General features: G+C 39.1%; 3 long non-coding RNA genes and 1 pseudogene across 4 annotated transcripts; 2 read left to right on the forward strand and 2 right to left on the reverse strand.

Moving 5' to 3' along the window:
* Window positions 1-22,553: 22,553 nt before the first annotated feature.
* Window positions 22,554-115,655, reverse strand: LOC111095266. Of its 2 annotated transcripts, XR_005357225.1 has the most exons (4): window positions 115,373-115,655; window positions 104,795-104,862; window positions 76,097-76,179; window positions 22,554-23,406 (listed from the first exon to the last, which is right to left on the reverse strand). It is a non-coding gene; the product is annotated as an uncharacterized LOC111095266 (long non-coding RNA). The 2 variants fall into 2 exon arrangements; XR_005357226.1 differs by lacking the exon at window positions 76,097-76,179.
* A 2,544-nt stretch (window positions 115,656-118,199) lies between these two features.
* On the forward strand, window positions 118,200-118,807 carry LOC100683310 (annotated as a pseudogene).
* A 6,963-nt stretch (window positions 118,808-125,770) lies between these two features.
* On the reverse strand, window positions 125,771-155,049 carry LOC119871242. Its single transcript, XR_005357227.1, has 3 exons — window positions 154,890-155,049; window positions 139,336-139,441; window positions 125,771-128,275 (listed from the first exon to the last, which is right to left on the reverse strand). It is a non-coding gene; the product is annotated as an uncharacterized LOC119871242 (long non-coding RNA).
* Window positions 155,050-158,742: 3,693 nt separating this feature from the next.
* Window positions 158,743-169,884, forward strand: LOC111095267. The gene is made up of 3 exons (XR_005356397.1): window positions 158,743-159,312; window positions 167,357-167,467; window positions 169,323-169,884. It is a non-coding gene; the product is annotated as an uncharacterized LOC111095267 (long non-coding RNA).
* The last annotated feature ends 101,003 nt before the right edge of the window (window positions 169,885-270,887 follow it).

The raw sequence follows: 270,887 nt of genomic DNA on the forward strand, positions 1-270,887 counted from the left end.
AATTTTTAAATTTTAATTCCAATATATTTAAAATACAGTATTATATTAGTTTCAGGTGTACAAGAGTAATTCAACAATTTTATACATCACTGAGTGCTCATCATGATAAATGTATTCTTAATCCCCTTCATCTATTTCCTCCGTCCCCGTACCCACTCCCTTCTGGTAACCATCAGTTTGTTCTCTATAGCTAAGTACCTGTTTTATGGGTTGTCTCCTTTTTTCTTTGTTTTGCTTCTTAAATTCCACAATGTGAGTGAAATGGCATGGTATTGTCTTTCTCTGACTGATTTATTTCACTTAGCATTATACTCTATAGAACCATCTATGTTGTTACAAAAGGAAATATTTTACTATTTCTTACAGCTGAATATTCCATTGTATATATATAAACCACATCTTTTTTATCCATTCATCTGTCAGTTGATACTTGGGCAGATTCCACAGTTTGGATGTTGTAAATAACGCTGCAACCAACATAGGGGTGCATATATCTTTTTGAAACAGTGTTTTTGTATTCTTTGGGTAAATACCCAGTAGGGCAATTACTGAATAACAAGGTAATTCTATTTTTGATTTTTTGGAAAATCTCCATACTGTTTTCCACAGTGGCTGCACCAGTTTGCATTCCCATTAATAGTGAATGAAGGTTCCTTTTCCTCCACATCCTTGCCATCACTTGTTGTTTCTTGTATTTTTATTTTAGCCATTCTGACAGCTCTAAGATGATATCTCATTGTGGTTTTGATTTGAATTTCCCTGATGATAAGTGATGTTGAGCATCTTTCTTTTTCTTCCCATTTTTGTAAGGTTTGTTATTCCAATTATCATACAGTGTAATCATAGTTTCAATTGTGCAATATAGTTATTCAACACTTGCATACAGCACAAGTTTCTCATTGTATAAATGCACTTTAAAAATCCCTTAACTCATTTCACACCCTCCCAACCTCTTTCCATGTGTCTATTAGCCATCCGTGTGTCTTTTTTGGAGAAATGCCTGTTTGTGTGATCTGACCATTTTTTAGTTGTATTTATTTTTGGGGTGTTGAGTTGTGTAACTACTTTATATATTTTGGATACTAATCCTTTATTAGGTATGTCATTTGCAAATATCTCCACTCATTAAGTAGGTCATCCTTTAGTTTTGCTGATTATTTCTTGTGCTGTGTAGAAGCTTTTTATTTTGATGTAGTCCCAGTAGTTTATTTTTGCTTTTGTTTCCCTTGCATGAGGAGACACATTTAGAAAAAAGTCACTAAGGCCAATGTCAAACAAATTACTATCTCTCTTCTAGGGTTTTTATGGTTTCAGGTCTCACATTTAAGTCCTTAATCCATTTTTTATTTATTTTTGCATATGATGTAAGAAAAGTTTCATTCTTTTGCATTTAGCTATCTAGTTTTCCCAGCACATTTGTTAAAAAGATTGACTTTTTCCTATTGCATATTCTTGCCTCCTATGTCTAATATTAATGATCATATAATTGTGAGTTTATTTCTGGACTCTGTTTTACTGATCTATGTGTCTATTTTTGTGGCAATAGTGTTTTGATTACTACAGCTTTGTAGTATATCTTCAAATCTGGGATTGTAATACCTCTGGTTTTGTTTTTCTTTTTCAAGATTGCTTTGGCTATCCATGGTCTTTTGTGGTTCTATACAAATATTAGGATCATGTGTTCTAGTTCTGTGAAAAATGCTGTTGGTATTTTTATAAGGATTTTATTAAATCTGTACATTGCTTTGGGTAGTATGAACATTTTAGCAATATTTTTCCCCCAATCCATGAGCATGGGACATCTTTCTACCTGTTTGTGTATTCTTTTTGTGAATCTTCTTATCTGCTTACAAGTAGTACTAATAGCTGCTTCCTTTGTACTTCTCCATATTCAGTGGACTTCCCCATTACTGCATTTATAGGATTCTGCATGCTTACACCCATCTATCCCCTTCTGACCCTGCATACACTTTCATGCAGTGCTGTCATTGGGGTCAAGGTGTGTCTTATTGGTCAATGTCACTCCATTGCATACTACATTATCTGAAACAGACTAGCTTCCAATAAATAACTGAATTTCTGAAGTTTCCCCTCTGTAACTTGAGGGTGAACATAAAATATATATGAACTATCCTAATTTCATATTAGAAATTTGTAAAAAGTTAAAACTAAACAGTATTAAAAGAGAATGACTCTGGGTATTAGGATGGAAGAGATTGTAGGGGCAGAATTATAACATTGTAGAGAGGCAACAGGGCTATTTATAGGGAAAAATAGAGAAAAGGAAAGATGATCAAAAGATAGATGATACAATGAGGAGGCTGAGCCCAGCTCCTCAAATGATGTGGATCACATGAGATAACAGAGGTGGTGCCAGGGAGACAGTAATGACCTGGAGAAAATGGCGGCTGCCAAGTTTCCAGTAGGTGCATGCTTACAGGGCAAGTATTCTGAGAAGCAGCAAGAGTTCCGAAAAAACAACTTAAAGGGCACTTGGATGGCTCAGTTGGTTAAGCATCTGACTCTTGGTTTTGGCTCAGGTCAGGATCTCAGGGTTGTAAGAGCAAGCCCTGCTATGGTTCCCTGGTAAGTAAGGAGTCTGCTTGAGATTCTTTGCTCCCCCCTTGTCTCTCTCCCTCCCTCCCTCTCTGCTCCTCTCCCAGCTCCCATGATCTCTGTCTTTAAAATAAATAAATAAAATCTATTTTATAAAAAAGAAAAAAACACCCTACAATCAGGGCAGATGAGCTGCTGCTCAAGTCCCTGATAATGCCTCATAACCCTCCAGCTACAAAGGTGGAAAGAAACAGAGAGAAAAGGAGGAAGAAAGGGTGTGTGAAAAAGGGAAATAGGACAAAAGAAAGCAGAGGAAAGAAGAAAAAGAAAGAACAAGCCAAAAGAGAGAAAGGAAATGAAGAAATAAAAGAAGAGATGGAGAGGAAAAAACCTCCTCAGCACATAAAGATGACTGTGATAGTCATTTTTATTGCCTGAACAGATTTTATTGCTTGTCCAGTTGATCATCTCCACATATTGTGATGTTCAAAAGAGATGGCCTTGTGTAGACAATCAATGAAGACAAATTTCTTAGGTATCTATGTTGTTTCTGAGATATTTTATAAATATACAAACATGTCTATATTTCCTTTCTCCACCATTTTATATAAATGGTAGTATGTTATACACACATACTATGGATACCCTTCTGCACTGCACTCTTTTCACTTAAAATATATCTTCAAAATCATGAATACTCCATAAACAGCCTCCTTAATTTTGATGTCTACCTTGAATTCCACTGAATGCTTTTATACTAATTTATTTAACTAGTATCTCCCCGATGGATTCTTAGGTGGTTTCAATTTGTTGAAATCTAATAGTGAATTTTTGTGTTTGGATAGTCTCACGCACATTTGTGTGTTTGGATAGTCTCCACATCTCAACTAGAACTTAAGCCCTGCCCAGAAATACCTTGATATGCATTTCTAGTTTTCTTGTTCTTCCAATATATGCCAAGTAGACTCCTCTTTCTCATCTCACACACACGCAAACACAAAATTTCAAACATTTTGTGAAATATTTGCTGGATAAGGGAATTCCTGCCTCAAAATGCATAGCCTTTCTGATTATGGTGAAAACCATAGCCATATATGAGGTACCATTTTACATTTCTTTTTTTAAGATTTTATTTATTTATTTGAGAGAGAGAGAGAAGAGAGCACGTGAGTAGGTGAAGGGCAGGTGGAGAGGGAGAGAAAGAACTCAAGCAGACTCCACACTGAGTGTGAAGTCCAACGCAGGTTTCAGTCTCAGGACCCTGAAAACAATACCTGAGCTGAAACCAAGAGTTAGTCACTTAACTGAGCAATCCAGGCACCCCTCATGTTACATTTCCATGATTGTGTGATACATGTGCCTCCTTCCCTATAGTGACATCAACAGTATATTACCAAACTTTTGGCCCTTTGCCAATCTTGCAGGTGATAAACAGCATCTCTGTTCAGTTTTTTATATTTTTAGACATCAGGTTCACATAACTGAGTTATCATAATTTTTGGTTCATAATGCACTATTATCATAAGACCTTATATAGCTCTCTTTGATTATATTTTATTTGGTTAACTAACTAATTTATTTATTACTCTAATGACACCTATGATCCTCTACACAATCCCAAAACTACAACATTAGCTGGATACACATATAAGTAAACAGATCAACTTGGAGTTCACTAGGTTTCCTTTGTAATGTTTTCGGGAATTAGCATGCTCTACCCTAAATAAGAATCCAAGGTAAATCTGCTTGGATTTACAGCTGCATCACATCTGTACTCTGCAGAACTACGTGACAGAATATTTCTGCCTTGCCTCTTGTTTCATTCACTGTCCCCACCCCACCCCATATCTGTTGCCATATTCACCCTCTTGATAACATCCCTAGAAGTTTCCACTGATAAGGTAAGAGAGACTGGAATCGAACAATGGGGCATATTGGATCTGTCTGCTGCCATGATGAGGAAAAGTTACCACCATCCTAATGACAATGACCAAAGCTATTTCCCCCTTTCTGACATTTGTCTGGTAAGGTAGGGGCTCCTTTGCACTCACTCAGTGATGTCCCTGTGGAAAGAGACAAAGGATTTGTTAACACATGATGGAGAGAGAGAGAACCAAGGAAAAGTTAATAATTCCCTATTAATTGGAGAATTTGGCAGATGGTCTGCAATACTTTACTTGAATTCATACTTAACATCTGTCAAAGGACATAGAAAAATATCTATATGAACATACATTTCTGTCTCCTTCCTATCCCACCTCAGATATCATCTCCCAGGACCATTTGGTAGCATGTTATACTTAGAAACTACTTTGCCTCTGAACTTGCTAACACATTTTCTATTTATAATCTACTAACTTTACAGTATACTGCTAATCTGCATTTAATTTTTTACCTTGTGAGAATATCTAATACCTTAAAAATCCACAGGAAACTACTAAATCTACTATGCTTTCCCTCCAGATTATATTTTAAAACCCTTCTCTTTATACCTGTGTTCATGCTAAACTTTACAGGTAGGTTTTTTGCCATTTGCTTCATTCATTATGTACAATTTTTTAAATCCTAAAGATAGATGACTTCTAATACTTCACCTTCATCTAATCTATGAAGGCTCCAACCATATGAGTTTTGCCACTGTACATTCAATGAGCCACATCTCAACTAGAACTTAAGCCCTGCCCAGAAATACCTTGATATGCATTTCTAGTTTTCTTGTTCTTCCAATATTTGCCAAGTAGACTCCTCTTTCTCATCTCGCTCTTATTATATATCACTTTCTCCTATTTTACAAAAAAAATAGAAATTATCAAATTTAAAATATTTGAAATTTCCATCATTCATTCACAAACTTACCTTAATCAATGTCGCTGGTACAATTTCAGTAGAGCAGTGGACCTGAGAGAGCCAAAGTTTAACCAGGTGTAAGAATGCTTATGGAACAAGATTTTCACCAAAAATAGTTTAGGATGAGTAATAAATAGAATGTAGAAAATAAGAAGGAAACTCTCTCTCTTTCCTGTTATGAGCAAAAAGAAAAATAGGTGAAATTAAGGTAAGGGTATATACTTTTTTTTTTTTTTTTAAGGGTATATACTTTTTTCAGACCTCATTGTCTTTGACATTTTGGCAGCATTTAGACTGTGTGATCTCTCCCATCTCCAAACCCTCTGATCCCTGGGTCTTGATTTGGTCCTAGCCACCTACTTTCCTCTACCCTGCCATCAGATGTTGGAGATTCTCAGGGATTCTCATAGACTTCCCTTCTGGTCTCACAATCCTTCCTTGGTAGGCAATTATATTTATTTCTTAAGATTTGGTAATAACATATTTGCCAATGATTTTCAAATTTACACACCTTATACAATCTTTTCTTTATACGACCAGACCCAATTGTCAACCAAGCATCTTGATTTGTGTGTCTTACGGGATGCTTAAAATTGCTCAGAGCTTTCCTCTTGTAGTTGAGACATAGTCTAAGTTCTAACTTGGATATTCTGGGCTCTGTCCTACCCTTCCTCCTCACCTAGTGCCGTCATCCAGACCCTAGCCATATCTCAGCTCTCCAAATGAGCTACAAGCTTTTCCAGTTTCCTCCAACACTCTTCATCTCACTAGCTAGCTCCTCGTCTTGTTCTTTTTCATCTTCAGGCCTCTGGTCATGCATTCCCTCTTAGAAAAAGATTTTTTTTACTTACTAGGGAAGTAAGCTTCCTTACCATATGCTCCTATAGCATTCCCTATTTCTACATTACACTGCTACCCCATTTCAAGCACTCTTTTCTTCATCAAACTGCAATGCCACAGGAGTGATGGTCAGAGCTATCTTATTCATTGCCATGTCTCCAGTCTACTGTGGTCCTGTCCTAGTCCATTGTGGTAATGGATGATAGAACTTGCGCGCACACACTACTTATGTTGCTCTGGGGCAGGACCTGCATCAGTAACACCCTGACCTCTCTGTTACCACCCCTTCCATGCCACTTCCACACTTCCTCTTTCCCAGGGGCAGAAAAGAAACTCAGCTGATTGAAGAATTTGGGATAATGATTTGGGGAAATGCCATTCTCTCCTTTTGGGCACTTGATTAACGGACTAAAAACAGGATCTTCCAACAGTTTGATGAAGATATTTTGACCTTTACTTCTGAGTTTCTCTCATCTATCTCTCAACTGGTTTCAACCTTAGGCAGAAAATAGGAATTTTATTTTGAAGTCTGAAGTCACACAATAACCTAATGCCTGGCTCATTGTAGCTATATATTTATTAAACCAATTTATGAGAGAATTTACCTGTTAATTAAACTTGAGGTTGTAAAATAATGGAAAATCAAAGGGGGCTTTGGAATAGAAAGAAGAATAGAAATAAGGATGTATTAGAGGAAACGGGGAGGGCAGAATAAAGAGAAGATTTAAAAAGAAGGGAGATTATGTGAGATATTTAATGCAGGTTATTTCATTAATCTTCAAAACAATCCTAGGTAACGAAAGCATAGAGGAGAAGGGGACGTACTTCAAATACTGGTTAAAATGGGGAAAAATAGATGGAGAAAATATTCATTTTTCAGAATAGAATATCAAGGGAACAAAGCTCTAGATAAACATCAGGAAACATGGAGAGCTAGGGTTGCAAGAAATTTAGACCATGTGAACATTTTGCTTATTGAAAAGAGAGAAAACAGGTTTTGAAAGTCACAAAGCAAGTTAAAAGAAAATCTGAGACCAAGGCCAGGTTTTGTGGCTCTTAGCTCAAAGCCATTTCAGTTCCCCAGGCCGCCTCCTTTAAAATGTAAGGAATCTAAAGAAAGGTCAAAAAGAAGGATGTGCTGGGAGATTAGGAAAACCAGATGAAAGATGAAAAATGTAGCGTGGGATGAGAAAAGTGAATAAAAAAAATGAAAGGACTCATTTCTAATTTATACATGTTTTACTTTATTCAACATTTAGTATCTGTGATTTAGTGGTGGTTTGGCACATAGAACAGGAGAGCAAAAAATAATGAAAATATGATGCTGGCAATATCATCCATCAATCGGAAGTACAGAGTCCTGGCAGGTCTACATTCAGGATCAAAAGTCTTTGTTTGGAACAGCCCAGTATACCCAACCAAATACCAATATTTCATAGTTCTTTCATCTAAATTAGAAAAAGAAATGTCATCTGTCTATAACATACACCCTATTGTGGCCTGCCCTCCAAAGAAAAATAAGGCAGCCAAAAGTTAAAGGGACCAGCATGTTATTTGAAGGGAGGGTTGTTGTTCTTTTCCCATTTTCCAAAAGATGTAGTAGTGGGAAGTAAGTGATAGTGATTTTCATCAAACTTGTTTTGGCATTCACATTCTTTACTGGCTTTATTTGTTGAAGCTTTGAGATAATAGCAAAGGTGGAACTATTAAAAATAGGGCAGACCCTTTACTTTTTTCCAGGCTTAATTTGATTGTATTGCACATATAGTGTATTAAAAGCTTATAATGTACCATGTGTGGCCTTTGGCCTTGTAGGAATCTGGTCCTTTCTATCCTGTTGCATTTAATGTATAAGGAAGATGAAAAACCTGTCCAGGTGCATGCTTCTCTATTCAAATAAGCATGGAACAAGGAAGAGAACATTTGTTAATAAGAATAATTAGGGTTTTTTTTTTTCTAAGCTGTTATTTGACAGATACTGTTCTTAGATTTTTACATAGATTTCCTTACTCAATCTTCATCATAATTTTTTCAGGATTGCTTTATGACTAAACCTGTGGCCCAGGTGAGAATTCTGGGGCAGAGAGAGGGTAAGTAACTTTTCCTCATTTCCAGGGCTATAAAGACACTGATTATATCCCAAAAACTTCATGCACATGACTTTGTTTACACAGAGTCATGCAAATAAATCATAAGCTTTCTCTTATGAAAATAAGAAAATAGAGCTATAGTACATGTGCCTTAGTTATTTGGCTTCTGAAGACTGATATAAAATAGCAAATCAAGCATTTCCAGGGCTAAGTTTTGCATTTTCCTTACAGGGAGCAACACAGGCAACCAAGAGAAGATTTGTGATAGAGTCGATATTGAATTTAACCCTTGAATTTTGAAAAAGTAGCTGATAGAGAGTGGAGGGAGGATGTTCCAGGCCAGGCGAAAGTGACCAAATTAATGGAAATGTGGGGGCACTGAGCATGGAGAGGGCAGGCTAGTGTGGCTCCCTCAGGGTGAAAGATGAGCTCCACAGAGTAGGCAGGGACCCATCAGCAAAGGCCTTGAATGTGAGGCTGAGGAGCTGGGGAACCATTGCATATTTTTGAAGATTCCTATTTGTCCTAGATTGTTGACCAGGTAGTTGTAAATTGAATCCAGGCTTCACATTGTTCAGAAGAGACTCACTGTTAGCAAATCTTCAGTCTAAGAACCTTTTAGAAGTTCATTAAAAATCTCAAAAGCTTTTTCAAATACCACAAGTCCCCAGCACTTCATTTAAATGTAAATATACTTGAGAGTTTAAATTCTAAGATTTAAAAATGAATGGGAGTAAGTGCTTGGAAATAAATGTGTTTTTTTTTTTGTTTTTTTGTTTTTTGTTTTTTTCCGGAAAAAGAAATGGAAAGTGATGAACAGGGAGGACTAGGGAAAGACAAGAATGTATCCAATGCCGTGGGCGGGTTTTGGAAATGATTTGAGCCATCACTGCAGTTCTCTGGTGCGGATCATAAGTCAGGGAACTCAGAAGTGACATCAGAGAAAAGAGCTGATGAACATCAAAATACAAGACAATAAAACCACAGAAAGAAAGCTCAGCTGGGTTTGGGCAGAGTTTTGTTTCCAGGTGGCTGTTTGTATTAGAAATCTGTCAGGTCTGGATACATGACGAAGGGGGTTTGAGCTGAAAGATCTGCAGAGAAGCCCTGGTCCCATCCAGATGGTTCTCATGCTTACATGGTGATGATCACCATCTTTCTTCCCCTTCCCAGTACCTCCCTGTCAATGCACCCTTCTAAAACTCAGCAGAAAATCAGTGTTATACAATATTGTCTCGAAGAAAAAGGAAGTACTGGATGCATAGCTTCTTAATATTGCCATTTTGAAAAAAATGCAAGAAACTATAAAAGCAAGGTTAAAGTGTAAACTTAACCATTGCTTGTAAGAAAGAAATAGATACAGTAGATATTTCTAAATTTTACCCCTTCCTCAATCTCCAAGTCAACTTATGAGGCATTTATTTTTTATTTTACTAAATTCTATATTGCTTATAGGATATATATAAGAAATATAGCCTTTTGCTTTTTATAAAAATCATGTTAAACACCTATATTATTTGTTTCTATAAAAAATCATTTTTATAATAAAACAAAATTATTTAATAATTTTAGAAAAGACAAAATGAGCAATAAAAATGTATCCATAAACTCATCACAAAGAAATAACTGTTAATATGTTGGTTCAGATTTCTTCAGTTTTATACCATTATATATAAAAAATTCATACACACAAAAGTCTTGATAAAACTGGAAACATATTACATATAAATTACATTTAAAGATCTATATTGTGTAAATGTTTCTATAAAATAATAAAAGGTTTTTTACAATATATATTTATATTTTAAAAATTTATATTTTAAAAATATTTTTAAAATAAAAAATATTTTAAAAATTTTAAAAATTAAACTCTCTTTAAATTAAATTTAAAATTTTAAAATTTTAAAAATTAAACGCTGGAAGAAAATTTAAGTTATTCACCTTGTTCCCCAAAATTGCTGTCATAAGGGCTTTTAGATTATTAAATATGATGTTTGGATGTTTCTGAGAGTCTTGAAATGATCCTGAGTATTTTTGAAAATTACCTGCATAGTATGGAACTAAATTAAAGGGTCATATTTTTGTTTTTGTTTTTACCTCATATGCCCATTTGAGTTTGGCTAGACTAGTAAGACAGTTTATAAAAAGCAGAGATGCCATTTTGTGGATTTTTAAATATAAAACAGAAGTTTTTCTTTACTAAGCAGCCAAATCTATGTATTAATTAAATATAAGTAAGTATCATGTTGTGACTTTAAATTATAATCTCCAGTCAATGTGATATAGTCCATAGGCATTAAAATAAATCCATAGAGAATGATTTACCATTTACTTGAGAAATTCACAATCCTGACTTGATAGGGATGAACCCTGGTGGTCAGGGAGCTGTTCCCCAGATGATGCTTAACCTGACTCCAGCTGTGTTATTTCCCACAACCCTTTAACTATCCTTAATGTTCAAACAACACCCCTCATCCCCAGGCATTCTCCCTGTTGGGTGCTAGACATAAGTGACACTCAGGAATTGCGTAAGGCCAGGGAGAGTTGGAAAACACCTGCCATCTTTATAAAAACTGAATGTTTAATTGCTAGGAGTTTTGTATGGAGTCAAAATGTCCCTGCAAATCACATGACTTTGTGTAGGCAACACATCCAGCCTTGGGACACAGCATCATATAGTGGGTACAGTATGATGTGGAAGAAAATCTGAGCTCTACAGAAAGGAGTCCCAGGGTCTCTGGGCAGACCATGTAACATCCTTGATCTCAGTTCCACAACCCTATTTTCCAAGTTTCAGAAATCCAAAAACAAACAAAAAACATAGTAAAAAAGTAGTAATTCCAATAATTCCATAATGCAGAGATAACCCCTTTTAGGATATTAACACATTTCTGTCCAACTAAATATATATAACTAGAATAACATGAATGCTATCTTATTTTTTAAAGTCATGTGATCTTTATTCTATTTTGAAAAATATGCATAGCATTTGTAATATCTGTACACTATAATTTGTTGAATTATTCCCCAAATGTGGGATGTGTGAATTGTTTGTTGTTATTCATTATTATAATAAAATATTCTAGAAAACATAATATCCTTGTCTAAATTCCAAATTAATCCTCAGGATGGAATTCAAGAAAAGTCTTTACAGACAAAAAAAAAAAGCCACAATATAAGACATTGACATATACTGCCAAATTCTTAAAAAATATTATATAATTTTACATCCTTACCAGTCATGAATGAGGCCTGTGTCAATACATATCTTCAGTGTGACTATTAATTTTCTTCAAACTGCCACTTTTACAGAAAATATGCCATTTTATGGTTATTTAATTCCTATTTATTTGTTTGCTAGTCATAAGTCTATGGATAATTTGTATCTTTTCTGCTGCAAAATTTTTGTCCATGTACTTTGTCCATTTATCAACCTGGGTGCTAGAATCTTAAATAACATCTTACAGTGTATGATTATAAAGCTACTGTGAATAATGTGTTCAATCATAATTAAATAATTAATTTGGTAATTTTAGAACATATAAAAATAAATCAGCCTCAAAAATCTTTTTTTTTTAATTTTTTATTTATTTACGATAGTCACACAGAGAAAGAGAGAGAGAGAGAGGCAGAGACACAGGCAGAGGGAGGAGCAGGCTCCATGCACCGGGAGCCCGACGTGGGATTCGATCCTGGGTCTCCAGGATCGCGCCCTGGGCCAAAGACAGGCGCTAAACCGCTGCGCCACCCAGGGATCCCCAGCCCCAAAAATCTTATCTATAAACTTACTTCATGAAGATGACAACTGTCATATGCCAGTTCCTATTTTTCCAGTCTTATGCCATAAACAATGCTCAAACACACACATTCATGCACACATGCAATTCTTGACAAAGCTGTAATCGTACAGTATGTAAAAGTTTATTTCCATCCACTTACTTTTAATCTGTATGTGTCGGTATATTAATGATGGGTTTCTTATAGAAAACATGTTTAGGTTGTATTGGACCCATTCTGACACTCTCTGCCTTTTAAATGGTGCATCTGAGCTGTTGATTTTCAAGGTGATTTTGAGGTACTTGGATTCATACCAACTACACGTTATTGTTTTCTATTTACTGTCCTTATTCCTGGTTCTTGTTGTGGTTCATTCTTTTTCTACTTTTGTGATTTTGACTGAGCATTTTATATGAATCTATTTTCTCTCTTTTCTTTTACTATGAGTTATAGTTCCTTTAATACTTTTTTAAGTGGTTGACCTAAGAGTTTGCAATATACATTTACAACTGATCCAAGGCCACTTTCAAATAACACTATGCTACTGTATGTGTAGTGTGAGTATCATGTAATAAAACAATTCTAACCCTTCCTCCTTCCTGTCCCTGTATCATTGCTGTCATTCATTTCATACACATATACATATATATATACATATAACATATAAACATATATATGTTCAGATATATATGATACCTGCATAAGCATATAATGAAATACATTGTTGCCATTATTATTTTGAACAAACCATTACCTGTTAGATCAAGTGCGAATGAGAAAAATAAAAGTTTTGATATTACCTTCACCTATTTCCTTCTTTGATGTTCTTTTTCTTTATATGGGTCCATGTTTCTGACATATCATTTTCCTTCTCTCTAAAGAACTCCTTTTAATATTTCTTGCAAGGCAGGTCAACTGGCAACAAATTCCTTCATTTTTTGTTTGCCTAAGAATGTCTTGATTTCTTTTTCATTTTTGAGGATAATTTTACAGAGTACAGAATTATACATAGGCTGCTTTTAAAGGTTTCTTTTTCTCTCAACAATTTAAATATTTCACTCCAATCTTTTCTTGCTTGAATAGTTTCTGAGAAGTCAGATGTAATTCTTATCTTTATTCCTCTGACTTTTTGGGGGGAATTTTTTTCTTTATCATTAGTTTTCTGTCATTTGAAGATGATCTGTCTAGGTGCAATTTCTTATAGCATTTATCCTGCCTAGTGTTCTCTGAGCTTCCTGGATCTGTGGTTTGGTGTCTGGCATTAATTTAGGAGAAAGTTTCAGTTATTATTATTATTTCAAATATTTCTTCTGTTTTTTTTTCTCTCTTTCTTCGTGTGATATTTACATTAAATGTATGTTATACCTCTTGTGGTTGTCCTACAGTTCTCAGATATTCTGTTCCATCTTTCTTCAGTCTTTGTTTTATTTCCTTTTCAGGTTTGAAGGTTTTAAATCCTCAAACTCAGAGATTCTTTCTTTAGGCATGTCCATTCTACTCATAATTCACCAAAGCCTTGTTTATTTCTGTTACAGTGTTTAGATCTGTAGCATTTCTGTTTGGTTCTTTCTTAGGATTTCCATCTCTGATTATATTGCTCATCTACTTTTGCATATTGTCTCCTTTATCCATTAGAGCCCTTAGCATATTAATCATAGTTGTTTTAGATTCCTGATTTGATAGTTCCAACATCCTTACCATGTCTGATTCTGATGCTTGCTCTGTCTCTTCAAATTATGGTTTTGCTTTTTAGTATGCCTTTTAATTTTTTCTTGATAACTGGACATAAAAATAAAGAGAATTACTGTAAATAGGCCTTTACTGATGTGATGATGCAGTGTGGGGGTAGAAGTATTCTATAACCTATGATTAAATCTCAGTCTTAATGAGCCTATGCCTTTAGTCTATGAGCCCCACAACTGTTTCCCAGGGCCCAGGGTTTTTTTCTCCCCACAGAGGTGGTATAGGATGGCTAGTATGGACTGGAATTGGTACTTCCCTTCTCCCAAATGGAAGGCTAGAGCTGACTGGAGATGGGGATTTCCCTTCCTCCAGGTCAGTTAAGCTCTGATAATAGCCCAGCAGGTTAGGCTCTCATTAACTAATTCCTCCTGAAGGCATTCCTGTTAAGAAAAACAGAGCACTTAGGTATATTTCAAAATGGTTCCTTTTCCATATCCCCTGCCATAAGCATGAGAGGATTTTTCTCTGATATTAACTAGAAGAAACTGGTTGGGCTATTGAGTACTTGTTAAGATGCGGAGGCAAAGTCCAAGTTCCTTATATGTAAGGAACCAGAAACAAAAGTTCATAAAAATCTATTTTTTTTTACTTAGCATTAATTTTTGAGCATTTCTTCTATGATTAAATACCTTGTTAAAGCACACTATCAGTTTATCAATAATGTTACTTTTTATGGGAGTGTCATTACATATCCAATCAAATTATCTTGTATATTCATATTTTCTGTCCTTTCTCTGTGATGAAAATTCTTGCACATAGATGTTTAACTGCAAAGCAGTGTAAACACATTGTTCCTCCTCTCCAAAAGTCAACAAGATAATTTAATAGCATTCAAAGATTTGAATAATCTTTAGAGACAATAATGGAAGAAGTGTTACAAAGCAGTGTTTCAAGTAGACTGTGTTTGGAGAATTTGAAGGACAGAAGAAGACTTGTTGATTCTGCGTGTGGTCTCTATGGGATTGTACCAGAAGCATTCCACTTGAGAACATTTCCCTCACTTCATACTCACTGTTCTCTCTGCCTCAGGATTCTCTCCACTACAAAATATCCTCTTCATCATGAGAGATCTGACCTTAAAAACATTCTACTTTTATCAAGGTATGTTTGTATAATATTCATTTAATCTTAGACAGTATCCATTTATAAAATACTCCTACATCTCATCACGCCTCATTCCTTGATTATGCTTTCTTCTTTTTCACAGAATTCATCATACCTGACATTATGTCATGTTTATTTGTTTACAATTATGTATTATGTTTATTTCCTACTAGAATACTACCTCTCAGAGGGCAGAGATGACTAATTTGTTTTAGTCATCATTGAATCCCCCAAACCTAGAACTGTTCCTAACACAGAAAATGTAGTCAAAAATATCTTAAAATATCCAAATGTTCCCAATTGCATGCACTGTCTGCTACACATTCAGCCTCTGGTAGAAGCATCTTTGATGGGTCTGGCACACCCTCTAATGTGTCAGCACCATGAGAGGTACTGAAACCCCACTGATAGCATCAGTGCTTATCTTCATCATTCTCACCAATACCCCTCCTACTTGTTACTTTAGACCCTCAACCCCCAGTCCTTTGACTTCTCAGTTTCCTTACCTTTGACTACAATCATCACAGTTTCTCATACCCACAGATATCCTATGGGCATCCTCCTCCTTGGAATCTCTTAAGTATGTTTCATGTTGTCCTCATAGGCCACAGTCAGCCATAGTTTTTGCCGTGCCTTTCTTGCTTTCTCAGATATGGTATTTAGGACATCAGCCCTCTCTTTCTAACCATGTCACCCATTTTGGTTTGCATGCTTCATTATGTTTTCCATCAACTTCAGATGGCCAACATCATCAGAATTCCCCATTAAAACCAAAGTAGGGGAGGCGCTTGAGTGACTCAGTCAGTTGAGTGTCCAAATCTTGATTTTTGGCTCAGATTATGATCTCAGGGTCATGGGATTGAGCCCCACATTGAGCTCCACACTCAGCAGAGAGTCTGCTTGAGGATTGATTCTCTCCCTCTCCCCCTCGCCTCTCCCCCCACTTGCATGTGCTCTCTCTCTCTCTCTAAAATAAATAGTAAACCTTTAAAAAGAAAAGTAGGAATAACCTATCATAACATACATTTTTAAATTTTGAACCATAAACAATAGGTGAATGAATAAACAAGTAAATGTATTTTCACATAAGATAAATCCTTTGACTAAAAGAATTCATTACTTTTATCAATTTTGGTTGAATTTCAAGAACTGAAGATATGAGGAGGTGACTTTTGATAATGTGAAATCATTATTTATTTTATATTTTTATCTGCATTTTCATTAAGAACACTATGCTGAAAGGAGACTTTGTACATTTTATAACTATTTTTTCTGGTTCTAGATTAAATTTTCAAAACTTTTTTCTAAAGATCTTAGTAAAGCATACAGATCTTTCTGTCTTTAGATTCCTGTTTGTTGGTAAAGAGGCAAAAGCTGTAGTATTTTTTACATTGATTTTGTCAAATTATCATTGGATTTAGACATTGTAAAGCAGAAGTAAGAGTTAGAGATAGTTTCTGATCATTTAGGTAGAGACTCAGGATATTTCTGAATATACTTTGAAATAATAGGACAGCCTATAAAATGAATGTTGGGTACAAGTAAAAAAAATGAGTGGCTCATTCTAAAAGCAGCATGTTGAGTTTCACCATATTCTAGCTTGTTCAAAGATCTTGATAATATAATTGGTTAATTTCATCTTTTAAATATCTATCAAATTGCAAGTGTTTTCTTTTTTTATTCAGTGATTACACTTCTGGAATTTATGTAATTTCTGTACTAACACACTTTTAAGATGATAATATAATGTAATTTTTGTATTTTGGTTTAAAGCAAAACAGTAGAAATAATTTGAATGTCTACCAATATGGTGCTGGTTATGCTGCACCTATAAAACAGAAGAGAAAGACAATTTTATTTAATAGTGTTTTGGTTAATAATTAGTAGATCCTGCTCTACCACTTCCTAAAATGGTGGAAAGGCTAGCATCTTCTACGCCATCAAAAAATATATATTGATAAAACTTGAATCAAATTTAAAGTCTACCAATGAGGCATATGGTGTGAAAATGTAGAATATATTAAATTTAATGTTTCAGAGAAATATCCGCATAGAAATGCCTTAGGTTTTTTTTTTTTTTTTTTTTTTTTTTTTTTATTCATAGAGATGGGGGGAGAGGGAGTGGATGGGGAGCAGAGACATAGGCAGAGAGAGAAGCAGGAGTCATACAGAGAGCCTGAAGTGGGACTCCATCCAGGGTCTCCAGGATCACGCCCTGGGCTGCAGGCGGCGCTAAACCGCTGCGCCACAGGGGCTGCCCTGCCTTAGGTTTTTTGAGCTTGTTGTCACTCTACCAGGAATTCTCTGACCCTCAGGTCTTTAAGTGGCTAACTATGCCCATTTAAGTTTCAACTTACATATCATCCTCAATGTAGAGCTACTTTACATTGCTGGTAGAGATACAAAAGGGTACACATTTGGTAAAAACTTTTTGGAAATTTCTAGGAGAGTTCTTACACAAGCATTATGACTCAGCAATTTTACTCTTCAGTGTCATGTTATTTCCTTCTTTTATCACAAAATGAGGATTTTTTTCCTTCTATTTACTTAAAAATTTTCCCTCCATTTTTGGCTTTCAAAAGTTTGGCCATAATGTACCCAAGACTCATTTTCTATATCTTGTTTGGGGTTTGCTGAACTACTGGAATCTATGGGATGATATATTAATAAGTTTTTATAAACTCCAGCCATTATGTTTTTTAAATACTGGTTCTGACCCATTTTCTCCTCTCCATCTAGGTCTCTCTTCGCACACGTGTAAAATATTTTGGCTGTGTCCCATGTGTCTCTTGCTCTTTGTTTTGTTTTTCCATTGTTTTTTCATTGTGCTTTAGTTTTGGTACATTCTCTATTAATTTATTTTAGAGGTTATCAATTCTGATTTTTTTCAGTGTCCTGCCAGCTGCTAAATCATCAAATGAGTTATTAATGCTAGGTTTATATACATTTTCTTGGTTCTAGGGTATCCATTTGAGTTTTATAGAGATTTATTCACCTATTGAAAATCATTGTTTTTTTTAATCAAATTTATCTACCTTTGCCTCTGTTTTCTTTAACATAATGATTCTAGCTTTAAATGTTTTTTTTTTCTAGTTGATTGCTAGTATTTTTTAAATTAAGACTTTATTTTTTTTTTAAGATTTTATTTATTTATTCATGAGAGACACACACACAGAGAGAGGCAGAAACACAGGGAGAGGGAGAAGCAGGCTCCATGCAGGGAGCCCGATGTGGGACTCGATCCTGGGTCTCCAGGATCAGGCCCTGGGCTGAAGGCAGTGCTAAACTGCTGAGCCACTGGGGCTGCCCAATTAAGACTTTATTTTTAAATCAGTTTTAGATTCCCAGCAAAATTGAACAGAAAGTAGACAGATATCCCACTCACATGCCCCTGCATCCACACGTTCATAGCCACCCCCATCATCAATACCCCTCACCAGAATGGTACATTTGTTATAATTGATGAACTTATACTGACACATCATCATCACCCAAAGTCTATAATTTAAATTATAGTTCACTCTTGGTGGTATACATTCTATGAGTTTGGACAAATGTATAACAATATCTACATACACACAATGATATGTATCTATCATACATTTCAATATGTATGAAAATACAGAATAGTTTCACTGTCCTAAAAACCATCCCTCTCTCTTACTCTCAAAACCTGGCAAACTCTGATCTTTTTCCACCTCCATAGTTTTGCCTTTTTAGATGTCATACAGTTAGAATCATACAGTATGTGGCCTTCTCAGATTGACTTCTTTTACTTAGTAATGTGCAATTAATATCACTCCATGTCTTCTCATGACTTGATAGCTCATTTCTTTTTAGCACTGAATAATATTCCATTGTCTGAGTATACCATATTATTGACCCACTCACCCAATGAAGAACATCTTGGTAGCTTTCAAGTTTTGGAAATTATGAGTAAAACTGCTATAAACACATCTGTGCATATTTTTGTAAGGACACAAGTTTTCATCTCCTTTGGGTAAATACCAAGGAGCATGATTACTGGATCTTATAGAGATCTCAGTTTGGTAAGAAGCTACCAGTATCTCCTAAAGTTGAAATATCATTTTACTTTCACATCAGCAATATATAACGGTCCCTATTGCTCCACATACTCACCAGCATTTGGTGCTGTCAGTGTTCTGTATTTTAGCCATTCTACTAGGTGTGTAGTGGTATCTCATTGTTTTAATTTGCAGTTCCCTTTGACATAATAAATCTTTTCATATGCTCAATCGCCCTCTGTATATTTTCTTTCATGAAATATCTGTTAAGGCCTTTCTTTATTTTAATTTTTTAATCAAGTTGTTTATTTTCTTATTGTTGAGTTTTAAACATTCTTTGTATATTTTGGATAACAGCCCTTTATCCAAAAAGTCCAGATGTGCCTTTTGCATATATTTTTTTCCCAGCCTGTAGCTTGTCTTCTCATTCTCTTGACATTGTCTGTCACAAAGCAGAAGTTTAAATTTTTTTATTATTATTTAAATTCAATTAGCCAACATATAGTACTTCATTAGTTTCAGATGTAGTGTACAATAATTTATCAGTTGTGTATAACACCCAGTGCTCATCATATCATGTGCCCTCCTTAAAATCCATTACCCAGTTACCCCATCTTCCCATGCACCTCCCCTCCAACAATAAAGTTTTACATTTTAACAAAATCCAGTTTATCAATTATTTCTTTCATGGATCATATTTTTCGGTGTTTTTTTTTTTTTTTGAAAGAGATTTTTTGGTGTTGTATCTAAAATGTTATTGTCCTACCGAAGGTATGTAAGTTTTTTCTATATTATCTTCCAGAGGGATTTAGAGTTTGCATTTTACATTTATATCAGTGATCCATTTTTAGTTGATTTTTGTGAAACATGTATGGTGTGGGTCTATATTTTGTTTTTCATGTGGATAGCAAGTTGTTTCAGTATCTTTGGTGAAAAGATTATCTTTGCTATATTGTATTGCCATTGGTATTTCCTCAAAGATGAGTTGACTATATTTATGTTGATCTATTTCTGGGTACTCTATTCTGTTCCATGGATTTATTTGTTTATCTTTGGCAATACTATACTGTCTTGATTACCAAAGCTTTAATTCTTAAGTTGGGTAATGTCAATCCTCCAACTTTGTTCTCTATCTTCAATATTGTGTTGACTATTCTAGGCTTTTTGCCTCTCTATAGAAACTGTAGAATCAATTTGTAAATGTTCATAAAATAACTTATTGGCTTTTTGACTGGGATTACATTGAATCTATATATCAGGTTGGGAAGAACAGAATATTTGACAATATTGAGTCTTCTCATCCATGAACATAGACAACCTTTTCATATATTTAGCTCTTACTTCATTTTGTTCATCAGTTTTGTAGTTTTCCTCATATAAATCCTGTGCACATTTTGTTAGATTCATATCTAAATATTTTAGTTTTAGGGGTGCTAGTGTAAATGGTATTGTATTTTTAGTTTCAAATTCCACTTGTTAATTGTTGGTGTATAGAAAAGCAATTGACTTTTTAAAATATCAACTTTGTATCCTGCAACCTGACTATATAATCATTTATTAGTTCCAGGAGGATTTTTTTGTGTTGATTCTTTTGAGTTTTCTAAATAGAAAATAATGTTATCTGTGAACAAAGAGAATTTCATTTCTCCCTTCCAAATCTGTATACTTTTTATTCCTCATTCTTATCTTATTGCATTAACTAGTACTTTCAGCACCATGTTGAAATGGAGTTGTGAGAGGGACTATCTTGCCTTGTTCCTGATCATGGTGGAAAACCCTAGTTATTTAAAATTTTTTTACATACTAACTCTGCTATTTGGATTTATATATAGATCTGTTTCTAATATACCTATTTATGACTTCATTATCATTCACATATTGATTATATATTTGTGTATCTAATCATTTTTTTAAATTTTACTATCTGTTAGACCTAAGATATTAGGTATTATAAATGCTCATGATGGTACATTCCATTAGAGAGGGATTCTCCTTGCCTTCTATTAGGCAGAAGGAGTGGGGACTTATGACCTCAATCTAAAGAGCAGCTGATTATAATTATGACTAGGTTGCCTTCTATGTAAGATTCAGTCTACCTCAAGTTGATCTCCGTATCTCAGATATGGCCTTTCTAGGATATTGGTAGAGCCCAGAAGGCTTCTCTCCATCTCTGAAAGAAACTGGGAGAAAGTTTTGCTCTTCAGATTTTTTAGCTTCTTGCTTCACATAGTTTCACAAACAAAAAGTGTAAGGAGGAAAACAGCTATGTGCTTATGGCAGGAATACTCCCTCTATCAGGACTTTGTGTCCTTTGTTCCATGAGACTCCAAAGGATTTGATTCTGTCTTTTGGAAGCTTTGGGCTCAGCTTCCCATGATTCCCAAGAATGGAACAAGTACTCCAGGAGAATCATTGCTATGAATTTGGGCTTCTTCTGGTTTCCAATCAGTTACACAAACACTGAGCAATTGCCAAATATTCCACAGATTCCTCTTTCCTTCAACAGAGACAACTTTTAGATTTCATTTTATTTTGTGGAGTGTCTTTATAAACACTATTTTCAGGCTGCACTCAGAATTAGTTCATGACCCAGGGAAGAAAGTAACCATAAATCATCAGCTTACTTATACAGTGCTCTTTATTATATGAAATTTTATTCTATTCAAACTTTATTGCTTCAACAACTCTCCACTGTCTTCAAAACATGAATTTTGAAATTTACTTCTTTTCCAAATTTGTGAACTGGAAGCATTGACATATCATGAACTATTTTATCCTCTCTAAGAGCACAAGTCTGAGACATTATTGTGGTTCAACAGATTGCTAAGAAAATTCAAATTTTTCATAATTTGTTACATTGGCAAAGCTGTGAAGAAAGATATGTTAACATATTGCTGGTACAAGGTGCATGAAGGTTCATTTTTCTGTAGCTGTCATATCATACATGTTTCTTTCTTTGATTCATAAATTATATTTCTAGGAACTTATACCAGCAAAATGACATATTATAAAAGTATTTGTTGCAACATCATATGTAATAACAAAAGATTAGAATGAATCCAAATGTCCATCAATAGGATTATAGTCTTAAATGAAATATTAAACTAATTCAAAATATTATGGACTTTTTTTTGCCAAATGACATGGAAATTTAGCTAAGATATTTGCTAAGTGGAAAGACCAATGTGCAGATAGAAGTGTAAAGATGTTAATGTTAGTAAAAAATGGGAATTCTAGAAAACACATATTTGTATTTAATCTTATAACAAATAGCTGGAGATACATAAAAGACTAATGATCTTGAACATTGGTTGAACCATGAAAGTATAGAAACTGAGTGGATGGAATGTGGAATGTAGGAAGAAAACTTTTCAGTATATACTTCTATAGGTGTATATATACTACATGAATGGGTTACACATTCACATAGTGTATGCATAAATACAAATATACATCTAAAATGTATATTTTACATATAAAAAGTAATTAAATAGTATACAAAATATACATCTAAAAAGTAATGAAATATACATATAAAAAGCAATTAAATGGTAAAATTCATAGCCCTTTTAAGACAAAGAGTCAGTAACATCACAAATCATATTCAAAAAGAATAAGTTTATCATGACTCCAAAATCATACAGTATATTTTACCTAAAGCTGACCAAAATCTGGGGAAAACACAGAATGGGCTATGAGCCAAAGAACTGAAGGTTGAAACACACAGATGATTGCTGGCTTCTCTCAGATACATCAGCGATCTTAACTTCTAAAACTACTTAGATAATCGCAACCACACTCATTAAAGGAAGGGGAAAATCTTTTCTTACCCCAGGAAATAAACCTTTAATAACCCAAGTCTCAGCGAATCTCACCCACAAAATCAAATTGTATTGGTAAGTGTAAGCAAAATGTCCTAGAAGACAAAAACATTTCAGGATAAAATAGATATTATTCTTTATCAAATTAACAGAGAAGAGTAGCTATAAACTTAATGCAAGCTCTAGGCATTAGACCAGCTTAGAGAGGTAAAAGAAAAGATTATATGTTCCGGGAGTTTGTATCTTAGAAGCTAAACTTGCAAAACCAGTCTCTAGTCTGATATTTCTCAGAGGAAAAGTAAGATGAGTGTCTTTGTCATTGTTCAATGAAGAGCTTGCAACTATTCATTCTTAATATTTGACAGCATCTCAGAATTCAATTACATGTCCTCTGGAGTCACACCATCTTCCATGTATTCTATTTTAGTGGACAGAGAACTGGTTTTAAAGTTAGGGAGGCATAGATTCCAATTTCAACAATATCATTAGCTGACCTTGGGGCAATCCATTTCTTCTCTGCATGCATTCATTTCTTCTTCTGAAGAATACGGTTTTGGATCTAGATAATCTCTATAATACTTTTGGGCTTCACATATGATGATTCTATATATTGAAAGAAATAAATGTCCTTTAGAGTGAGACATTCAAGTGACTCCGTTCTTTATATTGAACTGCACAAAGCAAGTCACATAGATTATCTGGTTTACGTTCTCAGAAGCAAGCTAGATTAGAAGTCTAGCTAAATCCTTTCCCTTTGGGACTAAACATGCAAAGTTTAAACATCTACATTGCCACTATATTGCCTTGTCTCCATTAAAAATATTTTCAAACATGAAACGTTATTGTTATCTTCATTTGTTTTATGTGTCTCCCTCACTATCTGAGCTTTCATTATCTAAATATTTGTTGTAACAATTAGCAAAAACCCTTTATCAAGAAACTCAACATCCAAGTTGAAAACCCGCTCTAACAAATTTGCCATATATACACACATTTATGTTGTTTGCAAGTCTAGTCTAGAGGAAGCAGAGTATGCTGAAGCTTTATCTCAGCTATTTTTTCCCATGGGACCATAACAAGAGTTCATATTGCTTAAATGTGTCATACTTTAATAATATCTTTCTCACATTACGAAGTGGAATGTTTTAAATATAGTGCAAAAATCAATGAATAAAATAAGAAAAATGAATAGGTAATTACCTAATTAATCAGAGAGACTAGCAAGCCTATGCATTAGAGAAAATTTGGAAGAGTAAAGTGAATTGAGGGAGGAGAAAACCATCACTATCTTTTGAACATATTTCAGTGAAGCCACCAGTCTATTCTACCAATGTGACTATTGTAATCAATGTCACCAATGACTCCACACTGCCAAAAACAAACAGTTGATTTTCAACTACTAATTTATGCAACTTTTCACCAGGATTAGACACAGTTATGTGTACAAATATACTCTCTTCACTTTCAACATAGCATGTTCCCAACTTTCCAATGTCTGAATGCTGAGAGATTCAGATGTTCACTTCTGAAACTTATCTTTTCTCTCTCTACGTTTGCTCCCAAGGTAAACTCATCCAATTTAAATACTACTCATAAACCGATCAAGTCATATTTTGGTTTCATATCCCTGTTGTGCTTCATTGGAACTCTCTGAATCTTGTATTCCTACCTTCTCTCTAGATTACAAAAAACACTGATTTGTAGCATTAAATGAATGGTGCAAAAATACCCAAAGCATGGCCAGTTTTCCAGATACCATTGTGATTAGCTCTTTTGAACCAGAAGTATTTGTTTCCACACATCACTGGATATCTCTAACTGTATACTTGAAATCTTTCCTTCGATGTTAAGTAGTCTTCTCAAACATATGACCAAAACATAATTTTTAAGTTCTTCCTTGCCAAACCTAATCCTCCACAAATGTCAGATGACACCATCATTTACTCAATTTATCATCCAAGATTTCTTGGGAAAAAGTTTAAGACTTTCCCTGTTAACTTTTAGTTTAAAAGGTTCTAAAAGGAGTTTCCCAAACCACTAAAAACTTGGAGGTAAAATTATTCTAGGACATTGGAGACTGGTACAGTTTTATCTCCTGAATAAGGATCTAAACTTGTAGACTCAGAACATGGTTTTAGATGGATGAGGAAAGCTCAACTTTAGAGAACATCTCTTAAAAAGAAGCGCATAAAATGTTACCTGAAGTATTTTTATAATCACAATGTAAAGTCATATACAAAAAGGACAATAATGTGATAAGAATTGAACTTTAACATACATGTTTTTAATATCCAAGCTAGTAAGAGAGTGACACAGCTTTGGTACCCTCTATAGGGACTCTGGGAACCATGGAAATTCATGTGAATTAGTGCTACATCTGTTCCTGCCCTGTGTGGCCACATCATTGCTGATAGGATCTTATATTTTGGGCTAACTAGAGTGGACATTTGATCTAATCACGAATCAGGGTATTTGCACGTGTTTATATGAGCATGTACTTTCTTCATGCCAATTCATAACTCACCAGAAAACCTGCCCTACATATATTTGCAGGATCAAAAACCAGAAAGAGGTCTGGATTCTCCATCTTTATAACAAAAAATTTTAACATATAGAGAACTAGACAGGATAATGGACAATGTACCCAATATGGAGATTTAATATTTGATAACAAGTTTGAGATGTTAATTTTGTATCCTTTTATTAATGTGATTATGCATGGTTTAGTGTTCCTACCAGAATCCATTTCTTTCCTTCTTTTTACATATAACCATTACTGTGAAGATAGTATGTATTCCTAGGAAGAAGACTTATTCTATGAATGCCAGTAGTCATGTACAAGGTATGCAGGGCTTGGTGCTACTAAATTCTGATGGAAATATGTGTCCCTGTGCAGCTCTGATCCTGTAGCAGTAATATTGTATCATTCTTATTGCCAGCAATATCTCCAGCCTGGTTCCAGAGAGAATTCCTAAGAATAACCTAGCTAGACTGCCAGAAATGTTCTCCTTTCTTTGGGAGGAGCTGCTTAGGAAATCAAATGCCTGTTCTCCTTTCTCTCATCTCATTTGCATTTTCAAAGAAATGAAAACCATTCTAGAGTACACTTTCAAACTAGTTTTAAAGGTCCAGTGTTCTGAGTTTCTCTCCTGCTCCAAAATTCTCTCACATAATTGTGGCTATATTTCAAAATAACTTTATTCTGGGATGCCTGGGTGGCTCAATGGTTGAGCATGTCTGCTTTTGGCTCAGGGAATGATCCTGGAGTTCTGGGATTGAGTCCTGCATCCGGCTCCCTGCATGGAGCTTGCTTCTCCCTCTGCCTATGTCTCTGCCTCTCTCTTTCTGTGTCTCTCATGAATAAATAAATAAAAATATTTTTTAAAATAACTTTATTCTAAGTACAGAGTGTCCAGTTTGTTTATGGTTCAGATTCCCCCAGCCCCAAAGTAGTCTCAGATATCTCACTAGTACCCTTACATGGAACAGATAAGAAAAATATTAACTACATGAACAGACATGCAAAAAATACATACAATTTTAAATAAATACATAACATGCCATATATTCATGACATATTGTGTATATTTACTTTAAATGCACATATATATTTAAAAGCACATAATTTGTTTGTTGTACACCTATAAAACTTGGGTCCTATAACATCTTTGTTCTGTCATTTGAAGCTTGCATAGTAAGTTCTCTGTTTCAGGTGTATGTATACATTGTATTATTGTTTAAAATATGGCTTCCTTAGGAGTGAGAACTGTATCAACTTAATTTATGATTTCTGCCCTCTGCTTTGTCTTGATTCTTGGAATACAGTAAGTACACAAAATTTATGGAATTATAAATTTGTAACCTAGAAAGCAAGGTGAGCAATGGAAATATAGAAATAATAGATGGCAAAACAAAAATAGACCCTCAGAAATCAGAATATTTTTATTCTACCTCGGGGATGAGTTGAAGCATGTTGGGAACCAAGGGTTGGGATTAGGAGACTGGCTAGCCATCCTATGGGCAAGGGAATAAAACTGGATAGATTGAATAGAGAACAAAACAGTCAAATTTTAGGGTGAAAATTAAGTCAAATGTGAATGGCCGGCAGTTTCAGTTCATAAAAATAGCTAGAATGGACATCTTTCCCACTCTTTTAATAAGAAAATTGCTAACCAAACAAGTTTTTACAAAATTTATCAGAGAACTGAGATCACAAGGACAAATAACCTAAAACATGGAGAGAGACGGACATCAGTAATGAAATGTAAGACTTAAGCTCTTACTTACCTGGGACATTGATACTGAATGCCATACAAGCTAATAAGAAGGACAAACCAGAAAATTATAATGAATTGCTCACAGCTAAGAATAGATTAGTGAAAGACTATGAAATTGCTTTGGGCCACGGAGAGAGGAATATTCATATACTCCAGGATTTTCCATCAAGTACTCATAAGGAAGATGTGGGAAAATCCCAAGAAAATTTTCACAATGAGGAGAGAGGAATGAGTTACTGCTAAAGCTTTGCCTGGTTGCCAACCCACTATCTCCCCTGTGAAACAAAACACTTGACTTGCATATGGAAAAGTAACCAAATTTTAACTACAGCTCGTAGTTAAGAACAGAAAACCAAACCCCATGCCTGATAAATGAGGAAGAATAAATGCAAAACCCAGTATGGCATCTGGAGGAAGGCAAGGACACATAAAAAGCCCATACCCTCAGGACGCCTGGGTGGCTCACTGATTGAGCATCAGCCTTCGGTTCAGGGTGTGATCCTGGTCCAGGATCGAGTCCCACATCAGGCTCCCTGCAAGGAGCCCGCTTCTCCCTCTGTCTGTCTCTCTTCCTCTCTCTCTGTGTTTCTCATAAACAAATAAATAAATAAATAAATAAATAAATAAATCAAATATTTAAAAAGAATAAACATTTTTTTTTTTAAAGTCCATACCCTCAAGGCTCAGGTTCACAGTGCCTAAGACTAAGTTTTAATTAGAACACCAGAGAATGCCCCCAGGACTCCCTCCCACATGCTAACAAACATTGAGTGAAAATAACATTGGGATGAAGCAAAGAGAGTACAAAAGAATTTTCTCTGGAGAGCAAAGTAAATGGAAAATCCAGGGTCATGGGGTAGACCCAAAACCAAGTTGAGAAAAACTTTAAACCCAGTCCAATTCCTAAGTATATTAGCACAAATCACCACATCAAAAGACTGCAAGAAGAAAAGGCATGATTATCTCCAAGTATAAAAATTATTAATACTAGTACCCACCGTTCTATACAATATTCCAGGCTTTTAACAACAATAACAACAACAATAGAAACCAAATAAAACAATCAAACAATCAAAAACTCAACAACAACAAAATCTATGAAGCATACATAGAAGCTGAATAAACACAGTCTGAAGGGACAAAGCAAGCATCAGGATAAGACTCACACATATTCACAGATGTTGATATTATCAGAGAGGAGATTTAAAATAATTATTAATAGTGTGTCAAAGCCCCTATTAGAAAAAAATAGAGGGCAAAATACAAGATCAAATAAGTAGTGTCATGACAGATAGAAGCCATAAGAAAAAAAATAATAAATTGTTAAACTAAACATAAAAACAGAAATCACAGTAACAGATATGGAGAATGCTTCCAATGAGCTTACCAGTAAACTCCACAGACAGTAAAGAACCAGTCAGGTTAAAATAAATTAATAGAAATCACTCAAGTTAAAATATAAAGAGGGAAAAGAAAGAGTGAAAACAAAGCAAAACAAAACAGAGCAGAACATTAAGGAGATGAGGGACAACATAAAATGGTATTTGGTTTTGGAATGATGAAGGAAAAGGAGAATAAATATTTGAAGAAATAATAATTCAGAATTTTCCAAAATTAGTAGCAGACACCAAACCACAAATCCAAGGTCAGAGAACATAAAGCAGAATCAGTAGCAATAAAACTACACTTGGTTTCTATTGTTTTTGCTGAAATTCAAGGACAAAGAAAAACCTTGAAGGCAGTTAAAACAAAAAAAATTACTGAAAGAAAAACATTTGTTAAGAGTTACAACAGACTTCTCATTAGAAATCAATGTAAGAAGGAAGGCAATGGAATGACACGTTTAAAATAATAAGAGAAAAAAAAATGTTATCCCTGAATTCTATATTCAGTGGAAATATCTTTGAAAGAATTTTTAAAAATTCAAGTATCTTTGAAAAAATTAACTTCTGAATTCAATTTCAACATGTAAAGAACTTTGAAAATTGTCACTTCTATCTTTAGAAGAAAAACCTGAACAAACGGAATATCAATGACTATTTGTGAATCCATCATTAACAGAGGTCACACTATTACCGCTAAAATTTAGAGAGACAGACAAATTTGGAGACTCACAGCTGAGACTTCCTTGTCTGAAGCAGAAGCCACTATGAAATGGAGCTATAAACTGGTAAAGAAACTTAAATAATGATTTTGATTAATTTCTAGAGCTAAGTGTGGATTAATATGAGAAAGAAACTCTTGAGAATTAGACTCCTTCTAACTCTTAGAATTAGAGGGAAACCCACAATCCTGAGTTCTCCCTCCAAGGAGATCAACAAGTTCTAACAGTGAGGATCTGAGAAAGATCCTCCTGTGGCTTTGTCAGAAGGAAGGGAAACTATTACACTTTCCACATAGTATTCTCCTTAACAAAGACCCATTCTCCAAGGACAAAGACTGCCTTGTAATATTTATTAATATCCGATAGTCCTCAGAGCACATTTTGGGAAAGCCTTGATAGAAGTGTTGTATATAATTCATCTGGCACAGAGAAGGTATTCAGTCCTGGTAGCTATTATTGCGATTATTGGCATGATATCTCTTCTTCTCAACTCCCTGGTTAATAAACTTTGAACCATAGGTATAGTCCCCCCCAGCTGCATAATTTAAAATATATGCTTTAGGCAAAAGCACACCTCAAACATTCTTCCAAGAAGAGCTACTGAGGTAAGCACTATGATATCAGGAGTTCTGGGATCAATTGTGTTCGCTGAAAAATACTTTTCCCACTTGTTTGTAAGTGCCAAATTCAAATAAAAACATCTTTAAGAGGAAAAAAATCAGCAAGCTTACTGATTTATTTCTTTTCTTAACAATTCAGTTTTATAGGAGGAAAGGGGCTGAAAATGGCTTCCAGGTGCACAGAAGGTGGCATGAGAGTAGTAGGAAGCATGAGACGTGAAGGCTGAATCTTCTAATGTGTTCTCTCAATTTCCCAATTTTCTGTAGGCTCAAATGTTTCTGCTGTGACTTGTTTAAAACTATTGACCATGTTGGTGTGTGTGTGTGTGTGTGTGTGTGTGTGTCTGTCTGTCTGTTTATGTGTGTTTAAGATTTATTTATTTTAGAGAGAGAGAGAGAGAGAGAGGGAGCTGAAGTGAGAGGCAGAGGGAGAGAGAAACTCAAGCAGACTCCACACTGAGCATGGTGCCACACTCAAGCCTTGATCCCATGACTTTGAGATCATGACCTGAGCTGAAACCCAGAGATGGTTGCTTGACCAACTGTGCCACCAAACTCCCTATTGATCATTTTTGAACAGAGCAATAACTCAGCTCCTCAGGACCTCCAGGAACAATCTCTGAAGAAATTTTTCTTTTGAATAGTAGTGAGTTTATTTATCAAGAATCCACACTCCCTGAGTCAAAAGAATAAGACGTAGGATTGGCAGGGGATCTTGATATATCCTTCTTTTCTTTCCAGATCACTTGGGGTGGGGGGCACATTTATTTGCCTTTTTGATAACAAAGTGTGTTTTGAAAAATAGGAACATGGCATGAATTAGGCCCTTGTCAATTCGCATAAAAACTCTAAAATGCCAACATCACCTCCCAGTGCTTTAAGTGTTCATTTTATTCTCCATGGCAATCTCTTACATTAAAAAAAAAAAAAAAAAACAGTCCTGTGAGTCACTCATGTTTATTTATATTCCATGGAGAGCTGGGGGATAAACAGTAAATTAAAAGCTGAGTTTGCACAGAAAGGATTTGGGAGAGGGGAGAAAAGCTTTCCACGAGCACTACCACAGTTGTGTTTAGTGGTTCTCCATAAGACATGTGGTACAGTGTCCTTGTTTGACTTCTTTATAATTACCTAAAGTACCATTCATCAATTCCCTAATCTCAGTCATTTCTACCTGTGCTTCATAGCCACAGCCATGAATTTTCTCAGGAAGTCGCCACAGATTTTTTCAATCTATGATAGTGATTTCCTTCCTGATATAACCTAAAGTAAGAAAGGGGCTCCTGACAGAGCACTCTCACTCCACTCTGTCCAGTGGCCCAAGATTTGATCTTACTGAATGCTCAGTCATTGGACCTCAGTAGCACTCATTGGTACCTGGCATGCATGAATGACACAACTAGTTAGTGGTCTGCATGTCTGTAGCTCTAGCCTCCTAAGCAGTGCAAGAGAGAAATCTGCATAGAGGAACCACCATTCTTAGGCCCAGTTGCAACTTGCTGATTTGTCCTCATTCTCTCCCACGTTTATTACAATTTTGCCTTCAACCATTCATATTCTTTCACAGGCATCAACTCATTGAAGCTTGTTTTGTGAGGCAGTCGCTCTTCATTGTCACCGTTGCCTTGGTGAAGCATGCTCTCCTGGACAATAGTGTAGCCAACTCTTTCAAAAATGTATGAATCCCACCCCAAATTCCTCTCATGAGAATAAGTTTTTTCAAGCTACTTCTATTGTTTCTATTAAAACCAAGTTAAAATAAATAAATAAATTAATAAAACCAAGTTAATTTAAAGCTTTACATTGAATGATTAATGGAAAGTCACTAAAAACATATCAGATTAAATTGTGGCAAGGCTATCATAAAAAAGTAGAAAATAAATAGTACTAATTTAAAAGAGTCTGAACTCAGATTACCACACATCTTGCCCTCTGAGAGCTCCTTCATTGAGAACATATACTTTGTTCTTTGTTTCTGTGATAAATCATAATTCCATTACAGGCAGTGAATGGGGGGGGAATCCATTGAACTGCAGAAAGAGTGTCTAGAAGACCCACAGTGAGTCTGGCACCTATACCTCAACCTGGGCCCAGATGCCCAGAGCAAATCCTCGTCCATCATCCAGGGCCAGTGAAGCTTGAAAGTGAGAGCCCAACCCACAGACACCATCTGGGGAAGTAGAAAGAGTCTGGGAAGCGAGAGTCAGAAAAATTGGCTTTGAGGCTTGGCTGTGACTCTTTCCAACAGAAATTTTCTAGGCGAGTCACAAAATTGCTCTAAGTCTAAATTTCTTTCACCTATAAATTAAAATGGGAATAACATAACAATTCCACTTTGTCTGCCTTGGAAGTTTTTTGTGAATATAGGAAACAGAGACCTTCCCCTCATATCTTCTAGAGAGAAGCTCTGCTCTTCTCCCCATGCTTTTATCTCTCTACACTCTTCCATTAAAAGCTTCTTAAAAGTGATATAAAGGCACTAATCTGTCAATGTGGGACATTTACTGAATTATGTTTTACTAGTGGGACTTACATATCAATATCTGCATGTTGTCTTCGTCCTTGCTGGTAGTAAATTGACCTAGAATTTTCCTCTTCATAAAGGCAGATCTCTGTTGCCTCATTTGGGACCTTCGTAATTCTATATACTAAGGATTAGGTATAAGGGAATAGAGTCCAGCTCCAAACTACATTCTACATTCCTTATATGGAGCCTTGAATCATGAAACAAAAGTCCAACTATCAATACCATGCACTTTGTGTATCATCTGATTATTTAGTTTCTATTACAACTTTGGTCAAAAACCTAAAGCATAGTAGGAGTTAAATGACCAGAAAACAAAAAGCCGCTCCAAACCCCTAACAGGGCAGATCAGAAAATATATGTCTCAAGAAATAATTTATTCAGGTCAAACAGAAAAACAAGATACAAATGATAAATATAATCATTTCAATGTCATGAATTGTTGCAAAAGTGAAAGGAGGAGACATCAATTTCTAATAGAAATACAGAACTGAGATCTTGATCTTGTTTATTTAACCCCTGCAAGAGTTTTATCTACCAACCAGTGCCTCTGACTTTCACCAAGGAGACAGCATGGCTTGGATAACCCCTGCACTTTTTATTGAGCAAATATGAGGTGTTTTGTTGTTGTTGTTCCAGCAAGAGATCTCAGACAATACAATTATCTTATGCCTCAGTTTCCCTACCTATGAAAATGGACTTCATTGGAGCAGTGCTTCCCTTCAGCAAAAAGTTTGGTGGAACAAATGAAATAATAGCTGGGAAAATTTTCTGTAAAGTACAAAGCAAATATATATATATATATATATATATATATATATATATATACACATATATATATATACACACACATGTAATTATAGTTTTTGAGACAGAATATGTGTCCCTCTTCCTTTCTTTAGGCATGCTTTTTGAACACTTAACATACCTAAGCATATTGTAAGCTTTTGTAGCATGTATTCTTTCATTGAAATCTCACACAAATATATGCTTTTATTTGAGTAGCTCAGTGGTTGAGCATCTACCTTCAGCTCAGGGCATGATCCCAAGGATCAAGTCCCACATGGGGCTCCCTTCAGGGAGCCTGCTTCTCCCTCTGCCTATGTTTCTGCCTCTCTCTCTCTCTGTGTCTCTCATGAATAAATAAATAAAATATTTTTAAAAAAGAAATCTCACACCAACTCTTTTGAGATAGAAATTATTGCCATCTCTTTATAAATAAGCAAAATAAGGCTGGGGGAGTGGGTGTTCTTCACTGCGCATGAGGCCAGATGTGGCCATTTCTTGGAGATTCTGACTGAGTTGCAGTGAATAAAGTTATCTCTAAACCTCCTACCACCCATTTTAACCATATCACCTTGAGTGACATATGGTGAAGCTAGATGTAGATGAAGAGAGAGAAATCGAAAAGAAGTTTACAGTTCTATTATATTCATCATGCCTTGGAGGGAACACAGCACAGAGTGAAGGACCACATGGGGAGGCACCAGGGCTATTCACAAGGCGGAGAGAACTGTGAGTAAGCTCTTGTTCTGTGGCTCCTGCAGGAAGGAACAGGCAAGGCAAGCTGGCTTAGCAGTGGCTAAGGTAAATAATGTAAATAATTTCAGCGACTCTGGGGCCTAAGGGCTGCCGTTGGTTGTCTGGTAAATGGCCCTAGGGCAATTAAGGTAGATATATCATGGCCTAACAAAGGAAGAGGATGGGGTTCTGAACTGGATATTCAATGGAAACAATTGATCAGCTTCCAGTTAGGACCTCCAAACTGGGTCAAGATAACACACACACACACACACACACACACACACACTATATCACTCCATCTAATATTTGGAAGATACATTTGACAATTTGTTTTATTTTTTTCTTTTTTGAAAGAAAATTGAGAAGATAGCTTATAGGGTGGCAACACAAAAAGGAGGTAAGAGATTTGGTCTAGGGTCAAATCTCAGCCATCCTGCTTACCAGCAGAATAAACTTGGACAATATACTTAAACTTTTTATGTCCCCGTTTCCATATATATAATAATAGAACTCATTTGGATGTGCCTTATAGTGAGTTTTCTATATATATATTAGTTTACTAAAATTCAGCATCTAGATTAATTTGCACAGAGCAGCATTTAGTCCTTCACAATAATTTGTGAGATTTTGCTACCCTATCCTTCTCAAGTGAGAGCATTTAAATAAATTATAACTGCTTATTATAGACTCTAAAATCAAGTTTATTAGAATGACATGGAAATAAAATTTATAACATTTAAAAATCTTGGAATCTCTTAAAATAATAATAGCAATAAAAGATTCCTGTGGAACTAATGAGTGTCTTACCATATCCATCTTAATGATAGAATCACTGAAAATCAGTGAAGATGTATCATATAGCCAAGATAATGTATTTTATTCACTCATTGTCTCATTACTAATCCAGAAATAAATGCAGATTAAAAATGTTAGACTAGAATGGAACCCTGGAATTCATCTGGTTTAGCACCATCATTTTAAAAATGGACTCCTGTGGTTGGAGAGGATCCCTATCTGTAGTATCCTTGAAGAAACTTGTCCTCAAGATCTCAAGCAGAGCAGACTCAAGTTCATTTTCCTTAGATGGACTTTTAGATTTTCCAGAAGGCTAAGACTTCTATTTAGAAAAGTCAGAAATAGCCCCATTAAAGCAGAAGCCTTTGACTTCTACTTCACTGCACACATAGTTCTCCATTTTACTTGTGTTCTTCCTCATTATAGAGACCTGGAAAAGGTACTGGATGAGGGTCATGGAAACTTTATAGACTTGCAGAAATCACTCTTTGCTCAGATCCTCATTATTAAAATGAGCTCTATAATGATACCCACCTCCCAAGAATGTTGTTGAACATCAACTCACATGGCCAACATGGTGACTAGCACATATACGTTCTTTGGTCTTGATTTTCACTTAATGTTCAATGTAGTTTCTCTTATCTCATTATATTAATCTTTCATAATTCTTAACTTCTCTTAAGCACAATAATCCCTTTTGAGGTCTTGACGGATATTTCTATTATTGTTCCAAAGTCCTTCACTTATTCCTCAGAATGAATGAAGTTATTAAGTAGGGAAGCATCTTCTATTTAACATCCATCTAAAATGTACAGAGAGACTGTCTACTGTGTTTTGTGTCTCATGGGACGTTCTCTTAGATCTCTTTCCCCAATCATTTGTCACTTTATGTTTTTGTGTTGTCACTTATTAATATCCAAGTGCTTTATGCTAATCATTTTGGTGGGGAAAACAGAAGTTTCAGAGAGAGAGAGAAATGCTGTGTGTCTCTGAAAGCATATTTGAGGACAAAGTACTTTGAATGACAGGAATGATGATACCATTCTTTCTTGTTGAACTCCTAGGATTGGGGTAGGTAAACCCACCACTTGCCCCAAGCCAAGCTGTGGGGAGATCAATGTTTACACTGTGTGCAAGCACATATGAAATAAACGACGTGGGAAGAAGGTTCACCATCTATTTTAAAATGCTACCTTCTATTTTAGACTGAACATGTACAATTTCTGTTTAGCAATTTCAGCTAATTGTTGGATTAACATTTTTGGGAACAGATTGCAAACTTCAAAATGGAAAAGATCATTTTAGGGAGGGAAGCTAGGCAGCTGTCAGGGAGTCGGAATTAACATACATTTGCATAACAGATGTACAGTAAGGTGTCTATGACAGACAATCACTGAATATTAATGCTATAGACCACGACATCATTTGCGTAAATGCTGTCTGCTGGGTATTGAGGTTGGTGTGCTCTTTGCAGAAGACAAAGGGCCAGAGATTGGAACAGATGCACCAGATACGCCGATGCATCTTAATTTATGACATCCTCATGAAAGACCTTGTGGTGTGATTTCAGATTTTATTACAAATAATTTGGAGATAAAGGAACTAAGTAATTATCTTTTCCCCTACAGTTAGTCTCTCTCAAAGGAAGAGGGTTCATTTGTGGACTGCCATTGTGATGCTCTCAGGAGAGTGGCATTCTTTTTATGAAGTGGGGGTGGGGTGAAAAAGAAAAAGAAAGCATTCCTTAAAGTCAACGTTGTGCATTGAATAGATTTGGCTATTAGCATGTTGTCGGACACCTGTCACAGAGCAACTCACCCCCCCACACACACTTGAATGAAGCAGCAGGTGATTCTATGACAGGTTTCAAATGGTATTTTTTAAAAAGTGAATTAGCATTGAAGTATAAAACCCATTTTGTTAAGTCAATGTTCTGAACATATGTTGAGCTTGTACTATATGCAAGGCACCAGGTTTCCTTTCTTTGGTATCTTAATCAATTCCTTGCTTTCTTCTGGCCAGTCTCTACTGGACACCCTCCTCAGTAATTACACTCCACAGAATTGCTTGCCTTGTTGACCTCCCAGTGCACAACCAGTTCTTGATTGGCTAATTAAAAATGTCATGCATTTGATCAATATATATTTTAGCACATCAGATGTGACAAGCCTTGTATTAGGTGCTCAGTATGCAAAGGCACAGCTTCTGTCCTAAAGATTCACTGTCTAGTAGGGATGACAGTCAACAAATGTTTATTGAGCAGTTATTGTGCATTAGCCATTGTCAAGGTGCTAGAGATGCAGCAATAAATAAACCTGATGATCACTACTCTCAAGACACTTTCTGATGACAGAAAGACAATAAATTGTAACCAAATAAATAAGATGGTATTAGGTACAGGTAAAATAAGGTAGTGTGAGAGAGAGCAGTAGAGAGTGCCTGGGAGTGACTGGGTGTGGGGCCTGTCTGCTTTATTTTAAACTGCAAAAGACCTCTCTATAAAAGTTAACAATTGACCTGATATCTGCATGGTGAGAAGGAGGCAACCATATGGAGCATCTGGAGAAATGCCATTTTAGTAGAAGAAATAGCAAATGCAATGTTCCTGAGACGGAGCTCATAAACATGCAAATAACTTGTTCACAAGGAGCTAACTTCCAAGTATTACATAGTTTGTACATGTAATGGATGGGGACAAGGGAGACAGTTCCTGATCCAACTGCATTGGAGTGAAGGTCAAAGGAGTTGGCAGAAATAATTTGTTTCTGTTGAGTCTCTCCTATATTGAAATCTAAAGCTTGGAAAGACACTAAGTCTTCCTGTAGTGAGTCTCTCCTGTATTGAAATCTAAAGCTTGGGAAGACACAAAGGACTCTCAAAAGAAAGCCTAGCATATGCAAAGACCTTCAAAAGAGATGCACAAGAGCAAGGCAGTTCCCCAGAATTGCATTGTGGATACATGTGGCTAATTCATAAACTGTTTGGGGGAAGTGTCACAATATAAAGCTGAAAAGGTAGGGTTGGGGCTACATTGAGAGGAATTTGTTAAGTTATGGAGGTTTTGAGGCAGGGAATAAGCAGACATCTAATTCAGAAATCTCATCTGGAAACACTGCATAATCTGGTAGAGTGGGCATTGCAACATGCTAAATTATGTACCACTTGTTTTCTGGCCCTTGTTTTTGAAACCTCTCACGTATGGGGATAAACGGAGTCACTTTAATAACAATTCAAATTCCTTTGATTCTAGTCATCGTGGCTTACTCAGGATTGATAATGACCCCCAAATCCACCAGGAAATCAAGAGAGAATGCTCATATGAATCTGCATCCTTCTCCTCTTCCCCTTTCCTAGTGTTATCTGCCCACAAATAGTTCAGAATGCTCATCCCTGCCAATGTGGACAGGTCTCTCTGAGAGAACATCAATGTCTACCTTCAGGGAGTAGCTTCTCGTGGTATTTCTGATGATGTCACCCAGTGATAGAAGAATTCAGCTATGTCCCCAGAAGTAGGTGTTGAAAATCTTCCACCCACACAATGTCACACTTTAGTATTAAAGGAGTCACCACCGCCCCTCTGCCTCTTAGAGATTCTCTTGGGAATCACATCTTTGGTTTGTGCTTAAAGCTTCTCTCCCCATAACCCCTAATACTAATGGCTAATGTGCCTTATGTGCATACTCTGTTGTAAGCTCTGTGCTACATTCTAAACATGGAAGGCTTTGTTTCAATCTTACAATGCACTTATGATATGTTTTCTCCTTCTAATGGACAAGGAATAAAACTCAGAAGGTACAAACCATTTGCCCCAGAATTTGCAACCAGAAAATTACTAGGTGCCAAATTTGATACACAGGCAGTCTGACTGCAAAGCCTGTATTTATAACCACTGTACTATATACTGCCTTTCCAGAGATCTCAGGGAGGTGTTCATGGGGTTGGCATAAGGCAAAGACACCTACCATGCTTGTCATTCTCGCTCTGTCTTCAGGTGACTGTTCAAGGCCCTTCCTACAAATACAGATAGCTCCTACAAGTCCATCTCCTGATTACTATGACAAGCTCAAACATTCTTAAGTCATAGTTTATCTAGTTTCTTTTTTTTTTAATTTTTTTTCAATTTTTATTTATTTATGATAGTCACAGAGAGAGAGAGAGAGACAGAGACACAGGCCGAGGGAGAAGCAGGCTCCATGCACCGGGAGCCCGATGTGGGATTCGATCCCGGGTCTCCAGGATCGCGCCCTGGGCCAAAGGCAGGCGCCAAACCGCTGCGCCACCCAGGGATCCCAGTTTATCTAGTTTCAAGAGAAGATTCTCTTACATGCCATTCTTCAGTTATATCCTGCTTGTTAGCTATGTCTTTTTTTATCATTTTATTATTTTTTAAATTAAAATTTTATTTGTTTTGGTTTTGTTTTTATTGAAGTTCAATTTACCAACATATAACACCCAGTGCTCATCCCATCAAGTGCCCTCCTTAGTGTCCATCACCCAGTTACCCCAACTCCCAGCCCACCTTCCCTTCCACAACCCTTTGTTCATTTCCCAGAGTTAGGAGTCTCTCATGGTTTGTCTCCATCTCTAATTTTTCCCCACTCAGTTCCCCTCCTTTCTCTTATAATCCCTTTCACTATTTCATATATTTCCTGTATGAGTGAAACCATATGATGATTGTTCTTCTCCGATTGACTTACTTCACTCAGCATAATACCCTCCAGTTCCAACCGTGTCAAAGCAAATGGTGGGTATTCGTCTTTCTGATGGCTGAGTAATATTACATTGTATATATATATATATATATATATATATATATATATATATATATATATATATCTTCTTTATCCATTCATCTGTTGAAGGACATCATGGCTCCTTCCATAGTTTGCCTATTGTGGACATTGCTGCTATAAACACTGGGGTGCCGTGATGTCTGTTTAAAGTGGTTGCAGACTTCCAGAAGGCACAGATTACAGAATAAAAGAAACTTGTTTTTTATAATGCTAGTCCATCTAAACTGGTTTAAATTTATTGTACCTAATCTGTTTTTTTAGCTCTTTTGGTGGCATTTCTCTGCCAAGATCAATAATAGGATATACTTACAGTGGACAGAAAAAACTTGTTAAGACCCTTACCTGATGGAGAACAATACGGTGTAGTAAAAAACTTTGAATTCTGATATATGTTTTCACTGCCTTGATTATCATGGAGATGATTCAAGAGATAAGAGAATAGTTTAGCTGGGAGATAAGAGTCAAGGACACATTTGTCTACTAGTCTCTTCTCTCCTTTAGCTATCTATAGTTCCTCTTTTCTATACCAACCAATATTACCAATGCTAATATCAGTAGCCAAAGCCAGATTTTTATCTTCTACCTGAAACCCAGCCAGTTACTAGCATCATTACTTTTTCTTTTCTAGCTACCATTTGAAGGTTCCATGTTTAATTTAATTTGTCCAGTAAGTAAGTGGTCAGGTGCCATTTTGAGTGATAACTTTCAAACTTATCTCTGAGAAACTGAGTACTGCCTGGGTCAAGGATATCTCTATGTCTCCTCACAGCCAGAGCACCAGACTCTGGGTCCTTTTTGTGTTTGATTTCAGAAAAGGAGTACCTGATCTCATCAACCATGCATCATGGAATAAAGGAAGATAGACAAATTGGTAGGCTTCCTCCAGAATTAGGAGCCTAGCATTATTGAGTTTTGTGATATTCCTGCTGAAACAAGTATTAAGAGTGGTCTTCTTTTAGAAGTGAATGGGACTTAGGAAATTAGAGTCAACCTGTGATAGAGAAAATCAAATATCTGTGGGTGTCTAGAATTGGAGTACACATAGGAGAAAAGAGACAAAGCTGTCATGAAAGAGAGAAGATAGATTTCAGGGTGCAATTTTAGACTGGTCAACAATAGGGCAATAGGAAGTTGTTTTAGTATTTTATGGAAAGAATGACATGTTCAATTTTGCTTTAAAGAATCATTCTAAAAACAATGTGGAGAACATATTGGAGGAGAAAAAAATAAAGTTGATAGATGGCTGCAATAGTCCAGATGAAGAATGATGATGGTAATCTAGACTAAGGTGGAAATTCAGAATGGAGAGGAGATTTATGAAATTTGGATTTGAATGTAGATATAGGAAAGAAAGTAAAGGTCAGAATCTTTCCCAAATTTCAAGCTTGGGAAACTAGATGGAAAGTGAGATTGTTTTCTGATAGCGCAAAAGATAATGAGTTTTCTTTTAGACACTTGAACTTTTGAAGAGATGTCTACTAATAATTTGATTTATGGACATAGAACTCAGCAAGGGTTGGATTGGATGTAGATAGGTAAAATATGTTGACCTAGAATGCATGGGAGAGTAAATTGAAGCCTTAAGAATAGGATATATAGGGGTGCCTGGGTGGCTCAGTCAGTTAAGCATCTGATTCTTGAGTTTAGCCCAGGTCTTGATCTCAGGATCATGAGTTCAAGTCCCACATTGGGACTGACCTCATAGCATCACCTATGGTTATGGTCTCAGGGAAGGGAAGCTGCTCAAAATAAATGCACAAAGGGAATTGAGGTATTCATAAATGTTCTCAGAAACAATAAGGTGAAGAGACAAAAGCATAGACAAGGAATGGGTAGACTTCTATCCTCGCTCATTTATTTGCTAGCTGAATAACTCTAAACAACTTACCTCACATTTCTGACACCATTTTCTATTTTGTAAAAGGAAGAGGACATCTGTTTTGATCATCACTCTGAGGCTGTGTTGGCCAATATAGTTGTCACTAACCATGTATAGTTATTGATATGTAAGTAATTTGAAGTTAAATAACATTAAAAATCACTTCCTCAGTTGTCTAGCCACATTTGAAGCACTTGGTAGCCACATGCACATTCTGGTGCCTCTCCTATTGAGCCACATGGGTGTAGAATACTTCCATCATCACAAAAAATTCCTTTTGACAGCACTCTTTAAAGGATTACAGACAATCTCTAAGAACAGATCCAAAAAAATCTTCATCATCTATTATTAGGCACTCAGATGTAACAACTAACTTTTTCGTAATTATAAGTAATCTTTAAGACTAAAATCCGTACAAAATGTGTTACAAATTTCATTTAATATAACTTTTACTTCCACTGGGGATGGGAATGAGAATATTCATTCTATAGATGAGGAAATGAGACTTAAAAAGGTTAAATCATTTTCCAAGATTACAAAGATTATAAAGCTATTACGTTTGGGAATGTCTTCAAAATCACGGGGGAAAAATTTCAGAAAAGGGTTTCAAATACTCATTTGCTTGGCCACTAACCTACATGTTATACACCTATCAGCATGCTTTTATCTGCACTGAGAAGGGTGGAAAGCCCCAGCTGTGGTGGAAGGGAGGATAAACAATCTCGAGAATTTCATACAGGAAAGAAAAGAACAGTAGGGAAAGCCCTTGTGTATAAAGAAAACAAGGACAAAAAGTAGATAGCCTCGAAGTCCTATGACCTTGGACTCTCAGATTCTGAAAGACCTCATATTACATATTCTATCCCATTGGACACAATCAAGAATTATAGTTATTTATTTCAAGAAAAAACTATTTTCTTTTATTGTCTTTGCCAATCAATACCTGCCTCTTTGAGGAGACCTATGTTCTGATGAACATGTAGAGAGGAACAATTTGCTCTTGAAAATAAAGAAATAGGTTGGGAAATGGGTCTAAATAGTGGAGTATAGAATCTTAACAGTTTTTGTCTTTGCCCAAATCCTACACATCACACCTTTATCCATTGTTTTCTAAAAGAAATATCAAGACATTGTAAGTAGTAAGCACAATAGCGTCTTGTTAAATACTTTCCTGATTAAAAACAACTACAATATGGACACCTGAGTGGCTCAGTCAATTAAATGTCTGACTCTTGGTTTCAGCTCAGGTCATGATCTCAGGGTCTTGAGATGTACCACCCTGCTACCTTCTGCACTAGGCTCTATGCTAAGCAGAGTCTCCTTCCTCTTTCCCTCTGCTCCTCCCCCTGTTCACACTCTCTCTCTCTCAAATAAATAAATCTTTGAAAATAATAGAATTGATAACTATAAAGCAAATAATAATAATCATACTAAAAATAATAATGATTGGATGAATATATTATGAGTAAATTAATACAACATCTTAACAGTGGTTATATTAGGATAGGCTAGATTATGTGACAATAACAATACACCAATAAATCTCAGTGATTTAAGCCAAAAAGAAGTTTCCCACATGATAGTGCAACTGAATAAGTGTAGCTCTTCCTGGAGGCTGCCTTTCCTGATGGTTGATTCAGGAACCCAACATCTGGAACTTGTGTTCTTCAAGGGCTAGAGAGTCATGTAGCATAATTCCCAAGGCTGGAAGCAATTTACATTACTTCTGTCCACTTTCTATTTTCCAGAATTCAGTCACATGGTCCACAACTCAACTATAAGAGATACTGGCATATGTTGCCTTGTTATGAACCCAAGTGTAATGAACACATGACCTTGTCTATGAATCAGAGGTTGCCAACTAAGTTCAGCCTCCATGCATCAGCAAGCTATCTGCTTCTTTTAAAAAACTAACAGCCTCTTTGCTTTTAAATACTCATTTTTCTTTTTTTTCCAAAGCTCTGTTTCTACTTAAATGCAACCTGCCCCACCCTCATCAGATAGACTTGATTCCTACTTCAGCCCCACCAGACAAATTTTACATTCTCCTTTTCAGCTTGTCTTTCTCCTTTCAGAGGGGCAGCTGTCCTCTTAAACAAAGCTGAATCCTCTAAAGAAAGCACGGAGCTCCTTTGCTTCTTCCAGACTTTGATCTGTTAATTATTGCCTCTGTTTCCTATGTCTTTACTCCTGTGTATTTTTGTTTCTTTAGTCTATAAACTCGCTGAGATCTTTTTCATCCTAAACCCTTCCTTGACAATCAGGTTGTACCACACCTATAGTACAGTCAAGTCTCTACATCTATCCTTCATTACAATCTTAGAAGAAGAATACATACTCACTTCAAATCTGTTTCTAAATATTTATCTTCATAATGCTTAACAACATTTAATGATATATTGTTGTGTGGGACTATTGTCTATATCCTGCACTCAACTTCAAGCTCTACAAGGACATGACTATATATTTCTATTCACCCTGATTCTCACTACTAATCCTAGAGCCTGCTACATGGTACCTGCTTCAGACATATTTGGTGGTTCAAAAAAAAATGAATAAATATTTGTTTATTTAGTCTACTGTAATTGATGCAGACTAAAAGGATCAATTACATTATCGCTATTAAATGTAACAGATACCACATCCTCTTTATTCACTCATCTATCAACAGACATCTGGGCTTTTTCCATATTTTGGCTATTGTGGACATTGTTGCTATAACCATCGGGGTGCAGGTACCCCTTAAGATCACTGATTATATCCTTCGGGTAAATACCTAGTAGTACAATTTTTGGGTCAAAGGGTAACTCTGTGTTTAATGTTTTAAGGAAGCTCCATACAATTTTCCAGAAGATTTGGTATATACATATACAATGGAATATTACTCAGCCACCAAAAAAAGAAGTCTTATTATTTGCAATGATGTGGATGAAACTAGAGGGTAATATGCTAAGCAAAATAAGTCTTTCAGAGAAAGACAATAATCATTATGATTTTACTCATATGTCAAATTTAAGAAACAACACAGAGGATCATAGGGGAGGGAAAAAAATAAGACAAAATCAGAGAGGGAGACAAACCATAAGAGATTCTCTTAATCATAGTAAACAAACTGAGGATTGGTAGGAGAGGTGGGTTGGGAGGATAGGGTAACTGAGTGATGGGCAGTAGGAAGGGCACTTGATGTAATGAGTGCTGGGTGTTATATGTAATCACTAAACTCTACCTCTGAAACTAAAAGAAAAGTAATAAACAAACAAACAAATAAATAAATGTATATATTATACATTATATTATATATATGGATATATTATATGTATATAAAATATATATATATATATATAATGGATACATTTCTGCCTTTACTTTCATGGATTATTCTACTGCATTTCATATCATTGGATGACCTATGTTCTTTAGATAATCTAATCCCATGATGTCCTTGACCCATCAAACTCTTGGTGGTTTTCATACTTCTATGATAGGTCTCTTCCAGTTTACTGAATTGTCTCCTTCATCTTGCACTTTGCACCCCTCAAGTGGAGGTGCTCCCTGAAGTTTTATCCTTAGGATGCTGATCCCCTCAGTATTCATATTTCTAAAAGGATGACTTATCCACTTCAGAGATTTCTACTGCCACCTGTCTGCTGGTGTCTTACAAAACATATAGTAGTCCTAGACTTCTTCCTTGAGTGACAAAATTTGGGGCAAATTTAGGGCCATTGTCCATACAGTGATCAAATTAAAAACCAAGGAGCTTTATCTCTTTCCCTTTATCACTCTCTATTCCATAAACCACTAAATAAGTCCTACCCTTATACTTCCAAATATTTCTTGTATCCTTCCTCTCTTATCCACTCTTACTAGTTTTCTTACTCATTTCTCCACCCTGGATTATGAAAATCTATCAATCTTTTGCCAGCTAAATCCACTCCCACAGTGCTGCCAAACTGACTTTTTCAGAAGAAACCATCTGGCCATTTCATACTTCCATTTAAACTCCTTCAAAGACTCCCCATTGTATACAAGGCAAGATCACAACACTATAAGATGTCATGGATTTTCCAAAATTTGACTCCTTCCTCTCTGTGTCTCTAATTTCTCTTCCTTTCTTTCTTTCTTTCTTTCTTTCTTTCTTTCTTTCTTTCTTTCTTTCTTTCTTTCTTTTTCTTCTTCTTTCTTTCTTTCTTTCTTTCTTTCTTTCTTTCTTTCTTTCTTTCTTTCTTCTTTCTTTCTTTCTTTTTTTTCTTTTATTGGAGTTCAATTTGCCAACATATAACATATCACCCAGTGCTTGTGTCTCTGATTTCATGATTAGCAATGTTGTTGCTCTGCATACACCCTATTCTTTCTTGCATTGGTACTTTACTGAAGGAAAGTTAAGCAAAACCTAGATAACCTCTTCTCATCTTTGTAATCCTCTGTCAGGCCTCACCTCCTCCAGAAAGTCCCTATATCTCTGTTCAGTCTGAGTTGAATCTGGGCATCAGTCCCCTGTCCACATGTAGTGCTCTATGGATATTTGTGACTTGGAGTGATATAAAACTAAATCCCTTGGCAAAACATGTTGGACATGTCATATGAGTGGGAAGTAACATTTTGTGATGTTAAGTGACTGAAATTCAGGGCCTAATTGTCACCCCAACGTAACCTAGGTAATTCTGAATAAACTGTGGTTAGCATCTTTCAAATGAAGAATGAGGCATGAAAAAGTTAAGTCCCTACTCTGCTAATAGAGACAAAGCACAGATCTGCCATCATCTCCAGGCCTAACATTCACTGGAGCTATTTTACTAGGAAATGTTCAAAGGGAGCCAATTTGACTCTAGAAGGAAATGAAGAAAATTATGGAAAACTGCTTTCTCTAAGTACAGCAAACATTTGTAGAATAAATGAGTTTGCAGTTTATAATCTATTTTCCACTCTAGCAAAGCCAGTGCTATTCCATCTGAGCTGAGAAACTACTGGAGCTTGAATTATCCATGAAGGCGCTGCCTATTTGTCATGCAGCCTGGCCCACTGAGGGCGAGTTTACACATTGAAATGCAATGAGGTCAAATTGGAGATCCAGCAAACATTGCCACACTTTGGCAGCTGGAACATCATGTGCCAGTCCAAGTTCAGGAGCCATCTCAATATCCCTTGGGGGATAGCATCAAGGAAATGGGCCTTGCAGGGCTCATCCAGGGCTTACTGAATATTCACAGAACCACTGTACCCACTCTCTTACCATGTCTGCCCAGACACAGCCAAGGGAAAGAAAGGCAGGGACAGTGAAGCTACGTTTGTGGAATGTTATTTTCAGATGAAAAGACTACCTAGTGCCTCTTGGAAAGGGATAAATATACCATATCACATCAAATGTTTAGTCCTTCAACACATGAGAAGAATCTACCACTGGCTCCATTCCACTGTGAACATTTTTGATCATTGCCATATTTTATCTCCTGATTAGTGCATATGACTTGCTTTGGGGCTTTCTGGAATCTAAGCCCCTTTCTTATGCTCAGTGAGTTTCCCACCATATGGTCTTGTTGAAAAGCAGAACCTGCCTCCCACCTTAGAAGTCAAAAGACCAGGGATGCCTGGGTGGTTCAGTGGTTGAGTGTCTGCCTTTGGACCAGGTCATGATCCTGGGATCCAGGATCTAATCCCACATTGGGCTCCTTGCAGAAAGCCTGCTTCTCCCTCTGCCTATGTCTCTGCCTCTCTCTATCTCATGAATAAATAAATAAATAAAATCTTAAAAAAAAAAAAAAGTCAAAAGGCCAGATCACACTTTTCTAGCTTCTCTTATGTCTCAGGACTTGGCACATGTCTCAAATAAGCAAATGTATAGGACACTAATTCTGAACTGGGAAAAAGGAATATAAAGAAGCAGGACCCTCAGCTATTGCATTCTGGGGACAATGATGGTAGAAATTTCTGTATGCAAGGATAGCAGTACCCAAGATGACCACAGGAGGGACTAAACAGGGATGTCCAGCATTTCTGGACAATAGCAGCAGTGTAGGGTCAAATTCATGGTGAGCATGCATTTGGCTGGGTTCTGGTGGCCTAGCCTTCCTTGTTCTGGGCCACCTTCTGCCCCTAGTTCTCCAGCCAGAACTGGCTATTCCATAGTATCCTAACAGCCTATTAATAAAGTTCTATTCTTACATCAGTCAAAAAACATTTCTGCTATTGTTATTACAATTCTTTTCTGATAAACTCTCTCATGTGCATAGCAAGATAAGGGACATTCCTAAAACAATCATTATAAATATTGTTTTCAGTGGAATCTATTCATAAAATAGGCAAAGAGAAATGGCCTCAGCATCAATGTAATTTATAGTGTGCTTGGTTCAATTTGTCATCTTAGATCAGTGATTCTCAATCCGGGGCCATTGTGTCCTCCAGGAGCCATCCAAGTAAGTTTGCTATTGTCATCTAATGAGTAGAAGTGAGAAACGTTGCTAAATATCCTACAATGCACAGGACAGCCTCAATGACAATGAATTATCTGGCCCAAAATGCCAAAAATGTGAAGGTTCAAGAACCCTGTCTTAGATTATTTGAGTTTCAATGGGCCTTAGGCCAACTAATTCTGTGGAAGAGGCAGCTCTGTTTTCTGGGACTGTGAACTCCAGAAGGCGCTTCTCTGTCCTCTTGTTAGGATTCTCAGCCTGTTGCTTTTTTTCCTGCTTTCTTTGTACTTTGTGATATGCTTTATTGTATTGTTTTGATGTATCCAGAGAATTAATTGCTTTAACATTCAGAATGTTTTATTCTCACTGTGGTAGCATAAATGGAAGCTTCTGTAACCTCATCAGTAACTCTTTTGGGGTATCCTTGAAATATTAAAGTTCGATCCTCAAAACCAAAAACCTCTTAGAGCTTATTTTAAAGTTCATAAGGAGATGCCTCAACTATTTTTCATGTTTTATAGACTTTCATGTTGTTGTTGTTGAGAGAGAGAGAATGAGAGAGATAGAGAAAGAGATAGCATATGCTCAAGTGGGCGTGGAGGGCAGAGGGAGAAGGAGAGAGAGAGAATTTTAAAGCTACCCCCATGCCCAGTGCAGAGCCTGGCACAGGGCTCAATCCCATGACCCTGAGATGATGGCCTGAGCTGAAACCAAGAATCCAATGAGCCATCCAAGCACCCTAAGAATTTCACATTTAAGTCTTTCTCCATCCAACAATTACTGCCAGTTCCATACCAGGAACCCTGCTGGGAATAAGCCTCCAAAACAAAGACACAAAAACACCCCAAAATTCCTGGTGCTAGCTTTCAAGAATGTTTATACAAATGGGGAAGATAGACAACAAATAAGTAAATTGATAGATATAAACTATTAGAAAGATAATAACAGAGGAAAAGCTGGGTTAAGCATTAGAAATTATCAAGGGAAAATCACCTTGGAGAATATGATCATAGAGACTTCTCTGAGGAAGTGGAATTGTTTTAATTCAATTTTATTTATTTTTAATTCAAACATAATTAACATATAGTGTTATATTAGCTTCAGGTATAACGTAGAATGATTTAGCAATTCTAGGCATTTCTCTTTTTTTAATTTATTTATTCATTAGAAGCACAGAGAGAGAGAGAGAGAGAGGCAGAGACACAGGCAGAGAGAGAAGCAGGCTCCATGCAGAGAGCCGGACGCGGGACTCTATCCCGGGTCTCCAGGATCATGCCCTGGGTCAAAGGCAGGTGCTAAACCACAAAGCCACCCAGGGATCCCCAATTCTAGGCATTTCTCAGTGCTCATCACAAGTACACTCCTTAATCCCCATCACCTATTTAACCCATCCCCCCAACCACTTCCCCTCTGGCAACCACCAGTCTGTTCTCTGTATTTAAGAGTCTGTTTTGGGAAGCACCTGGGTGGCTCAGTCGGTTCAGCATCTGCCTTAGGCTCAGGTCATGATCTCAGGGTCCTAGGATTGAGCCCTGGATCCCTCTCTCCATTCAGCAGGGAGTCTGGTTCTCCCTCTTTCTTTCCCTTTCCCTCCCTCTGTGCTCTCTCTCCCTCTCTCACTCTTTCTCAAAAAAATAAATAAACTATCTTTTTTTAAAGAGTCTTTTTGTTTGTCTCTCTGTTTTCTTTGTTCATTTGTTTAGTTTCTCAAATTCCATATATGAGTGAAATCATAAGGTATTTGTCTTTCTCTGATTGATTTATTTCACTTAGCGTTATGCTCTCTATATCCATCTGTGTTGTCACAAATGTTAAGATTTCATTCTTTTTTATGGCTGAGTAATATTTCATTGTGTATGTATCACATCTTTTTTCCATTCATTTATCATTGGATACTTGGAATATTTCCATAATTTGTAAATAATTCTGCAATAAACCTTAGGGGTGCATATATATTTTTGAATTACTGTTTTTGTATTCTTTGGGTAAACACCCAGTAGTGGAATTGCTAGATCATATGGTAGTCCTATTTTTAATTTTTTGAAGAACCTCCATACTGTTTTCTACAGTGGCTGCAGTAGGTTGTATTCCCACTAACAATGAACAAGAGTTCCTCTTTCTCCACATTGAGGAGGTAGCATTTAAACCAAAGTTGGAGGAAGAGCATATTAAACAGAGAAAACAATGTGAAGGAAGTCTTGTGATGGGAAAGGACTTGATGATTAAGGAGTTTAAAGGAAGCCAGTGTGATTATGGGGCCATGGGTGAGGGAGAATAGCAGGAGGTAAGGTGGGAGGTACAGAAAGAGACCTATTGGATCTGCCCCAGTCTATTGATGGTGATGCTCCAGATTGGGACCTCAGGCACTCACCTGGGCCCATATTCCTCATAGCCAAGCCCCACAGACATATCCCGCCCCAGGGCCAAAATTGTGGCAGGACCAGCCCTAGTGGTTTTTGTTATGCCTGCAGACCACACTTCAGTAAAGACCCTCAGGACACTTTGAGGAACAAGACCTGTTATTCCCAGGTCCCGGAGGGCATGTAGCAAGGTCATGGGTGGAGAAAGAACTTATATCTAAGGCCCTGCTTTGATTTGTGTCTGAGGGTGGGGTTTCTAGGGTTTTGTGGGCTCACTTTTTATTGGCAAATTTAAAGCATAGAGCAGGAATTAGGGTGTGGGAAGGGAGAAATGGGATCACTCAAGGGGTCAGTTATCTAGGCCACACAGAGCCTTCTGAAAGGGGACCTTCATGGTGGAGGCTGCCTGGCTTCTTATCTGGTTGCTTTGTGAGTGGCTGTGTCATATTTCTGGCAATATGTTTATTCAGGATGGATGTCTTGAAATGGATATACCGGCAATCAAAAGTTTATGTCAGGGCAGCCCGGGTGGCTCAGGGGTTTAACGCCGCCATCAGCTCGGGGCCTGATCCTAGAGACCGGGGATCGAGTCCCATGTCGGGCTTCCCGCATGAAGCCTGCTTCTCCCTCTGCCTCTCTCTCTCTCTCTCTCTCTATCACTCACTCTGTATCTATCATGAATAAATAAATAAAATCTTAAAAATAAAAATACAAAAGCTTATGTCAGACACTGACACTACAATCAGAAAGCTTGTCAGAAGCTTGGACTACAAGGTCCATCCTGTGGACTTCTTTAAATTGAGAGGAAGAGGTGGCAAATCTGCAAAAGGATTCTTCTGTTTACATATGCTAAGGATTCTTGGACTATCAGAATATGGAATTGCTTTGCACTTGCCCAGAATAATTTTTAAAAAAGGAAGAAGAAGGAAAAAAATACATTTAATAATATGTGTTATTTCACTATGATCAGAAGCCCAAATTGAGTTTTATTTATGCCTGATTAATAAAAAAAATATATCAACTAATTGTGTGTTAGTCAGTATCCTTTACTTGATAAACAAAAATCTTGAAAAGCACATGATCTGATCTGTGAGTGAAAAGTTCAAAATCTTCCAATCAAGTCCAGTTATTTCATTTGATGTAAGATGAAACAGAGACACACAGAGCAAATATGACTCGTCCAAGGTCACACAATTAAGAGAACCAAGTTGAAGATCTAGTTGTCTGCACACCTACCCTGACACTCTTTCTACCAAACCATCTTGCCTAGACAAAATGTGATTGGAGGAGTCTCTGTAGAGGTTAAACTAACTACCAGAGAGAATCTGGTTTCCTTCCTTTAATGAAAAATCTCTCTTGAATTCTGAACTCACTCGAATGTATGACATTTTCCCCATTGCCCAGATAGATAGAAATTTACTTCAAAAATTACCCTTTTCTTGTGCCTCATGAATAATCATTGCCATCAGATTAGAGGCCAGATTAACATTTTCTATATACTTGATCCAAATGACTGCCTGGAGGTTTTTGGGTAAATGAACTGTGCAGTAGGTAATCATTAATTTCCATTCTATCACCCATGCATGGAAGACTATGCCAGTGTTCAAACTGCTTTTCCTTTAGCTGACAAATAAATTGTTCCCACCTTGATGCCTCTGAACTGCATTTATAATGGCTTTAATTAATATCATGTATTTTTCTATACTTTATGAGTCCAAGATAAATAAAAGTCCCAGGGAGATCAATATGGGCAGGGAGTATCAGTGGGAGACATCTAAATACCTGGGTTCTACTGGTGACAAGCAGGCTGTTGGAAGGCATCTCCTATGCTGCTTTGGGTGAATTCTGGAAAAAGACTGTTTGCCTAGTGTTGGAGAGAATGGCTTCTGATTGATCTGAGATTAAATCCTAATATTTCTGGTTACTACTCACAAGACTGTAAAACATTTCTTAAATGCTCTAAATTTCCATTTCCTCGTTCATAATGGAAAGATGATAATACTCATAGCTAGCATTTATTAAGACTGTACTATTATGCCCCTGACACTTCTCTGTGCAGTTAATAAGAATCAATACAAGGTGTGTATTAACATCTTGATTATAAAGGTGAAGAAAAATAAAATCCTTGAATAACCTGCCCAGGATCTTACAATTGGAAAATAACAAAGCAATAATATTCTGCAGCTTTGTTCTTTTACCTGTATAAATCCTATAAAGTTGCAGTCTAGCTGATGTTTGTTTGTTTGTTTGTTTTTTCTGAAAAACGAGTAAGCCCTGGATTCCAGGGAGATAAAAATGGCAAGGCTGTTCCATGACCTCGCTGGGCAGGCAGCTTCTGTTTCATTCATCACTCCAATGTATTTTCATGAGAATCATGCTGCCTCATGAGGAAAGTTCTGTGTTAATTTAGTTTTTAAATTATTGGAGATTAACTGAGCTTCATATACATTTGCCCAGGAATAGTATGCTCTCCAAAACTTTGAGTAGGCCCTGAGTTCTGCACCCCTGCTTTGGGTTATGAGACAGCAGGCCCAGAACCTTTCTCACACAGTAATATAGCTGCTGCCTCCACTGAACCAGTTCTGCCCTCCTCCTATTATGCTTTTGTGAGCAGTGCTCTTGTAGTACTGAGCACAATGCTGTCTATTGTGAGTATGTGTTCTAAAAAATAAAGACCATGTGATCTGTGAGTATATAGGTTTTAGCATATAGCCTTATTGCATTCATTGCATTCTGTTGGCACAATAGCAAAGCCAAATCAGCATAAGGAAGATAGAAGCATCCTCCAAATAAGCAAGAGAGGACAGGGAAGGTTCAGAATGTTCTGTCCTAGCCACTGAAGGTATGAAAGATAAAGAATCCTATAAAGCAGCATAAAATAGCTCATTGGCATGACGGGAATAATAAGTGGCCAGATCAGAGGCCTATTGTCTTTCATCCAGGTCTGGGATATCAATGGCCCCATAGGCAAAACCAAGGCTAGCCAACAGGACTCCTGAGAGTTACTACTCATCATTTATTTACTTATGCTTTCTAAATTTATTCCTGAGTTTGAAACTTCAGAAGTGTTTTTATAGTTAAAAGGAAATAGAAATAAGATTTATACCAGTTCCTCAACTTTTGGTACTGTGTTCTTAGTTCCATATTAAGTCCCAATCCCCATTTTATGGCTTTTGTCTCTTCTTTCTTACACTTTGTATACTTTATATGTCCTGATCTTCTTTTTCTGAGTGTGAATAAGCATCTTTGAGATTTAATCTTACCAACTTGGCATCTCTACTTGAATGTTGCTGTCTGCTCACCCATAACTAAATTCATCAATCTCCACGCCAAGACTCCTCCTTCTGGGTTTCTTATCACAGATAATATGTTTGCCGCATTTTTCAATTACTAAAGACTGAAACTAGGCATTGTCCATACTTCCTTCTTTGCTCCCTTCCCCTCACATCCAATTATCAAGCCATGTTGAAACTATCTTTCAACCAAGTCTGAAGTCCACCTGCTTCTCTCCTTGTTGCCACCACCATTTTTTCCCATCCCCCCACCAGCCTCCTCTCTGGTAACCGTCAGTTTGTTCTCTATAGTTAAGAGTCTGTTTCTTGATTTGTCTCTCTCTTTCTTTTCCCTTTGCTCATTTTTTTTGGTTTCTTAAATTCCATATATGAATGAAATCATATGGTATTTGTCTTTCTCTGACCAACTTATTTCTTTAGCATGATACTTTCTAGCTCCATCCACATCATTTCAAATGTACTGCCCCCATTTTGGCACAGGTTGCATTACCTCTCACCTACAGCAACCCCTAATTGGCTTTCGTGTCTTCTTTCTCCCATTCAACCTTTCTCTACCCTGTAGCCAGGGTGTCATTTTTGAAGTCTGTGATCATGTGTGCTCCTGAGTAAGGCCATCCAGGGGTTTCTAATTGCTCTTAGATCCAGTTGAAACAGCTTATATAGAGTTCTAAACTGTGTGTGTGATCTGGGCACTGCTTGTTTCTCCAGCCTTAGTTTTTCCCTCCCCCCAACACCCACCCCTCTTACTGTCTCCCCTTCACACAGACTCAGAAGCATAACAGGATTTTATATTCAGTAAGAGAGAATCTATAAAAACATGCAAAATTTGATTACTTTATTTGTTTCAATATATTAAAAGTAACTACTCTTGAAGGATGTGTTCATTCCTGCTCCCCTCCTGAATATACCGCCACACACAGATCATTCTTTCTCCTTAAACATGACTCCTTCAGCCACTACACACATATCAATCCTTCCTTCCCTGTCAGTTCTGTGACTTGTAAGTCATAGAAATCCATCTCAAAGCATAATAAAAGTAATAGCATCATATTAAAGTTACTGCCTACTCCTTATTTCAAGGAGTGGCCTGACACCCATCCCTCTACCACAGTGGTGGATTCATAGAGCTAGATTTCCTATGTTGGATGCCCCTCATCTGTTCTGGACCACAGTAAGTTGTCCAAGGTGGACATCTAACCCAATGAACCAAGAACTCTCTCTTTACTAAGAAACTGGAATTAGAACCAAAACGTCTTTACATTTGGCTGGGCCCACACATAAAATCTCTGGTGTGGTAAGATGGCTACATCTTCTATCATATCTACCAGGAGAAGAGAAAGACAATCTAGAGAAATAGAAAACATAAGGAATTAGACACACTGATAAAACAAACAAATAACAATAGTGACGAGAAACAGAAAGGATTCTCATATCGTTCTAGTACCTTCCCCATCTTTCCTGATAGCTCGAAGCATTTTTGCACTTGTGTTCCATTAGATATCCATATGCCTCCTTCATTTTTGTCCGCTTAGGTTTACTCAGTATCATTTTTATTACATTATAGTAAGAGTGCATAATAAAGTATTTTTTGCTTTCTATGTAACAAGTAATATGAATACATATTACATTTCCACATATATAATATATGCATGAATATATATGTGTGTGTATATGCATATATGAATGTGTGTATGTACACACACACATACACACAGTCTCATGTAAGTACCACCATAACTCAGAGGTGTTTGTGTTTTGATTTCCATTTTAAAGATGAGAAATATGAGATTTATAGAAGTGATGTAACACATCCAAGATCTCACAGATAAAAAGGAGGGAACCAAGTATGAAATTGAAGTATTTTTGATTCTCACAAGCATATTTTTTCCTATTTTACTATGTTTCCCACCCTCCTTCATTTGGATCCCAATATCAGTCAACTGTTCATTCATTCATGAAACACATATTTGTTTTCTTCTACATGGCAGATGCTAGGCAGATCATTTTCTCTTCATTTTTGTGATAATTTGATGATACTGTTGGAAGACAGTTCTCCATATCTCATGTTTCTGCATGTCTTGTGTCAGCCATTATTCTAGGTTAGCTTTTCAAGGGTGTCTGTTGTAACAAACATTCTTGGAAGATAGACATACTGTCTCTTTCCAGAGCAGAGGGAAGATGTGTTTTTTGGCCAGGGTGATAAGGACAATTTTTCCCTCTGGGGTGAATGTTGAGTACGTTTGTTAGCAATTCCTTTTAAAAGATTGAGGTTTTCTAAGTTTGGAGTCCCTCAGACATGTTGCAGACTCATTGAATATGTAGTATCTATCTGGGTTGCTCCACATCATCCCATGGGACTTGGGGATAATGTGAACATGAAGCTCATGTTGCCTCCTATTCCATGAGCAATGAAATCCATTACTTTCTGACCAAGGAGTATCATATCTCCCACCAGCATCTATGTATAATAAATTTACTTGTTAGTTTGCAAATTTAAAAAGCTTAGATCCTTCACATTTGACAACTATAACTGATAAAATAGTTATGGGAAGATAGATATGGAGAATACAACTTGACATACTGATGTTTATGCAGACTTATAAGTTATAGAGTCAATATTTGAACCAAGATCTATCTGACTTCCAGACCACCAAAGAAGGCATAAAGGCATTAAAGGAGAGGAATAGGATTAATAAAAGACAGCCAGCCTCAACTGGTCTGCTGTATGCTACCATCTAATAGGTGTGTGATAAGAACTTTTGGAATGATTAGTGTTGTAAAATGTATCAGAGACTGGCACAGGGACTGGTGAGTAGTGAGTAGAGAAGACAAATGGTCTTAGAGGTTAAGAGACTTTGGAATCAAACAGCCTTAGGTTCAAATCTGACACTCTGCGTGACACAGAACAATTTATTTAACCTTTTGGAGCAGTAATTTCTTTATCTCTAAGGCAAGAATAATAGATTCTATCTCACAAGAGTGTCATAGCATTAAACAAGGTGATGTATAGAGCATTTAGCATGAGGCTGCACACAAAGAAAGTAGTCATTAAATGATAGCTCTTATGTTACTAATAAGCCCTCAATAAAGTTTGCATGAGTGATTGATCAATGTCTCTGTGTCAATTTTCCTGCATTTTAACTATCAGATCATTTACTACTAGTATTGCCCTCATAGTTAGCAACATAATCAGGTTTACGAATTCAGATCATTACCTGCACCTCTGCAGCTTTAAGAGCTAAAGGGGACCCCGCTTTTAAGTGTGGTGGGTACTAATAGTTCCTTCCTTGTAACAAAAATATCTTCAGGCTGCAATTTTGAGATAGCATTAAGGCTGAGCACTCACTTTGTACATTGCCACAATGGTATGAGAAATTACAAGGCTGGGGTTTTCCTGGTTATCCATTTGTCTCTTTCCCATCTTGCAAGTGGAACTAGTACTGCTGTTGCCAAGCAACAGTGCAGAGGTGGGAGTGATGGTGCATGTGTAATGTGGCACTCTGGGAGTGAGGGGCTTAGTTCTAGAGCTGATCCAAGGGCACTGAAAAGGAACACTGAAGAGTGTACTTTTTCTCGACAGCTGGACAGTCATGTTATTAATGCAAATCCTCCAATAATTAAAAGAGCTGCTTTCACTGAGCAATCCCATCACCAGTATTCTGTGAACTGTGGAAAATCCCAAGAACCACAGGGCATACTAGCTCTTGAGAGTCGCCATTTGCCATCCCAGTATCTTGGCCAAAGACACTGAGTAAATCAGAACTCAAACCCGACTCTAAAGAGGAGTTGGAAATCTTGCTCCCAAACATGCATCCATTCTATGGAGTTAGTTGGAAAATGGTTCTTTCACTGAAGTAATAAAGAAAAGATGTCAAGAAAGGGGATGGGGGGGTACAAGGTGAGAATGAGGAACACACAGTTTGGTAACTGGCAATCGTCTGTTTTAAGTCATAAAAGAGGGGGAGAAAAGGTTGAGAATGTCTCTTTTACATTAGTAGATGAGGCTTCCCTCATTAATTGTACTCAGGTATTACTAATATGGGATAATTGCATTCAAGCCTACACAGTGTGCTAGGCAGCATTATAAAGCAGTGAAGCACAGACTCATGAACCAGGCTGACTTGGTTTGGATCCCAGCTCTCCCACTTATTGATGGAGTGATTTTGGAAGATCACTTCACCTCTCTGTGTCTCACTTTTTTGTACATATAAAATGTGAATAATTATAGTACCTATCTCTTAGGACTCTTGTAAAGATTAAATGAGTTAATACATATAAACAATTTAAACTGAAGTGAGTATATTAAGTAAATGCTAGCCATTATTAATGCAATAGCACAAATTTTATTAAGTAACCTTATCTTATTCCTCTTTTTATTTTTATTGTCCAAAAACTATCTCCAGCCTTTAGATGGTACTTGACAAATCTTTGTCAAATAAGCTCTAAAAATTAAATTACCTCACTTTAGTTCAATAAATTTTTAAAACTGACTAATGAAAATATAATTCCAAGGAATAACATCAGGAATTTACAGAGTAGGTTCACATGTCTTTTTACTTGCCTAATCCCTCAAAATATAGTTTTAAGAATGTTAAACTCAAAATTAGGAGCTAATGTTGGCTTCTATGCTACATTTTCTTCTTCATAGATGGATATCTCTACCTCCTAGAGGCAGCAATAGTGTCCTGGAGTTCAATTTGGATTTTTAAAATATTGTGCCCTTGTCTTGTATTGAGCTTTAATAGAAAAATGATCTAATCACAATGGGAAGTAAGAAAAAAAGCTTTGATAAACTATGGCAACCCTATGCCCTAGAAAAAGCCCAGAGCCCCAAATGAGTTTTACCCTGGTGTCTCACTTGGACAAATAGTTTTAATTCTTGGTGCATTGGTTTCTTCATCTTTAAAATGTAAGTCATGGAATCTTGTCTCACATTTAGATCTTTCATCCATTTTGAGTTTATCTTTGTGTATGGTGAAAGGGAGTGGTCTAGTTTCATTCTTCTGCATGTGGATGTCCAATTTTCCCAGCACCATTTATTGAAGAGACTGTCTTTCTTCCAATGGATAGTCTTTCCTCCTTTATCGAATATTAGTTGCCCATAAAGTTCAGGGTCCACTTCTGGATTCTCTATTCTGTTCCACTGATCTATGTGTCTGTTTTTGTGCCAGTACCACACTGTCTTGATGACCACAGCTTTGTAGTACAACCTGAAATCTGGCATTGTGATGCCCCCAGATATGGTTTTCTTTTTTAAAATTCCCCTGGCTATTCGGGGTCTTTTCTGATTCCACACAAATCTTAAAATAATTTGTTCTAACTCTCTGAAGAAACACAGGCAACACCCTTTTTGAACTCGGCCATAGTAACTTCTTGCAAGATACATCCACAAAGGCAAAAGAAACAAAAGCAAAAATGAACTATTGGGACTTCATCAAGATAAGAAGCTTTTGCACAGCAAAGGATACAGTCAACAAAACTCAAAGACAACCTACAGAATGGGAGAAGATATTTGCAAATGACATATCAGATAAAGGGCTAGTTTCCAAGATCTATAAAGAACTTATTAAACTCAACACCAAAGAAACAAACAATCCAATCATGAAATGGGCAAAAGACATGAACAGAAATCTCACAGAGGAAGACATAGACATGGCCAACATGCATATGAGAAAATGCTCTGCATCACTTGCCATCAGGGAAATACAAATCAAAACTACAATGAGATACCACCTCACACCAGTGAGAATGGGGAAAATTAACAAGGCAGGAAACAACAAATGTTGGAGAGGATGCGGAGAAAAGGGAACCCTCCTACACTGTTGGTGGGAATGTGAACTGGTGCAGCCACTCTGGAAAACTGTGTGGAGGTTCCTCAAACAGTTAAAAATATACCTGCCCTACGACCCAGCAATTGCACTGTTGGGGATTTACCCCAAAGATACAAATGCAATGAAACGCCGGGACACCTGCACCCCGATGTTTATAGCAGCAATGGCCACGATAGCCAAACTGTGGAAGGAGCCTCGGTGTCCAACGAAAGATGAATGGATAAAGAAGATGTGGTTTATGTATACAATGGAATATTACTCAGCTATTAGAAATGACAAATACCCACCATTTGCTTCAACGTGGATGGAACTGGAGGGTATTATGCTGAGTGAAGTAAGTCAGTCGGAGAAGGACAAACATTATATGTTCTCATTCATTTGGGGAATATAAATAATAGTGAAAGGGAAAACAAGGGAAGGGAGAAGAAATGTGTGGGAAATATCAGAAAGGGAGACAGAACGTAAAGACTGCTAACTCTGGGAAACGAACTAGGGGTGGTAGAAGGGGAGGAGGGCGGGGGGTGGGAGTGAATGGGTGACGGGCACTGGGTGTTATTCTGTATGTTAGTAAATTGAACACCAATAAAAAAATAAATAAATAAAAAAAAAAATAAATAAAAAATAAAATGTAAGTCATAATCTGATCTCTTCATATTTATCAAATGAGACCATTTACCTCAATGTAATATAATGTGAGAGCTTCTTGAGAAAATTTTAGTCCTAGAAAATGTCTCATTTTGAAATACACCTTTTATTTATTTCAGAGTTTTATATATCCAATTAAAAGGAGTAGGTAATAGAACCACACTTCCAGTTTAAAATGGAAGTGATTAATGGAACCTTCCTTTCCCCAGGTTTCACCTGCTTCCAGGTTCAAAAGGGTGTTGAAATAACAAATGGAATCTATCCAAGGATTAATATGACCGGAGCCCAGCCTTTCCAACTTTCTGTTCCATTTACACAGACCCCAAAAGTCTCACATCTTCCCCTGAAGGAAGCCCCTTTCAGGCTCCCTCTTACCTTGCACCAACACCTGCCCCCATCACTACTGATTCTTCTGTGGTGGGGTCCCTAGTCATTGTGTTAATATTTTTTTCCTTCAGTTGTCTAATATTACTCTAGAACAACAACAACAACAACAATAAAAGGCACACATGGTTAATGCCAGCATATGATCATAGTTTGAAAATGTGTCTGATGGTGCAAAACATTGTCAGGCAAAAATCAAATAAGTAAAACAAATAAGCAGAAAATCCCACAAGAGGCTTGTCTTAACTCCTAAGACTAACTCTGTCCCTCTGGTATGCCATTTATCTTGAAAATAGCTTTGAGGTCTGAAACTGTTAGAAGACTTGATCTTATCTTTCTCTATTTCTTTCTCCTATTTTTTTTTTCATTTTCCATCATCATGCCACTTAAGAACTTAAGAGGAATGGTGAAAAGACAAGAAGCAGTGATTTATAGGATATAATTTTTTTCCTCAGTGCAAGCACCAGAATGTTGAAAAATAAGATGCTCACTAATGAACTGGATGAAATTGATATTCTTAAATCAACTATTGAACCAAGAATTTAATCTAGTTCTTTTGACCACCTTAACCCAGAGATGCAAGAATGCACCACTTTATAGCTGAAAGCAGATGGCATGTGTGTTTTGATGGAGCTGGATGGAAATCTTGGCCACAATTCTACCTGCGGGTATTAAACTGGGTAAATTAGTTCAGCTCCCTGGTTTCAGTTTCCTCATCTCTAAATCAAGAATAATAGCACTTATTTCAGAAGGACTTGTGAGGCTTAAATATATATAGAGATTTTGGAATAGCTGTGTCTTTCCACTATAAAGTTGGGATCACATAAGCTTTAGAGATAAGGCACAGGTATGTTAGTTTAAAGGTTCCCTTGAACTTCACAAAACATGGAACTGTTGTGGAAAACTGCGTTTGGTTCTCCCCCAGATCCTCTGAGATACCATGTGAAATACATCTCAGAAGTATTTCACCAGAAGGTTGAAAAGCTAGAACTTTTATCCATTGGTTTCCATCCCCCCATTAGTTGACAGTTGCTTCCTGGAACAGTCGTGGGGCTGTGCACTTCCAGGTTGTGCCCTCTTGTTCACAGAAGAACACCATTATCAGGAAAAGAGGGAAAAAATGGGCACTTGGGGTGCTTGCTGACAGTATGCTGAAAATTTTTTTTAATCGAATTATAATTAACATACAATGTTCTGTTAGTTTCCCTTGTACAACGTAGTGATTCAACAATTCTATGCATTACTCATTGATCACTATAATGAGTATAGTCACCATCTGTCACCATACATCAGTATAACAATATCATTAACTGTATTCCCTGTGCTGTACTCTTTTGTTCATTGTTCTGTCCTTACTGCCTAGAATATTATCTGGAATTTAGTAGGTGTTTAATTAATATCTATTGAGTTAAGTTAATCATGTTTAGTTAAATATAGAGTTGGGATTTCTCCCCAGGTTTTCTGATTTCCAACCTAGCATAGTACCATCTTGCCAATATAGTAAATGCTATTGATAGTCTGCCCCACATACCCTTATCTCACTGAATTTACACATCAAAACAGTTGATAAATAAAAGACAATAGAGTCTTCAGTGACAGAGAGCTAGGGTTAAGGTTAGGGTTAGGGTTAGAGTTAGACAGAAAGGGATAAGAGTAAAGACTGCCCCTAAATATACTTAACATCTATGCTTTAGCCAGAACACTGAAAAAGTCCACCAGCATCTGATGGTACTCAGCAAACTAAGGATAGACCATGCCAAATACCAGAGGCCTCCCTACTACTGACATAGAACCAGTTACTTGCACAACCCCAAGTCCTACCTTATACATTCCACCTGCTTCAAATCTGAAGGAAGAAGAGAACTGTAAGAACAAGACTATCAATCTTACCCTTTGTCTAGCCCTTAAATCCATAATCTAACAAGCCCTGATGGAGAAAAAAGCTTTAAATTAGACATGACAATAAGAGTTTTGTTGGATTGGGCTGAATTTTAATAACATTACTGAAAAATTGCCATAAAATTATATAAAATACCAAACTGACCTCAAGATATATAAAGAAGAATTTAGTATAGCACAGTGAAATCAATGGCTAGAAATATATAATGCCATTTCATGTTTACATATAACTTTTGTGGACTGACTTGTGTCCCTCTAAAATTAGTAGGTTGAAGCCTGACCTACAATGTAGATTTGGAAATGGGGCCTTTGGAAGACAATCAGATTTAGATGAGGTTATGAAAGCAGGGTCTTCATGAAGGTGTCAGTGCTCTCGTAAGAAGAGACCTGAGAGAGCCTGTTCTCTTTTGCTTGGTCTCTCCTTGCTATGTGAGGACCCAGATAGAAGGTGGTTATCTCCAAGCCAAGAAGAGAGCTCTCACAGCAATCAGCCATGCTGACACTTTGATCTTGAACATCTAGTCTCCAGAAGTGAGAGAAAACAAAGATATGTTGTTTAAGTCACCCAGTCTGTGGTATTTTGTAATGATGACCCAAGCTAAGACAGTATCAAAGTGTAAACCTCAATAAACCCCTTACACTCTCAGCAAGAATTCCAAGTAGTAATTTCAAGCTCCAGTAATAGTTCTAACACTAGCACCTTCTTCTAACATACCTCTTTGCTTCTCAAAAGTAGTCTTTAAATACCATCTTTCCACTAAATTAAATCCTAACTCTTCCTTTCTGGTATTTCCCAATATGACCCCAAGTCACCCTTTCAGCTTTATTCATATTCTCCTCTGTGCATGCTCCAAGCTCCACTTGCCCCTTTCCAACCTGTGCTTCCCAATCCCCATGTGTATTACTTTGTTGAGCTGACATTAAAAACTAACATAAACTGGATGGTCAAAATAACAGAAATGTATTATCTCAGTTTTGGAGGCTAGAAGTCCATAGTCAAGGTGTCAGCAAGATAGATTCCTTCTGATGGATGTGAGGGAGCCATCTGTCACAGGTCTCTCTATATGGACTGCAGATGGCCAACTTCTCACATCATCTTCCCTCTATGTCTCTGTGTATGCAAATTTCACCTTTTTATAAGGTCAGCAGTCATGTTGGATTAGGGCCCATACCAATGACGTCATTTTTAATCAATTATGATTAAAAAGTCTGAAAAGACACTATCTCCACATAAGGTCACATTCTAAGGTAAATGGGTAAGACTTCAACATATGTATTTGTGGAGGTAGAGGGGGACACAGTTTAAGCCTAAACACTATTTTTACTTACTCCTCACTGTTCCCCAAACTCCTTTTCTCTATTTTCCTTTCATGACTTTGAAATCATATCATTCGTTCAATGCAACCTTCTACATACAATCTGTTTTCTCCTGATCTCCCCTGCCTCCCAACTACATATACTCTCTCCCTTCATATCCATTATACTTAGCTTTTATTTTTCTCATGACATTTACCTCCTACTTCACATCACATACAATGTGTACTTTTTTTCCTTCCTTTAATAGACAGTGGAGAACCTAATGGACGGTCTAACTCTGACCTGATGCAGTACCAAATGCAGGTCTTAATATCTGGGAATTGATAGGAGAGTATTTGTGTATGTGGCTATTCATTTGATCAAACAATTGGAGCAAACAGTCTAAACTGCTATGGTTGTAACTCATTTCTATATGAATCTTTAGTACTGGGCACAATGCCTGGCACAGAAGCATGACTTATTAAAGTGAATGATTTTTCTAGAATAGTATATGTCATGGAGATGGGAGGGAAGCAGCTAATGGAAAAGGTCAACAAAGCTAAATGCTTGTTGCATAAGGCCTGCCAGCAAATCATTGTCATGTCTCTCTGGACTATAGATGTGGACTGTCAGTCTTGGATGAAATGAGCTCTTTTCAGAAAAAGCATCCACAGGGATCTCTTTGACTGACAGAACGTCACAGGAAGTGAGGACTATACCTCTGTGCTGGTTCTTTTAAGTTTCACGTTGGCCCATATAGAGTGAAAGAATAAAATGACCAGGAAAAAATGATTTCATAGCAGGATATCTTGACCTGTCTATAAGAAGGCCATTGGGAATAATGGCATCAATGAAGAGAATGATGAAGAGAAATAAAGTCCATTAACTGTAGTGGTTCTGGAAAGTCATAGGGAAGACAAAATTCCTGTTTGCTGGGCCTAGTGTATATCTTTGTATATGCATACCACTTTGCATTCCCTTTGTGGTTTCAGATGGAGCTGCAGTGGTTAGGTAGTGGTGGAAGCTGAGATGCAGAGGGGCTGAGCAGGGTGGTAATATAGGTTTTATAATTTTTTTTTTAGATGTAATAGGCCAGCAGACTGGGAGATAGTTGCCAGTGAATAAAGCTATTATACTGACAGATCCCAAGAGGAGAGGGCATGACACGCCATGGGCTGGGGGTACCTGAGGAAACACTGATTTCAGTTGGGAGGCAGCAGAGAGGGAGAAACCATAGCAAGAGCCTCTATTGTGGTTTCTGTGGGAAGGAACAGGCAAGGCAAGTGCAACAGGTTTAGGATTGGCCAGTTTGAATAATATCAGTGGGCTCTGGGACATAGGTGCTGTCGTCCCTGGTTGTCTGGTATCTGGCCCTGGGGTGACTTGACACGTTATAGAGAGACTCCAATAAAGGAGGTGGCTGGGGTGTAGACTAGATTCATTGGCTTGCATTTTTAAAGTGTGCTCAGTGGGTGAACATTTGCTTTCCCTAGGAATAGGCTAGCCCAGGGAACACGGTCCTTCCAGGGTCAGCATGGCCTCAGAAGTCAAAGCCTCAGAATACAGAAAATAAAATAAATGGTTCATATAAACTGTCAGGTGCTGAGCCACCTCCACCCTTTCAAACACAACATCTAAAATATGAATTCCATCGACCTGCAGTGTTTCCCTTAATTCCCAAAACCGACCTTTCTCAACAGGTCTTCATTTTCCTATCTGGTAAATGAGAAATTGCAAGGCTTACAAAGCTTTTTCCAAGTTCACACACTCAAAATGCTAGACAAAGTCCTTCATTTCAAGAGTAAAGATAATTTTGTTTTCCATCTTACATTATTATGGTCACTCTGCTTGCTGAGTTCTGAGGGGCTTTTAATATCAAGCCTGTGTGAACACATGTGTAACAAAGTCTTGGGAACCATGACTTGGCCAACAATTAATGGCTATCTTAAGATCTCTATGCCACTAGGACAGAGGCTTCTGGAGCCTGAGTCAGTAGATTTAAATTTGTTTGTTTGTTTGTTTGTTTTTAATTCCAGCCTCAAAGACTTTAAGTAGGTACTTTGTAATGATCCTGGGCATAATTGATACTCCTTCTTTCCCACCAGCATTTGGCCACCGAAAGCTATTACGTTCAAACACCAGCAGCTTCCATGTTTCACTAACCTTTGGTTTTACTTCCATCATTAGTAATTACAAGGGCGAGTTCCAGCAATCTTGCAGATGAGGTTGGCTTTCTCTCCACCCTCACCTCTTACAAGGATCAAATATTGACAAGGTGAAGCAAGGGAAACACTTGAAGGTCTCTGAATGGCCCTGGATAATCCATAATGGAGTTACACAGATCTGAGTGTATACATTTTCTATTTATCCACCGTTTCCATAGTGGACACAGAGACTTTCAAGCAAACTGTAAGAAATTTTAGGATGAATTTCTGTGCTTAGTAGCCCAAGCCATTATCTTTCTAAAAGGTTTGTTTAGCATTACTATTTGTAAAATCCAAAAGGTGTCACAGATACAGAAAGGAGAGGAGGCAAGGTAGGATTACGAATGAAAGGACTTTCAGGTGCCTCCAGGTAGAACACTTTACACTGTTATGAAATTTTTATTTCTTTAAGGGAAGACCACCACATCTCAATTTTGTGCAAGTGTTATACAGCCACAGGACACTCAGTTTAAAGAGACATCAAAGGCTGGGAGACTGTAGATAATATTAGTAACTAGTGAAGACTTTAGGATCAGAGTTCTAGGCTCTAGTCCAAACTCTTGTTACACTTTTTAGCCATGTGACCTCAGGCAAGTTTTATTAGTGAGGCTCAGTTGACTCAGGTGTCAAATGGGAATCATACTTTCCCATGGCTAATTTGAGAATTAAATGAATGAATGTATGTAAGGAGCTTCGTTCACTGCCTTGGATAAATTAAGCACTCAATAAAATTTTAGCTGTTGATGTATATAGAGCTTTCTATTGGGGACCAATAAGAATGATTTTTGTTTCTTCATTTTGTATGCATTGTTTTGTTTTTAGAGTCTCAATGCTCTTCGGGATTATCATAAAAGAATCTTCTTTGGTTCAACTCCATCATGCTACACAAATGTAAACTAGGATGCATGATGCAAAGTCCCTTTAGGTACCATTGAGAACCTATAGCTAAAACAAAGATGCAAATGTTGGTTTGGTAGAGACTAACTTTTTGACACAGCATTAAGTCTAAAAGTTGATCAATCCTTAAGCTAATACTTTAGAGCAGAAAAGTACAGATACTTAAAAGGAACAAAACTCTGAATGGTGTCATAGTCACCTACTGCACACTTTACTTGGAGAAATGTTCTCTATTAAGTAAGATGATATTATGATTTGAACATGTCTTTGCAGTATGTGGGATATGTATGATAACAACACTATATTTGCCATTTTTAGAGAAAAATGTTTCATTCATTCACACTGTAGCTCTGCAGAGTTGTGGCTAAAACAACTCTGTGATGTTTGCAAGGTGAAGGATTCCTTTACTGGCTCTGTAATTGGCAAGACACTGAGGAGAAATACCTTATGGTTGTTCAGTGAAGCTCTTCCATACTAGTGCTTTGGAAATTTCAAACTATGCAAAGTTTTCCTTCAGGCCAACACTCACATTGGTCTCTTTCTATATTTTCTAGTCAAACTATATAATAAGTAAAACTACAGTTTTTCTACAGCCTAAGGATGCGCTTAATGGTGTTGCATAGGAAGGACAATGAAACCCATGTTTCAGTGTGGACTCCAACAAAGATCTTACGCTTTCTCAAAATAGACTTAAAACTTCCAAAGCTAGAGCATTGAACAAACAAGGGAAACACTATTTTCAGAAGAGTAAATAAAATAAGAGCCACATGTTTACTGGGGACAATTGGGAGAGGAGTGGTTGGAAGAAATGTTTCAATAGTAGAACAACTGGAGTATTGTGTACAGAAATTGTAAGAATTAAGTGTCATAATACAAGAAATTCACAGATCAAAGTTGAAACTTTCCCCCTTCTCTCAAGAAAAGAACATGAATCACAAAGAAAAAATCTTGATAAAAGGTTTTTTAGCAGTTTCTAATAAAAGAACTAGACATGTATATTGGTTAATACATATAATTATATATCGATTACATATTGGTTATTAACTAATCACGTAGGAAAATTTGTAACATTTTCATTCCAAAGTACATATGTTTTCAACAAAAGCCTTCATACTGGGTCTTCATAAGTCCCAAGGTAAAGAGCTCAGGATTTCATTATCATCAATCATGTAAAGTGAGTAACTCTCTGAGTTAATCTTTAATATTCAATCCTGAATGAATAAAGGCATATAAATAGCCCATCCAGTCACAGTTTATTTTTAAAGGTTTTACTTCTGCTAAATACTATTCCAATGAATAGGAACCCAGGAATAGTTGTTGACATAAACAGCACCAAGAATATATTTTTGCTTATATGTAAATTCTAATCTAAGTCTGGATGGAGGAACATCTTGATCAATCACTTGTGGTTAAGCAGGGCTGAGACTAAATGATAGCAATGAACTCACACCGAGCAAGAAGAGACCTGTCACGACATTGGCCAATCTATTTCAACAGTGGTCTTCAGTTAACTTTATGCATCTCTCTTACCTTTGGCAAGACCATTTGTAGGACTGGGGTGAGTTTCAAGGGAGATAGCTGAAATAAGGCTCTTATTCAAAATGGTCTTAAATCAATGTCAAATGGGAATCATACTTGATGAGCCCATGACCAGAAATTATGCTACCTGTTAACCTCTGATGCAAATCAGAAAGTTGTAGGGAGATACCTAAAGAAAGGTAAACAGAATTGAGGTAGGGAGATGTAATGGGTAGCATATTTGGAAGAAATAGCAGGTAATGAGAAGCAGAAATGGAGGAACTAAATTATATGTATATTAGACTATTAGAATCTCCCTTATACTCTGCATAATGATATCTAGTTCTCTGTGGCACCTTTTGTATGGATGCTGGAATTATTTCATGCTTTTCTTAATTGTTTGTGCAGCCCTAGCAAAACAAACAAACAAAATAGGAACCATCATAATTTTTGGTCCTGCCTGTGTGGACTCACATCGTTTGTCCCTGCCAAAATCCCCAATCTCACCTCCTACTGTTACTATCCAGACACGCCCACTCTTGTCACAGAATATACACAGTATTCCAACTTGTTCCTGTCCCTATTCATCATTCATGTTTTAGCTCATTTCTCCACTGAGTCTCCTCTGAAGCACTGAACTACAATGCCTTCACCTTCATAGGTATTAGGCAGGCTTTAATCAGAAGTGAACCAAATACATATGGTATATATACACACACATGCACACATACATGCATATATGCATATACATACATGTTGGTGCTTTACATGTCATAAATATGTATGCATTCATACACACATATGGAGGTACATATACACACACACAGGGAGGTTTACACAATTGTAGGGCAAGCTAAGGAAGCCTGGGAAGGCAGTGAAGAAGGGAAGATTCACGAGGAAGGGAAAGCAATCGCAGTCCCACAGAATGCTTGGAGTACTTGGTTATTAGGAATGCCCAGTCTTGGGATCCCTGGGTGGCTCAGCAGCTAGCGCCTGCCTTTGGCCCAGGGTGCGATCCTGGAGACCCAGATGGAGTCCCACGTTGGGCTCCCTGCATGGAGCCTGCTTCTCCATCCTCCTGTGTCTCTGCCTCTCTCTCTTTCTCTATGTCTATCATGAATAAATAAATAAATAAATAAATAAATAAATAAATACCCATACCCATGGATAAAGGAATGTGTACACACATACACAATGGAATATTACTCAACCATAACAAAGAATGAATGAAAGCTTGCCAAAAAAAAAAAAAAACAAAAAAAACAAAAACAAAAACAAAAAAGCAAACAAACAAACAAAAAATAAAACAAAAAAAAGAAAGCTTGCCATTTGCTACAACATGGATGGAGCTAGAGAGTATCATGCTAAGTGAAATAAGTCAGAGAAAGACAAATACCATATGATTTCACTCATCTGGGGAATATAAGAAACAAAACAAATGATCATGGGGTAAAAAAGAGGGAAACAAACCAAGAAACAGACTCTTAACTCTAGATAATGAACTGATTGTTACCAGAGGTGAGAGAAGTTGGGGGTATGGATTGAAATAGGGGATGGGGATTAAGGAGGGCATTTGATGTGATGAGCACGAGGTGTCATGTGTCTGTGTTGATCACTAAATTGTACAGCTGAAATTTATATTATACCGTATGTTAACTAACTGGAATTTAAATACAAACTTAAAAAATAATGTTCAATCTTTTTTTCAAGGTCTTCCACCTGACTAAGTCACATTCATCTAGTAAAATCTTTCTTTTGATTATCTAAAAAATTTAACTAATTTAGAACTTTGTATCTCATTGATAAAACCTCTTCACAGAAACATTAAAACTAGTGTTTGATTAACTGAGAAAAGGCATGATGCATGCTTATTTCCCACTCCCTAATTCTCCTGAGATAATATTCCTTGGAGTCAAACCTAACTGGAAACAGCAGAAGGAGAATTCTGGGGAAGGTGGTACAGTCCAACAAAGCTGATGAGTCAGAAAGCCGTATCATAGCTCTCAGTACTTTCCTTTCACTGCACTTAATCCAGAATCAAATTCCATTTGTACCAGCCTTCCCGGGGAAACTCTGTGTTCTCTGAAGGCAAGAACCATATCCGTGTCCTGTATCATAATATCCCTAACTACCACCACAGTGCCTGCACAGAACATCAGTCAACAAATATCTGAGGAATGAATGAATGAACAATTGAATGAATTAATACATGTCATTATATGAGTGTAGCCAGCAACCATTTTGTCAAGCCAACACAAACCTAACTACCACCACAGGGGCCTTGGAGGTCATCCACATGAGAGAAATAATCTCCTATGTAATAAGTGGATACATAAATATAAAGCTACATCCATTTTAGTTCATTTCTTTTTCATCTGGTCTCCCATACCAGCAAGGTTCTTTGCAGTGTGCAAACCACAAGATTTTTAGAAGCAAAAATGGTTTTAAGAGCTTTAATTCATTTGACCAATATTTACAGGGCATCCAGTTCACTCCAGAACTGTGTTAGGGACTTGAGAAACAAAGATGACATAAGACAGGAGCCCTACCCTTAGGTTGCTCACAGCATGGTCAAGAACAGTAAGCAGGTCAGAATGTATATTATAGGGCTACAGGAACATGCTGGATGTCTATTCAGGGCACAGCAGAGGGGAGATAGAGTTATGATTTTTTTCTGCTGAGGAGTCCGAGAACATGGCACGGAAGTGACATCTCAAAAGCTACTTCACACTAATTTGATGGACAAGGGTGGCAAAGGTGCTGCAGTAGAGAGAATAGTACATTAAGATATTTGGGGAGGGCAGGGATTTCATTGTGTCTACAGAGTGTGTATGAGCAGATGAGTCAGGGCTGGTTAAACTAGAGGCAAAGTCAAGTCAGAGAAGCTTCTAATGAGCCCTCCCATATAATGATGGGCAGAAGAATCTCTGATCCTAACTGTCCTTTTATTATGCACACCTACAGCACTCCCAATCTTTCGTGGAACCTCCTTTGACTGCAGGCTAGGTCTTCATTTTTTTCCCAACAAATCACCCAAAGATGTCATGCTCAACCTTCCTCCTAATCCCAGGGACCCACAAGTCACTATTCACATGCTGCAGGAGCAGAACCCTGAGTACACAGGGCAGGGTCAGGAGGATGTGATTAATTTTTATTAAATAAGTAAGTACCGAATCTATGAATAAATATTATCAACTATGCTTTGAAGTGATCAAAGTAGCTCTTGTTGCTAAAATGTCTCCTGCCATCCTAAACAAACACCTTAGCTAATCCAAGTGTTTTCAACATCAATTTTAACATTATGGATCAAGTTATTCTTTGTTGTGAAGGCTGCCTTGAATATTATTATAGGATGTTTATCAGTATTTCTGGCTTCCACTCACTAGGTCACTAGTACTCCACTCCCAGAATTATGAAAACCAAAAATGTCTCCTGGCATTGCTAAATATTTCCTCTGGAGAAAAATTATCCATGGTGGAAAACCACTAACCTAATTCCATATTTTGGCTAGTGTATTTTATATATACCATTGGTCTCTTCTTACCAGTGTGATAGTTTTTATAGAGCTTCTAATATTTTTCCATAGTCATAGATGATATTAATTAAATCCTTTTTTATAGGCACACTATGAAGGCTTTTCTGCTATGAGCACCATTTCACAGAGAAGAAATGTAAGTTCATGGAAGCTAAAGCTTTTCCCACAGAGTGGGTCTAGAATTTGAATCCAAGCCACCTGACTCCAAAGTCAGTCCCTAAGTCACTCTGAAACATTATCTCACAGGCAAGAAAAAGCCTAGCCTCCTAGAAGATAGTTGTGTAAGGACTCCAGGGAATAGCAGACATATCAGCCAGCATAGTAAACTTGCTAAAACTCGGTCTTTCCAACTCACTTTCCCAAACAGAATCCCTAAGATATTCAATGATTTGCCCACTTGAATATCAAGTGTGGAGATAAAAGGAGTAGAGATCAACTCAAGGATTCATATAATGAAATGGCTACTTTGATAGCTAATCCAAAGCCAGGCTATGCTGTGTCCATTGTTTCTGGAGGGTTCTGCATGTGCATCATCATAACACATCATACATTATATCACCAATGTATCCTGCCTTAAATGCCTATTCTATTAGACTGGGGGTATCTTCAGAGCAAAAATAGTTTCACTCAACTCTTTTGCAAAGAGCATTTTTCCATTCACATATTAAGAACTTAATCCAAGATGACTGATTGGAAAAATGGTTGGATGGACGGATGGATGGATGGATGGATGGACAGATGTCAGACGGATGGACTAATGAATCTTAGATATCGAGAAAATTGTAAACATGCAGGTTGGGAGTTATAAGTGACTTCTAGCAGCCCAGGTACAAATGAAAGCCTGTCAAGTTAACCACTTACAGAAAGTGTTTTCTGTTATCCAGACAGGAAGCCGCTGGGAGCAAAGTACATAGATTTAATGCAGCAAATAAAGTAAGAAAAAATTGGCCCTGAATCAATAAAAATTGTCTGTCCTCTCTTTTCAGTTTTATAATCCAGGCCGTGGCTGACCCAAACCACCCTACTCAATTCCACCCCCATTTAGGACTATTACCTGCCTTGTTAAATATTCAGGGGCACTGCCCCTCCGGAAAGGGTGCAAGCACTTTAGCACCACTAATCGATCCACAGCGCCTCTGTGCAAGCAGCCTGTTAAAGGAGATTACAAAACACAGCTCCGGGTTTGACAAGTTTCCCAGACTTGGGGTTTGGCAGCTGGAGACAATCAGGCAGGCTTCTCTGTCCCCACCACCCACAGCTCTGGACACAGAGAATTGCTTCTCTATTCCCAGGATGAATTACTGACTTGGAAGATTTCCCAATGCAACCTTGTTTTCACAACTTCTATTTTTGTCTCCGAAGATGATCTTTAGAATCTTCTTTTGTCAGACATTCTGGGGCCCAGAGGTACACTCAGACTCGATGAAGCAGCTAAAGCTCAAAGAGGGGAAATGACTTGCCCAAGATCCCTAGGGGAGGTAGCTGGGGCGCTAAGATTAGCTTGGGAAATGTTGATGGACTGAATGCACTGGTTGGACTAAGATAATAATGGGTTGGAACCCCATGAACCCAGAGGAAGCTCTCTAGAGACACTGAACAAGTAGACTGGAGCCAGGTTGGGGAATCTTTTCATTGACCATGGTAGCTATTCAGGGTGATTGAAATTATATTCAGTCATTGATTCATGCACCTACTAAATATTACTATATGCTTTCAGTGACCTAAGAATTGAGCAAGTTTCTGGTGATAAAGGATGGAGCAGTCAGACAAGAAGACAGCAAATAGGCTAGCAGAAAATCTAGATAATGGAATATAGTATTATACAGTCAGTAGATCATTTATAATGATGTTATATGTGATATTATATGATATATATTGTTTTAGTTTGCTCGGCTTGCCACAACAAAATACCATATACTGGGTGGCTTAAGCAGCAGAAATTTATTTTATCATGGTTCTGGAAACTAAAAGTCTGAGATTAGGATGTCAGTGTGGTCGAGTTCTAGTGAGAACCCTCTTCCTGGCTTGCAGGCAGCTACCTTTTCACTGTGTCCTCAACAGTAGAGAGATCTCTGTCATTTCTTCTTATAAGGCCACTATCAGTTTTCCCCATCATGGGGAAACCACTTCATGACCTTATCTCCCAAAGGCTACACCTCCAAGTACTATCACACTAGAGGGAAGGGCTTCAACATATGAAGGGGAGCATAAGTCAGTCCATACCTATGACCAACTATGATATACGGTATGGAATGATATGACATAAAAATACAGGCTAAGAACTGAAAAAGGAAGGAAAGGGCAGGAGAAAGCTTCTTGCAGGTAGTAACATCTAAAGCCAAGTGTGTTGTCAAGTTTAAAGGGAAAACACAGAACCAGAGACCATAGATTGGGGCAAAAGGCCCTGGGTCAATAAGGGAGTAGTTTAGTGGGCAAGGAGAAAGGCAGGAAAGTCCAGCTGCTGAGCTCAGGCAATGGAGGCAGATAGACTTCAGGCACCTACAGGACCATGGATACATCATTCAAACCTTCTAAGTCTTGATTTCCACAATTATAAACTATGGAGAACAAAAGCAGCTAACTTGGCAGGTAGTTGTGCAGATTGTCATGAGGTAATCCTCCAAAAGAGCTTAGCCTGAGGCTGGCATATTGTGTTTAATAAACGGGAATTATGATTATTGAAGAATTGATAATACTCCACCAGCACAGCCTGTTGGCTCTGCCTTCAGGAGGCATCTTGCCTCCAAACACCTGACAATCTCCAACAATTTGTGTGGCCTGGGTGGACTGTTTAAAACTCTCTATGCCTCAGTTTTTTCATCTGTAAAATGGATACGTTATTAATGTCTACCTCTCAGAGCTGTTGGAAGTACTTACAAATTAACATACACGTAAAGGGCTTTAAAAGATGCCGAGGCTTCAGCCCGTGGTGAGTGCTAAGTAAGTGGTCCTTACTGTTTTCATCTTTTGTTTGGAATGCTGGGGTAGCAGGCTCTTCTTTGTTTTCTCTACTCCTACCCCTTTTCCTTGCATCTCTCCACAGAGTAGCCAGAGTAAGGCATTCAAAAAATAAATTATGTCAGCCTCCGATGTATTACCATCTCACTCCACAAAAGCAAAGGTTTCACATTGGCCTGGATCCCCTTATCACTCAGACCTTACTTCCCACTGCCCTGCTCATTCACACTGCCTCTGCCTCCCCAGTCTGACATGCTGTTCCTCTGACGTAGCATGTCGGTGTGTTTTTACTTTCTGTTCTCTCTGCCCGAATGTTCTTTCCCAGGTATGTTTAAGAACTGCCCATTCAACTCCATGCAGGACCCTGTTTAAATATCTCGTTAGCCTGAAGACCTCTCCTGCACAATTCACCCAAGGAGCCAAGGACGCCCAGCACATTCTACCACCCTGACCCTTCTTGATTTTCCTTCTTATCTGACATATTATAAATTTATACTGGTGATTGCTTATTGCCAGTTGTCACAACAGAATGGCAGCTCCATGAAGGCAGGGATCTGGCTTGTTCACTGGCAGCAATTAATGCACTAGATACATGGAAGGTGCTTAGTAAATATTTTTCAGTGATAAATGAGTAAAATGGTTATGGCCAGGTGTCCTCTCTGATTGAACACTGACCATCCGTCCAGGATAGGGGTGGCCCCTCTGGCTGCGAGGCACCTGGACTGCCGTCCTAAATGAAAGACTCAGGAGCCTTGAGTCCCCGATTTCCAGTCTAGTGTCTTTTCCAGGAACAGCCTGGAAAATCTGCCTGAATAGTTCTCAGTGGCAGAAGGCAAGCAATCTTCATTATTTAGCAATTCTAAGCATTACCTTAATGACCTGGTAAATCATCCTGAAAATCTGAAGGTCTCTAAAATATGGTGATTCTGAGAAACGGCTGACTCAGGCAGTCTCCACAGGGAAGTTGTTAGTGATCAGTTTGGATGGGCTTTTTGCAGGTACTTTTATGTTCTACTTAGGTGAGGTGCAAAGGAATGAAGTATAGTTCTCCCACCTTTTATTTTTTCCTTTTTTCTTTCTTTCATTCTTTCTCCTGCCTTCTATGTAGTAGAGTACAATCTGTTCAGTCAAGACAATGCTGTAAATCCTGCTGTGTGTGTGTGTGTGTGTGTGTGTGTGTGTGTGTGTGTGTAGCTTCTGTGGCATTATTTTAACCAGAAATCTCAGTTAAGTGGGGTCAGAAAGCTATTTTGATATTCATATCCAATATCACTGGAGCCATTTCTCAAAACAAGTTGGCTTCCTACAGTTTTTCTTCCTTCCTTCCTTCCTTCCTTCCTTCCTTCCTTCCTTCCTTCCTTCCTTCCTTAAAGATGAAATTGAAGATGAACACTTACTTCATAGTAAGTGTGGCCACCATCCAACCTGACTCTATATGGTACCACCCTTAGGTCTAAGCAACAAGGCCTCCATCCTGAGCCCCAGGCTTTAGAGGGATCTTCTATTACAAATACAATAGGAAATGCATTTATTGAATAATACACTATCACCTTTGCTTTTGGCATCCATTTGTCAGCTCTGGTGCAGCATGATCCCTATACCTGAATCTCCACTTCTCTGAGTGCTCCAGCCCCTGGAAAAAAATAAATCCTTTATCCCAGGTGCTCAAAACAAAAGATAAAATGCATTCAAATACCATTAAGGTTTACAAGTGGCCTGATGCCAACGTCAGAGATAGAGAGGTTGTTGGATTTGAGCAGCAGGAACAACTCAGGTGACAGAGCAGACAAATTAATAATTTGTGAAATCTTTCCATGCAAATAGTACAAATGCAATAGGCTTGTGCATGGTAAAATAGTGTAAGGCATCCATTTTCTTACTTTGAGTTCATATTACATCTCATAATTTCAAAGATAGATTTGAGCTATCTCATGAGAGGTATTAACATCAGTTCCCCAGGACAGTTAAGGAACATTTTCCTATTTTGAATAATTCATATTGCTCTGGGAGTTTCATATGTTAGTATCATGGGCATAATGGACATGCAGCATGATGCAGATTCTTTACATGGGTAACTAGATGGACATTGCATACTAGAATCATAAATTGTATTACTGCTAAAAAATGAGTAAGATTTAATTAAATTTGCAAACAATCAAATAAAATATTTCAGCTTTATTTAAATAATTTAAATGCATTTTTTGATATTTTGACATTAATATAATTTGAATTTTTAACTTTTAACTTATTTTGCATATTTTACAAGAAAACTGAAAAATAAAAATAATTTTCATCTTTTGATTTTTTACATTTATGTTAATTTACATTTTTGATGAACCTTTATTAAAATTGTGTTGGTTTCAAATCCAATTATATTTTACTTTCCAACCCTTTAAATCATTTAGAATGAGTACAAATTGGGAAGGCAATAGAATCCAAAAAGATGAAAATTTACCTCAGAGAAGAAAAGGAAAAAAAAATTTCAAAAAAGGGGTTTGCTTTGAACTAGAAAAAATAAAAGTGAATGCATTTCATGTAATAGGAATCACATGGAATTAGTGACTATTACATTACAAATTCTTGATGTAAAGATTTAATTATTAATCAAAACAATGAAAAATGAGCAAGGAAATTACTGTTATCAAATCTACAATCTGAACAAGTCAGATGAAATCAATGCAATGTTGTGATCTTTACTAAATTAAGACGTAATTACTGAACAAAAAGAGAAGATGTGGGCCTCCATTTTGCCATTGCTCTGGATCAAATTTCCCCAAAACTCACTGCAGGAGATGATGCTACAGCCTCAGCTCACCTACCTTCCTATCCCTAAATACAAATCCATCAAAACTTTTATTTATCATTATAGGGGAAGGGCACATTGTTAGCATGACAAATATGGGGGGAGACACAGATGTTTAGGCCAAGTGCCAGCTTTTGATGGTAAATTTCTACACCAAGAGAGAAAATAGAACTCACTCTGAGCCTCTTCCCTTCTATTTTACTCATTTATTTTTAAGTTACACATGTGGTGAGCGATGTTATATACAAGGCCTTTGCCAAGTGCTTTTTATGCTCTATTTTATTTTATGTTAGAACAAGATTCTGGAAGAGTTAATGTTACTTTCTTCATTCACAGATGAGGAAGAAGGGAAGTCTGTGCCAGACCCAAGGTGATCCATAAAGCCAGGGTCATGCTGAATGAGCCAAGGTAGTCTCACAAATAATCTATGCTATCTCCCCTGAAACTAATCTACTTTTAGGATGAGGGTGGAGGATTGTGTACATCCTCTATCCCTTTTGGATTACTTTTTTTGCAAAAGGCCACGTTAACTTCTCCCCAAAGATCTTTAACTGTAAAAAACAAAATCAGTGTCTATTCTTCTCCCATTGTATGTGAATAACTTGAAGTGTGGGCTATATCTTATTCATCTTTTTATTCCCTGTGTCTACAACAGGACTTACATGCTTTAATCTTCTAGTAAATGAATGAATGAAGACAGTGCAATGAGTGACCCTTATCTCAAGTGAATAGTTTTATTTAAATATCTTCAGAGCATAATATGTCTGCTTGGGAGACTCACAATCTCCCTCTCACTGTGTTCCTGCCATCTCACAGGTAGAGGCATGAGTCCTCTTGCAGTTATCAAGTAGAAACATCCTGCTTTCTTTCTGCCTTTCACTTTGTCTTCCCTATCAGATGAGGAATGACTTGTCTTACAGCCAAGATTGGGATGGAAGAGCAAGAATACCCAGTGAACCCCCTTCTAGACTCTCTTTTTGCCTAGTGTGCCCACAGTATAGAGGCCTTCTTTTCTCCACCCCTCCATCCATATGAGAAACACACTTTAATAAGGGACCAAGGATGCCATCTCAAGAAAAATCAGGAGGCTCACTTCTGTGCCCACTTTCAGCTTCTTTAAGGCATGGAGATGACTTCCATGCAGCACACTGGACAGACATCTGGTCTACAAATCCACTCTTCCCACAAGTGGACCCCACCTCTAAGATTTAGGAGAAAGGTGCCCAAAGTCAGAATTGGGCAGCAGGTTCAAGTCTCATTCTCCAGTCCATATCAACCAATATTAAAGCTGATATTCTCACCCTTATTTAACTCTTACATGTGTGTCTGAATTGAATCTGAAATTCCAAGAGGAGAGGTATTGAGCAAAATCACTATCTTTAGAACTTTCTTCTAGGCAGAAATGATAAATTTGGGAAAAGTCTTACACTTTTAGCTATAAAAACTGAATGCAGTAGGGAGCACCTGGGTGGCTCAATGGTTGAGCCTCTGCCTTTGGTTCAGGTGGTAACCCCAGGGTCCTGGGATCAAGTCCCACCTCAGGGTCCCCACAGGGAGCCTGCTTCTCCCTCTGCCTATGTCTCTCCTCTCTCTGTGTATCTTTCATGTATAAATAAATAAAATCTTTAAAAAAAAGTGCAGTAGATGCCCATTCTTACTTACCGAGCCCACTTTTCAGAAGCCCCTCCTTTATTCCTATAATAAGGTGCCTCCCACTCCCATGAGAACTCTAGAGAATACTCACTATGGTGAGTGTCACACCGTGAATGTTACTTGTTTTTGTAGGCTTCACAAACCTCATGCTCAAAACTCCTCAGAAGTAAGGAAATGAAGAGCCTGATTACCTTACTCTTCACTTTATTCCCTGTAGTGAGCTCAATGCCCAGCAGTTAGAGAGCACTTAAAAAATAAATATAAATAAATATTAATAAGTGAGGAAATTACAAGTTAATTTAATATGTAACTCTGATGCCCTGGAACTTGAACTATCTTGTTAATGTTTAGAAAAATTATTTCAAAACACTTCAAGAATTTAATCTGACATTTTAAAATGTCGCTGTATCGCACAAGCTGGTGAGAGGCTAGGGGCCAGACAGGGAAGTGGCTCAGACTCGGGAGTGTGAGGGCTCAGATGCTCATGCCAGCTCTGCCTCCAGCTTGCAGTGTGAACTCAAAAATGCAAACTCTATAAGTGGCATTTTGCATTTTAATGGCATTCTTTGATTTTCATAAAATTATATGATGCTTGATTAGAGAGAAAAAGCACAGGGAACATAGTTTGCCTTTCATTCTATCTAGTAAAGAGTCTGAAACTTGAAGAGATGAGCTCTACTTTTCTACCACACAGCAACAGAACCAGACTCAGAAAATGGCAGTGTTTGCCTACCAGGTCTGCATGTCTCCTGTGTGTGTGTGTGTTTTTTCTAAGAAATAATCCTGTTTCTTATTAAATATGGATATGCCAGGAGTCAGTAGGCATTGAGGATTAAATTAGACTCTGGAAGTCTACTCTCTAGTGGAGAAAGGAGATTAATCAATCGAAGATTATAGATAAAATTGAAAACTATCATGGTATGGTATGCTCAGAACCCAGGATTAGGAGGCCATGCACAGAAGAATCTTCTAAATTCACCCAGGGAGGAAGGATGCTAAGTTATTCATTCTAGGGTGATTCATGACCTGCAGTTCTATATTTGAGTCAGGATGCTACATGAGTATGGAGGCACAAGAGAGCACTTAGGAGGGGTCATTACAGAGAAATGGGAAATCATGTGGAAAGAAACCCTTCACCTTATTTCCCTCCTTGCTTTCTACTGTCTACTTCTAGTTCCTCCACATGCACATTTACCTGTAGCCCTAGCCTACACACCTGTTGATCCTCCACTAAAAAAAAAAAAAAAAAAAATGTTCCTACCTCCTCTCACATGATGGATTCCTTATTCTTCACACTTGACCTTAAATGTAATTTCCACAGGAAGCTTGCTCTGTCTGCCCCGCTTCTAAAGTAGCACCCCTTTTATTTCTCTCATATGACAATACGTTTTTAGCCATGTACTAAACATGCTTTTTAATGTTAGTTTCAACATAGGTTATTTTTAATACCCATATCCATCATTGGACTGTGAGATCCTGAGAGTTAGGATCATGTCTGTTTTGTTCTCTACTGTACATGCTGTACTTTACACAGTATTTGGTTGACATTTACTGAATGCCTACTGTTCAGTTGACATTTACTAAATGTCTACCACGTGCTGGACAATGTTCTAAGGATTTTACAAATTGTTATCTCAATTATTTCTCTTAGCTTCATGAGGAGATAGATACTAAGGTAACCCTCATTTTATAGATAAGGACATTAAAGCATAGAGATGATAAGTAACTAGCTCAAGTTTGAGAGTGGTAGTAGCAGAACTGGAATTAAATCAGGTGGTCTAACTGGAGAGTCAGTGCTCTTGGCTTAGATGCCAATCTACTTCTCATGACTAAGTGAGTGAAGCAATGAATAAATAAATTATAAACAGCAAACTGTGTTCAAGAAGCTGCAGGAGTATAGTATGACTGAAATATAGGGTTAGTGATAGGGCAGGACGTATATGATGGGGCCAGGGATTAGAGGCAGTGAGATTCAAAGCATAGAGGGCCTAGGGTATTAAGATATGAGATTCCTCCCTTTGATGGCAGATGCACTGAAGAATCTGCAGCAAGATTTCACATTTAAGAGAGATCACTGGCTTTTCTTTTAAAATGATAACCCAGGGGCAGCCTAGATGGCTCTGCAGTTTACTGCCGCCACCTTCAGCCCAGGGCCTGATCCTGGGGACCTGGGATGGAGTCCCATGTCAGGCTCCTTACATGGAGCCTGCTTCTCCCTCTGCCTGTGTCTCTGCCTCTTTCTCTCTGCCTCTCATGAATAAATAAATAAAATCTTTACAAAAAATTAAAATAAAATAAAATGACAACCCAACCTCAGAACTGAATCATGAATGCTAACTTCAACCCCTACATTATACCTCCATCTCATTCCCTCGTACGATCTGCTTTCTTCAAGCTGAACCTGTCAGACTGGCCATATCAGCTGACTGTCTACCTGTTTGAGAACAGCTTTCCCACCTGAAGATGTTTCTCCATACTTCTTTGGCTCTTTGGTTTACAACTAATTGAGTGGCACAATGCAGTTAAACCCCCTCCAGAGCTCAAGGGCCCAAGTCCTCCTGAAACATCTTCAGTTCTTGGTATTATCTGCAATGTAATGGGCATGGCACTTACTTAGTACACTGTGAAGGTAGAATGGTAAGTTGATTCTTAGATAACAGTATATGTGTTGTTAAGGCGGGAGAAGGGTCAGGAATGAAGAGACTAGTACTAGCTGTGAGGCTACTACAGTAGTCTAAGTTGAGTTTAAAATGCTCTTTACTCTATTGGAGCTTCTGGAACAAGAAAGGAAAAAAGTTGCCAGGTCAGAGACAATAGAACTTAGGGAATAATTAAAGAAAGACAGTGCAAAACATCAGAGGCCTTTAAAGTTTTGAGTCTGAGAATCTGAAAAAAAAAAAAAAAAAAGAAAAGAAATAGAAAATGAAAGGGAATAGAAAGGCTGATAAGATTCCTTTGGATATGTTGAGTTGGAGGCACTGAATGGGCACCCAGGTGTATATGCCCAGCTGGAAACCAGCAGAGAAGCCTATGGACTGGGAAAGAGCATGGGAATGAAAGACACAGCTGTGAGGACCACTCTTGTTGATGTGGTCATTGAAAATACAGCTTGAGGGTGTGTATAAACAGGAAAAACCCAAGGACCAGTGCCATAAAATAGCCACCACTAGGTGAAGTACTTCATTTCATATTAAGGGCACAGAGCTTGGAGCTACAGAGATAAACCATGGCTAGGTTTGAATCGTGCCTGCAACACTTTTTGGCTATGTGAGTTGGGCAAGTTTCTTTATTTCTCAAAGCTCAGATTTCCTTTTAGTAAAATCAGGATAACAAGCTCCATCTCCTGGGGTCATTGTGAAAAATCACTGAACAAACATGCGAAGGACCCAACATAATGGACAGCCCATTGTGGATCCCAGAAAACACCAGTACCCTTGCCCCATCTAAGACCCTATTATTGGTGCTTGAAAACCATTGCTCTTGCCTGATGCAGGTATTCCCTCTTATAATCCTTACTACAACAGTATATAGAGGATTTGTGTGCCTCCATCATTTGTTTAAGAAATTTAGGTTCACAGGTAAGTAACTTGTCTAAACTTGAAGAAGCTAAGAACAAACCACCTCCAAATTCACCCTCTTGACACAATAAAATTTTATTTCTCACTCAAGTTACAGAGCCACCATTGGTTGGGTAGTACTTCTAAGTAACTGTTTTCCAGGGAAAGACTCAGGGATCCAGGCTCCTCCCAGCATGTGACAGTCCCATCTTTAACACTTGTCCTGTAAGGTCATTCATGTAGAAGGAAGAGAGTAAAGAGGATCATCAAGCCAGGAATTGATAGCTAGGAGTGAAAGGAGCCCACACACATAATCTATTGGCAGAACCTAGTTATATGTCTATCCCTAAGTCAGTTTCAGTGAAAGCTTGGAAATGTAGTCGCCTTGCCTAGGAAGAGAAATGAGCAAGACTGCCCTGTCTCATAAGTAGTGAAGGTGGATGTGAAAGAAGTCCTAAATATGGAGACAGGAGGAAAAAGACAGACAGTAAAGGGGAAATTTGACAAATGAAAAAAGACCTAGCATAGTTTTCATGTTCTGAAAGCCAAGGGGAGAGAGAGTCTCTTCATTTATTAAATCCCTACTATGTGCCAGGCACTGTGCTAGTTCAGTGCAAACTCACAAAGATGCAGTATCTGGATGAGGATATGGAAGGGTCTACCAGGCTTAGCAATAGTATTGATAAGGGATTTGTTTCAGGAGACCTGGGTAAGGAGCAGGGAAGAAAGAGACAGGTTTTGTTGCTGTTGTTAAGTTTTATCATTGCCAGAGACATGTTGCATAGTCCTCCTGAGAGTATTGTTGGAAACTCGCTTTCTCTTTGAGAAAGAACTCTGTGAGACCCTGAAGACTTCTCACAGAATAGCAATTATTTACCCCCAGGGTAAGAAGACATGACATAACTAAAAAAAGGCTATGGGGTGGGAGGAGCAAAGAAATTATGAAATTCATACTTTATCTCTTTAAACATTTATGTTTCTTCTCCCATTTGGTGACTCACTTTTAAAGAAAAAGAACAAACAACAACAACAACAAAAAAAAAAAGGAGACAAAACAAAACAAAAAAATCAAGAAACAAAGCATAAGCCTGGGAGCTCGGGCTGGTCCAATCTGAAATTACTTTGATACGGAAGAACTGAGAGAAGTAAGGTAGCCATCAGATCTTGCCAGAGCCTCAAAGACCCTCCCCTGTTCCACATAGGACTTCAGGATCTCTAAAATAAACAACAGCAGGAAATCCCTCAGTCTCCTGGATTTCTTTTCCTTTTTTTTTTTTTTTAAGATTTTATTTATTTATTCATGAGAGACACAGAGAGACAAGAGAGAGGCAGAGACACAAGCAGAGGGAGAAGCAGGCTCCATGCAGGGAGCCTGACTTGGGACTTGATCCGGGGTCTCCAGGATCAGGCCCTGGGCTGAAGGCAGCGCTAAACCGCTGAGCCACTAGGGCTGTCCCAGTCTCCTGGATTTCTCAGGATGTTTTCCATTGGTAAATTTCAAACTCTCACCCTCTGGTAGCATGCCAAGTTTCTACCCGGTTGCCTTTTAACCTCTACTCTCCCTTTTAGATTCATGTGAGTTAATAATTCCTTCAGATTGTTTACCTGACTTCTGACTCAGCATGCCTTGAGGTCATCACCCCTCAAAACCCCTCCACAGCCTACTGCACATTGATATACTACCCCACACAAAACCTGGAGTCTGAGATACTTTATTCCATGTGTAACCCAGTACCCTTCCCCTAATCCACCTCATGCGGTGGAGGAAGTTCAGGCACATGTGGCCCAAGAGAGACTGCAAGGGAATCTTCTGTGCAAGTAATAGCATCATGTTTGCAATGCAGGAGGCCACAGTGGGTGATGGGTAATCCCAGACTCCTGTTCCAGCTCAGGGGAGAAAAGTCTTGAGGCAAAAGCACCATCGGAAAAAAATAGAATCACCTCTGACATAAGTCTGAAATCTAGAGAACAAACTGACAAATAAATAAAACTGAGACAAACAAACAAAAATAGTGGCAAACATCTGAATAGCAACATAGGAAGAGGAAATCTTAACAGCTGAAAGAATGAGGAAGGGAAGTTCTGCTGTCTTCATGCAGGAAATAGAGCCTATGGAAGATCTTTACTGAAGGAAAAAGCACTAAACATACATTGTGATTACAGCAATAACTCAGTAAAGAGAGAGATGCTAAAGATGCCACAGAGGGTGGATGAGGGGTGGTCAGGAACAAAGGCCCAAATCTGCCAACTGGATCATCAGACAATTTCTTCCAGGTGGAACAATTGTCAGGAAGTGAGAGGAGTGGCCGCATAGACAGTAACCACAAAGGCCAGAAGACAATGAACATACAGAATCTTCACTACCACTCTGGTAAAATGGAAGAGCCATTGGATTCAGAATCAGCAGATCTGATTCAGCCCCAGTGGATCCAGGAATTTTGACAATTTTCTGTGTTCCTCTATCTTCTTTTGTAAGATGAGGGAATTGGAAGGAAGAATTCTATAGTTCATCATTAGGGGCCAATATGCACAGCCCTTTCCCTCTTTGAATGTTCCCATAGGATGCAATTCTCCTATGAAAGCTCACATCTAAAAAAAAAAAAAAAAGAAAGAAAGAAAGCTCACATCTAGAAACAACTGATTTTTGATAATCAAGGAGACACCAAATACAACATATGCATTTTAATCCAAATGGCATGCCTAATCCAGAACCATCCCATCAGGAATGCCATTCATCCACTTAGGTTGAATCAAAGAAATTCTAGATCCCCAAATCATTTTGTCTCTTAAAGAAACAAATCTGTTTTTGTTTATTCCATTGTAGTGATTATTTTCATACTAATTTTTAAAATTCCATCACAGTGTTCTATAAAAACTCATCTTGGTGCTCAAGGGACTTAGTGAAGTTGGCATTTTATTCTGTTGGTTGTTGAAAGTGAAGTCTGTTGACTGGGAAAATGTTGACTTCTGTTGCTCTGAGTAAAGATGTGTGTATCTATGTGTGTGTGCTCCCAGTTTGGTAGGTAATAAAAAGATTAAATCTGAAAATGGCTCCATTCTACAAGATATGGCATTTCACATCTAGTTGTATTTTACAACATTTTCAGGTAGAATTTGATTACTGTGAACAATTGACTATTGATTCATGATTCTCAGAACTCAGCAGGGTATGGGGAGAAGACTCAGCCAATTGCAAATACTTGGAAAGTGTTCTCAAGCAGCATGGCTTATAATCAAAAGTACTGAGAATTTAAGCAAAATCTTAAAAATCCTGCCCTACCTCCTATTAATGAAATATTTTGCTTCTCTAGGTTGAGCTTCCCTGGATCAAGTATAACTCACTCCTACATTAAATGGTACAACCATGTAAAATCTGTTCAGTGTGACCCCAACATATTCAATAATAAAGTATAAGATGTGTGTGTATATATATATACATTATCTTACATTTGAATTAAAGACACTTGAAAGCAACCTTAGCCTTTTCTACCCTTATCAGTTCTGATGGTCATCAAAAATTAATATGTTAGGAAAATATAGATGAAGCACAGGAGATATATTGAAGTCTGATAGACCTGAGTTCAAATTCTAAATCAAGAAGACTTGGGACTAAGTTTCACAGGAAAAAAAAAAAAAAAAAGACATAGCAATCCTCAATGTATTAAAAAAAGAAGAAGACTTATAAAAGTCTCTTAACCAGCATGAATGTCATAAATAAAGTAAGGATAACCTTACAGGTTTATTATGAGGCTTAAATGAAATTACATATGTGAACACACAAAAATCATTTTTGATCATTTACTATGTTTTGGCTTAATGTGAGCATTACCAAGTACATGAGTATTCACTTATATAATCCTTATAATAGCTTTATGAGTTTGGGATGTGTGAGTGGCTTTGTCAGTTAAGTGTCTGACTCTTGGTTTTGACTCAGGTCATGACCTCAGGGTCATGAGATTGAGCCCTGTGTCAGGCTTCATGCTCAATGGGGAGTCTGCTTGAGATGCTCTCTCTCTTCCATTCCCTCTGGCCTTCCACAGTGCTCTATCACTCCCTCTAAAATAAATCAATCAATCATTTAAAAAAATAACCCTATGAGTTAGATACTATCATCATTCCCTTTGATAATAGGCAACCACTATCTATAAAATAACTGAATACAAGAAAGTTTAGAAAATTTACCAGAATAAATAGTAATTCTAAGCTTTGATTATGCCAGAGCCTATATCCAAAAATAGCACATAACGTACTGACATTTTATTACAATCCTATGAAATTGATCCCAGAATATATTTATGATTTAAAGACTTCACTGATTCCTGTGCTATATTAGGTGAGTGTCCTTTCTATTTACTCCAATTATATTTAAACTTTACTTGGCTATTTTCAATGATATAACTAATTTATGATAACCCAAAATGGAAAACCAAACTGGAACCTTAACAAACTTACACCTCAGTGCAAGTTTCTCCCATCAGCTCAGATCTCTACTTCCACTAACAAAGTATAAATATCAATAGGAATCTTGTATTTATAATTCTCATGCTCTCCTTTTTATAGAGAGCACCATCTATTCATATTCCTAAATGTTATAAGCAAAACACACACATGCACACTTAAAAGAATCAAGTAGTGAGTAATTTTTGAAAGTTACTTTTATTCTTTAGCATTATGGCACTAAAGATCCATCCAACTTTGTAGCATTGACCCTGGATAATATTACTGTGTGACTATTCCACAGATTATTCATCTACTCCCGTGATGACAGACTTAAGGCTGTTTCCAGGCTTTCATTATAACATTCATCATAGTATTCATTATAACACTGCTATAAACATTTTCATAGATGTCTTCTGCTATGCATGAGTAAGACTTTTGTTTTCAGTATTATCACAGGAATGGGTTTTCTGGGTCAAAAGGTTTAAAAACTTTAGGAAATAATATCAAGTCATTTTCCAAAGTGATTTTACCATCTTATGTACTCACTAAAAATGTATAAGGCTCTCCAATGCTTTGTATTGTGATTTTATTTTAATTTTTCTAATCCAATAGGTGTAAAATGATGTGCCGTTGTAATACTGATTTCTTAACTAGGGTGTCCATCTCCCTTCTGTTTTTCATATATTTACTGAATATGTGTTTCCTCATTTATGAAATACATCTTTATGCCTTTTGCATATTATTTCTGTGGATTTTTAGCATTCTTATTGTATAATCTTGATACATATTCTTTGTTATAGTTAGAAATATTTCTATCTTGGGATACTTGGGTGACTCAGTAGTTGAGTGTATGCCTTTGGCTCAGGGTGTGATTCTGGGGTACTCGAATCGAGTCCCGCATCAGGCTCCCTGCATGGAGCCTACTTCTCCCTCTGCTTGTGTCTCTGTCTCTCTCTCTGAGTCTCTCAATAATAAATAAATAAAATATTTTAAAAATATATGTCTATCTTCTCTCAGTGCATAACTGGGATTTTCACATTCTTCCAGGAGTCTTTTGATAAAAACTTCAATTTTCTTACTTTTAATAACATTCAACTCACTGTGTGGTTTGCCTGCTCCTGATTGGACCCAAATGGACACATACACACGTAAATGCCAAGAAAGACTCAATACCATGAATAATTACATAAAATCCAAATTGATTCATACATACAAAGAATTCCAATAAGAAAATTGCAATAGGAAGAGAGGACTGGAAGAAGAGATATAATATCCATACTGTAAAGTTCCAGTTAAGAAAGTGTTTATGGATTCTTGTTTCACATTTAGATCTTTCATCCATTTTGAGTTTATCTTTGTGTATGGTGTAAGAGAATGGTCTAGTTTCATTCTTCTGCATGTGGCTGTCAATTTTCCCAGCTCCATTTATTGAAGAAACTGTCCTTTTTCCAGTAGATAGTCTTTCCTGCTTTGTCGAATATTTGTTGACCATAGAGTTGAGGGTCCACTTCTGGATTCTCTATTCTGTTTCATTGATCTATGTGTCTGTTTTTGTGCCAGTACCACACTGTCTTGATGACCACAGATTTGTGGTACAACCTAAAATCTGGCATTGTGATGCCCCCAGCTCTGGTTTTCTTTTTCAATATTTCCCTGGCTATTCGGGGTCTTTTCTGATTCCACACAAATATTAAGATTATTTGTTCCAACTCTGTGAGAAAGTCCATGGTATTTTGATAGGAATTACACTGAATGTGTAAATTGCCCTGGGTAGCATTGACATTTTCACAATATTAATTCTTCAAATCCATGAACATGGAATATTTTTCCATCTCTGTGTCTTCCTCAATTTCTTTCAGAAGTGTTCTGTAGTTTTTAGGTCCTTTACCTCTTCGGTTAGGTTTATTCCTAGGTATTTTATGCTTTTGGGTGCAATTGTAAATGAGTTGACTCCTTAATTTCTCTTTCTTCAGTCTCATTGTTAGTGTATAAAAATGCCACTGATTTCTGAGCACTGATATTGTGTCCTGCCACACTGCCAAATTGCTGTATGAGTTCTAGCAACTTTGGGGTGGAGTCTTTTGGGTTTTCTACGTACAGTATCATGTCATCTGCAAAGAGGGAGAGTTTGACTTCTTCTTTGACAATTTGAATGTCTTTTATTTCTTTTTGTTGCCTGATTACTGAGGCTAGGACTTCTAGTACTATGTTGAATAGCAGGGGTGAGAGTGACATCCTTGTTGTGTTCCTGATCTTAGGGGAAAGGCTCCTAGTGTTTCCCCATTGAGAATGATATTCACCGTGGGCTTTTCATACATAGCTTTTAAGATGCTGAGGAATGTTCCCTCTATCCCTACACTCTGAAGAGTTTTGATCAGGAATGGATGCTGTATTTTGTCAAATGCTTTCTCTGAATCTATTGAGAGGATCATATGGTTCTTGTTCTTTTCTCTTGCTGATATGATCTATCACATTGATTGTTTTACGAGTGTTGAACCAGCCTTGCATCCCGGGGATAAATCCCATTTGGTCATGTGCAGAACAATGAAATTAGACCATTTTCTTACACCATACACAAAGATAAACTCAAAATAGATGAAAGATCTAAATGTGAGACAAGAATCCATCCAAATCCTACAAGAGAACACAGGCAACACCCTTTTTGAACTTTGCCACAGCAACTTCTTGCAAGATACCTCTATGAAGATAAGGGAAATAAAAGCAAAAATGAATTATTGGGAATTAATCAAGATAAAAAGCTTCTGTACAGCAAAAGAAACAGTCAATAAAACTAAGACAATGTACAGAATGAGAGAAAATATTTGCAAATGACATATCAGATAAAGGGCTAGTATCCAAGATCTATAAGGAACTTATTAAACTCAACACCCAAGAAGCAAACAATCCAATCATGAAATGAACAAAAGACATGAACAGAAATTTCACCAAAGAAGACATAGACATGGCCAACAAGCACATGAGAAAATGCTCTGCATCACTTGCCATCAGGGAAATACAAATCAAAACCACAATGAGATACAACCTCACACTAGTGAGAATGGTGAAAATTAACAAAATAGGAAACAAGAAATGTTGGAGAGGATAGGGAGAAAGGGGAACCCTCTTGCACTTTTGGTGGGAATGTGAACTGGTACAGCTACTCTGGAAAACAGTGTGGAGGTTCCTCAAAGAGTTAAAAATAGAAATACCCTACGACCCATCAATTGCACTGCTAGGGATTTACCCCAAAGATACAGATGCAGTGAATCTCTGGGACACCTGCACCCCAATGTTTAGCTGCAATGTCCACAATAGCCAAAATGTGGAAGGAGCTGAGATGTCCTTTGACAGATAAATGGATAAAGAAGATGTGGTCTATATATACAATGGAATATTACTCAGCCATTAGAAATGACGAATACCCACCATCTGCTTTCAACGTCGATAGAACCGAAGGGTATTATGCTGAGTGAAGTAAGTCAATCAGAGAAGGACAAACATTATATGGTCTCATTCATTTGGGGAATATAAAAAATAGTGAAAGAGATTATAAGGGAGAGGAGAGAAATTGAGTGGGAAATATCAGAGAAACACATGAGAGACTCCTAACTCTGGGAAACAAACAAGGGGTAGTGGAAGGGGAGGTGGGCGGGGGGATGGGGTGACTGGGTGTTATACTATACGTTGGCAAATCAAACTCCAATAAAAAGAGAGAGAGAGAGAGAGAGAGAGAGTGTTTAGTACTGAGAAAGGTAAAGGATAGAAATTTGACCAATGAAATAGGCTAGGGGTCCAGAAACAAATCTTTATTTATACATGGAAACTTAGTATGTGATAGGCTTAATATGCCACATTAGTGATGAAAAAGAGGACTCTTCACTACTTGAAGTTGGAAAAGAAAGCACACTCACTTTATTTTATTTTTTTTTAATTTTTATTTATTCATGATAGGCACACAGTGAGAGAGAGAGAGGCAGAGACACAGGCAGAGGGAGAAGCAGGCTCCATGCACCGGGAGCCCGACGTGGGATTCGATCCGGGATCTCCAGGATCCCGCCCTGGGCCAAAGACAGGCGCCAAACCGCTGCGCCACCCAGGGATCCCGAAAGCACACTCACTTTAAAAAAAGCCCTGACTTACACCATGTGATAAAATCTCATTTATTCATGCACATATACTTGCCTAGAATTCCTTGCTTACAGTCTTCCATTCTCCTATCCAGTCTCCTATATCACTAGTCATATGTCAATATTAGGAGTCAAAAAAGATATATACCACAATAATAATAACCCTCATTTTATGGGACAGAGAACCAATATGAAGAGTGTTGGCTGTTAAATGTACTGTCATTACTTACACATTTTGAAACCAGAAATATAACTGCAGCTAGGTCTGCAGATTCATTAGACCCAAAAAGAAATGGCCTTGGGCCAAACTCCATTTTTGCTCTGCCTCTACTGGCTCCCAATCTAATCAGAGGACCATGAGGACACTTTCACACTGATATTATACAAACTTTTGTATCCAGTAGTCTTAAAACTCTGAATATTTTTAGTAAAATTTTCCTCTAAGCTAACAGGGCTTTTGTGGGGTGCCTGGATGGCTCAGTCAGTTAAGCATCAGATTCTCAATTTCAATTCAGGTCATGATCTCAGTGTCTTGAGAGCAAGCCTGTGTGAGTCTCCCCACTCAGCGGGAAGTTGGCTTGAGATGCTGTCTCTCCCTCTCCCTCTGTCCCTACTCTCACTTGTGCTCTGTCTCTAAAATAAATCTTTAAAAAGGCTTTTGTAAAATTATGAGATAAATATTTACTTTATAATTGTGATGGCATTACAGGGTCTTTTCTTAAGGGGTTCTGACTCTGCTTTCTATCAGTTGACTTGGGGTCTATGAGTCAACTTCAATCTGGAAACTGGATGAGAAACTATAATTTTTCATTGCCTTAATTGATGTTAGCCTTTGTCACTCTCTATTAACTTCCACTGGTTAAAGTTACATTCACAGAGTTTGAATTGGTCTGCACTTCCAGGGTGGGCATTGACTCATCCCTCACATCTCAACAGGAACAGGGAAACCTCAGAGGTGAAAAGTCTACAGTGCTAGCACAAGGTGTTATGCTTGCAGATTATACCTATATAATTATTTACCATAGGGTCTGGAGTAAACCTAGGGTTCTGGAAATAGGTGTGAACAAGAGACTATAAGAAGCATCATAAGAAGCAAATAATACAAGTGGCTATTAAGCCAATGATGAATGGAAATTCTCTTCATTGGCAAAATTATGAGCAACACATCTGGTTTTTTCCCCTCTTTTTCCATTAAGAAAGATGATGTGATGAGTCTACACACCCTTATGGTAGTGGCCAATTTGTTGGCTTGCTACTTTTAGGTAATGTAAAAGACCAAAACTGCAAGATTAGTGACAAGAAGGTCTGGGAAAGAAGTGTATGCATAGATTTTTTGGATTGGATATATATATATATATATATATATATAACACATATTCTGTACTACATAAGGGCCCACAGGAGGTCATCCACTGTGGAAAGGTTCTTAGTAAGATAAGATCATTTATACTGTGGATGTCAGCCCCTTTCCCAAGAAATACTGATGCTTTTTCTGTGGCTCATTATACAGTGTTGGCAGGAAGAAGCCCAAGCATGAGCACAAAGACATAAATTAAGCCCCACCAAAACTGATCCAGGTACTGAAACGACTGAATGTCTATCTTGACATCAGGGGATGCCAATATTAAGCCCAAATATAACACCATTTCCTGCGATAACTAGTGGCCAATGCCTAGTGAATTACATTGGAACCCCTCCATCATGAGGCAGTAGTAATTTTTATTCTTGAGAATAGATATTTTAGAATATTATTCTGGATAAGGATGACTGCCTCCCATGCTTTGTCAGCACAACCACATGTGGACTTACAGAATGCCATAATCATCACTTCAGTGTCCAAAACAGCATCTTATCTAACTAAGAAACTATACGGCAAATTAAATAAAGCAAAACTTTTGCATATGCAATTTGTTTGTCTTATCATGTAATCCTTCATCCATAGACATGTAGTCCAATAGAATTGTAGAACTCACACACAGCTTCCTTCCCTAAAAGCAGGGCAACCATTTAAAGCTTACTTATAGTATTAGCTAGAAGAAGCCATCCTCAAGTATTAATGTTGTCCTACATAAAGTGATACATGATCTAAACCAATAACCATCCCAGTTTGAGGTGTCATTTTCCCCCAAAGCCAGAATAGACAGGTCTGGGAACAAAGAAGTGAAAGTCAGAGAGACCAATCTCACTTCACTGTATATCTCATAACCCCTTTAGAGAATTTTTGAATTCCAATTATTGTATTTCTTAAGAAAATAATGTTTCCCTAACAGAGAATAGCAACATTTTTATTAACTTAGAAGACAAGAAAATACCCTGATCATTTGGCTACTGAACTGAACGACAGAGAGGGTGATTATCACAAGGAACTTGATTTCATTCACTAGGAAGAAATTAAGTTGCTTCTACCCAATGGAGAAAAGGAAGAATCTGAATGGCAACCAAGGAAGTCACTAGGGTAACTTTAGTGCTCTCGTGAAAATAGTCCTGGTCAATGGAAAACTATGACAATCCAATGAAGATAGAATATTTGGGAATAAATATTTAGGTCACCCTAAGAGAAGGGATTGGCAGAAAATAGAGGGACCATGGACTGTGGTCTTATAAGGAAGTTGTTAATATAATAAATTGTGCATAACTTACTATATTATTTCTTCTATCCCACCTGTTATGACACCTTTAAAAAAAAACTATTGCTGATGATTGATATACATTTCTATTCCAGGAAGTATAACAAAATAAGGATCTCTGCCATCAGAGCTAGCATAAGGCTGAGACAAGGGAGTATCCTAAGATACAAAATCAAGAAGTTACTTACTCTCAAGGTTGTACATGTACAGGGTACCATTTGTATTTAATTATACTAACAGCTGTGTCTTCCAGATATATGCCCTGTGGTTCTATAATAGATTGATAATATTCCTTGTCTCCTCATATTTATCTAAGCTCTTAAAGATCAGGAGCTCTATCTTGTTCACACTATATTATGGGAGCTTAGCACAGTGCCTAGCACATTGTAGATGCTAATTAAAAGTTTGTTTAATGAAAGCATGTGGTCTCACAAGGTAAGTTTTGTTTCATTTTTATTTTTGTGTTTTTACACAGATTTTATTACACAAATATTCACAAACCAAGGCCAAGAGATTCTTCTATTCTTGGCAGGGAATGGGGGACATTGTTGATGATAAGCTAATAAGCAAAACATTTCAAGCTAAAAAGAGGACAAAATATCACAGAAGGACAATATAAAAAAAGAAAGCATAGAGTGAGAAATATTGATGGTGAGATTTAGATTGCAGAACCAAATTTCCTATTTACTGGCTCTGAGAATGGAGACAGGTTATTTGATCTCACAGAGTGTCAATGTCTGTTATTTGCAAAATAGGGTATGATATCTAAGATATAGACCTTACAGAGCCATAATAAAGATTTAAAATTAAATTTTAAGACTAGATGAAAATAATTTGTTTTAACATGATATATAATTGTAAAGGATTCATACTTAGCAATTTCACTTTTTCTAACTAATCTAAATGAGTTTTTTTTCTAGCACTAATCACAGATTATCCAGTATGATAGATAATTTTACACATGCCAATCTTATCTTAATAATAAGGTTTCCTGCTGTCATTGGAGATTGAATCTTATTTCTCTTTTCTCTCTCCCTCTCTGTCCCTCTAATTAGTTTCCCCCTCCCTGTTCCATGTTTGTCTCCTTCCTTCCTTCCTTCCATCTTTCCTTCCTTCCTTCCTTCCTTCCTTCCTTCCTTCCTTCCTTCCTTCCTTCCTTCCTTCCTTCCTTCTTTCCTTTCTTTCCTTCCCTCCTGCCCTCCCTTCTCCCTTTTCTATTTCCCCTTATTTCTTCTTTATTTTCTCCTTCTTCTCCTCCTACTCTTCTTGCTTCTTCTTCTGCTTCATCTGCTTCTCCTTGTTTCTCTTCTCTCCCCTCCCACTCTCTTTCCCCTCACTCCCCTTGGTATCTTTCCTTAGAATTTACTATAAGTTAAGGAGTCAATAATGTCTATTGAATTAAATGATATTTCTCATCACCCACGAATTTAGTGTTTTCCTGCCAAGATTTGTACTTTTTTTTATTTAACAAGTTATGATCCAGTAAACTTTTTAACATTATAAAACATAAGTAAAACCAAACGTATGCAATTAAGCTGATAAGACATGGCATTAAACTATATTTTTTGTGGTTTCAATGGGTTAGCTCGAGGGAGTACACACTTAGAATTCGTGTGAGAGGAGAAATAATATCGAGCAAAGCAAAGAAGAAAGAGATATGTGAGGTGAATTTGTCCAACTAAATATTAAGGCAGTGATGTGGGTTGTGGTGCTGTCCATGGTGCTGGCCATGTATCCAATTTGGAGGGGAAAAAGTAACTCCTGTCCAGTTTCTGCCAATATTCCCTAGCCAGGTAGAAAAGAAAACATAAATGGGAAGAGAGTGGAATTAACCATAGAGAAAATGGGTCGGGGTTGTCAGTTATGCAAGATATTGATCCCCTAGTTTATAAATTAGGGAAAGTTAAAGAAATAAAAAGAAAGATTATCATTTAAGGAAATCCAAAATTATTGAGAAAGGAACTACAAAGTACAATATTGGAATGTGAAAACAATTATACAATAAGAAAAATGTGAACCAAGGAAGTAACATCTGTGCTTGTGTTAACATAAACCAACTTACATGGATACCAAGACAGAAGTTACATCATCAATGCTAATAGTTTTTTTTCGTTTTTTATTTTCTATCTTGATTTTTTAAGTTACATTTTTTACATTATTGCAGATCGAATTAAAGCATGATTTATATTTTATGATATTTGTCACTGATTTTGCATTAGTTTGATGGTTTAGTCATATTCTTGATTTCTATAATTCTTTATAAATCTGTAGTTTATTTATATTTGGATGGGGGTATATTAGAGACCCTGGATTTTCTTCCTCTAATTCATGCCTGATGCTTTGTGGGAGTTGTTACTAATAGTCCCTTCTCCTCATGTGTTTCCAGCATCTATTAGTATCAGCCCTCAGCAAAAAAGTTAAAAGTCATCCTCAACTTCTCTCACTGTTGAATTTGTTTCTTGCAACCATTTCAGATACATATAACTACCTCTCCTATTTGATATTAGCTACATTCTTTATAATTAAAAGAATGTCCGACTTAGTTTGGCATATAGCTATATTTCACTTTTATAATTCACTGCTCTGATCAAATGACTTTAGTCTACTTAATGTTCCCAAAAAAATGCTATATCTTTCATACCTCCAGGTCTTTGCTGATGCTATGTTCATCATCTCCTTCTACCTGGTTTCCTCCAAACAAAACTCTGTTCCTTCTCCAAGACCCAGTCAAAACATCATCTCAAAATGTAGCAATCAAAAGCACTCTCTCTTTGATAATTTCAGTACATTGTGATAGTTTTTGGATAGTCTGGAGAACTGTAGTATGTATTGTGGACTGTTGTACACCAGGAGAAAGTATGGACCACAGAATTAAAAGATTTTAGTTTCAAGTCAATATTCATTTCTTCAGCAAATACTTAGTGAAGTCCTATTAGGTCTAGGCACTTTCCTAAGCATCGGAACAATGGAAAGAATAGAAAGCCTTGGCTTACACAGAACCAAATCTCTAGTTAGAGGTGGTAGACAATAATGAGATTGATGAAAAAAATACATTTAACATTTTCAGATAGAGATAACCGAGAATTATAGCCAAGAGAAGGGTAATTAGGGAGGGCTTCTTTGAGAAGAATCTCTCTCTCTCTCTCTCTCTCTCTCTCTCTCTCTCTCTTTCTCACTACCTCCTTTTCTCCATCTCTTTGGGAATCTGAATATTATGAAGGAGCCAATGATGCAAAGATTACAGATGATGATGAGAAAGACAAGAGAAGGAAGATAGCAATTATGATAACCAGCGTTGAGTGAACCCTTATGTCGTCTAGCCACTTATTTAAAATAATATGATTCTAAGAACTGAGTACAAGTATTATCTCCTTTGCAAATGAGACAGAAAATAGGTTTACAAATATTGAAAATTCAACATCAGTTAAAAAGCACAATAAGGCTGTTTAAAAAGCTATTTGGTCTCAGGATGCCCATAGGGCCAGAAAATAAGTTAACACTCTCATTGTCCTCTGTTTCTCATTTATAACCAAGACATTTCTAAACAATCATTGACAGGTGATCTTAGTGGAAAGGGTAAAATAAAGGGAAATAAATACAAAGATATCAATAAGCATTCAAAGTATAATAAATGTAAATTATTTAAGAATAGATATACATGTACTTATCCTCTTAAGTGTGCCTATGTTCACTTTACATGCAAAAAGGGTTTAAGTTCATTACAAAAAAAAAAGAATTAAATAGGAAAGCAAAAATAATTTAAGAAAAGGTCATACTGATGAAGTTTTTAATAATGATCCAATAAAGCAAGACATTTAAGTAATAAATAGAAATTTAAAATGAGATATAATGCATAGCAAAATAAAAAGGCATATCAAGAAGGATTAGAGTGTGTGTGTGTGTGTGTGTGTGTGTGTGTGTGAACTGCTATCTTTCATGTGGTTGTGCATTGTAAGGAATTATCTGTCTGAAATTAACTGCAAATAAATCGTGCTGAACATACAACCTTAGCAGAGATTTTTTTAAAGTTTTATTGTTCTAGATCTAAGGAAATTTATTTTCAATCCTAAAGTTTACCAAGGTTTCTTTTAAAGAATTGCTTCTCCTGTGAGTCATTAACCTAGGATTCCATTTCTCAGAAGGGGTCTCATTGCAGTATTTCAATCCCTAGTGGCTATTATTTTTGTTTGTTAACAGTTAAGTGGTTGATGCACAGATATATATTTTTGAGATGTTCTTGCATAGTCTTAGAAGTTGTTGAAAGTGTGGTTGTTTTCCCTCTGTCTCTGAGATTTGTGTGAAAAGAGTACAGTGTTATCTTTTCCATCTGTTGTTTTTTTTTTAATTGAACTGCTTAGAAATTTTGTTTGTTTTTGTAACTTTTCTTCTCAATTTTGAACTATTGGTTTAAAGTCATGTAAAACCACCATTTTGTGGTCTACTTTCATATCAAAATATGGATATAAGTACAGTGCATCATGCTTTATTATGCTTCCCAGAATGGAAAAATCTAGAGTAAATTAAATCACTTAACAATATTTGAAAGTCAGATTTCTGTAGTAATTTCACTGACTGATGTGGTTTTTGGTCCATGTGATTCTATCAGAGTTAAAAATATTAATTTGATCATGTGTTAAGTGATACCTTTGACTAGCATGCTTTCCACATATAGTAGGAATGTGGATTTTATTCCCAGTTTATTCCTCCAGAAACCAAAATTAAATATTCACAAATAATATTTTCAGATTTATTACTCTATTTCTGACTCTAATATGTCAGATAGATATAGAGATGATTTAAGGATAAAGAAAGAGGAGATACTCTTTAGCTACAAGGATTGATATTTTTAAGTTTGAGAAGCCCTCAAAATGACACACAGGATGATACTAAAGAGGATTGTAGGAAAGAATACCAACATTTATACTGTGTGTCCCATAACTTTGCCTAGATAAGCCAGGCTAGACTGGGATATGTTGCAAGAACAAATGACCCCCACATCTCAATCTTTAAAATACCAACATGTGTTTCTTACACTAAATACACTGCAGATCCACAGGGGTGGGTGGGGAATGTGAGTAGAGTCTTTTCTCATGGAAATTACTCAAAATTCTGAGCCAATAAGTAGCCACAAACATTGCCGGTATTAGTTCACAAACTGAGTAGAAAGAAAGAACTGGAGGGCCTTGCACTAATAACTGGATGATTGTCCCTCATCGCCTCTGCTCGTGATCCATTGGCCAAAGATATTTATTAGGTCCCACCTAACTTCAAAGGCATCAGAAGTTCTATTCTTTCATGTACTCAAAAAGAAGAGAGCCAAAAATATCCAGAAAATAGAACTAGACCCTACCACAGCTTCTATGCTTTGCTTTTGTGATCACTCCATTTTTACCTATAAATAAAACTTTACTTTGATTTGTATTAAAGCTTTTGTGTGGCAAGCACTGATTCCCCAAATGAAAGGAAGTGGTTTTTCTTTGTTAACATTTATATTTAGCAATGAAATATAAGACATCTCTGCTAGCACACTTGTCTTTATTTTCTATTCTATCCAGAGTCTGATCCAATTATCAATGATATTAGCAGAACCAAAAAGAAAAGGACCAAAGCTTTTGTAATACTATAAAGCTAATCCCTTGATCTTCATTGCTGCCTGCCATCAATCTGCACAATAACATACATTTAGGAAGAAAAGAGGAATTTAGTCTTTGTCCTAAGAGCTGAAACTGCAATATTCCCTGATTCCCAGGACTAACCTCCTCTTCCACTGTATGCCCTTCTCCATGGCTGGCTGTGTCGAGTGGTGGAGTGGGGGTGGCAAGGGTCTGAATTTCATTCCTAACTGTATCACTTACTAGCTATGAAATCTTGAACAAAATGGTTTATTTCTCCATGCCTCTCTTTCTCTCTGCAAAGTCAGAACAAACAAAATGTCCATTGTATAAGAGACCTGCAATGAAAATTTTATATTGTGTATTTTATTTTTTACCTTCATCTCTTCCTTCCTTCCTTAACCTGCCTACAACTATCATAGCACTTCAGCGATACTTTTTCATTGTATTTTTTACTTTATGATAGTAATTTGTGGGTATGTTCACATGAGATTACAGTGGACCAGAAGTGAGGTCTGCTACTTACGATAGTATATGGGAATCCTGTATTAGATACTGTACCAAATGGAACTCCACTTTCCAAATGAGGAAACTGAGAAAATCCAAAGTAAGCAGATAACACTTGTTCTTGTCTACCTTACAAGGTAATTGGAATGATGAAATTTGATAATATAAGCCATATTTTGGGGCCATATTTTTTGCTATATTTTTGGCCATAGCACTTGTACATCATAAAGTTCTATCTCCTTCCACATTATAAAGTGCTTTTAGGCAGGATCTGTATCTATTTTATCTTTTCCTTCACAGTGGGAAGTTTAATGTCTGACAATGATAGGAGCTCAAGGGATGGTTGTTAACACCTAAACTCTAAGAGCCCCCTCCCACACTTAAGAAGACCCATGAGGGCAGCCCCGGTAGTGCAGCGGTTTAGTGCCGCCTGCAGCCCAGGGTTTGATCCTGGGGACCCTGAATGGAGTCCCACATCAGGCTCCCTGCATGGAGCTTGCTTCTCCCTCTGCCTGTGCCTCTGCCTCTCTCTCTCTCTCTGTGTCTCTATGAATAAATAAATAAAATCATTAAAAAAAAAAGAAGACCTATGAGGTGAAGATACATATAACAATGTTTTAATTATCTCCACACTGATAAGGATTATAGTGAGCCAATGTGACTAGAGGAAATAGAAATCTGTAGTCACCTACCCACTTGTAAAATTTTAGCTCTGCCATAAAATCCAAATGTCCTTGAGTAACTTGATCTATTTTTAAGTTTAGAAGAGTAAATACAAGCATGAGTATAAAATTCTTTGCATATCCCTTTGCACATAGTAGGACATAAGTAGTAATAGAATTCATCCTTTATGCCATTATTTCAAAATTGCTTAATATTGTGAAAATGACTAACATAAGTCATTCATAAATGATGATATAGCCACAATTATATAATTATTAGAATTAGTGATTATATCCTGTCTTCCTGACCCACAATATATATATTCTTGTGTTTGTTATGTAAGTATTGATAGTTTTTGTATATTTAGCTCAGACAGTTGAGGAGAAAGATTTATATGATTGTCATACCTGAAATATATTCATAGAGATTAAGGAAAGTAGTTATAGAGCCACTTGACTTCCACAAGCCAAGGAATCCTCAGACAGAAAAGCAAAAAAGCCTCACTTTGAGGGTATCCACTTAGTAGAGCAATGACCTGTGGAAATCCATTCTAGAGAGAGTAGTCTGTATTATTTCAGCTCTGTCTAAAAAATCTGTATCACCTACATCCATCGTTGAGTTTTTCCCACTTTAGTGTGTCCTCTCCATTCTCAAAGAGAGACAGTATCTACACAGGGTGGGAGAGAAGTGCTAAAGTATTTTGGGTCGTGCTCCTCTCTGGAAGCAGGCATTGCCCTGAAATCCTCTATCCAAAATCCAAATCACACTTTTTCTAAACAAAACTATTTATTTCCAGTTAGCTCTACTTCGTTGTTGATTTTGTTGGCTGACAATAGAAAGCATTAAGCATTGAGATATGAGGACACAAGCAATAGGTCAGAACTGATGAATGGGTGACTTTGCCATGCCTTCAGTGTGGGGACTAGAGCACCCAATGCAAGTTTCCCTGGACAATCTGCATGACAATTGTTTGAGAAATAGTGCTCCAGGCAGAGCTGTGGACTATAAACTGTAGGCTTAGTCCTCTTCTACTTATTAACTAGACTTCAATTTCACCATCTTTAAGGTGGGCCTAATAATAGCACTTTTCTTATAATTTTATTATGGTAATTAAGAAAAAGAATTTGGGATCCCTGGGTGGCAGCGGTTGAGCTCCTGCCTTTGGCCCAGGGTGAGATCCTGGAATCCCAGGATCTAGTCCCACATTGGGCTTCCTGCATGGAGCCTGCTTCTCCCTCTGCCTGTCTGCCTCTCTCTCTCTCTCCCTCTCTGTGTCTCTCATGAATAAATAAATAAAATCTTAAAAAAAAAAAAAAGAAAAGAAAAAAGAATTCTGGCAAAGTTACTTGAACTCATGACTATACATAGTCAGTTTTCAAGAAATACAAATTATTATTATCATGCCATGCTTCAAGGACTGTGCCAGCAGGCAATCTCCCCCATGAGCTCCCTAAAAAAAATTGCTTCCACTGCAAAAGGCACCTGTTCAAACTCACATCACCCTCCTGGGACTGTCTGTACTCACTACTGCTCAATGTGAGGGTATGAACTGGACTTGGATTTGAACCTCTCACTTATCAACTTGGGACAACTTTGAAGGGTTATCCCAACCTCAGAAGGTTGGCTAAGTTTTCTGAGGAGACTGTGTCCCTAAGTATCTTCTCCCTCTGCCAAATCCTGCATGCTTCCTGTCCTTGCCATGGTTGTGGACCCTAAGATAAAGTCTTCTACATACTAATCTCCATCTCAGTATGCTTCTCAGGGTATCCAGTCTAGGGCATCATTATATTGCTAAGGTTTCCATCACTTTTAAATCGGCCACCAGCAGAAACCAGATTCAGAAAATATAAGCCTTATCCAGAACCTATGGAAGAAACCATTTTCTCTCAAGTTCTGTCTTCTGGCTGTTTTCCCCTATCTTTGGACCTTGTCCACTCCCTTCCCTCCTGTCTCCTATCCACACTTCTACTCTATCTAGTGCAGCATTTAGACATGATTCTAAACCAAAGATGTTGAAGTTAACTCAGTTTTTCCTGTTCTTGTTCCCACAGTTATATGGTTTCTATGAGAATTATAGAAAAAGAATGTTCATTAATGAAATAGCTGAGTATCCAGTGAGTCACTGCTCACTCACGTCTCCTTCTAACACTAGCATCCATCTTGATCTATTGTATTTGGTGTCTTGTTGGTTAGACTTTCAGGAATTTCCAGATGCTATAAATGCATTCATTGCTTTGATATTGTATCTCCCAACTTGAAAAATACAATGCAAAGTAATTGTGCGGGAGCTGCAAAATTTGCAAACTGTTTCATTAAGTTAGTGAAAGTGATAACAATGAACTACATATTCTCTTGTAAAACCACACATGCAAGACAGCAGCAATTAAATCGGTTAACAAAGAAAAGACAAACTTAAAAGACACCCTCATAGTATTTCAAGAGAGAATAACTTGATTATCAAAAGATCCAGAAGAACACCTGGAACAATGAACAAAATATTAAATATTTTTAATAACAGTATTCTTTAAGGAAGGATATGAAAGACAATTGGAAGGTGAAGGATATATTATCCTAATACTATATGCTCTTAATAAAAATCATGCATCCACCTTCAAAACAATGAAATCCACTTGACCTATTTTTTTGTTGTTGTTCATCCTAAGAATTATGTCATAATTTTATTTGTGGCTAATATTTTTAAATAGATGATAAAATGAACTTATTTTCATGATTGCTATTTCATTTATCATACATTACCCTAGTCAAAATTGCTTTTAATATTTTCTTCAAAATATGTGTCCCATTTTTGTGAATTCACTTTAAGTGGCCTTACCTCAGTATGAAATTATCCTGAGCTAATGAGGCCTTCCTCTCCTGCTGCTAGGGCGTGACCTCTGACATCCCCGGCATGTCTATTCCTACTGCATCTCTGGGCCTGACATTACATCAATTATCGCCTCCTCACACCTTTCCATGCAGGCACACAGCATCCCAGTAACCCCGGACTTTGACTATCGATGTTCCTCTCAGCATCTGAAACTAGGCACCGGGATCTAGATATCCTCTTTTTTAAAATAAACAAAGGATATCATAATGTTCATAAATATGAATAAGAAATAATCGTAGAAGCATAGCAGTGAAATATACATGTACAGATACATGTATGCACCTACACCTGCATCTGTATGTACACACATATATGTATATACATAAAAAAAGAAAAATCATTGCTATTCTTAACCATTTAAAAATTTGTTATAGAGATGCATTCATATGGGTATGTGAAAATGTTATGGATTATGAATTTAATGAATATAATCAAAGTGGTTTTACTTCCCCCAAATCCTGGGCTTTACATAACAAGACTAAATGAGTATAGTAACTATGGGAATGTGGGAGTTACCAGAGTTGGCTAAAAAAAATATACTGCCAGCAAGATCTTGCTTGCATGACAAACAACCAGAACATCCATCAAATTAAAATCATGTTTGAAGCGAAATCCTATTTGCATGACAAACAGCAGAGCATCAGTCAGAACAAACACTAATGTTTGAGACTTGGTACAAATTCTGCAGGAAGAAAAAGCAGCAAAGGGATTCCGGTGCTGAATTAGGGAGGAAAAGTAGAAGCCAGAGGTGCAGGACTTTTGCATAGAATGTGCCCTGACTACAAGTTTCAGCAAAAAAGCATCCAAAAGAGGCTTTGTTTCTTTTTGTATTATTATTGTTGTAAAGTAAGAACAAAGTCCAAACAAAAAGAAAGAGAGAAGGGAAGGAGAGGGGGTGAGAGGAGGAGAGAAAATGAGAGATGAAAGGTGGGAGAGGAGGGAGGGAGAGAGAGAGAGAGAGAGAGAGAGAGAGAAGTGTTCTTTTTTCCATGGAAAGAGAATGCAGGCATGGGGTCTGAAGGGAGATAATCATGCAGCCCAGCAGCCAGCAGCTAAAGGGTTTGGCAGGCTGCAGGAGCAGGTGTGCTTGGCTGTAAAACAAGCATTGCCTGCCAGGCCCTGGCATCATCCCAGACTCATGTATACCACACAGGCATATGGGGCTGGTGATAAATAGCAACAGGACAGGAGATGCAAGGCTAGGATCGGGGCGGTAGGCAGAACCCAGCCGTCTCACACATCCTCAGGCTCTCTCAGACCCTCTCTTCTGGGTACATTCCATCCACACGTTGGCCCAATTTTAGGGAGTGTGTCTGCTGTCCCTGTGAGAATGCAAGGTCTGCATTCAGGCAGAAGAGGCCTTGTTATTTACCAGTTCTACAGCATTGGTTGTACTGAGTCTCAGGATTCTCATCTTACAGTGAAGCCCAGGACAGATTTCTGAAAAGAAAAGAGAAAGAAAAGAACATGCGTGAGCATGCTAGGCACACCGCATGCGCCTCACTTCAATCATTGTCGGGCCACCTTCCTCTCTCAGTCTAGGTAGAGTCATAACTGCCAAAGTGAGGTCCTCATCGCATGTTGTGACAAAGACCCCGGATCTGCATTTCCTTTTTCTTTCACTATGCAGTCTTGTTTACTATTGAAAGCACCAAGTGAAGAGTTCTACAGGACAGGCCCAGAACCCAGAGCCAGGAGATCTGGAAATTACCCTGTCTCCTGTCCTGGGTTCTCACATAACCTTGGAGAAATGCCATTTCTCTACTTCAGCATCCCGAACTGTGTTGTCAGGGTTCTCCAGAGAAATAGAACCAGTGTTATTACATATTGTATAATTATAATATGTAATAGAACTATATTATATGTTACATAGCTACAGTTGACCTTTGAACAGCATGGGTTTGAACCACGCAGGTCCATTTGTATGTGGATTTTTTTATTTTGTTTTGATAAATACAGTACTCTGCAATTCATGTATTTTCTTTCCTATGATTTTCATAAAACATTTTCTTTTCTCTAGTTCATTTTGAGAACATTGTACATAATACATATAACATACAAAATATTTCTTTATGGCTTCTGTTATCAATAGGGCTTCTGGTCAGCAGCTTCCCAATAGTAGTTAAGTTTTTCAGGAGCCAAATTTATATAACTATAGAAATACAATGATTAATTTATATTGATATATGATTAGTGACTAATGTACAATTTGATTAATGATTCATATACAATTATATTCCATAATTATTATAAAATAGATACCATATAAGTATTATAATATAAATTATATGTAATTTATTTATATAATTGCATTATATATTATATATCAGTATATACTATATCATTATATATTTGCTGTGTAATGTATTTATATGTAATTATGACAATATATATGTAGTATTTTGTGTTATATATAGATATATTATAAGGAATGGGTTCATGCAAATATGGTGGCTGAGAATTCCCAAGATCTGGAGTCAGGAAGCTAGAGACTAAAGGCTTATGAGAGCCAGAGTTCCAGTTCCAGTCTGAGAACCAGGAGAGCCAATAGTGTAAGTTCCAATCCAAAGGTACAGGATCGAGATCTAAGAATGGATATTCAGTTCAAGTACAAAAAGCAGGAAAAAACTGATGTTCCAGCTCAAAGGAGTCGAGTGGAAGGAGTTACCTCTAACTCTCAGGAGTCAGTCTTTTCCTTCTATTTAGGCCTTCAACTGATTAGCTGTGGCTAATTATATTGGAGAAGCACAATTTGCTTCACTTACTGATTCAGTAAGTTAATTCAGATATTAATTTCATCCAAAAACACCTTCATAGTCATACTCAGAATGATCTTTGATCACATGTCTGGGCAGGATGTGGCCACATCAAGCTGACACACAGTATCAAACATCACATCACCCATATTGTATGGAAAGAAAGGAGGAGGAGGAGAAGGAGGAGGAGGGTGAATAGAGCCCAGAAACATGGGATTGAATACTCAAGAAATCAACTGACACTTAGCATCCTCCAGGAAACAAGGTGAAGCATCTAGATTCAATGGAATATTTAGGAGACACATAGGAAGATGATACCTTATCATACCATGAAAAATACTGGACATTGGTTTTCTAAAGTGAATGAAATCCTTAATGACACATAGAAATAGCATTATACTACTTAAATGTGTTTCTACCATGAGCCAGGCATCTTACACGATTGTCTTATTTTCTCCCCACATCAACCCTCAGAGTTGAGCTTCATTAAATTCATATTAGATAAGGGGCAGCGGCTCAGAGGGTTTAAGTAACATGCCCAGCTTAGCTAATCAGTGACAGTGCTGGGATTTGCTGCATGCACTGTGTCCTGGTGTCTAGGACATTGCCTGGCATATGGCAGGTGCTCAACAAATATTCATTGAGTAAATAATGAGTGACACCCAGATAATCTTCCTTCTCCTGCCCCTGTTTTTACTAGCTCTCTCTCACTGGTAAGCCTGGTGGATCCTACCCACCTGTCCACATCGCCCTGTTCCTGAGTCAGTTAGTCCAAAATAGCAAAAGAAGAGGATTCTTAACTTCAATCCCTTCTGATGATGAGGGCTGGATATTTCCTTTCCAAAAGATTAAGCTATCTCTGTAATGGAAAAGGACCTTGGAAATTTTATGCTTCAAGTGACTTGTTCTCTATGCTCCTTTCAGGTACTCTGATCCATGATGCACAGTAACGATGCAACACCATGGGGTCTGATTTTGCATTCTGATCTGATTTGGCCACTTCAGGTTTATGAATCAGGGCAAAGAAACCATATTTTTAGTGTGTTTTCCTCCCTGTTTTTTTTTTTTTTTAAGATTTTATTTATTTGTTTGTTTGAGAGAGAGAGAGAGAGCACAAGCAGGGGGAGGGGTGGAAGGACAGGGAGAAGCAGACTCCCCACTGAGCATGACCAGGACCCAGGGATTATGACCTGAGCCAAAGGCAGATGCTTCACTGACTGAGCCCCCAGGCACAACTCCCTGTCTGTAAGTGTGGTATGACTTTCCCTGGCACATAGGGCTGCTGTAAGCATTAAATGTGCTACTTCGGGCAGCCCCAGTGGCTTACTGGCTTGGTGCTGCCTTCGGCCCAGGGTGTGATCCTGGAGACCCAGGATCGAGTCCCACATCAGGCTCCCTGTGTGGAGCCTGCTTCTCCCTCTGCCTCTGTCTCTGCCTTTCTCTCTCTGTGTGTGTGTGTGTGTGTGTGTGTGTGTGTCTCCCATGAATAAATAAATAAAATCTTTTAAAAATAAATAAATAAATAAATGTGCTAGTTCATGCAAAGTAGTTAGCATAGTGTCTAGCATATGGGTCAGGAGGATGAAGGATGACCAGTTAGGTATTATTATTGTTCAACCTCAACATCCAGTTTTATTCTACAGGAGATTGTCCCACTGGAGAAAAAAGCCCAGTGCTAATATTATTCAAAATAAGTTGTGTACAGTTTTTGGACTCTGTATTAAAATGACTGCCCTTGCCAGGGCCTGTTTTGCTGGTTGAGTTGGTTCTCCTGATCTCACCCTCCTCTTCTTGGCTTCTTACACTTACTGAGGACACAAAACACTCAACCACTGTGGTGCCCCCACCCTCGCTGCCAGCACTGCCAGCCTTAGAAGCTGTCTTCTCCATATTTAAAGATGTGTCACTTTCTCTTTTAAAAACTTCCCTTTTATTTGGATTAACAGCCCAATCGTCCAGTTTGCCACTTCCAAAGTGATTCCAATAAATAGAAACCAGAACATTTGGAAATTGCCTCCAGCCTTTTCTGTGCTAGTCTCACTTGGAAATCTCTGGCAGCTGCATGTTTTCCTAACGATCTTCAGTCGCTCAGAGAATGTATAATTCATTCCCCACCTATCTTCACTAATCCCACTTTCCTAAAATAAATATTAACTGAATTTATCTGCTAAAACAAGCCCAAATCAAGTCTCTTATCAAATGAACTCAGAGGCAGAAAAGAAAGCTGAGAATCTGGTCGAGAGGTAATTGTCTTTATTGGGAAGGCAGATCTAAAACTCCCTCTGGCCTGCCGTTCCATTCAATCCTGTTCAGCAAACCTTTATTGAACACTCTCTATGCAGGCAGCAACAGAGCTGGAGAGGACAGAAAATTGGATTCAGAGTTAGAAGGCCTGATATCAGAGGAATTGGATTCGAATTCCATCTTTACTCTTGACCAATTGCGAATGTCCGGAAAATCACTCTGAGGCTCATTTGCAGTGGAATAATAGCATGATTCCTATTACCAGAATCCCTCAACGGCTCTCCCCACCTCCCTGACACACGCAACTTTCAGCAAGTCTCCCTGGATTTGTCAGGGATAAGACAGTGAGTGTCTTGTCAAATATTAGAAAAAAAATATTGACTTCCTGATGCACGGGTGGATTATGGGAGTAGAAGTTGCAATATCTCTAGCTCAATTCAAAGGAGAAAGTTATTTGTTTTGTTTCATGAAAATGTATAAATCTCATCACCCATGAAAATATCTTTGCCAATCCAATTCTACTCAAGCCCAGTGCAGTCCTATTACCATAACAGTACATTTGCTTGCTGCTAGCATGGGAGATGGAGGAGTAATCTAGAAATGTGACTTGTACCTTAAATTCAGAGGCATTTGTTTCCAAAGGACTGATCTGATAATCTCACCTTTTTGAGCCTTTGAATGGGACCATCCTTGGAAACATCCCTCTTTGCTAGTCTGCAAAGACTCGCACTGGATTAGGCCACCCAGTCATTATAGCACCAGGGACGCTGTGTCGAGTCACAAATCTGACTCATCATCTAACGTCAATAGGTAAGGGGAGCACCAAGATTGCATAGATGATACATAGTGAGTAATTCCAGATTTGTGCTACTAACCTATAGCTACAAAAGGTAATTTTAAAATCTTCCACCAAAAAAGGTATTGTCTAAATAGATACTGGATTCTTTCTGAAAGACAAAAGAGGAGAGGAAAGCAAAGCAGAGCAATGGTAATGGTTTATGACAAAGGCCGACTGACTTTTTTACTTTCCAACTGGCTTCGTGACATCATACCAAATACTGGGATTTCCCCTGTCTCTCCCTCTCCAATAAATCCCCTCCTGCTTCCTTCCCAGGGGTGTGATGGTAGACTATGCAATGGTTTCAAAAGCATCCAGTAGACTGTCAAATCCTGAACATGCTAGAGGTTGTCACCATTCTTCGCCACTGGGACAGATGCTATAGGGACAAGCAGATGAAAATCTTATGACCCCACCACTCCTGAGTGCAGAGCCCAGTGAGAAGTAGTAATAGGCTCCCCAGCAAGAAAGTTCGCTGAGAATTGAGCAAAGGAAAGGTGGTGGCCCAAACATGTACACATTTAGGAAAGCCCTTTGCCATGAAAAGAATGTCAAAGCCAAGTGGAGCAATTACAGAGAAGAGGTTACAATTGCCTGAGAAATCTTCAAGGAAAACAATTCCTTGTCCTCTGCAGGGACCTTCCAATGCACCCTCAGTAAAGCATCATTAAACCTGCATGGGCCTAATGAGGTAGTTCAACATCATCCAGTTATTAAACAAACAAAAAAGCTCTGCTCTTATTTCTCAAAGAGCTCTCCAACCCACACACCTTCTTTGAGTTCAAATTAAGGAATTAAATATTCTGTTTTTTTTTTCTTTGCACCAGTCTGTATTCCTATCTTTAATTTACAAAGCCAGGGATAGAAAAGGGAAGAAGGGGGGCATCCTAACAAGTTTATTTCTTTAATTGGCATTTATCTATTAATATCTCTTTTCAAAAGGAGGATATAAACTAGAAACAACCCATTGTTCTAAGCACCTTGAGAGTAAAATAACATATTACAAAGATAATAGAAAAAAAATAAAGGCTGGAAAGAAAAACACGAGAATGCATAGGTAACTTTCAGGTTATAGGATGGTTGTTTTTCTTCTTTCATCATTTGCTATTAATTTATTTTTAACAAGCTTTGATAATATGAAAATGTGTTATCATAAAAAATGCCCCCCAAAAGAGTTTTCAGTGGGCAACTGGACTATATAGGTATAGCCACTTAGATTCCAAGCTGAGAACACTAATGCATGAAGCTTTCTTCCCAGCATCCCTGTAATGAACAAGAACCAAAAGACAAGGATGTAGGAAGGTTTTGTCCAAATCCATTTGCCTTAAGTTGGAAGTCTCCACCATGTCTCAGTCTCATGTTGTAAGTTCAGTGGAAGTACATTTGAGAGCCTGATACAGGGATTTCAGCCACACTCCCTGACCTTCCTCCCTTCCCTGCTCCTTTCTCAGGGGCTAGAAACTATTGTCTCCAAAGCCCTGGTCAGAATCGCTGATTGCTGAGGGCTGGAAGTACCTCCGTCTACGACCCTGCTACTCCTTGAAGCACAACTCAGACACCAGAGCTGCTCTTCTGTCTGTCCGAATGCATGAAATCAAAGCTTTCTCCACATCATCAAACACCAAAAGTTGCTAATGTAAATTCTACACACAGGAGCCATTTTTTTGGTCTACTTTTCCCCTATTACTTTATTTTGCTGTTATTGTCCTAATAATCTTTGGTGGGTGACATTTGTCCTACCAGCTTCAAGTTGGCTTTCTGCTGCCTGCATATAGCATTCCTGTACATTCTAAGTGGAACTATGGAAAAAAGATCACAAAATATGGAAACTATTACCTTGTTGCAAGTGAACCCTTGAAAAACCCTTAACTTGAAAGTCTTCATTCTGCCCAACCATTTGGTCAGGGCATGGGCTCTGGGAAAATGGCATTCCAGAGAGCATGACTTCTTTTTGTTTGTTTGTTTTTGGACTTTTTTTTTTTTTATTGAAGTTCAATTTGCCAACATACAGTATAACACCCAGTGCTCATCCCATCAAGTGTCCTTCTCAGTGCCCATCCCCCAGTTACCTCACCTCCTGCCCTCCTCCCCTTCTGCAACACTTTGTTAGTTTAAACCTTTGGTCAAGGCATGGGATTGGGAAGATGGCATTCCAGACAGCATGACTTCAAGGAGACTGACCACACTGGTTTGCTGACGCCAGCTAGCACAGGCTCAAAACCAGATACTTGCTAGCAAGATCCCACCAAATACACCTCCTCCCAATTCCCTATTCAGTAGCTTCTGGATGGCAGCTGAAAATTAGCCACTGAAATCAACAAACGTTACAAATCTGAGTGTTTTGTTTTGCTTTGTTTTGTTTTGTGCCAGAGAGCCAGTTAATAAACTTCTTTCTAGCACAGCACTAACTACAAGCCTATGAACGGTCAATATTTTAAAGAGCCATCTGGCTCGCAAACACCTTAGGAGAAAGGCCTCTCATTTCTGTGATTCCTCTAGGAAGGGCCAGCAAGAAATAAAGGCCCATCCCTATGACTTTTTCCTCTCGGTGCTTTAAAACAAGCAAAACCAGAGTTCTGGCCAGTCGTCTCCCACCCTCCGTTTGCATCATGCATAACTTGAAAGTCCTTCCATTATTTAGACCACACAGCTTTTTACACCTTTACTGTGTTATATCAGCCAGCCTGTCTAGTTTTGGAACTATCCTGTAAATACATCAGCTTCAATTTTCCCTTTCTTCTGCCTCATCCTCGGGCTGTAACTTTCATTCCTTTCCAAACAAATCTTTCCCTTAGTGGTTTTCTTTCCTGCCTCCACTTCTCATCTTCCACCCCTCTCCCAGCCTACATGGGTCTGCTGCCCCCTCAGCTCACCACACTCCTTCCTGTGCCTGCCTGTCCACAGCAGTATCTTCTTTTCAGACTCCTGGCTGCTCACATCCCTTCTCCTTCCCTCTGAGGATGTTCCTCTGTCAGTGGAGTCCTATCCCTAAAACACCTCCCTTGGCTGGCACAGCTATTCCAAATCATGGTTCTCAGTCTTCATTTCTGACTCGTCTTCTGTCTCTTCTTGGCGGGCCTTCTCCAGGAGTCTGGGTTGGGCACCAGCCACCAGGTCCACTCAGCCTTTGGAACCTCTTTTCCAGCCATTGATATTTTATTTTCTTGTTATATATATAAATATGGCATTTCCTCTAGTAGAAGATAGAGGACTGAAGAGCAAAGAGTGGGCCTTAATGGAGTAAAGGGACTTCCCTAGCTGGATCTCCCCAATATCCTAAGTTATCTGATAGAGTATAGGACAGTGGTTCTCAAGCAAGGGTAGTTGGTCCCTTGGACATTTGACAGTCTGGAGATTTTTTTTTTCATTTTTACAACTAATGAGGGCATACTACTGGCTACTGGTGGTTAGAGTCCATGGATCTCGCTAAGTGTTCCACAGTGCACAGCACAATTCCCCCCCCCACCACCAAAAAATTATCAGACCCAAAATGTCAATAGGACTGAGGTAACTTCTAGTGACCATCCTATTGCTGCCTACCACTGCTACTTACCAGCTAATGGGAATAAGCGTTGGGCTGTGGCTCTAGTTATACTTGCCTGACTACCAAATAACTGAGTTCCATAAGGTTTGCTACACCCATATGCTTACCTCAACCTGGCATCAAGATGGCCCCCAATTGGCTCCCTATAAGGCCTTTGTTCTGACCTGCAGTCCTCACTGAATGCACAGCAGAGCACCTCACTCTCAATCGTTGGATGTGTCTCTAATACGCAATGAACAAGCCATTGTATCAGGACAATCTGTGTGTGAGTCTCAGCAATCTGCATCTTTAACATGCATGTCAAATATTCAAAAGCTTATCCACATTTGACAACCACAAGTTTAGGGAAAGTATAAGTTAGTGGCTAGAAGCTAAGAGACCCAAGGTCACAGGACAATTATGACCCCCAGCTTGAGTGATTCTGAGTTTTTGCTAATCTTCACTCCGTTTTTTGGTCTATAAAATGAGGATATCTATCAGTAAGACATTCCTGGTGGAGTCGTGACAACTACATGTGATAATGCAAGCACAGTGTTGAGCAAAATACCCAGCAGCTAGTAATCACTTGGCAAATAAAAGAGGTGGTGCTAGTAAAACAACTTTAGATTCTTTATGGTTAGGAAAAAGAGAGAAGCCAGGAGACTCTTTTAATATTAGGAGGGATTACGGATTATCATACAACTAATAACCTACTTTCTACAAGTACTCCTTCAATTTTTTTTTGTGTTGAATTGAAATGAAGTGATTTAACTAGAGTGTACATGTATCCCATCATTTGTAATCAAGCAACAATTCAAATAGAATAGAGTGTTTGAAAGGAATAATCCACGGATCTTGAAAACAGTGAGGAAAGGAAAAAGGAGAATATAATACATAGAACACAAGATGCATTGCTGTGAGCTGAGTCTTGAATATCCTCTATTTTTGTAGAATATCCTCTTCGTTAATTTGGTCTCAAGGGTCCAAACTGTCTTGCTAATCTGATGACTCGCCACAACATCCTGGTATTATCATTCCAATTTTTTAAAACCTGAGTAGACTGAACTGCAGAAAAATTGAGTGAATCGCTCAAGGTCACACAGAAGTCAAGCCCAGAATAGAACTGTGTCTGCTGGTTTCCCGTTCAGCCATGACCCTTCCCAATATGCCTTATTTGAAGCAGTCTGGTGAGAGTGGCTAATGGCTTGGATATTCTTGAACCACCAATATATATATATATATATATATATATATATATATATATATATATATATATTAACTGAGTGATACTCTTGGCAAACTTACTTATTTTCTAGAATAAAAGATATTTCTGAAAATAGAGCCTCTAAACAAAGTTGATTGTCAGTCTAAAAGAATAGTCAGCCTAAAAGCAGTGAATTAATTTTAACCTAAAAATGTGGGTTTGGGTACTGTAATCAAAGAGGAAGATTTTATACCAATATCAAGAATCTTGAAAGGCAAGAAGATTGAATGAAAAATATTGAACATCAAAGTAAGAGTTTTACAAAGGTTAGAAAACCTGGATTCAGAATAAGAGCAGGCCTTTGAGCAATGAGTTTGAATTCCTGCCAAGAAATGTGGTGCACCTTGGCACCCTTCCCTGACCTCACAATCCTGAGCATTGGCTTATATCTCATGCTGCAGCCAACTCATTTCCTCCAGCCCAATCGATGGCTTTCTAATAGCTGAGCATCCTGCTCTGAATCACTTGCAAACCACTAAGATATATTTTCACTGTTTATTTTCTAACTTGAGACAGAGAAGAGCAAGGTCAGTTGATTCTTTCAATGATTGCTCTTAAAATAAAAACTTTTACTGCTGTCTTTAGAACTTTTGAAAACCAATGTCCAATAATACAGCCATTTTAGCAAATTCAGTTGTTCATGACCATAGTGTTTCTGTAACTTTATTATCTCTGCCTACATCATATATATTAATGCACTGGCATTATTAATGGGTATGTACTTTTACATTTGTCAAATGTAGTGCTTTGTGCTTCCTACGCACTCAACTAACATTGGAAAAGAAAAAAGAAAACGCACAAAAATAACAAATGGTCTTTTTTAATTAGGGGCTTATTATTCATGTGAGATAGAGCCCTCCTATTATAAGAAGAAGCATATATCGATCATGTGATGGTACAGAGAAAAGACTCTCTGGTGGGAAAAGTGCATGTCAAGGAGCTGTAGAAGATAAAATTGAAATGGGTGTGTCATTTAGGCAGAGAACAAAGTTTTTGATATTGGGCATAATAGTATGAACAGTATGAGCAAAAGAATGAAGGGATTCCAACCACAAGATGAAAGTTCTAGTGTGAAATTACTATAGGCAATAAATTTGGTAGCCACTTGCCATTTGGTAGCCAACATGCTCACAAGCAGCTGCATTGCACCATCATCAGTATCATCAAAGTCATGTTACAATTGCAAGTCAGAGAAAGGAATTCATCAAAGTCCAGAAACTGGAGCACAGATATTATTAATCATCATTATTAGAACACCCATGCTCTTCTAACGTTTATTTGAGACCACTTCACACTTTTACACCAACTGGCACAAGATTGCTTACTTTCTTGGGACTTGAAACATCATAAAGTATGTGGCAGAGAATTCACTTTCATTGTTCTTCATCCAGATTTATGTACTCATCCAGGATCTCATTTGAATATAATGAATCAACAGAGGCCAGAGGCTGGATTAAATTTGCTGACCAACTATCAAGGCATGTGATGAAACCAGCTCATTTTTCTCTTGTAAAGCTATGTTGTCTTTACCTTCATTCTGTCTGAAGTGGAAGATGTTTTTCTAGATGCTGGCCTATTTTGGAAAAGTGACCCAAATAATCCAAGATTTTTTTCCCTCAAACTCCAAATTCTATTTCAGATGCGAGTTGCTGGTTGCTAAGGGAACCACCACAGGGCAATTATCATTAAAACAGGCTCTGAAACTAGATATCTGATAGAGGGGGAATTGTTCTCTGGTCTTTTAAGAGCAACAGTTGGGTAAACCCTTTCTCCTGTGAGTAAAGCCCATTCAGGGTCAGGCTGCTTTTCTTTTTCACCCCACTTCCTGGGAAAACAGTGAAGGACAAAAAAGCCTTGGAGAAGAGAAGACTCACATTTGGATGAAACGCGAAATCAAATTGAACCTATAAATTCATGATGGCTGTAATATAAGGAAATTGTATTTAAACATGGATAATGATTTTTTCTTCTACTCTTTTTATAAATAGGAGTATAAGTTACATGCAATAAATGTAGCCTTGATGTACATTTTGATGAGTTTTGACATACACATTTGTGCAACCACCCCAGAAATGACACAAAATGCTTCCATCATTCTTTTTTCTTATAAAGATTTTATTTATTCATGAGGGACACAGAAAGAGAGAGGCAGAGACACAGGCAGAGAGAGAAGCAGGCTTCATGCAGGGAGCCCGATGTGGGACTCCATCTGGGGACTCCAGGATCACACCCTGAGCCGAAGGCAGGCGCTCATCTGCTGAGTCACACAGGTGTCCCTGCTTCCATCATTCTTAAAAGTTCCTTCCTAATACCATCCCAGGTATTTCTTCTCTCCTACACACCACTATTGCTGACACCAGTCACCATAATTTAGTTTCTCCTACTCTGGAACTTCATATAAATGGAATAATATAATGTTTAATCTTATATTAAGATTGGCTTCTATTGCCCCATATAAGGCTTATGAGATTAATTGATGTGATTATATTTATCAGTAGTTCATTCTTTTTTATGGCTGAGGAGTATTCCACTGAATGAATATGTCACACTTTTGTATCCATTCACCTACTTGTTAGCAAAGATTTAGTTTGTTTTTTACTACTATGAATGAAACTGCTATGAATGTTCTTTTAAATATCTGTCTGTGGACAAGTAATTTTCATTTCAATTTGATTTGATAACTCCTTTTATTTTTTTTTTAATTTGTTTATTTATTTTAGAGAGAGAGAGCATGCAGTGGGAAGAAGCAGAAGGAGAGAGAGAATGAGACTCAAGCAGACACACACTGAACGTGGAGCTCGATCTCATGACCCTGAGATCAGGACCTGAGCTAAAATCAAGAGATGGCCACTCAACCAACTGTGCCACTCAGCTGCCTCTTGATGACTCTTTTTAGAAGTTGCTACAGTAGGAGAAGATTGTTCTGAATTTTCTCTACCTTTAGCCCCTTGGTGGTCTCAGCCCAGGGTTTTGGACCATCCCCTTTACCAACATTATCCATCCCCAGCCTCCAATACCCACTGAAAGCATACCTCAAATTCCATGTTTCCTGGGATATCACAGCCAAATAGTATAATAAAGACAAGGCCCCTTTCTCATTACCATTTCCATTTAAATAATTGAGACCTCCTTTTAACACTACCCAGAAGTCCCTCAGGGTAGTAGCTTTGAATTCCATGGGTGACCACTTTGCATATATTTTGCACTCATAATGAAAATACATCCAAGTTTCAACATTTCACATTCTGGGATGATTCTGAGAGCCTCCTGCTTTTTCTGAGCTATAGGAAAAGTTATGTTAATAAGACCATATTTAAAATTCACCCCAGTGGTGCTTCAACATCCTTGCTGGGAAAGATGTACCAAGATATTTGCTGTAATCCACGCTAAGACCCTTCTAAAGATTTAGGGACTTTGTTACAGTGGAGAATGCTTTATTGGAGGACGGTGGTCTGGCTATGGGATCACCAGAGCATTTATTTTAGCCCATAGGGTAGGAATCCTGTTGGCAGTGCTTTGATGCTGGCATGCACAGATTATGCCCAAAGCTCTCACACATTTCTGATGCTTCTGGGAGTGCCACATCTCTAGCTGATTTAATCCTATCAGCTGATTCTTTCTGTTTTTTTTTTTTTTCTCACATCTAACTGATGTGCAAGGGATACCATTTAAACATGATTGTTTCATCTCTTGATTTTGTTTGTTTGTTTGTTTGTGTCCCAATGTTAGATGTTATATCATTTCCCAACAACTTTCTGGACTTTGTGAACCAAATAGGCATTGAGGGGATGGATCCCTGGGTGGCTCCGTGGTTTCGTGCCTGCCTTTGGCCCAGGACGCGATCTTGGAGTCCCGCGCCAGGCTCCCGGCATGGAGCCTGCTTCTCCCTCTGCCTGTGTCTCTACCTCTCTCTCTCTCTCTCTCTCTATCTCTCTCTCTCTCTCTATCTCTCTATGTCTATCATAAATAAAAATAAATCTTTAAAAAAAATAGGCATTGAGTACCACACCCATTTTACAGATGGTAAGAATGAAACAGATTAAGTAGCTTGCCATGTTGCATTGAAATTATGCTACTTTACTCTTCCTGTCTGTGTCCAGACAGCTCATGATGCACCCTGACTGATTGTAATGCCACAGCTGCATCCTTGGGATGACCGTGTGGGAGACAGCTGGCTGCACCTGCAGTCGCGGAGACTCCTGACATCAAGCTCTTTGGGAAGTGGAGCATCAATGATGTGCATATTAATGGCATCTGCAGGATTATATAGCAGTGAAGGAGAAGTATGCCAAGTACCTGCCCCACAGTGCAGGGTGCTAGGCAGCCAAGTGCTTCCCTAAGGCACAGTGACCCATTGTGGAGTGCCTTACCAACTCAATGATGATGTACGGCCACAATAATGGCAAGCAGCTCATGACTATGCACACTGCCAAGCATGCCTTCAATATCATCCATCTGCTCACTGGTGAGAACCCCTTGCAGGCCCTGGTCCATGGCATTATTAACAGAGGTTTCAGGAGGACTCAACCAGCATTGGGTAAGCTGGAACAGGAAGGCATCAGGCAGTCGACGAATCCCCTCTGTGCCGCATGAATAAGGCTGTTTGACTGCTGTGCACAGGTGCACAGAGTTGACCTCTGGAACATCGAGACCACCACCCACTGTCCAGCAGATGAGCTTATCAACACAGCCAAAGGCTCTCCAAATCCTATGCCATTAAGAAGGATAACCTGAGAAGTATAGCCAAGTTCAATTGTTGATCACCTGACTGTGGCCCCAATACACCCATCTGACCTTTGGGGCAGCCTCACACACACATAATATATATATATTAAATAAATAAATAAATAAATAAATAAATAAATAAATAAGATACTATATATATATGTATGTGTGTATATATATATATATATATATATATACACACACACACACATATGATGCCACTTTAAGCATTTCCAACTTTGCCCCGTACCCCAATTGGGGTGCAAGCAGCAACTTGTCTCCATTCTGAGAAAAATCCTGAGAAGAATTCTCAATTTTTTCAGTGAAAGACAAGTGGATGCTTACTGTAAGGGAAGGGCTTGACAAGGTAGCCCCTCCAAGTTCCCCTAGATATGCCGGCCTGCACTGAGGCAGGGGCCAGTAAATTATCACATGAATGAAGAAACCTCCTGAGAAGAAAAGGATCTGTTCTGAACCCTTTCTCTTTTAGGGGCCAGTATTTGAGTGTGTCTAATAAATTTGAATGGTTGCAAGAAGGTTAAAAGACATAAAGAACACCAATGGCCACAAAAGCGGAAGTCATCATGGAGGAAGAAGCGATGTGCTAAGTAAGCTGAAAACACCAAAAACTAAACTAGCAAAATCCATAGATATAGAATGCAAATTATATACATAATTTTAATTTTCTCTTTGTCACATTTAAAAAAGCGAAAGCAAATGCAGGTAATTTTGATACATTTTATTCAACCTAATCTATCCAAAATATTACCATCTTAAGAAATAATTAATATAAAAATAACGAGATATTTTATCTTCTTTTTTATGTATTCAGTCTTGAAATCAAAAATGTATTTTCTATTTATGGTGCACCTCTATTTGGAAAAGCCACATTTCAAGTGCTCTTGCCTTTAAGTAGCTGTCATGTTGCATGGTACAGGCCTGGACATTCATGGGAGAAAGACAAATGCCTTCATAGTGGTCACTCTCGCAAGGTTGCTGTGCTTTAGAGCTGGGGCGGGAGTGTCAGCCAGAGCAGTAACTGTAAAGTGCTGCAAGCTATACACTCAGAGATCCAAAGGGTAGTGAGGATCGCACCACAAAGCAGCAGAACCACCACAATCCCACACTGTGAGGCACAAGTGGACTGAGCACGTTGCTTTACTCTCTCCTTATTGTTTGGAAAAAGAGTTGATCGCATAATTCTTGGCCAGTGGTGTAAAGAAAAGAAGAACTCAGGAGAGCATCTGGTCTTATGCAAATTGAAACAAAGGAGATTTCAGCCAAGAATCTGAAAAATAAGAGCCTGTGGGGATCCCTGGGTGGCGCAGCGGTTTGGCGCCTGCCTTTGGCCCGGGGCGCGATCCTGGAGACCTGGGATCGAATCCCACGTCGGGCTCCCGGCGCATGGAGCCTGCTTCTCCCTCTGCCTGTGTCTCTGCCTCTCTCTCTCTCTCTCTGTGTGACTATCATAAATAAATAAAAATTTAAAAAAAAAAAGAGCCTGTGAAATGGGTCAGACAAATAACAATTATTTAATTTTGCATCAGCCTTCCCCTCCCATATGATGTGAGGGGTTTGAGGGGAGAATTAGGATTTACTCTTTTTATAATACTTCCTGAACCTTATGTGACACCGCAATTGTGGTAAACTGGGTAAGTCTGGTCTTCTTCAACCTCTTGCCGGCACCTAGAAAAGGACTCGCGATGGAGTCCTGTCCATTCAAAGATAGTTAGAGGGCTGGTCAGAGAAACCTGAGTTCCCTCCCTCACTACTTCCAAAGGAAGGTCCCTTTCAGGTCCCTCCTTCCAAAATGGACATAACCAGAAGGCTTACCTTGCTCATGTCTCAAGTAAATGACCCTAGATGTTACTATCTTTACCTATCTACCGAAGTCATTGGGAAGAAAAAAATACAAGAAAAATAGGAATAAAGTGTGTTGTGTTTATATGATATTTTACATCATATGGAAAGTTCTCATATGCAAATCTCATTTTACCCTTCACATTTTACACATTCAGAGAGAGTTCAGTCAAGTGACTAACAAGTCATTCACCTGGACACTGATCCTCAGATGTCTACCGTCAAATCCAAATAATTTTTGGTCTTCCTTTCCTGGCATTCTGGCTGCCTCAAAATGCAGGACTACTTTGTGTTGGAAATAAAATACTCTGGACAAATGCATGGCATTTTTATCATGTTGTTATCAAGAGGGGCTCAGTTAGCTCTGACTTAAGAAAATATTATTATTTGAAACTGCCTTTGACCTATCTTTACATATATTAAATACAACTATTGACCCATCATAAAACCCAGAGTGGCTCTAAATATAAAGATTTTCATTTTCCAGGTTGTACCATGATAGTTTGTCTTCCAGAATAAAATGACTTCCTTGGAAGCAGGAGAGAATTGATTTCTTAAATCTGACCCAGACGTCAGATTGGTGTGCTTTATTGTATGAGTCTAACTGAATGTTTTCTTAGCAGGATCTCCTGTTACTGGAACAAGGAGATTTTGCACAATTTATTCATCGAAGCAATGGGGGAAAATAGGCCAGACCACACAGCTGGCTTAGAAAACAATGTAAATGCATTTTTGTTCAGTAAACAATTGAAGAGGGAAAATAATTTCCTCCCAAGCCAACAGAAAGTGGGAAAGGACAAACATTTGCTCCTGCCAAATTCAGTCTGAATTATTTATTACCTGCTACAGAACAGGGTACACGAATAGTATTGTAAGAAGCAGCAAAGTTTGAACACCTTCTCAAGAAATAGTTTGTAAATATTTTGTAAATAGTTTGTAAATAGTCAGTAAATGACCATACATCAGTCATTGCAAGGGGGTGAGTCATAGGAAGTTGTGACCATAATTATACTCTCCTAGATTCTGCATTTTGTAGGGAAAACTCAATACTTTTCAACATGCTTTTGACTTGAAGCCCAAAGACCTAGCTTCATTCTGTAGCTGTGTCATCTTTCTCAAATCACTGCAGATTTCTGAGCTTCCCCTTTCCCATTGTTAAACATTCTAAAAATATCTACTTTGTGGAGTTGTACTGAGAATTAAGTGAGCTAATAGAAGTGAAATGCCCTGGTGCAATACTGAATCCATAGTATTAACACCCACAGATCTCTGATACCTAGTAGCAACATACATTCAGAAATATCATTTTTCTGACTTAAGTATGGCTGAGAAATAAGTGTTTCACATCTAGGAAGCTGATACCAGAGCTGCTCCTACAGTGGACTTGAAATGATGTAACAGTAATAGATGATTCATTTATTTATTTTTTCACTCCATCATCATTAAAAAAGACTTAATTTATTGCCTACCATGTATATGACACTGTACCAGCCCCTGAGATATACTAGTTAACAAAGCAGACAATAAGTCCCCCATAGCCTACAACCTATAGGCTACAGTTGAGGGACAGGGGGGAGGGGCTACTGTTGAGGGACAGGGGAGGGGGTGGAGGTACATGTTGTTATACAGGAAGGTCCTTGGCTTCCTAATGTGAGAAGGATGGTTTCAATGGCCACTGTGAATAGCAAAGGATGTTTTGAAAAGGGTGTTTAAGATACCCATCTATCACTCAAGCTTGTAGTCACAGAGTACCAGGCTGAGAGATAGAGACAGCCCAGGATCTGACAGCCTTCCCTTCTGATGAATGCCATGGTAAGTTGCCATATTAAGGAGAAACAAGCGTTCATTGGCAATCAGATGATAAAAGTTCCATACTTAGAGTGTTCGTCAAACAAAAACAAGAGAAGTACAAGATCTCACTTCTATTAATAATAGACTCTATAGCAGAAAGTAGATGCTAGAACACAGTGATCAAGACAAACTTCAGGCAAAGATGGAGTTTTAAATACATGGTTCTGGGAGAATTGGGTAATGATTCTGGAGGGAAAAAGGGAAAATTGCATTAATTTCACAAAATACACAAGAATTAACTCTAAATGGATTAAGAACATAAATTTAAAAAAAATAGAATAATACATGTACTATAGGGGTGAATTCCTTTTTAATTTCAGACTAGGAAAAGGATTTCTACTTATGACTTAAAATCTAGAGGCAATAAAGAAGATTGATGAAACTGACTACAGGAAAAAATTATAAAAATGTATAACATAAAATACCGTAATCAAAAACAAAAGATAACTGAAAAAAAGAATATTTGTAATGTGTACCATATCCAAGGGTTTAAGATACCTAGTATATGAGGAATTCTCAAAAATTTAAGGAAAAAAGACAAAAATAATAGGAAAATAGAAAAAATACAGACAATTCACAAGAATGTATAAACTGCTCTGAATATGTGAAAAAGTTCAAATTAACTAATAGTCAAAGAAATGCAAGTTATAACAATGTTAAATTATCATTTTTCACCTCTCAGATTGACAAAAGACTTAAAAATAGGAAAACAAATGGTACTGGAGTAACTGGACATCCACATGCAGAGACTGAATCTGGACACAGACCTTCACCTTTCACAAAAATGAACTCAAAGTCAATCATAAACAAAAATACAAAGTACAATATGTTGGCAAATCGAGCTTCAATAAAAAATATACATATAAAAAATACAAACCTATAAAGCTCCTAGAGGATAACATAGGAGAAATCTTACCTAACTTTGGACATGGTAATGACTTTGTAGATACAATACCAAAGGCATGACCCATAAAAGAAATAATTGACAAGCTGGAGTTCATGAAAATTCAAAATGTCTGCTCTGTGAAAGACGCTATAAAGAGAATGAAAAGATAAGCCACAGACTGGGAGGAAATATTTGCAAAAGACATATCTGAAAAGAGACTGTTATTCAAAGTATAAAGAGAACTCTTAAGTGAGAAAAAGAACAGAACAATTTAAAAATGGGTGAAAGACCTGAACAGAAATCCCACCAAAGAAGATAAAAGATATATGGATAGCAAATAAACATATGAATAGAAGCTCAACATCATATGTTCTTAGGGAATTGCAAGTTAAAACAACAAAATACCACTACCCACCTATTAAAATGGCCAAAATCCAAAACATTGAGAACACCAAATACTGGCCAATGAGGATACAGAGCAATAGAAACTTTCATTCATTGCTGGTGAGAATGCAAAATGATACCACCACTTTGGAAGACAGTTCAGTAGCTCCTTTTCAAAACTAAACATACTCTTACCATATGATCCAGCAGTCACACTCCTTGATATTTATCCAAAGGAATTGAAACCTTGTACCCATATAGCACTCTAAGCATAGATACTTATGGCAGCCAAAACTCAGAAGCAGCGAAGACATTCTTCAGTAGGTGAATGGATAAAAAAAACTACATCCAGACAATGGAATATGCTTCAATGTTAAAAAGAAGTGAGCTACCAAACCATGAAAAGACATGGAGGAACATTAAATGCATATTAGTAAAGGAAAGAAGCAAATCTGAAGAGGCTGCATACTATATGATTTTAACTATAAGACATTCCAGAAAAGACAAAACTATGGAGACAGCAAAAGGATCAGTGTTTATCAGGGGCTAGGGAAAATAGTGGGATGAATTGGCAGAGCATGAAGAATTTATAGGGCAGAGAGGCTATTCTATACGATACTATAATGACAAATACATGTCTTATATATTTGTCAAAACCCATGCAATGTACAACACCAAGGATGAGCCCTATGGAAACTATGGACTTTGGTTATGATGTGTCAGAGTAGGTTCATCAATTGTAGCAAATGTACCACTCTAATCAGGGATATTGATGGTGGGGAAGGCCACCATGTGTGAGACGGAGGATATGGGCTCTTCATTCAATTTTAGTGTGAACCTAAAACTACTGTAATAAATAAAATCTATTTAAAAAGTAGAACAACACATCATGTGGGCAAAATTGTGAGACAATGTTCTCTTCAAACATTACTGGCAGACATGCAAACCAATACAACTGTTCTTGGGGGGAATTTGGCAACATCCAACAAAATTACCTACACACTTATCTTTTGAGACCACAATTTCATTCCTAGGAATCTACAACATGAAATACACATGAATATGCACAAGATAAGTCACTGTATCATTGTTTGTTATTACAAAATACTAGAAATGATCTAAATACTCATTCAAAGGTGAATTATTTTAAAAATGCAGTACATCCAGGCAATGGAATAATCTGTAACCATAAGAAAAAATGAAGGAAGGTCTGTTTTGATTAGTATGATGTGATTTTCAAAATTTACTGTTAAATGAAAAAAGTAAAGTGCAAAGATGTATCTATAGAAAGCTACCCTTCATGTAAGAAAGAAGATATAAGAAAACACACACATGCACAGTTTTTTAACAAGTTAAACAGTGAGGACAAACCAAAAACTGAAGAGATTTATTACAAAGGATAGCTGGACAGGAGATTAGAGTTGAAACAAATGGTGGTATAAGGAGAGAGGGCCACTTCTCTGGGTGGACCTCTTTGTATAGCCCTTATTCTTAGAAGCAGAGTAGTTATTTCACAAACCCCCAAGATAAATCATTAAAATCAACCAGACTGTAGGGGGATACAAAGTAGAGTAGAAACAACACCAAATAAACTTAATAACATTACAACAAATAACAAAACCACACTGAAGGGATTGGGGAACAAGGAAACCTAAGCAACCTCAAAAACTGGAATTTCGACAAAATATTTGGTGAAGTACAAGGTACTAAGAACTGCACACAAATGTTGTAATGCAGTGAAATGGTTTCTCATAGAGATATGGGTTAGCAGTTCTCAAACTACGTGTGTAACAGGATTGTGTAAGAACTATATATTATACATGATGAGAACCAGATTTCTTACAGCTGTAAGACTAGAGGAGGGGTAGGCACATGGTACCTCTCTGCACTATTGTTGCAATTTCCTAGGAATCTACAGTTATTTCCAAAAAAATAAAATAAAGAAGAATGACAAAGACAGCAAACAGCTCTAAGGACAGGATTGAAATATTTATTCTGATTAGAGTCCAAGGGGCTTTAAGGCATTTATAACCAATCACACTTGCTTTCTTAAGGGAATGTGTGTGAGTGTGTGTATGTGTGTGTGGGGGCATATACATACACACTTTTGCATATGCATAAATATATATAAATAGAAAGATGATAATTTCAGAAGCGCTCATTCCTCCTGAAGTTGCTTATTTTTCTACCATGAACATATGTTATTTTGAATAAGAGAAAAGAGAGGCATTTATAATAATGTTAAAGAAAAAATGAGGAATTACTTGTCCAACGTAAACAATTTACCAGTGGGGAAACCAACAAGTGTCAGGGCCAACCTCCCCAGTGGCCCCATGGAAGTGCCAGGACCACTGCCATCTACCCAAGGTTTCATCCCTCGAGCCTGTGACATCTTTCCTTCAGGTGGAATCAACACTCTTCTTCTCCCAGAGTCCAAGTCTCCATAGGAAATGTGAATGGCAAGGCCAAAGAAATTTCACAAAGTGAACAACTGAAATATAGTTAATATTTCAGGAAGAAATTTGTTGATGCAAAAACAAAATTGGCAATCAGAAGAATGCAAACAGGCTATCTCTGCCAATAAAATTCCAGCAGAATTGCTTAAAATTCTCTACTGATGAACATTCTTTCCACATAAGTCAAATACAAATTATAAAAACACATTAACACAAAAGTCTTTTGAAGGCCTCTAGTGTACTTTTATTTACATAGAGCATTTTGTCCCATAAAACTAAAGTTGTCTTAAATGTCAATTTCTTTAAAAAATCAATTTCTAAAATTAAATAGAAAAATAAAAGGCAACTATTTCATTAAAATTCTTTAAGTTAGAGATCTTGGTTATTCCTTGAATGCAAGAACAAAGGGAATTGTGTAATAAAAAAAAATTTTAGGCAGCTTGAAAACTTCAGTTTTCTTTAGAAATGGCCGAGAGTATTACCATGATAGGATAAAAATCATATAAAAGTGTCACTGGAAAATAGCTATTTTTAATGTGTGAAGAAAAGTCTATTTTATAAAAACTAATGAGCAGAGAATTTTCTGAAAAAGTTATTTTGCTTTCAGATTCCATTTATCAATATGTGTTTTCAACAAAAATCCATTAAGCACCTGCTTGAGACTGGCCCCACTCCCATTCTGGTTCTGAACATCCATCCATGAATGAGACCAACAGAGCTTAAGCTGTAAGAAATTCTTACAACTCCAGCCCTAGAAATTTGGAAAAAAGCCACATGTTCCTCCCATAGTGAAAGAGGGATTGTGGTGAATGTGAGAAGAGCCATCACCCTACTTTATTCTGCACACAGAGAAAAGGGTACTCATACTGGCTAAAGATTCAAGCCCTTCACAGACAGCACTTTGTCATAGTCATGACCACCCACTATGGTAGGTAATTTCTCTATTTTACAGCCCTGGAAACTATGATTCAGAAGCTTAAGTAACTAAATGGGAAGGGGGAGACTAATAATACTTATAGAGACAGAGACATTTAAAGAATGATAAGTTTGAGCAGGTATGGAAGAGATTCTTCACTCCCATTATTGTGTTGAAGAATTTTTAAAAATGAGTGAATGAATGAATGAATGAATGGGACATAGAAATTCTCATTATATAGCTATCTCTTACCCAGACATGGGTAAGTTTTATGTTATAATTTAGAGAGTCAATAGTGGCCCTTTTGGTTCTGGGAAGAGCCTTCTACAGGGTTATTAAGCATACAGAATTAAAAAGAAGGATAAGATTGTTGATACAGCTCTAGTGGGGTGGCAGGGAGGCAGAGAACCCTTCTTATTTCTAATTACCACCTTTGTCATGTTGGTTAATAGTTAATATCTTGGACTTCAAAACCTTATCCCATAAAATAAAAATAATGAAACTTGTTTCATTGCACACTTGTGAGAAGAAAGAAAAAAATCATATTGAATGCAATTGCCTGGCAGATACTCAGATCCTGATTAACAGAACCTCCTTTCACAAGTTCCCACCTGAGGCCTGAAAGAGACTTGAGGGTGGGCTACCTGGCCTGAAACACATCCCCAGGGTGAGTGGGCTGTGGAAGGAAGAAGCTGAGTGAGTGGAATCTTGAGTGGGCAGGGTCCACACAATCAGGGTTTTTGAACAGGGTCACATATGTCATGATGGAATTTTAGAGTTGTCCTCTGAAGGTCTTCAAAAGTCAAGTTGGAATTAATCCAATGAGGCTTCACCTTTCTTCTAGAACGAGATGATCTTGATGGTTTTTCCAAGACCCGTTTTAGCCCTCGGGTTCTGTGATAGAATTATCTTTAAAGTAGCCAGCCTTTAATTTTTTTCCAGTACCTTCTTTTGTGAAGTCAGAGAGTGCAACTGATTGCTTACCTTCCATTGCCTCTCAGTGGGGTTTATTTATAGAATAATCACATGACAGCCAGAAATACCTTCAGACCAGGAGGGACACCGGCCATCTGTTCTTCTGATAACGTGCTTCGAGTGATTTCTCCAGGATTCTGGTACTTAACAAAATGTTGCCACGGCATCATCCAATCTGTGTATTTATAGGAAGGAGAATGTGTGTACGTTACATATTTGGACTTGTTTCTTTCAGCGGGAGAAATATAGCCTCTGCCATATGTTTGCCGCACACATAATTACCTCAGCACTCCATACATCTAATTTTAAATATTTCACCATTCGCAGAGCAGCAGGTTAGAATCTTCCCCTTGAGTCCGGATACACTTAAACCCATCATCCTGGAACAGAAGCCCTTTGTGGGAGGGTCATTAATCAGGTAATTACTAACTTTCAAGCTGATCCTCTAAATAAACATTCCCTATTTTGTGATATCTCCTGGAGCTAGGAGAGAAGGCCAAAGCTCCCATGTGGGTCCCAAGGTATGTGCCTTCACTCCCCCTGGCTTCCCTCAACCCCTGCTGCTCCTCTTGCATTCATAAAAGGCTTGTTGGTAAGAATGAAAATTGTAGGTTCATTAAGTAGGCTTGTGTCTTATGCCATGCTGTGCTACACATGTTGTGTGTGTGTTATGTGATTTTACTTCCTGCAACAGCTTTGAAGAGTTGGACTCTTATTATTCCCACCTTATAAGTGGGCAAACTAAAGCTTAGAAGAATTAAGTATCTGGGTCTCTTCGTGGCCCTCAAGTCTAGATCTGTCTCTCTCTAAAGGGGATTCATGGATACAACCAATATTACAGAAAGTCTTCCCAGCACCTGATTTGTCTGGAAGGCAGAGTCCCCTCTTTCATGAGACTAGTAATTCTGATAGAAGAGGACAGACAATAAGCAAACAAACAAACAAAAAAATGGCAGGTACTCAAGGCTGTGATGGAAGCAATGCAGGAGGACATACAGGGAGAGACCTTAGGCCACTTTGACTTTAGATTTGGGAAATGAGCTGAGACCAGAATGAGAAGAGGTTGGGCAACTAAAGCTACTGGGGAAGAACATTCTAGGCAGAGGCAACAGCTCATGACCAGAATGGGAAGAAGCTCATCCCCTTACAAGTTCAGATGGAAGACCAGTGGAGGGATCCCTGGGTGGCGCAGCAGTTTGGCGCCTGCCTTTGGCCCAGGGCGCGATCCTGGAGACCTGGGATCGAATCCCACATCGGGCTCCCGGTGCATGGAGCCTGCTTCTCCCTCTGCCTGTGTCTCTGCCTCTCTCTCTGTGTGACTATCATAAATAAAAAAAAAGACCAGTGGAGTCAGAACCTCTGTGCAGGAGGGGATCCAAGCATAGAGAGGAGTCCCAGATACAGACAGGGACATGTCGCACAGTGATTTCCAGGTAAGGATAGGGAGACCAACTTTTATTGAGGTGTTTGAATGGCTACTTGTGGAGCAGAAGGGCATTTAAGGGGAGCTTTTCATCATCTGATTTACACATTTCAGAATTCAGAATGGTGTATGCAATGGGGTGGGGTTGGGAAGAATGGAAGCAAAGAGAACCATTAAGTGGCTACCACAGCAACACCCACCCCAGCAGGTGAATAGTGTTTCTTCCACCCACATGAGAATTGGCCAGACAGCAGACAGAACATACTTTTTATCGGAGTTCTATCTAGAAAAATAAGCAAGATCTCATCAGGCAGGGAAAAGGAGAATACTCCAGTTAGAGGGAACAGTGATGAGAAATGTACAAAGTTTCTAAGTTCAGGGTATGTTAGGGAAACTGTAAGTGTTTGTCTCCAGACTTTGGTGGGACTAAAAATGTTGGAAACAGGATATATGAGGGGCCTTGAGTATATATGAGAGGCCTCTCCACAGTAAGAGTCGAGTCCTCCAGGTGGACAGAACCTACATCAGAGTTCATGGAAAGGAAAAGGAAACAATGACTTCTGCACCTCCTTCCTGATGATGCCCTAAGCTACATCTAGAGCCATGTGCAGATATGTCTGATCTCCCTTTCTTTCTCCTTCACCCCACTCCTGCCATCCTTTTGTGGTCCATTCTGGGTGCTTGCTCAGTCCACTGATACTCCATGCTGAGGCACATCTGATGGAAGTAGCATGTGCCCCACATACGACATGGTGGTCCGGACCCAGGACTGCTGCCAAGATTTTCACCTTGGATAGTTTTATTCTAGATGTTGGTCATAGACCCTTGCTCCTCAGTGTGGAAGAGCAGTATTTGTATTACCTGGGAGTATGCTGGAAATGCAGAATCTCAAGCTCTACCCTAGAGTAACTGAATCAGACTCTGTCTTTTAGTAAGATTCCCAGGTGAGTTGCATGCACATTTGAATCTGAGAAGCACTAGTCCAGATAATCAAAATACTGTCAAAGATAAGTCATGCCTGAGAAAGCCAGAAAGGGTCCAGAACTATGCAGAAACCCCCAGTGTGATGCCAACTGGGTCCTGGGATTGGCAATACTGTGTCAGGAGCATGGGTGGCCACTGAATCTTTTGATCCCCATTTCCAGCTATGCTTCTGATACAGAGTGTAGGCAGAGAGGGGTTCTGAGGGCCAGGCTTTCCCTTTCTTCCATGTGTCTACCTGTGAAGATACTTATTTTTATGGATGCAAGACAAGTTTGTAAGGTTCTACTAAAAATAAATTAATTTCCCTGAAGAAAAACATAAGAATTCCCCTTGATTGTGATCAGAAGAACCTAAAGTACACCAAAAAAAAAAAAAAAAAAAAAAAAAAGGAAGAGATTTATAAAGAAAGCTAGAAGCTCTCTAAATCACTTTATGACCGCAAAAACTGTCCAGTGAGTTATCTGATCATAGGGAGTATTAGTACTCTTGTGCATTTGGGGAATCTACTCTTTTACTGTGCTATTTTATTGATATATAAGTAGACATCCTCTCTCCTTGCGTTATTTTTTATAACCTTACCATCTTTTAACACACTATATAATTTCTTAGTTTTAATGTTTGGGTCTGACTATTTAGTGTGATCTCAGTCTGAGGTAGACTCTGGTTTGAGGTGTTGAGTCAGAGGGAGGAAGATCAAAAAAAACCCTAAAATATTAAATTACCATTCAGTATATGTGAAATGTGTTTTTGAAGCTCATGCAACTTTTTTATTTTAATGCTGGATGGCATGTCACTCTGTCTTAAATCTCTGCAAGAAAAAAATCAATTAGCATCGTAGAGCTGGTAATTCTACACTATATTCTGCAACAAGGGGAATGACAGAGAAAGAGCAATTTAGGCTGATAGCTACATCAACCACAGTACAGTTGATTAAAAATTTAACAGTTTTTTCTGATGAATGTCCTAGCTCAGATTTGGAAAACACTGACGGATTTAATTTTCCACTGACTAAATAATCATTTTATAAGCCATGTATAATTCATGTAATAGCAGCGTTATGGGCTTGTTAAAAACGACTGCTACTAAACAGTTAACACTCTCTAGCAAGCAGAGACTTGTAAAGGATTATTATTGGAATTAGTTGGCACCCTTTACCTGAAAATGGGTTTTTTGCCTTCTGAATCTTTAACATTAAAAATAGATTCAACCTATTAGCACAAGTAACACCTTGCCCCTCTCACCCCCCAGCACTCCCACCCAGGGGGAAAAAACAACAACAACAAAAAAAAAAAAAAAAAAAAACACCTAATGGTATTTTTTACAGAAATAGAAAAACAACTCTAAAATTCATGTGGAACCACAAAAGACCCAGATTAGCCAAAGGAATGTTGAGCAAAAAGAACAAAGTGGGAGGACTTGCAATTCCTGATCTCAAAACGTATCACAAAGGTACAGTAACACAAGCAACATGGAACAGCATAGAGCCCAGAAATAAATCCGTACATATACAGTCAACTAATCTTCCACAAAAGAGTCAAGAATACACAATGTACAATACATAATGCTCAATTTACTTTGTTAAATATAGTAATCAGCACAAATGTGGATGTTAAGGGAGCTGCTCCTTTATCTTAAAGTTTAAGACTTCTCTTTCCTAACTGGAAAAAAATGTGGGTTCTAGTTTAGCTGGACACATAAACCTATCTAATAAGACAATCTAAGTTTGTGCTGAAAAATTAGTTAGCTTAGAGGTCTCTTATTTGTCTTCCATGCCCTGAAGTAGAAAGAAAAAAGAAACTTAGGCAAGTCATGGCATATCAGATGACAAAACTAAATTGCTCAATTGTAATTTCCATCTACCAGGTGTAGAGAAACCACAGAGAAGAAAGACATTCCATCTTTCTTTCATTCAAGGAAGGCTTCCCAGAAGAAGGGACCTTTCGTTGGGCATTACAAGATGTACGAAGGTTCTGCACATACGAAGAAGGGAGACAGAATGGCATCTTATGCAGAGGGCAATGCGCAGTGACAATGAAAAGTTCCATGTTGCCCCAGCACAGTATGAATGCTTGCTGAAATTTTTCTCATTATCACACATTGAAGGAGCACTACTACCACGTATCAGGAACTATCCCTGAGAAACAAAGGGATAAAGTCAGTTTTGATCCGTGCCCGGGAGTTCACGATTGAGACAGATAGAAAGTCACACATGCACATGGAGTGTGGAATAGAAAGTGCAATCCCAGCAGTGGGCATGAGTTGCCATGGGAACACAGAGACACCGAGTGACTAACTCTGCCTAAAGAAGAGAGAGAAGAGTTGTGCAGAGAATGACCCATGAGCTGTGACGAGTTCACCAGCAACGGAAGAAGTAGGCAGTGACACTCTCTACAGATGGGGCATCATATGGCATCAAACCTAGAGGTGGGGCAGTCCATGGCTTCATAAGCCATAGAGGATTGTTTAAAAATTATTAAGAATTCAAGGTGATGACAGAAGAGCATTGAACTAAGGATAAGGCTCTTCTAAGTATGACCTTTGTGACAGCACAGGCTGCACACCTACGAAGTACACGACCTATGGAGGAACATGCATGAAATTTACCCTGCTGTTTCCTGTCAGAGCCCTTTGTCTGAATCTACCCTGAGGTCGTTTGAAGTGACTACAAGATTGTTACTTTTACTCATAATGAAACTCTGATGTTGGAAAACCTTCACTCAAATGACTCTTTATTGCTATAAAACCAGTCTAGGTAAATGCCATTGAAACTGACTGCAATAAACAATAGAGAATCACAAAGGAAATGAAAACCACCACAGAGAATTCAAAAGAAACCAAGAGGGTAAAAACCCAACCCGAGTAACTCCTGTCATGCAGAGCGATTGTCTAAGATCAGAGGAGCTAAATGACTCTGTGAGTCCCAGAATTCACTCACGATAATTGAAAAACACTTTAGACTTTCCAGAAATCATTGCATTTTTTTCCACCAAACATGGCTTGAAAGTAGATTACAGGATAAACAGAAATACCATGAAAAATTGTCTAGGGATTAGAAACATAAAACCTTTTATGTTTCAGAAATAAAGGCCATAAAAACAAAGTATCTATATTTAACTATTCCTGTGGATGGTAATGAGATATTTTTAGAAGAGAAAATAGCTTATATGGCATATGTGCACCGCCTTGTTTAGATCAGGTTAGATTACAATGTAATGACTAACTAACTTCAGGTTTTATGGTTAAACAAAGCTTCATCTTATTTATGTGTGTGTTCTCTTTATTGCTCTGCAGAATTTCTGCTTCTTAGCATTGAATATGGACCAAGCACTTGTCTACCGAATATTCAGGAAAGCAGGGTCAGTTTTTTAAAGAATGTAGTGTATCAGTTAAAAATAAATTGGCATGATGATTGTCTTTATCCAATTGATTTACTTCACTCAGCATAACACCCTCCAGTTCCATCCACATCGAAGTAAATGGTAAGTTATCATCTCATATGTGGAATATAAGAAATACTGAAAGAGACTATAGGGGAAAACAGGGAAACTGAGTGGGGAAAAAATAGAGAGGAAGACAAACCATGAGAGACTCCTAACTCTGGGAAACAAACAAAGGATTGCAGAAGGGAAGGAGGGTGGGGGCATGGGGTAACTGGGTGACAGGTACTAAGGAGGGCACACAATAAGATGAGCACTGGATGTTGGCAAGCTGAACTTAAATAAAATAATATACTTCTAAAATAAAATAAATTGGCATGGCAAAGTAGTCTTGAGGGTGTCAGGAGAGGTTCCTGTCTTCTCATTCCACTACCTGGGAGACGTGTTCACAGAGGCCTCAGTTTCTGTTTGATTCTGTGCGGTGCTCACTCCCATGTCCCAGGCCTCCTCTCAGCCTGTCTACTGATGGGCTGCACTGGCACACCTCTGTGCCTACCCTAACTGAGCCTTCTGTTCAGTGGTACTGAGAATAAGAAGTGGAAGTCGACAAAGTGATAGTCATGTTTTTATAGCAATGATTAATAAACATTTATTGAACATTCACAAGTATCTGATATAGGGTTTAGCAGTTTACATGGGTTACATGTTTCATATTTTATTTAATCATATAGCAGCCCATGATGAGGTACTATTATAAGCCTCAATTTTAATTACAGAAATTGAAGTCCAGGCAGCCATTTCCCAAGCTTACTCAACTGGTTGGTGGCTGAACCAAGTTTAAAACCCAAACAGTTAAACTACACAGTGTGTATTATTAGCCACTGAGTCAGTATTTCCCAAACTTTGATCAGTTTTATACCACTGTTAAAGTTGATGGTCTTTAAATTTAAAACATTATTCATCTATCCATTTAAGTAACATCTTGCTTAAAACATTAAATATTAATATGTTAAAATATCAATTGCTCATCCACATGCACCCTACAATCATCGTGCCCACTACCTGGATTCATTGGACCAGTATTTATCAGGTCTGTACCAGTCATTGTGCCAGGCAGGGCACATAGCAGGGAAATTGAGAAGGAAACAACCTTAAGAGAAGGTAGAAGAATAGATTCTGCCGACAGCCCAAGCAGGCCCCAAGGAGATGGTCGCTCTAGGACAGCACAAGGAAGCAGAGAGTTGGACATTAACAAGTATTCAAGTAAATCCCAGCAGAGTGGAAGATCCTCAAGGGAAGAGAATTCTGTATACTGTATCTCAATGCTTGCAACAGTTCATGGCATAGTAGAGATGCTCAATAACTATTTGTTGAATAAAAGATAAATTAGAACAGGTGTTTGCCTTCCTCTGGGACCGTGAGTTGGAGAGTAAACAAGGATTCTGGGTAGCTGATTCACAAATGCATTGTCAAGTCCCTATGTCATGTGGAAAAGTACAGACATTTCCTGTAGACCCTAAAGACAGATTATCTGTCTTAAGAGTGTGACATCCAGTTTGATTTTCTCTTGGTGGTAGTTCCTATATTTTCCCAGAATATTTCATGTACTTAAATTCCTCATCCATAAAAGTAACAAAACATTATCGGGGATTTACTGGTCTGAAGGAATCACATATATAATTGTTTTAAATTAAAACTAGGACTTTTTTTAAGTTTAAAAAGTTCTAGTTTAAGGTAGGACTTTTTATTTTTTACAACAACCCACAAACCAGGTACTATATTATCTCAGTTAACAGAAGAAAAATTAAGATCATTTCACAAAATTTTTTCAAACCATGCAGCTAGTGAGTGATAGATACAAGATTCAAATCCAGGCAGTCTGTGTTCTTAACCACTATACTTTATTGCCCTTTCAGTGCTAAGGAAGACAAGTCCCATGGAAAACTGCAAGGTTGGCATCATTTACCTTCAGGGACTCACCCTCTTTCATATGTTACCTTTTGTCCATTTCAACCCTTAATATCCTTTATCAGCCACATGGCTTTGTCTACAAACAATCCTACCAGTCTATGCTTCTTTCCAGAGACATATGCCACTTATCAAAGCACACATTTTTCTGGGTCATGATTTCCCAGTTTCACTGCCAGGTGTCAGCAGATGAGTAGGAATAAAATGGATCATTTTTTAGAGTAACAATTTCTATCCCCTCTCCTTCCTCCTTACCTGAGCACTTCAGTATTATGAATAGCTAGAAATAGCACATATGGAATAAACTAGGACTTTTCAGTTACACCCGGTCACCTGGGATCAAAGTCATGTCCACTAGATCTTGTCTTGATCACTTCCTCTAATGCTCCTTCATGATGGTCTCTCACTTCAAACCCAATACTCACATCTGACCTGGTTCATCCTGTGGCCTGGACTGAATGCTAGCAGTCTTTTTATTTTTCTTGGTTTGTCAACCAAGAAAGTGGCTCTACTTTTCAGCAAGGGTCTCTGGTTCTGGCACCTGTTTAGTTGAATACTTTTTCTTGAGGCCCTCAGTCTCCCCAGGAGCTGATGCATCGAGGCCTCACTACCTAGTTCCCCTCCTGAGTCAACCAGCTTTCCAAGGTGATGCCTAAGTAGCTGGGATCACGTCTAGTGCCTTCTTCCTTTTTTAAAGATGCCTCATTCTATCCACTAAGGGACACCTATTGAAATGTTACTGATTTGTCACTTCATTATCTAGATCATCGGAAGTGGCAATGAGTCAATGAAAAGGTCACTGAGATTGAAATCAAAAGACTAAATTTGAATTTCCACTTTATTACATCAAGCCCTTAGACTTAGTCATCTAATCTATGTAAATGATAATAAAAACTAATTTGCTAATATTTTAAGGCTTCAGTAAGATAATGTACATGGAAGTAAGTGTTAATTACTATAAGCTACAAAAATGTCAAATATGTTTTTACTACTTTCAGCTTCATCCTGTGCTAATAACATTTTACAGGAATCATTGGAACTAAAAAAAAAGAGAACTAATTTACATCAACACACATTTCTTGGTCACCTGCTTCTATGCAGGCACTGTGTTTCATGCTGGGTACAAAGGTAAACTGGCACCCAGATTGTTCAGTACCACAGAAATGGCAAATGACCTGCATTAAAATTTGGAACATAGCAAACTGTCTGAATATCACTGGAGATTCATTTGTCATTTGGAGAAGCAAAGTAGGCATGAGTCTCTCCAAGTAAAAAGCTTTTTAATCTATGTAAACCACCTTTAGAAAAAAGCCCTTCCCTGTGTGAAGTCCAAGATAGCTTTGTGAATAGAATCTGGTTTGTAGGGAGCCCTCTAGAGGTCAGTTGACATTATCGCTAGCATTTTCTAGTAGGAGCCCCAGGTCTTCTTTTAATGCCTAATTTCCAGATGTGGATTTTTGAGTCTCAGAGAATTTAGCTGTAAATGTCAGCTCTTAAAGGAAGACATGATTTTTATTAAAATTCTGAAAATATTAAGTAATTTAAAATATTTACATTGATATTTTCAGGAAAAAAATCCTGAAGCAAAATTTAAAGTACAATTCTTGTAGCCTGTGGTATTTTCATTCCTAATTTGCAGCTGTTTTTATTCCTTGCTTAATTAAATCTTTATTTCCCCCACTACAACTTAGGAAAGAAATATTTTCATGGACTTTGAAGTCTGTGAGAGAACACTATTTGTTAGACATATGTGAATATTCTTGATAGAGTCATATATAAATGTTCTTTCACTCTTCAGGAATAATCTCTAATTAATTATCTAGAGTTTAGCAAATACTGGGGCTTTTTATGCCTCTTTTAATACCCCCATAAATTCCAGTGCTCTTGTTTATGCTTCTTTTGCAACAGGTAAAATTTTGCACAAGAAACTTCTGTTTTGCTTTGTTTTGTATTTTTCCTTCCCTTTTCTATCCTGATATTTGGACCAGGAAATTGATCCTGTGTAAATCAAAATTATCTTCACTCTCTTTGAGATAAATCATGTTTTGTATGCAGTAGAAAGTCAATAGATATCTGCTGATTGTGTTGACAATTCTAGTTTTCTAACTATTCTCATAAACATGAGAAAAGAAAAAAAAGGTTTTAGTGATTCTCATATTGGATTGCCAGTGATAACCATAGATTTCCTCTCATCCCAATGGTTTTGAAACTATTTTGTAATTATAGCAACTTTGGTATAATGGCTGTTTGAACTGGCAATGATGGATAGGCTTGATATCTTTGCCAGTACATGCTTCAATTTCTAAATGTCACTTGTTCCAGAAAGAGAGCATGGATATTAAGACATGGGGACAGAAATCCAAAGCCAAGATAGGAAAGTTTCTAGAACAGAATGAGATGGGGTTGGGGAAGAGTGAAGTTTGCCATTGATGTTAGCTATCTCAAAGGAGTAGCCAGGTCAGATCTTGGTTTTCTCTTATTATTATTCTCTGGTTGATTTCTTTTTGTTTTCTTCATCCATTCCTCCATTTCTTTCTTTATACCTCTTAGAGAAGAATTTCTAATCCCCTGTAAGCCTTGGTTTCCATGTGGAGAGAGTTGTAGTAGACAAAGTGTTGATCTCTCTTCTGACTCTCACTGTTTCCCCAGAGAAAAGGAGTGATTTACCTGAATAGTGAATATGTGAGAAGAAATTGAGAAAGTTGTGCTCAGCCCCTTTTAGGGGATGCCTGTGGTTGCCCACCTGTGGGAATGACTAGGTTGGCAAGTCTATGAAATTCTGAGGTGAAGTATAAGCAAGTCTATTTGGCTATATAAACCTAAAGTATATTTTACCCCAAGCTTTCTCCTGCATCTTACTCTCAATGGCTCCAAATTCAGGTTGGGAAGGGAAGTATTATTATTTATGGCCACCTGAAATCCCAACAATCCTCTTCTTTGTTTTTTTGAACTGAGGTGGATTTCAAAATTATATACAAAACAAGATAAAGTACTAGCAAGTAAAGAAACAGAAGAATAAAATGGTAGGAAAAAATAGAATAAAGCCAGCTGTTTACCTGTTTATTAATTCAACTTTTGTTTATTGAGGCTCCATGTTGCCAGGTTCTATTCTAGGTGGGGATGTGTAATAATGAACAAGACAAGCAGGGTTCCTGCTTCATGAACTTTACAGAGCACACAAATGTTACACTATGCAGTCTTACTTTGTCCTCTAGAGGTAGGAGGCAAAGAATTCACTAATCTTGATAATAGTCAGAGTGGAATCCATCTTCAATTACATAATGAACAAGAGTGTCTGCCTACCCAAAGGATTGCCTCCCACCCCAGGTTGCTGTGAGATGCTCCAATTCACCACATGGTTACCCCAAAGGGAAATGGACATTCTCTTTCTCAGGATACCTAACTTCTAGCTCTAATGATTCAACCAGGAGTACATATCTAATGCAGACCAAATTATCCAGAGCCCTGATCTAGTATTTTTACCTATTTGATGCAGGCAATCCAGTAATGTCTTAAAAGTGAATGAAACTCAAGAGCTGTCAGCAGCCATCACTGGCAGCTAGATCTGGATCCAGCATGATTCTCAGATCTGCAGCAAAGAGAGAAAAGTAAATGAAAGAAAGTAATTCCACCTTGGTCCTGCTGTGCCCCATACTGCGTTCATGGCTTGGCAACTGAAAAACTCAGAAATATGTATGCATTCTTCTACTAAGACAGTGAGTTTTTAAAATAGTTTAACTGCAGTCATAGAGAGGGAGAACATAGATATTCACAAGCTCTATGTTCTTGAGTTTCACATGACATTTTCTACACATCCTCCTATCTCGTGCAGCTCCTCCACTTTTTTAAAAATCTTAAATCTATACTTAAATCTATGACAATTTTGACACAATGAACAGCAAAACCCTAAAGTAAATACTGAATCCACATTCTGGCTTATTTTCAATATTCATTCTTGCTTCTTTTTCTTTTCTTGTCCTGTCTTGAGTTAATCCAAAAATTGATTTCCATGTATTTATTCCTTAGTCATCTATCCTGGACCCCTCAGAAAGGTATCAACTGATGCAAGGCAGCTCTTTAACTTTTCAGAACATACCAGGGGCTTAGAATTTCAACTCTATGTCTAATTTCTGACCATAATTAATGCTGATTCTGAATATCACTCCTTACCCCAACAATCTTCAGCATTTGGAGTAATAAATATTTCTTACTTCTGTAATTTAAACTTTACTAGAGTCCAAGCATGAAATGTGGTCAGTGGTTCCCACAACTTAGAAGGACAAGAAGAAAGATGTTTACATTAGATGAGATGTTATTGTTCACCCAGTTGGTGCCATTGTAGTCGAAACATTTTTGATAAAAGAATGAAGCAAGCTATGAAATCCAGATTATTCTCCCACTCTGAGATGCTACATTTCCATGGCAACACAGTGACTATTTCACAGTGACTCTCTAAAATGCTGATGGTGGCCTCTGAATAGTTTTTGCTTTGAACTTTCCAGGGTTATTAAGAAACCAAATAAACTTTTGTCAGGACTGTGATTAAGGAAACTGAAACTAAGCTAAATAGAGAATAGATATCTTCCTCAGATTAAAAGCAAACAACAGAAAGAAAAACAGATTCTGAATTCGGAATAAGTGGTGAAGTCTAGTGCACAGCTCTACTGCAGCATCTAGGAAGCTCAAAAGCTCTCAATAGGTGGCAATATGAGGAAGTTCAAACAGAGAGCAGTCAACATTGTAAATTCCTCAACAATGATGGTCACAGATCTTGGCAATTCAACAAAATCATAGGCATTTACCACAAATGTGCATTCTTTTCTCAATGGTAGCTCTCTTGATCAAATATCCTCATGAAATTTTGATCAACAGCAATAGAAAGCAGGCAGCTATTAGCTGTTTAAACAAATAGATTTCATAGCAGTAATACAAAAATAGTCTAAGCCTAGTCAGTCTTATTCTTAAAAGAGTGTGCTTGTTGGATAAACTCAATGATTGTCCTTGACCAATTGTGATCAAGCCCATCAGAATACAATTATTGAAAATGACATATTCTGTGAAGCACCACCACCATGCTAATTCCAAGATTATAGTATTGAAGGTGGCTTCAAGAACCGTTTCAGTCATTTCATGAAAGGGAATACATTCTCACAAAGCCCATAGACCCAATTGAAATTTCAGAATCTGGTCAGATAATTACAAATTGTTGGATATTTCTGGTACTTTCATACCCATCTCTCAAATTCTTGCACTATGCCATCTTCTTGGCAACCATATTTCACTTTTGGTCAAGTGAAACGTTCTGGAAGGGCAACCTCAAAGATGAAGCCAGTGCTAAATGACTGATGTATCTTGAGAGTTGGAGTCTAAACATAAAACATAGGATGATCAGATCAACATGTCCATCAGACCTACGAATAATTTCCAAAATCAGGTTTTCATTACCACTGAATAAGCTCTACAGTTCTTTGACAGCGATGATTCCACTAACTTCAGGGTAAGTTAGCAATGGGAATTAGGTGAAGCATCAAGTTTCCTTGTGCTCGGTCCACATATCCAACTTGCTCTTGAGTGCCTATTCTTCCTCAAAAAAAAAAAAAAACCCATCAGAGTTGAAATATATGTTCTCCTTTTATAGCCTCAAGTTGATGAATCCGTATCTCTTTCATAACAATGTAAAGATGCAGTTGAGGGTTTGGAGACTTGAGTTGTTCAATGTCATCTAATTCCCTAAACTCTGATCTGAAAAAAGCAGATCAATAAACTTCTAAGCTTTTTCCTAATTTAGTCATCCATCTACGTTAAACAAAAAAATTGTTTGAACTTCTTTCCAAATAAATAGTCCCAAACATGCATAAAATTCAGTCTTAATTGCTTCCTCCATTAAAACCTGCAGTGAAGTAGACATAAAATTTAGATCTCTAACTGTTCTGCTATTTGGGATAATAGAGATTTAGTCCACCAGTGCATGTCTGGGATCCACATTTATTTCATACATCCTATTCTCCTTCACTGTGGATTCCTCCTTAATTACTGGATTCAGCTTGTTATTGCTCAGACCCAAAGCTCTGATTACTTGTGGGAAGGTAAGTTCACATACTCTAAATCAGTAGGTACTATGTATGTTTTTTAACGTCCTCAAGCTGAATGCATTTGGCCTCATGTTGACCATCTCTCCAGGACAATTAAACAAATGAAGAGGAAAGAATTGTCCATTGAAACTGAAATTCCCAGAAATGACTTTAGTCCACGGAAATAATATGACTTATTGATACCCACTCTTTCATGAGCTACTTCTTTATGAAAGGGACTCTCAGGGACAGACAATGAAGTCAGGCCATTCACAAATGGCCTCTACAGGGCCCCCTCCTTCTTTCTGTAGTCCCTTCGTCAACACTTGCTAGCCTAGATTTCTGACCTACATTTTTGAGTTTAGTTATCTGTTATCTACTGCTCATGTTCATGTTTGGTAACTTATTTAATCACCTGATTCTACACTCTAATTTCCTTACTTGTTTTTGGTCACTGAATGTATATTTGGTGAATTTTAGTATATGTGCTGCCGAAGCAAGCACATGTGCTTTGGTGAATTACTTAAAATCCTCTTGTTACTGAAACTGAGCTGTACCTCATTTGGGAACTTTGTTGTTTCTAGGTGCATACAGTTGCTGAGTGCTCCCTTCTTCCACCCAAGAGAAGCTGTGATAGTCACAGTTGCATCATGGAAAAGAGCATGAGCTGGACTGGAAGTCAAATGTATGTGACATCCAGGCTCTGTCCATTTCCTGCTAAGGAAACTCAGTTTTGTTGTTTACTTGTTTATTTATTAGCAAACTATCTTACTACTGTTTGAAGGGTCACATTGAAATAAACACTCTAAAGTTAGTTTCACTTTTCACATCTAACATTAAGCTAAAATATACTGTCTTGTGTTATCTAAAGTAATACAACATAAATAGGATGAGGAGATGACCAAAAAGGCTTTGGGATCAGAAAGGCCTGGCCCTTTCCTACTCCTACTCCTCTGAAGTCATGAATGTTTGAGAGATAGCTTCTAAATCCCCATGTCCATTTTCTCGGCTGTAAAATGGGGACAAAAAGTCATACTTACTTCATAAAGTGTTATGAGCTTTAAATGTGAGACCACTTACAAAGCCTCAAGCCTGAAATAATTTTGACCACAGAAACCTACCACATTCCTTGTGTTTCCATTCACCAGGCTGTGTTCTCTAACATTTTACATAAATTTTCCCATTTAATCTTCACAGGTGCTATTTTTATCTATGTTTAAAATATGAAGAGACTGATGTTTAGGGAGGTTAATTTAAGTTTCCCAAGATCATGAAGCCAGTAAATGAAGGGGTTGGTCTTTGAAACCAGGTCTCTTGATTTCATACATTATGCTCTAAAGACAGTGCTTCAGAACAGAAAAATTAGGCATCTAGAAGACTTTTCTTTTATTCAGTACACCTGATAATGGCAGACCACTGGCGAGAACTGTGTTTGGAAACCAATGTTCAGATTAGTGTGCTTTAAAGTGGACTAAGAAGAGAGTTCAAAAATTAATGATAAGATACCTGATATCTCAAAAATAATCCTGGATATTTGGTAGTCTTGAGGCTCCGTGCAATTTCATGCAATTGTAGAACATGTAATGAATGTGTACTTGGTCCCAGTTAATATAAGTTACTAAGGATATAAACAGGAATAATGTGGCCCCTACCCTCATTTTCACCGGCCCGTTCATAGCCTTTCAGTGAAGCCCATCAGTATTAGTGAGAAAGTAATTTCCCAGGATTATAGGGTAGAAAGAAGTTTATTTGTATTGGGCTGGCATCAGATCATGCCAGTGAAACCTGGTATTGAAAATCCTAAGCCTTGGTTCTTAGATAGAACGTCTAGAAAACTGCCATATGAGAAAGCAGTGATCATCACATTCACTAACTGTGCTGTTAGGACTTGAAGTGTGTTCCCCAAAAAAGATATGTTGAAGCTCTAACACTCCGTACCTGCACAGTAACTTATTTGAAAATAAGGTCTTTCAGATTCCAGCAATAATAATAAGCTCTTCTTAATCAAATATGACCAGTGACCTTACACAATTTGTGATATCCACACAGATACACGAACACCATTGGAAGACACAGGGACACACAGAGGGAAGCCAACCATGTGAAGATGGGGCAGTCACTGGAATGATATGTGTGTGAATCACAGCATAAAAGGCAAGGAGAGAGTCCTGGAACAGATTATCCCTCACAGCCTCCAGAACACTCCAACCTCACCAACACCTTAATTTGGGGCAGCTAGCTGACACAAGTGTGAGACAGTATTTCTGTTGTAAGCTACCAGGTTTGTGGTTTTGTTACAGTGGCCCTAGAAAAGAAATTCATCTGCCAAGTGACAAAGGTGGGAAATAATCTCTAGGGAGCCTAACATTCCAGAAGCAGGCAGAAAGAACCCACACCAAGTAAAAGAAGCCAAGTCACACTACACTGAAGTCTAGGATTGAATGGGGATATTAGATCATGCCTCACCATATCATGCTAGAGGAACACAACCCCATGCCCATCAGCCCCTTTCTCCTACAGTCTCAATATGCACAGATGTCTTTATCCACTTACTTTTGTTTTCCTCAGGGTTGTCTTTTTACCTTTTGAAACTACTTTTAAGTCCACCTGTACCCTCAAGCAAACCTTGTCTACTTTATACTATCCCTCATCACTTTAACTTGATCACAAATGGACTACCTACTACTGTAGTCAAAACTTCATTTTATTCTTTTCTATTTGTCCTTCCACATGGCATGTCCAGGGTCCCATCAACTCTCATATTTCACTCCCTCCTAGAAACACCTGTTTTAACACTCTAGATACAGGGAAGCAGGTGGCTTACTTTAATACCTAATGTGTTTTAAACAATCTCTAGATGTTTCTGTCCTTGATGAGGAAAGACGTGAAGAGAAAGGGGAAATGTAAGCTTTTTCTTAATATAGCTAAAGGTGGAACTTTGATATAAAGCCCAAGACTCTTTAATGAGAAGAACAATAGCAGGACTACAACCACCTGGCTTTGAATCCCTGTTCTGCACTGACTAGCTCAGTATCTTTGGATGGATTACATAACTTCCACAGGTCCTGACTGCCTGCAAGATGGAGTCAAGGTGCCATTTAACTTAAAGAACTGTTGTGAAGGTAAATAATTTAGTAGTGCATATACCTGAGACTTAATATGGAACCCGTAAACATTAACTCTTCTTATCTGTTGCCTCGATTTGGGGTAAATATTTCATTTTTACAATGATGCTTTCACAGATTTGTGTCTATCCCTTGTTTAACTGAGACCTTTGCATAAAACTTATTTTTATGCAATCTCTTAATAAGAAATTGAAGTGGTAAAATTGAAGTATAAATCTAATGAAAAATAAAATAAATAAAATAAAATCAATGCCAATAAATCTTGGTGGAGTGCTTTCTTAAAAAACTTGGCTTGCTGCAATTGATTTTACACCTGCATTTTATGAAGCATATTTCATGTTTTAAGTATTCAATTACACTGAATAGTGTACTAGTACAGGCTGATAGCTATGTCATAACTAGAAATAGCAGTAAATCTACATTTAAGAAAGCTTTCAAAGTGACTGTTGAAGCATTTCCTTCTTGACTGAGATTCAGCATCTTAGGAAGAAAAGGAATAAAATTTTAACGAGTATATAAGACGCCAACTGTATTCACTGGCATGGAATATAGAATATAAGAATGCAAGAAAAACAGTCAATATGCCAAGGTAATTCTAGTTGTGGTCACTATACACATTCAACAGATATTATGGATGTAAATTTATTGAGTGAGTAACTGGCCCTTACTAAGATGAAGAAAACAGAAATGGGAGCAATATGTTTTAGAAGATAATTCTTAGTCTTAATTTGAGTATATTAAGCCAGGAGGGTTTTACTCATTTTGTATCCTGAGATTCTTTTCCCCCGTCCTTATTTTCTTTCTTTGAAGGGGGTCCTATTACATATGATTTAACCCGTAAATGACTTAAACTGATTGATAATTGAATTAATGGATAGATTAATGGGTGATAGGATGGGGGCTGGATGGGTGGATGGATGTACATATTCATAAAAGTCTGATTTCTTCAAATATTTTCAAAGGCAATTACCAGATTCCTGGCACACAGTAGACACTCAATAAAATATTCTGACTATCCAAATCTTATAGATCCTTTTATCTTCCCAGATGCATGGTAAATTCTGAATGGAATAGACAAAGTCAGATGCTTTTTTGACTGTCATCTGGCATATATCTTACTGTCTTCTGTGAAGACAGAATGACATGGGCTGGTGTCAATGTGGACAGATTCTGCTCATCAAGTTCAACTCCCCAGGAAAAATGAAAATAAGAAAGAGGAAGTACCAAAAAAAGAAGCTCTCCCTCTATGGCAAAGGCACTTTAATGGAGTAAGGCAAGTATGGTATTTTTGAAATGAGAAGACATGAGCTGAGAGTCCATGTCTATCACCTGCTTGCTCTATGATGTTAGGTAATTTTCTTAGCTACTTGGAGTCTCATTTTCCTGACTTGTAAACTGGGAAATATGCCTTCTCAGATATTTTTTCATCAGGATTCAATAAAATGCATGCTTGTGTGTTAAACCTTGAAATGCTCCACAGATTCAGTCAACCATATTGGATGCAACAGGAAAGGTCAACTTTGTAAATTGTAAGAAGTATAAAACGTGAGAGCTTCCATAGATAGCTGAGGTCTAGAGACATGACTTTCTAGGACAATGGTTTTGCTGAACAAATCTTTCAATCTTTTGCTCTTGAAGGAATTTGTATCAAACAAAATTAAGCAGCGAAGCTTGAGAGCAAAAGTAAAAACAAAGGTATATTTCAACATATCTCACATCCTGTGAAGTCATTCCTACAACCCAAAACTGTATTTCCACTATGTAATGGGGGAGGTGCTTTTTTCCTGGGAAAAAACATCAGCCCCAGTCTGGACTGTGCCTGCAATCTCAGATGCTGCGTAAGACATAAATACATTATAAAACATGAGCTTGCCTTCTCTCAGTGCAGCTTTATTGCATATTTATGCCTATGGCTGCAGTGTGCTTCTGAGACGGGAGATATGCTTGTTTGCTATTTGGACTGGCTCCATCGCCACTCACCTGTGCTGTGCTTAATCTGGCAGCCCCCTTCTGAGCCCAGAAAGCATTTTTTTTTCTCTAAGCCAGAAGGAGGCTGGGGAGTCTGCATAAATCCAAAGATTCCACATCAGACATTGGCAGGATGAACGTGCTGAGCTCTGAGGCCTTTTCAGAGCTTGCGGGATCAAAAACACGAGGGCAATATTGCAGGTGTATAATGTCACAAAAGACAGCCGCCAAATCACACATGCTAATCAGAATGCCTGAAGCTTGGCAGAATTTGGGCAGCAATTTCTCTTCCACCATCTCTACTCGACTTTTCTTGGGAACCAACAGGGAGATGTTGGATCTGACTATTAATGAATCAGGACACACTTTATTGGTCCTAAAGCACATTTGTCATGGCAATTTACATGAGTTAGCACCATGTTTCCAAAGCTTGCTACAGAATCTAGTAAGCATTCATTTTAATGAGCTAACACACCCAGAACGACTTATACTTTTTATGGTATTTATTACATATTGTCATAAACACTATTAAATTAAATTATGGGACCATTTGCAAACTGAAAAAAAATAAATTGTTTATCATTAAGGCCAGAAAGAATCTTAAGAGACACCCACTCGACCAGTCCTCATTCTGTGGGATATAGAAGAAAGTCTGGCAGTATTCTTTGCCTCGTCCTAGCTAAATGAAAGTCCAGAGGTTTGCACTCAACCGGGTACTGAAAGTCTGGGTTGGGGAGGAGTGTGAAGCCCAAGAAAAAAGCTAACTTTGATAAGCTGGTCACACACATTATTAACCCTAAGGAGCTAAGAAAGAGAACCAAAGTCATGGGCAGAATTGGGGATAATGCACCCGGAACAAAAGGATTCAACATGAAGAATGAGTAGAAGATTCTGGAGCACCCCCTTGAGTAGATGAAACACAGCACTAGGGTGCAATTTATATGTTTGGATATGTGGCAAGAAGCCAGAGATGTGGACTTTAGCATTAGTTAAAAGTCATTAATAACTATTCATAATCATAATAATACCTAGAGTGTCCCAATGTACTGGTATAAACCATTTCTATCGGCCCTTCTTCAAAGTGAGGGGTTATTTCTCTAGAACTTTCTGGAATGATAAGATTTACCCTCCTCCAGATTTTCACTAGTCTTCCATTCTCTGAGCTCCTTCCTGGTGCAGCTGCCTCTCTCAGAATTAGTATAGATGGTGTAAATTTAAGAACATGGATTCTTGGGACACCTGGGTGGCTCAGTGGTTGAGCAACTGTCTTCAACACAGGGCATGATTCTGGGGTCCGGGGATTGCATCCCACATCAGGCTCCCTGTGAGGACCCTGCTTCTCCCTCTGCCTATGTCTCTGCCTCTCTCTCTGTGTCTCTCATGAATAAATAAAAAAAAAAAAAAGAAGAACATGGATTCGTGGTTCAAATCACAGATCTACACTTACCAGCTATCATCCTTGGGAGACAGACTTGGCCTCTGTGACGTGCACAATTATAAGATGGGAACAATGATAAGAAGTATCTTTAGAGTTGGTGTGAGAATTGAGTACAGATATGCCAGGTCCTTAAAACATTGCCTAGTAACCAATGAATGCTATTTAGGTGTCTCTAATATTTACCATTTTTCATTATGTATCTTCCTTTCCTCTTTTCTAGTGTCCAGGGCCAGTCACATGAGGGAAGGCAAGAATAACAGGCTGAGATTTTTTTTAAAGTTAATATAATTTCCAGCTGAATATTGTTGGTTTGTTTTTAATATGTGGCATTTTGAAATAAGGGATAATGAGACACATTGGTATAAATAAGTAGAATCTTTTTCAATGGAGACTGATATACAGGTGTGTAAGAGATAAATCATATGAACAATATTGTCATCATTAATGAGATTTTTCAAAATGTGATCAGATCCATTACTCAGAGTAAAGTCCAGAAAGAAAGAAAGTCACTTTTCAATCTGCACATTCATTACATTCCTGGGAATCTGAAGCATACCAAAAATGAACAAAAAAACCCATGAGGGACTCCTAACTCTGGGACATGAACAAAGAGTAGTGGAAGGGGAGACAGGTGGGGGGAAAGGGTAACTGGGTGATGGGCATTGAGGAAGGCACTTGAAGGGATGAGCGCTGGGTGTTATATGTTGGCAAATCGAACTTCAATAAAAAAAAAAAGAATTACTATGAAGATATGGTAATCAAGGGGTATCTGGGTAGCTCAGTAAGTTAAGCATCTGCCTTTGGCTCAGGTCATGATCCCAGGGTCCTGGGATGGAGCCCTGCATTGGGTTCCCTGCTCAACAAGAAACCTGTTTCTCCCTCCCTTTGCCCCCTCCCCCTGCTTGTGCTTTCTCTCTCTCAAGCAAATAAATAAAATCTTTTAAAAAAAATCCTTTGGGATTTTATGAAAAACAGGCATGGGGTCCACACAATTACAATCAGGTTTTTTTGCTTACATGAATGTCATAATGGACATTCAAATCATGTGGAATATAGAATGATCCTTTATTACATGGGAGGGACCATCTAATGCATCAAAGGATGTCTAGCCTCCCTAGGCTCTGCTTTCTAAATACTGGTAGCTCTTTACCCTCTTTCATCATGAAAATTAAAAGTAGTTCCACATGTGTTTCAAAATGCCTCATAGGGTAAACCATTGACCCTAAGAGTGACAAGGACTGGGAGGAAGCTTATTGGTGGAATGAAGGCCACAAGCATTTGCCCAGGGAGTTCTTACAGAATAGTAAGGGACCAGGGACAAAATCCAGAGAAATTGATTAACATTAGTGGATAGGAAAGAGTGAGAAGCAGTCCACCAGGACTGGGAACAGACAGAAGGAGGACCAGAATCACAGGCAAAAGAGACTGAAAGAAAAGGGAAAATACAGTTTTCTGAAGAAAAGGATACTCAACAGTGTTGAACAGAGTAGACAAATTAGACAATATGAGGGATTGATGTAAATCAACTGAATTTGAAAATTAAGAAATCATTTCTGAACTGTCCCAAGGCAGTAAGGGCTTCCTTTATGGGTACAGAATATGTTGCAGCCAATTTAAAACTGGAGAAAGTGTGTTGTCAACTCTTTTGGATGGCCTAAATGAGAAGGAAGTGAGGTGGGGGGATTCACAACTGACATGGTGCAGGGATGAGAGCATTTGAGTTTTAACTCTCATTCCTTCACATTTGCTTCCAGAAGTACTTTACCTTTCCATGCTTGTATAAAATGTATAAGCAATGTCTGGCTGCAAGCAAACCCTGAAGATCCATTTCAGTTTGTTTGCTTTGAAAAAACAATGACTTTTTAGATTTAAACAAGGGAGACTTTTTCTTGAACAAGATCTATAGGAAAGTGAACATCAATAGGCCTTATCCTCTTAAAATTCCCACCAATATCTCTAAGCATATTCAGTGTATAACTGCAGATCATGTAAACACTAGCCCATTCCTTCCTATTTCTCTACTATTTGCTAATCTGGCACTTTTTCTGCTTCTTTCCAGGAGCAAAAAGTCAATATTTCTGTGTCTAAAACCAGTAGGACTCCTCCCAATAACTGCTCCTCTCAAAATGTCAAAAATTTCTAGGCTGTGTATTATCTGGTTGCCAGAATTTGTTTCCAGTCTTGCAGTTACAGTGGTGAAGAGTAGCATCTTTAGGATTTCACTTTAGGATAGGAAAGGTTCGAACATGTTTATATCCCGAAGAGTGCAAGGTAAAGGAGGAAAGGCTGATAGAAAGAGAGAGGAAATGCCAATTGTTGGGATAAGAACTTTAACAAGGTTCTAGAGGGAAGGGATCTAAAATACCCATCTTAGAGGGAATGACTGTCTCATTTAATAGGAAGAAAGGGAAAAAAAAAGTGTAGTTGGGGATATGGTCAGTGTGGAATGGGACTTTCTAGAAGCTCATAGACAGGTCTGTATCACTTAAGATACTTTAACAGATGGCCCAAGTAAATTTGAGTTAAGAAATTATATATATATATATATATATATATATATATATATATATATAATCTCATTTAAGGAGTTAAAAATATCCAGATTTAGATAATAATAGTGAGAAGCAATGAATAGAATTAGATGAAAATGACCCTCCACACTCACTCTGAGTTTCTAGGTAAACAGGCCAGCTGGGATGAGAAAATGGGGAGTGGTTGCTACCTTTCTCTGAGTGGGAGAAGCAGCATCCAAGCTAAGCATCCTGTGGGGATGCTGATGATTACTGGTCCATGGACCATGGATCATCGATTGATAATCACTGGTTTATAGAGATTGGCCCCATCTCCTAGCACCTTCAGCCAATTTCTATAAACCAGTGGTTTTCAATAGATGATCTATGGTCCGTGGACCAGTAGCATCAGCATCGTCTGTGGGTCAGCATCAGCATCACCTGGGAACATGATAGACAAGCCAATTCTCAGACCCCCATCTTAGACCACTGAATTAGAAACCCTGGAAGTTGGGTAATTTGTATTCTAACATACATGATAGGTCCATGCAAACATTTGAGAACCACTGTTGTAAACAGCAGATACTCCAAATCTAGATGAAGGGACTAAATCATGGAACATTTCAAAGGCAATTGTAAAGATTTTATAGAGATAAGCAGGAGGATAGCTCTGTGTGATGTCCACATCATATTGCTAGTAGCCACTCTCCTGGAGCCATTTCAAATTAAGCCTCAAATTTAATTAGGAAAGCGGAAGTTTCTAGTTTTCAGCAAATGTAGCACAAATTTGATCAACCACAAGGACATTCACAAGAATATTGCAGAGACAATGTTCTGAAGGTCATGCTGATTCAGGTTAACCTGATTATTTTCTCCAACATTCAAAGCTCAGACATTTGCTACAGTAAGAGAATATGAGATGGATATTGAGGCTGGCCTCCCAGCTCTGCCCCTGATAAGTTGTGGGACCTGGTGTATCTCAACCACTCTGAACACCACTCTCCTTATCTAGTTCTAAAAGTTCCTGCGAGAAAAACAGGATAATGTATACTGCACTTAGCATGTTTGAGGTGTCCTAACAACGCAGCTAATGATACCCTAATAACTCACTGCCATGTGGTTTTTGTTGAGATTCTTGTGGTTGTTTGTACTTACTCTGGGTATTGATACTAAAGATCAAGGAGTGAGGGCAAAGGTTGAATGTGGAGCACTGAGAATAGGTAAGAGGTGCAGTGTGGGAGTGTAGGACCCCAGAAAGGCTTCCAAGAACATGATGCTTGTGGTCAATCTTGACAGATGAGTAAGAGAGAGAGGGATGAGGGAAGGGCATTCAGAGGGCACAGCATGGATATAGGCATAAAGATTGAAGGCACCTCTGCCTTTTTGGGAATGTTCAAGGAGTGCAGCTCCGCTGAGGAGTAGGAGTCATGAGAAAGAGAGGGATGAGATGAAGCTGCCAACAAACCCAGATACCGTGTCATAGAGACCGTCTTTGGCCTACCTGAGAAATTGGATATATTTGTAGAAAATGGGAAGAAATTGGTGGGTTTTTGGTAGAGGAGTGAGACCTACTTTAAAAACCATACCCAGACTATAGGGAAGAGAATGTTTTGAATTGGAAAAGAATTTAGAGGCGGGGGTGGTGCCTGGCTCAGTTGGTTAAGCATCCAACTCTTGGTTTTGGCTCAGATCGTGATCTCACAGTTGTGGGATTAAGCCCCATGTTGCACTCTGTACTCCAAGTGGAGTCTACTTCAGATTCTCTCTCCCTCTCTTTCCTGCTCACCCTCTCTCTCTCTCAGATAAATGAATAAAATCTTAACAACTAAAAAAAAAAAAAAATTGGAATCAAGGGACTTGTTTGGACTTTGTTACCATAAAGGAGCCACACAAAGAGAGGGAAAGATCAGTTTATGAGAATGTGATTAAAAATATTTTTTTTCTGGTAGATAATGGGAACTTCATGATCAATATTTTCCATGTTAAATAAAAAAAGAATACATAGAGTGGACTCTTTTAACACATCTTATGTGACTAAGGGTGTGCCAGGAGTTTGAGACCTCAGGTGTCCCAGGGAGAATGTCACATGTGCAGGACTCTGCTGGAGCATGCTGGGGGCAGCAGTACTAGCTCCTGAAGGGTATGGTGGAGACCCAAGTAAAGCAAAGTCTTGAGAGAACCACTCTTGACCCCAAACCTAGAGCCCCAAAATCACTATATGAGAAAAGCAATATTTAGAGCAGTTGAGATACATTACCTTAAAGGGTCGTGATCTTGAGAAAATCACTGCCCATTTCTGGTCTTAGTGTTCTCTTCTGTATAAATGATGGGACTAAAATTGTAAAAATCAGGAAATGACCCAAGATCATGATCCTCCAACTGAAATTTAAGCCTGCAACCTGCCATGCTGGAAGTTGTAACATAAACAAGGTGCATCTCTCTAGAAAAGCCTTTTTTTTTCTAATAATGAGTAATTCAAAAACATTACCCTTCTGTTAAACATAGATATAATTTAGCATAAACTGCAAATATGCATACATTTTAAAGATAAAACACAAAGCTTCCAAAACACATCTGGCTTGCAATGCATGATTGGCAGACTTCTGAGATGGTTCTCAATGATCCCTATCTCCTGGTGTTTATATCCTTATGTAATATCCCTCCTAGGGCAGCCCGGGTCGCTCAGTAGTTTAGCGCCGCCTTCAGCCCAGGGTGGGATCCTGGAGACCCAGGATCAAGTCCCACGTCAGGCTCCCTGCATGGAACCTGCTACTACCTCTGCCTGTGTCTCTGCCTCTCTCTCTCTCTCTCTCTCTCTGTCTCATGAATAAATAAATAAAATCTTTAAAAAAATCCCTCCTAGACCTAGTGACTTTCCTTTAAAGAATAGAATGCAACAGGAGCAATGGGATATAATTTCTGAGGTTAGATTATAAAACGATGTGGCTTTTTGTGTCTCTCTCCTCACATAGTCATTCTGATGAAGCCAGTTGCCATGTTGTCAGCTGCCCTACTGAGATGTCCACAGGGCAAGGAGCAGCCAGGAGGGAGCTGAAGCATTCAGATAGTCATACCACCCACAGCGAAGGGAACCCTGCAAATAACTACATGAATGAGTTAAGAAGCACAACCTTCCACTCCTAATCTTGACATGATTAAAACCCTGGCTCACCAGTTAATTATAAGAGACTAGATAACCTGAGCTAAGAGGTGCCTAGATTCCAGGGCCACAGAAAGTATGAAATAATAAAAATTTGTTACAGACGTAATTGGTAAGGCATCAATGGATAACTAATACATGAAGGGTCACTTTGGGCTGTATCCAGAAATACCTGTTGAAGTAGACTGACCCTGTACCTCTGCCATTAAGAGTGTTTGGTGGAAATGTGTACGAAGCACCCTTAAGAAGATCCACCTTTAATGAGTGGAAGCTGGTGAAGAGCTGTTCCACTATAAGAGTAAACCTTCAGATCTCGGATTTCTAGAATGCCAAGTCCTTTGGGTCAGAGGAATGTGAAGGAAACTAAACTATTCGCCCAAGTGTTCCTGGCTGCTGAATGCTGAGCTGGAAATAACTCTAGGTCTTCCAATACCCAGGTAGAGTTCTACCAAATGACTCTGAGCTCGAATTATATGTTAATATATTTGCATATATATTATTACACTAATTGTTAATATTTTATATGACATATACATATAATTAGAGTCATTATCCTTACTGGAGCCACAAAATTATTTTCTAAACATTTGCCTTCTTACTGCTAGTTTGAGGCATCTGAATGCAAGGTTGTTTCGTTTTTTTTTTTCTCTTTCTGTTTGTATTCAGTGACTCCTAAAGGACACTATCAAGAATCTTTGGACAATGATCACAGAATGGTGAATTGAAAACATTTCCCAAAGCCCCAAGACATATTTCAACACTCACCTCCAGATACCATTGTTGCATGGCTGCCCAAGATAAGGCTGGTCCTATTTTATAATTCGACTTCACTTCAGGGCAAAGGGAGTGAGGCAGAGCATCATAAACTCAGCCAATGGAATGTGTTAATAAAAGCCCTTGTTCTTCCACCCTAAGGACAAGCTGCAGAGAAATGATACAGTAAATGTGGAGAGACAGTCCCTGCTTTTAGAGAACAATGAGTTGGAAAAGCCAATGCAACCTTCGCGGCGGTTGTAATTGCCAGATGCCCAGAGAGCAGGGAGGGTAGAGAGTCCTCTGTTTTTGTTGCTGCTATGCTTATTGCTGTTTTGCTGCTTTTGTTGCTATTCTTTTAATGTGCCTGTTCACTTGGCATGATGTCCCTCCACCAATCTGGAAATGTCTCAGTAATGGGGAGCCTGATACTCTTTGCTTGTGTGTTTCATCTGTCAGGATGCTCTAGATGATGTTGCAGTAACAAACAATCCCCAAATCCCAACAGGTTAAAACAACAATAATATATTTGTTGTTCACACTAAATTCCCACCATGGATTAGCTGGAGCAGGCTCTGGGTCATTCTCCCTCCAGAGCCCACGCTGTCAAAGCAACCTGCTCGAAACCATTGTAGATTATAGTGGCAGAGGGAAAGATGACATAGCAATTGTGAACTGCTTCTAATGTGTTTTCCCAGAAGTGATACACTAACATTTCATTGGCCAAAGCAAATCACACAGCCAAGCTTGACTGCTGGGGGAAAGAGAGGTAAAATCATAGCATATGCCCAGGAGGAAAAGAGTTACAATACTTAGAGCAGTCTGAATAAATATCAGGCACACACCTTCAAGTCAATGTCATAGTAGAGCCTAATGAACGGGAATCACATGAACAAATACATCAACATTAAAACTGCAGATTTTATAGAAAGGCTAGGTAGCTTGCAAATTCCCATTCTTTCTGATCAAATGAGATTCTCTCCAGTCTCAAGCATATTTAATGGTGAGAATGCAAACAAAGCAGTTAGGTTTCAGTTTAAGGGTGATCTCTTCTGTACGCTTGGCCCATGTTCCCAGCCTCCTTTCTCATCCCCATCAGGATCTGGGTTTCATCAAATTTCCTCTGCCTTCTGTGTCTCTAAATACATCCCCAATATGGCACCCTTCTCAGGCATTCATTCTTTTTCATCCATCTTTTCACAATCAGGAATCTTAAGAGTGGTCAGTGTCTACTCCCCCTCACTCTAACCCCACATTCATGGTATGTATAGGTTTTACCCACAAGAGAAGGGGAGGAGGCTAACAAAGGTGAGGGTCTTTGGGATCCTCTTACAATTCTGACTGCCACAGCTAACAAAGAGCCAAATATCAAGAAAGTTCAACTACTGGTAGGAACCATATCCTACTTGCTTAACACCTCTAACTCCATAGAGGTGACAGGATAATGCCCATCAAATGAAAAAGTGAATGAATTCCAGAGACCTCTGGATAATCTTCTCTACAGCTACTTCTAACCCTAACAGGTACTACCATCATGGATGTCCTGATTATCTGAAGCATCACAAAGCAATGCTTCTCTCTTCCTTGCCCTCAGAATAGAGTAATGCATGGGCAACAAAAACTGGTGCAGGTAAACCAGATGGCCAAGATTCAAATCCTGCCTTTTCCTTTTACTGTTTTGGGATACTACCCACACCTCTGTCAAGCTAAGCCTCCTTCTATAAGGATATTACTAATGGCTGCCTCACAAAGTTCTCACAAGGATCAACTATAATATGTGGAGCACACACCTTGGCACACACCAAGTGGACAGCAAGTGTCGGTTATTATTGGCATCCCTTCAACCTTCTCCTTTATGCCATCAACATTTCTCTCCTTTTTCTCTTTCTTCTCTGTCTAGTGTTCTCCTTTCATAGAGGCAGCCAGAAACCTGTTTCATTTGCCAAAGTACTGATACTAGCAAAACAAAAAACATCCTAAGCAAGGTACCTGAGTGTCTCATTCAATTGAGCATCCGACTCTTAATTTCGGCTCAGGTTGTGATCTCGGGGTTGTAGGATGGAGCCCTGCATTGGGCTCCATGCTCATCATGGAATCTGCTTCTCTCTCTCTCTCCCTCTGCCCTTCTCTTCACTCTCTTCCTCTCAATATAAATAAATAAATCTTTCAAAAAAGAAAAAACAACCTTAGCTAATACCCACCCCCAAGAGGTGACGTAATTAATCAATGTTCCCCTCTCCCACCTCCTGCCTGGATCTGGACATGGACCACAGGGCAGAAAGTTGAGAGTTTAAAACAAGGGGTCTGAATATTCTTTTTTTTCTCTGTTTGAATACATTGATGTGAACGGAAAAGTCCTAAAGAGAGGCTAAAGGTCTAGAAAAGAAAAACACAGATGGCTTATTAGAAATGGCTTTTCCATTAACCATCTGTGTGACCTTGGGCACGTTGCATTTCACTACCGCAGACCTGCGTGCCCTCCTTGCGAAAAGAGTAGCTCAGCTCGTGAGATCTGACTTCCCGCACTGACACTCTGACATTTCTGATCTGAGAACAGCACTGCAATCAGCCACAGCCTCCTGTGCAGAAGTCAAGGACACACCGTGCTGATGGCTGGAGCAGGCTCAGCTCATTCATTTAACCAGCCTGGGGTTGCTGGCAGAGGAATATAGAGCCTCAGTGAGATAAGGCTGAACGTCAGGGGACAGGAAGGCAGCAGAAATGGCAACTCGTGTCAATACTCTGTAGGTCTGTGTATTACATTGAATGTTACAAAGCGTTTCCAGGTTCACTGTCAATATGGATTTCACAAACAATTCCACGGTTAGGCAGGGTGGTTATTTTTATCTACATTTGTGCACGGCCTTAGGTCCAAGTTTTGCATAAGATGAGAAAACAAGGCCTAAACTCAGATGTAGCGTGGTAAACAAATTACAAAGATTTCAGGTCTACAGTTCTAGATTTATGTCTATTGTCCTGGCCTTGGAACATGGCCAGTAACAGATTCTCCACTCTGAACTTTGTACTTTCCCCACATGTAAAAAAGGAATAGCAATAATAATAATGACTCAAATGGCAGAGAGTAGCTTGCAAGCTGACATCAGATCTTATATATGATGTAATGTAACAAACTGTAAGATGTGCGTTTGTCTGGTTGTGTTGCGTTGTTCTGGCACCTGGGCTGACCATGCTACCCACTCTTCTTACTGGGAGGTGAGCAAAATAATTTACATAATATGTGGAACAGATTCGCATTCCTGGGGCTATTCTTCCATCTAGGCCTTTCCATGTGTTACAGCACCTGCTTTCCATGCCCTTGTCATTCTTTTTCCCAAAAAAATGTCCATTTTTTAAAAGCTATCAAAAACTTCAACCTCCCCAAGGACCCTTCTGGTGATTACACCCTGCTGATTCAGCCACTGACCCCTACTCTGAGCTCAGAATTGGCTGGCCCTCTCAAGCTGGCCGGTTGGGCACCTACTTGTTCTTGGCAGATCACCAGAGGCAGGAAGAACACAGAATTTGTGCAGATAATTTGCCATCCCAGCTCAGCTGGGAGACTCTGAGGAAGTCACTGGATCCATGTTTCCTTATCTGCATATTTGAGAAAACAATCCTTGTCCTTCAACCCCACAGATTTCCAAACATCAAGAAAGGAGAGGTTGGAACATGCTCTATTATCTACATATTTTTGGAGAGATAATCCTCACTCTGATCATCTAAATATTACAATTTTATTTAGCTTTTTGTTAAAATCATAGCTAAAAACTCCCATATGAAAATGATCCCTGACTCAATGAACTTTCATGTTGCTTTTTAAAGACAGATGAAAGTAAGAAATATTTTCTCAAGACCCACTGAAAGCCAGGTGATGCATTAATTGTATCTGTGTGCTTCCTGCATTTTATTCCCACCAACAGGCCTCTAGGAGAATACTCCTGTCCCCTCACAGGGTGTGAGCAGCTCCTCCGGGTTCCTGCTGGAGGTGGCGGTACTTCCAGTTCTGCCAGTGACAGGTATGCACAGAAGGAGGAGAGGCAGGCTGGGAGCAGAGCCTGTGGGAGGTGCCTGCCGACGCACAGGTGGCACTGCCCAAACAGAACTAGAACTTCAGGTCTGCGCCCAGAAGGGGTCTTGGCTGTGTCTGGACACTTGTGGCTCATCTGTGAAGATGAAATGGAGGTGGAATGTGTGAATATGTTCAACCAGGGAAAGCGAATAGACTGAAATGTGGAAACCACGATGGGAAACAATTTAAACACAGGCTGTCGAAGAAGGCAGGATGGGGATGCCTGGGAAGGGGCCAAGAAGCCAGGGAATCATGGTGGCACGCTGCTGCAGAATTCAGAAGATGAGAGAATTTCCAACTGGAGCAAATGTCCAACAATGCTTGTGATTGTTTCATCTTTGTAACACAGGGATGGAGAAGGGCCCGGTGAGTTTGGCAGGCCGTTCTTTGTTACCACGGGGAGGCAGGGGGAGGAGGGGAGGACGCCCCCTCCCTCTCCTCTCAGGGTGACTGGGAAAAGGACAATGCTGACAGCTCAATGTGAGAGTGAAGACAGATGAGTGACAATGGGGGAGGATGGCAGCTCCAGGGAGAGATTCAGGCACATGAAATGGCCGGTAAACTGACAGAAAACTAGTGGTTGTTTACTGAGGAACCAGTGATTGGTTCATTAACTTGGGGCTCCTGCCATCTTCCACGCTGCAGAAATGTAGTCCCATCAGGCCCCCAAAGCTAGAGAGACACGTGGGTTAGCTAGAGGACCCCCTGCACTGGCAAGTAACATAAGAAAGGCATCCCACATTCCTGATCTCTCTCTCACACACACACAACAAACATGCACAACACATGCCACACACATAAATATTTACATACCACACATCACCTGTACATCATACACATGAAACATCCAATATGTGTCATGCTCATAACACTCACCACCCAACATGCACTACAGACTACACAGATGCATGGCACACGTGTACAAACATACACTGCACACACAATACACTTAAACACATAGGTAACACACATCATATTTACGTCACACACATCAGGCAAATAACAGAGCACACATCACATACACAACATGCACAGCACATGTAAATGCTCGCCACACGTACAAACATATGATACACATGTACGTGTACACAGCGCATGCATTATGCACTCAACACAACATGTATAACACATGTATAACACACTCCTGTAACACACACATACACACAGCAGAGCTGAGTTGCCTAGCAACCCAAGACTGTACACACCACAGGCCCGTGACTGGCATGGGATCGGGGGAAGAGAAGCAGGTGTGCCAGTCCTCAAAGAGCTACAGGATCAAATATTTAACCAAGTAGAGAGGAGAAGAAAAAGAAACCAAAGGAGTAGGGCAGCAGAACAAGACGTGGCCTCCTCCACCCCATGGATGCAAGCCACACGCCTCCTTTGCGCACAGCAACTGTGAGCTTCTGACCTCACCCTCAGATACGCAGCCCCTGAGTCCGAGCAGGCTGAGGCTGCTTTGAAGGACAGAACCACCCCCTCCTCCTTTTTTTTTCTTTTGCCTGGCAATGAATGAGTGGTCTCTTTCTTTGAAACCCACAGACACCACCTCCGAGTGGTTCTTTGAAATGCTGAAGGCAGAAAAAGTGCAGCAGAGGGACTGCAGATGCCCTTCTGCTGATGGAAAGAGAGGCTCTGAGAATGGACCCAACCTGAGCTAGGAAAAGTGAGGTTTTCTATCTCAACAGGCATCTTCATCTCACATTAAGATGAGATGACCCAGGCTGCAAAGGTGTTTTTTTTTTCGACCGATTCCTTTATGTAGGAAGAATCCCAGCCAAGCGTGACTGTTCTTCATTTCCTTTCTTTTCCATTCCTTTTCTTTTCATTTCTTTCTTTTCCTGCCTCCAGTGACAATGAATGGGATTCAGGAAGAAAGCTACCCTTCTTCAACGTTTTTCTCTTATCTCCTATTTATCTAGGAGGTAGAGAATTCCAGAAAGTACCTCCAGGCTCTCAGCAGGGATATTCTGGTTCCACTTCTTCACTGCTCTCCCTCACTCTCCAAGGTCTCTTCTGACAGTGCCACGCTGCATGCTGAGCTGTCATAGAATGTTCTGAAGCTGTGCAAAATGAACAGACAAAAAAAATTTCTCTTAGCCTCCCTAAATTAGTCATTGTCTCCAGCAGGGATATTCATTCCCTCTCACTTTTCTTGTCTGGCTCCTTTTTCTTCTTCTTTTTTTTTTTTTTTTTTTTTTCTTGGTGGTTATTCTGATGTGAGCTCAGTATACACATCCACCTCAGAAAGGCCCCAGGATGCCAGGAAAGATCCTACCAGCTCACCCTCTCATCATGCTCCTCCTGAGATGGAGGCTTGCCATTGTCTGGATGGCTGCAGAACGCCTCGTCTTACACGTCTGTCTCCCTCTGTGTGTCCGTGTGATCACATCCCAATAACGTACAATGATGAGTCCCAAATGACACAAAATTAGAGTCACAATGCCCTCAGCTGTCATCTTCCAGTAGGCTGGGCCAGTGACTGTCTCAGGGTCTGCCCTGAGCTCAAAGAATTGGCTCAAAGTTCATCCATTTTTGAACAGACATTTACTGAGCAATGCTTCTTCGAGCTGTGTTCCCAGGTGATTCTTGCTTAAGATCCAGGTGCAAATATTAACAACATTAGTTTCACTCTCAAGGTCATAGTGAGTTTGCAGGTAAGTGTCCTGGCCACTCTACTGCAATGAGACTTAATGAGGCACTGTAGATACAAGGATGCAAAGAATAGGGTCCGTGTCTTGGAGGAACTCTGCATCCTGAAAGGCAAGCAAATAGACAATTATAGTAAGATACAAGAACTAGGATAAAGGCATGGATAGAGTCAAGTGTCTGTGTCCCTGTTTCCAACATAGTGCCCAGAACAATAAGAGGTGAGACACATCTTGTTGTTGCTGTTTCATTTCCAACAATGGCAGCGTTCTGTAGATAACATGTTCCCAGTAATGATCTACTCTTTCATCTCTTGCTGTCTTCCTCTCTTGCAGAACTCTGGAGTCTCCTGAACACATATACTCAAGGAGGTGGTCAAAAGAGTGGGTGACAATCAAAGGTAATGATCACCCATTCTGCTGTGCCCCTCTTCAACCCCTGCAACAAAATTATAGGGACTGATGTTGCCACCCCTCCTCACACATTCTCTGCCTTTCTCTCTTGTTAGATCCAGGATGCTCTTTGGAAAGTTCTTTTGGCTGGATCTAAACGGTTTCCCTCCTTGTGGCCCTTTTTCCCAATTTTTGCTCCTGCTGGTTTGACTATGCTAACACAGACTATGCTAACAAGTGCTCAGGATGACTGCTGCTAGATTATCCAAACAGGGTCAACCTGGTGCTAGAATTTGACCTAATGGCTCCTGTTACCCCTGGGAATGCTGATTCTTGCCAACTTCACTGACTATGGTCTCATCCTTCAGTGGTCACTCATGAGGCCCTTGCTGAGGTGAGAGGAACAGGCTCTCCCCCCACCTCAACTACAGCTCTTCTTTTTTTTTTAAGATTTTATTTATTTATTCATGAGAGACACACAGAGAGAGGCAGAAACACAGGTAGAAGGAGAAATAGGCTCCCTGTGGGGAGCCTGATGTGGGATTCGATCCTAATACCACGGGATCACAGCCTGAACTGAAGGTAGACACTCAATCATCACTGAGCCACCCAGGCACCCAACTACAGCTCTTCTTATCCCCTGAAGAGCATGATTTTGCCTACCATTTTCTTATAAGATTCTCTTCTCTGGCACTTCTCGCATGACTCCCACCAATGAATCACACAAGCTGGGAGTTTCCATGTGAGTAATAATGCAGCCTCCATCCACAACTGTTCAGTGTTCCTGGGCTTATTGTGTGTGTGTTTGATTTTTGTCAACTTTTTAATTAAAATGTCACCACAAATTTAAGAGAGAAAGAAAGGGCAGAGGAGAGGCCAGGATGAGAGAGGCATGTCAGGATGTATCAAGCTCTGTAAGCAGTTCCTCCATTTCTTTCTCCTCCAAGTGTTCTGAATTTCTGACATTTCTATATTTTTAGTAGCTTCAGATTCTGAAGTTTATGGGTTGCAGAGCGTGAGGCACTGCCTTGCCAAGTGGCAAGGATATAAAAACAAATGATAAACAGAAAAGTTAACTGAACAAGCACAATGCTGCAAGATAAAGACTGAGAGGACAGGAGGGGTGTTGGAGAACCCTGGGGACAAGGCTGTGCTGAACGGGGATGGAGGCAGGACGGGATATAATCATCTCTCTTAGCTCTTCCATGCTTGTCTCCTGAGACATCTGGTCTCCTAAGATCCCAGCTTCTTCCATGGGAAGGCCGATGTTTTCTTTTTCTGCTACACTTGCCCACTTTCCACAAGATGCTTAGCACTCTGTGAGAGGAAATGGAATCACCTAAAAAGGTCCAAAACTGGCAGACCCTTGCCCCCAGATCTGCAGGCAAATCTCCGTGTGACCTAGAAGAATCATTTAGCTCCCATTTTCTTCAGCTGTAAAATAAGTGTGACCCATAATCACCAAACTACAGACTAGCCTTAAAACTCTGTGAGTCCATAATCCTGACCCTTGGATCAAGTTAGAGAAGAAACTCTAAAGACTTGATCATGTGTGTGCAGAAGTTGTTTCAAGGGGTGAACTTGGACCTCATTTTTTCTCTATACAAATCAAGGACATTAGAATAGTTGATTGTTTCATTCTCTTGCATTTCTCTCTAAAATGCAAGAAGTATATGAATCAAAATGCTGAGCTTTCATCCTCAAAGATCAAGCCCCAAATGGCACTTTATCAGGGCTCAATATAAAAAGGAGGAATAGACCTTCTCCACATATAATTCACTGGCCCGTTGATAAGAACCTGTATTTTCAATGGGTTCATTTTTATCTCAGCCATAAAATCTCAATCCTGTCTCAAACATGATATTTTCCCTTTCAATATAAGAGGCAATTTATTTTATTGTTACTTGAAACTAAAGGAATCCAATAAACTGGTTTGGAGCCAAAGAAGACCATAATGACAAAATGATTGATCTTTTTATAATGCATTGCATTGCTATCCTTAAATTGGAGAAATGCAATATAGAAGATATTCATTTATACCACCGGCTGGTATTTATTTCTGTAATAGAATGCAACACTCCTTTGTATTTATTAAGGGCCTGTCACCACTAGAAATACAAAGTAAAAGGGCCTCACTGTGAATTCTCAAGCACAGTCAAATATTGGTTGTTATGCCCCACTGACGTCAAAGATCTATATGGGAGTCTGAGGTAGAAATACCCACTCTATTGCAGAGTGAGAAAAATGCAAGTGTTGTATGCAGGATCTGTTGTTAGAAGTGAAGGCTATGGAAACAGATACTAATCAACAGGACAAAGGAAAAAAATATTTTAAAACAACTGAAGTTGTTCAACGATAGGAAATGACAAAAGGACATTAACCTTAGAGGTAAGGTTCTGGGCTGGATGCATTGCATACCACCTTCCTGAGCCTCCAAGCTCCCTCTGAGATATATCTTATTACTTCATCACACAGATGAAAAGTCAGGGGTTCAAGAAAGGTAAACTCTTCTCTTTGGGCCATATTTGAGCCAAGACTTGAAATGCATTTTAACTAATTCCAAAGCCCATCCATTTTCACTGTATCACATTGCATCTTCATGACATAAGTATGTTCTCATAAATTGTTTCATGGGCAAAGAAGGCCAGCTGATAACAACATATTGAATGGTGAATATTTATTTTATAAATGTCTACAATCTTTTGTCAAGAATAGTCTTGGCTGAAGTTGTACTTGAACTGTACGAGGTCTTCGGGAATGCATCTCTCCTGAATATTCTATACTAACCAGAGGCAGGGGGTGTGATAATTGAGAATTGTCACAAGGTTTTATCAATTCTGAGGATGGATAGCTTATCATAGAAGACTGCTGAAGGAATAGGAAGGCAGAGGAAGATCTAGTCTCTGTACCATGTGTTGTCCACTATTCCAAATCTCTGCTCAGATTCAGTTAAGACTCTATGATTCTCAAACTTTTCCCCGTCACCTACAAACCTTCCCTGTCCCTGTTTCCCAATTCTGGGGACACTTCTGATTTTCCCACAAGTGGTCATACTTTTCTTGAATCTTCGCTGTGAGTAACAGCTCACCACATCCCACATTTGCTCCCTAAATTTTGAACAATCACATGATGACCCATTTCATCTTTGTACAGCTCTGACTCTCAAAAAAATGTTTCCATATACTCATCTCAATTGTCTCTTTTATAACTTCCACCTTTTGGTTCTGTCATTTTGGGTCAAATAGAACAAATTTGCATAATCTTGTAAAGTACTTCAGAAAAAGGCATACCACCTTCAGTGTGTGACGGTGAAGATGGTGATCATGTTGTCAGAAGTCACAGGTCCACTCTTAGTTTTGCTTCTCACTTGTGCTTTGAGTATTTGATCATGAGTAGGTTACTTCATCTCTTAAACCCTCCACTCTAAACTTCACATTAACCCACTGAAAAATGAGTGAATTGTATGTGATGAGTTTCTAAAATTTCACCCACCTTGAATTCTAAGTGATTTTCTAATCCCTCAGAATAAAGAGTGATAGTGACTCCATGTCCTTCTCTCCAACTGGCCTCCCACAATTTCATGGGTTGAGGAGGGGGGAGGGGAGAGTTCAGTTCTGGTATATTTCTCCCCTCATAAACCGAAAATATTCCTACTAAATCCCTTATCATCTCACTTTCACTATCTGATCTCAAGAATCTGAGGCAATGAAATCTCTCCTCCCATATTTTCAAATATACATTTCTAGCTGTGCTAAACACTAAATACACATCATCACCGCCTACATCACCATTACCACTACCATTACTACCAAAAACCTGGGCCTGCACCTCTCACTAATAGTTCTAAATATTTGCCCAGCCCATCAGAGTCCCTTCCAAAGATTAATCCTTCAGTGAACTTTATATTTAAAAATATTTTGCTTATCATGCAAAATGTAAGAATACACATTTTAGGTAATAATACTTAACTTCTTGATAATTGTACTAATAAATGGCCCATGTCACCCTGCCTTTTGGAAATTCTGATATTCCAGAAGGTTGTACATATCTGTAAATCGCTCTAGTTCCAAGCACAAGCTAGGCAACCATTATATGAATTAACACTTCTTACTTGCTGATTGCTGTAGGACTTTTTGATGCATTTAGTGGTTAGCCAGCCTTCACCCATTCCTTTACTGATGGTTAAGGGGGATGAGGACCCCTGATGGAGAGCTTCTTTTCAAAGCCCTCCATACTCCCATTGAGTTCCAATCTTACAATAACTTTATCTTATGAAAGCTTGGATTTAAACCACTAAAACAAATCACAGGTGGGCTTGGGAGAGGGTAGGGAGAGGTGAGGCAATTACTCATCCTTGATAGAGACTAAGAAGGACAAACCATTCAGTACAGTTTTTGCTCCATGGAGTGGATGACTCTGGGATGCCAAATCAGGAGAATACATTTTTCCTAATTGTCCAAAAATGCAGAAAGCTGATTTCACTCCCATGAAACACCAAGGTTTCTTGGTGGAAGGATCTACAATTTGCAGAGGGAAATGGTTTTCTTCTGTCCTGTGCTGCCCGACTTCTGGAGACAGTTGCTGAAGCCTGATTCTTCTTGTTTGAGGGTCAGCTTGGTTTTCTCAAAACCCAAACTCTCAGGTACTGCATTGCCCAAAGAAACTTGCTCCTCAAAACTGTTGACTTATACTCTCCTTGCCTTTCATGTTTATTTGAAATAGAATTCAACTTCCATTCACAATTGTGCTGATTTTTTAAAATTTACTTTTGTGTGATGAAAGAGATTATTTTTTTTTCTTCTCATCCATTATATGATGGCTGGGATGTCCCTGGGATTTGTTCTGGTAAGTATGTTTCAGATTAATCAATAAAGCACCCAATTTTGATAAGTGAGAATCACACTTGGAATTTTACCGAATATTCCTACAGTGCATATATAATAATTTAAGATAACTACCGCCTCCTGGGGCACCTGAGTGACTCAGCCAGTTGGGTGATTTCTTGATTTCAGCTCAGGTCATGATCTCAGAATCATGAGACTGAGCTCTGCATCAGACTCTGTGCTGGATATGGAGCCTGTCTAGAACTCTCTCTCTCTTTCTCTCTCTCTTCTCTCCCCTTCCTGCCCCCCAACCCCTAGCTCTCTTTCTTTCTCAAATAACAAATAAAAGATAACCACCACCTCTTTACATATTATGGTGATAGATCTCTTTTCTTTTTTCCCTCTTCCCCCAAAATGGGCTCATGGTCTAAGCTGGGAAAATAATAACACCTCACTTGTCAGGTAACAAGAATTAGTCTGTGGAGTAGTCCCAAGTTAAGCCAATTACATTTCTCCTATGATAAGGAAGGAGTTCTTTCCTTTCAGGTAGTGAAGATGGGAGAAATTTCCAGAAACTTCTAGAAGTTGGGAACCCTTCCTTGTGGAAAAGACAGTCTTCAAGAGTATAGATTGAAGCTAGATGAGACAGAAGCAAAGGTAAGTGTAGAGGAAAGATCTGTCATTATAGCCATTAGCCACAACCTGGCCTTTCCCACTACAGAGGTCAATAAATGGCCCTATTTGTTTCAACTGTTTTAAGTTTGGGTTCTCTCTCTTGCTACTAAAGAGAGTACTGAATACAATAGATCATGGACAAGTTCTTGATACAAAGGGTACAACTGTTGCTGACAGAGGCTAGTCACAGCAGCTTGGAAAGGAGTCCAACAGTCTGAAGTCTACTGTCTTTCCTCTTTCCTGCTGTTGGAGGTTCATCATACCACCTAACCTCTCAGAACCACATCTTCCTGGGCAGAAAAACACAAATCAGTATCACTCTGTATTGCTCATGCCTTCTTATTTTCTGTATTTTTTGATGATTTATGAGGCCCTTGAGGCCCTCCTGACTATAGAGTGACCACCCCTCTCAGGGTTAGCCAGTTCCTAGAGACAGTAAAGGTCTTTCCTGGGAGCATGTTTTCAATATGTGAGCCAGTAATTCCAGAGTGTATGTACCCAATTTCCTCCTCTCTAGAGATCTCACCTCCAGGCCCATGTCCTGTTCACCCCAAGGCCAAGTACCCGATGACCAGAATAACTCTGATGCCCCAGAGTGTCCTGAATTATTCAATCTAGCCAATCCTAAATCTGCTCACTCTGCCTTGGTTATTCCTTCCCAAGGAAACCACAGTAAAGGCTCCTGCTCACATTTTCCCCTCAGTCCCTCTGCTTCCTGACCAACCCTAATGTGGTCATGCATGGGCCCCTGTGGCATGGTGTCCTCCTCCTTTTGGGAACCTCGAGTAACAAACTATCTTTCCAATGGCAATTGTCTCCTGGTCTGTGGGCCACACTGTAACTGAATAATAATAAAGCCTATATTTTAAAACACTACTTCCAAATGTTGGTGAGATGAAGCAGCTCATGTAGTGTTAGGCATGATGAGCCTGGACCATTTGGCCATTCAATAAATGCTAGAAAAGACTCACTTAGTGACAGTTAGGATCTGAGGGCACCGCAAGGGTAACTAAAGCTGCCAAACTTTGAATCCCAATGGTTGATATGCAGTCTTTCCTTGCAAACCTCCAGAAAGTAGATTCTGTGACAAATGTGCACCATTATTTTTTATCTCACTCATTCTATGGACATCCATGAAGCACCCACTCCCTGCTAAAGTGGTGACCAAATCAGATATCATTTCTGTCCTCATGGAGTTTAATCTTATAGATGAAAGATACTGAACAAGAACAAAGCTACAACTGTGATATATACTGTGGACACAAAATAAATACTGCATATGACCATGAAACCTCCTTTAAGCCTGCCTGAGAGGGAAGGGGAAAATAATACTTGTTTAAGATTAATTCTTACACGTCAGGTAACCTATTTTCCTATTTATCTTATATTTCTCTATTATTTAGATGATTATAATACTTCTATAAATAATATCACAGTTATCTAAGTAATGAAACCCAGATATGTTTTAAATACTAATGCCTCAAATGTGTACAGTGTTTTACACTTTACAATTCACTTGCATATATTAACAACCATGCATGTGGAATACACATTTGTGAGGTGCTTTCATCTGGCTTTTCCCTAAAAGCTTTGGCACTCAGGTTGGAGGGAATCAACCCAGAGTGGGTTAGAGCCAAGGCTCTAAGGGCCTCTGACTCTAAATCTGGAATATCTGGAGTTTGGAGGGATTGTGCTGTTGCTGTCATTGAAATAGCAGATGACAAATCATGACATCCTGCTTTCGATGCCTCTGAAGATAAGACAGAGAAGACCTATGGCCCCATGACATCCCCTTTCTCCCTCACATGCTTTAATCTTAGGGATGTTTCACTCCCAGGCCCCATCACAAGCTGAGTCCCCAGGATGGTTTCAGAGTACTACCAAGCTTAGAGTCTCTCCAGCCACAATGGAAGACAATGGGAATTGGGATGACGTAGATGTCCAGGTTGCACAGTCCAGAACCAGCTTCGCTCCAGGAAGGGGAACCAGCAAAATTTGGATGCTGCAGCTACTCTCTTCTGAAAACTAGGGACCTGGAAGATGAGAACTTCTCATTTGCCAAATCAGGTTCCCTTACAGGTTAAGAATTCATGGTGATAAAATGGAACTTTCTGCTTGAAGCAGCACCATTTGAACTGCTGGCCAAAGTGGCAACCAGAAGGGAAATATTGCCCATGAACCAGCAGCCCCCAGACTGCTCAGTCTGAAAGCAACGCAGAATTTCACAGTCACTCTGCACCTAAGGAGCCCTGGGTACCAAGATCCAAACACCCAGGGCTACCATCGACCTGCGTCCCGGGGGTTGATTCTCACTGATTCCATCTTGAAGCATAAGAGTATGTTCACTGAGGGGGGGACTTGACGGGATGAGCACAGGGTGTTTGTTATATGTTGGCAAATTGAACTCCAATTAAAAAAAAAAAAAAAAGAGTGTGTTTATCGCTAAATGATGGAGGCTGACCTGCCGACAGAACAGGGCCCAAGGGATCACAGCTGGAGGAAATGCCTGCAGTTGCTCAGAACAAGAAAACCAGGGCTTTGGAAAATCTTGATAACGAACACATTTTCACACAAGGAGACTTCATGCACATGGAACTCGAGTTATTTGAAAAAAAAAAAAGTGCTGATATCAAGCCACTTAAGCAATACTTGATGGCACCATGCTTGATTGAAAAATAAAATACGGTGTCTCCCGTGGGCACACTGTGCTGACTTCACAAAATTGCTGCAGCTGGAAGTCCAGGGAGCCTTGCCGCTCAGTGATGGGCGAATCTCTGGAGGTTTAGAGTTCAAGTTCAGTTCGGGTAATAGCTTAGCTGCTTTTATGTTTCTAGAAGCTTAATAGAGTCTGGGGGAGGAAGAAAAGGGTTGGGAAAAGGGAATTGCTTTGATCAGCTAATTGCAAATGCACAGATCAGAAGAACAGGAAGGACGGCTGGGGAGGCATGATCTCAGCCCAGACATGGCATATGGGGAGTACCAGGAGGACAAACCCTCAGCTGCATCAGGTGACACTGGGAAAGAAAAGGTGTCTCTTCTCTTGTTTCTTATTCTGAGGTCTTGAGTTAACTCAGAAAAATGAAGGTCGTGTGTATAGTTTTTTTTGATCCACCCACATCAGCTATAAATGTGCTCATCATTTCTGCCTGCACAGTACTGAGCTGATTTGTCTAGAATAGTATTGGCTTATGATGCTGAATCATTCATCAACTCAACAAGCATATGTTTTAAGATCCACCATGGTAGGTCCATATGCATAGTTGTGAAGTAAGTGAGAGGGTCAGAATTTGAACCTCAAACAGTCTGGTTCTAGAGCCAGCCTCTGGAACACCAACAATGCACCTGGACAGTGATATTTCCCAGGGACCTGGGGCAGGTTATTTCAGGTCCCCACTGGTAAAATGGAGGTCATAATAACACCTACTTCATAGGGTTGCCAAGAGGATGAAAATCAGGTAATATATGTAAAGCGCTTAGAATAGTGCCAAGCACATAATCAGGGCTACATTAGTGGGGAAAACAGACACTAATCAAATAATCACCAAGGAAATGGATAATTATAGAAACTGTGATGTGTGTTATGAAAGAAAGGTATGTGGGTCAATGAGTCCTGGATGAATCCAGGGAGGGAGGGAGAATCAAAGGTTATTCAAAAGTGGTGATATTGGAAGGGAGAGATCCAGTTGAGTGAGACCTTACTGGAAGCAAAGATTTGGGAGAGAATCCCAAGCTGTTCCTCAATGATCTACTTTCCAATAGAACAGTGATGGGCAACATTTTTCTGTGAAGGGCCAGACCACATGGCTGTGAAGGCTTTGTTGCAACTCCTCAACTCTGCTGTTGTAGTGCAGAAGTGACTACAGGCAATAGGGATTGTCAACCCCTTTACTGAACTGTATGCTTGCCCAGGGCATAGACCTTGTCTTAACCACCTTTGTAGCCACAGTCCCTGAAATTTCCAAGGTGCTCAACAAATGCTTGTTGAAGGAATAAGAGTATACAAGTAATGCAGTATCTACTCAGGAAAACACCTTCACCCTAGGATTCTGTTAAGTATCTAAGAGGGATCAAGATACAATATAACTCATAGGGCAGAGGTGGCATAGTCAGTTAAGTATCTGATCTTGTTTCAGTTCAGATAGTGATCTCAGTGAGATTATGCCTCACCCTAGGCTCCTCCTAGGGATCCTGGCTCAGCTCGGAGCCTGCCGAAGACTCTCTTTCCCTTTCCCTCTGCCTCTGGCTCCTCAAATAAATAAATCTTTACAAAAAAGATACATCATAACTCAAACCTCACCTATTAGAGAACATTTTCCCTGGTAAACCTACCCTGCAGTGTTCACTTTAAATGAATCTTCTCTGTAAGAGCCCCATCTCCAAATACATTCACATTCTGAGATACTAGAGGTAAAGGCTTCAACATATGAATTTGGTGAGAACACGTTTCAGCTGGTAACATGAAAAAAACAAATGGAACTCTAGACATAGTATGTGTCACAGCCTAGTTTTAAGCCCAGGACTCTGATGAAAGCCATGCTCTTTGGCAGGACAGCACATTTGTCCAGTCCACGAGTGCTCCCAGTAGAGACTCCATCCCTCCAACCTTGACTCCCTGAACCACATCTGTGCAGTTTTTCCTGAGTAGCAGCCCCAGGCTCCAGCTGCCACCCCACAGCTACTCTCCCCGGGCCTCAGTGCAGAAGCTCCTGCTGGACAAATCTCCCAGAGTGTTCTGCAATAGGCAGGTCTTTGGGTATGATTTTTCTGTGCTTATGCTGTCCTTCTGGGGGGAAAAAAAATCATGTTCTCCGGGACAGCCTGTTCATCTAGTTGTCCCAGCAACATCATGCCTAGAGCCTTTGGAGCCTTTCAAACAACTCATATAAAAGGTTTCTTAGTTGCATTAGGGAACCAGTCTCTTTATTTTTTTTCTTCAGTCACTTCTGAGTCATATGTCTATTGCTGTGCTTTGTTCCCTCTTCTCATATCTTGGAGCAGGAAACAGCTCCTCCAGGTGTCCCTTAGTGCAAGATGAGCTGATTCTACCCCAGAAATGGATGTTAATGTGTTCCTTTCTTCCCCAACCCTGTGACCCCTGATCTCAATAGACCTTCAGCTGTTGGTGACTTCCAGCTGACTCTCCTACAGTGTCCACCCATCCAAACTGTCCTCCACTCAAGTCATCAGAATAATTGATTTGCAACTAGAATCTCTCCATGTGATCCCCACGTCTGATAGTGCTCATGTTATTGAGGATGTGAGAATTATTCCTCCCCGCATGGACTCAATTCCTCTGCTCTCCTGCCTCATAGTCCACTTACACACCCATAGTCAGGAGCTTCTTACCACAATTGTTCTACCCTAGAGTTGCTCACCTCCACACCTTGCTCACCTTGCTTCCTCTGTCTGTGATGCATTTGCTTATATCCTTTCAGTCTATAGACCCAGTTTGTCACCAGCTCTTAAGGGAGCCTTCCTTGGTCCTTCCCTTACTGGGTTAGGTCCTGTCTCCCACCATAATTCCCTATTTCATACCTCTGTCGTCTAGTCACTAGATTGGCTTGTATATCCCTGCCATGTGTCCATCTTCCTGACAAGACCATGAGCTTCTCAAGAACAGAAGTTGAGAGTCACTGTTAAAGTCCTAGTGCTCAGCCTCCTGAGCATCCCTTAAACAAAGTAGATGCTCTGCCAATATTGAACTGAGCTCCTGGTTTTCAAGCCTTCACCCTATGTCCCCAGCCCATAAACACAGATGATATTGGCCTGAAAACCACCACACCCTCTCAGCAGTCTTTAAACCAAGATTAGCAAGGAAGTTGGCAGGAGTCCCAAATGCCTCTTCATTTGTCATATCTGTTGGCTCAGGGGCACAAATGCAAATCAAATCTTAAGAACAACTCAAAGTAGTTCATCATTCCCCAAGGTAAGCATGTAAATTAGGCTCAACTAATGTCTCTGGGTTTTGCCAACCATGGAATTATGTTGAAAAGACAGAGAAGGATATACAACTCTGCCTGCATCTTGCCTCCATTGAGAAGCCTCACACCTCAATCTACCCTTAACCCATATCATCTCTATTTCCTGATCTTTGGCTTAGACTCACTTGAAAAATAAAGTGGAAATTTATTGCCCAAATGCAGCTTGGGTGGAGACCTTATTCTCACCCTCTATGTGAAACTCTGAGCTATAAAAATGGAAGACTCTTCTAGACAGAAATGTACTATGAAAATTCACCTCTGCTGAGCGTGTCCAAATTATGACCATAAAAGAGTGAGACATCCCTTTTTTAGCCAGATCAACCTAGTTATCCTGATATTCCAGCCTCCCCTTGCTTCCCTAGGAATGTGATTTTCTTTTTACATAGGAAATATGGACTTTGAAAGTGGAAAGAGAATGCATGTTGCTTCTCAAGCACCTGTGCAAATAAGATTTGCTTCTCTGGAAGGCAGAAAAGTCCCCAAATAACTGCAGCAAAGGTGTTTCCAAAGAAGATTCTCACAATAGAGTGAACATTTGTGTCCTCCCAGTTTATATGTTGAAATACTCACCACCAATGTGATGGTATTTAAAGGCAGGTTTTTTTGGTAGATGATCGGGTCATGAGGGTGGAGCCCTCATGAATAAGATTAGTGCTTTATAAAGAGACATCAGAGATCACTGTCAGCTCTCCTCCATGAGGGGGTACAATATGAAGCTGGGAGTCTGCAACCCTTAGAAGGGATCTCACGGGAACCTGAACATGCTGATGCCTTGCTCTCAGACTTGCAGCCTCCAGAACTATGAGAAATAAAATTCTGTTCATAAGCTGCCTATTCTGTTGCACTTTTGATACAACAGCCAGAGATGCCCAAAGATAGTTCTGGATGCCAGAGGTTCTCTGAGCTGTCTAGCACCCCAGGGAAATGCCTAATCACCTCAGATGTCTGGGTGTACATGGAGTGGGAAAATCACCTCATCACGGTAGGCACCAGCTCTCCAACTTGCAAGCAGTCTTGGACTCTGATAGCAATGCTGGAGCTGGGGGATGGGTCCGCCTTCAGGGCACAGCTATGACATCAACCTGGCCCTGGGAAAGTCACTTTCTTCCTTGAGCTTCACCTTTCTCACCTCTAAATAGTAAGGTTTATACTCAATGCTAGTCCACATTTTTATCAGAGGGAGGTTTTTTGGGGGGAGGAGGGAAGGGACACAATATCATAGATTTGTTTGGGAATCAGAATAAACTGTACACTCAAGAAAAATGCCCATTCTGCACACAATATCACTGGGGAACAAATTTCCTAAACCCATACATCAATCCCACGGCTACGCCTGGAATCTAGGCACAGAATCCCCATCTGGCAGTAAAATTCTGTGACTTGGGGGTGGAGGGGGGTAGATGTTGCAGAATTCAGCAATAACAGCAATGAATGAAACCTCAGAAGTCTGCAACACCATCCCATTTTTCAAAAGTCTCTGATTTCTGAGCAGGATGACTGGCCTTCATTTGCATGCAATTTCCAAATATGTTTCATGGTATAAATTCTGAGTGACTTGAAGGATAGTAAACTTCCGTGTCTGCCTGTCCTTCTCCATAGGTCATTATAACGTTCCACATGTTCTCTAGGCACCCCTCCCCTGCTCTGGGTGCTACAGTGCAGGGGGTGGGGGAGGGGCAGGGGGTGTTGGATGGGGCAGAAAGACCAGTCCCACTTCTTCCTGAAAGCTCTCCAGACCTCACCCTCATCCACCTGCCCTCCTCCCCATCCCCATTACTATTCAATGTCTGCTAAGCAGATATAGTCCCACTTTTAAAATTTTATTCATTTTACTTATATCTTACCTCCTTCTGAAAACATATTGGGAGTTACTTTAAAGATTTGAGAAAATCCTAAATATAGTCTAAACATTGAAAAGCAAACTCAAGATTAAGAAAGATGGAGAGGGAAACATTTGAACCACAAGTGTCAATAATGTTGCTTTAATTACGTGTCAGATTTGGCTTTGCAATTCCTTGAAGCAGGACACAAAAGAAAAATCTAGCATCGTCTTTTATAAGAAAAACAGAAATGAACTAATTCCTCATGGGACGAAATTACATTTTTTATCCTGCTACTAAATTCTAAAAGAGATTTCTCATGTGAGCCCTTTTGAAAATAACAGCATAGCATAATAGGCATCCTTGTTGGAATATTAACAATTATATGTACACACATTTCCTGGACTTGTATCAAGTGAGTGACAAGCTGCTGGTTTCTGGGGATCCAAAGAGAAAAGGAGGTCTAGACTTCCATGGGATACATGAATGAGAAGGACTGTAAGCTGATCAATTCCAGGACACGAAGTACAGAGGAGGGACGCGATGATTCCACAGAGGGTGGTACCATTCATTCAGTCTTCACTCATTCGTGAAATATATGTGGACCCCTGGTACTGTCCAAGCATTGCTCAAAGCCCTTAGGATACGTCAGTGAGCAAGATGGACCAAATTCTTGCCCTCTGGGAACTTATCTTACAGTGAGGGAGACAGAAGTAAGTCAATTAACATGTGTGTATCCATGGGGCCAATGATAAAAAATCAGGATAAAGCAAGCAAGAGGAAAGAGAAAGGAAAGAAAAAGGAGACCAGAATTGATAATTAAAAAAAAAATTTTTTTTTCCTTTATTTACCTGAGAGAGAGAGAGACAACAAGCAAGAGGAGGGGCAGAGAGAAGCAGACTCCCCGCTGAGTGCAGAGCCTGACTTGGAGCTCCATCCCAGGATCCTGAGATCATGACCTGAGCTGAAGTCAGACACTCAACGGACTGATCTACCCAGGTGCCCCCAGAATTGCTCTTTTGGCAGTGATGATCAGACAATTCCTCTAAGGGGAATATGTGAACAGAGACTTCGAATGGAAGGAGGGGCAAGGCATGTAGATATCTGAGGAATGAATGTTCCAAGCAAAAAAGTCAGAAGTCGCAAAGACACTGTGATAGGTGGAGCTGTGTCCCCCGACATTTCACGTTGAAATTCTGGCCCCCAGCATATCAGAATGTGACTGTATTCGGAAATGGGGTCTTTAAAAAGAGTGAATTTAAAATGAAGTCATTAGGTTGGGCCCTAATCTGATACAACCAGTGTCCTTTTAAAAGAGGAGATTAGGATACAAACAAAGGGGACAGACCAGGTGAGGACACAGGGAGAGGATACCATCTGCAAGCCAAGGAGAAAGGTCTCTGAGGTAACCAACCTTGCTGACACTTTGATCTTAGACTCCTACCTTCCAGAAAGGTGAAATAAATAAATAAATAAACCTCCCAGTCTATGGTACTTTGTTCTGGTAGCGCCAGCAAACAAAGATGGGCCTGATGTGGGGATTTATTGGGCATATTTAATGAAGAGGTTGATCTGCACAAAATCAGGCAGTTTTTGAGGGATGAAGCCATGACTTATCTTTGTCTTTCTGTTCTACCATCTTGCACAGGTACACACTGGGTGCTCAGAAATGCTCACTGATGAGGGAATGGAGGAACAAATGAATGAGCAAGTCACAAATAAGGATCCTGGTCTCCACATGCTCACTTCTTGATACCACACTGATGTTTGCCAAAGTTCCATATATTTATCCATTGCATTCTCTAGCTCTCCCTCCTCCCAAGCTCTCTTTGGAGCCCTCAAACCATGGAAGTCTATTGCAAAGGTTCTCCTTCCAGAAGGAAACTGTGAAACCTCACTGTGAAGATACACAATGGGGCCAGGAATTGTTTCAGTTACTCATCTGACAGACTTTCCTTGGTCCTCTACTGTTTAGAAGCAAAGATGCCACAGCATCACTATGGTAAGAAACCCACTCGAGAACACAGAATACAGAGAGCAGAGAATTGTGAACCAGCGTGTTTTCCTCCAAAGATCAATCAGGTCCACACCAGCGCATATACTCACCCTCTCTCTCACTTCTCTCTCTCTCTCTCTCTCTCTCTCTCACACACACACACACACACACACGGAGAACAAAGTTGCAGCTAAACAAAGAGGACAGTGCTTGCATAGGTCTGGAGTGGCATTCAAGCACCAGATAGCTAGTAGGTGAGAAGGCAGGTCCACCAAGGGCAGAGGGCAGGGCCAGGAGCAAACAAGCAGTCCAAATGCCTTTTGCTACCAGATTAAGACAAGTAGAAGTGCCTTTGGTCCTCTGAACCTTTTTTCTAATCTGTAAATGGGAACTATAATACCCACTTTAACCTGAGAGTGAAATCTTACCTACTAACGCAGTGCATGTGAAACCACCTTACTAATCATGAGGCAATCCCCTAGCTAGACACGGGGGTCCCCTTGGATCCCACCTGACACAGTGCTCAGCCATTGTTTTAAGACTGCACTCCCTCCTGAAATCCTCCATTTCACTGAGTAACAAATTGGTGCCTGTTTGGAAGATCCTTCTGCTACTGAATGGGTATGTCTTTATCATCTACACACCTGCCCCCTTGAATTTTCTTATTATTGCCTTCCTCATGTGTAAAAAGAGCATTTGTTTAGAGCATCCCCTCAGCTCTAAATTCTACAGAAATTATATAGCTCTGTGGACAGAGAAGGAAAGGGGGAAAAGTTACCTTTGAATGACATTGCTGTGCCAGTCTCCTGTCCCACATTAATCATGATGATCAGATGTGCAAGTGGCTTCCATGGCTGAGAAGTAGGTTCATTATCTGTCAGTAGACAGTGAGTCCTGGCACTTTCTTGGAGGGTAGCTCAGGGGCTTTGATATGATTGATACACCTTCTATTTCATGAAAGTCTTAAGTGAAGGAAAAACCAATTTATGAGCATTTTGAACATGTTCTGGTCAAATCCAGCTTCCTTCCTGTGACTAACCCAAGATTTCCAGGCAAAGGAGGAGCTCTTGATTTTTCTAATACACAGAGAGAGCACTAGAATAGAAGGAATGCCCAGGATTTCATTAATGTACTTGAAGAGTGCCTCGACCACTCGAGTGGTCTCTGGATTCATCTCCCTGGGCTTAAGTTTGTCATCGGTGAAATGGGACCATGATTCTGCTTGGCTGGCCTCACTTGCAGCCAGGTAGGTTATAACAATAGCCCAAGTTTGCCTCTGTTTTTTATAGCCCTTGGCACAAATGAACCAACCACCAGTATTCTGACTGGTGTATTCAATGGCACACGACCTTAATGTGATAAATGTATTGGGGGTGCTGATGTGGCAAGGGGAAGAAGTAACACTTGAAATGTTCATCAGGTATTGCCACCTTAGTGAGAATAAGTTTATGATCCTTCTTCGCATGAAGAGGAGGCCACAATAGCAAACATTGAGGAGGTCTGAGGGAGTGAGGGAGAAAAGGGAAGTGCAGGCAGGATGTGGAACAGAGCCTTTTCTAGGAGGGGCAGCCTTGCAAGGGTGTAGCCTTTCAAAGTTAGACTGATCTTTGCTTGAGATGCCAGCTCCACTGTTGCATAGTGTACATTTTGGCTACTTATGTAACTCTCTTGGGCCTCAATGTCCTCATCTGTCTAACAGGGATGCCGGGCAGGCTGGTGGGAAGATGAGATCAGTCTATGGGTGTGGCATGCTGCCCAAGTGCTGGCAAGGCAGAGAAGTGCTGGTACACACTGCTCTCACCCATACTGCCTGGGGCTACCTGGGCTGCTCTAAGTGGCCTTGTTTCTAACTTCTTAGCTAAAAGCCAGGCAGGAATTCCAATACCACACACTTTTGTACATAATTCTAGCCCTGGGTTTGAGAATTTGCATCCTGGCCCCAGCCTTGCTCATAACTTGCTCTATGCTTTGGGCAAGTCGCATCCTTTCTCTGAAACTCCATTTCTCTATCTCTGAAAATGGAGGCTGGATCATTTCCTTACTAAGATCCCATTTGCTTTAACAATGCAAAAGATGTGTGTGCTAACATTGCCTTGTAAAAGCAAATGCTTATTTGGTATTTACTATACCATATTCTAACACTTGATATATTTAAATATATTTAGTCTTCACAATACCACTGAGACAGCCCTTCTTATCATGTCTCTTTCACAAAGGAAGCAAAAGCGCTAGGGGTTAAATGACCAGGTTAAAGTCACAAGAAAGTGGAGTCTTCCAAATTCAAAATCAGGCAGCCCAGTGAGTTCTTCTTCTAGTCATTTTGCTCAGTGCAGAGTGGCTATATGAGTGGGCTGAGTCAAGAATATCAACCACAACCTAAGTAAATTTCACTGTAGATCATTCTGATGAGGTCAGAGACCAGAAATGAAAACAAAGATCAGAACAGAATAAAGCAAAAGGACCACTAAAGTGAAAAACAGATTTTAAAACAAAGTAGTAAAAAATAAAATCCCAAAGAAGAAGGAAAAAAAGAAAAAAGAAGAGAAAAACTGTGTGGAGTTTCCTCAAAGAGTTAAAAATAGATCTACCCTACGACCCAGCAATTGCAATACTGGGGATTTACCCCAAAGATACAGATGCAGTGAAACGCCAGGACACCCGCACCCCAACGTTTGTAGCAGCAATGTCCACAGTAGCCAAACTGTGGAAGGAGCCTCGGTGTCCATCGAAAGATGAATGGATAAAGAAGATGTGGTCTATGTATACAATGGAATATTCCTCAGCCATTAGAAACGACAAATACCCACCATTTGCTTCGACATGGAGGGACCTGGAAGGTATTATGCTGAGTGAAGCAAGTCTATTGGAGAAGGACAAACATTATATGGTTTCACTCATATGGGGAATATAAAAAATAGTGAAAGGGATCATAGTGGAAAGGAGAGAAAATGAGTGGGAAGTATCAGAGAGGGAGACAAAACATGAGAGACTCCTAACTCTGGGAAACAAACAAGGGGTAGCAGAAGGGGAGGTAGGCGGGGGGATGGAGTGACTGGGCGACGGGCACTGAGGGGGGCAGTTGACGGGATGAGCACTGGGTGTTATGCTATATGTTGGCAAAAAAAAAAAAATCAGGCAGCCTGGTTGTAGAGCTCAGACTCCGTTTTGCATAAATGCTCCCTTTGAGACAGATATTTATCTACCCTCACTTTACAGATGAGAAAACCGAGTCTCAGCCATGCTGCCAGGGTCTCGGACAAGGGTCCCAGAACTGTCACCTCTGACCTCTGGCTACCAACACCTGCTCTCTTGGGCACTGTGTGGGAAGATGTCCTTGCCAGGAATTCTCCCCCAGCTGAGATCTCACGGTTTCCTCCTTGGAGTCTGGTCTCTCATCGCCTGGCTTAGGTCTATCCTGATTGGGATTTTTCCCGTTTGGGCAGCTTCTCCTCCTACCCAGCTCCCGAGCTGGCTGAGAGGGAGGATGTCTGCCAGTGAACAAGCACATGCTTCCATTTTAGATTTATGAGATTCTGGATCAAGTCCCCAAAGAAGCAGATTAATCACAAGAAGCTATTTTCCTTTTAATTAAAAAATATTATCTACAGTGGCTCTGGCCCTGCTGATTCTCAGAGCAGACAATAAGGGTGAGCATAGCGAGTGAGCAATATTAATTTTCCCCAACTAATTTAAAGATAATATCCCTCACATGTGCCAACGGCTAACAAGCTTGTTTGTGCACCAGGTCATTTGTTACTTCTGGGCTCTGAGTTTCCTCTGCCTTTTTATTGACTTTGGAGGCCTCCCCAAGGAAGGAGACACGCAGAACACAAAGGAACGAGACTAGATACAAGCATCCCTTTTAGGTACGACATCTGGGAAGTGGAAGACATGGAATTTTAATCCAAAAGCCAAGAGGCTACAGGTTTCATGGAGTAAAGCTCGAGCTTTCAGATTGAACTCTGATATTAGGTATCCATGGTATTGTGGGATAATTTGCAGCCTCCAAAATTCATGTACTGAAGCTCTAACTCCTAGTACCTCAAAATCTGAGTATATTTGGAGATAGAACTTTTAAAAAGGAGCTTGATTTAAAAATGAGGAGCTTAGAGCAGGCCCTTAATCCAGTCTGACTTCTATCCTTGTAATAAGGGGAAATGAGGACCGGGACTCCCAAAGGGGGAAGACCATGTAAGGACACATGGAAAAGACAGTCATCTACAAGCCGAGGAGAGAGGTCTCACAAGAAGCAAAACCTGCTGACAATTTTCTCTTGAAGTTCCAGCCTCCAAAACTGTGAGACAGTAAGTTTCTGTTGTTTAAGCCACCGAGTGTGTGGCATGACAACCCTACCGGACTAATATACAAAGGCAGACCTATCTGCCCGATAGGAAGAGATTGGGAATTCATTACAAGTTCCCTGCCAGTTCTGTTTTTCCCAGCTGGGATATCAGAGTAGCTGTGTAGCATGCATTCCTATCCAAGACTCAGAGATAAAGACCTTGAATACTTAGTATACTTCAAGGCAAGACCAATGTGGCAAATTTCTTTCTGTTTTCCATGCAGACTCAGAATCCCACTCATCCTCAGGATACGCACTGAAGTGAAGCTTTCCCTGGTCCCTTCTTATGCTACTTCCTACTTCCTATCCCCTTTGAATGCCCCAGGGTTCACAGAGTATCCTTCCTCTGCACCCCATAGCCCACCATGATTACCACACTGCATTGACATTGCTTGGTACCTTTAGTGGATGGATGGCATAGTGGCCAAAGATAATGGTCCTTCTGCATCCCTGCCTTTTGCAGTGTGATTTGTACCCTCTCCTATCTAGTTATTTCCTGGCCTCTTGAGTCTTGGTTGACCTTGTAACTTGCTTTGTTCAATAGAAAGCAGCAGAAGTGACTCTGTGCCAGTTTCAAATCTATGTCATTAGAGAGACAACGTGGTGGAGACCCCAGATGCCCAGCCAATATTACTCTAGTCTAGCCTACAGCTTGTCAATCCCAAAACAAGCACGAAAGCCCAGCTAAGATCAGCAAAGCTCCCTATCTGAACAAAGCTGACCACTGACTTATGAGCAAGCATGACTAGAGCTAGAAGAACAACCCAGCCTTGGGTGATGGACACTGAGGGGGGCACTTGATGGGATAAGAAAACTCACAGAATCATGTGCAAAGAAACAGTTCTTTTTAGGCCACCACATTTTGAAGTGTTTTCATTTAAATATTTATTTATTTATTTATTTATTTATTTATTTATTTATTTATTTATGATAGACATAGAGAGAGAGAGAGGCAGAGACACAGGCAGAGGGAGAAGCAGGCTCCATGCCAGGAGCCCGATGCGGGACTCGATCCCGGGACTCCAGGATCGCGCACTGGGCCAAAGGCAGGCGCCAAACCGCTGAGCCACCCAGGGATCCCCTGAAGTGTTTTTTTTACACAGCACATCCTAACTAATAAACCACTTCTCTTGCCTCTCCTGCCAGAATGTTGTACCTTGAAAACAGGAAACATTCCTTAATCACTCATGCAATGCATACATCATAGTAGTTAAGTAAAGAAAATTTATTGAATGAGGGAAAGAAGAAACTTTTCTTTTCTTACATTCAGCTGCTGATTATATGGTTTGTGGCAGGTTATATTTTCCAAACTGGATACAACAGTATTTCCCATCCCACACTTTCTTGTGCAAGGTAGTTTTGCCCCACCCCCATCAAAAGTTAGAGTCTACTTCTTCAACTCCTTGAATCTGCATGAGCCCGATGACTGTTTTGACCAATAGAAAACAGCAGAAGTAACACTGCCAGATCTGAACATAGCCTTTAACTGGCCTGATGCTACCTCTTAGGAGCCAAATGCAATAGAAGACATAATATTTTCATAAGCCCAAGTCCTGTGCAGAATCCGTACAGGATGGCATGACACATGGAGAGAGAGAAGCACTGAGGAACCCCAAGATACCAGGCATGACAGGGATGTGCCATTCAGCAGTGGATGCTCTAGCCTCAACTGTCCCAGCTGGTGCCATGAGATGAGCTGCCTAACCCAATCCTCCCAAAACCTTGACCCACAAAACTGTGGGCGAAATAAATAGTTGTTTTAAGCTATTAAATTTTGATTGTTTATTTTGTAACAATGTGTAGATTTTATTCAGCCTTCTATAAACAGAATATCATAGACTGGATGGCTTATAAACAACCAAATTTTATTTTCCACAGTTTTTTTCTACATGTTATTTATTTTATTTGTTTAATAATAAATTTATTTTTTATTGGTGTTCAATTTGCCAACATACAGAATAACACCCAGTGCTCATCCCATCAAGTGCCCCCCTCAGTGCCCCTCACCCAGTCAACCCCACCCCCCGCCCTCCTCCCCTTCCACCACCCCTAGTTCGTTTCCCAGAGTTAAGAGTCTTCATGTTCTGTCTCCCTTTCTGATATTTCCTACCCATTTTTTCTCCCTTCCATTCTATTCCCTTTCACTATTATTTATATTCCCCAAATGAATGAGACCATATATTTTCCACAGTTTGAGAGGCTAGAAGTCCAAGATCAAGCCACCAGCATATTCAGTTCACAGATGGCCACTTTCTAGTTCATACATGGCCATCTTCTTGCCGGGTACTCACAATGGCATAAGGGGCAAGAGAGCTCTCTGGGGTCTCTTTTATAAGGGCACTAAATGCCTCCCAAAGGTCACATGCCCTAATACAGTCACATTGGGAATTAGGTTCCCACATATGAATTTGAAGGGGACACATTCAATCCACAGCAAACAAATAAGCAAAACATGGATAGCATGCTGTAGTAGCAAGTCTGGCTCTAGAGCCATTAAATATAGATTTACATCCTGCCTTGAATTCTTACAATTACATGATGATGGGAAGCTCACTTAAGTTTTCCGGTTTGCAGAGTCCTCCTGTATATGATAGGGATGCATTCATTCATTCAATAAAGCTCTATTGAGTGTATGGAGGGAACAGTGAATAATGCACAGTCTCTGCCTTGAGGGAATTAATAGTCTGTTTGAAGAAACAAGGCAAGAGGCCAGCAATTCACAGGGCAGTGCTATCAGTTCTCCTATTGCACTAAGTACAGAGAACCCTGGAATACTTGGGAGGGGTGGGGGTGGAATAGTAGATACACTCCTGGGACTGGTACAGTAAAGGATAGATGAAGTAGAATATAAACTGGGACCAATGGTGCAAGACATTGATTGGCTTAGTGTGAGGTTGTTTAAGAGAAGGGAACAGCAGGACCTGGGTGGCTCAGTTGTTGAGCATCTGCCTTCGGCTCAGGTAGTGATTCTGGGGTCCTGGGATTGAGTCCCACATCAGGCTCCCCACAAGGAACCTGCTTCTCCCTCTGCCTGTGTCTCTGCCTCTCTCTGTGTGTCTCTCATGAAAAAATAAATGAAATCTTTAAAGAGAGAGAGAGAGAGAAAGCAGCATGTGTATGGAGTTCAGAGATAAGGGAGAGCACAGAGCCTTCCCAAGAAATAACAGAAATAACAGCTGGATTGGGAGTAGCAGTGAGTGCGTGGGCTGTGCATTTCCAATTCAAGTCCATTATTGCAGATTGGACCAATCTAGGAGAACCCAAAATGAACTTCTCAGAAATGAATTGTGCAGTCAGTTTTAACCTTTAGGGAGGACACAACTTGATAAATGTGCCATGAAAAAGGGTTATTTTAAGCATTCCTGGGAGAAAAAAAATCCAATTCTAGAAGAGAAGATGGTTTTACAATTCAGAGAAATGTTGAGGGAAGCAGTGGAGAACAGACAAGGAGATTAAGAAATACAAACTTCTGTTTTAAACAGGAAAACTACAACCCAATTGTACAATTGTACCCCCAAAGGAAGGATTCTGTTTGAGTTGGAAAGTGTAGCTCCCTGAGACAACTATCAAAGAGAATGAACATTATTTGATGTTGTTTCAAGCTCTATGCAAATTATATCAGCTTCTGCATTATAACCAGTTAATACAGGGACAGAGAATGAAACAGTGGAACATTAATTGAATCAGAGGTCAGGAGGTTCCAATAAATTTCCAAGCATAAGAAGTATGTTTGATGCCCAAGCCAAGGATGGAGATTAATGTTTCACCTAAGTGGCAGGGGTTCCAGCTCTAGGAATGCAAAGTCCTCTACTCAAGAAAGGTAAGATCAGAAAGGAACCTCTCTCACTTTCCTTAGAGGACTTGGGTTAAGCAAGTGGATAAGATTACTAGCATATCACCAGCACAGCAGCACTGGAAAGTTGTCTGGGCCCCTGTCTTGGGTCAACTATAAACCTCTCGGGAGGAGAAAATGTTTGAAAAATAAGCATTGCAAGTAAATCATCTTCAGGAAATCAGTGTTTCTTACAGGCATGTGGGTTCCCTGCTTGCACACTCTTTCCTAGACCATACTGTGAGTTCTACAGACCATGGTTCCATTCCCAAAAGTCCCAAAACTACTTCCAGGACTTTCATGGTCTTCTTGCCTTGGTCTGTTCTAATAAAAATTACTTGGCAGTGAACTAAAAGTGCTTCACAAGGATATTTTCACCTCAGATCCTCTAGAATTACACCATCTATTCCAAAGTAAGTCATTGACTAAAAAAGAAAAGTTCAGGAAATGTCCCCTGATCTCTGAATACTCCAAATATGGGCTGGTCCTAGAAAAATTCAGTATGTATTGATACTCTAAGTCTCCAGGAAGTTGCTTAGAACTTGGAAAGAACCAAAGCATTGAATAATGAAATCTCTTCAGGAAGAAGAAATACAGAACAAGTACCTTTGTTTAGGTATGCATTTTCACAACCATGTGAGAAGTGAGTATGGTAGCAAATATTTGCGAAGTACACTATGCATGTAAACAAAAAATTACAACTAGTTTACACTGTGCTAAGAAGCAATGACCACGTCATCCTTCCAAGTGCTTAGGTCACCCTTTGAGGATTAAATTTGGGGAAATTGTGATAGATGAGACCAGCTATAAAAGTAATTCATGATTAACAGCCAGGTTCCACAATAGATTTAGGGGGTCTCGGGTTGAGACTTGGAGAAACATGACTGGAATGGAGTTATTCCTAAGAAAATTTGAGCCTCCCCAAATAAAAAGTTTTGTTTTCGAGCTAACAAATGAATCCACAGAGAAAGTTGTTTTGTTTTGTTTTGTTTTCAGGGCAAAGGAGATAAATGAAGAGATGAGAAGGGCAACAGACACAGATCAAGTACTTATTATGTACTAAGCACTTGGCACAATCACCCAACAATTCAGTGAGGTGAATTGATGGGATATGATTCCCATTTCCTAAGAAGCAGAACCCTAGGAAGTTCAAGACACCAACCAAAGATCACACATGTAGTGATTAGCATAACTGAGATTTTAACACAAATGACACAGAATGAGAGTTAGATATGTCTCACTCAGAGAAAAGGATATCTAGATGAGGGCATTTGACAATAAAGTACCTGCAACAGGCATATGGAAAATGATGCTTTAAGCTTCATAGCTTGAAGACATTGGTCATGATTATCCTCTCACTTTCATTTCTTGGCCTTCACGATACTCACCAAATAACAGTCCGAATGTCATTTGGATGCCCCTACACTAGGCCAGTAGAGAAAGAGCCAGCTGCTCAGTGAAAGTGACTGTAGAAGACCCAGCCAAAGATGGCCCCCAGTGAATCTTGCCCTTGTACACTGCCCATGCATGCATGTATGTGCTGACAAGCTATGCACACAAACAGACTCAATGAAACCCTCATACTTAGAGAAGCTGATGGGATTGAGAAATGCATGTCAAGAAAGAAAAGTAAGGTAAACTAAGGGCATCACTTGGCATTCATGAATCTAAGATGTTTTCCACCCTGATACTGCATGCAATGGTTAAAAGCCCCATGTTAGAAAATCAATTATTTTTATGCTGTGTGATTTTAGGAAAATTATTTAAACTCTATAGCTCATTTTTCTCATCCATAAAATGAAAGTGGTAGTAGTGGTTACTTCATAGAGTTGATGAACACATTAAATGAGATAGTATAGGTTAAGTGCTTAGAAGCAGGCCTGGCACAAAGTGAACTTCCTGTAAATCTTTGGTATTGGGACTCCATTGCTAAAAAGTAAGTTGTCAGTTATGAACTGAAGAAGTAGGACACTTGCTCTCCATAGTCAACCTCTGTGTCCCAGTACCTATAAGTAGGTCCAGGATGAGGCCCCATATTATACACAATATGAGTTGTGTATAACTCCACAATATTATAGGTGGAGTAATTGGTCTTTTGACTTTGCACAAACCCAGGTATACAACCACACATTTACCACCACTGTGATCTGTTTCCTAACTCATTCACTGTGTACCAGCAAACAGCAAATAAAAACAAAAATAATGTAAGAATAAAACAACTTTGTCTCCCATGCATAATAGATGGTAATAAATCATTCATCAGCAGAAAAACAAGTGAGTGGTCATGCATTTCAGCAAATAAATCACCAGCAACGTTTCTGGAAACTGAAACAAGAAACATCTGCAGGGAATCGAGCAAGCCTACCAAGATGGATAAGTCAGATGCACCATTAGTCTGAATTAGAGCCTTGCTGATTTTAGGGTAAAGTCCATCTCCTGGCTGATGACTCTAACCTCAGGTGTTACTATATAATTTGACCTTGTCTGACTGAAATTAGAGTCCTAAATAGTCTGTTTCCTGGCACGTAGAAGGAATTTATAACTGATTGAAAAATCAAGCTTCCTGGTCACCAGCTAGGAAACTGGTATTTCAAGATCCATTTAGACCAGAGATGTACTTCTGACACATTTTGATACAAGTTAAAAATCAGGAAAGTGCTTCTGACAAACCAAACACAATTTTAATGATGAAATCTCTCATCCTAAGGGAAAGATTTAAGAAATTGCCTATCAAAGAAAGTCATAAAATCTTAAAGCTGAAAGGGACGTTAGAAATTAACGAGCTCAGTGTTGGTGTGGTAGGATTAAGGTGTTTTTTTTTTTTTTTTTCAAGATCAAAGCTAATATAAGTAAAAATCAGGAACAGGGCCCAAGTACGTAACTTCCCAGCCCAGACTAAAACAGAGGCCTGGGTTTGGGTACACAGAAGGTAAAGCCCCATGAGAAACAAGGAAGCAGACTCAGTGTTTAGGTAATGACCTAAGTCAAACCATGAATAAGAGGCACATTTATGGCTGGAAGTTAAGTCTTTCTAATCCTAATATACTTGTTCTTGATCTCTTCGTGGTAGTACCTCACACTACAAGGATGAGAAATTATGTTATCTGTCTGGGACATAGCTAATAACATGTGCTCAATAAGTTATATCTAATATTAAAATTATAAAATTGAGAAAGTAGGATCACTAGATTGAATTGTTATTAGTTTTAGTACTGTTGAAATCATAGAAGGCCTAATTTGTTGACATAGAACCCCACACAATATAGCATCTAACCAGGAAACTCATATCATATCACCTCTTTACAGCAAAAGAGACATGGGGGAGGTCCAGGACCTTGGGATCTACTGGTTGTATCACCCAGAATTTTGGAATACAGTGGTAAAATCACAGCTGATGTACCGACTTGGAGATAATACCCAGTGGGGACAGGATGCCCTCCTCCTGGTTTTAGCCCATCCATTGAACCAGAGGTCTTTAATACAGCTCTGTGTCTCCAATAAGAAGAATGCACAGATCCAAAGTAAGAGGTGGAAACAGGAGTAATCCCACATATCATCATCCCCAATGACCTCCTCATGGAAGGCATACTTCTCTGATCCAAAGATCTGGGCTTTGCAGCATTGGAAGTCCTCTCCCCCAAAAAGGTGCAAGGATCCCAGTGAACTCTGAGCTACCACTGGCTCTTGTGCGCTTTGGGTTCCTTGTGACAAAAAGGAGTCACTGTGATATCACAGGTAGTTGACGCTGATCTTCAGAAGGAGGCAGGACTGCTGCTAAATGAGAGAAGAGAGAAGGAAATTTATCAATCTTGGGTGATCCACTTGTGCATCTCTTAGTGTTCACTTGCCAGATGATGACAATGATTGGGCAAGTGAAGCAATCCTGACCAAGAAGAGAATGGTTACCAGGATCTGAGGAATGAGGGTTTGGGTCAGATACACTTAACCCATCAAGACCAGCAGAGGTAAAAAGATTAAAAAAAAAAAAAAAAAAAAAAAGACCAGCAGAGGTGATTACTGAGAGTAGAAAGATTTAGGATGGATAGTGGCAGAGAGAGACAACAAATACCAGTTCTTGTCCTACAAGGAATTGCAGCAAAAGGATCTGTAGTTTATCCCGCTAACCTCCCTATTTTAAGTTTCTCCTGAGATAGACAGGAGGCCACTCTCATAAAATCGAAGAGTAGAATAGTGATTTTCAGGGTCTGGGGAGAGGGGGGAATGGGGAGTTACTAATCAACAGGTGTAAAGTTTTAGTTAAGCAAGATGAGTAACACTGTACCTGTAGCTAATACTGTGTCATACTTAAAAATCTGCTAAGAGAGTAAATCTCATGTGGAACACTCTCACCAAAATAAAACAAAATAAATTAAAATAAAAAAGAAAAGAGAACGCCTGGGTGGCTCAGTCGGTTAAGCATCTGACTCTTGATTTCAGCTCAGGTCATGATCTTGGTGTCCTAAAATCAAGCACCACATCAGTCTCCGCAGTGGGGAGTCTGCTTCTCTCTCTCTCTCTCTCTCTCTCTCTAAAAATAAATAAATAAATAAATCTTTAAAAAAAAATTAAACAAGGGACGCCTGGGTGGCTCAGTGGTTTAGCGCCTGCCTTCAGCCCAGGGCGTGATCCTGAAGTCCAAGGATTGAGTCCCACATCAGGCTCCCTGCATGGAGCCTGCTTCTTCCTCTGCCTGTGTCTCTGCCTCTCTCTGTGTGTCTCTCATGACTAAATAAATAAGATCTTAAAATAAAATTTAAAAGAAAGAACAAACTTGTCACCCTGATGCTGCCAGCTGTTAGACCCTCAAGCATCCACTTCAGGTGAGCTCAGGTTCATTCAGAGCTGTCCCCAGACAATGACTAATCTTAGGTATCATAGCCAAGACTACACTCCTGTGGGGGAGTCATCAGTTAGTGGCTGAGTAGGACAGTAGGACAGTGCTAGGGTGTCCCATGTACATATGTAGGACCCCTTCTACAGGCAATCTCTGCTCCAGAGCTCATTTGAGGACTTTGTCAGATCCTGGTCAGACTCTGACAGCTTCTCCTATCCAATCCTGCCTCCTCCTCTTTTCCTTGCATACTAGTAAGACTTTTGCAGCCCTAACTCCATATCTCTGCCTACTTCTCAGAGAACCCAACCCCCGACTCCTGAATATTTCCTAGAAAAGATCTGAGACTTTGCTTTCAACAGTATTTACAAAGCCATCACCCAACGTAAACTCTTGTCTCTACCTAGATTAGCTGATTTTACTCTTATCTGAATGTCCATTCATCCCAGAGTCTAACCTACTTTCCCTCATGTACTTGAAGCTCTTATGAGGCTTGGAAATAACCTGTATCAATTAGAGGATGTACAGAGGGAGTCAAGATTCCAGCATTTATGTAAGTCACACTTATAAATAAATATACTTGTGAGTGCTATGGAATATATGCTTTACTCTTCTATATATGAGATTACTGTAGAAATAGAACATTTGACCAATCATTTCCAACATAAAATGACCCAAATACGTGGGTGGTGGGCTCATTCAAAATGGCCAACTGTTGTATGAGGATTTAACATGTTCATATGATACCACTGGTCATTGGGAGAACAATTATAGTAAGACAGAGTCCATGACCTTAAATAACTACTGGCCAGGAGAGAGAGGTATGTTAACAGATTATTTCAGTTTACTAAATAGCTTACTGGGGGTTTGGAACTGTTTGGTGGTGGGGATATTCCAATTTATTTTCACCCGCACCTTCTTCTAGGCTCATACTTTGGTTGTGCCTGTAGAGTTGGAGGAGTTAGCAAAATCTGAATGACAAATGTGAAATAAACTTTGCTGTCAGGCATAATTTAGTTACCCATATTTGTCATCCTCGTTGATCAAATATTTCACTTGTCACCAACTCACACTTGTTTTAGCCCAATCAGCTTCCAAGATGGAGTCCCTTTCCCAGAATTATTTGTTTCTAAGCAGCAAAAATTACTGATATCTGAGATGATTAAACTTGAGAGCTCCCCCAAGCAAGGCAGAATGGAGATGCCTAGGTTCAAATTCCTGATTTTTAAAAAAATTCTGACCTAGAACAAAAGAACTGAACCAGAAGGGCTAACCAGTATACTCCTGTGTCATGTGGGTTGGGGATCTAAGGATATTATTTGGCATAAACAGGGTCTCCTGGGCTAACATCATTCTCCTGCTGCAGGGACTGCTTGCATCTGACTAAGCTCTTTGCTGGCTCCAAGTGAGCACACAGGTCCTGCTGAAATCTGGGCGTCTTTTGTTTTTTTTCTGAGGCAGGAAACTTGCCTCTGAGTGGTGAGTTATCGGAGCTCTGTTTCTTCCAATTTTTGCATTTGTGTGATCTCATGGGGTTGATGGGGTTTGTTATGAGACTTGTTCTATGAAATGCAAAATGAACCCCCTTTAGCAACTGCCATCCTTTTTGATAGAGTCAAATAAATATTTTCCTAGTTTCTTTCTTCTCTCAACTTTGTAAATGAGGGAGAGTTGCCTGGGGGAGGCATATAACATTACTCATACATTCCCCACTCACTGCAATTTTTTAAAGGAGGAAATGAGGAGGAGAGAGGCGGGGAGGAGAAGATGAAAAAGAGAGGAGATGGATTTACGATGGTGTTGCCCCAGCTATGCCCCAAGGACAGCCACCATCCAGTGGAAGTTCTAAGGCAACAATCTAAAGGGAGCTTTCTATTCATTAGGTATATGAGTTTCATTATTACCATTAGGACTCTACTACATTTTAAATAATTGCCTTTGAAAAACAATATTCAGAGTAATGAAATAAGGAATTTTGCAATTTTTCAACTCTCAGGAAACAAATAGGCAATCTATTACTTTTCCATTCCAGTAGAATTTCCAGGAAAGCCTCATAAATAAATAAACACTTCTTAAACTTCTAAGATAACTTTATGTCATATACGAAAATAAATGAAAAAGAAAGCAATGTCATTGTTGCCTTTTTTAAAAGTATGCTTCAAAAAAAATAAAAAAAAAATTAAAAAAAATAAAATAAAAAATAAAAGTATGCTTCAAAATTTTAATGTAATAATTCTCTTTCCCAGAGACTGGGCTGAGATAGGATTGGAGAAGCTGTGTGTGGGGTGGGGGCCGAACTGCAAAGAAGAAATCATCAGGACAATGTCCAGAGAAGCTGAGATACAAGAGCAGTGGCATCAAGGGAGAGGAAATCTTGTCCTGAACTATCATCCCTCAGAGCTACTTACCGCTTGTTGCTTGGGTAACTCATCCAAGGCTAAGCTATTTCTTGCAAACCTTGGCATCTCCCTTTGCCAGTCTCAGTTTCTAGGCCTGATCTTACTTCTCCATGATCTTGTGTTGTCTGTAACAGCTGGTGCTAGACAGGGTTTGAAGTCAAACTTTGAAGCCCTAATCGCATCATCATCCCAGCTTCCAGGTCTCCCTCCCTCAGGAGGCACCCTCAAGCTCATAGTGGCCAATGAAATATAACTTCTCCCAGGAAGGGGCAAATATTCAATAATTACAGGCCTCCTGCTGTTGGGCTTCTAGGGTCAGTGGAAACCAAAAAATCATGGTTTTCTATGGCTGCCTTAAGAAAATATCACAGACAAGGTGGCTTAAAAATAACAGAAATCTATCTGCTCCGGAGGCTGAAAGTCCATGATCAGGGTGTGCGCAAGGCTGATTTCTTCTTAGGGCCCATTCTGCTCGGCTTGCAAATGACCATCTTCTTCCAAGACTCCATGTGGCCCTCCCTCTGTGCATGTCTGTGTCCATCTCCTATTATAAAGACGCTATTCAGGCTGGATTCAGGTGCACCCCAATGATCATTTTGCCATAATTACTTTTTCTAATGGCTCTATATCTATATACAGTACTGCGGGTCAAGACTTCAACACGCAGATTTTTTTTTAAGATTTTATTTATTCATGAGAGACAAAGAGAAAGAGGCAGAGACATATGCAGAGGGAGAAGCAAGCTTTCCTGCAGGGAGCCCGATGTGGGACTTCATCCCAGGACCCCAGAATCACGACCTGAGCCAAAGGCAGATGCTCAACCACTGAGCCACCCAGGTGCCCCAACACAGAGATTTTCAGAGAACACAACTCAGCCCATAACCCCAGGCTCAGGTTTGGGCGTCAAAGTGAGACTCCTGGACATTTCCAGCCATGCAACTCAATGGTTCCATCTACTTGGCTGAATCTGGGTCCATGTATATGGCCCCCGCCTTATGGGCCAGGAGCTGGTATGGAGAGAGCTGGAAATTTGCCTCCACCCAAAGGACAGGTCTTGCCTGACTTAGAGGCTAGAATCTAACATCTTGTCCAGAGCAAATGGGAAGTAAAGCAAAGCCACATTTTTTTAAATATTATTTTAAAATTTAAATTCAATTTGCTAACATATAGTATAACACCCAGTGTTCATCCCATCAAGTGCCCTACCTTTTAAATCATAACCTCCTGTCCCCCAGGAAAGGGAAGCTCACATTAAATCCTAAATTCGAACAATCTGATGAGTAACTTTGCCCCTACAATAGAAGAGCAAGAGGCTGAGGGTGGGCTGAAAGAAAAAAGAAACTTTATTAGACGCTCTCTATTCTATGGTCAGAAGCTAAATTAATGTGGGGAGTAGGACAGAAATCGCCTTTCTTGCTCTGCTCTTTGGTTCCTGGCCACGACCCACATGCCCCAAGAGCATCTGCATTCTCATCCCGTCTCTGCCTTGGCTTCACAGCCCCAGCACCTGCCAGCAGAGCCTGGCTGTTCTTGCTCGCTGCCCAGCAGGATATTCTCGGTTTCACAATGTAGGAGCACAGCATCCTTATCAGCTCCTGAAGATCCAAGCTCTGCCAGGAACTCTCTCTACATGAAATGTATAGATCAAAACCCCAAGGAGTTTGACATTTATATTTTTAATAGATTTTTTTTCCTTCTTAAAACACCCACAGGCTGTGACTGAAGTGGAAATGTGTTTGCTTTTAATTGCAGTCTGTGCGCCATTGGCTCTGAGGTTGGGAGTCCTCCCTCTCCTCAGAAGTGTAGCGTTTGTATCAAGCAGAGCTGGGAATGCAAAGAAAAACAAAAGGTCTGAAATGCCATGTGATAAGAACACTTCTTTTAAAACTCTTCAATAACAAAAATCTGGAGTGAGTTTAATTCATAGACAAAGATGATTTGGAGGACAGAGCAACTAGAAATCCTTTTATAATTGTTTCCTGCAACCCCAAGCCCCTGTTTGGAGCCTGGCTGTGTTCCTCCTCATCTGAAAGGTAAATATCACTAAGGCTGTGACAGCATCTTTCTGTAACAAACACTTATTGGGGGCCTCATCGCTTTGGAGGGGCACTAGGACATGAATGACTCATGGTTTTGCTTCTAGTTGCTCAGAATCTGGTGTATCTGAAGTGGTTCTCCAATAGCATAGACTCCCCACAGAGACAAAATAAGAAACTTTTTCTCAGAATCTGAGTCCAGGTGGCCTCATGACCACAGTTCTCCTAATGGTTTTGCTTAAAACATTTTCAAGCAACCTGTTCACACATCTGAATCTAATACTCTCCTCCGTGTTGTGAATCAGGATTAGTTACACATATTAAGAATCCTGCTTTCTCAAATAAGAAGATTATAAGCATTCTTCAGAGGTCTCAGGGTTCAATTACTAATATCTCTGCATAATAATAAGTATTATTCCTTTACTGGCGATATTTCATTATGATGAGCAAGGCTAGGTTGGAGGCTGCTCAGGAGATAGATATTTCCAGTCCCAACCACTTCATCTAAACCAACTCTGAACAGCACTCAGAAAAGGAGCCAAAACACATGCAAGAAACTCTCACCCCCACTGCTCCCTCCCAGCTTCTGACCTTGCTGTTTCTCTGCCCCCATCCCTAATACTCAAGAACAAATTAGGGCATCTTTGCATCAAGAGAAGCCTGAGCCTATATCCACAATCCAAGGTTGGCCCTGCCCTATATTCAGACCAACTAAGCCCTAATCTAAAATGACACAACTATCCCAGCTGGGTAAGAGTTGACACTTATTTCCATGCAAAGCATGTTGATTTGGTACCAAGTGTGCATATAGCCTACACTGACCCCACCTGATATACAAGTAGGAGCAATTTCTCTCTCCCCTCAGCAGCACCCTGTACCACTGTCATGCAGTGCATCGTGTCTCACAGACCCATCCATTCTCTGACACAGCTGGTTCCTTCCTTCCCAAATCTCAGCATTGGCTCTCTTCTGGTCCACCTCACCCCCACCACCTGTGTCAACAGATGTACTGTGCTAACACTGTAAGATAGATCACTGTACAGGTAAGCACATTGTGGCCATTTAATAGATGAGAACACTGAGGCTCAGAGCATCTAAGTGACTTATATGCATGCATACTTGTGTGAGCAGTTGAAATAACTTGTTATCCTTTCTCCAAAGGTCATGGCTTCCTCTAGATTAAGAATTAATGGTGTCATAGTAGTATCTTACAATTTTGAGCTTTGTAGGATATATATATATATATATATATATATATATATATATATAGTTTAGGAATATTCTTTCATTTTGTTGTCCCCTTCATCACTGTCTGGGAAAGGTATTATAGCCCTCACAGAGGAGATGTATGGGCACTGGAATCCAGCATTCCCGGATCCCGATCTGGACTCTACCCATGACTAGCTGAGAACATTTGGACAATTCCTAATTATATTTGAGACTCTCTTTCCTTACCTAAAAGAGAGGGAGGTGGAGCATAATCCTCCCTTGACATGCTGACATACCAAGTAAGCAAGAGTGGACAGGAAGCTCATTACCTGGCACTTGGTGTTGGCCCACTCAGCCCAACTCTCTTTTCACCTGCCTCAATTCCACATGGGGTTCAGTTGAATTAGGTCATCTATGAGGGTTTTTTTCAGCTTCAAAATTTTACTTAAAATGTCCTTAGAAATTTCTTATTCCCTTCCTCCTTGTAGCTATGTGACAATGTTTTATTCACAGACGAGTTCTTTAGGGAATTTGATCGAGATTGATAGGCTGGGGTTTTAATCCAAGCATACATCCGTGGGCTACAATTGTGCTGATTCTAGATGGGTCTAAGTGACATCAGAGGGAACTTCCCTCTCCCCATCCACTTCCACCTCCCAGGCTAATATTATTAACATCAGCCAGAGGCAAGGAAGTGATAGGTACAAGCAACAGACATGGTAAATGAATTATCTTGAGCTACTTATTCCTTGGCAGTGAGGCAAGCAACCTAGCAATTCATCATCAGTAAAACTCCCCATTTTCCCATATGAGTTGGCATAGTGCCCCCACTGCCTTGCGTTTTCAGTCTCATTTCTAAAGAAAAATTAAGGACATTCTGTTCACAGTTTCTTTCTCCTTTCTTTCTTAAAGTTTTTCTTAAAAGATAAGTGCTTATTAATTCCAGGGATCGATGAAAGAGTAGACAGGAAGCTTGATAGTCAGGAATAGAGAGAATCTGAGGTTAAAGGTCTGCACTAGACCTGTTTTTAAATATTGATGCCAAAGTCACCCAAGGTTACATGAGGTTAACAGTTGATGATGGAGCTGCTCAACTCTTCCCAACTTGGAGATTAATTCTCTCCTTTGCAAAGAACTGCACCATTTAGTCAGGGCTTCGCTCCACCGACTTGTTTTCTCTTTTTTCACTTACTCTAATTTGATGAACCAAACCCTCTGCACTGAACACCTCCAGCACCCACCTCCCCAAACCTACAAAAAGGAAAAATAACAATAGCTGAAAAATGTATCCAATCAGCCAGAAGCAAATGCATTTCTAATTAAAGATTATAAATGTGGGTCACCCTTCAGAACAAGCAAACACAAGTCAAGCATCATTCTTCTTGATTTGTTCCGGGTCATTGTTCTCCTCTGCCTGGCTGCAGAGCACTAATGGATCATCTTGATAAAAATTCATTTTTTCATCCATCTGTTATATTGCGCTTTTAATGTCAATTTCTTCTAATGTATCTTGATTTTGCCCCAGCCCCAGCTGCAAACACACTGCGCTTTATTAGAATAAAGTCTCATGTCTCCAATCCTCTAAATGAGAGAAGTAGCTACAAGACCATTCCTGCATTTGCAGTTTTAAGTTTCAGCATATGTTAGCATAATGCTTTCATTCAATACCGTTTCCAAAGGCAGAGGCCCTTCTGAATCAATTTCTTGATTCAGAACCAGGTCAAATCAAATAAGCAGTTTATACACAGAAAAAAAAAAATGGGGATCTGATAGCAACAAATGTCAAAGGCAACAAAGAAGAGAATATTGCATTTAGGAAACAATTCTTAAAGCATGGAAAGTTTCATTCTATCCTAATTAAATGGGAAAATGCAAGGGGCAAAATCCTCTAATTCTTCCACAGCTGTCTGACAAATGATGAAAGCTTTTAAAGCAAGAAATATGTACCCAGGTCACTTCCCAAATTCATACCCAAATTATAAAGTTATACTAGAAAAGTGGTTCTAAGCAAACCCAAACCTCAACGTCTCTACTGTGACTGTAACTCCAGATGCCAGAAGCAAGACCAAGGCGGCAAGTGGGCAAAGTGTCAGAAAAAAAAAAAAAAGTGGACTGAAAAAATTAAGGACAAAGAGTGATATAAAAGGAGAGGCAGGGCAGATGAATGACACACAGCTTACAGGTGAAGAAATTGAAACACAGTGAGTTTAAGTGATTTGTTAGAGACTAGTATCAACAATCACAACAAAAATATCAGATTGTTGGAGTTGGGTCATAAATTGTAGACTTTAGGACATATTGAAAGATTTTAAAGGAGCATGTGACAGGACTGTAAAAACTAGTGTTTTAGGACAATGAGTGAGTATATTTGTCATGGTTCTCTGAAGAAATGGAGCCATTAGGACATATAGATAGATGATTGGTAGATGATAGATGATAGATAGATAGATAGATAGATAGATGATAGATAGATAGATGATAGATCTCTATATAGAGACACTTCTATAAAGATAGATATATTTGGATATATCCGCTAATTTTAGGAGTTGCCTCACATGGTTATGGAGGGTAACTAGTTCCACAAGCTGCCGTTGCAAGCTGGAGACCCAGGAGAGCCAATGGTGCATCTCTGGTCCAAGTATCAAGGCCTGAGAGCCAAGAGAACCGATGATGTTAAATTCCAGGCTAACTGCAGAAGACCAATGTCTCAGCTCGAGAGTGGCCAGGCAGAGAGAGTGAACTCTCCCTTACTTCTTCCCCTTTTGCTTTGTTCAGACCTTCAGTGGACTGGATGAGGCCCATCCACACTGGGAAGAGCAATCTGCTTTCCTTAGTCTACCAATTCAAATGTTGATCTCATCCAGAAACATTCTCACAAGCACACCAGAATAATGCTTAATCAAATATCAGGCCTTCTATATCCTGATCAAATTGGCACACACAATTTACCATCATAATGAGTGTAGCACATTGGTTCTCCACCACACTGAGTCATATTTACTTAGTACTTAGCAGAACAGCCTGTCAGCTGCTCTTCATTCTGAGATTTGGAGGCTCCCAAAATTATAAATCTAAAAATAATTCTGTTATCTTTTTGCTTCTGGGAGTATAGTTTCCCTTCTAAGGATCAACAAAACCTCTGAGACTTTGCTCCCTCCTCTTCCACTCCACATTGCTCACCTCTTCCCTCAGTGCTACTCCACCGGCACTGGCCCTCTCCCCCCAGAAGATTCTAGCTATCCCATCAGCCTGGAAAGCCTTTCCCCCTGATCTTTGCACAGCAAGTTTCTTCTCATCATTCACATCTCTTTCAAATATCTCCTCACACAGATCTATCCTGATCACCTGATATATCACTGTCTGCCTGGGAGTAATTCCTTGCACTGGGCTTAATGCTCTCAGTTATGTTCTTATTTGCTTGCTGATCCTTGTTCCCCACAAAAATACACTTACATTGCAGCCTCCAGAGCAGAAAACATAGCACTGATGCTTGGTACGTAACAGAATTTTCATAAATGTTTGCCTAATAAGTGAATGAACTTGTTAGAAGCAAAACATGGGAGCACCTGAATAGATGCACAACAAACACAGATCACGTGATGGAAAGTCAACGCCCTCCCTCAGTGCCGGTGCACATTCTAACTAAAAGATAAGAATGAAAACACATTCTTCCCTTCTCAGTATTTTCCTACAATCCCCACTTTCATTACATGTCCGCTTCTCCACGTGAACAATGTTCACCTTTTCATTCGCATGTGTCCTGGCAAACAGTAGCTTTATTATACATATAAATGTCTAAATGATATTGTGTTATTTATCTCATTCCATTTTTTACTTCTTGCATTCAGTGTTATTCTGCTAAAATGTGTACCTTTTTATAATCGCATACATAGCTCCTTGCTTTCAGCAGCTGCGAGCAATTTCAGAGCGCACATCCACAATATCTTCCATTCCCATTCCCTTGTTCTGGGATAGTCCCTGTTGCAATAGACAACACTGTGGCCAATCTCCTTAGAGATGTTTTATTTCGGGCCTGAAAAGGGAATTCTCTAGGACACCTGTCCAGAAGTGGGATTTCGGGATCATAACACACCTGTATGCTTAATCTGACTCTCCTAGCATACCTTATTAATTTTTGAATTTGCACCTATCTGATAACTGTAAAGTAATATACCTTTGCTGCCATAATTTTTACCTCCCATTTACTAAGAAGTTTATGCATTTCATTACATTCTTTGTGTTACCTTTACATTTCTAATTTTTTCTCTGCCAGTATTCTTGCTTTTTCTAAGTGGATCATTAAACCATCCCCAAGAGAATGATGCTCTTATACTTTGCTTCTGATTCCTATTCTTCTGATTTATTTTCTTTTAATGGGTGATAAAACCTCTGGTCTATGCAAACAGTCATTGTGATAACTTGGTCTGAACTTAAGTGGAATGCATCAAACTTCTAACCTCTTTAGTTTTAAAGTTAGCATGTTTGTTGTTAATCTCTCCAGTTTTCCATAAGTGTGTTTCAAGTTATAATACTATAAAAATTTTTATATATTCTTTAGCCATGTCCCACTAAGTTTTAAATGTGCTGTTTTCATTGCCAGTTATTTCCAAGTATTTTATAATTTCTTATCATTTTCCTTATAATCCAAAATTATTTAGTAATATGCTACTTATTTTGTACACATAGGGGATTTTAAGCTATATTTATACTATGGATTTCTAATTTTACTGCACTATGACCCAGAACATAGTGTATATAATATTGAGATTCAATTAGCAACCTAATACTTGGTCTGTTTTAGTTAGGATAGGACATGCTTGCTGTGGTAACGAATTAACCTGACATCTCATTGATTTAGCAGAACAGAAATTTATTGCTTGTTTAGGTCAACAGAAGTGCTCTTGCATCTGATAACTCAGGGATCCTCTCTATCTCAAACCTCTTCCAGCAACAAATGACCCTAGTGCGCCCTCTGGTTCTTAAAATCTACATGCATTTTGAGTCTTTATTTATTTTTTAATTTTTTTTAATCACTTGCACTTCATGTAGAGCTTCTGATCAAAACCAGCTCTATAGGGTAAGGTCTGTAATTTGGATTCAAGCCAATCAGACTTTTAGGATGGCTCCCCCATGACAAGATTATGTCTAGGATAATTCTACTTCTATATAAAACATTTTCTCTGTCTCATGCTGTCTTTTCTTCTGAATCTCTCAACTCTTTCCAAACACTCTAATCCTCACAAATGTCCCAGATTGCATTTAACATCTCCCATTGGACTCAACCAGCCACAGGTTCTGATCCACCATGAATCTTCTGTTTTGGTGGCCATCTGGGCTCTCCCTCCTGCTCTGTTCCCATTTAAGTCTTGACTTCCATCTATGTCCTGTTCCTGTTATAATCCTGAGACAGGAAATTCTGTGAGAAAAGTCTATTAATATACTTCACATCCCTTGCCCAAGTATGAGAACTTCTTGTGCTCTCCACTTTGTTTTCAAATCTCTGGCAAGTATAAACACTGTTTATTTATCACTTACTCCTATATCTCCCAGGCACTTTTTGATGTGATATAAAATGGTAACATTGTATAACTTGATTTATGATGAATTTAGCAAAATTATGTGATAACAGAGTTAAATATCAACATGATTGAATCGTTCATTCGACCAACATTTATCCTGGCCTTGGTAGTAATAATTCAAAGAGAGATAAGATACAATGTAAAAGAGCTCTCATCCTATAAGAGAAAGACTTATAAACAGCCACTGATATGTAAATATGTAAGTCCAATGATAGATGCTTATACACTGTTTTATGAGTACCTAAATAAGAACATCTAATTCATAAAGGAGATGGTAACTACGATGGATTTTAAAGATGGCTTTGTTGGGTAAACCCATTGTAGAAAAGGAATGAGCACGAGCAAAGACCTAAGGATGAAAAATAGTATGACATAAATAGAGACTGTCTAGCATTTAGTAGTATGAAGGTTAAGCAAGAGGAAAGGATTGATGGCAAGTGATGTGGGAGGTGTTAAGTCAACATCATTTGGGACCTTGAATGCCACGCAAAGGATCTTAGACTTGAATAGACAGGAGCTGCAGATCCCTTAAAGAGAAGTAAGTGGAAGATTGGTCTAGACAAGGAGAGCCATAGATAAACCCTCTGCCCTTCACTCTTCTAACTGCATGTGTGCAGAACACTTATTTTCAGGAACAGTGCTTTTCAGAAGTCATTTCCTCAGTATCCCTCTGTGTTGATGTTATCTGCTCACATTCATCAGCCAAACCAGAGAAGACTTTCACTCTAAATGAACAAGCAACCAGTGCTGCCTGATGACAAAAAGACTGTCTGGAGCATCTTTCTTACACCTGGAGCACATCAGTCAGACCAAATCACCTGAAGAGAACAAGAGCAAAGCTCCTCGCTACAAAACTGCTCATGGTGAATCCAGCTCAGGATTTAGTATACATATATCAGATCTACCCATAGTTAAGGCAGGCACTTGGATTATTTGCCAAGTTGCTACATACAAATATGTTCTGAGGTTCTCATTCATTTATTCCATGAGAATTTACTAAGTTCTTGTCGTGCCAGGAAAAAAACCAGATAAATAAAAGAATGCTGAGCTTTGTTAAATTCTCCAGAAATAGACCCTGAGACAGGATTCCTGTGCATGTGATTCTTAAGGAAATGCTCTAGGGAGAAATCAGTAAGGGAGTAGAAGAAAGAGAGAAAGGAAAGAAATGAAGTCAAGCAAGGATGTGATTTCAGGCAAAGTCCCACAGGAGACAGCTACAGCCTGATCCTGCACAGCTCTGAAGTATACATCAAGTTCCAGAGCTAATCCAATTCAAAGAAGGGAGCTGGTCTTTCACACTCCTATGCAAGTCAGTTATTGACAAAGGCCTCCCCAGGGAATTGTACACTCCCAGAGACTTTTGTGCTGCATGCAAACCAATGCCTATCACCTAAGGTCTCAGGCATAGGTCCTTAGTAGCAAAGGCACACAGAAGCTGGAGCAGAGATAAAGATAGGGTATAAGAAGGATCAGAGTGGATCTGGGCAAGAGCAGTTTCCTCTAGCACTTGTAGTCTAGCAGGGAAGACAGACGTGATCATAGAGGTATAATCATGCATTTTAGATACTCTAAATAGGAATGAGTTTACCACGTGAACAAACACTGAAGTGTCCAGCATTCCTGTGTATTTGAAGAAATCCTTCATTATGTTGGAGGTATTGGTTTGCCCTCTGTGCTGCTTTGTTTTATTTTTCCATGTTTGTGCTCCATGAATCTTGATCATTTTATTGACTACCTCTTTTAGTTTGCAGTCAGGCATGCTACAGAGGAACTCCTGAAATTTGGGTGATTTATGATCAATGCGACCAGCAGGTGTTACTTATCTGTCTCTTTCTTCACTTGCTAAAGAGACTTTCTGTCACCAGAAAACCTTCCAGTATTACAAATGACAGTTGGTCATCAATATTCAGACCTATCTGTGAAGTTACTTTGAATAATACTCCTATAAATGAAGACTTCAAAACTTGCAGTAGGACCAGAGCCTTTTCTCTTACTTTGTTTGATGTTTATCAATGCCAAATTCAACTTGCCAGTCGTCACAAAAATAAATCTTTATTGACTTTCAGTGGTTTATGGGTCTGCTTTCGACCTGGTCTAGAGCTTCTCATCTATGTATAGCACATAGCTAGAGATGAAATACTTGTTTACACATCTAATATGAACATCACAATGATACTGTTTTCTCTCCCAGTTAATTGACTCTGTCCCAAATAGAACCAAACAAGATTAAATAACTCTCCCCCAAAATAGTAACCTATTTTAATTGTGTATCTTTTGATTTGGAAATTAAAGGAAATGAAAGGAAGGACATAAAATAAAATTGTATTACATTTACTCATCATCTATCACAGAACATAGGAAGTTGCAGTCCTTCAGCAACTCTAGAAAATTTGAGTAATTTAGACTAATATTTGTTACAATAAAAATTTAATATATCTCTAGAATAAATATTATCCCTTCATGTGGATTTCTTTCCATGGGCCAAAATATGCTTATCATTATTCCCACAAGTTTCCAGAGTGATTTTTGGGCAACACATAAGGTAATAAGAGTTGACAGGATTACAAACATTAAAGGTAGGAAGAAAGACAGTGAGGAAACAAGGACAGGGACAAAGTGAAGCTGGTAAAAGCACAAAGAAGCATATTGTAATGGCCTACATAACTATGAGGGTAAAACTAACAATAAAACATATAAATTTGCTCCTATTTGAATAATTGTTTAGGAAAAGGTGGATTGATGTGGGAGAAAGCAGACTTATAGCAAAGGTAATAAAAGAAAAATCAGTGCCTATAAAGTATAAGAGAAAATTAACATCTGATTACTTGTATAACTCAACACACAGGCATAACACGGCTTGCACATGCTTGGAAGAAGACCAAATTCTATGAAAGTTAATGCTGGGGAAAGATTAGTGGATGACCCCAAAGCTCTTTCATCTTTAAAAGACATGAGAACTTTTTAAAAGGCTGAAATAGGCAGTTTTGTGGACCCCTGAGCAGGTGGCACAAACCACCCTGAGGAAAGTGAGTTGAGCCAAAAAAGAAATCAAAAAAGGAGAGATTTGGGAGTGGAGACAAATGTGCTTATCTTTGCATCAGTGATTGAAATCTTCAGCTCACTGCATGCTTCCCTCATGGGCTCTGGATAGGTAGGGGGTTAGGGATCAGATTATTGCAAATATCCATGAAAGGACAGGTTTTGTAATGAGTAAATTTAGTCAAATGAGAAAAGGTGGAGTTTCATTCTCATGGAGCCATGGAAGAATTTGCTTGATAAGCAAAACTCACTGTGGATGAATCACAAATTTAGCTCTAAGCTTTCTAGCAAGCAACACAAAAATAGAAAAGTTACCTGTTACCAGATTCAAAATATTCATGAAATAAAAATAAACCAATAGCTCAGGAGACCTGTCACTTTCCTTGATACTAAAATCCTATGGGGGGAGGGCACCTGGGTGGCTCAGTGGTTGAGCATCTGCCTTTGGCTCAGGGCATGATCCCAGGGTCCTGGAATCAAGTACCGCATCAGGCTCCCCACTGGAAACCTGCTTCTCCCTCTGCCTATGTCTCTGCCTCTCTGTGTGTGTCTCTCATGAATGAATAAATAAAATATTTAAAAGAAAAAAATCCCATAGGAATATCTCCTAGTGGTAGAGAGAGAGAGAGAGAGAGAGAGAGAAAGAAAGAAAGAAGAAAGAAGAAAAGAAAGAAAGAAAAGAAAGAAGAAAGAAAGAAAAGAAAGAAAGAAGAAAGAAAGAAAGAAAAGAAAGAAAAAGAAAGAAAGAAAGAAAGAAAGAAAGAAAGAAAGAAAGAAGAAAGAAAGAAGAAAGAAAGAAAGAAAGAAAGAAAGAAAGAAAGAAAGAAAGAAAGAAAGAAATCTTGTGATATGTGAATGCCATGACCTGTGCAACATCCTTACTATGAACCCTGCTAAGATTTCAGAAAGTTTCCTTTTATAATATCAAAGTGAGCTAAACAGATATTACAGCAAAATGAAATTCAATTTAATAGATAATCTTCCAGTCTTGGGTTATTTTATGTGTTCCAGGTATATATTTAAGGTTATCTCAAACTTAGGACAGACTGGTCAAGGATCTCAAGCAATCCTTCCTGAATATCATTCTTCCCAGCTGGTTTTTGTGTCAACATGGAGTAGTAATCAGCTTGAGGTAGTTTCTCCCTGTGAGATGCTTTGAATTCAACTTGTCCATGCCCCGGCAGCATTGAGAACTCTGTGCCTGAGAGATCAGCAAGCCAAGAGCATGGAAGTAAGGTTTGGTGAGAACTGAGGAGATTGATTAGAAATAAGTGCCTGAAAGCCCCAGAAGTGAGGTGAGAACATGAGATGAGGAAGAACTGGCTTAGGAGGATTCACTCAGAAGGTTGCTTCCAATCTGCTTATTAAGTACATATAACCAGCTAAATAAGGACCCTGAGTTCCCCTCTATCAGCATTGCTGAAATAAGACAATGCTAGGTAATGGCTCAGGCCAAAAACAAACGAACAAATGTTTTAAATACTTCAGTAAAGCATCAGCCAAGTACCTAAATTTCAGCTATTCTACATTTTAAAGGACTGTCCCAGATAAACTATTTAGGAGATATACAGACAGGTAACCCCATAAGGCAATATATTGAGGGAAGTATGATTTATAAACAACTTAAAATGACCCTCTTGGAATTCCACACTCATATACATTCCCACCATTAGAGTATGTAAGCATCCAGTTGGTCCCCATTCTTGCTAGCCCTTGGATAGTAATTGTACCATTATTCATATCACAGAATTCTGCACCACCATCAGAAGGATAAATCTATTATGGACTGATGTGGAAATATTTCTTAACTATTAAATGACTAAAGGAAGATGCACAAGTGTGAATGGTGTAACTACTGTGTGTTCATCTGTGTACAGGTGTGTGGACTAAAAAATGATCGCAGCCAACTACAATTGAGAAAGAGGTATGGGTAAATGGCAAACCAGATTCAAACCACCCTCAAATCCTCTCACCACTAAAATCTGTGCTCTGTCCACCACATGAAACAGTAGACAGGACTGGCTTTCTACTACCAAACAACTTACACACAGCTAGCAAATGGGACACAGCCACTGGTCAGAAAGCAAGCCTCGTGCATGCTTTTTGCTCTCACACATTTTCCCTACAATCATTGCAGTATTTTAGAGGTTTTTAAAGTTATTATTACCATAGAATCAAATTTTCTAAGGAGCATACCAAGGGAAATTTGTTTCAAAGAATCATCATCCTAGGGACACCTGGGTGGCTCAGTCGGTTAAGCATCTGACTCTTCGTTTCTGTTCAGGTCATGATCTCAGGGTCATGAGATCAAAGCCCTCATTGGGCTCTACACTGGGCATGGAGCCTACTTAGGATTCTCTCTCTCCTTCTGCCCCTACCCCTCAAAGTGTGTACACACTCTCTCACTCTCTAAAAAAAGAAAAATAGAATCATCATCCTAACCTCTTTTGAGTCTTACTTTACTGGCAAAGGGCCTCATTTGTTGCTAATATTTCCTTAGTTCACGATTTATCAGCATACCCTGGGCAACCACAGCAGTAAGAGTGCTTTCCCATGGGATGGACGGTCTGGCCTTGAATCTTAACATAAACATCCCCCTGCTGCTTTTGCCTATCTGCAGTGACTCCCCTGTTTTCTCATGATTATCATTCAGAAACTCAGACAAGTGTTGACATGAACACCCAATTAGTCTGATTATGCACAGTGGGCTTCGATAGATCTATCACCCACAGATACCAAGCCTGGCACTTTGTAGCACAGCCTTATGAAGTTATTCATGTATCATATAACACTTATATTTTTATAGATATGTGTACCAAAATTATTGGTAAAGTGAAAATCAGAGCTAGTCCCAAGTATCCTTGTCTAAGCACAAGGGAAGGTAGTTAGCTAACTTTAGGGAATGTATTTTACAAGATAATAATAATAATAATAAATCTTAGAGGCATACCTGCCATAGTGAAGTACACTGTAAGGGGAAAGAGGAAACAGAGTTGGCTGAAGAATAAGCAAATTAATTCACTTAAGATACTTGGGCTGATTTGAAATTGTTCTTCCAAAGTTCAAATGTTTTGGGGCACCTGGGTGGCTCAGTCAGCTAAGGATCAGACTCTTTATTTCAGCTCAGGTGATATGATCAAGCTTTGTGTGGAGCTCAGCATGGAGCCTGCTTAAGATTCTGTCTTCCTCGTGGATGGAACTGGAGGGTATTATGCTGAGTGAAATAAGTCAATCGGAGAAGGACAAACATTATATGGTCTCATTCATTTGGGGAATATAAATTATAGTGAAAGGGAATATAAGGGAAGGGAGAAGAAATGTGTGGGAAATATCAGAAAGGGAGACAGAACATGAAGACTCCTAACTCTGGGAAACGAACTAGGGGTGGTGGAAGGGGAGGTGGGTGGGGGGTGGGGGTGACTGGGTGACGGGCACTGAGGTGGGCACTTGACGGGATGAGCACTGGGTGTTATTCTGTATGTTGGCAAATTGAACACCAATAAAAAATAAATTTATAAAAATTAAAAAATAAAAGATTCTGTCTTCCTCTGCCCCTTCCCCCGCCCCACTGGCTCACAGACTTGCACTCGCTCTCTAAATAAATAAATAAATAAATAAATAAATAAATAAATAGAAATTTTTAGAGAAAAAAAGCTCAAATGTTTGCAAAATTCAATTGTCAATGAATGGCAAAGAACAAGACTCTTTGCACTACAATGCTAAAGTCTTTTCTCTATGCATTGTCATCTTTGTCCCCAAACCAAAGTTGTGGTCTATCTAAACTAAATGTAATATTTTTGGTAGATTTTAACAACCAGAGCTTCTATTTTGATTGGTAGACATTCTGGGTAGTTCAGATTGTGATAACTAAACACCATAAACTGGGTGGCTTATAAATAATAGAAGTATTTCTCACAGCTCCTGAGGCTGAAAGTCTGAGGTCAGGGTGCCAACATGGCTGGCTCTGGTGAGGATCGTTTTCTGAGTTACAAACTGCCATCTTCTTGTTGTATCTTCACATGGTAGAAAGAAGACAAGGGAGTTCTCAAGGTCCCTTTTATAAGGGCACTACCCTGTTCATAAGGCTCTACCTTCATGACCTACTTCCTCCTAAAGGCCACACCTCCTAACATCATCACATTGAGGGTTAGAATTTCAACATGAAGGAGAGAACACAACAGTAAATTCACTGCAGCTGAATTTTTAAGCTTGCTTGGATGAAATTATGATTATATGTACCCAATGGCAATTTTATATTTATTGGTTTTGGTGTGTGTATGTTTTTTGTTGTTGTTTTTTGTTTGTTTGTTTGTTTGTTTGGTGGGAATAAGCCTATTTATTTATTTATTTATTTATTTATTTATTTATTTATTTTCCCTTTTTAAATTAAATTTAAATTCACCTTGCCAACATATAATACCCAGTGTTCATCCCATCAAGTGCTCTTCTTAGTGCCTGTCACCCAGTCCCCCCTGTCCTCCACTCTCCTCCCTTTCCAAAACCTTTTGTTTGTTTCCCAGAGTTAGGAGTCCCTCATGGTTTTTCTTCCTCTCTAATTTTTCCCCACTCAGTCTCCCGCCTTTCCCTTATAGTCCCTTTCAGTATTTCTTCCATATTTTTTGTTGATCCACAGATTTCTTAATTCATTAAGAATCCTGCTTATGTAAGATACTATTTTCCTTCAATATATGTATTCATATTATCACCACAATTTTTCTTTTAATTGTGTTTATGGGGGTACTTACAATAATGTCAGATATATCATCTTTGACAGAATGAAATTCCCAAAGCTTTACCCTGATTTACTGAATAAACAATTGAACAACTGTTGGGATGATCCAACTGATTTTTGTTTTACTTGGAAGATCAGATGATATCATTTAACTATTTGCAAAGATCTTTTTCTTCTAATAGAGCAAACACATTAACAGCTGTATTTCACAGGGCAGTCCATATGCAACAAAACAAAGTCAAAAACAAGGAAAATAAATTTGGAACAACACTCAATTGATCTAAATAAAAAGCCATGTTGCACACCATCTGCAGTTACAAGTGTTAATTTGTCATGTAGGGGCAGAGTCTGCAGTCAGTGGTATCACTGTGGCCTTCTTGATGAATGGTTAATTGTCAAATACTTTGAGCAGTTTCCACCATCATCATTAGCTTTCTAGAGAAATGAAAATCTAGTGCTTAATTTCTCATCAAACATGGATTTTTGCTTTTTGAGCTCTTTGCTGCCCAAAATAAGGCTTATTGCAAAACAAACAGAAAAGGAGAAATTATCAAACAATGAAATGAATAAGATTAAAGATTCATGCCACAAAATAAATGACAAAGCTACTGTAGCGAGTCAAAATACTCTCTAAAGGATCTATGCTCTATGGCAGTGCTATTCAGTCACTGCCACCTGAAGGTATTGGAGGAACATGCAGCCTATAATTTCCCATGTTCCCCCTGGCCTTGCTGACTGGTAAACCCAGTGGCTATCAGGAGAAGCAGCAACAAATACTTCTCCCACCTCTACCAGAGAGCAGAACAAATTGGCTGTCCCTACTAGCATTCCCATCCAAACACCGTTTCACCAGCAAGTGCCCTGCACGCTGCCCTTGGAAGGGAGGTATTCTCTCATGACTGGAAAGGATTAAGGGAAGAGAGACAGGTTATCACTGCTTGTCACTCAAATTTAACCACGTGTTAATGGGAGAACTCTGTTCACTGCAGGTAGTATTAGACATCATGGTAGAAAATGTAATTTTTCACATAGGTTAACATGATTATCTGGAGGTTCACAGAGTGACTGATATGCTTACAATATGACCTTTTAGGGCCAAAGAATCTCCTTTAAATGGATGCAGCTGTAGGCACAAGAGCCTTTGGTCCTTTTGCAGCAGCTGCCAATTTGATAGAATGATGAGATAGCTTTTTAAAAATGGGGTTAATGGTCCAACTTAAAGATGATGCCTGAAAAGATGTGACACATGACTTAACTTATGGGTACATGGTGTTGTGCTCTCCACTGGGTAGGTATTATAGCTATCTACTGGTTCAGGAACCCAGGCATAAAAGGAGTGCTATTACTTGCCAGCATTCCCAGCGAACTGGTTAGGAAATTTATGCTTTCTCTCCTCACAAATCTTGGTTCTAGGAGTGTAGAGTTTCTTGTTCCAGATATAGAAGAGTTCTACAGGGAACACCAGAAACATCACATCCACCTGAAAGCCTATTGTCACCTTGGGGTCCTCATGCCTCTACATAGCAGACCAGAAAAGGAATTCCCATACTGGCACGGTGAAGGATCCTGATCATCCCAGGGAGATGGGATTACTGCTACACAGAGGAATAAGGGACAAAAGTATTCGGCAGTTCACTCATGCTTCCATGCCCAGTTTCATTATAATTAGACAAATAGAGCAACCAGGACTAAAACCTCAGACCAAGGGCAGCAAAGGAATGAATAATTGTGAACTATTAATACCATCTATCACAGCAAGTTAAACCAAAAAATCACTTTGATTTGCTCTGGATTGGAGCAAATTTCCTCCAGGTTCAACTTTGGGCTTTTAATTACTTTCCATTATCATTAATAGTTGCCTTACCAGAAGCATTAATTTCCCATTTATCCTCCTATAATGCTAGGACAATGCCAGATAATGCTGCCCAGGCTCCACATAACATTGTAGAAGGAGATTAGAATGCTGCACAGATTATTATTTTTTACAGAATTACTTTCAAGACAAATTGAATTTCATTGCTTGAAATGAATTTTTATGTTTTTGCAGAGAGGGGACAAATGGGTGTCAGCCATTACAAAGTACATGGCAATGACATAATTGAAAGAAATCAAACAGATTTTTATACATGAGATTTAATGCTATCTTTGAATGAGCTTTCAGAGGTTTGTGTCAAGGTCCAAACACATGATTCATCACTGCAAAGTACAAGTGACAAAATTAAGATTACTGTGTTTCAATAGAGAGATAAAGAGGCCAATTCTCATCATCATGGCTATTTTTCAAACTCAAATGCCAGGACTGCCTAGAAGTCAAGGGAATTGAGATGTCTCCAGCAATGATTCCACCCTGGAATCCATGTGCTCAAAAATATTTATTATTGCCAACATCAAACGGGATTTCATAAAAAATAATAATATTGATGAAGATACACTTTAAAAAAAATAAGATTTGTCTTTTCACTCTAGAGGCTGAACAATTCCTGTTATACTGGGTTAGTCATCTCTGGGCTGTACCCTTCTACAGCCCGAGGGCCACCAAGGATGGTTGAATGTTTCTTGCTAGGACAAATCAGACTCAGCCCTGCCAATGCATGGATGGGAGGAGGATTGATTGTGGTAATGAAGGAAAAAAGAAGAATTGAGAATTTCTCCCAAGTTTTTGGCTTGAGCTACAGAGTGGATATGATGTCATTTGCTCAGATAAAAGGGACTAGGGAGGAAAGAAATCATAAACCCCTTCATAAAGCATTACAAATATACCTTCATACTTCTTACTCTACTGAGAGCTAAGAGTTGTATTTTTGAGTCAGGTTTTGAAGATGGGCTGTTGCAAAAGGAAGCACTTCTCTTTTGCAGTTCTTTTGATGGGACTGTCCCTCTGAAGCACTCCAGACAGTGCTTCTGCAGCTTGCTTTTTTCCCCTTCTTCACCCTCACTAGAGTCTCTTAGACTATTTTTGTGGGGTTCTAGAAAATCTTTCCTTTGAAGAAACTTGCAGTGATATTGTTGTCTCGTTCAATTTTAACTAGCTCCTCAAGGTGAAGTGAATGTGTAAATTGCAAAAATGGTGTTTCAAAGGCCAGACTCACTGATGGAAGACAGAACAGAAGGTTTATTTTAATACAAGATAAGTCATTTTTTATTATTAAAAAATAGAGGTGACATATCCAGTACCAAATGTGGCCTTATTTATGGTCAAGGAAAAAATAATAGAATGAGTAGATAATTACGACATCTGACATTTAATTCCCAAATATCAATCCTATTTCCTGCCCTTCATTTGCTTCAGTTTGATTCCTTTTGATCTTCAAAGTTGCTCTTCAATAAATGGGATTTTTCTCTTCCTTGATAATCTCTTCAAAGACTATGGTTCAGGAAACCGAATATACTTGCCTTGGAGCATAAAGTTAGGCCAGAAGGCGGGATCTAACCTTTCCTTATTGCCTAAAACAGTGCCAGGAAGAGACTACTCAGAGTAAAGGCAAGACATAAGATCAAGCAAATAAGTACCATGATCTGACCATGAAGATATTATTGTAATTGTTCTTAAAAGATTTCACTCTTCCCAGGAATTGGCAGCTATTCACATTCTTCTAAGGATTGGCAGCACTTCAAGAATAAGAAAGGGAGAGAAGAAAGCAAATATTACAATATTCTTGCAAAGCAACAGAGGGCTAATATGGTTCACAAAGTCCTTTCATATATGTTAACTCATTTAAATTTGACAACAACCCTTTGATGAAGGTGTTAGAGAGAGATCATAAAGGCTGGAAAAGTCACACACTTAGCAGTGGGGTAGGCAAGATTAAGACCCAGATCTTCAAATATTTGAATATCATTATCGTATCACTGTCTTAAAAGGAGAGTAGGAGTCAGAGACACTGGTCTTAAAGTTTTGGGGGAGTATTGAGCTACAAGCAGCTTCACAAGAAAAGGTAAAGTAATCAAGGATTTGAAAACTAATCCCTTATCTACAAAAAGCATTTATTGAGAGTATATTAGGATTCTCCAAAGAAATAGAACCAATAGTGTATATTTGTGTGTGTGTGATTTGTGATAAGGAATTGCTCATGGTGTTATGGAGACTAGCAAGTCCAAATATGCAGTGTGGGTCAGCGGACTGGAGACCCAGGAGACAGAAAAGACAATGGTACAGGTGAAATCTGAAGGCCACCTGTTGGAGAATTCTTTCTTGCTGTTGGAGGTCAGCCATCTTGTTCTATTCAAGCCTTCAACTAATTAAACAAAGCCTGCACATATCATAGGAGGCAAACTGCTTCACTCAAGTTCACTGATTTCAAATCTCATCTCACCCAAAAATACTCTCATAAAAAGACCTAGAATAATGTTTCACCAATTATCTGGGCACCCTGTAGCCTAGGCTTTTTTTTTTTTTCTTCTTGAGTTTTCTAAAACTCAAGGAAATAAACATTGTTCAAAAACCTCAATAAGGCATATTCGAAAACTAATTGTTCAGATTTAATGGGGTATTTTTTAAAAACGGTGGGTTAGTGGGAAACATGGATCTAAAACCTGGGGACTTGTAAACCACCATGCAAATGAATTTGGAATTTATTTGGTTGGCAGTAAGGTATCACTGCAGGGTTTTAGCCCTCTGATGAAAATGGAAAGTATAAAAGGGAGATGAGTGAATCTAGAGAAGGACAGACCAATCAGAAGGCTTTATCTTTGATTGGAACCAGAAGATAAGAGAGCACATGCTACCTTCCAGGTATGGCAGATCTTCTCATATATTGATTCATTTAGCTGGCAATAACCCATGTGAAGAAAGTTCTATTATTGTTTTTCCCTATGTCAGAGAAAACAGCACCAAAAAGTTCAGTAGCTTACTCAAACAACAAGGCTAAATAAAGTGTAGTAGGTCCAGAATTTCAACCCTGGTAGCCTAACTATAGAAACCACATTCATAACCATTAAGCTGTGTTAAATTCTGGTCATGATGGTGATGATGAGAAAGGGTATAGAGACTGATTCAGATAGTGAGGAAGGGGCAGAGGACCTTCGCTGAGTCCCAGGTTTCTAGGCTAGGTGTCTTAGAGACTTAGTGTTATTACCCTAAAGAGACTAAATGGGAGGCAAAGGTCCTCTTGGGGGGCAGGATAAGGCTGTGAGCTTAGTTCTGAAAATGGCATTCTGTAAGACATTGAGGTAAAGGCATACAAAAGGAAGATTGGTATGCAATTCTAATTAGTGAAAAGCATCAAAGGGGGACACTTGGGCTTAGAAAAAAACATAGTCTTAGCATGTAAACTGACTGTTGGTAAGCATATTTAGTCAGTGTTTCAACCTAATGGCCATTTGTGGAGAAATATAACCATCAAGTAGAATAAATTCACATATGCTGATTAGCACATTCTTTTGCTATAGACTTGCTCTGTGGGAACCTAAACCATACTCAAAAAATTTCTTAGTAAGCATAGGTTTAGAAAAAAAAAAGGAATTACTTATAAAATACTTATTTATGAAAATATTCAAAGTGAGGATGTGGAGAAAGGGGAACCTTCTCACATTGCTGGTGGGAATGCAGACTGGTATAGCCACTCTGGAAAACAGTATGGAGGCTCCTCAAAAAGTTAAAAATAGAGCTGCCTTACAATCCAGCAATTGCACTACTAGGTATTTACCCAGAGGATATAAACATAGTAATCTGAAGGAGTACCTGCACAGCAATGTTTATAGCAGCATTGTCCACAATAGCCAAACTATGGAAAAAGCCCTGATGTTCATCAACATCTGAATGGATAAAGAAAATGTGGTATGTATATACAATGAAATATTACTCAGCCATCAAAAAATGAAATCTTACCATTCTCAACGATGTGAATGGAACTAGAGGGTATCATGCTAAGTGAAATAAGTCAGTCAGAGAAAGACAATTATCATATGATCTCACTCACATGTGATTTTTAAGAAACCAAACAAAAGATCATAGAGGAAAAGAGGGAAAAATAAAACAAGATGAAATTAGAGAGGGAGACAAACCATAGGAGACCCTTTATCATAGGAAATAAACTGAGGGTCACTAGAGGGGATGGAGAGTGGGGGGACAGATAACTGGGGGATGGGCATTAAGGAGGGCAGGTGATGTAATGACCACTGGGTATTATATAAGACTGATGAACCACTAACCTCTACCTCTGAAACTAATACTATCCTATACATTAAATAAATTTAAATTTTAAAATGTATATGAGGAAAAAATTTTTAAATAAAATATTCAAAAATAGTAAGGTACCAAGTTAAGATATTTTGTCAGGCCCTGGATTCTGATAGATCTCAATCTGAATCTCAGTTTTGACACATCCTGGTTGTATCAAAGTAGAAAAGTTATACTAGTTTCCTTATATGTCTGGTGGCAATAATAACTATAACTCAGGTTTGTTGTGATGATAAATGGAGCTATTATATGTAAAAACCCTTGGCCAAACTCTGATGAAAAAGTATTGAACAATGTATGCTGACCATTGTTATGTTAATGAATTGGGTAATAAATTATTACCCATCTCTACAAGGGGCATGTTGAAGGGCTTGCATCCTCCTCTCCCCAACACCAATTTCCAGAAAGATTGTGAAGCATTCCTATTCTGTTTTCTAATGGATATCTCTCTCCTTAAAAATGCTGAGAATTTCAGTCAAAGTCAAGATAAGCTTGGCATGAAATATTCTGCAGTCATAAAAAATGTTGCGAATATACCACTGCTTTTACAAAATAACATGTTTTTCCAGTAAAAATTAAATTAAAAACAGCTTTTACTCTTAATTATAATATTGTATATTCCCTGGTCTTTCCAAATTAACCAATATCAAATTTGAATCAAAATTAAAGGGAAAATAGAGAACTCCAGATGTATTTATTAAAATATCAGTGTTAAGGCTAAGCGTTTGTATATCTATAAAGTTCTATACATGAATATAGTGCCCAACCAATATTACGAACTACCACTTAACTTAGAAACTATTCAGAGGAAATATTCCAGTGCATTGCTTATTTGTGATAGGTGTTTTGCATACTTCAACTTAATTTTTCTTTGTGACAATCATATGATTTCCATACCATTATTAGGTCAATTTTATGACTGATGAAACTGAAGAGTGGAGAATTAGTATAACTTGTCCATGAATATACAGACCACTGGCAAAAGCTTTCCAAGATCACTTCTCACCTTCAGCCTTCATGGTAGGTGGCTTCTCAATAAAAAATGCATAAAACCAAAATGGTCTTGGTTTATAAATGAAATACCAATATGCACATGATGAGTTTAAAACTCTTCATCTTTTTTCCCCAGCCTCCCAAACCTCTACTCCATTCTGGAATAGGCCATAGGTTGGAGTAGGGAGAAGAAAGGAGAAGGGAGACAAAGAAAAGAGGAATACGAGGAAGGATCTCCTTTAAAATTGTCCACGGCTTCTGAGAAGGAGAAGAGAAAAACAAAAGCCTCCTTTTCTAATTAGCAGTCAGATTACTCTGCTGATATTAACTGGAAACATTTGTTAAATTTCACAGACTTACAAAGATAAATAAATAAAGAGCTGGAGAGAGGATTCTGGGAAGATGACCAAGCAAGAAGCACCAGAAATCCCTTTCCCAAAAACAATTTGCACCAACAGAATCAGTCTGATGTAACTATTTTGGAACTCTGGAGTCTACTGAAAGCCTGCTACTTCCAGCTGAAGGCTTTGATGGCAAATTGCAGTTCACATTGGTCAGTTTTAGCTCCTAGCACAGTAGCAGCTCCCACCCTCTAGCTCTGTGCCTGGCAGCTGTGCCTATGTTCCTGGAGTAGCTTGTGACAGCTCACAGGAGCCGGGGTGCGCAATATGGATTCTGTCTTCCAAATACCAGTGATCTGTGCTCTGATTTCTGATTGCTTATTCTGATCACAAAAGTGTAGTTAAAGAGATAATGGCCATTGTTAGAGATACTCTTCCCATTGTTGCAAGCCCCTACACCTCTGGCTGAAGTGACAGTCAGGGGATGTAAAGGGTCAGAACTTTTATTTTGTCCCCTTTATTGTTCTTTTTCACCTTTTGAGAGACAGACATCAAGGACTATGAGATTCAAAGCAATTATAAATGGGAATAAGAAAGTATTATGCATGCCCAGAAGGTGTAGGGTCAAAAGAGACCTGAGAAGATGCAGAGGCCCTTAGATTTACACCTTTGGCTGATCCTTGAGACAGAGATAGCCTGCAACAGTCAAACAAACAAATAAAATAGCAAACCCTTGAGAGGCCGGGAAGAACTGAGTTTCTAGAATTATATCATTACATATAAATAGCCAGATTTCAAAAAAAAAAAAATCACCACTAAGCATGCCAAAAAACAAACAAGCAAGCAAACAAACAAGCATATAGCTTATTCAAAGGGGGAAAAATTAGCAGAAACTGTCCCTGAAAAAGACCTAATGGAAGATCTACTAAACAGTATTTTAAAATTTATTTATTTATTTATTTCAATTCCTGTATAGTTAACATATGGTGCTATATTAGTTTTGGGTGTATGATGTAGTGATCTGACAATTCTGTACATCACCTGGTGCCCACCACAAATGCACTCCTTCAACCCCATCACCTATTTCACCCATTCCCCTACCACCTCCCCTCTGGTAACCATCAATTTATTCTCTATAGTTAAGAGTCTGTTTCTCGGTTTGTCTCTCTCCATATATATTTTTTCCTTTGCTCATTTGTTTCATTTCCTAAATTCCGCAAATAAGTGAAATCATATTGTTGCAGGATTTCTCTGCCTTTAATGCCCATGGTTCTTGGACATGTTGCTTCAAAGAATGAAGAGGTAGACCAGATGAAGAGTGATGGGCAGTAAAGCAAAGTTTATTGAGCGGTAATACAAAGCTCCCGAAAAGGAAGGGGACCTGTGATGGTTGCTGTTGGAAATTCCAGGTTTAGGGAGTTTTATGAGCTCTTTGAAGAACTATCTTAAGCAACTAGGGTGTGCTGAGTCATGCCAATCAGGGCTTTAGTCATGTTTCTGCTACTTATTAGGTTAATGTTTATGTGCTGATGGTCTTTTTTGGCTGACATCTGGGGACTTATGTCTTACCTGCCCCCTGCTCATGATGGTGAAAAATGCTTTGTTGCTAATTGTTTTATTTTAGGACATTTTGCAGAAGTCATTTATGCAAAGGCTACAAAACACAATGCTAGTGTAGTCCTGTCTAAGCTGCAAAATAGGATGTTAGTGCTATTTTATTTGAGTTGTTCTGACTTCATATTTTCTTGTTGGGGACCCCGGCCCTGACTACCTAACTGTCAAACTAACTCCTAACATTATGGTATTTGTCTTTCTATGACTGACTTATTTCATTTAGCATTATATTCTCAAACCCCATCCATGTTGTTGCAAACGGAAAGATTTCATTCCTTTTCATGGCTGAATAATATTCCATTATAAATATAAACCATATCTTCTGTATCCATTCAATTATTGATGGACATTTGGGTTGCTTCCACAATTTGGCTATTGTAAATAATGCTACAATAAACATAGGGTGCATGTATCCTTTTGAATTAGTGTTTTCTGTATTTGGGGGGTAAATACTCAGTAGTGTGGTTACTAAACCACAGGGTAGTTTTATTTTTAACTTTTTGAAACACTCTATACTATTTTCCACCATGGCTGCACCAGTTTGCATTCCTGCCAACAGTGCACAACCTTACCAATATTTTCTCCACATCCTTGCCAACATTTGTTTCTTGTGTTGATTTCAGCCATTCTGACAAGTGTGAGGTGATATCTCATTGTAGTTTTGATTTGCATTTCCCTGATGATGAGTAATGTTTAGCATGTTTTCATGTGTCTGTTGGCCATCTGGACATTTTCTTTGGAGAAATGTCTGTTCATGTCTTTAACAAATGGTGTTAGGAAAACTGGTCAGCTACGAAAGAAAGAAAGAAAGAAAGAAAGAAAGAAAGAAAGAAAGAAAGAAAGAAAGAAAGAAGAAAGAAAAGGAAGAAACTGGACCACTTTCTTACACCATATACAAAACCTTAAAGACTTGAATGTGAGACCTGAAACCATAAAAATCCTAGAAGAGAGCACAGACAGTGAGGTCTCTGACATCGAACATAGCAGTATTTTTCTGGATATGTTCCCTAAAGCAAGGGGAAAAAAGGCAAAAATGAATTATTGGGACTACATCAAAATAAAAATCTTCTTCCCAGAGAAGGAAACAACCAGCAAAACTGAAAGGCAACCTACTGATTGAGAGAAGATATTTTCAAATGACATATCCAATAAAGGGTTAGTATCATAAAGAATTTATGCAACTCAAGACACACACACAAAAATAATCCAATTAAAATAATTGTCTTAACAATGCTTAAAGAACTGAAAAACTGTATGGATAAAGTCAAGAAAATTATGTATGAATAAAATGGAAATATGAAAAAAGGGATAGAAAACCTAAAAAGGAACCAAATAGAAATTCTGTAGATGAAAAGTATAACTGAAATGAAAATTCACTAGGGGAATTCAAAAGAAGATTTGAGAAGTCAGAATAAAGAATCAGTAGACTTGAAGATAGGACAATAGAAGTTATCATCTAAAGAATACAAATTTGAAAAAAGATTAGAATGTTATAGCTTTAAGGTGTTAAATATAATTCCATGGCAGCCTCAAAAAAATAGCTTAAGAGTATACACAGAAGGAAATAAGAAATTTAAACATTTCACTACAAAAAAATAAACACAAAAATAAACAGTAATGCAGAAAGTTAGAGATACAAATAACTATAAAGTATATAGAAAATAAATAACAAATGACAAATGAAGTCCCTCCTTTTTCAATAATTACTTCAAATGTAAATGGATTAAACTTCATTTAAAGGCAGAGATGTTGGGGCAGCCCAGGTGGCTCAGCAGTTTAGCGCCGCCTTCAGCCCAGGGCGTGATCCTGGAGACCTGGGATCGAGTCCCACATCAGGCTCCCTGCATGGAGCCTGCTTCTCCCTCTACCTGTCTCTGTCTCTGTCTCTCTCTCTCTCTCTGTGTCTCATGAATAAATAAATAAAATCTTTCAAAAAAGGCAGAGATTTGCAGAATGGATAAAAACATCATCCAGCTATAACAGCCATCTACAAGAGACTCATTTTAGACCCAAAGACACAAATAGGTTGTAAGCGAAGGGATAGTAGCCAAAATAAATCAGGGGTGGCTACACTAATGTCAGATGAAAGAGTCTTTAAGTTAAAAAGATTATGAGAGTGTTAAAAGGGCATTTATGTTAATAAAATGCTTATGTAGTATAACAAGCAGATAAATCAAGTAAAAACATTTACACATCAAGTAACAGACCATCTAAACAAATGAATAAAAAATTGACAGTATTGATGGAAGAAACATCAATAGTTCTACAATAATAGCTGAGAGTTCAATACCCTACACTCAATAATGGATATAACAACCAGACAGAAAAATTTGCCAGGGAACAGAGGATTTGGACAACATAATAAACCAAGTAGACATAGCACCATATACAGAACACTCTCCTCAACAACAGAAAACATTTTTCTCAAGTGCATATGGAAAAAATTCCAGGATGTACTATATGTTAGGTCACACATGAAGTCTCAATAGATTTGAAAAAAATGTAGATATTAAAGAGTTTTCTCCTACCACAATAAGATGATGTTAGAAATCAGTAATGGAATTTTTGGATTCCACAAACTGATTTGTGGAAATTATACAACACACTTGTAAACAACTAATAGATCAAAGAAGAAATAACAAGGGGGATTAGAAGATAGTTAGAGACAAATGAAAACCAAACATGACATGTCAAAACTTATGGGATGCATGAAAGCAGTGCGAAAGGGGGAAATTTAGTTATAAACACATTAAAAAAAAAAAACAAGAAAGATCTTAAATTAACACCCTAATTTTACAACTTAAAGAACTTGGTGGGGGAGAAGTACAAACTAAATCCAAATCTAGAGAAATGAAAAAAAATAATAATAGAGGTTAAAGATAAATGAAAAAGAGAATAGAAAAATCACAGAGAAAATCGACAAAACCAAAGATGGTTTTATGAAAAGATCAACAAAATTGACTATCCTTTAGCTAGATGGACTAAAAAAAATGACTAAAATTAGAAATGAAAGTGGGATATAACTGATTCTACAGAAATAAAAAGAATTATGAGAAAGTGCTATGGACAATTGTAAGCCAACAAATTGAATAACCCAGATGAAATGGGCAAATTTCTAGAAACATAAACTTACAAAGACTAAACTGAAGAAATGGAAAATCTAAATCCACCTATGTGTAGTAAGGAGATTGAATCAGTAATCAAAAATCTCCCAACATGGTCACTTGAGTGGCTCAGTCAGTTAAGTGTCTGCTTTCAGCATGGATCTCAGGGTCCTGGAATCGAGCCCCAAGTTGGGTTCCTTGCTCAAATCAGGGCTCTTGCTCTAGTCATGGCTCCTTGCTCAGTGAGGAGCCTACTTCTCCCTCTCCCTCTGCCTGTGGCTCCCCCAGTTTGTGTGCTCGCATGCTTTCTCTCTGTCAAATAAATAAATACAATCTTTAAAAAAATCTCCCAACAAAAGAAAGTCCTGATTCACTGGTGAGTTTTACCAGTTTAAAGAACAATAGTGAACACCAATTCTTCTCAAACTTTCCCAAAATTTGAAAATGAGGAAACACTCCTTAATTCCTTTTTATGAGGCTATCATTACCCTGATACCAAAGCCAGATGAAGACATTATAGAAAAAAGACCAATATCCCTTCTGAACATTGATGGGGAAAAAGTCCTTAACAAAATATTAACAAACTAAATTCAACAGCATATTAAAAAGATTCATAAGATATCAATATTCCTAGAATGCAAGGATGTGTCAACATATGAAAATCAATCAAAAAAAATAAAAAGAAAATCAATCAATATAATACACCATTCCCCTTAATACAATGAAGGGGAAAAAAGAACATGATCATCCCAATACAGTAAGATAATTTGACAAGATTCAACATGATAAAACACATGCAACAAAGTAGAAATAGTAGTAAACTACTCCAATATACTAAAATCCATATATTTAAAAAAAAAACCTACTGTGAACATCAGACTGAATGGGAAGGAAATTCTCATATATGCCATATGCTACAACATGGAAGAAACTTGAGGACATTCTGTTAAGTGAGAGAGCCAGTCACAGAGTGACAAATATTGCAGGAGTCTATGTTCATGAAGCACTTAGCATAGTCATAATCACGAAAACGGAAAGCAGAGGCATGGTTACCAAGGGCTGGGGAAGGGAAGGAATAGGGAGTTGTTATTTAATGGGTACAGAGTTTCCATACTGCAAGATGAAGAGTTCTCGAGAAGGATGGTGATGATGGTGGCACAACAGTGTGAATGTACTTGACATTGCTGAATTGTGCCCTTAAAATATTGAAAAAAGTGACAAGACTATCGCCTGCAAACCTGAGAGCTGTCATGAATAGGCAAAATAACTTTCCCAGTGGAAGCATCAGGAATAAGTCTTACTCAGTTTTTTATAAAATGCTTATTGAGAGCCAGGAGCAGTACTGGAGATGTGAAGAAGAGATGCCTTCAGAGGCCTCACTGCCCAGTGGGTAAACCCAGAAAGCATGATGGAATGAGGACAATAGTAGGAGTTCATATTAAATATGAATACAACTGGAGATGTGATTTGGAGATGAGGAAAGGGAATCAAGAAAGTCCTCATGGCTGGGGCAGCCCAGGTGGCTCAGCGGTTTAGCGCCACCTTCACCCCAGGGTGTGATCCTGGAGACCAGGAATCAAGTCCCACGTTGGGCTCCCTGCATGCAGCCTGCTTCTCCCTTTGTCTGTCTGTCTGTCTGTCTCTCTTTCTCTGTATCTCTCATGAATAAATAAATCTTTAAAAAAAAAAAAGTCCTCATGGAAAAGTGTAACAGCTGGAGCCGGTCTAAAATGTACCTAGAATTTCACCAAAAAACACAAGTGGCTGGGGCACTCAAAGGAGAGAGAGGAGAGCCTAGCTAAGGACTGTAGAATCAGAGGTCCATTCCTGCTACATGCCCTATAGAGATAACACAAGTGTGTGGCACAAACATGTAATCCCACCTACAGTGTAGACGATGTATTGTAGAGTGAGCCACTTCATCTTTCTAAAATTCACCCTCTTTATCAGCAAAATGAAGATCATAATTCCCACCTTCTAAGGATATTATAATTAGTTGAGCTTAGGGAATGTTTCTAACTTAGCACAGATGCAGACCAATGGGAAATGTCCAGTGACTTATAGGTATTACAGTGACTAGACGTTCCTCAAGGAGTAAACGTCAGACCAGCCTCCCCCACCTGAACCTCACAACATGGCCCCTGAGCATCAGGACCACAGCGCACAAGAGAATGCTGAAGGGTCCTGTCACGGAAGCCCATCTGCACACTGTGCAAGTAAAAATTTGGTGAAGGCTGCTGAATTCCAGCAAGGTGTGACCCCGGCCACTTGCCCTCTCCCAGCAGACTTCTTCAGAGCCATAAATCAACTCTCTGCACTCCAGCCATGGAAAGTTTATGTTCAGGAGGCTGGAGGCAGTTTTTCTTTCTCCAAACCAGTCTTCCCCAGCTGGACACGGAAATAAGTTACTGATTCCAGTTGGTGCAGGGCCAGGTCAGATGACCTTTCACACAGCAGGGGGCACTGGCCTGGAGGGAATGGGCATCCAGGGGAGAAATTCTTAGTCATGATGCGGGAAGTGAGCTTAAAAAATAACAAGACTTCCAGATAAAAATTCCTCCCACTACCAGCAACCTCAGCCTAGCCTTGGAATGAACCTTGCTGACCCCATCCCCTCCCTTTCCCTTTTACACCATCCTTTTGAAACTGCTTCCAGTTACTTGTATATTTACTTCCATTTCACACCTCCAAATGTTTGCACAAGAGAATCCTTTGGCATGGGATGTCCTTCAGCTCCCTTCAGCTAATTAACTTCTACGTGCCCTTCTAAAAAAAAAAAAAAAAAAGGTTCAGCTCAAACTTAATCTCCTCCCCAAGAAGTTTCCTTGGCCACTCCCTTCCCACTCAGATTCTGATACCCCACCTTTGAGCTTCATGGTCATGCAACAGACACTTGGCCATCACCTGTGGGCCGAGAAGCCCCATATTCTCATGGAATTCTGTAGATGCTAACTATTAAATAGGATCACATGATTTTCAATCATTTATTTATCTGCCTTTCCCACTTGAATGAATGTTCTTGAATGGCAGGGACCAAGTTTGATTCATCTCAGTTTCCTGAGTGCCTAGTGTAGTATATTCAATATATTTTAACAAAGGAAGGGAAGAAGGGATAGATGAAGGGGAAGGAGGGAGAGCCAGAGGGAGGATAGAGGAGAGAGAGGGAGAAAGGGAGCGGGAGAGAGAGAGGGAGGGAAAGAGAGAGAGGACTGAAGGGAGGTGGGGAGAGAAGCATGAATCTCCCAAATCTGCCCTCTTTCCCACCACCAATCACCATAGTGGACAGATCTAGTTCTCCGGCCCGTTTCTTCATATTGAAGCGATCTACACCTTGCTTTTGGTGCCACTCCACTGGAATCTTTTCTCAAGCCTGTAATTTGCTCTAAACAAGCACCTCTTGGACACTTTTTGATATGAGATTGCAGAACAAGCTTGTGTTTTGGACTCCTTCAGACATCTGTTTACTCCCGCTCTGCTACTTAAAATCCCTCTGATGTTAGGAAAGTTATTTTACATCTTTGCCTCATTTTGCTCATCTGTAAAAACGGTATTTATTATACCCACCTTGAAGGTAAGAGTAAAAGGACACAAGGAATGTTTGAGTTGTGGGGACTTTTATTAGAGCCTAAAGCAATTGACAGGGGATCTCTCAGCTCTCAGAGTTATTATGAGGTTTTTCTCAGTTTCATTCACTTTTTGAAAACCCAAGGAAGTTTTATAAGTAAACATTGTAAAAATGTCTCCTTCTGCTTCTCGCAATCACACACCTAGTGCACTAATAAAATTAGACCTCCTCTTGGCTCAACATATGACTCCCTCAGCTTAAATAATTCCTGCTAAATGGATCTTTTAAACATCCTGGGGAAAAAATATTTGCATTAAATATGCCAAGAAAATAAATACATACCTACAGCATAACAAGAGCAAATTCAAATTAGAAAAATATCAAGTTTACAATAAATAAATGGGTAATGCATTTGCAATCCCTGCTACAGGATAGGCAGGGAGCAGAGAAGTACAACACACCAGACCTCCACACATGACTACATCTTCACACACCCTCTGACCCTTAGAAAACTATTCAATTTCTATAGGCCTCAGTTTCCCCATTCATAAAATAGATGCAACAAAATGTCTTTGTAAGAGAGGTAGGGTGTGGATTAAATGAAAAGTAACACTAAACCTGTGACCAACTGCCTAGAATATAGTAAATGACCAATAAATTGTCACTTTCTTCTCTTTCATAGAAATCCTCATTTTCCCTCATAGTCAAGGGCAGGTAAATTTCCATTCAATCGAGGTATCATCTATACCTTCTAGATCATAAAATTTATTATGGTGATAATACTCACTGCTGGCAGCATAGTTAAGAAACTAATCTATTTATACTCTTCTGGGAGCAAAGCAAATTGTTTCAATTCTTTAAAGAAATATACAGGTTGACAGTCATATAGAGATTTTAAGAAATGTGTGTAGCCTTTCACCCAAAATTCTGCCTTTGTCTATTCATCCTAAAGAAGGAATTTCTAGCTCTTCTGAGGATATCTGGGTTGCATCTTGGAGATAGGGGAGCTAGTAAGCTTTATTTCTTTTTTTTAATAATAAATTTATTTTTTTATTGGTGTTCAATTTGCCAACATACAGAATAACACCCAGTGCTCATCCCGTCAAGTGCCCCCCTCAGTTCCCGTCACCCATTCACCCCAACCCCCAACCTTCCTCCCCTTCCACCACCCCTAGTTTGTTTCCCAGAGTTAGGAGTCTTCATGTTCTCTCTCCCTTTCTGATATTTCCCACACATTTCTTCTCCCTTCCCTTATATTCCCTTTCACTATTATTTATATTCCCCAAATGAATGAGACCATATAATGTTTGTCCTTCTCCGATTGACTTTTTTCGCTCAGCATAATACCCTCCAGTTCCATCCACGTCGAAGCAAATGGTGGGTATTTGTTGTTTCTAATGGCTGAGTAATATTCCATTGTATACATAGACCACAGCTTCTTTATCCATTCATCTTTCCATGGACACTGAGGCTCCTTCCACAGTTTGGCTATTGTGGACATTGCTGCTAGAAACATCGGGGTGCAGGTGTCCCGGCGTTTCATTGCATCTATATCTTTGGGGTAAATCCTCAACAGTGCAATGGCTGGGTCGTAGGGCAGGTCTATTTTTAACTCTTTGAGGAACCTCCACACAGTTTTCCAGAGTGGCTGCACCAGTTCACATTCCCACCAACAGTGTAAGAATGTTCCCTTTTCTCCGCATCCTCTCCAACATTTGTGGTTTCCTGCCTTGTTAATTTTCCCCATTCTCACTCAAAACCACAATGAGATACCACCTCACACCAGTGAGAATGGGAAAAGTAAGCTTTATTTCTATTATATATCTCATAAGTCTATGTAATATTTTCGGTGGGACAGGGGCTAGATTTTTCTTCCAAAAAAAAAAAAAAAAAGCTTATCATTTGGAAACCAATGTTCAAAGGTAATAATCCAAAAGGAAAGGTTATAACACAATAAATTTTAATTAAGCAATAACTTATATAAGATTGGGGGAAAAGTAGACTAAATATCCAACAGAGTATAAAAAATTTTTAAATGGGCTGTTCACTTGATAAAATGCCTGGCAACGTTTAAAAATAATCACTATAAAGACTGAATTCTAACACAATAACAGAAATAGATGGAGAAAGAGCCGTGGAACGAAAGCCAACGCTTCAGCATTTATTGCTGATTATTTGTCAGAGAACTGCGGCCTCACTGAGAATGTGGGAAAAGCCTGTAGCATCCATTGTGTGAAAGGAACAGAACTCAAACCGCTATACATCCGTCATCATGACGACAGGGACTATAAGAGAACTTTAAAAAGAAACAAAACAACAACAACAGCAAAAATATGCTTTTCTGGGATGGCAGGTGAATTATTTTCTTTGTGTCTCATCTAGAAACTGAAGGTCCTTTGCTCTAATTGCTATAGCCTCATGGATTCATCCAGAACTCTGCATACACAGATAGAGGAGCTCTAAGTCATCTTATTTAAGAGGTAGGAATCCAGGGATCTCACCAAGAGTGCTATGTATGCATATGAGTCAGTCGCCAAAACCGGTTATGCATTACTTTTCTCATAGTCTTAAGAACACCCCATGCCAACCTCACTGCCCCCTCCCCGGGTTGTTCAGGAAAGTGATGGTGGATCTTTGGGCCTCTGAATGAGATCCCAACAGACTCCCTTCTCCTTCTAGACCACTCAAGAATGCCTGAGTCAATCCACTCACCCAAACTGCCTCTGGGACAAGAAAGCCCAGAAGCCCCAAGGAGATTAGATTTTATGTTTAACATGCAAGTCCCCAAGGGGCAGGAGGACAAAGAAATGATCATGAACTTTGAAAGGCTCTGCCTCCCACCGGACCGCGGGTGCAGCTTCTGAGCTGTGCTGGGCAGGAGGGAGGGGGGTTGGGGTAGATTGCATGTAGGATGACTGAATGTGTTTTCTTATGTTCTCACCCCTATTGGCTAATACTAAAGTGAGGGGCTGGGATGCCTGGGTGGCTCAGTGGTTGAGCATCTGCCTTCCCCTCAGGGTGTGATCCTGGGGTCTTAGGATCTAGTCCCACATTGAGCTCCCTGGAGGAAGCCTGCTTCTCCCTCTGCCTATGTCTCTGCCTCTCTCCCTCTCTGTATCTCTCATGAATAAATAAATAAAATCTTAGAAAAAAATAAGGTGAGGGGCAGATTGGGATGGAGTGGAGAACAGAAACAATCCATATCCTTAACAATAAGCAGCCCCTGGGAAGAGTCTGAGATGCCAAGAAACCTGGTCCCTACCCTGCTGTGTTAGTTCAGGCTGCTATAACAAAATACCACAGATTGGATGGATTAAACCACAGACATTTATGTATCCCAGTTGTGGAGGCTGGCATGCCCAGGATCAGGGTGCCAGGACGACTGGTTCTGGTGAGAGCTCTCTTCCTGACTTGCAGATGGCTGCCTTCTTGCTTTATCCTCACAAGAATGAAAAAGAGAGAGCGTGAGTTCCTTGGTCTCTTGTGATAGGACACTAATTCCATCATGAGGGCTCCACCCTATGGCTTCATCGAAACCTAAGTGCCTCTCAAAAACTTCATTTCCAAATACAACTCACTGAGGGTTAGGGCTTCACCTTATGAAATTGGGGAGACACAATTCAGTTCATAACATCTGCTGACTCTGACTTTCTTGGAAGTTGTCTCATTTCCCTTTTCTGTTCCTTCTGTTTCCCTGCCAAATGAGCAATATCAACAAAAACAAGCACCTATAATTATAAAACACTACTGTGCTAGGTACTGTTCTAGGAGCTTGGCATGTATTAATTCCTTTGATCCTTACACAATCCAAAGAATCAAGCATCATTATTTTCACAGCTGGACAGATCATAAAACCAAGACATAGAAAGGTTATGAAACTTGTACAAGGTCAATCAAATAACCCTATAAGGGAAAAAACCCTAAAGATGAAAACAAAGGAAATTGGCTTTGAGAGATCCCTACAGAAAGGAAGAGGGTGTTGCTAGTAGAGGGAAGGCAGTGAGACATCCTCTCCTGTGACAGTGCATCTCATCTCAGTGCCTCGTACAGACTCAGCATGATCAGTACTCAAATGATTTGGTCGCCAGTTATGACATCCAAACTCTGCAGTTTCAAAGCTCCTTTAGGAATTCTATGCTTCCATGTCCCCAAAATAATTTTCTCTCATGTCACTTTTACAGTATCTGAAAAGAGAAACCTATTAATAAAATGAATAAGGAGGAAACCAGGCCAACTCGAAGCTCACATCCAGAGAAGCTTGGTGCTTTTTCATTCAACTTTTAGGGGGTGAACACATTTGTGGAAGGAAATTGGGTGGCAGCAGTCCTGGTAATTGTTGCTGTTTTCTGAAACACGGTAATTGGCAAAGGAGCATTGTGTGAACACTGTTCCAAACAGGATTCTGAGGGGAGGAGCCTCTGCAATTATGGCCACTGTAGATAAAGGGTCTATATTCAAAGACATCATTGTGAAAATTCAGATGAAGGGGTAGAATTAGCGAAATAATAGAAGTCAATTTCTATTTTCCTTTCTGAGTGAATGAGGCATATAATTAAGTCAAATCATCTTCACACTCCCACGTATGCACAGCACATGTGCGCATGCCCAAGTACCTACACACACACACACACACATACACACACACACACACCCCTTCCTTCTTCCTTCTGTGTCTCTATTCCTAGCCACTCACACCAGAAGGGCATTGACACAAAAAATAACCAGTTCTACATGGACAGAATCCCCTTCTATCACTCTACACTCACTACCATTTTGTGGCATTGGCCAGTTGCTTTATTGGGAATCCTTTGTTGTAATGTCGTGGTGGTGATTTCGATTGTAGATGTGGATTCCAGTTCCAGCTACATCAAAGGGAACCATGTAAGCTCACCCCGGTCTTCAATTCTTTCACCATACACCTGCCATGATAATAGGGAAAGGGACAGTGTTCTTACCTTAAGGACGTAGATTTTCCCAGTGAAGAAACTAACAGGTAGCGTAAATGGAAACACCCTCTCTCCTTACTGTGGAATTGCCTAGACTAGAATACTTGCCCCCTGGAAAACATCTGCTTCTTGTCTGCACATTTGTTCTGCTGGACGCTCAGCCCTAGCAGCCTCATGAACCAAAGTATCTGGCAAACCTGCCAGATCCTGAGCCCCAAGAGGTTGACGAAGACCAAGCATTCTTCTGCCAGGGCCACTCAGGCTCCTGTCTTTCTCGGGGCTGGGATTAGGTGAGGCAAGTGAGGTACCTCAGGTGCCACATTTAAAGAGGTGCCCCTTCTCAGGGCATGAAAGTGCCAGATTCTTCCCTTTCATCCCCTGGGCACCTCACTCACCTTGCCTTAGTCTCAGTCCTGGTCTTGCTCCAGGTTTTGAAAGTTCAAGACCTGAATCATGTGTTTTACTGCAACAACCCCCTTCTGCTCACGGAGGACATGGCTCTAGCTTGAAATTTCCCTCTACAGGGTCCGTCCTCCTGCCCAAAAGATGAACCAAAAGGTTCAGCTAAGTTTCCAGTGTATCAGCCCATATCTTATGTAGCTCCCTTCTTTTCTTTTAAACTATTAGGGCTGGTACAGTTTGCTGGGTATGAGTGCCTTCCTTTCTCTTTGTTGCTGACCTCTGAGTTTCCTGAGGCAAGAACTAATGGCACATTGTGATCCCAAGAGGACACACATCACAGTCGAGATTCATATAGGGCAGTGTCTCTCAACCTATTTTTCATTTACTATCTTCTGGGCCAGCCTTCTAACACATACATTCTCAATGGGGGCATGTAGCCTCCCCCAGTAACTTTAGAGACATTTTTTCCCCACTTGACCCTCCCTCCATGGAATGTTAATTCTATAATACACTGTATAACTGTTTACATTATCAGATAGAGCTCAGCTTTGGAGGGTTACAAGCTATTGTAATACCTAAGATGTTTTCACTCTCCTCACCCCAAGAATCACCCTAAATGGTGTTATTGCCCCCATTAAAAATTAAGATATTATGGAGCTAGCCTAGAAGGATGGTAGCCAGACTCCCCTTCTGTACCGTTGATCTCCTGAAAGCAAGACAATGTACGCCTTGGTTGATTATAGCCTTAGTGGTTGAGTTCAATAGGTTAAGAGAACTAAAAATTCAGGGAGATTTTAGGAGAGGTAGGAGACTTTTACTTTTTCCTATTTTCCCTGTGGGAGCTTCTCGTTTATCTTCCCAGCAGGTCAAAGAGATAGCAAGAGTCACTGCTCCACACTTATTTCCTGGTGTAGCTAATATACTAAGAATCTGCAAGCTGTGGGGATTCACTCTCCCATTTCCTACCAACCTATATCTGAAGTGAAGTAATGATCCCACTTGGCTGTGTCAGCCTGGTAAACCTAGACTTTTTTTTCCAAACTTGAGGCAGAGAAAAATAGCAAGCTCCTCTGGCCATAGTTCTAAAGCCACATTCTCCAATCATTCCCCAGTAAATGGTAAAACTGATCATTTGAACTCCATCTCTTTCATACCTTATTTCTTACTTGGTTCTAAATTCATGAAAGGAAAAAGGAGGTGTTATTTATATGTCCCTTAACACTCCAACATGTAGAGTCCTCATGTAAGTTGTAGGCCTTCAAGAGAACACTTTGTGTGTTATGCTTCATCCACTACCCTGGAATCTAATACTGATACATTGTAGATAGTTTCATTTAATATTTTTGGATAATAACTAGTTTGATGAGTCAAATATTTCTTAGAACTTTGAACTGCCATTTAAAAGTATCTATTTCAATCATGAGTTAGTGATAAATTTGCTGTGTGCTCTTGAACATCACTTCTTCTTCCCTGGTCCTCACTTTCTTCATGTTAAATAGAGGTCTGAAGGTCCTTTCAGCTCTGCTATTCTAGGATGCCGGCACAGATGGATATATATGATGTGACCAAGATGTTTAACAGAATGGGGTATCAGGCAAGGAAAGAGATCCCATGGAATGTCCATGGTCCTGAACCATAATTGATCAGTTTGGAAATATTGCTTCTTAATTTCTCTGGACCTAGGTGACGTCCACTCAAACTTTTCCAGGTATCCTAGAACAACTAGGAAAGAACAAAGTGAGACAGAAAGGATGAATGAGAGTAGGAGAGAAGGAGAGAGTATGAGGCACAGAATAGGGACATAGTTGGAGAGACAGAGGCAGAGAGAGAGTCAGAAAAAGAGAAACAGAGAAGGAAACTGAGTTAGAGAGAGTGGCAGAGTGAGATAGGGGGAGAGAGAGAGTTATAGAGAATCCAAGGGCGTGAACAGGAGACACAGAAACAGGAAGGGGATAAAAAGAAACCAAAGCGATAGAAGCAAAGAGAGAACCACAGAAAGACACAGAGATTAAAAACAAACAAAAGAAGCAAAGAGCTCAGGAGTTGCTGACCAGACATAGCCACTGAGAGATTTCCAAGGAAATCTCTGGCTCAGGTAATAGGGGGGGAAATGCATTTTTATAACCTTTCCAAATTATCACCATTACCAAGATTTTTCCCCTTTCAGGTATCTTGGGTGGGGGCCAGGGCCTCCCGTCTCTTTCCTGCTCTCCTCCTCCAATGCTCTGCCTTGTGCACAAAAGACAAAGTTATTTGAGTCCCGAGTGCTGTTAAATGCTCTCTTGCCTTCATTTACAATGTGCTAGAACATGATGTTCCTCAGGAGATTTCATGTGGGAGAGAGTCCCTGCAGCCAAGAATAGCAGGGGCCGCCAGCCATCCTCCTGAAACCACGGCACAGCCAAGAGTGGATGTGTTCACACTTCAACTTCATGAGTTTGCAACTTCACTTTAATAGGCCCAACAGTGCCGACACCAAACAAATCTCTCCCTGGCCCAGAAGCAACCCTACTCCCAGGCTGAGCTCTTAGGAAAACACTTGCTGAAAATATGAAGCCCGGAGCCTGGGCAAGAGTCCATGTACTGCAGGTATTTGCTGATTTGTGTGTATCCTTCTAGGAGTCTGTGAAGTTCTCTGCTCCTCCAAGACTACAGGGGCTCACAGTCTGAAAGGTACTTGCAGTCATTCACCTTCGGATGTGCTCAGCGTCAACATTGATCCACATGTGGCTCCGCTCCTCACTGCATTGCTATCCCCATCCTATTTCCCAATCTTTCCTTCTACTTCAGGCATCTACTCTCCTGTTTAGTGGAGATTAGGAACAGAACAAAATAAAATAAAAATACCATCACCCTCTAGTCATTGACCTTGATACATGGTGCATCCACGAACGTGGATTGTATTGTTCTCTAGGTGTCACCCTTTACCTAAGTAATACCGTGCTGTCCAATGCCCTCTACTCCTGTCTCATTATATCTCTGTAGTAAAAGTACCTAGCATGGTGCCTGTCACTCAGGAGGTGCTGCACAAATATTTTGAATAAAGTAATGAGCTTTGACCTCCACTTGACCTCTCTTCTTTATCACAGGTGGCCAATGAAGAAAGTTCACTTACAGGGTTTCAGTGGGCTTCCTACAGGAAGTGGCAAAGTATAAATTCTCCATCTGACTCTGGGTGTACTCTAGGAGGAGTTAGATCAGCCTGGGGCCATCTAGAGCAAAATGAAAAGACCATGGGAATTGGAATCCAGAGACTGGGATAACCTCCCAATTCTACACATTGGTTACTCAAGGAATCTTGGTTTCACATTTTCTAAAACATGGGTATCAAAACGTAAAATGCTTACCTCTCCTGAAGGTCAAATGAACTACAACAGAGAAGGGTTTTTGTAAGTAGCAAGAATTTAGTTCTTTACTCTTATTTTAAGATTTTCTACAGTGTCATTTAGTCAGAGGCCAATGAAAATGAGTTTATTTTAAGCTGCATAGGACAGCACCTGGCTACACAGTAGGCACTTAATCAATATTTATTGAATAGGGTAATGTTCTTGATTTCTTCTCTAAACTCTCTTTTTTTACTAGTCATTCTAATACCTGCCTGACTTCTAGATGTATAGCTTTGTTGTCTGTTTCAAGCCAGACCTCTTGCCCTTGGCCTAGAGGACAGAAGATTCTCCTCCCTTCTCTTGCTCCATTGGACATGGAGGGTACCTACCCAGTGAACTCACTCACATCATTGTCTTTAGAACTTAATCTATTTTGGGGATTTTGACCACAGTATCTTTCTCACTTCAAACACGTGTATTCATATAAAATCAATAGCCCATTGAAAAATATCTCTCCCTGTGCAACAAGCCATGAAAAAGGAGAGAATTTCTAATCCATGTTGGATCAGAAACACTTTGCTCCTGGGGTCTTAGAACGGTGGGAGGAAAACAGCTGACTGTCCCCCAAAGGCAGGGACAGAGCTGAGGGCTCCTGACCAATCTCTCATTTCACCCAATGGTGTACCTTCCAGTCTTTCTAAATTAACACTTGGGGGCTTGGAGGTCAATCCCTTACACTCCACAAAACCCATAGTGTTCCATCTACAAGGATGAAGGAGCCTTCTAAATATCTGGGAAATCTTTAAGGAGAAACAGCATTGCTTTTGTGTGCACTTCCACTGGCATAGCCTGCTAATAAAAACAGCCTCAAAATTCAGGCTACATCTAAGTCCAAATTTTCAAGCCTTCACTGTTAATCCTTTTTTAATTGACATGGGATGTATTCCCAATTATTAATGGAAAGTGTGCTTTCAGGAGTCTAATTAAATGCTCTAATCACATTTCTACCATTAAAAATGGTTTTAGGTTGTTGTTTTGGTTGCTGTTGTTTCTCTAATGAGCTGTTTACTCTGCTGCTAACCACAATGTGGACATAAGGGGGGATTCAAAAACAGCTCCAAATACTCAAAAGGAAATAGCTTTGCTATTGGTAAAAATATCAACCTCATGTACAGCAGGGGGTGGTAAGAAAGCCTAAATTTATTGCTGCTGTGTTGAATGTGCAAATGTCACTTCCTTAAAGAGGGAAAATTAGTTTTTAAGCCTGGTTTAGCAGCCAGAATCTCTGGCTGTCTGCATAATATTGGATTTTTCAAGGCTTCTATGATGCCCCGGGGTGGGGTGTTTTGCATGCAAATTGGAAATTATATAATGCTAAAGATGTTATATAAGGAAAAAATGAAGACTGGGTTCTCGGGTTTTTTTCCAGTTTCCTCTTCAACGTTGCTGGTCCTTTGACTTCAGCTAACATTTATTGAGCACCTACTGTGCTACTTATGACAATAGATTCAGAAGATGCAGAATTATTTCATTTTTGTGGATGAGGAACATAGGACTTTGAAAGTTTAAATGACGAAGCCATCCTATAAGGAAGAGGCATTGCTTACTACTCTACGCTAGACCTTCTTAAACTCAGGCATATATCAGAATCCGCCGGAGGGCCTGTTATAAACTATGCAGTGGGTCCCAGGAAGGTACATTCCCAAAAATTTCCCAAGTGATGCTGCTGCTGGTCAGAGGACCCTACTCTGAAAAGTACTGTTCTCTCATATGCAACCTCTTTGACTCATTGACCTCAGAGGAAGAAGGGATTCCAAAAGGTCATTCAATATATGTCTCTGCTTTAGGTAGATAAAATATTAATTATGCCTGTTTTATAAATGAGTCATTAGAGAATTGTTGGAGCCAGGAGAAAGAATGTCCTGTCCTGAGTCAGCCAGGCAAGAGAACTACCAGATTATTACCATTTTAATCATGGAGTTGGCAACTAGCAGATAGGACACTTTTTAAAGTGTGGACTCATTTAATGAACCAATTCCCCCCTCTAGTCCCTGCTCTGTGAGCCAAATTTCAAAAGGAAGTTAAGTAGTTAGAGTTTCTTCCAGACACCAGGATAAAGACCCACCCATGATGGAGATGTGGGGAGTAGTCGAGGCAGGAGTGGGAGGTAGGAAGGACCTCCTCAGTCTAGGCTTCAGGTTGGACCTCAGCTTCACTGAGGCTCTTGTCTACTCCAGAAGGAGCTATTTAGGTTACTCACACAGTCTAGAGAAAGGCCATCAGGTTGAAGGAAAAATTATCATTCTATCTTAAGCTTTCATATTCCACCTGTAATATACTATGAACTCTTTGTTTTTTAGTAATCTAGTAAGTCCTCCCCCTTTGTACTTCTGCACCTGAAAAATGACATAATTTTTTAAAAAGGTTTAAATATTTCAATATAAACATTTAAAATAAAATATGATTTTTATAACCCTATTATCACCTTCCTTCCTTCCTCTCTGCCTGCCTTCCTTCCTTCCTTCATTCCTTCCTTCCTTTTTTTAAATTTAAAGGGAGCTTCAGAAAAGAGTGACTTAGTCTTCCTCAACCTCAGAGACACTTTAACCATGGTGCCTGTGGAGGTGTAGAAGCCACACCTTACAAAGCAGCCTTTAGGAAAGGAGGGAAACTGAGTGGGGAAAATTAGAGAAGACAAACCATGAGAGACTCCTAACTCTGGGAAACAAAGGGTTGTAGAAGGGGAGAAATGTGAGGTATGGGGTGACTGGGTGACAGGCACTAAGGATGGGATGAGCACTGGGTGTTATACTATATGTTGGCAAATAGAATTTAAATTAAACATTCAAAAAAGAAAAAAAAAAACCTCAAAAAAACAAAACAAAACAGAGCAAACTTTAGCAAAGTCTAAATGAGGTGACAATTGCAGAGATTCCTGGCTAAGTGTTCAAGCCCACACCTCTCCAAGCAACCTGTCTACCCTGGTGAAGTAGGAGGAACAGAATCTGCACCTGGCCTGGCTATGAGATTGAAAATATCTGTCTGCAGGGCCTCTGATCAGCCTCCCAATTCAGCCCCAGTCCTTAAAAACCTGGCTGCCTCAGTGCCACAGTGCACCAGGGTGGCAGCAATAAAACCCAGACCCTAGCCTTCCATTCCCTGTAGCACCCTTCTCAGGGATTCTGGGATAAGAAAGACAACGCCCGCATCCCTGAGCTCTAGAACACAGGCTGAGGCCAGGTTGCTCTTCTACTTGTTATTGACTGATGGCACCAGCTTTGGTTGCAAGCCATCACGAGGTTTTTGTGAGAAGAAATAGTATATAAAGTCACAATTAAGGAAAACAAGACATTCACTTAGGATTTCATGTCTATCTTTTGGATATGATGGCAATAAAGTAAGAGGGAAGTTCAAATTTCACCCCTACTTTTTAAAAAATAAGGACCCAGTACTCTGCCCTGCCTGTTCATTGAATTTGAATTTGCACCTTCATAAACGCTAGCACATCTGTAGATGAGTAAGTGCTTAATCCAGAGAAAGATGTGCACACTCTACAAAACAGAGGAGGATTGGCATTGACCAGGAAGCACACAGCTGGGGAGGCACAAGACTGGGATCCAACCCACCCCGGTCCCTCTCATTTCAACCTGTGCTCCTTATGGCCCCCACACAGGTAGAGGGGGCAGTTATGGCAGGATATCTGCAGAAGGCCAGGACCTGGGGCAGTGTCACCACCATTCACAATAAGCCCAATGTCCTGAACTCACTGAATGAACTTGGTCGGTCTGTTGATCCAAGTTTGGGCCTCAAACTCCTTGTCTTTTGATTTCCTCTGACTCTGAAATTCAGATTCAATGAACTACATCAGTCTGTCTTCATTTTTATAGACTTCACAGTCAGGATGCAAAGAAAAAAATTTTTTAATTCTTGCAGATCTAAAATGCAGTTTAATTCCTCTTGTTTTGTTTTGTTCTGCTTTCTGTGTTGTTCTCTCTCCTTCTCTTTCTCTATCCTTTCTTATTTTTCTTTCTTCCTTTCTTGTCCTCTCTGCTGTCTGTTCTCTGCCCTAATATTCTGTCCATGGCCAGCATCTTCTGCTGCTCACTGCCCCTCAGATTGCTACCTGGACATAACTACTTAGACAAATGTCACAAGGTTGCTGGGTCATCTGAGACAAGCTATGCACCCTTCTGAGCCTCTCATCTTCTCTATTAATTGAGAATTTGGGGCCAAATGATCTTTTAGGTTCTTCTCTCTGTATAGGCATCAGCATATTTTTCACCTCCCAGAAGATAACAATTGATGGCCCCCTGATGCTCCTGCTCATCTTCTCTAATGTACCTTCTCTTTTGTCTCTTGTGTTTCTCTGTGGGAAATGTGACACTTCCCAGGACTGCTAAGTGCCTCCACACTACCTGGGATGAGACAAAGGCATCAGACACTTCCTGGAGAGAGAGCAGACCAGCTAAATGGTGCCAATAGTGACTGATGATGAGGTTCCAATTCAGCAACCTGAGGAGCTTAATGGCACTTGGATACTTCTCAGATGATAAGCTCAAGAACAGTGAGCACAATGAATCTATTCATAACAAACCATGGCATGGAAAACAGATGAGAATTGAGATGAGCTTTGTAACTGAGGGCATGAAAAGGACAGAGTGGCTTTGATGTGGACCTGAGGGATACTTCTGGTCAAGACCAGTCAAATCATGGCACAGGCAGGCAGCAACTTAATGGAGAATGCAGTTATAGTGGAGACATAATTGTGCAAAGAGTAAAATTAACCATAAGCTCAGAAGTGCTATATGCTGAAGCACTAATTTTTGGTGACCATGTTTCCCACTTAGAGTCTTGGTAAGTTCTTTTCTGAGTGACAACCCCACTGGTGCTGAGAAGGTAGGCAGTGGCCCTTCTGATTCAGTGTGGGTCTAACATGAGGTGTGACGTCTCATATCACAACATGAACCTCCTGGTCCTTGCTCACTCCTCAGACCTCATCTCTGTATGGCCATCTGCTCATATTAAATGAGATATGCACTGATTCAGCCATCCCAGGTGACAGAAGACTAAAATGCTTCTATATTATTTCTAAATAGTTTGTGCCCCCACCACACACCTTAAAACTCCCCCAGTATTTCCCAAGGTCCATTACTACAGTGACTGCCTGACCCTGCAGGGCTTCTCTTGCCCCTATGCTATGCCTGCCTTCTGCTCCAATCAGTTGGACTTTAAGGCAGAGATGAACTGCTTAGATCAGTCTTCAGTGAAGGACTCACCATTCCATTATAAGGAATCCACATAGCAGACACTATGCAAAATTTCATTTGGCTGCAGAGAGCCAGGGTCATGCTCTTCCATATCAAATAAATGAGTAAGATGAGGTCTGAGAGCCTGGCCATTTCACTCAGTAAGACTTTTCCAATAGGTAATATTTTCTCAAGACCTCCCTGTGGGATTGGCCATCTCTCCTTGCCCAACCCTGCTTCTTTTCTTTTCCTGCCACAAGTCAACACCTAATAAACCTTTGGCACACCTAACTCTGTCCAGCATCTGCTTCCAGAAAACTCAGTCTGCCACAATGTCTATTTTATGGGTGGTTAAATATTTTTTCTGCCAGCCCTGTTTACATAAACTGAGTTGTTTTTATTTTCCAAGGCATTTCAAAGTCTCATGCTTCTCAACCTTAGAATTACTATTCCTTGGGGATCCCTGGGTATCTCAGTGGTTTAGTGCCTGCCTTTGGCCCAGTGCATGCGTGGTTCTGGAGTCCTGGGATCGAGTTTCACATTGGGCTCCCTGCATGGAGCCTGCTTCTCCCTCTGCCTGTGTCTCTGCCTCTCTCTCTATGTCTCTCATGAATAAGTAAGTAAAATCTTGTTTTAAAAAATAATTACTGTTCTTTCATTGTGGTATAACCTCTAGGGCATGACTCTTCACCTGGATTATTTGGCTCTTTCTTTCAGATGGCATGCCCTGAAGTTCAGAGATATCAATCCTGGGAAGTTTCTCACGACTATATAAGAGTTCTATTGCTGTGTAACAAATGACCACAGCTGGGACGCCTGTGGCTCAGAGGTTGAGCATCTGCCTTTGGCTCAAGGCATGTTCCCGGGGTCCTGGGATAGAGTCCAACAACAGGCTTCCCGCATTGAGCCTGCTTCTCCCTCTACCTATGTCTCTTCCTCTCTCTCTGTCTCTCCTGAATAAATAAATAAAATCTTTTTTAAAAAATGACTACAGCTTAGTAACTTAAAACAGCACAGATTGACTACCTCAGAGTTCCTTATAAGCATGGATTAGCTGGATTCTCTGCTCAAAATTTCACAGGGCTAAAATCAAGGTGTCCACCACAACTACAATCTCATCCAAGGCTTAGGGTCCTCTTCAAAGCTCATTTAGGTTTTTTGACAGTATTCAGCTCCTCCGATTGGATGGTTGATGCCCCCACTATCTTGTTTGCTTTCTTTCAGACCAACAGGAAAGTTTCTTTTCCGACATCACCTTTCTTGAAGGGGATCACCTAATTAGGTCTGATCCACCCAGGATAGCCTCCATTTTGGTTGACTAAAAGAGTATTGATTAGTGATATAGATACAGGAGGCATGTCCCATCTTATTCACAAGTTCCATTTATACTCAAAGGGAATAGTCTCTATCTCCAGCACAGCCAGCCACCATGGCAAAGGAAAGAGTTTTGTGCTAACAATGAGATGTTCAAGCACTTTGGTTCACAACTCATTGGCCAGAACTACACTCATGACTCACCTGACCATATAGTATCCAGTGAGCAGCTAGAAACAGAACAATTGGAAATATTTGACAACCATCACTGAGGACTATCACAGAAGGTTATTATCTTCTATTTCTTGATCCCTAGTACTTGCCCACTAAGTAACTGAAACAAGCAACAAAGATGGATGTCAAGAAAGAACATTTCCATGGTTATCTTTATAAACCATCTTTTCCTCCCTTCTTCTAGAAAGTTTGAAACTCAGAAAATGACAATTTATTCAATCGTGTTTTCAGGGCACTTTTGTATTTATAGTTGGCTTGACAAAAGTATTGTTATTGAAATTAAGAAAACCAAAATCCATATTTTAGAAACAGAAAAGCATAAAAATACTTCAGTGCTACCACATTGAAGAGAAATATGGATCTCTAGTATATACATGACTCTTATCAAGGTATTTGGGTTCTTAGGAGTCTTTAGGGGACTGTCACCTTGCCCATGAGGGGATGGTAACTATTCCTTCTACAATTCTGAAAAACAGAAATAGGGTTTCTCTTTTAAATAGGTTTAAAATAGGGTTAGAAATTAAGTGTGGTGTGAGTTAAATATTCATAGTGAACATTTTCATTATCCTTGCAAGAAAATGCCCTTGAAGAAGCAAATTCAGAACATTCCCTACATTGTAGTATTTTTTAATCTTGTTATCGGTATGATACAGATAAACTTCAGAGCAGTGATGCACAAACGTTCATTCAAGCAGCCACAGCACTGGAATGATGCATTTGGGAGCAACAATAAGCAGACTGAAGCTGTATCAGCTTTTCCCCAAACCACTGGTTTAAAATAGAATACTGTAGTTAGTCCAGTGTTTTATATGCCTGGAGAATCATCGTCAGTGACTTCACTTTGATTCTCCCTGTATAGTCAGAGATTTTAGACATAATTATTCAAGTAATGAGTCTTAACACTCTTGCAGAGATGGACAAAGTGGAAAGTAGATAAGCAGATGTGGCAAACATGGCCCCCTCTAGTAGTAGGAGCCATGGGTTCCAATCTTTCATTGGACTGTCCAATTCTTGTTCTGTAGAAGGGATTCTAGGCATGGGGATGGGAACAAGGTTAAGAGACTGTCAAGAAACTTGTCCACCCAGTGCCCATCCTTTGGTTTTGAAACAACAAAAAGATATGTCATTAACACAAAATTCCAAGTGACACAAGAGCAAGGAAGCTGCAAGCATTCATATTCTAAAACTCGGAGATCTCAATTCCAGACTGAAACATGAGTCAAGTCAGTCAGCACAGGGCTTCTGGGTGAATATCGCAAAGCCAGGCTTATAGGAGCTACATATATGGAACCCAGGATAGATGCCCACTTAGCACTCAACACAGCAAGACCAAATCATGTGTGGGCAGGCTAGGGCATCAGATCTGGACAGGTGTGGCAGAGTAAAGACAATGGGAACAATAATAAACCAGTGTAGGGTCAGGGCTCAGTGAGTGGACCAGAGACAGAGAAGTTTATCAACAACTAAGGAGAAAGAGAAAAGAGGAAGAAGAGAAAGAGACTTGGTGTAAAGACCCATGGTTATTGCTAAAAGGAATGATAAACAGGTATTCCAGATATGCCATAGGACCTAAGATTCTGTTGGAAATCCAAGTAAACTTCCTGCCTAGCATTATTTCCCTATGGTTTCCTTTTTCAAGTTTGGGGATTCTTTGCCCTTTTTATTTGCCTTAAAGCTGAAGATCATATCTAAATTTTGTTCAAGAAACAACATGCATGTATCAGCACTATGGAGTCTGAAACTAGACCACCATAGCTACCTGGGGAACAAGTGAGCATGGTGCTCACTTAGTAATAACAAGTTAGAAAAAGGAAGACAGTTGAGGAGGGCAGGCCCTCCATGCATTCTGATAGTAATGTTTCTGAGCATCACCTTTGAGCCATTCCCTGTGTGAAGGTCCAAAAGGACAATTTTAATCTATATTGTAGATCCTCAATAAACATTTTCTGAATGAAAACATAGCCCAGTGATGCCCTTAGGAAGCTTGCAGACTAATTGAACAGAAGACAGAGCATGAATATACGGGGAATTAGTTGCCTGTTCCACCCAACAGAGAAAGAAGTTGAAAACCATTTCAGTGGGCTTCTCTCAGCTTCCCTAGTGAAAATCAAGAACCACCTGACAATTTTCAGCAGGATGGGTAACCCTGTTGAGGTGACAGGAAGATTTTTGACAGAAGTGTAATAGTGTCCTAATGTATTACAAATTGAGTTGGTGTGATACTGAGGGAGCTCACACATCCAAAAGAGAATGGCCACATTCCCAACACTTCTGAATTTCACAAGGGAGAAAACCCTCAGGGCAGCAGCTACCACTTGGCTTAACAGGATGATGATGGAGGCACTGTGGCCAACTTAGCAAAACTTTGACTAGGTAGTGAAATGGGCTGTACAGGTTTGATGGCTATTCATCAGATGATTACTTTAGGGGAAGGATATCCATTAAATTGAGAGGAAAGGACTTTCTTCCACTCAACTTCCCTTGAAAAGAAATTAATTTTCTAATAAATACAGGCTATACAAGGATCCCTTTGTTCTCAGTTTCCTAACAGTCCAAGAAGCTTTGAGTGGGGGCTTACCACTGATAGAGTTCACAGTCCCATCTGATACTGGCCCAAATTCAAGTTACCTTTTCTCTACTGGTTGCTAATATGGAAGCACAAACAAACCTTTACCAGGTACTGCTGAAGGCCAGACTCTATTCTCATGGCCACAGACCATATGACCTGACCTGTGAGGTATGCCAGGGTTGCTGTATAAGACAGGGGAAAGAGCTGAAATCCAGAATGAGAGAATTTGGGTGATAGGAAAGTCAGCCATTTAAACCATCAAACCCCAGAGAGATAAAGCAACCTGAAATTCCATCTGAACTAGTGCTAGTAATTTAGGGAATTATCAGATGGTAAGGCTGGAGAATTCCTTTTGGCAACAATGGCTTTCAACATCAAGATGACAGTGGAGGACCAGACACCACACAGTGGTCAGTAAGCAACCAAACATTACTCCCAGGAAAGGTGCAGGTGAAAAACACAAATAGATTTCAGAAAGCATAGAGAGTTAACGTAAAGTTGCCTTGAATTTCCATCAGAAACTGTTTGCAATTAAAGTGTGGGACAGAAACAGGCTTTTCCCAAAGCTGGTACTACAGGCAAGTAGAAAATCAATTCTGGCTATCATCCCTTTGTAGGTTCTGATTCTTTTCTAAAGAGACCAAATCTAGGGAAGATTGGCCTGAAAGTATCTCTTCTATGGGGATATCCTTGATTTATGTATCTTGCCTCTTCCCCTGGCACCCTGGTACCTGACTTATGATCTGTCCATAAGAAATTACTGGATGATGAATAAACCTCTCTCACTCTAGTTCCTTTGCTCATGCTGCTCTTGATTTTCCAATCTTTTGACCTGGATTATTCCTGAATATCCTTCAAAATCTGCCTGGAAGTTTTCTCTTCTGGGTAAACCTCCCTGATCCTCCAGGATGCTAAGGGTCTCTTCTCTGTTTTCTGGAACACCTTGGACTTAGCCCTCTGCACACATTTTTCATCTTTTGTTATTGATGTTTACTTATCTGTACGACTAAGCTGTCAGCTCCTCCAGCCTGGACTGTGACATCCATCTTTAAGCCACAACATCAGGAGTAATGCCTGACACGTTATTAAGAGCTGAGTAAATATTTGTTGGGTGTGTAAATGAAAGAATGGATTAAGAGTTATTGAGGCTGATACCTTTGAAACATTGTAACATTTTGAGTGTAGAAAAGAGTTTCTAAAATCCTTCATTTTACAGCTATAGAGAAAGTCTGAGAATATTCACGATTTTTTGATGATTTTGTATACTTCAGATTGCAGTGCAGTTCATCAAAGTTGTCATTACTGACATAAGACCTCAGTTTCTCAGAGCAACCACTTGGAAGAACTATATTGATTTGGAGGCTTGTGTTTGTTAAAACCACTTTCATTTTTTAGACACTCTCTTCTCTATGAGTTTGTTTTCTTTCAACTACTATACACATAGTGAATAGAATCTGAGATCCCCAAAATTATAGAACCACTGGCCAATGGGGTTGTACTCTAATAAGGAAAAGGAGAGAATTCCATAGCCAAGGACAGTGCCCTAAAGTTAGAGCTATCTCATCACTATTTTTGTGCTGTTACGTACTTTGAACTTTTAAAAGTGATGTATAAGCAACATAGAGGGGAAAATGCCATGGATATCATGCTGTATATAACTTCTATAAAGTTCTTTCAACCATTTCCTCATCAAAGAGTCCATTGCCTTTTGGGTCTAGCCAATCTTTCAGACTCCCCAGGAGACCAAAGTTTCATCATGGAAACAGTCAATAATATGTCCCAAGGTTCAAAACCTCAATTTTTACCCAAGGTCCCAAGCACATTTTCTTGTGACTCCCATGACTTCCATTTACTTGTGACTTGGGAATCAGAGAACCAAGTTCAAGCTTTTTCTAAACATACTCTCAGAATATTTTCCTCTCACATCTCGATCCAAAGACCAAATTGTTTCCTTAAAATCAATGGTTCCTTCTAATGTGAAATTTTGAAACTTGAAAAACTATCTAATTAACCATGTTATTAGAGGACACCACTGAGAAAATAGTACAAATGAGCAGAAAACCTCCAAATTAGTTTCCTTTTCTATTCTTTTTCCCTAGAAACCAGCCTTCATATTTATGTTGAGATGACACATCAGAGTGAGTTTGTATTTGATGCTTGCATGGTACTCAAAGGGAGGAAAGTGGGGAAGAAGTTCTAAAAGATATTTATAAAGATGATGATGATGCAGAATGTTTAAGATTTTAGAATTCATGACACGTTCTCATGGTTTCATTTTCTTTAACTCTCATGACAGCCCTGTAAGAGTTGCTGAAATGGATAAGTAAGATCATGTCCTGGAAAGAGCAAAAATTATAAAACCATACAATTTGGCCTCCAATTCCAATAGTGCCATTCATTAGCTCTGTGATCTTCATCTGGTGGCATTATGTGCCCCAGAACCAATTTCTTTATAGCTAGGATAATGATACTAATTTTGCGCCTATATCATTCATTCAGTAAGCATATACTGACCATCTGCTATGTTTCAGGTGTCTATATAGGTTTGGGAATGCCATGATAAAAAGATAAATTCATAAAAACGAAATAAAGAGCAAATGACCTAACCTATATAAAGTCCTTAGCATATGATTGATGCTCAATGAATATGATGATCTTCTGCAACTCTGTTTTAGAGATGAAGATATTAAGTTCAGAAAATTATATGATTCATCCTTGGTCACACAACCAGTAAGTGACAAAAAGCATCATTTGAAACTAGACATACCCAAGGTCCAGGCAGGAAATCAAAACCTCAGCTGGAATTGTAGAAGAGTTTTTGTAGGGATGTAACTATTTACAGAAGTGTCAGTCAGGTTAAGGAAGCCCAAAAGGAATGTCGAGGTACCCAGAGATGAATGTTGGCTGGAGGTCTTTAATAGCCCCTTAGTCCTAATGGGAAAAGAAAGGGAGTATATAACAGAAAGTGCACCTGTAGAGCTATATCTATGAAAGAACACAGTCTCTGCCAAAACCACTCTGAAGCAGAGAGGAAGCAGAAAGAGTAAAGTCATAGCCTTGTTCTTCTAATCTCTTGTCTCCTACTGGCACCTCCCACCGCCAAGACTTAGGTAAGCCAGAAGACAAAGGAACCCTGATGCAACAATCTGTAAAGCTCACCCCCTTTATGAACAGAGAAGTATGGAGTAAAGCAAAAATTATCCATTTTCCGTTTTGTCCCAGTAACTTGTACCTCCTGACATGCAAACTATACTTTATCCTCCCTCAAGCTTCCCCAAATCTCATCCATCATGTCATCTGCCTTGATTGGATCTATGATCTCATGCTGTCTCAAGTCCAGATGTGGACAAGATTATTTGGGGGCAGACCCTTGTATGAAGATCCATTGAACCAGAGATCCATAAACTAAAAACGCAGGTTACCTTTTTCCCATCACCCAATATGCAGTGGTGAGACAGTACCTTAATCCATTCAGGCTTCTACAACAAGAACACCATAAACTGGGTAGCTTAACCTTAAGGGAAAGGCCCTCAGTTTTTCTCCATCGAGAATAATATTTGCCTTGGGCTTTTTGCAGATGTCTTTTATGATATTGAGGTATGTTTTCTCTATCCCTACACTTTAAAGAGTTTTAATCAAGACAGGATGCTGTATTTTGCCAAATGCCTTTTCTGCATTAATTGAGAGCATCACATGGTTCTTCCACTTTCTTTTATTAATGTGATCTATCACATTGATTGATTTGCAAAGGTTGCACCACAATGTTCATAGCAGCAATGTCCACAATAGCCAAACTATGGAAAGGCCTGAGATGTCCTTCAACAGATAAATAAAGAAGATATATATATACTCTTCTGACGAATATAAGAAATAGTGCAGAGGACCATAAGGAAAGAGAGGGAAAACTGAATGGGAAAAAATCAGAAAAGGAGACAAACCATGAGAGATTCTTAACACTGGGAAACAAACTGAGAATTGCTGAAGGGAAGGTGGGGGGGGGGGATGGGGTAACTAGGTGATGGGCATTAAAGAGGGCACATGATGGGATGAACAGTGGGTGCATATGCAACTAATGAATTATCGAAAACTACATCTGAAACTAATATACTATATGTTGGCTAATTGAATTTAAACTTAAAAAATAAACTAGGTAGTTTACAAACAGTGTCTGTTTATTTCTCAAGAGTTCTGGCATTTGGGAAGTCCAAGATCAAGGCCCCAGCAGATTCAGATTTGATGAGAACCTGCTTCCTAGACTGCTATCTTTTTGCTGTAGCTTGACCTGGTGGAATGGACAAGGGATCTCTCTGAGATTCCTCTTATATGGACACTAATCCCATTCATAAGGACTCTGCCGTTGCGATCTAATCACCTCTCAAAAGTCCCACCTCCAAATAACACTAATATTGGGGATTAGGTTACAAATTTATAATCTTGTGAATTGGGTGGAGATGGAGGACACACATATTCAATCCATAGCAGACAGAAACCAATAATTGCAACAGACAGCATTGAAAAGGGAAAGATAGGAGGCACATAGTAGTTACCAGTCCATAGCAATTCTAAAATCTGTCTGGCAATAAGAAGTCCTCTGTTCTAGGACCAGGGAATTTTCTTTGACTAGGAAATTAGTTTTGTAACCTGAGAGTGATTCCTTAGTCCACTGTTCTGTCTCTGCTCTTTTCAATGGGTGGAAATGAGAGAGACTTCTCTCACAGGGACTCATAATGAGCCAATAAAAATTGTACCTCTATGCCACTACCTTGAACTCAGCTGGTTTAGAGGTGTCAGTTTGCCAGAGGTAATGCCTTTCCCAGGCAGTACAACTATGACACCATTGATAGGAAGTTGAAACCACAAACTGGCCATTTGGGGTTCCTCATACCACTGAAACTATCAGCAAAAAAGGGGAGGATGCTGCATGGACTGGGTGACCAATCCTAACTATCAAAGAAATATTGGCCAACAAGGCTAGGGAGCTGTATGTGTGGAATACAGTAGCACTTCTGGGGCACTTTCTGTATTCTCATATGTTGTGATAAAAGTTAACTTAAAAAACTCCAACATCCCAAAATAGTCAGAAAAGCAAATAGTATAGACCTTCTGGAATAAAGGTTAAAAAAAAAAAAAGGCAAGGAACCATGACCACTCAAACTTGCTTACTGAGAGCAAAAGAAATAGGAAATGGTGGCAGTGGAAGAACTTATGAATGCTAGCTATGAACGATGTGACCATTTGCACATCTGAGGGCTCTGCAATTTCTTTTTTGCTTTGATACAAACATATTTATTTGATAATAAATAATTTTGGTTCTTTTTCTCTATCCTACTATCCTTTCATAAGATACAAAGCATTTTAATAACAGTTAACTTTATATCTCAGTATTTAAGTTATTGCGTATGCGGGGAGAGTATGATTCAGCAAGAAGAATAAGCACCCACAAAAAAAGGATAAAGTGGTATAAGAGACTTTGTGTATCTGATTTAGGGGATAGACTTAACATATTTTTTGCTGCATGAAGGATGGATAGCTACATTATGTGAAATTGAAATATGATTTTGGTCTTACTTAAATTCAAAATTCAATATGATTTTTAAATTTTTATATATTTTATTTATTTATTTTTAAATTCAATTTAATGACTTTAAAAAAAGGGGGGGAGTTATGTGGATGCCAAGTTGCAAAGGGGTGGACAGTGCTTCATTTTGCTTCATCGATTAAGCTAAAAACTGTTTCCTCAAATCACCTTATCCAAGAGGTACTATGTTAGAATTGGCCAAAAGAAGAGCTTGTATGAAATTTGAAAGATTATTACTTTTGAAACTCTTTGTGGTCAAATGCAGAGATGATTGGCAGGTTCCACGTTGTCCTCACTGTCTTCCCTACATCTCACTCTTCAGTCTGTTGGTCTAACTAAAGTCAACACCAATGGCTAGATATTTGAGGCTTTAGACCACTTGACATAATCAAGTGTCCAGAGGACTGCTATCTTCTGAGTGCCACAAGTCAGACAAGAAGATCCACCAATATGGATCTAGATGAAATTGCAGATCCACCAGATTTGTAAGCAGAAAACAGGTCCTTAATGTGTAAACCACTAGATTTTGAGGTACTTTTTATGTAACAAGAGATAGAGAATACATTTGGTATTAATTTTTGCAGATGTTATTAAATAGATATTTTAAATATATAAAGATGTTTATTTTTTTAATTTTTTAAAGATTTTATTTATTTATTCATGAGAAACACAGAGAGAGAGGCAGAGACACAGGCAGAGACAGAAGCAGTCTCCACGCAGGAAGCCTGATGTGGGACTCAATCCCGGGACTCCTGGATCATGCCCTGGGACAAAGGCAGATGCCAAACCTCTGAGCCACCCAGGGATCCCCAGTAGATGTTTAAATATTTATTTTAAATGTGCTTCTGAGCCAATGGCAAAATCTTTTAATGACACTGCAAACCCCAAAGGATCTTTTTCCTACCGGGTTACTGATCACCTCACATTAGGCAGGGCACATGAATGTGTGTGTGTGTGTCCGTGTGCACGCACACAAGGGTGTGTTGGTGTATGTCCAAAACCTACCACAAACTCTGACATACACTAAGAAATCAATAAATGTTTTTCTTTTTAAAAAAAAGATTTTATTTATTTATTCATGAGAGACACAGAGAAAGAGGCAGAAACACAGGCAGAGATGGAGAAGCAGGTTCTATGCAGGGAGCCTGATGTGGGACTCAATCCCAGAACTCCAGGATCACGCCCTGGGCCAAAGGCAGGCGCTAAACCGCTGAGCCACCCAGGGATCCCCTCAATAAATATTTTTCATTGAATTGAATTGAATTGAATTGAATTGAATTAAATTACCTGAAAACATTTTGAGCCTCATGGAATAGTGGAAGGTGCAGAAGCTTCAGATTTGGAATGTTCTATCAGATAACAATTCTGTGCTCTCTGATAAACCGATGTCAAATATGGTGAGATGAGACAAGTGTACTATAGAACCATATTATTTTGGGCTAGCTCCCAGATCAACCATTCACTAGTTATTTCACATTGGTCAAGTTTCCTGGATTCTTCTGTCCATTTCTTTATCCATAAAGTACCCATATGTAAAGCTGTTGTGAAGACGGAGTGGGTTAGATCCAAATGTCCTTAGAATAGTAAGTGTTCAATAATTATGTGCATTGTAATTATGTAACTATCCTCAACCTCAATTTCTTCATCTATAAAAATGGTATTACATCAATCTCCTAAAGCTGTGCAAATTCCTTGGAAAATATGTGCAAAGGACTTATCACAGGTCCAGCTCACAAGAAACTTTAATAATTTTTTTTCCTCCCTCCTGTTCTGACTTCTCCTTTTCTTCCCCTCCAGCACAAGCCTGAGAACAACCAAGGGAAGCCCATTCACACCTAGGTTATGTGAGGATCAAATGAGAGTATACATACATTCTCCATAAAATGTTCTTCAAAGGCCCCACAAGTTTGTTTCTCTTCCTTCCTCTTCTCAAATTAGCCAAAGCAAAGACTTAGACGCTCCTGAAGAGAAGGTGTAGCTCTCTCCAAAGTTCCCTTCTTTAAGGCAAAATGTTAGTTGAACTGCTTGGTATCTCTGTGCCTTAGTTTTCTCATCATGAGAAGTCTAGAAGACCTATAACAGTGAGTGGTTTGGGATGAATTTGGAGTCAATAGCACAAAACCAGAGATGCATAAGGAGAATGCAGAAGCTGAGCTCTGACCGTATCACTCTTATGCTCCAAATTTCTCAGAGTCACCTCATCAGATAAGGGCAGGGGACAAACTCCTGAAAGCTGATCTCTGAATGCCTTTTGCTATCTTGAAAAGCTGCATGGTACTCTTTCCAAGTACTACATTCTTCATCAGTACCAACACACCTGCCAATTTTCATTGTGTGCTAGACTTCCAGTCTTCCAGATCTTGGTTTCTGTCTTACTTTATTCTTTGAAGACTCTTCCCTGAGATTTTTGTCTTGTAGAAAATCTTTTATTGAAGTCCCCCATGCCCCAGTTAAAATATTGTGACCCCTTTCTATTTACTTCCATTGTACCTGGTTTGTGCCATCATCCTAATACAAATTATACTCTACATGATATTAAGGGAGCTTCTCCTCTAGTTGTCCAGCTATTCTTTGAGGGCAAGGATGATATCTTATTCATTTTTTATATTCCCTATTTCAGCTAACATTATTGCCTTGCACACTTTGTATGCTTCATATATTTTTCTTTATGAATAGATGAACAAATGAATTGTTCGAAGGAAGATCTCACATATAAAAGACAGTTGTGTTTAGGGATGAAAACTTAAATCATAACACATTTTCAGAAGTTGTTTTAAAAGGGCTAAGGTCTGGAACCTGCACCTAATCCAATTATAGAAAAATGAACGCAATTGGAAAATAATAAATGATACAACGAAGGAATTAATTGTTTTTGGATTGTCTAGTTGCAATTTGACTATTACAGACAAATAAAAAATTACTGTCAACCTTGGTAAGATATGAATGCTAACTAAGTATAGCAATTTGAATGGGATTGCACTATGTAAATAGTATTGATTTTTTTTGTTTGTTTTTATTAGAGTAAATCACTGTTGGAAAATAGCCTTCCCAGTCAATGGTTCTAATTTAAACTTAATTATTTTAATTATTCCCCAAAGCAATCACATTAGATTTTGCCTATATATCCCTGGAGAGTTTATACCAAGCATTTGTATAGACACATACCCACCAGAATCCCAGATACAGAGATGGCAGCTCATCACCTCTGCTGGTGTGAACTCTCCTCAGGTCCAACTTCACCCTCTCATGGACCATCCCTCCACCTGCTCAACCCCACTCAAGTTCTCTTTTGGAACTTTCTTGTCACTATAAGAAGTTGGACCCAAAATCTATATTTGTATTATCTTACTAAAGTGAATCAATTTTTAGTTGAAGCAAAGGTGAAGAAATGTGATGGTGACAGACCTGGACAGCTTGCCCTGTGTATTAAGGGTCCCAGCAGGAGCTCAGACGGGGTTAAATATATATGAGAAGATTGACAGGGTGACAAGAAGCAACCCCTAGAAGCAAAACGAGGAAAATATTTTTGCATGTACATTTGGGGGAAGCAGGGACAGGAAGCAGTGTCCTTTGCAGTTAGAGGTCCCCCAGCCCCATGGATGGTCTTAGCCATGAAAAGAGAGAGGTGGCCACCATTTTACTACAAGACACAGGATCGCTGCTTTGGTACCTAGGGGAGGAAATGTGACTGAGTGACACCTGCACCACAAGGGGTTCAAAGTGCCTCAATGCTCTGAGGCAGCAACATGCCTCATAGCCCCCACAATGCTGAAGAAGTTTCTGGAGAAGCCTTTGCTAAGACATCAGTTCTGAACTCAGCTGTAGCAGAAGGGGGTACAACCCTCATTGGTTTTCCACGGTGGACATTGACAAGAGAGAACCAGAACAGATGAAGGGTAAGGGAAAAGCTGGAGAGCTCATGTGACATAAAACTGTGAGGGCTCCAGGAATGCAGGGCTAGGAATGAGCCAGAGAAACTGGCACTGCATTACTTTGGCTTTATTTGGACAGACCGACAAAATGATGAATCCTGGAGAAATTCTTCACATAAGGAGTAATTGAAAGAACCATTGGCCTGGAGAAGACAGGAAGAATGCCTCTCTTTCATTACCATAAAGCCCATTTAGAGAAAGGAAGCTAGAACTTTAAGCAACTCTAGGGGAGCCAGTGGGTGCAAGTACAGGGAGAGGCCAGTCAGTTTGGCTGAAGGAAGAATTTCTAATCATCAGAGGTGGCCAATGAAGGAGAGCAGAAAATTTTCCTTGGTTCAAAGTTCTTCTACTGGACTAATAATTAAATTGATGTGACATTAATTCACATTAATTCTGTGATATTAACAGAAGAAAAAAAACATTTAATTACATGTGCACAGGGGCCCAATAATGAAACTGAGACCTAAAGAAATGACCAAGCAGGCAATTTTTATACTTTTTAGACAAAAAGACAATGAATCTATGAGAAATTGACAGGACAAAGAAAACTTAACTTTGGGAGCTTCAATTAGTAAGGAATTCTAAACAGAATTTGGGCTTGAATAGTAATTTAGTAAAAAGTAGTAAGAGCTGTTTTTACTGCCTTCTAGGCTCCAAGTTTCCCACCTCTGGTGATGAGAATTCTCTTTACCTTCTAGTACAAGGAGGGCCTCTTTTACAAGGGAGATTTATTTCCTGCTTTCAGAGGGACAGAGGGTCTGAGTGTCCTTCTTGCATAGATTGCCTCTTAAGTAACTTTTATTTAAAATAATCAATATGCCAAAGTGGTACATTTTGGGCAGCCTGCCCTTGGCCCCTACACCGACAGCCAGACAAGATGCCTCAGGAGGTAGTGAGCTCATTCCCATTGGAAGCATGTAAGCAGAGACTGGATCTCATCAATGATGTTGAGCTCATTCTTGGGCCAAGTGAAAGACTAGCTGTGATAGGGAAGTAAAAGAGATTAATTCTGCATGATTCCAGAGGGAAGAAAAAGGGCTCATTGGTTGAAGCTACAAGGAAATAGATTTTTAGCTCATTAGCAAGAGCTTATTACCAACAAGCAGGCAGCCATACAAGTTGATGAAATAGCTCTTTATCACCAGGCATGTTCAAGCAGAGGTAGTTGACAACATTACAGGGATTCTTAGCACTGGTAACATTAGCAAAAAACCAGAGTATGTCTATGGGTTTGTAAAGTATTTTCTTATCAGTTAAACCTTCTCATCAGCTGATGTGTGTAGAATTTCAGTGACGATGATGACATAGACCTATTAATAACAACAGAAGAGATGTCCATAGCACTTGCTGTATGACTTCCACTATGATAAGTGCTTTAAAATATATTAGTTCATTTAATTCCCACACAACCCTATGGGGTAAGCATTAGTATTATTTTATTTCCATTTTACAGATGAGTAACTGGGGCACAGAGAAGTTAATTAACTTGCCTTAGATCTCATAGTTGATAACCAGAATCACACCCATCAAACCCAACTCTGCCATCCATGCTCTTAACTAACCCACCACATTGGCCAAAGTGGGGCTAGGGGACCCACGGATCCACCCAACAGCCTCAGCAACCTTGAGGCACCTCCAATAATTGTGTTCACCTTTGAGAGCAATCTGGAAAGTCACTGAGCCTAAAGGACTGTCGGGTCAGTTCCAACTTTAATTTCTCTAGAGAGGAATTCACAAATGGAAAGCTCAGAGGATTTGGGATCTGCTGAGCGAAATCAATTTGTTCCCTTCCTTTCCTGGATGGTGTGCACCGGGAGAGGCCATCCCTCAGTGGAGGGAGAGTAAGCTCTGGCCTGGCTCCAGAGACAGCCACATTGCCTGTGGCCTCTCTTCTTTTCAAGACTTGCCAGTAAATAGAAATTTGTCTCATAAAACTATCTTTTCATCTAGTGGTCACAGATTATCCCCCAAGGAACTTATTAGCAAAAAAGAAAGGAAGGGAATAAGGGAAGGACGGAGTGACAGAGGGACAAAGGAATGAAGGACCCAAAGAATAAAGACAGACAGACAGACAGAAAAAGAAGAAAAGAAAGGAAGAAAGAAAGAAAGAAAGAAAGAAAGAAAGAAAGAAAGAAAGAAAGAAAAGAGAAAGAAAGAAAGAAAGAAAGAAAGAAAGAAAGAAAGAAAGAAAGAAAGAAAGACAAGCACAAAGAAAGATGCAAAGGCAGACAGATACAACAAAGACAAGGAAACAACCCAATGAAGTTTCTGAATGCTAAACATCAACCCCCAGCTAAGTTGAAGAGCAGGCTTCACTGATGTAATGCCCCTATCAAGAATAGTCCCTGTTTTCTACTCTCTCTTCTGTCATTTACTAGAACTGGAAAGACAAATGAGCCAAGGATATTAACAAGAATTTGAACTTTATTCCAAAGCTGCCATATGCTAGGCTTTAAACCAAACTCTGTAGCATATGTGCTCAACAGCAACTGAATGCGAACAATTTCACAGAAACGTCAAGTACAGAGTGGCTTCATGCATGTGTCTTTAGGAATTCCCAGAGCCTTTCTAAGCATGGCAAATCCTGTGGCTCGCCTTGGTCCTCTTTGAAGCACACTCAGTTCATAGACTCTAGGGCTAAAATGCTTTAAACTCTCTAGGAATTCCTCATAAATTAATACAACCCGTTTACTTTACCAACATTAAACCAAGAATAGCACGATGTGAGAGATGAAGAGAGGGATTTCAGTGACCATCAAATATAATAGTGTCATTTTTAAATGAGGAAACTAAGCCCCATGATACAAAGTCAGGACTAGAGCCTAAATTTCTGGTTTCTAATCCAGCATTTTTCACTGAGTATTTTTCCTCTCTCATAGCTCCACATCATATATGAGTCTTTCCAAAGTATTACATGTCTCTTGTTTTCTTTAACCCCTCCCTCCTCTATAAGTTCACAAGAGATTCAGTCAATGTCACTGGCCAGCCCTCTTCCCATCTATTCTGAAAGGACAAAATCTATGAAAGGTCTATTTGGCCAGATATAAATTCATCACAAAGGAACCCCCAAGGATTGGTCATTGCTGTCTGCTACATATTTTTTGCTGAAGGATAAATGGGTTTTTTTTTTTCAGATTAATTTAGTAAATTTTGGCCCTCCGTACTCCAGGATAGCATAAATGGTCTCTGATGCATGTCTCAATTCAGTAAGCAGTTTTAGATGGAGTCGACCCTGTTCTCCCTCCTTCTGGGTTCCAGGTGGCCCTTTGGTGCTCTGTGTATGTGTGTGTGAGTGTGTATGCCTCCATCTCTGTCTCTCATATTCGTATGCTCTGTTCTCTATTTCAGTATCCACAAGTAGATCCAATATGCGAATATAGATATTTCAATGCATAACGGAAGAGAAGGCTCAACTTATACTGAACCTCCAACCATCCTTTCTTGTATTCTTTCCAATGTGACTAGGGCAACTGTGAAAAGAGTGCTTCTGTCTACAAGATAATAATGGTAGTATTGAATTTTAACCCATAGAATGGCATAAATACCCATGAGCTCTATTGATTTAATGAAATCAATCAATCAATGAGAGAGCTCTTCCACACAATAGAATCCCAGTTATTAAATGGAAGAGAATAGAAAGAAGTCTAGAATCACCGGTAGGCAAACACCACAGTAAAAAGCATTGCAACTAAGATCCACAAGCCAAAGGATAAGAGTTTGAGGAGAATCACAATTTCCATAATCTCAGACATCTCACCCAAATATTTAACAGCAAAAGAAAAGATAGTCATTTACAATGGAGAAACTTGACAGACATTATCTTCACCAAGGGATCAAGGTAAGCATCACTAGCTATAAGACACTGACATCATGAACTCTTTGATAAGGTATACAGGAGACACAACAGCACTTTTGCAGCACTCTAGGTAAAAATGCATAACCATTGATAAGAAAACAAATCCATTCCTGGCACACATTCAAATTGAAGGATCATCTACAAAATAACCAATCTGTGCTCTTTAGAAGTGCCACGCTCATGAATGAGGAGAAAAGACAAGGAACTGTTACAGAGGGGAGGGAGCTAAGGGCATATAATAAGGGAGATATGCATTATGGGGTCTTGAATTGGATATCAAGGGAGAAAAAGAACACTTGGAAAAACTGGTGGATTTTGAAGAGAGTTAGTACTTTAGGTAATAAGATTGCACAATGTGAATTCCTGGTTTAGATAATCCCATTTTAGTTACATAATATGTTAACCTTGTTAACTTTGGGGAAAGTAGGGTCAAGCCTACAAGGGAATTTTTGTACTATTTTTGCAACTTTTATTTAAGTCTATAATTAGTCCAAATAAAACCAAGAAAAGAGAATACTACTTATTTTTATTCTTCCCTTGTACCTCACTTGTGTGTATCTTCCTGAAGTATGACTGTCCCTGTCATGATACTAACAAAATAACCAAACCCAACATTGATTCTTTAGAATTCATAACAAAAATAATAGTAAGGAATCATTCAAATTGTTCACCCAATATGCTCTTAATAGATGTCATGGAGAAAATGAAACACATAATGGACCTTACACTCTGCCTTGCTGCTTCTGTTTCTTCACCAGTTTGATTGTGATAAAGCAGGGTCTGTAAGAGGAACAGCAAGATTTTAATCTTGACAGATCAATTGTGTTTATTGTGTCTTGGAGTTAGATGTCCTCCCTAACATTTATTTGCTCTTGGAATACATGTAATGCCATTTTTATTGTTTATCCCTTAAACTTATATTTTTGTTATCTCTTGATTATGCTAGTAATAATCTTTACCAACCATAGCATTTTCCAGAAATGTAATCCTTGCATTTGGCACGAGTTATTATTACCAGAAAGATGGAATGGTATATGCAGATGGACTGTTTCTTTAATAACCTACGTTTAGGATCATCTTGCATGAAGAGGTTTTGTGTGTGAATAATGGGAACTAAACTGCAGTTTCTTAGAAAGGGGGCCTAGAATATTCTACAAATACAGATAACATTATGATAACTACTGTTCATTGAGTGTCTTCCGGATCCCAGAGACATGCCTGATCCTTGACCTGCATTATCTTAGTCAATCATACGTCAGACCTTCAAAATAGATTTCATTACATTCTTTTTTTAAAAAAATTAGAAAATTGAGATTCAGTTTTCACACAACTAATAAGTGGTGGGAACCAAGAGCCAAATCCTGGTTCCTCTGCTTCCAAAGCCACACGTTTCTTTTCCTTGTAACTGGTAGCCCAGACACCAATATTTGAATATCTTGAAAGATAGGATCAAGATGATTTGGCCAAATGAATACCTTAAAAAATATCCAGATACCTCTTGTCTGAGAGTATTAATGATATTGCTTCTGCTGGCTGTGTCAGAATGATCTGAGCTCTCATTCTCTGGCTGAGGTGACAGTGAGCAGTTCTGCTTCCCGTCCAAGAAATACCGAGGGGATAAAGAAGGCAAATTTAAACTAGCCTCACATGTGCTCAAGCAGCCCCCTTCCAGAGGAGATGACATTTAAACTTAGTCTTGAGAAATGAGCTACACAGTCCATAGGAACTTGTTCCCAGCAGAGAAAACAAAGATACAGAGGCATGAACTGGGAAGTGCAAAGGATAGCTAGAGTAATGGGATACTTTACATGGTGTCCATGTACACACAAGAAACACAAAGAGAGCTCAATCATAACTGGTACCTTAATAGAATTTGTGGTCTAGCCAGGGAGACTGAGCTTCCACACAAAAAGCAGATAAATTTTAGAATAAGTAGTAAAATTCATCTCTTGATGCACAGTAAAATGCCTCTCAAGCATCTTACCTTCTCCTGTACCTTCTTCTCACTCCTGTTATATCAAAAACACATGGAAATTCTACTTTAAAAGTAAGGGGAGAAAAGCTGTCTACTTCTCAATATTTTTTACTTGGAAAACCCAGTGGTAGACTTAGTATTTTTTGTGTGTGCGTGAAGATAGCATATACAATTCTTATCCCTGCCAATCAAGTTCCTTAATAAAGAAGCTTGATTCAGGTGAGTGAATTTGCCAATTTTATAATAAAAGCTATCGTGGTACTTCACCCATGTATTATGTCACCTGAAGCAATGACAGAACAAATACTAACCAGTAGGAAATGGGATTGCTATTTATCATCAACTACTGTGTCTTAGGCACTGAGCATATTAGCAGTGAATATTTATTGAAGAGTCGCTCTGTGTCATGCAGGCACAGAGATAATTCTTTTAAGGAATCTTCTTGTGTAATCTTGACAACCACCTGAGGTCTTAGAATATTGTCCTCAGTTTGGAAGAAGAAACTGAGGTGTAGGGTGGTTGGGTAAGCTGGCTAAGTACATTAATAAGTAGAAAAACCAAGAATTTACCTCAACTGTATCTGACACCATAGAGATTCACTTTATCTGTCTAAAGAGAAAATTGAGTAAAAAAAGTCCTATAATTTAGTGAGTGATTCTCCCAGGGCAGAGGTGCAACCCTTGACTCCCCAGATTTCATTGCCTACAGGCAAAATTGAGGTACAGTATTAAAATATACCATACTCCAGCTAGCCCCATCCAATTTTGTAATGAGTAGTCCAACTTTCTGTACAAAGAAATATGGTCAGAAACTGCCTAGGTAACTTGAGCCTTCATAAAAAGAGAACTAGTGGCACATCTTTACAATATGCAGAGGCCATCTGGCTGGTGGCAAAAGCCATCTGGGACCCAAGCATCTTCACATGCTGGGTAAGAAAGCTCATCTCATGCCTCCCAAAGATATCACAAGAGGCATGCTGTGGTCTGGAGGTGGGGGGTGCGAACTGAATGTGGGGCAAAAAGACATTTCAAGTGAAGTGCCTGAATTCTATTTATCTTCCACTGAGTGTCCAACCTTCACATTCCCACACTCCCATGGTGTTGCCTAAGAAAGGATTTGAATAACTTGCCCAGGATACACACAGTTGGTAAGTAACAGAGCAAGTGTTCCAAAGAGCTGTCTGTTTCCTAGTCCTTTGTTCTATCTGATTTGTTCTGACTTTCAACTAGTGTTTGCCACCTCATAGGAAACATACTTAGGAGCCATCCTGCCATGAGCAAGTCATAACATAACTGAAGTTCCAAACTTCAGTTTCTCTCTCCCTCTTTCTTCTCGTAATAGAGATATCATAATTTCTCCTTCCAAAATATTTGAGGAGATTAAATGAGGTGATGTATGTGTCAGCATGATAAACATCACAGTGCAAGCTCAGAGCAAAAGGGCCTGAAATTAATGTTTAGATTTCAGTAGAGCCAAATACCCCTCAAATACCCTTTGTCCTCTGCTTAAGGGAGGACAAAAGAGTGGGAAGAGAAAGAGAAAGAGAAAGATGAAGATAGAAGTTGGGGAAGGTTACAAGAAGAAAAATTAAATGCATTGAATAAGGCACTTCAACCAAAGCTTCCCCTGACCTGTCACCCCCCTTTTTCATATTCATTATGATCCTCTCCCCTCTGTGAGGCAAATCTAAAACCAGCTCTCTAGGGAGTTACAACAGCCATCTTTACTAGTTGCATGAAAATTCAAAGCATCATTGAAATAATGGTTTAGCAAAAGGGTAGAAATTATGGGTTATACTTTGACAACATATGGTTGGACCAGAACTATGGTTACTTAAAGACGGAATATGTAGCAACACTGTGAAGCTGTTTTGCACACAGCATTGGCAGAATGCTATACCAGTAGCACTCTCAGCTACAAAGAGTGACAGAACCTGACTCTGTATGATTATTTAAAAGTCATTGGGAAGATCACAGAATTGCCAGGAGGCTATATCACCAGAGTTTGAAAATGGACAAGAACAAAAGATGGCAGCTCTCATCACTGCCATTGGAAGTCTGGTAAGTGAGAATCTTGCTGCCAAGAAGCCTTGGGACCTGACAATATAGTTTTAAAGATAGTGAAGTAAAATATCAAGTTCAGACCAGTTTCCAGCCTCATTTCCTTTGACTCAGGTTGGACTCAAAAATGGCAGCCGCCATTGGTATGAGACCCTTTGTCTTCTAAAGCACAAGTCACAAAGCCAGCCTTAGGACCTTGTGGACCTTAGGAACCACATAAGCTCCCTCCAATTCAAGTTCTGCATTTTCCAGGTAGAGATAGTAACCCCCAAACTGTTCATGCACAGGACTGCTGTGAGAAGTAAGCGGGTGGGGAGTAGCAATGGTCTCAAAAACTCTTAAGTCCCTGCAAAATGTTAAGAATACTCTTCATAATCATTAATTTTTTTTTATTATTACTGGTGATACAGCACATGTAAAAAGTGGTGTCTGGAAATAATTACCCTAAGGTCAAACACCTTTTACCATCCTTATGCCTTAGGAAAGCCCAGTTGACTGTCTCAGCCTGTTCACTCATTTGTAAGATGGGGTTAAAATTGTCTTTCTCCTAGAATTAGTGTAAATATCAAAAAAGATGTCACATGTGATGAAGAATTCTTAGAACTTAAAAATAATGGTAGACAGGAATAATTAAACTGAGCACTAGTAATAGTAGTATTAATAGATCATGCCTCATCTTCCCGTGGATACTCCCAACTCTCTCATCACCTATAACAATTAGTCTCATATAATTTCATAACATCTCTTGAATTACTACTATTTGGAAATTACTACTATTGGGATAATTAACATTTTATTTACATTTCATTGTTGCTGTTGTTGACATGCCGTCTCTTACAGGTCTGTTTGATTGAATTCACTTTAACCTCAGCCAAGAAAACTAAAACTCCTTCAAGAATCCTTGCTTTTCTATGTGTCAGCCACAGACGGAAGAGGTTACTGAGGATTCAGAACACTTGCTGAAGCATAAGGCATCTGACCTTGTCAGGAGCCCTCGGGTTTTTGCCAGCACTTCTGCTCTTCCCTAAACACAGCCCTCAGTGGAAAAGTACTGCCCAGATTCTGTGAATTATTAATCTCTTCATGACATCAAATACCCACTAGATGAAAAGAACCAGTGGCCTCCACAGTGAGTATCTCAGAGAAACCAGGAGCCAGTGATATCCTTTTGACCACAATTAGGATTTTCTTTTCTATTCTCCTGAGTGGGAGACACCTTCGCTCATTCTCATAACTTGAACACCATCAGGCTCAATAAAACACAACTGTTTTCTTTGGGGGCTGATATGGAGGAAAAGGCTTTAAATGACTCCTCATTCAGTCAATGATGTCACACAAATTTTAAATGAATTTATGTTTTGAGTTCATGGCAACTGGAGAACAAGAAAGGCTTCAAGGTCTTTTCAGTTTTCTGTTTTCCCTTCAAGGATCACTCGCTGAATCCAACCAGATCAAAATCACTGGAGGGTAGGAAAGTATTGACACATGGAAAATTCTAGTAGTAAAAGGTCCATAGGAAATACATCTGTCATTTTCTACATTACTTGACAAGGCTTCCAGCCAAGTTCTTAGCAAGGCTAACCTCTGAAAGAATGGATTTATTTTTAAGTCAGAGAGAGAAAATGGCAGGACAGAAAGATCATGGCTCAAGAGATTTGAGTTCTGTAGCCTTGAGCTTTCTTTCAAAAGCATTTACTGAACACAGGTACTCTGGAGTATACTGACATATCCACCAATGAAAGCTATCTACAATTTATGCAATACCTAGTATATATCAGACATTTGCCAGGTAGTTTATTCATAATAGCTAATTTGCCCTCACAACAACCAAAGGATAAATCATTTTGTGCCCCTTTTGCTTTTGAAGAAATTGATGCTTAATGGAATACGCATTCTAATGTCAGCAGAGTTGAATTTCAAACTCAGATTTATCTGGATCTAAAATTCTTAAGAAACATGTAATTTAGCAGGAGAGGTCCATAAGTAAACAATTAATGACAGAGCAATATGTAATTAGCAAGACTGAATGAAATCTGTAATAGCTAGAGAGTATCTAAAACCATAGAGAGATAGCAGAGTGACCAGCTGCCCTAGTTTATCCAGAACTGAGGGGTTTCTCAGGATGCAGTAATTTCAGTGCTGAAACTGGGAGCTGTCTGGAACAAACCATGACAAGTAGCTACCCCAGAGGCAGGTAGGGATCAGGTACTGAAGGACAATTTATGCCAACGTGAGGGGTTTGACATATAAAGAACAAGATGATGGAGACACATGACTGTTCTAAAAGGAGGAGGACAGAGAGAGAATTCTGGCTGCTGCAAGAGTAATGGATTAGATATGGTGAGAAGGGTGGCTCAGGAGGCTTAGAATAAAGGGAAAGATGGAGGGAAGGGACTTGAAGAGGGAAGAAGCAAAATAAACAGCATATTTCCTTTCAGTTCTAAGGCTGCTATTCTAGGATTGGACTTCTCCAATAGAGGAATCTAGTCTAATCTAAACAGAAGTCTATGATATATTGACTAAAGAGACTAGAGTATTTTAGCATAAAATTCAGTACTAACTTGTTATGGGTTGAATTGTGCTGTCCACCTACCCCCCCCCCACCACCACCAAAAAAAAAAAAAAAAGGATATGTTGAAGTCCTAACTCCTTAGCACTTTTATTTGGAAACAGGGTCATTGCAGGTGTTATTTAGTTTAGATGAGGTTATATAGGTGTAGAGTGAACCCCTAATCCAATATGACTAGGGCCCCTGTAAGAAGACTGTTATGTGAAGACAGAGAGACACAGGGAAGGTGTCATGTGACAATAAAAGTAGGTACTGGAGTTGACGCAACCGCAAGCCCAGGAATGTCAATGATTTCTGGCAAACTACCAGAAGCTAGGAAGAGGAAAGGAAGAATTTCTTTAAAGGCTTTAAAGGGAGCACAACCCTGCTAACACCTTGATTTAGGACTTCTGGCCTCTAGAACTGTGAGACAATCAATTTTTGTTGTTTCAGGACACCCATTTTGTGGGACTTTTGAACAGCAGTCCTGAGAAGCTAATATCCTAGCCAAACTATATCCAAACTTTCTTTTACCAAAAAGAGAGAGAATGTACATAGGGCAGGGAATAAATGCACTCCTTAGCAACTTCTAGGAAGCAGGCACCAAGCTGAGTGCTTTCTTGCAACCTTTTCAATGAATCATCTCAAAAGTCCTATAACAGTCCAGGCAGAGGTAAGAAACTGAGACTCAGAAGGAGGTCACAACTAAGCCACACATACATAGCTCAGAAGTAGCAGACCCAGGGTTTGAACTCATTTCTATCTGAATTCAAAACACAGATTCTTAGCTCTTTCTCCCTTGGATTTCCTAAAAGGAGTGACAAAGAAGCCAAGGCAATGAGCCAGATGAAACCGAAGAACCTGGCAGAGCCGTCAGCAATTTACAAAACATGAGAAAGCACCATCTTGAGGGTGCTGGGATTGGGGTGGAGAGGGACAAGTGGAAGACAGACTTCTTGCCTCGCAGCTCTGAGACACCATAATGTGATAGCGTTCTTATCAGCAGGACTTGCCTCTCATCTTCTCTTTGGACTCTGGAACACAGAGCGAGGCAAAAACAAAGTGTGTTCAGAGAGAGTCGAGAGTGAGGAAGTCTTTTTACAAGTCTCTGAGGCCTTACAGGGAAGATACTTTCCTAAAGTTAATTACTTTCTGGATGAATATCTGATTAGAAATATCATTTGCAAGCCCCACCTGCTGCGGATGTCTCTTGTTTTTAAAGTAGATGTTCAAAAAATGTTAAAATCCTAATATATATCTTCATCTCCCATGGAAAACAGAACAGTGATTATTTTGGTCCCTAGGGAGTTGGGATCTAGTCACGGAATTCATTTTAGCCTTATGTAATCTAGGAGAACAGGGAACAGATCGGATGAGAAATCTCAAAGTAAAACATGCCGCCCACAAAATTAGCCTGAGTCATTGCTCTAAGTGAGAGACTGGATTTAAATCAGAACTAATTTTTAAAATTTCAACCAATGACCCTTCGACTCTGATGATGAGGCTATTGTCTTGGAAATGAGCCAGTGTGTTTTTGTCTCTGTGTTAAAAATGTACTTGCTGCAATATTCACAAGATACAAGAAAAAAGGGCAGAGCCAGAACCCATGAAATGAGATTCCAGTCTCCACCATATGACTTAGTTACTCTGAGCCTCAGTTTCCTCACCCATAAAATTCTGATTCTGATGTGTTTATCTCTTTCCTGGTTACTCTTCCCTGTTATTTCCTCCCGAGCCCCATCTGCCTTCCTTCTCAACTCTCCACCTACCTACTGCCATGATAAAGAGAGAATATAAGTTGAGGGGTTAATGAATGCACTTGGACAAGCACAGGAACATCCCATACCATGTATTCATTCATTCATTTTTTTTCATACATTCATTCACTCATTTCGCAGAGCATCTATTTAAGTCTCTATCAAGTGCTAACTAGGCTTTAAGGCTGGATCCCACAGTCCTGGTGAGAAGAGAAAAATAAATGGTTAATCACAAATGAGTGTTACAGGCAAGGAAACACTTGAGATTGAGTGCAACCAGGGATTAGAGAGACTTATCTAGTTTTTCTTTGGGGGGAAGGTGATGGAAAGATTTCCAGAGGAGACAAATCTGGGGGAAAAATAAGAAAGAGAATATTCTTGAAGGAAGGGGTACTAAGCAATAAGCAAATGCTCAGATAGCTATATATATCTGTAATTTTAGGGCATGAGGCTGAAGCAGAAAACAAAGAGCCAAGGCCCTATGGGCATTGTTGAGGGAAGCAATTGACTTACTGATCATGGTCTGCATAGGGAACTGGAAGGGTCAATAATCACTTTGCTGATACTAGCATATCTAGCAGCGGGTGCACAGCTGTTATATCTCCATGCTTAAAAGGCATCACTTACGGGAGTGAAGAAAACCATTGTGTGGAGCTCCAGAGGATTTGAACAGAAGGGCAAAAACTACAGAAAATCACAAACGTTTAGCACTCAGTGCTATTAAATTGGAAGAGGGTGCTTGGAATAGCAATAATACTCCACCAATGGCTGGCCTACCACTTGCTAGAAATGTATCATAGTTGGACAACATAAGCTTTAAAATCTCTTCCAAACCAGTGAAGCTTAATTGGTATTCACTTTTCCTCCCAATGGACATCTGCTGAGTCTTCTATAAAAGAGAACACAACAATAAACCGGTGATATTTCTGAGACTTTTTTTTTAACCAATAATTTTTTTATGAATTCTTTCTTTCCCTCTTACCCCAATATGAAGCCAAATCTTGTGACGCTTTCTACTAGGCAAATTGTATTTATCAAATAATTATTGTCCAACTTTATATTTCAGTAGTCAAATCAAACAACAGTCCTGTGATTTAAGTAGAGATTTTTGGATATTGAAACTAGCTTGAAGTCTTCTACCTGGGGACTGAAGATTGGAAACCTGCAGAGAAAATAATCTCCAAGGTCCCCTCCAGCAATGATAGTCTATGACTCTAAAGATTAGAGTGAAAAAAAGGAGGGAGAAGGTGGATCTTCTCAAGATTCTGCAGACAAGCTCTCAGAAGAGAAAGCAAATGTGAGTGTGTATATATGTCAGTGAGGAGCCACTGAGAGGGAAAATCCCAAGAACAGTCTACAGTAGCAGAGAAGCATGAATGTGGATAGAGCATCAGGTGTATGAGTATGAAGATCTGGCATAGAAGTCCACGGGTCTGTGGGTTGGCTACACATTGACTTTTGATTAGGAGCAAGTATTTCACTGCTCTCAGTCTTCAGTTCTGTGTAGCAGGCCAATGATTTTTAGCTTGGAAGTGTCATTGCAAAGATTAAGTGAAATAACATGTAAAGCAATGAACCTATCCTTAGCACACAGTAGGTTCTCAAAAGACAGTAGTAATTATAAGACAATGATGCTTTAATCAAGAGGTTTAGACACCAAGGAGCTGTTTAATTTGTTTACTGTGCAGAAAGATGAGAGTCTTTATTGCTCTAATGACAGTTAGATGACTTTAGAGGCCGCCTAGGGATAGTGTGCTGTTGTCATTGTAGATAATAAAAACAGAAATGAGAGGAGAATTAATGAGGAAACCAGACAAATCCAAAATGCTGGGCCATCATCCGTCTGGACCGCATCAATGCAGGAAAGGGAAGAGATGACGTAAGTGTTTATTTCTAACTCTCCCTCTCTGAGAATGCTGAGTGTTTTCTGTCTGACTTCTGCTTTTAGCATTTCCAACACACCTGGACTCCAAGCAGCATTCTTTTTAAATCTTTTGTTGCTATTGTTGCTGTTGTCATTGGCCTGGATCCTGAAAGCACCTGTGTGCATGATTATGTTCTTGGTACACAGGTAGGAAGGTAATAATGATATGCTCCCCAAGAACTAGGAAATGAAGCAGAACTAGGAAATGAAGGATTGTCCTCCCAAGAGTTAAGCCTAGAAATTAATCCAGTTAAAACAAGATATGCAAATTTATCTCGCAAAGACCTTGAGCCCCAGGCCCCAGGATTGGGGCTAGCCTCAATGAAGATATTAAGGTATCTACAGAAAAACTTTTTTGGAAATTGGAAACTGGCATGGAAATGTAGAAAAAGAGAATGAAGCCCTGTTCAAGGTCATGCTACTTATCCAGTGCATTGGAATCTGTCATGACACCGATCGATTAGAGGACAAACTCCAAATCCCTCATACGGCTGCTGAGATCTGACATGATTTAGCCCCCTGCACCTCTGTCCCTGACTCAGTCCCCTCTGCCCTGGACTTCTTGCTGTTTATACAATGTCTGTCCTCATGGCCTGGGATTCCTTTCTCCCTAATTTTACATGGTGCTGTCCCTCACTTCGTGGCTCAAACTTAACTCCAAAGGGAAATGTCTTTGGACTACCTTGTCTAAAATCCATCCAACAAAGGCATCTGGCTCAGTCAGTTAGGTGTCTGCCTTCTGCTTGGGGAATGATCTTGAAGTCCTGGGATAGAGCCCTGAGTTGGGGACCTCACTCAACAGGGAGTCTGCTCGAGGATTCTCTCTCTCTACTTCTCTCTTTGCCCCTCCCCCTGCTTGTGCACTCTCTCTCTGTCTCTGTCTGTCTCTCTCTCAAATAAATAAAACCTTCAAAAAAATAAAAATCAAATTAAATTAAATTAAATCCATCCAACATAGGACCAGGGCCCCACAATACATTTGTGACTTATGAAATGACCAGGCACTGTCCTCAGACTTATGAAAACAATGAATGCAAAAACACAATTCAAGTACAAAAGCCAATAAATATCATGGCAGGAAAAGCTGATTTAAAAAGTTGAGAGAGGTATAGTCGGCACAACATAAAGCTGGTGAAATATTTAGTCTTGTGGATTGCAATGCTGCAACAATATTTTCTGAACAAGGAGGAAAGTCCTCCAGAAGAAGTTTATTTATTAGAACAAGGTTTTATTGTCATGAATCTGGCTTGCTAAAGCAAGTGAATATCTTCTAGAATACTTATTCACTCTGTCACTTAAATGTATTTGGTGAAATTTTTAAACTGTTTTCCTCAACCCGTCCTTTTCTGAGAGCTTGATCTTACCAACTGAGGTTTTTGAAGCCATGGATCTTTTTAAGAGAGAAGAGAACTCGTTTTTATTCCAATTTGGCAAAAGCATTCCAAATGGAAGATGGAGATGTCAGACTATCTTATGATATCACTACACTCCCAAATCTAATTCATGGTCTTTGTTCTGATTGCATTCACATTAAGCAAGGTTATGATTACGACTTGCCTTTTCATGTAGGTCTCCTAGGGAAAGAAAGAACTAGAAATGTGGACCCAAACTTTCTGTCTTCCTATATCAATTGTATTTCTTACTATTAATCAATGTAGAGCACCAATGACCTACTGAATACTTAACTTGTGGTTTCATATTTGGTATTTGTGTGTTTTGTCCTGTAGCAAGATGCCTACTTCAGCATCCTGATGAAGATGGGAGGGACAGGTCTCTATGGATGTTTATAGCAGAGAAGAATGGAAGGAGAGGAAAGGATAAAGCCTTTTTGCTGGCCAGCTTCTGGGTCCTTCCAAATTACTATCTGATATTTCATGGACCATTGGGAAAAACAAGAAGAATGTGGTGTGTGTGTGTGTGTGTGTGTGTGTGTGTGTGTGTGTGTGTAACTGATTCAGAATTTTTATAGGGAGCCAGGGGTGGAAGGAAAATGCCATTGGAAATCTGGTGGATCCCTTTATACATGGTGCCTATGAGGAAGTGGGGTTTGGAGAAGAATGGCCTGGAGAACCAGAGTCTTGGGACCCAAAGCCCGGAGCACTGTGGTCAAGCATGTTGCATGGGGAGCAAAGCCATCCTGTTCTAAAGCATCCTGAGAATCTTAACAATGAACTGGGCAAGTGCAACAATCCAGTGGATAAAGTTTGAGTCAATTCTAATAATTTGAAGATCAAAAATGAATGGTGATGCAAGCAACCTGTGATTCTAAAGACCTTTACTCCTCTTACAAATGAAGTGGCACCTCATGTACCCTTCTCTGCCCTGACTCAGCATGCAGACAAATCAAGACTCTGATTTTGTACTGTGCATGTCCAGTGCTATGGTGATGAGCACCAAACTGAGAGGTAATTTTGCTAAACACTGTCCAGCCTCTGGGAATAACACACAAGACTCTGTAGTTTCTCTTTTGAAATTTTAACTGCAGATTGGGGCTGGTCTTAGAAATTACACAAATAGATAACATTTCTAGAAGTAAACTCTCAAATGTATTCCCCATTTGCCCTCTACTGAAAAAAAATAAAATAAACTTTGAAGGAGGTATGATGTTTTCTACTTCCTAAGTGAGTATACTAAGGCTCAGAGAAATTTAAGAAAATCCTCACAGTCATTCAGCTAGTAGATGACGCTCAAACCTGAGTGCCCAAGTCCAGTGCTGATCTGATAAAACTAAGTCATTTTGGAGTCATGAGAAAACTTGAAAGTTACACAAAGACACAATCCATTTACTTTTTTGAATATATATATATTTTTTTAAATTTTATTTAAATTGACTTAACTAACATATGTATTATTGATTTTAGAGGTAGAGGTCAGTGATTCATCAGTCTTAGAGGATATCCATTTACTCTTTAAAAGGAGGAACGTATGGTGTACCAGACATCATGTTAGGTTCTGTTAATTAAAGTCCCAGTCCTGAGTAATGTAATTGTCCTCTGGTGGAGGGTAAGCACATGCTTTGAGCTTACTCATGACAGGTACTTACGGATTCTTCCATATAGATGGGAAAATGGGAGGAAAGAACGGGAAGCTTCTTCAAAAGAAGAAGCTGGGTTTCAAACAAAGACGTTTAAAGCAAATACAGGCATAGAAGTTTGAAACAGGCTGTGGGCAAGGTCAAGGAACAGTGAGCTGCTTATTTTGCTTTAAGAATATGGGGCGAGTTTCAGGAGTGAAAAAGTGGTAGAGGATTTCGTACAACTTAGGCAAGATAAACAGTGTCACATCCTGGGGACTGCCAGAAACACCCCAGAATCAAGACAGGGTCCAAAGATCAAAAACTAAACTCTTAAGAAGTCTAAAATTCTAGGACTTTAGTTACTTCCCTACTGTTGGGAGTCTCATTATGTCTATAACTTTTCCTTGTAGGAAGAGACATTAAAATCTTTAATTCAAAAAAGATCCTGTGGACTCTCATCCTTAGCAGCACAAAAGCAGGGAGCCGATTTAGCTGATCTGGAAAACAAACTGGTGCATGGTGGTGGCCATTTGGAAGATCAGAAAGAAAGTGAGTCTCTGGGGCCTGTGATAAGAAAACCAAGATGAGCACAGGAAATAAATCCGGCTTGTTGAAGGAGCCCTGGGGATGAACAGTGGATAAGCTCAGAGGTTCCTGGATAAGACGAAGAACTCCCAGCAAGTTGCCCTCCTTGAGCCACTACAGAGCTCTGAAGAGATAGGAGTGAAATCACAACCCATGTGCTCTGATGATTTTCTCTCCTGGGCTCTGAGCAGGAACATAGGAATCCTGCCATTAAACTGCTACCTCTGGATGCTCATGCTTTGGTTTGTAATCCAACATTCCTAAAGCCTTTCATCTGTGTCTCTGGACTCAGCCTATTGCCAGAGCAGAGCCTTGTTGGCTGTTTAATGATAGTCTAATGAGGTCTCAGAGTGTCCTAAAGGGATGCCTCTAGCCTGCTGCTATCCCTTTAAGGAGGGGGCCTTTGAATCTAGGTCTGCATTAAGTATAAATCAACTTTCCATCTGTGTCTGGTGCACACATGGGTGAAATCCACCTTCCCTATCACTCGTTCCTGGAGGGGATTTTCTCTCTGCATTACACCTGCAGAACGCCATCCTCTTT

Source organism: Canis lupus, chromosome 3 (genome assembly GCF_011100685.1).
Source record: "Canis lupus familiaris isolate Mischka breed German Shepherd chromosome 3, alternate assembly UU_Cfam_GSD_1.0, whole genome shotgun sequence".
Lineage (NCBI taxonomy): Eukaryota > Metazoa > Chordata > Mammalia > Carnivora > Canidae > Canis > Canis lupus.